We start from the raw sequence: 288,358 nt of genomic DNA, 5'->3' as shown, positions 1-288,358 counted from the left end.
CCTGTGCTGCCACCTCGCGTACAACGCTGGAAGCTAACTGGAAGGGTACTGCGCGCCCAACCCGGCCGGACTTGAGTGCCGCTGCGGAGCACGTTTTGTTGGAATCTGTCAACGATGGCGTGCCCTGGGCAGCGCCTGGTACCTGGAGGATTTCTAGGATTGACTGACGGCTGGGTGCGAAGTCCGAAGCAGGCTGCTGTGCCCACCGAAGAGCAAATTCTTCAGTATCTCCGATCAACCGGCATGCGATGCGAACGCCAGCTGAGCAAGGGCCGCCGCTTCAGAGATGAAGGCTACATTCGGAACATAATGTTCAATGAAATATCCCCGACCAGTGAGGTTGGCGTTTTCCGCTGTGTATGCCTGCCATCCATTAAAAGGTGGATACTACATCGTGCACGCCGTAGTACAGAAAACGACTGGGGACAACAGTTTTCACAAGCAATCGTTGTGCTCAAGCGCTGCCGAATAGCTACACGAACTACAAAAGCACAAGCGTACTCGCAACATGGCAGCTCTGCTAGAATTTCACTTTATTTTCCCACAGCACACCGCTGCATAGGTTAAACAAGCATGCGCGTCCATAAAGACGAGCGCGAGGGGCGCACATTGAGTCATTCCGGCGATACCACGCAGCGCTCTTCATCATGGATATGATGCGAACACACGCATAACGCACCTTCTTCTTCTGCCTCTTAATACATGGCACATACCCACACCGGGGGATTGGCCAGGGTGTAGTGGCATAAACAAGGAAATTTCAATAGGAGATTATGACATAATTCTAGCACCATGCGTGAATGCTCTCGCAGCTTCTTTTTCGTTGTCCGCTCCATCGCGCGTTGAAAGCGGCTCACAGCACTCGCCCATTCAGCCTTCTTGCTTGAGAAAGCAAAAAGCGTCGGAACGAAGTCTAAATGCCGCGGTGACATTCGAGGCATTCCTGGCCATGAATAAAACCTTTCGTGATAGGCTGGACATGCATTTAAACTCAGTACCTCGTCCGTACCTGTCACAAAGTGATTTTCGCACAGTCTTGACGTGCTTGACGGTGCCCAAGGGCGGCCACGATCGTCGAGCCGGCGAACTGCTTTTATCTACGCTTTGCGTAGAAGGCGGTCCCGGGAAGCGTTCAGAAAGCGAAAAAATCCGAGTCTGCTTCCCTTCACATATTGGGCATTGCAGCCGTATGTAACACATGTCGTATGCATCGCCAAATGCGTCGCGCTGAACGCCCGACGGCTGCAGCAACGCACCCCGCGTAAGAAGCCGGTTTATTTACACTTCCATGGCCGGTCTCGAGTGGAGCGCGCGACCCTTCCAATATGTTTCGCGACACCGCCGCCAGGGGATGGGCGCATGAGCAGTCGCGTCGTGAAAAAGGCGGATTGTCGCAGTGCTTCTGCTTTTTAAGCTAAGTGTCCCAGACCCGGCCAATTCATATATAAGTTCAGCGCTGTAGTTGATAGAAGCTTCGCCTCGTTTCCCTTATGCACCACGAAGAAACCTCAGCGTTTCTCCTCTTCATATTGCGACCCCGCAGAAATGGCCATTGCGAACGCTAGCACGCAGTTTTTATTTTTTGTTCTTGATGGCGGCGGTGGTGCTTCGCCTTGTCGCACTGAGGCACCGCAAAGAAGCCACCACAGTCGGTGACTGCCGCAAAAAACATGTCATGTGCCCTCTCGTTCGGTCCACTTCTATGTTTGCACATGTGCGGTTGGTCAATAAACGTATTATACGACCACAGTTTGTCAAATTTTAGGCGTAGTAGACAGGAAATCGCGTTTCCGGGAACGTATTAACCGGAAAAAAATATAGTTTAACTCTAAAGACAATTATAATGTCTATGATTTTGAGTGTACGAACTGGGAATGTATCAACGAGGTTTTACTGCACTGACAAACTTCGTCCGAGGAGCACTTAGAAAGCGTTTGGTTAACTGCTGCTCCACACTTGTAAATCATGGCACATCAAAAATGAAACCACACGGACACCGCCAGACCAATGATACCGAAACGATCTGCCTGTCTCTGGCGCTACTAAATAAAAGTTGTCTTTAACTTGCAAAATTCAGGCTGCCTTTTTCAGTCTTTGTTGTGTAATGAAAGTGCGCTAGCATTTGGAAATGACACTTGCCTCAATACTCAGATGCGTAACTGCTGCTCCAAACTTGTAAATCATGGCACATCAAAAATGAAACCACACGGACACCGCCAGACCAAGGATACCGAAACAATCTGCCTGCCTCTGGCGCTACCAAGTAAAAGTTGTCTTTAACTTGCAAAATTAAGCCTGCCTTTTTCAGTATTTGTTGTGTAATGAAAGTGCGCTAGCATTTGGAAATGACACCTGCTTCAATACTCAGACGCGTAACCTTCACGGGCATTTGTCAACTTCAGAGATAATGTTATTTTCGTGATGTCATCTCACCTGCACTTGTGAAGTTGGCCTGTAGCAACGATACCTATATTTCAGTTCTTGCTTTTTCTACGTTCGAAGAGGTGTGTTGTGATTAGGAGGTGGCATTCTATCAATAGAAGCCAACTTCAAATCCTCTGCGTCCCACGAGACTACTTTTCCAGAAGAAAACAGCAGATAAGAATAGAATATTACTGCACGATAAAACTTTATAAAATTGCACTTAGTAACAATGGGCCATGGTCTGCAGCATCTTGCATTGCTCCGCTGACGAATAAACAGTCAAGAAAATCAGCTTTTTAAAGTTTCATTATCTCAAACAAACCACAGGCAGCAATATTCGTGACCTTGTAATTTCGGCTTGCGATTTAGCTCCTTTTTATTACTCTCATAACGGACTAATTTTTCATCGATTACGAATTCCGTGTGACAGCCTTGAAAGTGGGCCCTAATGAAAGTGTTAAAACAGATTGAATTTTTTAATTTTGCTAAATATACATACAAGGCCAACAGTGGAACTTTAAAATAGTTCACTAAGAGGGAAATTACTGTTCATGCACATAAAGGTGAGGTGTGTAATCACCAATTGTCAAGTATGTTGGAACGACTGAAAAAAAATTGTCTTTATGCAAGCATCTTTTTGGAACTGCAGCATGACAAAATTACTCATTCTAGTTCATTGCACAGCCAAATATATAGGAAATATAAGTCGCAAAAAAGTTTTTATAGAAAAAGAACTAAAAAGACTTGAAACATCTATGAATGCATAAAGCAGTCGAGAGGGTTACTATCTGCCAGATCTGTAGTTAAGCTTATCCTCAGTGTCACTAACTTGTTTGTTTGTGAGGCAGCCTGCTCTTTTCTTTCCAGTTTCTTACGGCATCCATACGCTGACAGGAAGATTTCCATATATACTCATATGTGAGGCAATCCTTAAATGTGTACATATATAACTTGATCCCATTGTGGTTTAAGAATTCTAGCTTCCTTTCCTGCATGGCAGCAGTGACATACGCATGTACACGACGCGTCCAGGTCGCAGAAGGCATGCAAAAGGTACAATATAATCACTGGTTCAACTATTGGCTAGGCTTGCTAACAGTTGATGTGAATTAAAACGAAGAAAGCAGCGACCATACTGAAGTTTTTTTTTTCATTCCTTGCGCAACCTGAGCGCGTTATGTACATCACGGCAGTCGTTTAGCAGTTGAAACCAAAACAGCGAAAAAAAGGCAGTTATAAATTATTCACCGCTTGTTGACGCAGTCTGCGTGGCCATTTTTCAATGTGTTGCGCATCATTCTAAAGTGAGAAAACAGAACTAAAATTTAGCTCTGTACTCTTTCAACATGATTTGTTTTCAGTTGGAACTCTGTTCTAGCAGATTTCTCAAAAATCGAGTTAAGCCTCATTTCTACTCAAGACTGCAGCTTCTGGAAAATATAATTTGCCACAACACAATGCCAAAAGCACTGCACGGGTACTAGTGGATCCCTTTTACTTGTTATAGAACTGCATTTCTAGCGCTTCTTATGCATGGTGTGACCTGAAGGTAAGTTCAAACAGTACACTTTCGAAGAGAGAGGCTTAGACATGGTAGTGTCCAGCGTTCTTACTAGCAACATTGTATGACTGCTACCAATGACGTGTTGACCCAAAAGCGGCAACAAAGAAGGAGCCAAAGGAAGACTAAAGGCCAGCAGGTTCTCCATGGATGCTACATTTCCTGGGGCATTGAATTAAGGTTTAATGAAAAAAAGCAAGCAGAGTCCTATGTATCCTGTCGTTTCTGTTGCAAGAAAAGACAAGAAAAACATGCACTAGAGGCCATTTATCATTGTTAGTAACACCAAATTCCTAGCGAAACATTTACTGTACTGTGGGCTTCCCTCCCCACCCTAAAGTATGGCAGCCAAGCAGCAGTTCATTCCTGCACAATGCGTTTTAAAGTCTTCAGATTTCGTGGCCTCTGTTCAGGTGTTTTTTGCACACAACACCACATTTCAGTGTCACAAACATTAATTGCATGTCACTACCCACTCACCGCTTGAGCAAGTAATTTTGAGGCTCGTATTTGGTCGCATTGGTCATTTTATAAACTGAGTCTGCACTTCCAATACTATTTCAGTCATACAACATGCGTACAATGTCTGTGTTGCCGTCGCTGCACCAACCAAAGCCTTGTCACTGGCCACGTGCCAAGGTCCAGTTTCAGTTCGCTGCTTTAAAGTAATTCCACTCAGTATCCTGAAGAACAATTTGTTGCGTTGGAGATGTGATGCAAACCCCCAGATTTTCCATTTGGTATAATTTGTTCCCATTTTGTAATATAATTTTTATATAATTTTTAATATATTTTTTATAGCTTGTTTCCATTTGCTATAATGCCGTTGACTGCACAGGGTGCAGCTTTCAGGTGACAACACTTAAAAACTTTTGGGGACAAGAGCCACCTTTAAGAACAAGAGCACGTGTTTCAAGGTCAATTTGTAAAGCTGTGCGAATCATCTTTCTCTCTTGTATGAAAACAGTCATCCATGTATAGTCTAATTTTTTATGCTACACCAGAACCAATATTACTGCTGAAAATGGGGGCCTAAAGCAGGGTCCTGGTGTAGCCAAGAGGACATGAGCATGGCAGCTGCTTCAACACCCTTTGTCGCTGCTCTCTGTGGATGGTGAGTGAAGCGGTTTTAGAGCCAAAGTAGTAAATATTTCGACGTGAGCCAGCAGCATAGCAAAATCTGTATCGAATGCTTTCTGAAAATAAAGCAGAATGCATTCACTCTGGAGACCTTTATGAAATGACCGGAAAGTGCCTTTGGAGAATGAGAATTCATTAAGTTTTATACTAATAACATAGGGCATTTAGGATCTAGAACCATGATGGCAAACAAAGTTCTTATAGGTGGGTACAGATACTTGTGTATACTGCAAGCATAATCATTTTCTCACTGAAAGCAACAGTATGATGGGTTTGGTTTTATGGGGCTTAATGTCCCAAAGCAACTAGGAGTACGAGGAACATCGTAGTAACTGCCTCCAGATAAGTTCACAACACCAAGATAAGATCATAAACACTAAGCCACTGCGGTGGCTCTACCACGTACTGCATGTGCGATCCAAACCCGTGTCCTCCATATGTCGCATACATTGCTGTACCACCCAAGCTATGCAGGGGACTATGTAACCTATGTTTAATGCAGGAATGCATTTAAAAACTATTTCCATCTCTCTGCATGCAGATTTTGTCCATCAATCCACAGACTATCTGAAACATGTGGTTCAAACCTGTGCCTTTCTAGTAATAGCATGGGTAGTGGGGTCACAATGCGGCACACTGAGGCCATTTGCACCAAAGCGAGCCAACAGCATTGCTCCTCCTTTCGCCTGGCATATAGATCACAGAAGCTTATGCAAATTACACTTGCTAATAGCTACCTTGCACTAAAATGCAGCAAGAACAACAGCGCTGCTAAAAGCTGACGTTAATTTCATACTTAGCCAAGCACAAACCGAAAAACAGAGTTATATCAGACTCCGTAAGAGAAACGTTTATGCATTTGTGATTGGAGAACGTCGCTATAAGATGACCAAAGAGAGATTCCCCGAAAAATGTACTTTTTTTGCATCGAGAACCACCTTTGCAATGCCCCCTGAAAAGCTGCAGGCAGTGCCTTAAAACATTGTGGCATCTCAGTAGGATGCGCAGAAACACTTCGAAATGCTTTTAGCATGGCCCAGCATTCCAGGAAGTGCGAAACAAAAGGTGCAGCATGGCTGCCTGGATAGGAGACATGGCAGCGCCTGCTGGCTGTGAGGCTCAGCCGCACTACATCTAATTCTCGTTATCCTGGGCGAGTGTGCCAAAGGAAAGCGAAACGACGTGGGTGCATCAAGGCTTGTTTACTTTGTTTAAGCACTGCAAGTAAACATGCTGCAGTATTTACGAATGCATTTCCGAAGTGGAGTAACCTAAGCACAGCACAGACTAGACCACAAAAATTTTAGTGTATGTTCTGTGCAGCCTAACATTGATAGTGCTCGCTCTCCATTCTCTTATCAGGAAAAAAACCAGTCTCTTTGGTTGTTGTAGTCTTGCTGCCACAGGTAGCATAAAAGGGGTTTCACAGAGCTGCCGCCGTCCCCATTGGATCACATCTTAGTATGGTTGGGGGGTGGCACCGGTTTGACAAAATGTGCACGGCTCCAAAAATATTTCCATTCTTCAATTTTTCTCCTGTAAGGCTCCCAGCATTTCCTTGCTAACAATCTGTAAAAATATTGTACTGAAAGCTTCACAACTCTGAACACTTAGGTATAATCCGCAGACCATAAGCAAGGTGCTGTCATAGCCATGCCTTGTGCTGCAGTTCCTCTAGTGATTTTAATATATCTTTTCATCATCATCAGCCTGACTACGCCCACTAAGGACAAAAGCCTCTCCCATAACTCTCCAATTAACCCAGTCCTGTGCTAGCTGCGGCCATCTTGTCCCTGCAATGCAACTTCCTAATCTCATTTCCCCACCTAACTTTCTGCCGCCTTATGCTGTAGTTGCCTTCTCTCTGAATAGAATCAGTTACCCATAATGACTATCAGTTATCTTGAGTTTTCACTACATGTCATGGCCATTATTTTTATTTTTTGGAGACCGTTAAAACACAACTTAGTCAACATTCGCTCCCTATGTCTACAATATTTCGGACAGCCCCTACATTAATCATTAGTCATTACACGTTTTCAGCATACCAGAGACGTACTGCCGGAGGCTTATACCAGCCTACCTTACCTGGCCGCACGCATGTCACTGCGCTTGCGTGGGAGGCATCCGGTAGCATGTCTCTGGGTTCACTTGCAGCTTCCTCGTACAACATACGCAGTGCATAAATACACACGCAGGTGACACAGGCTAGAACGCTATGAACATGAGGGCATGGAAGCACCGAAAGAATGGGAGGCTCACGCGCGCTCTTCTTCGTCATGCAGTTGCTCTTCTTTCCGGCTGCCGCCTGGGTGGACCATGGCCAAGTGCATCCTTTGAGCGCGCTCGCCATCAACGCCTCTGCTTCAGGGGCATCCAGTATTGCCGCTCCACCAGGATGCGACTGGTTGACAACTTGCCGACATGAACAGCTTCAACATTTCCTGCCTCATCACGTCCTGCCACAGTCTATCGCAGCCGCAGGATCATCGACAGTCCCCACTGTGCACCATATAAAAGTATGTGCTGCGCAGCCGCCGCTCATAGGGCATGGAAGCACCGAAAGAATGGGAGGCTCACGCGCGCTCTTCTTCGTCATGCAGGTCAGTTACCAGTTCAAACTACCTTACCACTGCTTTAAGTCAGATGATGCCTTTATAGTCGTGCTTCCATGCCCTGGAGCCTTGTTCGAGCCTTTCTGTTCACTTTTATTGCTTTTGTGTGGGGACGTAGAGTGCACTCCTGGTCCTGACAAACAGACTCTTGCGGAAATTCTTAATACACTCAAAGATTTAAGCGAGCGCTCAATCAGGATGGAAACAGTGCAAAAATCGGTAGCCGAGACGGTGACTGAACTGAAAGACCAGCAAAGAATCGCTTTTCAAGCTATTTCCGACATAAAGACCCGGTTAGACGTTGTTGAAGGCCAGACTTCAATGCTTCAGCATTGGCAGGCCGATTTTAATGAGCTAAGCGATAAAGTTAACCGTCTTGAACTGGAAGCCTGCGCAATGCGCCACCGATTAGACGACGCAGAGGACCGTTCTCGACGCGACAATCTGCTTTTTTACGGAATAAAAGACGATGAAAGTGAAGCGTATGCTGATTCTGAAGAGAAAGTTTTAGGGGTCATTGCCGATAAACTAAACCTCAGCTTAACAAGTGAAAGCATTTTACGTGCGCACAGGATCGGTCGGTTTGTAGAAGGAAAAACAAGGCCGGTTATTGTCAAATTTGCTACCTATAAGCACAGAGAATCAGTTTTCGCAAAATGTTCCATGTTGAAAGACACTGGCTTTGCTCTCAGTGAGGACTTATGCGTTGCCACACGCAACATTCAAAAAAAGCTAAGAGAATACGGTAAAAGCCTGCATAAACCATATAAACTTGGGTATAAGAAACTGCATGTCAATGGAAAATGTTACAGTTATAATGAAGTAGATGACATTGTTTTTGAAATCGCATCATCGAATACTGCACCGATGAATGCTTCTGCATCACCTAAATTTCTTCGTTCTGGACGCCAACTACTCCCCGATAAGGATAAGAAATAGGAATGCGCGAGGGGAAGAGATGCCACATCATCGAAATCAGAATTTTGTGTTTGTTATACTAACATTCGAAGTATTTTTCGTAAGAAGGATGAATTATGCACCTTGATTAACGACCTCAAAGCAAATGTTATTGCATTAACTGAAACGTGGCTCAGCAGCAAAATATCTAATTCATAATTGTTTCATTGCGATAAAAAATATGTTGTCTACCGCAGTGACCGCACTCAAAGAACAGGTGGTGGTGTTTTGCTCGCAATTGACGAGCAGTTTGATTGTCACTGCATATCAATTGTTTCTGATATTGAATCTGTGTGGTGCTGCGTGAATTTAGGTTTCAGGAAAGTGATCATCGGCGTTTGCTATCGCTCCCCTTCCAGCGATATGTCATTCTGTGATAGCTTGCATGACAGCTTGAATCAAATCACTGTTCGATATCCCAGCGCACAAATTCTACTTTTGGGGGACTTCAACTATCCCAACATTATCTGGTCACACACGTTCCCTTTTTCTAACCCACCGAGCGCAGAAACTAACCAATTTATCACCATCTGCGCAGACTTTGGCTTGACACAAATCGTCACTTCACCCACACGTGTTACTCAAAATTCATCCTCTCTTCTAGATCTTGTATTAACGACTGCAGAAGATTGCACGTCACCTGTAATACATATGCCTGGCCTGAGCGACCACGATGTATTACATTTCACGTTAACTCATGAACACGTACCTTCATCAAACCGCTCCAAAAATATTAGGGACTATAACAAGGCTAATTTTCTTGCTATTAATGATGAACTGAGCTCTTTTCTAGACATATTCTTGCCTAATTACCTCGAGCGCTCGGTGGAAACTAACTGGTGCATGTTCCGAAATAAGGTATCTGAATTGATTAACCGACATATTCCTCTTCGGCGCGTCTACTCGAATAACCAAGCTCCATGGTATAATCGATATTTAAACCGCCTTTCTAACAAAAAGAAAAGACTTTTTCGAACTGCTAGGAATTCATTAAAACCTGAGCGATGGACTGCATATAAATCAGCTGCCTTAGCCTATTCCCGTGCACTAAAGACTACTAAATTTTCTTTTTTTAATGTAACCCTCCCGAACATCTTAAAGTCTAATCCTAAACGCTTCTGGAGCATAATAAAACCTAGCACTAACGACAAAGTGTCATTACTTTCAGCAACTGGAAATCCCATTCCGGACCATCTTTGTGCCACTTCACTAAATGACTCTTTTGTCCAGTCATTTTCTTCCTCATCCGTTGATCGCCACCATCCCAAACTCCAATCGTGTAACTACTACTGTATGGATCCAATTGTGTTTGACTCTCATGGCATTATACCGATCATTAATAATTTAAAACAAACATCTTCTAGCGGAATCGATGGCATTAATAGCAAATTTCTTCGGAATACTGTTGAATATACCTCTATCATTTTGGAAAGCATATTCTCACAGTCGTACCATGATGGCGTACTACCCGAGGACTGGAAAACTGCTAAGGTCATACCTGTACATAAAGCCGGTGACAAACAGAACCCATCTAACTATCGACCCATCTCTCTCACATCAATACCCTGCAAAATAATGGAACATATAATTCTCACTCACCTTGTTAATTTTCTTGAAGATAATAGCTTCTTTTCTCTGACTCAGCATGGCTTTCGGAAAGGTTTCTCCTGTGAAACTCAATTACTTTCCTTTACTAATGATCTGCACTTCTACTTAGACTCCGCGTTTTCCACAGACTGCATATTTCTCGACTTCGCTAAGGCATTCGATAAAGTTAACCATTCATTACTTCTATATAAACTCAGCATTCTAAATATTGACCCTTCTGTTCTGAACTGGATTCGCGCGTTTCTTTTTTCTCGCCTTCAGTTTGTGCATGCTAATGACACTAATTCTTCTACCGTGCCAGTTGGTTCTGGGGTTCCTCAAGGATCTGTCCTTGGCCCTTTACTGTTCCTGATTTATATTAATGATCTGCCTGCTACTGTTAACTCTAGGATTTGTTTGTTTGCCGACGACTGCGTGATTTACCGTAAAATAACTAACGATTCCGATATTCGCTCTCTCCAGGTCGATCTTAATAACATACTAGACTGGTGTCATAATTGGAAAATGGAACTAAATATTAAAAAATGCAAATCTATGAGAGTTTCACGTTCAAATACTACTTGTCCTCCTTATTTTCTTCACAGTCATCCCCTTGAAAGCGTAAGATCGTACCGGTATCTTGGCATACATATAACTAACACCCTGTCCTGGAAACTTCATATAGAACATATAGCATCTAAAGCAAACAAAACGCTTGGTTATCTTCGAAGAAATTTTACACTTGCTCCATCTTCATTAAAATCATTATTATACATGACCTACGTACGACCGCAAATGGAATACGCTTCATCTATATGGGACCCTGGACAGGTCTCACTGACACAGGTTCTGGAAACTGTCCAGAATCGTGCAACTAGATTCATTTTAGGCAATTACCATCGTACATCTAGCGTCACCCAAATGAAAAAGTCTTTAAACCTCCTGCCCCTAGCTACCCGCCGTAAGCACTTCCGCATCTGCCTATTCCATAAGATTTTCTACTCCAATTTTCAACTTCGCTCTCGATGGATTCAACCAGCACCGTTCATTTCTCACCGTCGTGATCATCAACACAAGGTCACAGTGCCTCATTGTAACACAGTGACATGTGCGCAATCATATTTTCCGCTAACTTCTAAAGAATGGAATTCCCTACCCGCATCATTAACTAGCATCACTGATTCAACTCAATTTAGAAGAATACTTACCACTCTGAATACATAATGATCGCTTTTATATTTTATTGGAGTGTTGTGTTCTCCACGTATTAGTATTGTTCTTAAACTATTTTATTAATCTGTTCCGTGTTCATTTTGCTCACTTCTTTTTATCCTGCCTCCGTTGTTCTATAGATTTGTATGAATTGTGCTTTGTTTATTTTTCTTGTTAACAACTGCCCTTCCCCTCTGAAATGTACTTTGTACCTTGAGGGTATCACAAATAAATAAATAAATAAAAAGAGCTGCAGGTCCACACTTTTTTAAAATAGCTAAAATAATTTGTGTAAAATCATGTGAATGATTAACACAAAGAAACCATTATGTATTTCTGCCTCTGTAAGAACGAAAATTTTCTAGCAAGACAGGCATCATGCAGAAGCTGTAGCACCACCGGATCTCGATTCACCTCTGAAATACTGCGCATTTGTGAAAGCACAAAAATGGGCTAACTGGTCACTGCTTGTGGTGTCTATACAGAACTGTGAATCAAAAATTACACATACACAGCAGCGCAAAACACAAAGTTAAGCATTGGACTTAGATTCATTCCGAAGTGGCACTTTATATATGCAGGCACTATCACTGAGCCCTCCAAATGAGCAGATAAGCATGGAAGCCATGATGGATCGTTCAGCGGAGAACGATTCCTTCCACACTTCTATTTATTTCTCTTTGGCAAGACTGTTCCGTTGCTCTTTGGCAATACCGCCTTTTGAGTAAATCACGAGCTGAAGCCCACAATTTGCTCAAGCTCTGCGTGTAAGTTGGAATGCCCTCATATGTATACAGACGTGAGCTGACGTCTAGAGGGCTGCGATCTGGAGACCCAACACTTCATGCTATTTTCATTCTGCAAGGAGGTTTTTAAACTAATGGTGAATTCCAGTCGCAGGCCCGGAGCGGTCTGCACGCTCTGTGACAGAGCGCCTCAATCTGGCGCAGAGCGCGCGACCTGAAATTGCGATTGGAGTACACTTTCTCTGGCCAGAGCATGCAGGCCAGAGCGTGTAGGGCGCCGCTATCGCCGCTGCATGAGAACGTCACGCAAACTTCCGGTCGGATCCGCCGATTTCGGCGGAGCAGTCCCGACTGCTCCACGGAGCAATCTCGGCTCGGCAACAGCTCCCTGTCTACGATTGGAAGACGCGATCCGTGGCTCAGATCTGCGTTTGGAACACAGTTGCTCCGAAAAGGGCAGAAAACGTTGCCCCAGAAGTGCTCCAACTCTGCGATTGGAAGTCACCATAACATTATTGCTATAAAAACCACTGAATCTATAAAATTTCCTTTTTGTTTTTGCTCTGCACAACACAGCACGAGGGCTTCAGACAAACCTCCTTCCCTGTACACAAGCTAACATATTCCTTCATGCGTGCATACGCAAACAAAAACTAAGAACACGTGATTTTTTCTCACCTGCAATGGAACAGAACTGAACCGTGCTGCGTCTCGCCACAAAGCCATGCTCCTGCTGGTGGTGCTGCAACAGTTCACGACGGTGGAGAGAGAGGAAAAAACTTTATTTGGGTGCTTTCAAGGGCTTGGCGTCTCGAGGCCTCCGTCGTCTTCACTAGAGAAAAGCATTACAGCAGAGGTCACATGCGTGTTTTCTCACGAGCTGATGAGCTCGCAGCTTCGGGGTGCTTATTTCGCACATGCCTACTTTGGGATTTCAGAAAAGCAAATTCAGCTTTGCACACAGGGCACAGATACTTATCTCGTGCTGGTGACTCAGCAGGTGGCGAATTTGGTCCTTCCATTCCAATGAGGCCAGGAGGCGGCAGGCACAATGCTCACAGGACTGAAAAGAAAACTTTAAACAAAGGACGCGCAACTGCGCAAACTCGCGAGTATAGAACGAGAGAATGTGACCCAAACGCAAATAGCGTAACAACTAGCAAACAATCCCGGTGCACCTCAAGCGCAATTAGCGGCGATGTCCTAACCGATTGTCCTAACGTAGCCGAGGTAAGTAGCGTGGCCGCGTAACGGCAGTGACAGCGTGTCTCTGCGGCCCAATAGATTCAAATCTGCGCATGCGAAATAAAAGTAGTCACGTGATTGGACACAACTAATACCAACGTATCAACAAATTCACATAGAAACAGAATATAAAAAATGTGTTTATAAAATTCATAAGCTTAATTTGTATTGCAATCGTATCCAAAATGTTTATTTAAATGAGAAACAAGACAAACAAATCTTGCTAGGGACAGGAAATTCTAGGGAGGGACCAGATCTAGGGACTGCTGGGGATGGACTGATGTAAATACAAAGAAAAAGGCCGGTTCCGGGCTCTGCCTAGACCATGGTGTTAGAATAGGATAGGTGTGTGAACGGGCCGTCCCGCGACGGAGAGCAAGTGGCGCCAGCGAGGAACGAATTTCCGCCGACCGCCGAGAGATGGCGCGAGGCGGTTGGGGTTTTGCTTTAGGTGGCTGAGGGCAGGCGGGTTGCCGCAAGGAACGTGTCAGTTCTTGTCTTCTGTCGTCCGCGTCGTTTTTCTGTCGTGCACGTGCTCGGTGCCTTTCGCTGATATCCACGCTCCATCATTTTCTTCGTTTTTGGTGCATTCTGCGTTCGCGTGTGGGGAAAAAGTGTTTTGTGCCACGCTGCAATACGGGCTACAAATCCTGCAAGGAAAAGTTTTCGCTGTTTTCGGCGCCGAAAGAAGACGAACGGCTGCAGCTGTGGCGGCGGGCCATACCAAGAAAGGACCGAGCTCTACCAACAACCGACTACGTTTGCGAGAGACATTTTGAGCCCAGTTTTGTGTCCAAAATCTGAACGGCAGTGTACAATTGGCATGTGCTGCAAAGCGTCCCGCGAGCCGCGTTGTTGGAAAAGGACGTGGTGCCCGCGAAATACCCTGACCGCCCTGCCTACCTTTCGAAGACTTCAAAAAGTAGAAAACGACCCGCCGAAAGGCAACTGCTAGAAGCGAAAAAAATGAGGAGCGCCGAACCTTGTGTACAATTGTCAGAAGAAGCTAGCATGAAGTCCTCGCCGACTACCGCCGAGGCGTGCAACGTGACAGCGTTTGAAGAAGGATCCGATTGCAGCTCAGCAACAGCGGCGATCTCAGCATTCGCAAGCTTGTTCGAAAATCCTCCACTCTCGTGCCTTCCGTCTAAATGCTGGGGTTTTCACCGGCTCGAAATGGATGAAGTCAAAAGTGTTGTCTTTCTTTAACTTAAACGCTCCAAGACATCTGCCAGCCAGTTGCTGTCGGTTACCTCACGTGCTGCATCAGCGGGCGACATGACCGTATCAGACATGAATGAAGCAACGTGCTCGTGGGGCGGCATCTTCCCCCTTATGCTTCTGTGATGGCTACCAAGGTGGTCGAAATTGATGACAAAATGGAGGCGAGAGTAGTGGTGATGAGCAAAGTTGTTTATTTGGAGGATTTAAAATGTACAAGCTCTGTGAGATCTTTGGAGGACGTTAAAACTATTTTGGAGCATGTAGACAAAGTAAGGCTTTGTACTGGAGGACCTAGCGTCAAAGAGTATCCTAAGGCTGAGCCGCAAAGTGCGTTTCTCGATTTTGATAATAAATGGCGCCACAAGAAATGTTCACTAATACTCAGTGCCGGTGGATCGGTTTTCCAGAAGTGCTTCAGCCTCTCAGAAACATTCAGAATTCGCGAGGAGAGGCTAATGGAGAAGCAACAGAAATTGAATTCCAGTGGTGCTCGTTTCTCCGCGAAAAACTTGCAAAACCGTGAAAAACTTGCAGCGCTCAGGCGTGCTAACTATGCCCTCAAAAGATCAAAGCATCGCCTTTGCAACCGGTTGAAGATGCTCACTGCCGAGCTTAAGCAAGCTCCTGAGCTCCTGCAGATAACTTCTGGGGAAGGCATTGAAGCGAAGCTTTCCTAAGCTGAGCTACCAAGAATACAGCTGACGGCAGTGAAAGAGTGCTTGGCAGCTGCCAAACTCGCAAATAAAAAGAGCCGGCGCTACACAGAATACTGGCTTTTGCTGTGTCTGTTGCTGCACATTCGCAGCCCATCGGCGTATTCCTTCCTCCGAGAAAATGATGTTTTACCGCTTCATTGTGTCACACAGTTCGAAAGTATTTAAGTTTGGTGAGGGTGAAGTGCGGATTTGACACGCGATTTTTTGCGGCATTTAAAAAAAATGGCCACCAAGGAAGAGTTTTAGCGACACGAGATTTTAGTGTTCGATGAAATGCAGGTAAGGAAAGAGATAAGAGTGCACTCAAAGTCAATGACTTATTGCGGATTAAGCGATTTTGGTGACAGTGCGACGACCAGCGATGACCTCGCCGACCATGGACTGGTGTTCACATTTCGAGCATTTGGGGATCATAACTCGCAGCCGGTTGCTGTCTTTGCGAGCAAGGGTCCTACAAAAGTCACCAAACTTGCACAGCTCATACTAAAAGCGATTTTTCTCCTGGAGGAAGCTGGCGCGTTGGTCGATGGGATTGTGTGTGATGGAGCAGCTACTAATCGCTTTATGTGGAAAGAGTTCGGAGTGAGTGGGGCTCTTCGGCACACTAAACACTCCTTTACTCATCCTGTTGACAACAAGCGCAATGTTTTTTGTTTTTTCTGATGTGCCTCACCTCCTGAATTGTGTGCGGAACCGCTAGCTTGCATCGACAAACGATTTTAGTTGTCAATGGTGAACGGGTTCACTGCGCGCACTATGACAGATTGTTTGTAGAAGATTCGAAGCGAGCCGGCCTGGCGCTTGTCTGTCCTAAATTAACATTTTCCCATATTAATCCAACAAACACTGAAAAAATACGCGTTAAGCTGGCGACCCAGTTGTTCAGCCAGAGCGTAGCAAAAGGGCTGGAGTTTTATTCGAGGAGAGGCACGCAAGGATTAGAAAATGTGAAACGTACGATGGAGTTTACCATGAAACTCAATGACCTCTTTGGCGCCCTGAATCGAAACTGCCCGCGAGAAGGCATTACTGTAGGGAGCAAAGATCTACGAGTTTTAGCTTCTTCACTGTATTGGCTAAACAGGTGGGAGCAAGATGTACTATCTGAAAAGATTTCTCGTAAAAATTGCCGCACCGAACAGACCGCAGAGGGACTGCGCGTGTCAATTTTATCGGCATTGGAACTCTCTCGGTACCTGCTCAAGGAGTGTGGGTTCAGGTATGTCTTGACGGGAAAGTTCAATCAGGACGTGCTTGAACGCTTCTTCGGAATTATCCGACAGGCAGGTGGCCAAAATGACCACCCCTTTAAGCCCACTTTCCTGCAATTATATAACATGCTCTCAGTGTATAGTTTGCTCAAGCCGCCAAAGTTTGGCAATTGCGAAGTTCAAACCGCCGATAATACACGTACACTAACACTGACTGACATTAAGCTTGCGTTTAATGTTGACATTAAAGAAAAGACACAACTTCAGCTACTAAAAAAAAAACTTAGCTTAGTGGACGCGGAAGCAGTGTGAAGAAGTTTTTGATCATGCCCAGACAACACTGAAATATCCTGAGGACATACTGAGGATGTTTTTTGAGGACATTCTTTATCCTCAGGACAACCTCAAATGGTCCTCAAAATGTACTAGAAAGGTCCTCATGTCCGGCCTCAGGACATCCTCAGAATAGCCTCAAAAGGACAATTTCTGATGTTTTGAGTACATTCTGAGGAGGTTATAACTGGTCAAGCTGCATAAAAAAACGCGAAAAATTTGTGCAAATAATTTATTCATTAAATTCCTCAGCTGCTTGCTGCCATTTGGTGTTATCCCGGTGTGCTGCACGGGCTCCTTTACTGCTCTTCTGAGCTGCAACTGTCTTCTGTGGCGCCTACAGAAATAGAGATGGAAAATCAGAGATGGAATATGCATTTATGAGGACACACATTTACAAAACCAAAACAAACATAGTAGAACACCGGAGCACAGGCAAACCATGTTAATATTTTGCATGTTGTGCATCCAAAAAGGAAATAATTCATGCAAATAATAAATACTTGCACATACGTAAAGTGTATATTTGGGAAAAAAAGGCACACACAAACATCCAGCCATATCAAGGTGTGTTGTTGGGCAAGCTGGTGAGATATTCAGAGGGAAAACAGTGCAAAAGAAAACACACAGGACAAGAAAGACAAACTCGAGCGCTGACTAACAACTGAGTGTATTTAGTGCGAGAGCGAAATAAATACTTGGAAAAAATGACAAATGCGCAGGCGCAGGAAAGGAAAAAAAACAGCCATAGCTGAACTGCTCAGTCGATCATTTCGTTAAGCTATTCACTCCCTTCCTCTTTACATTTATGTTTTCATAAAAGGACTCCGCACCAAAACAGGCAGCAAACAATACAAGACAAGCGCTTGTTCCTTCTCTCTTACTGCATGCTGTCTGTTTTGGCACTAGGTCCTTTTACGAAAATATGCACCAACTAGCCCCTCAGCAAGCATTACATTTCTGTTTCACACATTTCCTAAAGTAAATAGAGAATTTCTCGTCTTTTGTGTACAAATGCCCCACTGATATGAACCGGAAAACTGAGAAAACCCTCAGTAAAATTTAATAAAATCCCGCCGATAATTCTCTAGCACACACAAATAGTACTGGCCAAGTTGAAATGCAATGATGAGAGATACTGCTTGAAAGCATGCATTTGGAGTTGGAAAAAAATAACATGCCACCCGCCATAGAAAAAGCCTTCAGCTTCTGCCACTGTGGCATAAACTCGTGGTTTATACAGTCAGTTATGCTGATATTTCTGAATGAAGGAGGGGAAAAATAATGGCATCGCGTTTAAAAAAGAGTTTCAAAGCTTTGCGTGAAACATTCTCTAGTGGCCAGGCACGCAGACTAGACAGTTGTGATGCTCTATATATGCCAAGCATTGATGATGGGCATGGAGAGGAGTACAGGTCCTCGAGCTGAATGAACTTTCTTCCTACAACGCAAGGTGCTCCAGTTGGCAGATGTGCAAAGTTCTCGATTACAATTATAGATCCATCTTGCAGAATGCAGCAGCTGTCCTTCTTGCCAGGGGCAAGGACTACGCTGCCTGACAGCTTCACTTTTTTGAACTGAGGCCCTTGACATGGAGCAATAAGGGGCCCAGACTCATGTTGTCCAGTGAGCAGTGGGAAGTTTGGCATCTGCTGAGCCTCCTTCAGTACAGCTCCTTGCTCTGATAGTCTGTTAGAGAGCTGCTCAAGTGGTCGCTCTGGTTTTCGGAGCAGTCTTTTCAGAGCAGACATGTGGTTCTCAAATGGGAACGCACTCCATGAATCCAATGGCCCCAGGTGCTCAACATCGGATGCCAGATGGCATAGTCCATGCACATTGTGCGAAGCATGCTGCTTGCCATATAACTTCGTAAAGCCTTTAACAAAATGGTTCAGAAGCTGCCCTGCATACTGCACTTCACTTTTTGTGCCATTAGGCATTGAAAGAATGGTAATAGCAACATGCAAAGCTAGAAAATTCTCATACATTTGTGATGGAAGAAGCGATGACAGGAGCACGGGTCCCCCATACAGCAAAAAGAAACGAAACTCTGTGGCCTTCCAGCGATCCAGATCTGTGAGGCTACGAGGCTTTCGGTTAAATTCACAAGGAACAAACGGTGCGGCCTTGACATTTCTCACTGACAGTTCAATGCGGACTTTGCTGCCAAGCCTTATAGCTTTCGGGCCACGGAACCACAATACAAGCAATTTGTGCACCACGCCTAGGCAAACGAGGCGCCTATAATCTAGCGGGACATCCCTCACAATGTCTATTGGCAGCTGCTCTACAATACTGCTTCCAGTATGATACTGCTCCTGCGACCTCTGCCTAAAACTGCAGTCAGTTCTCAGCTCACTGCTAATGTTTGGAAAACCGACTCTTCCTTCAATGTACGCACCCTTAACAGTGCACTTCGTGCAGCTGTAATAGCCCGTGTGGTTTTTGACACACAAAACAAATGCCTTTGCAGGCGCATCACACACAATGGCTTTTAGCTTTACAGGTATTGTGAAAGCTTCAACAGCAATTCCTGTAGATAAAAGAACATTTAGCTCTTCAACAAAGCTGTATAGGAACTCATTTGCATCTCTCGGCTTTCTGTCACCGAAGAAAACACTCGACACAAATGGTGCCGCATGCTTGAGGTTGCTTATGCGGCCGAGAATTGTCCAAAACTGGCCTCTAGAACTTTTCAATAATGGTAGGCCATCAATATGAAAAGTCAAATTCAGTTCCGGCGGCAGGTCTCGACGCTGTCCCAGGATTTCCCGTATTCCTGCTTCTACACCGAAGTGGCGGTACTGGCCTTCCGAAATTTCGGAAAGTTCATTCGATTTTTTCGGTGTCTGTAGCAGCGCTCTCGCCGATGATGGGAGAGAAGAAAAACACTTGTGGCTGCGGAGCACTTTCAAAAGTGACGTGACAGCAGCATGCGACGACCCAGACTACACTGCCTAAGTTTGAAGCTGGTGGCGGAAAGTCGCTACGTCCTCGTCAGCGCGTTCATGATCGGCTTCGTAATCAAACCTGCCGTCAACCTGAGGACAAAGGTCCTGATCGGAGCTTAAATCTACAAAAACCGATGAGGTCCCAGCTTCAGCATCTTGACTTGTGGTGTCTGGGGTCGGCACATCCTCAGTATCGGGCACAAAACGTTCGGTCACACACACATCACGCTGAAGCTGGCTGCACTGTTCTGATAATGGATCAGCACCAGCTTCGGCACACGCGGCGAGCTGCAGGCTAACGTCAACCCGTCTTTTCCTTGTGCGGCGAAACTTTCGCGCACGACTTTCCGTTGACATCGTGCAAATCAGCAGGTCGTAGTGCAAATCTAAAAGGCGTCACTCACTTTTCTGAGAGGCATCCATCGCGGAATAACAAACACGTGCGAGTAGCGTGCGTGCTTCACCGTCACGGTGATCGATCACGACGTTGCGGATGCAGGCTTGGCTTGGCTTAAACGAGAAGCGGCAACACACGGTAATGATGATGTTGATCGTGCGATGCGATCTTAAGAGGCAATAAATATTGCGGAACGATTGACTTTGTGAAAAAGAACATTTTTTACTGAAAAAAAAAACACCGTAATTTGCCTACCCAGCAACACACAGACGGGCCCCTGGATTCAAGCCCGCTTTCCGTGATCGGGCTAAAATCGTGCTCCTTCGCCAAAGGAAAAGCTAGCGGTATTGCGTACAACACGTAGTCTTGCATGAAGGAAAACGATTTGCAGAAGCTTTAATTGTGCGCGATAGCATCGTCACATGCAAAAACGGCAATCACAACTACGGTAGACCAGAACTCATCGATTTGCTCAGGACATGAACCAGCAGCGATGCGGGTGGTTGAATACGACGTTGCACGAGCCTTACCGGAACCGCACCTCAAACTTTTTTCTCTGTCGTTGGCACGCAGCAAGCGTTCTCTGGGCTGCAGTTAGAACCAGCGTGCATGCGCGGTAGCCAGCTAAAGGTGGTGGTTTCTCTCGTTTCCGCGTGCAGCAATTTGCGGTCTAAGCGCGCTGTCGTTGAAAAAAACTGCATGCATACTGTCAATGGGATAAAACTTCAGAGCGCCGTCGCAGTAATGCATCACAAATAAAACTTAATGGAAGCAAATGCTTAGAAATCAAATTTCACACACACACATACATATATATATATATATATATACAAGCATTATTTTTCTGATAATTTTCATGCATGCGTGTTCACAAACATATGTCCATTTTGAGGACCACGAAGCCGCTGGAATGACCTGAGAACATCATTCTGCGAACGTTTTGAGGACAATCCAACCTGGGACATTATGAGGACATATTGAGGATGTTTTAGAGGTCCCGAGGACGTTTGGACCATTTGAGGACGTCCTCAGGATGTTTGGTGTTGTCTGGGTGTATGTACAGAGCCAGAGGTTATTGATTGTATAATTTATACCTGGCTGGTTTTATGTGTCGAAAACTTATGAAGAGTACAACATGCTCAAAATGTAGAGTGCCTTATTGGAGGCTGGATTGGCCCTCCTAATATATTGCAAGGAGCCAGCAGTGCGCGCGTTCAACCTAGCCGATTGTTCATGGACGCTGCGTGGATGGATGGATGGATGGATGGATGGATACGGCTGAACCCTTTACATCGGGCGGTGGCTCAAGCCACCTAGCCATGTCTTGTGAAATTTTACTCCTGTCTTGCTTTTAGCCACCAATCAGATAACCTTCGCTTGGTTACTTCTAACCTCTTAAAATCCACTTTCCCTTCACTATCCCTAAACCCCAATGCCTTGGGTAAGTCAGCCCCGCTGCCTTCCACTGTAGGGTGAAGCCCTTTACAGAAAAGTATCAAGTGTTCAGCCGTTTCCTCCTCCTCTCCGCACGCAATGCACAAAGTGTCTATCTCCTGGTACCTGACTCTATACGTCTTAGTCCGCAAAACTCCAGTCCTGGCCTCAAACAACAAAGAACTTCCCATACAATTATCATAGATATTTTCTTTGACAATTTCCTGTTTAAAGGTCCGGTATGTTTCTAGTGCCGATTTCGTCAGCATCCCTGTTTTCCACAAAGCTCTCTCTGTTCCTTTAACCTTTTTCTTAACCGATAATTGCTGATTTGCCCCCTTACTGCTGTCCAGATATTTGCTTGTCAATTTTCTAGTTCGCTTTCTCCATTTCGTGTCAACATTCTTTATATACAGGTATCTGAAAACTTTCCTAGCCCACCGCTTTTCCTCCATCCTTCTCAATCGTTCCTCAAATGCTATCTTACTGCTAGCCTCTCTGCTCTCGAAAGACGCCCATCCCATATCACCCTGTACCCCCTGATTTGGTGTATTGCCATGTGCTCCCAAAGCTAACCTCCCTACTCCCCGTTGCCTAATTTCCAGCCTTGCTTGAACATCTGGCCTCATACACAGGACCGCATTCCCGAAGGTCAGGCTAGGGACCATCACCCCTTTCCAGATCCCTCTTACCACCTCATACCTATTGTAATTCCACAGTGCCCTATTTTTCATGACAGCTGCATTCCTACTAGCTTTATTCATTACATATTTTTCATGCTCTGTCAGATACTCAACACTGTTATTTATCCACACCCCAAGATACTTGTACTCATTCACTACCTTTAGCACGAACTCCTGTATTCTATGCTCGCCGCCCTCTTCATTAAATGTCATGACTGCAGATTTTTCCTTACTATACTTGAAGCCTAATCTATCTCCCTCTGTACTGCATATGTCTAACAACTTCTGCAGGTCTTCCTTGTTGTCAGCCATTATCACTATATCGTCCGCATATATTAGTCCCGGTAATGTCTGTTTAATCAATTCCCCTTGCTTGAAAAAAGATAGGTTGAAACCTAGTCCGCTCCCCTCTAGCTTGGCCTCCAAACCTTGCAGGTACAACATGAACAACAAAGGGGACAGAGGACATCCTTGTCTAAGCCCCCGCTGTATCTCTACAGGCCCTGATACATTTTTTCCCATTTTATGAGCACTCTGTTACCTCTATATATATCTTTTAAAAGATTAATTACTCCATTTTCCACATCCAATGTGCCCAATATGTCCCACAAATGCTCCTGAGTAACGTTGTCATAGGCTCCCCTAATATCCAGAAATGCTAGCAATAAGGGCCTATGTTCCTTTTCCGCAATTTCTATACACTGTGTCAATGAAAATAGATTGTCCTCCAACCTCCTTTGTTTCCGGAACCCATTCTGTAGTTCCCCTAGCACCCCCTCGTTCTCCACCCAAGCCTGCAGTCTATCCTTTATAATTTGCATCACCACCCTGTAAACCACAGACGTCACTGTTATGGGGCGATAGTTACTTACGTCTGCTTTGTCCCCCTTTCCCTTATATATCATGTTCATTCTACTTAATCGCCATTCATCGGGGACTTTCTCATCCACTATCGTTTTGTTCACTACCTGTATTAATGTTTGCTTGGATTTTGGTCCTAACTTCTTTATCAACATAATCGGGATACCATCTGGTCCTGTTGATGTGCCACTAGGAACCTTCTTCTCTGCCCTTTCCCACTCTCCTTGCTCAAGTGAAGCTATTGCTGTAACCGGTCTATCCTCCTTCGATAAATTATGTACCACGTGCTTTGCTGAAAATTTTTCCGTCATCCTTGTTCCTATGTGTTTTATTGCTTCATCCCCTTCTAGTCGAATACCCTCATCTGTAACAATAAACCTTTGTTCTAGCCTAGTTTTATTACTCATTGCATTTAGATGTTTCCAGAATTTTTGGGCTGCTTTTCTATCCTTTTTATTTACTTTTGACATCCATTGGGCACCCTTTCTTCTAATTTTCTCATTAATCAAATAGGATGCGTCCCTTCTACACTTTATGAAGGTATCCCATTTTCTGTCTACTTCGGGTTTTGGTTCCCCCCTCTTCTTGGAATATCTGTGTTCCCTGGATGCTTCCTTGCGCTTTTCTATTGCCCTCTTGACCTCCTCATCCCACCAACTCTTGGGTTTGCATCTTTTCCCTTTTAGCTTTACTCCCACCTTAGCTAGCTCTAGCTCCAGTAATCGAGTTAATTTGGTATAAGTCCATTCTGTTTCACTATCCTCAAAAATTACTTTCTCGATTTGTTTGGCTGCTACTTCCAATTGCTTTTCTGAGTAAAAATTTCCCCCTGATTGTTTATCTTGATTCAGTCCTACATTGCTTTTTCTTCTGAAGCTCAACTTGATACGCTTGTGGTCACTACCTAGACTTCTGGAACCATCTTCATCTATGCTCATTACCCCTAATCTGTTATACATCCTCTGTGACATTAGTGCATAATCTATCGTCGAGTGCAGACTCCCCGCCTCCCATGTTATGAGCCCTTCACACTTCTCGGTGCTGTTGCATACAACTAAATCATGCCTGTCACACATGTCCTGCAGCATGCTTCCTGTCGAATCCGTGTACCCATCCAGGTCTTCTATGTGTGCATTCATGTCGCCTAATATAATTATCTCGCCCTTTCCTCCTAGCTCATCAATGTCGCTTGCAATACATTCTAACATTTTCCTGTTTTCCTCTTTGGCATTAACCCCTGTCCACAGGTATACAAAGCCAAGGAGTGTTTGCTTGCCTGCCACTGTTCCTTTTAGCCATAAATGTTCCCTGCATCCCAGTCTAACCCTTTGAAAATTCATACTTTTATGAATGAATGCCCCAATTCCACCTCCCTTTCTGCTGCCCTCTGTTCTATTGCAATATTCCCATGCGTAGTCTGGGTTACAGGGTGGTTGCTCCATGTCTCTAAGATGTGTTTCCGCTAAACCATATACCATTAATTCCTCCTGTCTTAACTGTTCTTCTATTTCCTCCCATTTCAGTCTATTCCTGCCACCTTGCATGTTAATGAAACCTATATCTGAATTAACTTGGCCCTGGCGCTTGCGTCTCTTTCTTCCCCTATGGTTCCATTGTCCGTTTGATCTTAATTCTTCCTTCTCTACACTGGTTCCTTCAGAGCTCTGGGTCCCCCCAAAAAAGCTGTTGCCTGGCGACCTATCCTACTACCCACCTTCTTGCCAGTGGCACCACCGTAGTGGATGCCATCCTGTGCAAAAGGGTGGGGCCTAACCTCGTACACTTCCCTGTTGACCTCCATCACCTCGTATCTTAGTCGTCGACTCAATAGCCTAATTACCCGATTAGTCTCCACGACCCTCCTTTCCGTTTCGCGAGCCTGCCTCTGGACCTCTGGGATTGTGCATATGGTCACATGCACACTCTCAGAGGCCTCTCTAAGCCTACGCATCCCCACCTCCAACTGCGTCTCAAGATTCTGGCTCCTCCCCTGCAGTACATCATTGAGACCAGCATGGATGACCACAAGGTGTTCGCCATCCATGCTACCCACCACCACCTCCCGGGCTCTGGCCATTGCATCCACCATGCACTTTCCCGACTGAGCCTCCACCTGCACCCGCCTGCCTGCCTTCACTGCCGTCAGAACGCCTCCCTCAACCCTCGCTACATTCGAGTCCCCGACCACCAGAACTCTCCTGTGCCCCAAACGTTCGCTTCCTAATTCCATCTGTTGGCCTCCGGATCGCTCTAGCTGACTCTCCTGCCGCTGTACGCTATTGTCGCGAGTTTCCATGCCCGCTTTAACCTTTTTCATTTCGTTCGCATTTTTCTCACTCAATGCTCGCTGCACTACAGCACTGTACGATCGACGAGCCTCGTCCTCCACCTGACACTTCTCCGAACTGGGGTGCCCAGCCGGCCGCGACCTGAGCGCTTCAACCTGTTTTTCTAGCTGGGTCCGCTTTTCCCGCTCTTCTTTAATCTCGCCCACCATTCGCTTCAACAGGGCGGCATTATTCTCCTCCTTTTTAATCAAATCGGCGACCTGAGCTTCCAGCTTAATCCGATCCTCTCGTTCGACCTGCCGGTCCGCATTAAGTGCATTAAACCCAGCTTCCCATTCCCCTTTTAACGCATGAACGGCGTCCCCAAACCGCTTGCACATCTTACACACGAAGCTAGCCTCACCCGCCTCGGCTAAGCTCCCGAACCCTGTCTCATCTAAGTAACACCAACGGTCGCACTCCTGGCACTGTACTAACTCCCCGTCCTTGTCCTCCTTAACTTTCCTAGCTTGCCGACCCATCGTCCGGCCGACTACGCCTTGTGAAAGCCCGCCAAAATTCCTATGCGTAAAAACCCGCCAAGAATATTACACAAAACTTCGGCACTACGCAACGTAAAAGCCCGCCAAAATTCCTAGAGAAGAAACCTTCGGCACTAGTCAACGTGAGAGCCCGCTAAAACTCCTGCACAAAACTTCGGCACTACGCAACGTAAAAGCCCGCCAAAATTCCTACAGAAGAAACCTTCGGCACTAGTCAACGTAAGAGCCCGCTAAAAATCCTGCACAAAAACCTTCGGCACTGCGCAACGTAAAAGCCCGCCAAAATTCCTACACAAAAAACCTTCGGCACTACACAACGTAAAAGCCCACCAAAATTCCTACACAAAAACCTTCGGCACTACGCAACGTAAACGCCCGCCAAAAATCCTACACCAAAAACTTTCAGCAATACGTAAGGTAAAAGCCTTCCAAAATTTCTACGCAAAAACCTTCGGCACACACACTTCCGCTAGCCTTTCTACCCTTAACTCGGTTTAAAACTACTGCCCGAAAGCATGTACAAGCGCAAAAACCAAAAGGCACTTAGCTTCAGACGTAGTCGCTGGAGCTCCGAAAAAAAGCGTCCGCCTCCGACGGTGTCACGAGTGCCAAGTTTGTGTCGCAACCTGCCGGAGAACGGGCACACTACGATCTGCGGCGCGCCGCGCCAGCGAGACTCGTTCGTACACCCAGCCTATTCTAACACCATGGCCTAGACATTTCAGTGAAGATCGCGGCGCTTTCCCTCGGCCGCGCGTGACCCCTCTGCGCACCGATGCCGCCAGGGGGAATGCGGCGCTGCAGCTAACGGCGCGGTACGCTCAGCCGCGTCGGCCTTGCACCCGTCGCTGCAGTTTTAGTCAGTTCAGTTCGTTTCGTCCCCTGTATTGGAGTGTCTATAGCAGCGTTTTTTTTTATGCGAGGGCGAGATGCCTCCAACAGCAAAAGTGGCTGCGGAAAAAGTGGAAGTGGCTGTAGGCCATCACAGCTACGCTAAGCGACACAGCGATGAGCGGCTGATATATTACATTGCAGGCTATGTGGCTATGAAGGGTGTGTTGACAACTCATTGTGAAGCCTGCAGAATCTCCAGGGGCTCCGGAACAGGAGGGGGGGAGCGGTTTCCCCCAGCATTTCTCCAGAGGGGGCAGCGCCCCCTCCACTCCCCCAAGTCTCCAACTTCTTGCACTCAGATGAGATTTCTGACAAACACTTCAATTTCAGGACGTTATAAATGTAAAGAACAGTGATGCTGAGCTCATTCGCTTCATGCCCAGCCTTAAGACCTTTAATATCAGTAACCTAAACCAATCATGTACCAGCAGAAATGGTTAATTGACTGAGCTCTGTTCATGAGCATGATTACTAGCATCGAAAAAGCATGAACAAACTTTTTAAGGCAGTCGATCACTCCTCACCTGTAAATTTTATATATATGTAACGTTTCCCATTTCAATTCAGGTTTTATATGCATTACAAATATACTTTTGAACAGCGAAATATGATAATTAATATTAACAAAAACGAAATAAAATAATTAAACATTTAAATAAAAGATGGAATAAACAGACAAATAACAAAAAACTCTAAGACCTGCCCACCACTCGAAAAAAAAAACTTCCGGAGTCCCAGCAGAACAGCATGTTTCTGTGATAAAGGCAACATACCCAAAAAACTTGCAGCTGAGGCAACTAAAGAGTTGGACCTTGGGAGCCTTTTACATTCGTCAGTATCATTTTACGATCTTGTCAACGTCCTGGAAAACAAACTTGCGTTCAGCCAAACGCTCTTGCATGCCGAAGCTGCGGCAGAGATTCTGCAGTCAATTGGCGATGTGCCAAAAATTGGTTGTTCTGAGCATTCTGTTGCGCTGACAGCATCAGGTGTACGTTTTTATTGCCTCACAAGGATTCAGTTCTTGCTTAAGGGTATGAGGATAGTGAGAAGAAACGGAAAACACTGAAACCTTGTGTATTGTGATCAAATTCTGCAAAAGTCCCCCCCCCCCCCCCGAGGTGAAAATTTCTTAATAGGATTCTGCTTTCTAATGGTTTCATCTGGTCCCAGAAGTTTGCTGCTGGTTGAAATGATCATTGTAGGGCACCCAATGGTGTTTGCTTGGATCTACTGGTCCCAGAAGGAAGCCTTCTGGTTTTGAGCTGGGGTCTGCTGGTCCCAGAACGGAGCCAATTCTGGTTTGCTGCTTGTTGAAATGGGGCCTTCAGATGTAAATCAACAATTTCATGGCCAGATGTGTTTCACTGCCTAGAATCGTCGGAGATTGCTTACAGCTTACATGAGCATCAAGATGGCATACATGCTACAGGCTCGCAAGCAGCGACAAAATCTGGTTTGTGTGTTGGGGAGGTGCTCAGATACTGATCCGGTGTTCCCGGGTTCGAACCCGACCGCGGCTGCTGCGTTTTTATGGAGGCAAAACGCTAAGGCGCCCATGTGCTGTGCGATGTCAGTGCACGTTAAAGATCCTCAGGTGGTCGAAATTATTGTGGAGCCCTCCACTACGGCACCTCTTTCTTCCTTTCTTCTTTCACTCCCTCCTTTATCCCTTCCCTTACGGCGCGGTTCAGGTGTACAACGATATATGAGGCAGATACTGTGCCATTTCCTTTCCCCCAAAACCAATTATTATTATTATTATTATTATTATTATTATTATTAATATTATTATTATTATTATTAATATTATTATTATTATTATTATTATTATTATTATTATTATTATTATTGGGGCTCTTTCAGCCAATGCGACTGCAGTTGCGGGGTCCTACGGCACGCGGTACAACGTGCTCTTAATTCTCGCCGTAGTGGCTGCGTTTCGATAGCGGCGCAACGCACAGAGTCAGTGCACGTTAAAGAAACCCAGGTGGTTGAAATCATTCCGAAACCTTCCACTACGGTGTCGCTCACATCCTGGGCATCGTCTCGAAATGAGCACGCACAATACGCGCTTCAGTCCAGCTATGCAATGCAAACTGCGCTTGTGAAGCAGCATATTTCACGGGAATAATGATGCGAGTTCACGAAACATTATTTTATGGTAAAGATTTATTCTTTGACACTCGCAGAAAACTCGCGATAAGCGAAACGGCCTCATTTTCGCCTCAGCGGAAAAAATTTTGCCTACGCGATGCGCTAGTTTCGGCTGCGCGCCTTACCGCGCCTCTGCCGTCAGCGCCGCCACACGGCATCGGCGCGCTGCGGGGCCATGCTTCCGCGGCCGGTTTTCACACCTGCCCACTCTAGAGTTTGCGAGTCGGTAGGCTGGAAACGCCGATTCGTCGGTGGGATGCGTGTCTGCGTGACGTTTTTTTCGCTTCGCCCTCGTTCTCAACCGGATGTGGGGTGGCCGCGCCTCTCTCAGCCGGTCCCTAGAGGGCCTAGGCAATCGCTAGGGCCGGCCGGCCGTCCGCCGCGCGTGCGTGGTCAGCGGGCATTCTCTTCAGGCGGAACCGCATGGCGCGATTTCAGGCGCGATTGACGCGCGGATGGTGGGACGCGCGCGTCATTTTGACGCGTGCCCAGTATGATCCGTCAAGGCGGAACCGCATGGCGCGTTTTCCGCGAGCGAAAAACGCGACGCGCGGTGGACGCCCGCGTTGCCGTCAACGCGCGAGCACCCGCACGTAAAGGCGGAACCGCATGGCGCGTTTTCCGCGAGCGAAAAACGCGACGCGCGGTGGACGCCCGCGTTGCCGTCAACGCGCGAGCACCCGCACGAAAAAAGGGGAGCGGCGCCTTCGCGGCGCGTTTTCCGGGTTGCCAGACAACGTAACTCCCAACCAGATAAATTGTCCCTGCTACCGCATATGTAATATGCCCTTAAACTTACACAACACTGCAATAGAAATAATCTTAGTGTAATTACACAACGACATTTTTTTTCCGAAGTATATTTATCAAGCTTAATTTCAAGCAGGAAGTGTGTGTGCGAAACTGCGACTATGTACTTTCTGCATGCCAAGAGGCCGCTGCTTGTTTACAACTCGACATAGAAAATGGAGTGTCGGGCGCTTACTACAGAGCAGAAGAGGCGATTGCTACTGTTAAGAGGGATGCTGATTCTGAAGCAAGAACAAATGCGGGTCAGGAGGTCTATTTGGGTGCGGCCTGCATGGTTGAGAAGAAAGCAAGAGAGCGAGTACCATACACTGGTAATATTATTTCAAATTGTTTTGTCAGCATTACCGATGAGAAATGAAGCCGCGAAGCTAATGTGTTTTTGTTATATGCAGTTCAAGGTCATGAGGGAACAGGATCCAGAGCTATTCTTCAAATATTATCGAATGACTCCAGAACTCTTTGACCTAATTCATGGCCGTGTGCGGGAGAGGCTCACAAAGATGCACGTCGTTCAGGAGCCCATCTCATCTGGCGAGCGCCTGGCAATTACATTAAGGTAACTTGTGGCATGAATCAATGTATGGCCCAATGTAGTGTTCACTTTGTATTTGTGCTTGATTATTTGGCACCAACACATTTCTCATAGGGAAGTTGACCAGCCAAGTGCAGATGTAATATGCAGATATAACTCAGATATGCGCAGCACATTGGTGTGACATCGATTAATGGTATTCTGTATTTAAAAATTAAATAACGCCGTCCTGCAGATACTGAACTTGATTAAAAGCACGGCTTAAGGAATGTATTATAAATATTGATTAAACAACCTATAAAGCATGTGCTGCATGGTTCTGGGTCTCATTGTTGCTCTGAAAAGACACCTGTGGGAGAATGGACGTTTGTTTATACTTTCTACAATGCTTGGCATACGTCAGGTATCTATGTTCAGGTAATGCCATTGCTGACATCGCCAAGGACTTCCGTGTCGGGCTGGAGACTGCACGAGAAGCGATCCACTTGACTCTTTAAGTGCTGTGGGATGATCTCGCTCCTCAGTATATGAAGGTACGTCATTTAGAATGAATACATGATGTTGTGCATTAACAGTCCACCTCTTTTTAGACCCAGGCTATTTTTCTAAGATTCTGTGATGTTATCTAGACTTACTTAAATCCTCTGGTGGCTTTTCTCTAAGGCACAACTTTTGTCAAAACTGTGTTTTAACTATTTCATGTAATTGGCATCACTTCTGTGGCTTGTACCCTTGCAGCCTCCAAATGATCAAATGTGGCGGAGCATTGCTGATGGCTTCTGGAAGAGGTGGCAGTTCCCGAACTGCCTCGGATCTGTGGATGGCAAGCATGTTCAGATTGTGGCACCAGCAAACTCTGGCAGCCTATACTACAATTATAAGGTAAATGACACATAAGTAATGAATATTTGAATGTTTTGATTTAGATGCAAAAATCGGGGTGTTGAACCTTGTACATATAGGTGCATGATTGCACGCACTCAAACATTGACAGATTCACTTACTTGAACATAAACTGTTTTTAGGCCTTTGAATTTTCTGTGTTTCAATGCTGCTTCCTACCCAATTTCTTTTTTGCTTTTTCTTGTGGCCATGTCTATCGCTCAAAAGTGCCTTTTTGTGCTTATTTGTTACAGGGCACATTTTCAATCGTCCTTATGGCTGTAGTAGACAGTGGATATCTGTTTCGTCTCGTCGACGTTGGGGCTCCTGGCCGCATAAGTGATGGAGGCGTCTTCAAACGCTCTCCAATTGGCCGAAAGCTGCATGCTGGCCTGCTGCAGCTGCCTTCACATTCACAGCTGCCTGGCTCCAACAAAACACTTCCGTTTGCCTTTATAGGGGATGAGGCTTTTCAGCTGCGAGAAGACTTTATGAGACCATTCCCTGGATCTAGGGAAGACCCAGCTGAGCGAATATTCAATTACCGTCTGAGTCGTGCACGGTGTGTATTTTTACATATCCTCTTGAAAGGAAAAGTACATCATTTTCATCTAGTGTTTATTTTGACACCGTAATTATGCTCTCATGCAAAGCAAGTTCCATGGTATGAGTGTAACAAAATGAAAACTTTGGTAAATTAGATAAATGGGCTAGTTGTGGATTCATCCGCACTAAATAAGAGGGGAGCAGTGGGCAAAAAACTTCTACAGGAGAATAGGTCACACAGATGGAATGTTCATGTTGTCTGCTCTCTTTTTGTGTGTTGTTCCCCCGCCTTTCCTCTTTTGTTCAGTATGAGAACACCGAATACCTATGCGGTAGCTTGAAAAGGTAAGTATTACTGCAAAAGCTGAGACAGAAAAAAGTTGTAGTTTCAACATTATACTATACCCCTAACCAACTCGGTACAACGAAATACCTGTTATTTTTCATTGTTTCTAATAGACGGTTAAAGACACTGTTTCCTCATTTCTTATTGCTGCCACACACTGATACTCTAATTCTGAGCTTGTTTTTTTCCCTGCTGTGCAACTTTAAATCTATTTACTTAGCGCAGCTAAAATTTATTTCCATATAAAAACCAGATTTTGTCGTTTGTACCAATCGCCTTGCTGTGAATGCATTTTCCTTTTTTTTATTTTTGCAGGAGATGTGTAGAGAATGCCTTTGGCATTCTGCGGGCACGGTTCAGAATCTTTCGTGGCCCCATCAACCTGAGTCCTGAAAATGCCAAACGGGCTGTGAAGGCAGCGTGCGTGTTGCACAATTTTTTGTGCATGGATTCCAATGGACGCTCTTCATATAGCCCCGTTGGATTTGCCGACCATGAAGATGTATATGGCAATATGATTGACGGTGCGTGGAGAGCAACAACTGACACAGATTCAGCAACATTTGGCCTGCAGCCAACGCATGCACGGAAGTGTGCTCACTCGGCATTGAAGGTACGCAAGCAGTATGCAGCGTTCTTTGCGAATGAAGGAAAAGTGCCCTGGCAGTGGAAATTACTAGAAATTGATGAACCCAATTGTGAAGAAGTGCAAGAATAGTGCCTCAATATTGTGGAACTATTTTTCTGGAAAAAGATGGGCTTCAGAAGAAAAATTGCATTGTAATAAATGTTTAACTATTTTCTTTTTTCACTGTTTGTCGAAATTCGTTTTCCAAAATACACCGACAACTCCCCGTTCTTCACTGACAGCTTTATTCGTTGTCCACATAACGAGCTGCAACTTGGAGAAGTTCCATCTCGAACTGTCCTCGCAGACGCTGTGGGCATCGTCTGTGTTTGTCCCCAATAAACAGCCCGAACAGTTCCGATGCGTCGGCTCGTTTGGAGGCCAATTCTCCTAGGATCCCTATCTCTTTCTCAAAAGCCTTATCATGGCCCCTCTTCCTTTTTTGTGGACCAGATGATGAGCTGCTGGCTGGTGATGGCCTTGATATGGGGCTGGAAAATCCAGTTCCATCATCCTGTGTAGCGGTGGTGAAGTCGGAAGCATCCAAAGTGGCTTCAGCTTCATTGATAATAGGTCCTCCAGTCTGGAGGCACTCTGTGCTCGTTTCTTCGAACAAGACAAGGTCTTTATCTATGAGGTTCCCGCTCGTCCTACATGGATAATACACATTGCAAAAGCACACTATATTTCAACATTTGTGTAAAAACGACTTCGAGTAATGTGCTTGATTCGAAAGAAATACTCACTCAGGATATTCCAGTGCATCAAGCAGAAACAGCAGCTGATTGAAATGGGGCCACCGCACATTGACGACGCTGTCCGCGCCGGCGCCACTTTTTATTGCAGTCACTTCTTTGCGTTTTTTCATAAAAGTATCCCGCAAAGATTTCCAACGTTTCATTACTTGCGTCACTGTAAAGCAGTAACAAAGTGTTAGTGTGAGCAATTGCACATATGCGCTCGCAGGAAGGTGATGCAACTAATGAAATGTGCTGCGTAAATTTATTTTCTGCAGAAAAGAAAAAACAAACTCGAGAAGCCTGCATCAGTCCACGCTAGCTTCCTACTGCTAGTATTTACTTACAGGCATATTCATGCCAATCAGATGTCAAGAAACAACGCAGCTTGCAATGATCAAACTTTTTCTCGCAAACAAAAACGCTCTCTTCCAGCGAGATAAGTACGAAAACGGGGGGGGGGGGAGGTAAACATGCCAAGTTCACACGCTTGTCGCGGCGGGCGAATGAATGTACATAGAACAAGCAGGGCAACAACATCACGTGTGCACAGATTTGGTACATACCGTCTACGCTGAGGGCAACTGCTATAGCTCGCCAAGCCTGGTCACGCTTCATATTGTTTTTATAGTCGCGGTCGCGCACGTCCCACAGGACGCGACGCCTCTCCACTTCCATTATCAGGGCCTCGTTAAATGTTGCCTTGTCCATTTTCGATGAAAACACGACACGAAGCGCGAACAAAATCACGATAGCACGTGTTTTCTTTGACTCACGCGCCAGTTCTGCCGAGAGAAAAAAAAAATTGCACCAAAGAGGCCCCGCCGAGATGCGCAGACAGCAGGGCCATCTGGTGGCAAAACCAAATAACACAGAATGCCACGTGACCAAATGCCACGTGACTTTCTGAACTCTGATTGGCGGACGCGCCGCGCGAGGCGTTTTTTTCTACTTCGAGCAGCAGCACGCGGCGGCGCGATTTCGTGTCGGACCATACTGGGCACGCGTCGAAATGACGCGCGCGTCCCACCATCCGCGCGTCAATCGCGCCGGAAATCGCGCCATGCGGTTCCGCCTTAAAAAGGGGAGCGGCGCCTTCGCGGCGCGTTTTCCGGGTTGCCAGACAATGTAACTCCCAACGACATGAATTGTCCCTGCTACCGCATATGTAATATGCCCTTAAACTTACACAACACTGCAATAGAAATAATCTAAGTGTAATTACACAACGACATTTTTTTTCCGAAGTATATTTATCAAGCTTAATTTCAAGCAGGAAGAGTGTGTGCGAAACTGCGACTATGTACTTTCTGCATGCCAAGAGGCCGCTGCTTGTTTACAACTCGACATAGAAAATGGAGTGTCGGGCGCTTACTACAGAGCAGAAGAGGCGGTCGCGTATATCCCACAGGACGCGACGCCTCTCCACTTCCGTGATAAGGGCCTCGTTGAAGACTGCTTTCTCCATTTTCGATGAACACGATGCGCGCACGAAACAGTAGCGCGTGTTTTTCACGTGCGCGCCGGTTCTGCAGAGCGAAAAAAAAATGCGCCGAAGAGGTTCCGTCGAGATGCGCAGAGAGTAGGGCCATCTAGTGGCAAAACCAAAAACCAAAAATGCCACGTGACCAAATACCACGTGACTTACTTGAAATCTGATTGGCGGACGCGCCCCGGACGCGCCGCGCGAGGCGTTTTTTTCTCCTCCGAGTAGGAGCACGCGGCGGCGCGATTTCGTGACGGATCATACTGGGCACGCGTCAAAATGACGCGCGCGTCCCACCATCCGCGCGTCAATCGCGCCATGCGGTTCCGCCTTCAGGAAATCGCGCCGCCGCGTGCTCCTACTCGGAGTAGTTCAAGTAAGTCACGTGGCATTTGGTCACGTGGCATTTTGGGTTTGTGGTTTTGCCACCAGATGGCCTTGCTCTCTGTGCATCTCGACGGAACCTCTTTGGTGCAATTTTTTTTCTCGGCTGAACTTGCGCGTGCGTGAAAGAAAATACGTGCTACCGTCATTTCGTTCGCGAATCGTGTTCACCTGAAATGGACAAAGCAACCTTCAACTAGGCCCTAATAACTTAAGTGGAGAAGCATGTTTTTGCGTGGTGCGCTCGTCGGCGACAGCCAGCTGAAATTTCTGTACAGTTCTTGCTTCCACGACATTGCGACGACCCCCAAAAGGCGCTGACCCGCGAGAAATCGCCAGCGACATAAAAGAACGCATTTGATCTCAAATTTCGCTTCATAAAGTGCTGTACAGCTTACCTACGTGCCTTGCGCATTCCGGGACGTCGTTTTACTGCTGCAGGAGCACGTGGCTATTGTCGTGCTGGTGTTCAAAGTTTTGCAGAGCCATTACGGCGACCCACATAAGGAGCGGTTTGAGAACCGCCGGCGTCGCCAGCTGAACCGCCTTCTGACAGCCACGATGAAGCTTGTCGGGCGTGCACGTTCTCAACCCCGAGGTAAGGGTTGAACAACGTTTTCGAAGTTTTCTCGTCCAGAACTCACCAAATTTCGGCGCTTGTAATGTAACTTTTTTGCAGCATCGTTTCCTGGATGCTTCTGGCAAGCCGATGCTGTCCTTATTTGCCGCGGACCGATACCACGTGTCGAGATGCCGGGGCATCGACCCCAGTGCGCCCTTGTTCCTTTGCAGTGGCAAGCCCAGGGTAAAAGTGACCAGGATAATTCTGCCACTACAATCTGCCCTTCAGTATCGCTATCAGGTGCAACGGTAAGTCCAGAAGTTCCGACTTACGCATTGCGGAAATCGCGCCTGGCCTAAGTATCCAGCATTCACCCAGTGCAGTGCAGCTTTGTTTAATTCCTTAGAGACTTCTCGCGCTTGGTCGAAATCGACGGCAGCCGTGAAAATTTACATATTAGACCTCGCTACAGCATTATCCCAGCGCAGCGCGCCTTTATTTCTTTGCGTTGGCAAGCGCTACAAGCGCGCGCCGTCTCGCGCTTTGTCCAAGTCGGCTCTAAAACTCGCGCTAGGCCTCGTTGCCTGGTTGACAAAGTGCACGGCTTTATTCCTTTCAATGGCAAGCCTCTGCCACTACAGTCGGCGGCCTTAATTTTTATGATCGCTTTCAGCTTCAACAGCAAGTCCAAGAAAATTATGACGATCGCGCGGTGTGGAAATCGGTGGTAGAGACAAAAAAGCTCGTGCTTGTAGCTACAGACTTACCCAGCTCCAGTGCGCCTTTGTTTATATCTGTAGCGACTACTCGCGCTTTGTAGAAATCGACGCCAGCCGTGAAAATTTACATATTAGGCCTCGCTACAGAATTAGCGCAGCGCGCCTTCGTTTCTTTGTGTTCTAACTTGTTTGCAGCACACATTTGTTTGCTCGTTACTTTTGTTCTTTTCAGTCGCTTCCTGAATCTGTCCAAAGAGCCGGGCTAGGTGGATGATTGTTCGCCGTCAGTGTAACCACATGGCGATCGCACTTCATACAGCACGACTTTGGTCCCTGTGTTTTTTTAAATAAAAACATCAGAATTCGAAGGTCATGGTCGTGTCCGAGGATTGCTTCGACAGCTGGGTCAAAACCATGGGGACCGCACACGCTGTGTCGTCGCTGCCAAGTGAAGAGGCACAAAACGGCTGTCAACCTTAATAAAGGCCTTCTCGGGGCCGCCTCAGTGTTTCTTGGCAGATCACACGCTTTCCACTCTGTGCACGTGTTCTCATTTCCAATTAAATAGGTCCTTCGAACCCTGCAGAAGGCTTGAATTAGGAACTGCTAATATCAAGATGGTGCATGGTACTTGAGAAACAATAGCGGCTACAATGACAAAGATGAACGGCTGGAGTTACACGCAAATAAAAAAAGATTGGAAGTACCCAGATAACAAGCTGAAATGGTTTTGGACTGGACTCCAAGTTATTCGATATAAAAGACTCAGATAAAGCATATTCAGCGTTTATCAAGGTTTTTGTAGAAATACACTCTGAGCACTTTCCCTTCAAGAACACTAAGCAGTCTAAACGAATAAGAAAACCATGGATCACGCCAGAGCTCAAAAGAATGATAAAGCGCAAAAACAAGTTGTACCATGCCTTTTTAAATAATCGCTCTCTAGAATCTCAAATCTTATTTTAAAAAAAACAAGAAATAATCTAAATGCTGAGCTTAGTCGTGCTAGGATTGTGTATCATCAAAAACAGTTCTCTGATGTTGGAATGAAAAATTCAGACGCTGTGTGAAAAGTTGTAAATAACTTGTTACGTCGCAATACGAAAAATGCGCCAGCTCAACAAATAATCTATAAGGGCTCTGAATTATCCGGTCAGGCTCTTGCTGGATATTTAAACAGCAATTTTTTAACTACCCATTTACCTATGATGCATCTACCTGAAGTTGCTTCATCTTGTAGCCCTTTCGAAAGCCTTTTCCTAGAGCCCACCAATGAGACCGAAGTATGTACAACCTTTATGAATTTGAATAATAGCAAAGCCTTAGATGTTGGCAATAATCAGATAAAACCAGTCAAATATGTAATATATTTTATTGCACCTGTGCTTGCATACATCTTCAATTTGTTAATTGAAACGGGAGTTTACCCGGAAGAAATTAAGAAAGCAAGAGTGAAAGTTGTGCTTAAAGGGGGAGATAAAGATGTAGTGTGCAATTATAGACCAATATCTGTGATTCCAGTCTTTTCAAAGGGCTTGGAAAAAGTAATCTTTTCCCGTCTAGTGAACTTCTTTAATGTAAAACAAATCCTGTCTGAGGTTCAATTGGCTTCCGAAGGGGCAAGTCGACGGAAACAGGTTTGTTATCACTTCAGGGATGTATCCTGCAAAACATTGAAGCAGGTATTCTCACTGTCGGACTCTTCATTGATTTTAGTAAGGATTTCGATTCCCTAAACCATCAAATTTTAACTCGTAAACTTTCTCAAAACGGAGTTCGTGGAACACCTTTAGACCTCATGAAATCATACCTGCAAAATCGAAAACAATCTGTCTATATCCACAACCATCAGTGTTCTTTTCTGGCGGTACGAAATGGTGTGCCTCAAGGCAGCATTCTGGGCCCGATGCTTTTTAACATCTATATAAATGAGATTGTGCATATTTATGACAAAGCGAAATTTATTATATACGCCGATGATAGCAACATACTAATCTCTGGCCACGACATAGACAAGTTAATTGAAGAGTGCAACGTAATACTTACGAAACTAGAGAACTAGTCCTCTTCTAATTGCCTCCAAATAAACCCTAGAAAGACTGAGGTAATAATTTTCCGTGCAAGGAACAAGCCAGTCGAACTACAACGCGCTCCTAAATACGCAGGTCAAGAAATTCAAATTGTTGACAGCCACAAAATCCTTGAAGTTACTTTCTCGTCGCATCTCAGGTGGGATCGGCATGAGGAAAATAATTGCAAAAAGAACTTCAGTCCTTAAGCATAGAACCGCATTCCCGAAAGTAAGCCCCGGCACCATTAATCCTTTCCAAATACCTCTGAGGACTTCATACCTGTTGTACCCCCACAATTCCCTATGTTTCATTATCCCGGCATCTATTCGCCCTTTTGCTATGAGAGACTGTTCGTGCTTTTCCGTGTACATATACCCGCTGTTTACCCATACCCCGAGATATTTGTATCGGCCACTCAGGGTATTTCATGGCCTTGTATTGTAAGCTCCTGATCAGTTGTGCTGTTGAAAACCATCACACCTGACTTATTTGCGCTAGAACTGAAACCTAGAGTGTCTCCTTCGTCTCCACAGCAATTCACCAAAGTTTGCAAATCTTCCTGGCTATCTTCTAACAGTACAATATCGTCCGCATACATTAAACCCGGTAGTCATTGCTCAACAACCTTTCCGCCTAATGTGTATGACAGAACATAACCTAGATTGCTTCCTTGTAGCCTTCTTTCCATACTTATCGTATAAAGTATGAACAGCAGCGGTGATAGAGGACAACCTTGCCTTAATCCTTTGTGTATCTGGACAGTTGTTGTACTCTTAATTCCTTCCCATGTTATTTCAACTTCATTTTCTCGATATATTTCCTGTAGAAAATTAATTACCTCATGACTGACACCTTCACCTTTTAATATGTTCCACAGGAGTTCCCTGTTCACTTTGTCGTATGCACCGCTTATGTCCAAGAAGGCTAAATACAGAGGTCTGTTTTCCGCCTTAGTTATTTCTATGCACTGGGTAAGCACGAACAGGCAATCATCTAAGCGCCTACCACTTCTGAACCCGTTCTGAAGTTCTCCGAGTATTCTATTACTTTCTACCCATGACTGCATTTTTATTTTCACCGCCTGCATCGCCAGCCTGTATGTAACTGATGTTATCGTAATCGGTCGGAAGGATTTTATGTTCGTCTTATTGCCTTTTCCTTTATAAATCAAATTCATTTAACTCTCTTTCCAGCTGTGCGGAATTTGCTGATTCGTTATGACTGCCTCCAATACTGTTATCAAGCGTTTCCTTGCCTCTTGGGCCAAGTTCATTAATTAGCTTGATTGGAATTTCGTCGATCCCTGCTGACGTACATCTTGGAATATTTGCTTCCGCCTTTTTCCAGTTAAGATTCGTCAGTTCCACGCTGTTTTCTATTGTGCGTTCCTGTGTTGCTCCCTCATTTGGGGTGATTACTCCATCGTCTTTCTTAAATGACTCAGCTATAACTGATGAAATGTAGTTCACAGCGTCATCTCTCTCTAAACATTTTCCCTCGGCATCGTGAATCTGTTCCTGCTTTCTGTGATTCGCTTTGCCCAGCCAGCTTATATGGTTCCAAAATTTTCTTGGCCCCCCTTTAGTTGCATCGCGAACTTCAGCCAGCCAGCGATCAGAGGACTGCTTTATTTTAGCCTGGACGAGGACCTGCACTTGCTGTTTCTTTTGTCGATAAGATTCCCATTTTGGGCCTATTTCCTCTTCAGATAACTGCGCCCTCTTTGCTTCTCTGTGTTTCCGTGATGCCAACCGTCGTTGTTCGATGGCCTCCCTAATTTCCTTATTCCACCAACTTCGTGGCTTCCTCTTTCCTCTCCAGCGGTTTACTCCTTTTACCTGTTTTATTTTTGTACTAATGAGGAGTTCTAACTTATTATAATCCCACTTTTCCATCGGATGTGTCTCTATTGCTTCCTCTATGCACGCCGCTATTAGCGCTATTTGTTCGTCATTTAATTTTCGCTTTTTTTTACTTCCCTGCATTTCTCTTTTGAGCAGGACTCCCAACTGTAGGCTAATACGCTTATGATCACTACCGAGGCTGTACTTCCCCTCTTCGTCTATTTCCATCATTGCGAGCTTGCTATACATCCGCTGCGAGGTTAAGCAGTAGTCAATGGTAGTTTGCTTGTTACGGGATTCCCACGTGATTTGATCCTCACACTTAGTTTCTCTATTTACAATAACTGGGTTGTGTCGCTCACAGAAGTCTAGCATCAACTTCCCGTTATAATCTGAGAATCCATCCAGATCCTCGATGTGGCCATTCATGTTCCCCAACAGAATAATATTGGCGCCTTCTCCAAACTGCTTTATATCGTCATTGAGACACTTAACTAGATCCGTGTTCTCTTGCCTGCATTTGTCCCCTGTCCCTAAATAAACTACTCCTAGCCATGTCCTTTTGCCGGAAATTGTACCCGATACGCAGACATGTTCTTTGCAAGTTGACTTCATTCTGGGGCAATTTGTGCCTTGATGTATCAGCATACCTACTCCTCCTCCCTTCCTCTCCGTTGTTGTTCTGTTGCTCCCTTCCCAGACGTAGCCATCAATGAACGGCGGATCTTCTAGATCCCTGAGATGTGTCTCGCATAGCGCGTATACACATACTTCTTCGTCCTTCAACTGCTGTTCTATCTCTAACCACTTCGCTCTCTTTCTACCGCCTTGCATGTTTATGTACCTGATCCTAGTGTTAAATTTCTTTTTTGTAGTTTTCTTCCTGGACCTCCTAGTGGCCATTTTATTGGGGTCAGTCTCCATTGCTACACTTTCTACTTTGCTTCTTCCTACCCCTAAGCCTTGATCCGCAGTGGACCCCCTAAAAAAGCTACTGTCCGGCCTGCCAGGCGCCACCCGATCTCGGCTCCTAGCCTTCTATTAAGTGGATGCCATCTCGTGTAAAGCCTCCGCCAAAGCCTGCTCTATACACGTCCCTGTTTATGTCTGCCACTTCAAAGCCTTTCTCCTGGCTTAACTTCCATATCTCCCGATTAACAGCCACAACATCCTTCGCAATTTCTTTGTTCCGTCCTTGCACTTCCGGCACTGTTCACACCACGATCTGGACTTGCTGTGCTATCGCCCTTAAATCGTCAACTCCCTCCGCTAATCTTTCCGCTACTTTTGCGGCTTCACCATTCAAGACATCATTTAGTCCCGCCGCTATCACTACCAAATTGCGCTCTTCAACATTCTTTGAAAGTTCGTTTTTTGTTTCGCTCAGTACTGCGTCCACTTTTCTGCCTGGGAATGCCCCGACTGCAACCCGCTTATCACCCTTTACATGCTCCATATAGTTCTTTTGCACCTACTCATATTTCAGTCACCACCGATAAGTACTTGGGTACTCGCTTCCTCCATCCTAACTTCCGGTTTATTATTCCGCCTCTTATCTGTGGCTGCGACCTCATTCCTGGAAGTTATCTTGTTACCGTTCTCTCCATCTCCAACAGACTTCCTAGCTGCCACGTGTGCGTAGCTGTTCCTGTCTGAACCCGCCTGACCTAACTCCTTATCGGTGTCCATACCAGCGCAGGCCCCATCCACGTGGCTGGCGCTGGAATGTCCGCCAATGTCACTTCGCTTGGCGGTGTCACCACCTCGCGCACTTTTGCGTGCGCTCCCAGACACCCTTAGAGCGTGTGGGGGTAGCGGTCTCGGTCACAAAGGAGATGCCCTCGACTCAGCGTGGCAAGCTCAGCCGGAGACCAGCTACCAAGTGACAAGGGGGTTGGTCGTTTGGTTCCCAGCTTTCGCCGGTCGCAAGCCAGAGAATGGGCGGAGCCAAAGGTTCACAAAACAAAACAGTTTATACAGCGAAGAGACGATACAAAGGATTGTGCTATCACTCGTACGAGCACATACAAAGTGATTCACCAATACCATGCAACACTTGCAAGGTAACACTTGAGAGAGAAAACAATTCAACAAAATCTTTGCACCTAAAGTGCACTAACACAGGGAGAGACAAATAAACATAGCACAATTGTTCACCGGGCACTGCGACAGTCCGACGACTTCAGGAGCACGACGGGCCGATCCGCAGACTGGCGCACATTGTCTCGCTGGTCCAGGCTGGGCGAGAGGTGTTCTCCCGGGAGTCGAGCGGGCGCGCTTCTCGTAAGCTTGAACGGCGGCTCGGGCTGACAGACGTAGTAGTGGATGGATGAAAAGGGAAGAGGAAAGGAAAATGCACGGGCCTGTGACTGGTGTTAAAACACCACCACCACTGCCGGCGTGCAGATAGAGAGAAGGATAGGTAGGGTTTCAGAGGAAGAAGGAAGAACGCGCGCGCAGGGGCGCGCGCCCCCTCCGCTGACAGACGGCAGTTGCAGCCTCTCATTTATAGGCTCGGACCGCGCCTGTTTGTTCTTCGCGCCAAGGCAGGCGCGCACATATACGCAGCTTTAACCGCACAAACTCCTTCTCCTTCTTGCGCCGGGCGCGCGACCCCATTGGTCGAACGCGGAAACCACCTTCTAGAACAATCTAGGTCATTCGCGGCACGCTGAGTCATCGGTGCCGGAGCGAAGGGGCTGGGAGGGTAACCTTTGGCGCGAAAGGTTACCCCCTTTCCGTCGACAACAAGCAAAAACTTCTCCAACATTCGATAAGAATCGACGCCACGCGCGGCCATGCCCCCCGTGCCACCGCGCCGGCGAGCTAAGTGGAAAGTTACAACCGCCGCTGTTTTTTTTGGTTTTATTTTACCGTGCGCGGGCGCGATTGCTTACGCGCAGCGCCGGATTTTTTCGAATATGCGCCGAATTTTGTGACAGGCGGTGTCAGCCATTTTTGCGTTCAACAACTCACTAAGCTGCTCTTGGAGTTTGCACTTCTCTGCCCTCTCTACCTGCAGCTCTTTTTCTAGGGCATCCATACGTAGCGCTAAGGCGGAACCGCATGGCGCGATTGACGCGCGGATACTGGGACGCGCGCGTCGTTTTGACGCGTGCCCAGCACGAAATCGCGCCGCCGCGTGCTGCTGCTCGGAGTAGAAAAAAACGCCTCGCGCGGCGCGTCCGGGGCGTGTCCGCCAATCAGATTTCAAGTAAGTCACGTGGTATTTGGTCACGTGGCATTTTTGGTTTTTGGTTTTGCCACTAGATGGCCCTACTCTCTGCGCATCTCGACGGAACCTCTTCGGCGCATTTTTTTTTCGCTCTGCAGAACCGGCGCGCACGTGAAAAACACGTGCTACTGTTTCGTGCGCGCATCGTGTTCATCGAAAATGGAGAAAGCAGTCTTCAACGAGGCCCTTATCACGGAAGTGCAGAGGCGTCGCGTCCTGTGGGATATACGCAACCGCCTCTTCTGCTCTGTAGTAAGCGCCCGACTCTCCATTTTCTACGTCGAGTTGTAAACAAGCAGCGGCCTCTTGGCAGGCAGAAAGTACATAGTCGCAGTTTCGCACACACTCTTCCTGCTTGAAATTAAGCTTGATAAATATACTTCGAAAAAAAATGTCGTTGTGTAATTACACTAAGATTATTTCTATTGCAGTGTTGTGTAAGTTTAAGGGCATATTACATATGCGGTAGCAGGGACAATTCATGTCGTTGGGAGTTACGTTATCTGGCAACCCGGAAAACGCGCCGCGAAGGCGCCGCTCCCTTTTTTCGCGCGGGTGCTCGCGCGTGGACGGCAACGCGGGCGTCCAGCGCGCGTCGCGTTTTTCGCTCGCGGAAAACGCGCCATGCGGTTCCGCCTCTAGGCTGGTGTTTGCTTCGTCAGCCCTGTCCAGGCGTGGACCTAATACGCAGCATTTGCACGTAAAATTTGCGCCTTCGGCTTCCTCTACAGATTCGAACCGCGTTTCTTTCAGATTCATCAACGTCTCACACTCCTTGCATTTAACCTTCAGTTGCTTGACCATCTTAGCAGCACTCTATTATTCCTACCACAAAATGCTAGGGAAGAAAAAAAACCACTTGCAACCACGTGCTCAAATAAAATTCTGCCTACCGCTAAAGCCAATCACCTATAAAGGAATACTAACTACCTATCTTCTACTATAGCTAAAGGAATACTAACTACCTGGCTCACAAGTGAGCCCTGCAGATCTATAGCTGTCAGCCGTAAAAGGCCCGGCCGTTAGGTCACTGACCTGCTCTTTCGCGAGCACTTCACCTAACTAGCAAAGATCTAAAACTAGCCTAAATCTAAGCTCTCAAAATATTAAAGGAAATAACTCATTGATTTGTCGTAGTCACGCGCTCTCGCAGTCGTCCGTCCGTCAGGTCCCGGTCACCACGCGTAATCCGAAGAGCACCGAGACAAGCGCCCGCACCGCAAGGCTGTCAACTGTCAACAATCACACCTGCTAGCTGCAGCGCCTAGGGTGCCTGGATGCGCGCCCTCGCCCCCGCTCCGTTCAGGGTGAGGACAACCGCGTCGTCTGCTACGGCGTCCGCCATTGCATAGCCCTCTCTCAGGGAGCGCGCTGCAAGCATACGACTATGCCCCTAGTTTCTCGCCCGCGTGCACGTTTCGTGCTGATAAAATTACTTGAAGAGGGGGCAGGACAAAACAATAGACCAAGGAAGCTAACTTTTTCATGGTACAGTTTTGCTCAACCCATGCTGCGACATGATATCGTTCACGAATCAGCGTGTTTTGCTTCGAAACACAGTGCAGTAGTTGTTCGCTTAGAAAGTATGCGACGTGAATCGCTCTGTTCTCGCGGTATGGCAGATGCTGTAGTTCACTGATTTTTACTGGCGTGGTGTGAGCTTCTCTTTAGCCTATGCGAGCTCTAGGTGTTGCACCTTCCCAAGGCAAGGCGGGCTGACAAAATTTTATTTTTGCTAAACTGTCATTATGGTACATAAATTAAGATATGAACTTCAATTGCTGAAAGAATGAATGGAAGTAACCTAATGAACGAAAACTCTGGCATTTATGTAAGACTTGGGGAATAAATTTAAGCAGCGAATTTCACACTAGCTTCGAATACACAGTTTAAAACAGACACGTTGAACACACCGAGCAAACTTTTGAAGGATTTTATTCGGATGCTGTTGTAGTATGAAGGGGAAAATGAGCTCTGCAGCGTAAAAATACAAGGTAATACACTACAGAACACAATTAAAAATGCAGGTCGAGATGGTATTGAAGAAAGGAGCAAAAAAAAATACCACTGTTACTAAGGTAATATGAAAGGGGATATGTTGCGGCGATGTACAGGGCACTGCAGGGCAATTTCAGAGTTCACGGCAGGCTTGCTCCTGCACATGTCTTACTTGCGTTTCCACTGACTTTTCTTGCTCCAACCTTACGAAGGTGTATGCGCAGCCGTAGCCGTGCGTAGCTTGAGATCAGCATCTTCTGGACGGCTTCCTTGTGCTGCTCGCAAGTTTCGAGATTGGGTCGCAACATTTTGTTCAGATATGCAGTTACGACCTGCACTGGCGATTTCATGGTGAGCGCGTTATCCGTCCAAGTGGTGATTCCCCTGAAATGCTCCTCACAAGACTGTAGAGTGCTCATGACTGCATTGCTCGGATAGTGAAGGTTGTTGCCATCGCAAACATATTCCTTGAGCGCAGTTAAATATGCATGCTCGCTGCTGCTGGACCCCAAGACTGCGGCCTTGCACTGGCCACACGAGTTAACCGCTTTGATGATGCTTTTTACCAGAAAGCCACCAATGTGAAACAGGATGGCACAATCAGCTGATGATAGCGCCTCAATGAAAGGTATTTCCGCGTCGTCAATGTCTTCCACTTCGGCTTCGGTGTGCTCCTTCAGGCCTTTCGACAGCATGTCAACAAGGTATTGGCCATCGTCGACTTCATAGTTCGTTGTCGTTGGTGTGTGCAAAAACTGACTCACGCAAATAAGCTTCAACGCACACTTCATATCATACGCATTCGGAACCGGCTTCCTTATGCGTACGACAGAAAATAGGTTTTCGAGGCAGTTCTGCAGAATCCTGCTAGTTATAAAAACTTATAGCCTTCGCTCTTTAGGAGAGTATCGTGAACTCGAACAACGACTGTTGTTGATATTACGAGGCCTGCTTGAGACGGTTTCCACTGAGGCGTGCTACCTGCTTTCATACCTTGAAAGGTTTCAAGCGCCAACATAAGTGTGCCGATGGCTGAATGGTATTTCTCCATGTTTTCAAGGCTTAGAGCGGTTGATGGGTGTCGTGAAGACATAATTGTGTACCACTTAGATACCAGTTCGAGGAACCATGCGGTAGTCTCCGCTTCTGGACCCAGAATTTGATGCCTCACCAAATGTCGGATTGCGGCAGGAGCCTCCCTGAAGAACTGCACAGCTACTCCCACTTTCATTTTGGTGAAGTGACCCCCAGTAACATGCGCCTCTGAGAGCTTTGGCGCGACTTTTAGCTCTTTGTCACGGTCGTACTCTACTACAGCACGTACATGACCCATTCTTACTTCGTTAGATGACAAGCCATGTTGACATACAGTTGCATCACTAAGAGTAAAAACAGATGAATTCAGAAGCTGGCCCCTGATATTCTTCAGCACGTGTGCTGCGTCCGCAGTAAAAAATAGCTCTTTACCTTCAAGGAAAGGATGTTGTATTGAGCAAAGTGTTTGAGAATTTCTGTGACTCGTAAATCCAAGATCTCGCCACATCGCCCGGTTTGAAGCTCCCATGTCCGAAGTCACGACGCGGATTCTCAGAGAAATGTTGGCACAAAGTTCAACAATCTGCAGAACGCACTCCTTGAGGGTCGGACCATCTACGTGACTACCAGTGAAATGGTATGCAATTACTTGCTTCCATCTCTGAGTTAGGCCGCCCACCATGAATACCAGGGCATGGCGAGCAGGCTCATCTGGCTTTAGAGGCAAGGTTTTCCCCCCATACACAGCGTCTCCAGCCCGATCGAGCTCATATCATTGAGCGATCTCCATTTCATCGAGGAATAAGGCACAGTCTTTCTCGACATCCTGCATGCCTTCTGCTTTCCTCTTTAGCAATTCAACCACCTCAGTTAGGATCCCCGGCGTAAAACTCAGGCCTTGGAGGTGACGCGCAAGAGTCCTATTGGATGGAAGTGGGTATCCGAGTTTCCTGATTGTTTCGTAAGCCCAGGTCCCGCATGAGAATTTTATCTGCAGTGCTTGCCGGATTGTTTTTGGTGACCATGTGTTGCCTTGGTTGCTATTTCGAGAAAGTGCTTCCACTTGATCTTTGTTCAAGAATTTCACGTGCTTTCCAAGATTTTCTAAATTACGCTCTAGCTTTTGCACCTTTTTTTTAAGGCATTGAATTGTTGCATTTGCCTTGCTGTGCGCGTCACGGAGTTGATTGTACTTCCTCTTCATATCTGCGAGTTGCTTATTTAGCTCTGCGTGCGAGATATTAGCAGATTGTAGATCATCTTCTCCAGACAGTGCAGCAGGGGACCAACCTTGCATTCGTTGCGCATTGCTTCCATCACTTGGCGAATGGCTGAGGCTGCCTGCTTCTGGGCAGCAGTCCTCTTCTAGAGGCAGATCGATGTTGCTGGTCAGTAACCCCGAGGCTGGATCCTTGCTTTTATCCCATGAGACTCCAGCTGTTACAGAAGCATCATCTTCACACGGCGGCACGCTTTCTCCTTCACATGCCCCAGATGGCACCGGAGGTCCCATCCTTTCTTTTGGTGGCTTCCTTTTCTGGGGCAAAGCTGCAATAACAAAACAAAATAAGTTGGTGGTACAAACAAGAATGGCCGTTGTCGTAATTAGATCTATGCAAGCGATTGCAAGCTCGAATGCATTAGTGCCGGTGAAGTTCTTCAAAATAATGCAGAGGCGAGTATTTGGTGCATGCAACGATGATACGAATTATTGGCGGTACTTACCGCGAAAGGGAAACACAGTTGGTACAGCATTTGGTTTCCGCTTTTTCCAGCCGTCGGCACGATTTTGCTCGAAGTTGTTCTCTTCAAAGTTGACCTGCAGGCAATGTCACAACCACAAAAAAAAGCGTGAAGCTTGTAATACCTTTATAAAGGAGCGAAACCGGGAGCATCAACGCATAATTTTTTAAGCGCTGGACTTACGTCTAATGCGTTTTAGAACCATATAAAAATGCTGGCATCGTACAGTTTGATGATGAAGGCACGGAACACTGGCTCGTGTCACATGGCAGTATTTCTACTGCTTCTGAGCACACTTTTGCACACTACAAAATGATGGACTCCGAGCACGGTTATTACGTGCACGGCAGTATGTTTTAAATACAAAAGCGAAGCTCATAATACTCACATTGCACACGCATGATCCCTTCGTCGGCTGCCACTTATCACGCTTGACTTTTGCGATCCACAGAAGTCTTCTCTTCGGCTCTGTAGGAAAGTGATACATCTTCCAGCCATTTCTAGAATGGTTGGTGCATAACGGCACGCAGCATCCAGGCATTCCGTGCCGAAAACCACGGCCAGGCGGACGCGCGAAGTTCACACGTGCTGGCTCCGTGGAGAGTGGGCTAGGCAATGGCGGACAGCGGCTACGAAAACCGGTCGAGGCGGCAACAGGTCCTTCAAAGAATGTCCCCACCCTGAACGGAGAGGGGGCGAGGCGCTCATCCAGGCACCCTAGCAGCGCCGTACTCGCAGCGCCGCCGTGCGGCAGACGCGAGCGGTGGCGCTGCCGGCGGCCGACGGCCTGGCACAGAAAGTATAGAGGAGGCACTGAACTGGCTGAACCAAGACCTACTGAACTAGAGACCTGCACATTTGGCGGGGTCCTATGGGACTGCGTGCGCCAACTTTCGTTAACTTTTGGCCGCTGAGGGCGCTCGGTTGACCTGTGTGTTTCTGGAAACATCTAAATGCAATGAGTAATAAGACTAGGTATAACAAAGGTTTATTGTTACAGATGAGGGTATTCAACTAGAAGGGGATGAAGCAATAAAACACATAGGAACAAAGATGACAGAAAAATTTACAGAAAGGAACGTTGTGCATAATCTATCGAAGGAGGATAGACCGGTTACAGCAATAGCTTCACTTGAGCAAGGATAGTGGGAAAGGGCAGAGAAGAAGGTTACTAGTGGCACATCAACAGGACCAGATGGTATCCCGATTATTTTGATAAAGAAGCTAGGACCAAAATCCAAGAAAACATTAATACATACAGGTAGTGAACAAAATGAGAGTGGATGAGAAAGTCCCTGATGAATGGCGAATAAGTAGAATTAACGTGATATATAAGGGAAAGGGGGACAAAGCAGACGTAAGTAACTATCGCCCCATAAAAGTGACATCTATGGTTTACAGGGTGGTGATGCAGATTATAAAGGACAGACTGCAGGCTTGGGTGGAGAACGAGGGGGTGCTAGGGGAACTACAAAATGGGTTCCGGAAACAAAGGAGGTTGGAGGACGATCTATTTTCATTGACGCAGTGTATAGAGATTGCTGAAAAGGAACACAGGCCCCTATGGCTAGCATTTCTGGATATTAGGGGAGCCTATGACAATGTTATTCAGGAGTATTTGTGGGACATACTGGGCACATTGGATGTGGAAGATGGAGTAATTAATCTTTTAAAAGATATATATAAAGGTAACAGAGTGCTCATAAAATGGAAAAAAATGTATCAGGGCCTATAGAGATACAGCGGGGGCTTAGGCAAGGATGCCCTCTATCCCCTTTGTTGTTCATGTTGTACCTGCAAGGGTTGGAGACCAAGCTAGAGGGGAGCGGACTAGGCTTCAACCTTTCTTTTTTCAAGCAAGAGGAATGGATTAAACAGTCATTACCGGGACTAATATACGCGGATGATATAGTGCTAATGGCTGACAACAAGGAAGACTTGCAGAAGTTGATAGACGTATGCGGTACAGAGGGATATAGATTAGGTTTCAAGTATAGTAAGGAAAAATCTGCAGTCATGACATTTAATGAAGAGGGCAGCGAGCATAGAATACAGAAGTTCATGCTAGAGGTAGTGGATGAGTACAAGTATCTTGGGGTGTGGATAAATAACAGTGCTGAGTATCTGACAGAGCATGAAAAATATGTAATGAATAAAGCTAGTAGGAATGCAGATGTCATGAAAAATAGGGCACTGTGGAATTACAATAGGTACGAAGTGGTAAGAGGGATCTGGAAAGGGGTGATGGTCCCTAGCCTGACTTTCGGTAATGCGGTCTTGTGCATGAGACCAGAAGTTCAAGCAAGGTTAGAAATTAAACGGGAAGTAGGGAGGTTAGCTTTGGGAGCACATGGCAATACACCAAATCAGGGGGTACAGGGTGATATGGGATGGGCGTCTTTCGAGAGCAGAGAGGCTAGCAGTAAGATAGCAATTGAGGAACGATTGAGAAAAATGGGGGAAAAGCAGTGGGCTAGGATAGTTTTCAGATACCTGTATACAAAGAATGTTGACACGAAATGGTGAAAGCGAACTAGAAAATTAACAAGCAAATATCTGGACAGCAGTAAGGGGGCAAATCAGCAATTATCGGTTAAGAAAAAGGTTAAATAAACAGAGAGAGCTCTGTGGAAAACAGGAATGCTGACGAAATCGGCACTGGGAACATACCGGACCTTTAAACAGGAAATTGCCAAAGAAAATATCTATGATAATTGTAGGGGAAGCTCTTTGTTGTTTGAGGCCAGGACTGGAGTTTTGCGGACTAAGACGTATAGAGTCAGGTACCACGAGATAGACACGTTGTGCATTGCGTGCGGAGAGGAGGAGGAAACGGCTGAACACTTGATACTTTTCTGTAAAGGGCTTCACCCCACAGTGGAAAGCAGCGGGGCTGATTTACCCAAGGCATTGGGGTTTAAGGATAGTGATAGGAAAGTAGATTTTAAGTGGGTAGAAGTAACCAAGCGCAGGTTATACGATTGGTGGCTAAAAGCAAGACAGGAGTAAAATTTCACAAGACATGGCTAGGTGGCTTGAGCTACCGCCCGATTTAAATGGTTCAGCCGTATTCATCCATCCATCCATCCATGGTCTATTACATTCTTCTCGGCAGCTGAGAAAAATGTGTTCTATATAACGTGCACAAATTGGCTTGAAATTTGCAAGAGATAGAAAACACAGAGAGGTATCCGCACTGCACAAGTTTAAAACCATGCAACCAGCAGGGAGCAACATATCCGAAGGAAACTTACAATCTCTCTGGTACATTCCAGTACTGCCGTAATTCAACAGGATAGATAAGCGGGCGAGTTGGTGATACATAATGCAAAAAAAACAGCGCGAACAAACGGGGACTAGACGAAGAATACACAGGAACAAGCGCTGACTCTCAACTAAAGTTTAAAGATTAAACTTTAGTTGAGAGTCAGCGCTTGTTCCTGTGTATTCTTCGTCTAGTCCCCGTTTGTTCGCGCTGTTTTTTTTTGCATTTTCTGCCGTAATTATTTTAAAATGTCTTGCACGCGCTAAGACGTTTTCTGAGTGCTTCATGTCGCCGCTTTATCCTTTCTTTCACCCTGTCCCTCCACCCCAACCCGAGCTTTCCCCCTTCGGTCTACTTTTTTGTTTGCTCTCTTTGTTTACTTTCTCGTTCTACTTTTTCCTTATGCCCTGAAGCTCTTGCTGTAATTTCTCAGGAACCCTTGACTTCCGCAATCCTTCCCCTTCCTTTCGCGATTTCTCTATTCTCGCCCCCATTCTCTCTTTTTCCTCTAATTCATTTTTTCCCCCGCACTTTGCTCTGCCATGCTGCTTCATTTATTCATCAGTGTCTTACTTTCCGGCGTCCGACTCCCAACACGGGGTGGGGCTGTTGTTGTGCTTTTATTATTATGGTTTTTATTATTTTATTCTGATTTGCTTTTGCGTTTAAGGTTTTGACTGTTTTTGCGTCGAATGCATGACACTGCTTTTGCTACGATTGAGTGACACTTCTATTGCTAAGATTTTGTTTGGTTTATCTTTCTATTATAACCTAGTGCTTTGTGCAATCTTTACATAAGCTAGGGGTTTAAGCGAATTGTAGATAAGCCTTCTGCGTTTTGTTTTTAATCTTGTAATTTGCATAATACTTAATTGTTACTGGTGTGTGAGCGATAGAACGGTGAATGAGGGTTATAAATGTGCCTCTTTTGTTCCAATAAACAGTTGGTAGTGTGCGCATGTGTTGTCTTTTTCTTCCTTCGGTTGTCTTCATTGCGGCGAAGTTTTTTCAGTCATGCATCAACTCGCGCCCCACAGCTGGCCGTCATTAAGTGACAGCGTACTTTTGCGTGGCGCACTCTGTGCTGCTCGCAGACGTCAAGCTGAACGAAACAATTCCCAGCACTGTTTGAAAGGAGTGTTTGTCTTACCCATCTGCTGAAAGCACAGATCCGAGCTTGGAGAGTAACGCCGGGTGTGCTATAAACGCGCATTCAAAGTTGGCGCTGCAGGTGGTACGGAGATTCTGGGGCCGTTATATTTTGACGGCAGCAGCAAAGCGGCGCTTCACAAACTTCAGTTTCGGTTTCGGCTGTCTTTTTTTTTTTTGCTACCACGGCTTGTTTGCACTAGAACAAACTGCGATTTGAAATAAAATAAAAATAGACACAAATTGTTCGTTCAGGGGGATTCGAACCCTCGTCTTCCGCGTGGGAAGCGAGTTCACTAACCACTACGCCACGCAGCGCGCTGGTTCTGCCGTTCTTAAAAAGGCACCTAGGGAAGAATAACGTTCGCAGCGATCCTAGCGGAAATTACCCTCTTTTCGCCTCAATTTTGATACACAGGCGACATAGGCGTTTGACACACTCTATCTTCTAGTAAAGTGACCTAGAACTAATATTCTAGTACACTTTACTTCTAGTTCACTCTAATCGCGTGGTACCTGACTCTACCGCAAAACTCCCGTCCTGGCCTCAAACAACAAAGAGCTTCCCCTACAATTATCATAGATATTTTCTGTGCTGATTTCGTCAGCATCCCTGTTTTCCACAGAGCTCTCTCTGTTTCTTTAACCTTTTTAATCGATAATTGCTAAAAAAAGGGGAAAAAAGGTTAATTGCTGATATTTGCGAGTGCAAGACATACACTGTGTTGTGCCCTGGACCGCCTCGATCCTCGCCCATTAATAGAGCAAGCGATCCTCGGTCCGTGGCCACAGCAGTCAACTGCCCTCAAGGCATAAAACACACTCTTTGCCTACTTGAGTGCGACTGGATTGAGTGACAAATTGTGACAGCGTTGCGCCTTTCCCCCCTTCTCTCTTCCTCCTTTCAGTCCCATAATTCCTCTTCCCCAGTGCAGGGTAGCCCACCGGAACCCCTTTCTGGTTAACATTCCTGCCTTTCCCTTCTCCTCTTTAACTATCTATAATTGCTGATTTGCCCTCCTACTACTGTCCAGATATTTGCTTGTCAATTTTCTAGTTCGCTTTCTCGGATGGATGGATGGGTGGATGGATACGGCTGAACCGTTTAAGTCGGGCGGTGGCTCAAGCCACCGAGCCATGACTTGTGAAATTTTACTCTTCTCTTGATTTTAGCCACCAATCGAATAACCTTCGGCGTGGCTCATCTTTTAGCGCAGCCTAGCGGCCAGTCTGCGCAATTGCGAGGTGACGTCGGGGCCCATTGAAACCAAACAGGCATGTTCTTCAGGAGGCATTGCCTTTTTGCACAGGTCATGTGACCATGACGCTGTTTCCTCAGATCGTCAGACCTGTCAGTCATTTGTGACGTCATCGTATGTTGGCATTCTGAAAATGGCGACGCTAATGGAAACGTTCGAGCAGCAGTATGCATCGTTAACAGCTGATATCACGTCAAAATCGAGCCGAATACTGAATCTGCCTCCAGGTGAGTGCTGCCACGCGTCCCGAGATTTATTTCGTTAGAACGCAGGGATTGGCTGTCGTACTGAACCGCGCGACGTCTTGCAGATGAAAAGACTGCGATGGTCGCCGAAGTTGAGAGACATCTGGAAGAAGCTAATGAGCTTGTAAGTTCTTGCAGATGTTGTGATTGTGGGCTGAAGCTTACAGTTTGTTTTTTCTCATTGCTAGCTGGAACAGATGGAGCTTGAAGTGCGTACGCTGTCTGTCGGCGCTCGACCTAAGTATCAAAACAGGGTCAAGAGTTATCAGGCGGAACTCGCACGATTACGGAAAGAATTTGTAAGCAGCTACGTCTTCTTTGAATGCCTAGTTTTAACAGTGGTACCCGATTTTCAGTTGTTTTAACCACGCTTATCCGGCTTACTTTCAGCAGAGAGCTAGGGTAGCCTTCAGCGACGAGCTCAAGTATCGAGAGGAACTCTTGTCAAACGACGACAACTGTGCGACCGACGATCAGGTTGGGCCTCATTTTTGTTGCCGTGTTTTGTGTGGATTAGCGAACTGCGTTAAAAAGAGTCCTTTTTATGAACGGAATAGAGGCAATGGTTGCTGGACAACACCGAAAGGATGGAAAGATCGACGAGGCTTTTGAAAGGAGGCTACAAGCTGGCGCTTGAAACAGGTGTGCGAGAGAATATTTGGCTCGCCGCGAACTCATCGTTCCCGCACTAGAACCGGGTTGTCTTTGCAGAGAAAGTTGGAGCCGCTATACTGTCCGACCTCAGCTCGCAGCGAGAGACAATAACCAGGGCTCGGGAAAAGGTATTATTGGCCTTTCACACCCGGAAATGCATTGACATTCCCAGTGCATATGTTTTTATTTCACGCCTTTATGGTTACAAGCAATGCAGTTGAAAGCGATTTACGCTAGTTTAAATACTCATTTTTTTTTTACTTTGCTGTTCTGTGCAGGTCAAAGAGACCGACTACGACATCGGGAAGAGTTCCCATGTACTGAGCGGGATGATGCGTCGAGCTATGCAGAACAGAGCAGTCCTCTATCTGGTTGCAACTCTTGTTCTAGTCACCATAGTGTTTGGGATTTATTACACGGTTCGAAGGCATGTGTGACTGAACATTGCTTGTCTTCTGTGTGGTGCCAGTGATGAGTGTGCATGCCTATCAGACGAGGTCCAAGTGTGAGCATTTAATTTTGCCTTTGCCATGTGTAAGCACTGTTGTTGAAAGATCACTTGCAACATTGTCTGCTTTGGGAACAGGGAGCATTTCAGTTTGCCTTTGCAGATAGTCCAGAACACCTTTTTAGTTGCACTTGGCACAGGTGTTCACATTCTGAAAGCCAACTGTACTAGCATAAAGCATTCACTGAAATGATGGCTTCCTCTTTTGATGCAAAATCTGTTTGTGGAAAACTTGTCGATGTTCTAAGTAGCAAAGCTTTTTTTTTGTGCTTGCAGGAAGCTTCGTGCTGTGTTTTGATTCATTGTATATACAGTGCAACTTATTAAAGGTCAAGTGTGTTTAACATTTTGTGCTTTTTAGTCTACCTGAGCTAGGTTTTTCATCAGCAAATTTATTTCATTATGAAGCAGCAGTGCCCCATCATTTACTACATTGAATTGGAATTTAGTGTGCAAGGTAATGTTATACCATCTTTCATGCTATAGAGTATTAATCAGTGCAGAATTTGTTGTACCCTGTTAAGCGATGGAACAGTTTTTTTGATAGAAGTCATTCATATCGTGCTATGTGTGTACTGTGCACTGGCAAAAAGGCATATTGCATTCAAATGTAATCTGCCTTTGTGTATTCTAGCCTACTAAAGATCTGACCACTTGTCCTGTGTGCAACGGTCATTTGAACGAACGATCCTTGCACATTGTATGTGGAGTTACAGTACACTTGTTCTTACATAGCTGCTACATTGGGTGTACAGACAAAGGTGCAGCTATGCAGTTTTGGTGGTGCAAGTTACACAAGAGTGTTGATGGAAACGGCTGAACAGTGCTCACAGATAGGATGGAAGAAAAGAACACAGGACCAACTGAGCCCTCTTCTTGAATACAAAGAGTGTATTTTAAGTTCTGCCTCCTTAACCGCAAACGTGCCGCAGTGGTGACTCAGGTTATGGTGCCCGGCTGCTTGCCCCAAAGACGTGGGTTCGATCCCGGTTGCAGCGGTCTCATTTTGATGGAGGAGAAATGCTAGAGGCCTATATATTGTGCGATGTTGGTGCACGCTAAAAAACCCCAGATTGTCTAAATTAACCGCAGGCCTCCACTACAGCATCTCTTGTAGCCAGGGTTTCTTTGGGACGACAAATTTCATAAATGATGGGATCATCCATAAAATGATGGATTTAGAGGGACACTGAGGGCAACTGTGTAAAATGTTTGTTCACAGTAAAATAGATTCTGTGACTATTTCTGGGTGCATCTATGTGTTTTCGGCAGCAAAAGACTCTGTGTGTTACTGAAAAAATTCATTAAAAATATTCTTTACTTAATTAAAATTAAATCTATAGCAACATATTAGCTGTGGCTTAACTATTGTTGAATGTGGTTTGAGAGCGAAAGCTGTGGTGTGTCGGGCAGCTAGATGTGGCTTGGCGTCTAATGTTGAGTGTGTTCCGGACAACTGCCAGAACCGGAGCTCAACGTAAGTGACTGAGTCTTCATACCCATCCATGTCGACGCCTTAGGTGCCTTTTCAACGCACCGATTGACATTTTGCTAAGTCACCTGACTTACATTGCATTATACCATATATGACTTGATCCGTTCACCCATTGTTATTCTTGCATTTCGCTAAATTCTTTTCAAGGCCAAGCTGAAGGTCACTTCACGTGTTTAGCACTTGTAGCTATCCGTTACTATAGCAACATACACATCAATATATTGTGTTATTATCTAGTGCTACTTAAGTAGCCTACACATCCCCTTTCCGATGATGCGTTACATGTGGACATTCTTATGTTATAATGGTTAGCCACACTAACTAGTACACGCCTATATACTATCGTAGTGTAGTCATCCAGTGAGATTAGCGCAGCGACCACCTGTTTCTAGACTCGGATCCAGGTGCTAGGGACGCTGTTGCTAACCACCTGCTACTCCATTCCAGGCTCCGGAAACATGTAGCGAAACTGGTTCGGACTGGCATAGTAGAGCTTTCGGTCTAAAATGACCATGATTGTTGGAAAGTAAATGATAGTGTAGCCTGGCCTTTGGGGTCTGCACCCAAAAAACTCAACACACTGCAGATTTTCACAGATTCCTTCCCTTATATATCCCTTAAATATCAAATAACCAGAATGAACATGATGGCTTTCCCAGAGGGATAGGAAAGCCATCAAGAGCTTTCCCAATCATTTTGCTCACTACCTCTCAATGTTTTCTGGGATTTTGGTTCTAGCTTCTTTATTAACATACTCATAATACCATCTGGTCCTATTGACATGCTACTAGGAACCTTCTCTGCCCTGGGTGGAGGCAACAAAGCGCTGCCTTGAGGACTGGTGGCATAACCAAGAAGCCTGTTGAGCATGCTGATGAGATACTCGCGGCCGCTTAGAGACCCCCTCCCTTTTTTACTTATCTGACGAATTCGTAGCATTTGGTCCAGTTTTTTCTACTGTTTTTTTCCCTATATTTGTTAAATCTAGGCTCAATTCGGAACTCTGTGATGTAAATATTCATCTTCTGTGGCGGGTACACAGAGGCCAAGTCTGGCCAATGTTGGAGTGTGTATGCGTGCCTGCACGTACGCCATTGTGTGACATACCGGCTCCCATTGCAACCATGCGTGGGAGGTGCACATTACACATGTCTTTGCATATTTTCTATTTGTAAATATTGCTGCCCTATCCCTTCTCCCTATCGCTCCCTTCTTTCTCCTTCACTCTCTTCTTCCTGTCCTTTTACTCACGCCTTCAGGTATCGATGCATTCAGGTGGCTGGCAACATCTTTTTACTTCCGTTTCCACTCCCCTACAGCGGGGAATATGGTCGCACCAGCAGCAGCATCGTAGAGGGGGCAGAGGAGTGGTATTGGTCCTTCACTTCCCAGCCCAAATTAAAAGTGCCCAGCAGATTCTGGGGTAGCACCAGTCACCCTTCGCCTCCCCTTGGTGCTGTCGCAATGAGGCTGGCGGAGCTTCTCCATCTTTGCTGAATGTCTTTATAGATAGTTTTCACGGGTGCCATCTTGGGGTACTGCGGCTAGTTTCCACAGTGTACACGAGAACCGGTTGGCGATGGGCGGGTTAACAGAACGCCAAGGCTTTCGCTGAGTTTTCTGGACCCAGAGATGGTGGATGCTATGACGTCTGTGAAAACTGTCTAATGAAGTACTGAGATTCAGAAGTAAAGTCGTGCTGCACGTTTTGGAAATACGGCCAGCATGCTGTGAAAAACTAACTTTGGAGCATTGCACTATGAATGCTTGCGCAAGTACTCAGTCTAAACCAAAAGTTCGTCATCATGCCATGTGGCTTAAGTATAATTTTGAACATTGGGGCCTCGAGCAGCATGAAAGAACATGCATGAATACATCAGTGGACTGGATGGGTGCTGATTTGTTTTCATAAATGTTCTTTTGTGCTGCTTTTTAAACACCGAAGATGCTCCACCCATCACAGACCAAACTTTCAGTGGACGTTCCCCTTGCTCTGAAGTACCTCTAAAACACCATGTGGCCTGACAATTGCCACAGGCATGTCTCCAGGGGCAGCGTGCACTAGAGCAAAGCAATTGCTGGACTTTGTAGTTGATGCAAGTGCTTCTGGGGGCACAGAGGCAGTCCTGCAACGATGATTACCGGCTGACCAGGTGCACATGTGGCAAACAAATGGGTCAAGGTCTGCATAGACCAACACAAGCAAGATGCAGTAGTGGTGCTGTCTTCCGGCGGGAGCAGCAGCTCAGAGTATAGCTGATAAGAATGCACGTAAAAAAAAGTATTCAAAGTAGTTTTCCAATTTCACAGTGCACCTACGAGATCATCCCTTCTCTAACAAAAGTTGAGTAAATCTTAGAAGGGACTGTAAGATCATGGGGTCTCAATTTGAAGCTAATGCATATTTAAAACATAATACATGTGTGGCAGTTACCCTCTAGATTGCGGCACTGTGCAACCCATAGAAACTGATGTAAACCCCACTTTCAAAAAATTTTCTTATCTCGAAGTGCACCTATGAAGGCAGCTATTTGGCAACAGGTGGCAAGTACTTTTAAGAAGAGCATATGAACATGTATGCAACATCATCTAGAAGCTACCTCTTGATATGCCACAGTAAATGTGTGTTATGATGCCAGACATACCTACCACAATGTGTAGGTGCTCAATCAGCAGGGTCCTTCTCCAAATCAAACAAGCTTCTTTTGTCTGACATGCTGCAATGTGCAGTAGTCATTCATACCACATAGAAAGCTGTTATCAACTGTGCACAAATCAACGATGCCTCCCGCACCTGTGAGTGCCCCTATGTTTTTAAACATGACGTTGGTCCAGCAGTGTGCACTGGCTGGCTGAAACAGTGCAAGCCACTGCTGCAGCAGTCAGTTGCAACACAAAGTGCAATGCATGCACTGCTATTGTATGACAACTCCGTCGCTTACTTTGCGGCTTCCAAGAGTGTACTAAGAGCAACAATTTATTCAGCCTCAAAGCCACACTGCTCTCGTGGTCTGAATGCGCTGATATGGTTGACAGCAATAATTGCCAAATGGATTTTATCAGGACATGATTTCATTCTAAACTGTGCAGTGTTTATAGTAAAAAAAAAAAAACCACAGCATGCTCTGCTCCAGGCTTTCGGCCACATGAAAAATATGTCAACAGTGCGAGTGTGCTTTCGTTCGCACCCGAGCTGATGCAACTGTTTATGCTGCTTCAGCCGACCTATGCAGCACACTGCCAGGGATCAATCCTTGTGGGGTTCAAAGTTATGTTCATTCTGCCACTGCAACATTTCAGGCAATCCAAGAGCAAGCATCGGTAGCCGAGAGGGAAACTGGTGTGATATCGTTTTTTTCTTGTGAAATCCTCGCAAATGTGCACTTGTCTTTCTTTCTCTAGCAAGTCCCACCTGCTTTGCGCAAAAATTTTCCCTGCATGGATTGTTCACCAAATGGCCAAACAACCTGCACTACTCAACTTGACTGCTAATGCAAAGAACAGCCGTAGGTGGAGATGATGTTATAAAATTTAGTGGTTTCTTTTGTGCCCTGCTCTCAATACAAGAGTAGCTATGCCGCTGTGGTGTTCGCCTACTGTCCCGAAAGAGACAGATTTGATCCCGGCCGCAGCCTGTGTACTGTGCAATGTCAGTGCACATCAATGTACCCCAGGTGGTCGAAAATTATCCGGAGCCCTCTGCTTGGTGTCTGTCGTAGTAGCTATGACACACAGATCACCTTGCTCTTGTTTGACCACAGGAAGTGTTGCACTTTTTCCAAAGATATGTTCTGGTACTCACCACTGCTATGTCAGCTGCATCTTCAATTCCCATGCAGTGTTGGAGGATATGTGAGAAAGATACACAATGTGCAAAAGTTGGCTTTGTATCGCTACTGCTTGTACCAGAACAGTGCAGGAAAAGGCCAGAAAGGTACTACATGTGACACATCCCTGGAATCTTCCAAGTGATGCACGCACAGACAGGCTTGATTTCAGAGTCCACTGCTGCAGGTGTCACATGAGAGGGCGCCGCCGAATGTACTTGTGGTACCACAGGAAGCAAGTGGCAATGCTCAGCGAGTACCTGCAGCAGCACAGTGAGAGAATATGCAAACATTTTTCAGTGCAATTACAGTCCACACAACAAAATGGCTTTTGTGGTGCCACTGCAGCACCCTTGAGAACCCTAGTATGTAAACACATGCTAAGCTTCACAGTAGGACTATCACAGCAGGAGTATGTGGCATCAAGTACTGGCACTCAAGCAGCCTAATGGCCCACATACCTGAACCTCATGCAAATGAAATGAATGTTCACTTTCTTACAGGGGCTGCCTGCAGTACTTCCAGTGAAGCTGTCTCTCCTTCCTTCATCGAGCAGCAAATAAGCACTTTCATTTCACTCTTTCTCCTGGCACTGTCTCGTGGCTAGTGAAATATGAAGGCATTAGCTAGGAGCAGACATTCACAGCAATGTCAACAGCTGCCCACTTCCTGCATGTGGAGCGGGAAGAAAACAGACCATTTTAAACTTTAATCCGCCACTAAATCATAAGCAACAATGAAAATGGCTCAGTAGCTGGTTGTGTTTTCCGTCCCCTCAAGAGCACAGCAACCTTGATCAAGCAACCTTTCACCTACCAATTAGCTGATCACAATTCTTTTTTTCAACTGCCCAGTCAGCTTCTGTCACGCGAGTCAAGTGTTGTGTCTGAGGGCATTTTCTGAGCTCAAGCAGCACAGGTAGTGAGCGCAGTCAATGCATGCAACTCAAAAGATTGCAAAGATGAGAATCATGACCCTGTAATGCTAGCATGTCCATTGTTGTCGCAGCTCTAAAACACTATCAGGTGTGAAGCACACAACCCTGCAGTGACATGCATGCACTGTAGTTCTATGCTGGACATCTGGCTGTTCAAGTAGTACTTGATGCCAACTATTCTTGCTGTCTCACCGAGCATCAGCTGGGATCACTCGATCATGCTGCTTTCCAACAAGAAAATGCTCTTTGAGGAAAGACCACTAATGGATGCAGCAACAATCTGAAGGCAGGAACTCACCATGTCACAATATATGAGAAGTGCTCGTTTCGTAGAGTCACTATGGTTTGACCTCCTATTGGTCCTCCCTCTACTGAGCTGTCTGCAATGCGTGTAAGAAACAGAAATAGTATCACACAGGTGGAAAACCACCGCCACAATAAGATGACGACTGGATGAACAAGTGGCAGGAACGTTGCAACACCCGACTCGTCCTGGGGCAATTTCTGTTTCGCTGCCACCTATGAAGATCAGACCGCCTCCCTACTTCCACTGACCTCCAATTATCCCCACAACCTCTTCCACTCACCACCTAGTGCAGGGGTTCTCAAGCTTGATTTTTGAATGAAAGAAACCTTTAGTACACTGCTAAAATATTTCTGAAGGGCTTTCTTGACTCCATCCCTGAGAAAGCATAAGAGAACACCGAGTGTCTAATTTATGAACATTTTTCACAGCACAGTTTATGCCTTCCCGCTCCATTACCATCAATCTCTTTTCTCTGGAACAAACAAAAATTTCATTTTGACAACAAAGAAAGCAGCCTACAGTAACATTCTTCCATCACTTTGGGGGCTGAAATAAGCAGCCAACTGCAAGCAGAGCTCACCAGAATCGGCGTCAAGCAGGATGGGTGCAGCTCCACAGGCATCAGCCATCTGTCCCACATCCTTGTAATGCCAGAACGGGCCATTACTTGGCTTCTTGGGTCCAAGGGGGGGCCTCTGAGATGGCAAAAGCAGACAGAGACTGAACTCTCAGTTGGTTGCTGCAGGTTCACAGAAAACATGGCCAGTAGCACTTCTTATACAGGTAATGCAGTACCCTCTACATTTGAAAGGGTGTAACTATGCAAATACAATTTTCAGCGGCTAACACCTTTTTTGGCTATAATAACGTTGGGAAGGGGGCTTTCAAGTTGCCTCTTGTGCAGCGCTGAGGGAGCTCTATTGCTGTGTTTCATGAGATGATGGCACACAACCTTCACAAGGACTGCCCCAGAATTTTGCCCCGAAATAAATGTCTTCCACACGGAACATCGCGCAGAAAGGGAATGCACCAATTGTCTTGGTCCGCACAGTTGAATGCTGCGTGGCCAAGTTGCGATGCTTGCTAGACAGTGCCTTGCCAAGAGGCTCTTAAACTCACAACTGTCGGACCTGCTCCAGCCACTGCCACACATACCAGTTAAATTTATGGCAAGAGAGAGAATTCTTTGCAGCCACAGTTGTGGACACAATTGTGCATGACTGCTCAGGGCCACTGCTGGTTTCCATTTGAGATCTTCCAAGCTGAATTTTAAGTGAAAGCAATGAGGGTTAGCCATGCAGTTTCTGGGAGATAACGGTGGCGTACTGTGACCGCCACCCCAGCCAAGCTGGCACCAACAAAGCTTCAAACGGCGCCAGTTAAACAGTATGCAAAGGCATACGGCCAAACATTAAACGTTTAGTTGCAAGCTGCGTTTCAGCTGCATGTTTGCACCATCTTTTCATGCCGTCCTAATACCATGTAAGCTGATGCGCTGTTTACATCACGTGTTTCATCGTTCCCAAAAAGACAATGCTCTGGACGATCATGTTCAATCTACCATGCATTACATGCAACTGCCCAAATTCGGTACACTTATCAGCAACTTCCAGTGCACCAGCACATGGCAAGCATGCTGTAGCTAAAATTCACCATTTGTCACCGCAGATTTTTCACAACTGGTGCACCAGGTTTCAAGGGGTGCCTTTAGCTTTGACGTGGCTATGACACAACAGATTAGCTTTGGTCTTTGGTTCGCACCAGGAGCAGATGCTGCACACCCCAAACCTTCCCTTCCCACATGAAACTTATGCAAGGGTACACTGCCTTTGCACACAGTGCACCATTAGTGCCACCTGCTAGCTATGTTAGCAAGCTATGTGCAGAATGCTCCTCCTCTTGTTAGGCTTAGAGAACTTGATGCATGTAGCCGGAACAGGTCAGTCCACACTCTTTGGCACAGTGACCTTACCTTGTACTTCAGAGGGCACCTACTGCATTGGTGTTCTGAAATTCTCATATTTCTCCATATTTTCTGTGAGTATTCTGATCAAAACTTCCTGACAGAACCACCACACTCAAGTGTGTTTTGGAAGCCAAAGCAGTGGCATGGTAATGTAGTATGTAGCTGACGCAGTAGCAGTCAAATGGTTGCCTACACAAAATTTTAACACTAATCAAAGCACTGATAGCGTTAATGGGTAGCCGCAGAGGTCTGGGGTCTTCTTTGCATATCACTTCACAGACACGGTAATTCTCGACTTCATTCATAGATCACTAGGAGCCCTCATAACACTTCTGGAACAGTGGTGGCGCGGTTTAAGTGATGCACCACTACCCTACGATGGCAAGTGCTCCCAGTGGTGGGTTTTGTGCAGCCCAAGTTCTTCTCCCCGAGGAACCTCTCATGACCAAGCATTAATTTAACTGCCACGGTAGGCAGTTTGCTCACACTCTGGTGGGCAGGTTGCCACCTGCCACTTTGAGCAGGTTCTGATATGACAAGGTCATGTGACCAAGGTGGCAGGTGAGCCACCCACCACCAGATTTTCTTCAGAATGGGAGCCGTAATGCTATTGCGCTAAATGTATATACTTTGGCAATGGGATGGCAGAAAAATTGGGTAGTGTCAACAGGTGGCAACAAAGCAAAGACATGGGCAGTTTCTCTTGTGTCCGATGTTAGTTTAAACTGAAATGGTTTATTTGCCATGCCTCTCAGCATGGGCAGCTAGGGGCATTCAGCTGTGCTCGTGAGTTGAATGCTTATGGTTTTTGTGCCATGGTCACACTTTGCCACCTGCCACGGTTGGCAGCTGGTGAAGCGAGAGAAATCCCCTCTCCTCCTCTTCTAGGGGAGAGGAGGGAGAACCCACAGGGTGGCTACCGTGGGTGGAGGAGGCTCTGATGCAGGCGGAGGAAATGCGGCACCCGAGGGTGAATCAGCCAATGTGAATGAGCTTTTGCTGATTAATGCATGAAGCCTTAGCTCTTCAAGCAAGGAGAAGACCAAATGGTGCCGCACTGTAAGACTGAGAGTAGATTAAGATGGGAGGTGTTACAGGACCGCATATGACATGTGATAGATGTTGCATTTATACATCTTGTGTGGCGGGATTTGCATGGTATGTATCACCATGCATGGCAGCCTGTGACGAGGCTCTTACACTAGTGGCAATTAGATGCCCTCCCCGTTTTTGTTAAAAAGTGTGCTCTCTGGCTATTTTCTCCCATTTGGTGCTGCATGCATCAGAAACAGATGGTTACCTTCTCAGTCTTTCTCACAACTCCAACCAGCTCTACTTGGCCTTCTATCTGAAAAGGAGGGAGAAATGGACCATATTTACAATGCTTGACTAGGTTACAGCCACAGTGCAGAGCTCTGCCAGCACCAGCACAAAGTACAGACCAGACGGCTAAACTGGCGCCCTAAGAGTGTGTGGATATAAGTTACTGGATATGTCTGCATCATTCACAGTGGTGGCAGGCATGAAGTTCGCACAAAGCGCCTTTTGTTCTGCCTTACTTGCCCTTGAGGTCGCTGGTGGGGAGCCGTCTTGGACTTGGGGACCCAGCCACGGTTCACCAGAATTGTCAAGCTTGCAAAGTAAATGAAAGGACGGGAAGGAGAGGTTAAGATGCACAGCTTTCTCTGTCTTTGTTTCAGGTGAACTGAACAGCTGTGCACTCCATGGAACAATGAGATCACAGCCATTGGCCTCTGAGAAATGCCTAGAATTTAGCTGGCTGAAAGCTGCCCGTGGTGCGTTGGAATGAGTGCGTTCCTCCCAACCACAGCTGTTGCAAGGGGCTGTCAACAGTGGGTTTCCTGAAATGGGCTATGAGGGACACTGTGGCAGAAAGCTCCAGACAAACTACAGACTGCAGCTGCTGCATGCAGGTCAGGCAGTGGACACACAAAGGTGCAGACAGGACAATCAAGTGCCTGTCCCATCTCCCTGTGTAGGTAATGCAAAGGTGGCAGAATGTAGGAGTTGAGGGTGAACATGAGGTTGGAGGTTAAATGAGAACACGAGACAAAACCGAAATGCTTCAAAGGGTCGGTGACGATAACATTACCGTGAAAATGGCAACCCTTTGGAACACACTTCAATGAGTTCCCAAGTTTTTTTGTTTGTGTTTTACCTTTCTGCGTGAGCGTTAGTTGCCTTCATTCTGTATAAAGTTGGCAGCACCGTTGAGGCAAATACAGTAAAACCTCGTTACTACGAACCTCAGATTAACGAAATTTTCAGATTTACGAATTTTTTTAAAATCCCCGCCAAAATGCCTATATTTTAAATGTAAAAAACTTTCACTACTACGAATTTCAAATTACCGAATATTTCAGAATAATGTATGTAATTTAATCTTGCAATCATCGCAGGACGCTTCGTTATTGCGAAGTTCCGTAAAAGTTTCGTACCAAATCCCTGAAGCTGACGCCTATCATCATCATCCAAAGCAGCAGCTATGCACTGGGGAACCCGTTGCAACGGATACAGCCCCAGCGGCATCGGGATCAACGCTAGTGTCACGCGGTTCCTCCGTTTAGCCCTACGCACGTTGAATGAATATAGGCTAGGCGGCGCAAGCTGCCGCCCGATACAAAGGGTAAGGCCATTATCATCCATCCAGCGTGTGGTCGCATACTGCGCCGTAGTCTTAAGCCTATTCAGTGCAGTGTCACCACGTCGACAGCGAACGGTAGGATCTGCAAAGTTATCGGCGCTGTGATTGTGTTGTGCATTAGCTTTGCTGACAATGAGTTCTCCTGGCCCCCGCGTTAAAAAGAAGCGACGCCAGTTTTCGCTTAAAGAAAAAGCGGACATTCTGTTGCAGCTGAATGTTGGAAAAAAGCAAGTGGACTTGTGCAGGGAGCTTGACACCACACAGTCAACAAATACAACGACGCTCAAAGATCGGGACAAGATCATAAAACTACATCGAGAGTCGCTCCCTAAAGAAAACGTCTGCGGCTGGGCAACTACCGTGGACAGCGACTTTCGAATTATGTGGACAGCGACAGCGTGGCGGCTACATCCGCGGAGCTCACCGCCGAAGACATCGTGAATCAAGTGCATGAGCAAGAAGAATGTAGTAGCGACGAAGACGATGCCGACACTGGATCAGCGCACGAAGAGGAAGAGATTGTTTCCGGCTCGGATGTCCTAGTCTTTCTAGAAAAGACCCAATCATTCCTCGGGCGCTGAAAAGATGTCCCCGGTGACGTGCACAGGAAGGTCGAGGATGTGGAGGCGTTCGTCCTGCAGCGCTTGTCTACTCGCCAGAAGAAGATAACAGACTTCTTCAAGCAATAAATTGTAATTAAACTGTGCCCAGCGTTATCGTTTATTATTTACTTGCCAATACATAAATCTGCTGCAAAGGTACGTAATTTTAGTTCTTGTGGTGCATTACTGACATGAAATAAAGGTTTTTCAGTACTACGATATTTCAAAACAACGAATTAAATTCGGCGGTCCCGTGAAGTTCGTTGTAACGAGATTCTACTGTATGCAAAACGCAGGCTAAGTGTGCACTAAAAGCCGGTGGAAATTAGTCCTCGAAAGCGAAGTGGGTTAGATTTCATTGGTCCTCATTTTCGCCAATAACTGATTTGACTAAACCAGTGAGCCATGCCCATGCATCAAGTAAGCCTCCTTGAGTGTGGGGAGCGATGACTGAAACCAGCTGTTGGCGTACGCCACAATTTCGAGGAAAAGTGGCCATTTGCAATAACATGTACAAGTCAAACCTCAATATAACAAAGTCATACTTGCACCGGAAAACTTCATTAAATTGTCAATTTCATTAAGTTGGAGTTCCTATGTTTTTGAGCAGCCGAAATAACGTTATAGGTTCTTAGAACAATACTGATAGATGGCACCTTATAAATACATTACAATCTCGATGACAAGAGAAAGGCTGATCCAAATTTCACGACGATAGAAGTCTAAAAAAAGTATTGGCTAGAATGCATTAAACAAAATACGTTACATTTCGAGATGATGGAGTATACGAACACGCGAACCACCAAGTGCCTGCCAGCGTGTGCACAGCGATGATGATGCCGTTCAAAAAGGACTATTTGGTGAGATATCGAGGGCAAAAAGTTCCAAACAAGCACTGCGGACTTTTCCAGCTGAAAACAGCTGAGCCGAAACAAGAACGGATATATCGAACCCCCACCACTAAGCGATAACTGTGCCCATAGCTGGCAGCCGGCTTCACCGCATTGCTTAAGTGGCTGGTGGTGGAGCATGCTCACCAGGGGTTTCATATTTATACGGCAGATGGTACAGCAGCAAACACTTGCGCATGCAAATCGCGGTCTGTCTCGGCTAAAGTTTTCACTTCCTTGTCAGGAGGCTCCTGATGTGTGCATGCGATGCGCGTGGACTTTCTTAAATCGAAAATGCAGTGTAAAATTCCTTTGTTAAATGGCAAAAAAAAAAATACATGGCTTTCAATGGGAAACAAAATGCCCCACTTTGTGAATTTCGTTAAAGTGAGGTTCATTAATACAATAGTGTAGTTTGGTACAGTACATGCAGCATTTCGATCACTGTGTATATACAAGGAAAAGGTGGTGATTTGCACACAAGCACAATAATGGTTATGAAGTGGCCCGCATGGCATATGCCGAAGAGAACGAGGCTCAAAACGCTCTGGGACTTTCGCCTTGGCCGGACGCTGCTACTGCCGATCGCTATGTTGCCAAGTCTTCATGGCTTCAATAAATTTGCCCTCCTAGGTGATCTCCACACTCACAATATAATCATAGCGCACAAAAAAAAAAATATGACCACAGCAATGCATGTGCACTTAATCCAAGGCTGCAGCATTATCAACAAACCTTGTGTGCTTCATTTAAATATGGCTTGCAGGAGTGAAGGCATGGGCTAGCTGGTGACCAACAGCGCAGAAAAAAATAATGAAGCCACGTGCAGACACCACAGCACCAATGCATTCGCTTGAAACCATGTTTTCAGGAGAGATACACTTCTATTTAGCACACAGCTGAAATACGAGAATGAGACGAAGTAACTACAGAGGAAAAATTCACAAAGAGGAATGTGTAAACAAAGAAAAGGCTAAAAATTTAGCAGTCCAATCTATGGTATGCCTAGATTGCCCAACTGCAGGAATGCGTGCAAGGTGTTCAATGTTTCAGCATATTTATAGTCATTTTATACATGTGACAAGCCAACCAGACACACCTAAAGTATCACACTTGAACAGAGAAACACAGACACATAAAGCATGCGCAAGGGAAAGCTCCGAGCATGTGCTTGAACACAACAGAAAACACTCTGCACATTCCAAAAGCACAAAAAGCTGCAGTTTTCAAGGAGTCCCTCATTAGTCATCCCGTGAAGACACTATGCATTTATAGGCAGATAAAATTTCTCTAGTACAGTGCCTTTTATATAAAATCTTTGCTTTACTCACTGCGCTTTGGTGTGTATGTAGTGCAGCACAGCATTGCACGCATCTTTTTCGTATCTCTGCTCACTTTTGCACTGTTATTCAAGTGGCTTTGCTGTTACCAAGATGAGCCACCTGATGACACAGTGATCCATGAGCTACGGTCATGAAACATCCAATGTTCTCTTGATTTCTCTATCAGCCTGTCATTACACCCTACCAATTGTGGCATTCATGAAAAATCACCTACAGCCGCAGCTTCTGCAATGGAAGACAAGTTGTCAACTAGTGCTAATGCTGTTGAAATGCTCTCGCAGCTGACGCAGGGGCATATTTGGGGTCACCCTTGGAAGGAGCAGTGCAAATAAACTTTTTTGTACCTTTTTTGTCGAAAAAAAAAAATGGGGCTCAGCAAGGTTTTCCTATGTAAGATTTCTCGCCTGGGGGAGGGGGAAAATTCCTCCCCTTAAATGTGCGCCTGCATTTAAGCAGTATCCAATTTGCTCATGGACCATACCTTTTGCACAATGCATCAAGTCGCGCCCATGTCTTATCTCCTAAGTGCAGCTCTTTACTTGCCAACTTATCTGCAAGTTCACGCTGCTATGGAAAGACGAATTCCTTTTCTCAAGTAACTAGCTTACTTTCTGTCTTTCAGCTTGAAAGGGGTGATGACAAGGTTTCCGGTTTGCCCTGGGGCACTGATGAGGCCGCCGCTCCTTTTGGGAGAGGCCTCTGCCGACGACCCATCCACTGGCTCAATTCGAGACCTTGGGCCCACGTACATTTCCCGCTGGTGATCAAAGGTGCCAGTCACCCTCACTCGCAAGTACTCCATGTCATTCAGCTCATTGAGGCTGCAGGGAACGGCAGACAAGCAAACTCGCAAACTGCAGCTGGAGACTCCTCTTTCTGCTTGCACTGCTTATAAGGACCAGGAGCTGCAGTATAATTGCTTCAAAGAGAGTTATACATAAAGCTTTCCCCGAGTCGAAAAACAAAAAGGACATTGGACTTCTACTATCACAACACAATACAGTAGGATCTCGGTGATACGAATTCGTAAAATGCCCTGGCCACAGTGCATTGTGTGCGATGACAGAAAATTGAATTTACGAACAACCTAGTGCGGATGATGTGAACACGCGAACTGTCATCGCACCCTTGAGCACCAAGTGCTTGCTGCCCGTACATTGCTGACACCGGGATCACCAGTCGCTACGCACTGCGAGTGGCCTGTACTTCGCTAATGCAGTGAAAGCCAGTCGCGCAGTGCTGCTGCGAGCGGCCAATGTCACAGTCAGCGGTTGCGTGCGACCTAAGTAAAGCCCTTCAGCCGAAAACAGATTTATGTAAATTCTTCACAATATGAATTTGGTTCGTTTTATATGGTACCAGATTCAGATGACACAAATACTTTTTGTGACCCCGTGAAATTTGTATGCTCGAGATTCTACTGTACCAGCAAGCAACAAAGTCAGAATTCTGCTGCTCCTACCTCCAAGCTCAAAAAGAATTACCTCTTATTACAATGGAGCCAGGGCACCATCAGCTCTATGCATGCAATTACAAAATGCAAGAAAGCCAAGCTGACTCTTAGACCTGCTTTAAATCACACCGGAAGAAAGCAGACAGTTCGGCAATCGAATGCAAAGCACAACATCCTGAAGCTGGTCTGTGCACCACAAAAGACTCTGTAGCACAGCACATCCGAAGCTGCCACAGACAAAAAGTTTGAGGGCAGACTCCATTACAGTCAGCATACTGAAAGTTAGAATCAAAGCAGAGCCTTTGAATCCACCCATCTACAAGGCACATTTCGGCTCCCTGGACACAGCTACTAAGATCATGGGTCAAGAAGCAGTGTATGCAAAAGACGGCTCTCATACCAAGAACAAAGAAAACCAGCACCAGCACATTAGGGGCTATGTTTTACCTTCTGTTTGAGTGAAGCTGAAAAGAATGGCAGCTTTTTTGCTTTTGAGATTCTCCAAACAGGGACTACAGAGAAAGACAGCTACTTTTAAGCATTACTCTGTGAGTTTGTACACAGTATTTTTTCCCCCACTGAAATGATTGCACTGCAACATTATCCTTCCCCGGAGAGGAGAAGAAAACATTGCAACAAAATGAACTTCAGCACAACACGCGGCACAGGATATGAATGTGCTGGTCAATTGCACTGGAATGAATTTACCTGGTGAGAGGACACTTTCTCTTTAGGCGCTAACAGTGCAGCTAACCTAACCCAAGAGGGCTCCATTAAGCCAATGCAAACCTTGGCTTCAGCAATGCACATCCACAGATGAGACCACAGCAGGCTTATTTGGGGTGTACTTCAGTGGATTTCCACAGTTTTCATTAGTAACAGGCTAGGTGGCACTTGCGGAAAACAAAAGCATTTCCAATGAAATCTCTACTGTAAATCAAGAAAATATATGACTGGTGATGAAGTAGCGTATGCAGTGGTCAACAAAGCGTGCAAACGTTTCAGTCTTCCAATGTTAAAGTGCTGAGGTGTAAACGGCTCCAAAATGATTTCATGTACAAAAGTAGCTTCCAGCATGGCTATAGAGCAGCCACCCTAGCTTCATTCAGTGAACTGCAATGGGTGAGCAAAAACTTGGCAGTGGTTGGGTAGCAACAGCACAAAGAGATGAAAATTCCAATCACAATCATGGCCCAGCAGACAACACAGTGGCACTTATGCCTGCATGGCCAACATAAATTATGGCCTGCTATGCTCAAGTCACGGAGGCTTTCAACTTATGAGAACGGCAGTACTTCTCTGGAAACTCGACAGGAGGCATTGCTGTCTTCTTGGTAAGGTCATCAATGAGCTGCAGCTTCCATCGGCGCCTCTGCACCTGCCAAGTCCCCAAGGCAAAAGTCGCTACAGGGATGGCCTGCAAATAAGCACGCCACACAAGACGTACTGCAGCTTGCCACCAATGTACACAAAGACGCAGTGTATGGACACTATGGTTTCAAGAGTGCCGGAAAAAGCTACAGTGAAGGCGCTTGCCTTGAGCAGACTACTACTGCAGCTGCTGAGCATTGCGCGAGCCACAGCTTAACTGAGCCCTCTCTAGAACATGGATGCTAAGCCACTCTTCCATACCATGGAGTAAAGTATGTCGCAATGCAAACGCAGTGGCATTCAGCATTTATAGGCTGGTTATTCCAAGCCATATATTGTTTAAACATTATACAGTAGAACCTCGATGACACGATCAGGGTTGATTCAATTCCCTGGCCGAAGTGCAGAATTTCGGACGTTCCGAACACTCTCCCATGCCACTAAAACAAACGTGTCAGCTGAGATCATACTGTTATGACCGGGCCTGCAGATGACCATGAGACGCCATTCGCCACATAGGCATCGAACTTATGATAGCAGTACTGAACGTGCAATAGCGTGACAAGAAAAGCGCATTGGTGGGAACTGCTTGTCGGTGCGAAGCATGACATGAAATGCTCGCAAAGGAGTAGACTGCATTCTCCTTCACCATCAGCCGGCTTGGACCTAGGTACTATTCATAGGGACACTGGGGGAGTGTGTCTGTCTGCGATCTATGCTTATGTAACTACTGGTACTTCTTCCTTCCCACTAAGAGGAGATCTCTGAGCACACGTTCCTCGGACACAGAGCTAGCTGGGTCCCAGTCTCAACCCAACGCAAATCTGAGCACACTCGAGCACTCAGTGCTGGCAGGACATCGCCGACGCTGCTATCACTGTTTGCACTGCAAGCAGTGAGCACTGGCGCGTGACCCACACATGGCCGATGTCGCGAGTGAGCAGTGTGGCATGGCCGTAAATAAAACCACCAACAGATCTGAGTGAAGCTGCTTTCTGTGCTGCTATATTTGTGTGAAAGCACTCATACGCTCACCAACACCGACCAAGAGCCTTGTCACTTGGACTGTTCTTGTGCCATTGCCCGGCAACAGCTACAGCATGCTAAGTTAAAAGAAAGCATAACAACCAGTTACCTCCAAATTTGGCCTGGGCCAGAGCTGAAATTTGACCTTGGCAGCTTTGGACCAAAAGTGATGTCTAGCCATAACTGACTGTGTCCAACATGACGGTGACCTCTAAATCTGGCCTACCCCCAAAATCTGACCTTGACTGATTGGACCAAAATCGATGCCCAACCATTATTGAGCGTGCTTGACACGGTGGCAGCTTCCAAATCTGGCCCAGGCCATTGCCAAAATTTGATCCTGACAATTTAGGAATGCTTTCGCACTACAATAGATTTAACCGAGTTAACATTTTTTTCCCCCCGAGATTCGCATCACCGAGATTCCACTTACAAGCATTTGCACCCAAGCATGATACAAGAAGAGGTGTTGGAGTCAGTGGCACCTGAAAAGGGAAACAACTGTGCACATTTCAAAGCCACCATTGCTGCACTTAATTACGTGGTGGCACTGTCAGGTGTCATCATCATCCCAGCCCCTGAACCCATGCACTGTTAACTGAGTATGCTTGCTCTTTCACAAAAGCACGTTGGGCAGGGAGGATATGTTCTGGTCTGAGAAACACCCAACTAGAATGCATGGTGCTGCCAGGTCAGAGATGCCACGGCACTCGATCAGCAGCTGCTGAATTACCACACTGCCGCCATTGCACAAACAAGTTTGCCCAACAAACAAACAGTTTGCTTTTCAAGATGGCTGTGCTCAATACTATACACCTTAGGTCAGTTTGTGAGGGGAGCTGCATTCATTTGGCCTTGGTGCTGTTTCATCTTTACACACAGTCTATATTGGCAACTTATGGCTCAGCATAATTTAAAATCAAACTTTTCACACTGTACATGGAAAGTGATTGCAATAGTACGTAAATCTGAGCATTTTTCATGATCACGAACAGGATGTCTCTTGAGCAAAAGCACACCACAAGCTCAAGGAGGCACACAGCTTTCTCCGCATTACTCCTGCCCAGTGGCTCAGCAAATACAAGCAAGGCCAGGTGGTGCCTGTGGTCACTTGCCTTCGGACACAAAATACAAAGTGGAAACTCACCAGAAGAGAGTAGCCACCAATGCCAATGTCCTGTGGCAACTTGATACTGCCACTGAACTGCTGCTGTTGGCGCTGCTGCTCGGGTTTCGGTCGCCATCGCAGCCTCAGCAGAGGCCGAACCGTCCGCCCAAACTGCACACATTTATACATGGATTATACCTACTTTCACCCCATTCTGGCAGCACCCGATGGCTAACTTTTCAGAGAGTGTAGTTTGCCAGAGCACAAAGCACATGGAAATTAGTGCATAGCTTGTGTTTTCATTTAACGCCTGTCATGTCACAACCTGAAGATAACTCAAAAACATCATGTTTTAGGCCCGAAAGGACAAAATACCAGTACTGACCAGATGCTTTATTGGCATCACTATCAGGTGCTACCCCCACTAAGAACGTCCTGCTCCAAAGCTCCTGCACATTTAAAATGGCCACTATGATGTTACATGAATGTTCTTGCAATGCACAAAGGCAGGCACATCTTGTACACACACATCAGCGCTACACATGGAAATGCTCAAGTGCCCAATGAAATCGTGAGGGCGAAAGGAACACTACCTGACATGGTAAACAGTTTCTGAAAGCAACCTGTCATTTTTAGATTTTTTTATGAAAATCATGAACTAAAGATACATTATCTTAGGTCGTGCACAAAAACAAGTTGTACAGTCAATTACTTTTTGCTGCAAAAAGTAGCCCAATAAAATCCGCACTGCCATGCCTTTTGTTAAACGACCCAATTTGTACCCAAATTTGAGCAACAACATGGGGCCCGATTTGTATTAAATAATGAAACCCAGAGACGAAGGGCCCTATTGGTGAAGGTCACCCAAGTACAGCGAGATTCTGTCATGGAACACTCCGTGCCCACTTTTTACAGGCACCAGGAGAAGGCTGCAAATGTTGACCTTGCTTTGAAGCTCAGTAATTCATAGTCTCATGTGCCCTGTACATTAGTAAAAACTGTAATTTTTCTGAAAGATGGGCATGCATATCCTTGCACAGCTATGCTCAGTCAAAGCAATGACAAGGGCACAAAGACACATTAAATCATGCAAACCTAACAAATAGCTGAATTGGAAAACTTCGACACTCACTGCCATTACATGCAACAGCAATGTAATGGCAAGCTTCCTTTTATGACAAAGGGTTTTTATTTGCTACCCCTTCTGTTTTGACGCATCCTCAAAGCTGCCATAATAGAGGTCACCTAGCAGAACACCAATTCATTGCAGTGGTCATCACCCTACATCACTGGGGAGCTATGCAGCACTAACTTTGCAACAACAACAAAAACACCGCAAAAGGCTCCTTCCACTCCAAAAAGACAGGCAAGGAACAACTACCATGATTCTGCAAAGCTCACAAAACAAGCAGTGCCCCAATGTCACAGATGGGTGAGCAGTACTTGCATTAAACTGCACTGATATTTCTATGCCCTCACTAACTCTTTGAAGCAAGCATCAGCTAAATTTAAATTTTCTCAATTATAAATTAAAATTTTGCATTTTATTCAAACACATTGGCCAGCCTCTGCCTGTATCTGCACTCAGCAACTGTTCAGCTTTGATTAGGAGCTCTGAAACATAACAGATTGCAAGCAGTGCGGTTACATTTAAAGACACAACAACACACATTACAATGCAGCACAGCTTTGAAGCTAAAAGCGATATAATTACTCGGCACCCACGGACAACGTCGTCCATGGGCAGCAAAAAAGGATGCCAGAACTTCGAGCTCCCAGCTCATCACAACTGCTCTTGGACAGGGTTCATATGGGATGGTCAACTGCCCCGTGTCATTTTCCTATTGTGGACACTGTGTGTGGCATGTATGTACAGTATCAAACAAATGTATCAAAACAGTCACTCCCCAGTTCAAGTTCACCCTCCAGAAAAACTTAGCTCTGGCATATTTCCTTCCTGAAGAGCACATCAGCGTAACAATGCAAACTGCAGCAGTGAAAAGATTTGGGGTTGTTGGTCCGACATTCTAGAAACACAATTAGTCTGGCACTACCGTTTCTTTGCCTGCACCAAATCTGTTTCTAGCAGCGAAATACCCGAAAAGTAAGGATTTCTCAGCTGTCTGTACTTGAAGAAGTTCCCAGAAGCATGCATAGCCACAGCATCGATTCCACAAATGCAGCTGTGGTGGCTTTGGCTGCTCATCCCCGAGTTGTGGCTCATTTTGATGGGCACGAAAGATAACGACGCCTGTGTGCTAGCTGTGCACTGCCATTAAACAACCCCCAGCGGTCTACATAAATTTGAAGCCCTTCACTATGGCATCCCTCATAGCTCCCTGTGTTCAGGATGATTTTATTCAGAAATGTCAGAGCCAATCTTGGCCGCAGTTTGCTAAAAGATGATTCAAGGGTAAACTTGGGCTACTAGGTTATAATGCACAAAAATTAACTAAGCAAAGTACAAGAATACTATGTCGGTGTGGGTGGCCTTGAGTTGGCGATCTACCTTGTCAACGACCACAACTTGAGCGTGTGCAAGGAGAAGCATTACCACTTGTCCCATGTGGCACAGCCAGTGCACATTAAACAACTGCAGCTTCATGTCAAAGTTTGTTCAGTACTTTGCATAAAGTAGCCAGAGAACATAGTATTATGACTGTGTAACGACAAAAATTTTGCTTGAGATGATCTGGCGCTTTTTCTTAGACGACGTGGTTAATTAGTCGCACTTGTCAAGTGCTGCTAAGTTATGATATCTCTGATGTGGCAATAAGTGTTTATTAGAGAGAAGAGTACATCTACAATTGTTTCATTCGACAATTAGGTTGGCACATATGCGTCACAAACTGCACATTATGAGGGGACCTTGCTCTTTTATTTGTACAGCTCGACTTGTTCTATATCTAATCAGAGGTAAGTATTTCACAACGTGCAGGAGAAATGTATTGTAAAGAATCCTGGGAGTCTCACTAGCACCGTAATCGTTCAATCTAAGTAAGAATTTGCAAATTTTGATACAGTCGGCGCCACTATGTGCTGGAATTCACTCAAAGACACGGTTCATGAAGCAGTAATGAAGAATTGCTGAATCCTTATGCAACATAAACACAGTTCAAATTATGACACGCAATAAAGGCACAAACTGATTTGGAAGCTCAGAGACATGAAACGTGAATAAATTCACAGTGAATATCTATCAATGTGTGTCAAAAGCTATTTCACTGCATTTCATTTATTGAAGCTTTATGGGCCCATGGGCATTACATAATATATCGAGACCAGTTCAACAATAACAAGCAAAGGAACGAGCCAAAGCAAAAAATTATCATAAGGAGACAATAGCACGGGATCAGATTAGTTGGTAGGCGACAAACATGTAAAACACAGGCGACTCCCTGGCTTAGTGGGAAAAATTGCTCGATCTGTGCGCAAAGCAATAACAGGCAGGGCATTCCATCGGGCTATAGCAACTGGGAAGAATGAATCATTCATCGCTGACATGCGGCCTTTCATGAGAGCTATTAGGTGACCATGGTTTAGGCGAAGGGATATTCTTAATGGGGCCTGTAGCAAAGGGTGCCTGTTATTAGGGAGGTAGAAAAAGGAATGGAGGGCAGACGCTAGATACGATGCGACGTGATTGAAGACTTGGGAGGGAAGGGGCTTGTTTTACGCGAGTACTGTGACATGGTAAACAGCGCAGCTCGGTTTTCAACTCCTTCTAATTCATTGGTAAGGTATGCAATTGTGAAGGGTGCCAGATGGATGAAGCATATTCGAGCTTCGGGCGCATGTCGTACAGGTTCTGATAAGCCAGTTGTTTCCGATTTCAGGTGGTGCTGATTTTAGGTTTCGTCGTAAATAATCAAGAGTGCACAAGGCCTGGGAGCGTGCTGAATTAATATAAGTAACCCATGATACGGATGATGTCACGCGAACGCCAAGGTATTTGCAAGATGAAGTTCAGGCAATGGGCGTTGAATTAAATGGTATGTGCTGTTAACACAGGTTTGTTTACGAGAGAAGGACATGAGCTGGGATTTGCTTAGGATAAGCGGCATGTGCCATTTTTCACACCATGATACAATTGTGCCATATTGTCAAGAAATCGAAGGCAATATGCGCATGCATGATTTGAGCTTCAGCGAAAGCTATCACAGCTCTCGCTGAATTTCCGACAATGTTTAAACATGTTTCAAGACAGGTGGCCACGATGCAAATTTCGCCATGTGAAAACATTGGCAGTACGAATGTAAAAGACTGCGGTGACAAGACATTTGTCGTCATCTCCAGAGTGCTCGGAAGTTCCGAGCAGGCAGCGCAATGCTTGGCGCTGCCGATCGGCCGAGCAAACCATGCGTGAATAAAATAGCCGTCGCGCCTCGTATTCAGCGTAACGAACCAAACGACTGCAACCAAAGAAGCCCGGCTGCAATCAAGAGTAAAAAACAAAAAAAAATCTCTACGAAAGACAAATTTTTCACTCCGAAACATTCCACTCACGCAAGCATTTCCCTGCATTTTGCTGTTCAGCTGTTTTGCCGTCGATGAGCGGCCAAGCGGCTAATTGAAATTTTTTAGCGGAATTTTCGAACTTGGCCAATTTAATCAGACTTCGTATCGGAGCTCTCTGATGATAATTAAGACCTTGTTTAATTTTATTCTCGTTTGGTTTTTGTATTGTGTTACTGTTGTCATTTTACGTACGAGACTATGGATAAACATTTTTTTTTCTGAACTTCAAAAATGGCGCTGTCGGGATGAGGGGCCGCATCGGTAGCATCGGCAGCATACGTGGATTGCTCGTGAGCATATGGAGCGCCGTCACGTTCATCGGGCATCGTGATATGACACCGGCATCGAATGTACTGCTACTGTGAAACGCGGAAGCGACCGACATCTCGGCTTGTGTGAAAGGCGGTTTGGTAAGGGGCGTCGTTGTGTGCCTGCCTTATCCACCGTGTGTTGCTGTCATGCAAGATAGGAACGTATCTTGTGGACATGCTACTCGCAGGCGGCAGCGTATTTGGCGAATTGCATTTTTTTTTTTTACAAACGAGGGTCGCTGCTCTGCTTGTGGTGCGGGCGCACGAGATTCGTCCTCGATCTCAGTATCATGCGGCGCGTGAAATCCATTCGAAATTGGTGCTAGCGGTTCGTAAGTATGTAGTACCTAGTCCGGCCAGCGTTAATGTGGTTCATCGTCTCAACTAACTAGGTCACTTCGCTGAGATCGATCCGTACGTCGAAGATAAAAACTAAAGCCATTTCATATCATATCACCACTGCGATTCTAGAGGTGCAATCTGTGCTTTACTGGGGCGCGTTGATTTTGGCAGAACCACGGTAACTTGTGCTTCCTTTTGATGATCGGACACGAAACGAAAGTTGTTTGCTTAACGGTAAGATGCTTCTGGGGTCCCTTGGAATGGCGCTCACGTTGCATGGCGTGCGGTTGTAGTACCCCATGTTAACTGGTTCTTGGTTTACGAGGGTTTAACGTCCCAAAGCGACTCGGGCTATGATGGACACCGTAGTGAAGGACTCCGGTAATTTAGACCGCCTGGGGTTCTTTAACGTGCACTGACATCGCCCAGTACACGGGCCTCTAGAATTTCGCCTCAATCGAAATTCGACCGCCGCGGCCGAGATCGAACCCACGTCTTTCGGGTTAGCAGCCGAGCGCCATAACCACTGAGCCACCGCGGTGGCCTGGAACTGAAACCTTGCATTGCACCTTCATGTTCTGGTGGCACTCCGGCCAGTGCCGGGTTTCTGCAGTCAGAGACAGAGGATGGGTGTTGGGTTAGCACCGAAATGTTTAATATTGGTATGCACGGCTGCAGGTTGATGCCTAGTGTTTAAAAGACTGCCTCTCCTGGCAAGTCCGGCTTTTAGAAAATGAATGTCACTAAAATATTTTCTGCCCACATTTTGGCATGGTAATTTATCAAAACAGCAGATAAGCATGGTTATGCCATGACCCATTCTGTGCCTTAATATATTTATTTGTTGAATAGTGGTGCTTAAGTTGTCAGCGTCGGCAAGAACTTTGCTTGCATAAAAGGCTGCTAATTCATAATAATGAAGGATTACTGCTTCTGGATAAATTTTCTGCAACTTTTGTAATGTTCTGTGTGTATGTGCTTGAGGAAAAGGCTGTTAATTCTGCCAGATGTAAAATATTTGTTTTTGTGGAACTATGGTAGTGTGACGTTCCTTGTGTGTGCTACGAGCGTCCGCGTTCGACGGCGCGGCGTAGACTGAGCCCCCAGTGGCGGCGAAAGCACAACCGGAAGAATGACCCCCTTTCATGTTTCTACTGTATATGGCTGCAAGCAACTTGAGTGGGATTGCTTTCGGGCCTGCCGCCGTGGACCGCACGGAGACGACCAGAACGAAGGGGTTTAAGCACAACCGGACCCCCTTTCCATAGTGTCGGCACGAGTCGAACGCCGCCGCCGCCGCGGGGAGACGGGCGTTATCTTCCCCAATTGCCGTGGCCGTTCCAAGGGGGCCTCGTTTCGGCGGGCATCATCAATCAACCCTCCCGAGCACATCCCAGGACAAGGGACCACTTTCCCGGCCTTTTAGTGACCTCGCGTTCCGGCCTTGAGGGGCGAGTGTCATTTGATGGAGAACGGAGGCCGGTGACCCGCGGGAACCGACAGCGGGCCAGAGCGCGCCTTACCACAGCTGACGCTATGCGCTACCTCGACGACAACCTTCTTTCCCTCGGACTCAACACGTGAGGGGGGCGAGACCATAAGTGCGGTGGTGTGTTTGTGCGCCCAAGTGAAAGCCCTAGGCCCCCCCCCACTCCGGCGTGGGTGACCTCACCCTAGGGAGTGTGGGGATAAGAGGATATAAAAGTCGACAAGGAGTACCGAAGAAGCGACGCTCAGGACGACATCGTTCGCCAAGGGGGCCTTCAGCGCCGAAGCCCGACGGCGTGCAGCTTCTGCCAGCAACCGTTCGAGCTCAACTCCGGAGCCCCTCCATCGTCCCCATGAAGTCGTCGGCACGTAAGCTCGGACGCCCCAGCCTCTGATGTATAATCTTAATCATGTGTAATTATTGAATATATCTGTTTGTTTAAACTGAGCCATACGGTGTCTCTTTGCCTCTCCGTCCCGTGTGGACCTGCGCATTATGGGGGGTCATCACAGTAGTAAAAGAGGAGTGCTTAATTTGCTGTTCTTGATTTTGTGTGTAGCTGAGTAGACATACTATGGTACTCTTGGTATTTTTTCTGATAACTTTATGGGCCTCCGCAGTGGCTCAGTGGCTATGGTGCTTGGCTGCTGACCCGAAAGATGCAAGTTCCAACCCGGCCGCAGCGGTCAAATTTCGATGGAGGCGAAATTCTAGAGGCCCGTGTGCTGTACGATGTCAGTGCATGTAAAAGAACCCCAGGTGGTCGAAATTTCCGGAGCCTTTCACTATGGCATCCCTCATAGCCTGATTTGCTTTGGGATGTTAAACCCCCATAAACTATGATAACTTCGTATGTGCACTTTCATAGCCATCTGTGATTTGTATCATCTTGCATAGAGCATTGCATTTTACAGAATTGTACTTCTGTTCTTTTCTCGACATGCTACTGATAGAAGTTGGGGCCCTTTTCAGCTTGACAGCACCAGTGCTGAATCAAGCAACTCTGACCCATGTTTTTTGATTCAGTAATTGTGGTAGTGTATTACATTGCCTTCAGTTCCTTCACCCTATGTTACACCCATTTCAGTTGCATGTTACACCCAGTTTATAGACCGGGTGTAGCATGCTTGCTGGGATATTCAGATTATTACTTTCAATTTCATATTTTGGAGCATGACGGTTCATGGGGAACTTAGTTTGTTTAGAGAAATTTTGTACGCAGCAAATGGAAGCTCTGCCTTTTTAGTTGTCGTTGCTGACATTTTTCATCTTTTCTTCATTGCTATGTACACCTTTTACAAAATATTTTTCACCATCTCAGTGCAAGAAGGTGGGGTGAATTGCTTCTGTTTATGCATACAGTGGCAGACTGTTTGCCCCGATGACGGGGTTTAATTTTCCTCCATCAGGTGCGCTCTGCCTTGTTCAGGGAATAATAATAATAATAATTGGTTTTTGGGGGGAAAGGAAATGGCGCAGTATCTGTCTCATATATGGACACCTGAATTGCCTTCCTAAGGGAAGGGATAAAGGGGGGAGTGAAAGAAGAAAGGAAAAAAGAGGTGCCGTAGTGGAGGGCTCCAGAATAATTTCGACCACCTGGGGATCTTTAACGTGATGTCAGTGTGCACTGACATCGCGCAGCACACGGGCGCCTTAGCTTTTTTCCTCCATAAAAACGCAGCCGCCGCGGTCGGGTTCGAACCCGGGAACTCCGGATCAGTAGTCGAGCGCCCTAGGAAGTCCGGCTGTCTTTCCGTGATTGAGCCAGCATCGCATTCTCGAGCAATCTCTGCACTACATGTTGGTCATTGTGCTCTGCTAGGCATGGAAGTAACTATGAAACAGAGCTGTTATGAACAAGAGTGCAGTGGCTTGTTTGAGTGTGGCTCGTATATTAGAAGTCATAGTCTTTTGGAAAGTTGGGAGACCCTGTGAAACTTTACTCATCTGCCAGCTATATCACAGTGCTAACAGCTAAATTTTTGCTTCTGCTTCCCTTTTTGATAAATTTTAGATGCCAGTGACTATTTTCCTGGCATACAAGCATGTTTCACCATGCTCTGGCATCTCAGAAATGCTGCATTTTTAGGTAGCTGCAGTATTTTGGTTGTGTTTTCAGTCATAAGCAATGATGTTAAAGTGGGCAAAACAAGTAGAGTCTTTGGGTGAAAAAGCCATGGTGTGTATGTGAAGCGTCCGCGCTTTCAGGCACCACCTTCACACTCAAAGACTCTGTGGGCAGTGTACAACTAATACTGCTAATACAGATTTGTCGTACATTCCTGTTTGCATTGTTTTTTACTGTTAAAACGTTTAGATGCTGCTAATCATCTTTCTTCATTTGGTGTGTGACACTGAGATTGTGAAATAGCTGCAGCCCCACCACACATGTGGCTCAGATAAGGTGGCATACCTTCTCTGAGCCACATGCATTGAGCTGTGCCCTCAGTGTCAAAAGTGGTGTACAGTTGAACTTACTCATGTCCGAAGGATAAAGCGGAGATTAGTATGTCCCGTAGTCCTGTGTAGCAGCCCTGTTTTCTGAGGTGTACACAGATGTGGAAGCTCATGAAGGCAGGTGATGTGTGGGCAGTGCATCCTTGACTTGTGCATTCATAGAATTTGGAAGGATGCTAAAGGAAGCACTTGGACAGTGCAGTTCTTTTTGTGTGATGCTTTCAGTTGTTCACATGGCCAACATTGCACTTTGCAGTCTGTTGACAAAATGCTTGCAAATTAAGCCGTTTACAGTTAATGTTAACGTCTTTTTTATGCCCCTGCCACACGGCAAATTTAATGTAATTCCCATCAAATGACATTAGCACCTAATGTCATTAATCGGCTGCTACACGGGAACATTTAAAGTCATGAGGTTGGAATGACATTCGCCATCGAACGAGTTTGGGGACAAACTCATTCGCATTCGACCGCAACCGAATGTGTACTCTGGACACCAGATACGCAGCAGAAACAAGCGACGCGAAAAAATAGCATGCGCACTGCCAACGTTAAAAATTTTATTTATTTAGTTCTGCTAAACAAATGTTAATTTTGGTGCGAACTTCTTGACACTAGAAGCTGTCGTGGATAGCTGTTACTCTCGGTCCCAGCAGCAGCCAACGGCAGCGGCCGACCTTAAAGCAGGGCCTTTCCCGCGACCGTCGATCATTTTGAGTTGCGTGTTTCTTGCTGGTTGGCGTTCCATGTTCGTTTAGCTCGCAAGTACTTATAGATGTAACTGAGTACTTCACCTTTTGAGCACTTCACTTCACCTCCGCGCGCCGCTGCGTCAGCCATTTTGTTTATATATAGAGGCTAGACGGTTTGACTAGTGTCGTGAACGCGCCAGCGGAGAGGAAATAATTTGCAATGACGGTTCACAGATGGCGCTGCAGCTAGCAGGTGTGTTGTGCGCGCGCTCGGCAGCAATGCCGGGAAACGCATTTCGCTGCGCACGTCTTGCTGTAACGGCTGCGATATTCGTCTGGCCAAAGCACAAAATATAATGCGAGTGTTCATATGTTCTGCGGTGCATGCGGTGTCGGTCAGCAGCGGTATTCTCAGCAAACCACTTTCGAAGCTACTGCTTCAGGTGGGCATAGACTGTTGAAGCCGCGAGCGCTTATATTTTTGCTTGTTTATGCTTTGGTTAACACATTTTCGCGGGAAAAGGAACAAGGAAAAGGTGCACAACAAGACACTGACGAAGGGAAATGAACGAGCACAACACGACATGCGTAGAAACAAGAAAGGCTCGTCATCCAAGAGATCGAGCGCGTCTTGTATATAACGAATGAGCGAAATTACGGCCTCACGTGTGGAAGGCACCATTCACGGATGGTCGTTACAGCCCCGAATGCATTAATGTAATCACATAAATAAGGGAACAGAACATATTAACGCAATGTTTATTTACAGGAACATTTCACTGATGCAGTTTCACCGGCATCGCCTCAGTTTGAGCAGTTTTAATTTTGCTTCTCGCGATTGGACGCCTATCTTTGCTCATTGCTTTAGTAAAAAAATGCAACCTCGTCAAACATAACACTTAATCACATCGCTTGTAAGAGCGCGGGAGTGCTCGTTGCAGCCGACTTCTTGGAGTTCATGCCCTTGTAGAAAATGTAAAAACGACATCATGCTCCCAGCATGCAGCTCGTTTCTGCTGAAAAAGGCAGTGAATGAATTTTCTAGTTTAGTTACTAGCACTTCAATGCGCTTTGGAGCGTACAACAATCTAGATCTCATTTTTATCAGCCTGTAGGGGCAAATTAAATAGCCAAGGCAGATGCACATGCGGGGCATGGGAATCTTTTCAGTGATTTCCTGACAACGTAGCCACGGCATAGAAAATGAGTCGGCTGTTGCTTTTCTTTTCTATGCTGCCTTTATGGTCAAACATGCTGTCCTGCTCTTGCAGCACTGCTGAAGCATGTGCCAGGTTTCTCTCATCCAACAGGTCATCAATTAGGCTTGCTATCTGTGCCGCCTTTTCTTTCCTTGCATCACAGGGCTGCAGAAGAGAAATTACAACCTCAGCTGGTGAATTTCCGTTCTTTGGCGGCTTTGCCAATTATTGTAGAAGGCAAGGTTATTACTATAAGCAAAAACTGCTCTGGAGAGGGGTGGTCATTGCAGCCGAATGATTGTCTTACAATTCCAAATGAATTCTTTAATTTGTCTTGGCTCAAATTGGCTGTCAGGAAATAATTGTATTTTAGTGATGACATCACATAATTCACAAGTGACAGTGTGCTTTTCAGCGTCACTAAGTCCGAAGGCAGTCCCTGCACTATGAAAATCCACCGCCGTGCTGAGCGGCATACCGTTCTCATTCATTCAAGAAGGTTAGAAATTCTTCTAGAAATCTCGCACTTGCTGACTCTGGGCGAAGCCCTTTGGAGAGCACCCTTGATGTCATGACAAATATCAAGCGTTCCATGAGCTTCACAAATCGTTCTGTTGGCTCAGTTGTACGAAAAATTTTGTCTAGCTTATCCTTGTAAAAAAAAAGTCCTTTCATAACCTCATCACTTAACAGCTGGAAGGCAAGGTAGACACGCATTTTGTCAAATGCATTCGGCTGCAAATGGGATAAAGTTAAATGTGGCATGACTTTCAATGTAAGCGCGTCTTTGTCAAACTTCCACGCTTCTTTGATAACGCCGATGTATGCATTACCACCTAGGATGGACTCCCTTAGAAGTAAATGCATTCCTTATACATTTTACGATGTTAGGAAATTCAGAAATGAAATGAAGGTTCCTTGTTTTGTCCACGGGACGTTGAACCTTGCACTTGATTTCCTAGGCTGATGCTGGAAAGATAAAAATGCGCTTCGATTAACACAATAAACAATATTGTGGTCACAATGCAGACGCAGATTAGCGAAGCGGAAGCGCACCACAAAGCCGCGCTTTCACTCGACGAGCGACACGAGGAGCTGCGGCAGCGGCATCGGCTTTTCTGCTCGCCTAACTCGCCTGCCGCGAACAGCGCCACCTACGCTAGCATCGAAACAGGCTTCGGCGCGGCGGCTGGCGAGGGCGCCTGCTCACGACACGAGTCAAAACTTCTAGCCTCTATAGTTTATATACGTTTATCGGATATGTGGTTGACTTTGTACTTGGCTTGGCTTTTTATGTCTAAAGTGCTGGAGAATAATAATATAATAATAATAATTGATTTTTGGGGAAAGGAAATGGCGCAGTATCTGTCTGGTATATCGTTGGACACCTGAACAGGGCCGTAAGGGAAGGGATAAAGGAGGGAGTGAAAGAAAGGAAGAAAGTGGTGCCGTAGTGGAGGGCTCCGGAATAATTTCGACCACCTGGGGATCTTTAACGTGCACTGATGTGCACTGACATCGCATAGCACACGGGCGCCTTAGCGTTTTTCCTCCATAAAAACGCAGCCGCCGCGGTCGGGTTTGGAGAATTGCCGGAAATAATGTTTTTAGCTTATATTATTGTGCAGAAATGTTCTCACCCGCTTCTGAAACACTATGTAACAATTTTAAAAATCTTTTATGCGCCCTGATGTCTTTCAATTGTACTATTTTTTTTTTCACTGATTGTCACTGCCATCATTTTCGAATGACATTATTTTTTACCGTGTAGCACCGAAGGAGACCGAATGACATTCGATGCATTGAATGACATTTGGTTGGAATGGCATTAAATTTGCCGTGTTGAATGTTGAACAGATGTTTTTCAGGATGTAGTGAAACAAAAGATATTTGCACTGCCTTGAATAGAATAGCCGAGCCTGTAGGGCTGCGCAAGTGTTGTTGAATGTTCCCACGCCATCCGTTTGCTTTTACTCCTCTGGGGTGATGTCTAAACCAACCATTCCTTCCAAACTGCAGAAACTTACAACTGGCCAGGCAACACTGATTTCTGACATACAGGACATTAAGACACAGCTCAAAACAACTGACACAACCCTATCCAATTTAAGCAAGCCCATGATAGCTCTCGAATCACACCGTACTACCCTTTCTGCAATTCCCAATTGTACAGCCTGAAAACTTTAACCACTCTACTCATTCACCAAATCGTGAAACTAGAAGCACGTGTAGATTATGCCGAAAATCGCTCCCGCTTAACAACCTCATATTTTGCTGTGTTCCCGACACTAATCCTTCTGAGAGTTTTGCGAATTCGGAAGAAACAGTCATTCGCCACAGCTCTATGCGTCTAGATTTTACCATTGACCGTAATCTAATTGAGCATGCTCACCATCTTGGGCGTCACTCGACAGATCGCAGCAAGCCAATCATAGTAAAGTTCACATCCTTCAAAACTGAAGAAAGCATTCTTTCTTGTGGGGAAAAAAACTTAAATGAACAGATTATAACATTGGCGTACTTTTATCCTGCAGTTCATAATGCTTGAAAACAGGTAGTTGCCTATGCACGGTCAAAAACAGATAAATTCGATTTGCGTTCAAAACTTTACTCATAGGTCCAAAACGTTGCACATTCAACGAGGCATCGCAAACTGTAAAAGAAATACAATAGCAACCATCCTGTCAACAACTTTCCGCGCACCGTTTGAAACGTGCACTGCAACCCACACTTTCCTTGTCAGTGATTTTCATCAATGTCTGTAGTTTCATATCAAAGTGAGACATCGTTTCTAATTTGGTCTCATCATCTCTTACTAATCTTGACAGAAACATGGCTCAACACTGACATCTCTAGCAGTGAAATTTTCACCGACTTGCCAAATTTCAGTGTTTTTGTAAAGATAGGAGGGGAGGAGGAGGAGTACTTATTGCAACCAGACAGGAGCCATCATGCACAGCCGTAAATCCTTCATCAGACATTGAAATATGATGGGTCTTGTTCCACTCTTCACCATAGTCAATTCTCGTTGGCGTTTGCTATAAGCCCCCTAATACCAGTCCAGATTTTTCTTGTAACTTTCATAATGCACTGAATGAAATGAAAATTAAGCACCCCAATGCAGGTTACTCTTTGGTGATTTCAATTTTCCTAGAATCAGTTGGCAGAATTAAACCACTTTGAGTAACAGTGATGCTAGTGAATTTTTTCATGTTTGCCTTGATTTCAACCTAGTACAAGTAATATCATAACCAGCTCGTATGACTCGGAGACTGCATTAACACCCTGTATCTAATATTAATGAATCTTCCAGAATGCTTCCATTCTATCACTTATCTTTCAAGTGTTAGTGATCACAAACTAATACATGCATGCTTTGCCACTAAACTGTTCTCCCGTATAACCAATGGAAAAAATTACCTGAATATATGATAAAGGAAACCATGTTGCCATTAATAATGAACTTCGCGGCTTTGTACCCTTTTTTGAATCTAATATTCATCAAGAATGATTCACGATAACTAGTCTTTATTTGATTGGACATAACTTCAGTGCGAAAAAAGACAACCACATAGGAAAGAAAACTTGCAAAACACGGACAGTCGCTGCTATGGTCTTTATTCAAAGGGAAATGATGAATTGGTTAAAAAATTTATTCAAAAAATAATTGTACGAAATAACCAGAAAAACCCATGGTTTATCAGTTTGAAACATCTGGAAAAACAAAAAGAAGTGCCTTTTCTGCTCTGCAAAATTTTATCAAAGTCAGAACACATGCAACATGTGTTACACGGCTGAGAAAGCATACTTAAACTAAATTCATGACGCCAAACGCATCTTTTTTCATTGCGATTTGTCTAAAAAGCTGATCACTAACCCCTGTAAGTTTTGGCAATTGATCAACCTGCAGCACACATGTACCATTTCCCTCGCCGATCCATCAGGCGAACCTATTTCTGATACAGACTGCGCCAACATATTTAATGAAGCATTCTCATCCGTGTTCACTAAGGAAACTGACCCATCATGATGTCTATTCAGGACTGTATGCCTCCCCTAATGTTCTTTCTAACTGGAATCTTATCATTCATAGAAAACATGAAACTTTCATCCACCACCGGCATCGACAGTGTCAACGCCTACAAAAAACACGAAGGAAACATCTGTCATTTTTTGTGACTGTTGTTCACTGAGTCACTCCTTATAAGCCAACTCCCCAACGATTAGAAACTTGGGAAGGTCGTTCCGGTCCACAAATCGGGTAACAAGAACTCTCCCTTAAATTACCGTCCTATTTATTTAACTAGTGTACCCTGCAAAATCATGGACATTCTATACCCATATCATGGCATTTTTTTATTCTAACAACTTTTTTCATCCCATACAGCATGGATTTTGTAGGGGCTACCCAACTGGCTGTTTCTTACATGTTCTTCACATGAACCTTAATGCTAATCACTAACTAGACTGACGTCATACTTTTAGATTTTGCTAAAGCCTTTGACAAGGTACCCCATAAACGCTCATTGATAGAACTTTCCCGGTTAAATTTGCATCCCAACATTTTGAAATGGATTGAAAGGTTCCTAATTAACCATTCTCAGTATGTTTCTGTTAACAACAAGGACTCTAATTTCCTCCCAGTAACTTCAGGTGTTCCTCAGGGATCTGTACTCAGCCCACTACTTTTTCTAACATGCATCAGTGACTTGCTGACAAATGTAACCTCTGACATGTGCATGTTTGCTGACGATTGTGTTACTTATTGTGCCATTACTGCCCCCACTGATCAACCATCACTTCAAAGCAATCTTAAGGCTATCCAAAAATGGCGGAACCATTGGCTAATGGAACTTCACCGAAATAAATGTAAGCTCTTGTCCTTCCTTAGTCGCCATAATTACAGTATCTTTTCCGACGTAATCTCTGACGTGCTCATAGAACCAGCTCAGTCATATAAGTATTTAGGAGTAACTCTTTCTAGTGATCTTTCCTGGACTTTGCATGTCGTTAATATGATATCATCAGCCAATAAAGAACATTAGGATTCTTAAAACATCATCTACACCATGCTTCTCAACATGTTATTAGCCTATAAGCCATTTGTCAGGCCAAACTAGTATTCGCATCACCAATTTAGAATCCTCATCAAGCTTGTCATATTAATTGTCTCGAATCCGTTCAAAATCATGGTGCCAAGTTCGGTCTTGCATCATATTGTTACTACGTCAGTGTTTCTGCCTTAAAAGTAGTTTCCGGTTAATCGCCCTTATCACTCCGGCGTTGCGCTTCCAGCCTATCTTTATTCCATAAAATTTTTAACAGCACCCTGCACGCCTCACCTTATATCCTTCCCCAAGCATGCATAACACCCTGCACCAGTGATCAGCTACACTGCGGCCGTCCGCTCTCATGCACTGCCAGTTTTTCCAATGTCTTTTTTTTCCCCGCACAGCTGCTGACGAACGACCTTCCAAGCGATATTGCTGTCATCACCTGCTCATCTGAGTTCATTGAAAATGCAAAAAAATATGTACTCTCATAGCAATGTTAACCCAATACTCTCACCCCTTTTGTAATAACCCTTCCCTGGGGCCGTTAAGGTAATGAAATGAAATGAAAAAGTGAACGTAGAAACATAAAAGAGTGTCTGTGTACTGGTTCACAAATATTTTTCTCATTTTGGTCTAGTCCAGTAATACCTTCGTGCAACGAGTACTTGCTGAAGTGTATCAGAAGAAATTCTCTTTGCGGTTTACCAGCATATTGGAAGTGACATGAGTTGCCTTTAGGTACCTATCATTGGTTTGCCAAGCCCTGTGTTGTGTGTTGATAACCGCTGTATTTTACATTAATATGCATGCACAAAGTCAAGACTAGCTGTAAATTGATTTCATGGTTGTGCAATTCCGTGGTTATCGTAATCATGTAACAGTCCCCGAGTTTATTTCGCATCATCTCTGATCAGGTCCACTATGGTGAACCAAATGCACTTGGCTGTGCTTAGAGTGCACTGGTGAGATGGGAATGGTTTTTCTTTCCCTCCCTCCTTTATCCCTTCACTTACATGCAGTTCCGGTGTCCATGGAGACATCCCAGACAGTTACTGGGCCAGTTCCTTTCCTCAAAAACCAAACAATGAGACGGGAATGGCAGTCAAGAGTTTGGAAAGTTTAATTAAACTCTAAAGCTTGATTCGTGGATATGGCATCAATGGATATGACCCCTGCTAACTTTTTTGCCTCCATAAAGCACGGCAGTGTGTCTGGACTCATTAGCTCTGCTCTGTGGTAGCACTTAGAACTGGGCATGACAAAGTGACTCTTGAGATAGGTGAGATAGTGTGTTTGTTGGCTGATGTGCTTCTTGACCATGATGGCTCTTTGTGCACTGCGCAGTTTGGCTTTTTTGAGTGTTTCTACCAGAAATGTTTGCTGCAGATGTCCACCTATCTTTTAGCACTGGGTTTGTTCTGCTTGGACGTGTTGCTATCTCTTTTGTTCCATTGTGGGCAGCTTGTCTGTCCATTCCTTGTTTTGATGCATTCTACTGCAGTGTTGCTACAGCTACTGCAGTGGTCTCCATTCAGGATGATTAATGTAGATACTGTAAGCACAGTGTGTGACCTTTACCTTTATCTGTAAATATTCACCATCATCGCACATCGTCATCTTCGGAGAAGTGGCCGTTATACTTGCAGTGGCAGCAAAGCTCACTCAGTCCTCTGTCTCACAGTACTAACACTTGGCCGGAGCTGTTCCTTTTGTCTCAAAGGGTGAATGATACTTGGAGTTTTGTGTGTGAAAACTAAGCCTTGAAAACACGAAGTGTGGTTAGCTCTAGGCCAGCTGCATTGAGTTTGAGATGATGATTGACATGGTCCTGTGTGAGGCCACATGCACTATCTATGCATACTATCTGGCGTACTATCTGTGCATGGCGTACAATAAAAATATTTTGTCAAAAATATTCACCGAGTATGTGGAAGCCCAGCTTACACATTTGAAGAGAACTAATTAATTAAACACTAGCACTAAGTCCAAAAACGAAAACGGTACGGAAACAAAAATGGGTACCAACAGGTTGTGAAAGATTTGTGTGGTGTGATTTGTAACAGCTGTGGCATTTACAGCGACAGCTAATTGGTGAGCATGCAGTGACTTCACACACGACATCACAACAACATGGCACGCTTTGTAGAGTGACAGCACAATGATGTTACGCACGTTGTGCCAGAGAAGACAGTAGTGGGTAAGGAATACCATATTCACCACCAAAAACGGCTATCTCTAAACCTCATTTTGCACAGTGGCATCTGGCCTGCGAGTTTTTTTACAAGCTCTTCACATATACAAGAAAACAAGTTGGTCCAACTGGTTTGGTGAAGGTGTAGGAAACCAGAGTTTCACATCTCCAAGGGTGAATCGCTGTGTGAGAATACACCTCTTTCTAAGAGTGCATTTAATATTGGTAAGAGCAAAGAGCTGCATTGCCACAGGACAGCACAGGGAGGCCGTTTTCAGTCAGTCTTGGCACTGAGTAGTTACCACTGCCAGAGCTATGGTAACTGCACAATGGGGACTGAAGTAATTGTTGCATAATTATGCATGTTCATGGGCAGGAACCATGTTAACTGCCACCTGTCACATCTGTCTCTTTGTGCACCATAATGTTAAATTGTTGCTGGCGCATCTGTGTAAGTAGATAAGTGATAAGGAATTTTATTTGTAGTCTTTCTGCAAAAAAGTGCACCAAATAGAAGTTGGGTTGATGTGAAGTGCAGTGTGATGAAAAAGATATCAAATACAATAAATAATGCAGTAGTATTTATTGAATGCCAGGTATGAATTTCAACGTGGGAGTTGCTGATGAGCAGTGACCAATAATTTTTGGTGGTTCTGGTTTCTCTGTCCCGTATTAACCTGTGGCTGTCAACAGTGGCGTGATGTCACCAAGTGGCACCTCGTGCCATTAATGTGTGTGCGCTTTTGTAATGTATAGATGTACTACTCTGACTTGATGGCAGCCGTGTTGATATTCATTTTACTGTCACCAATCGGTGCATCTCCTGTGAGCTCAAAGCCTTCCAACCGAATGGAGCTTGACAATATTGAAATGTCAAGTGTTTTGCAGCAGCCAGCAAAAATGCATCTGCCATAGCTTTTAGAGCTCTAGAAGCTCCTTATGTGAGGCTGCAGTATGTATAAATAATTAATATAGTGATTCTTGACTGTTTTCTGCCACTATGCAGTTGACACTCAGTGGGCACTGCATTCACTCGCATTCTATTTGACTTGCGATATGATGCTGTACTCACAGCAGTTGGGAACTGCAGCAGTTATCACACAAGACTTCCTAGTGAATCCACACTGTACCAGTATTTACTCGCATAGTGAACACACCCCTTTCTTTTGGCGTGCAGCCTGCTGATGGTGATAGTGAATGCTAGCAGGCATACTTTCTGTAGGATGAACAGAAGCATGTTAAAAGGACAAGGAGCTGTTTTCACTGATGATGTTGCTTTCAGCAGAATCGTTGTCAAAGAGAGAAGAAATTTTCGTGTCTGCCACGTGCAGGTTGGTGCTGTCCTCTTGACAGAGCAGTGGCTTTTCAAGGTGTGGCAAGATGCTGACTGTTTTCAAGAAGCTGGTGGGCAACAGTGGCGGTGATGGCGGTGGAGGGTGCGCTGCCACAGGTGGAGGGAAGCACCAGCCCCCGTCGGGCATGCAAGCCATGGAGCAGAGCCTGCAGAAGCGCTTCGCTCGAGGAGTCCAGTATAACATGAAGATTGTCATCAAGGGGGACCGCAACGTGGGAAAGTCTTGCCTCCTGCTCCGCCTGCAGGGACAGCCTTTCAAGGAGGAGTACCTGCCCAGTGACGAGATCCAGGTGGGTGGGTGCAATGCACTCGGCCGACTGGCCACTGTTTTGAGGTGAGGCCATTCTGGATGAAATATTTTCCAATAATCTTATACCCCTGTCACACGGGCACTTGTAAGGCCTTAGGAATTAAAGTCCTTTGCCCCAAAGGCGCGTGACGCGCATCTACACGGCAAAGCGTCGAGACCTTTGCGAAAAAGGTCCGTAGCCGCAAAGGTGGCCGTCAGCGGCCTTAAAGTTGCTTAAAGGAGCAACCCAGACGGCAGCGCCAGCTAGCGAGCTCAAAGAATAAAAAATTGACGCAATTTCTAGTTTTGAAAACGTAAAAAAATATCTAATTTATCTTATTTAATGGTTAATTTTGCAGTACAGTGCACTTAGCCGTATAGGAGGCTATGACTTAAGACATCTACACTACTAAGAAAGGACTTGAACGCTTTTCAGCAGCCGCATCGACACACACGTGCTTGCGCTTCTCGCTTTGCTGTTTTTTCTTCGTTTGCTATTCATGGCAATTACACACTTCGTTCTAACATCTTGCGGTTCGTCGCTCATGATTACGGCAGCACCCTAACTGGGCACAACCTAATTTCTTTGAAATACACACAAGGACATAAGCAACAAAGCACGCTTTTCACACACAACGAGGAGCCGAACGGAAAAGTGCGCCTACCGTGGTCGGACCGGGAACGACGAAAAAAAACCAAAAAAACTTTCGTTTCAAAATATCCGTTCCTCACCGTCAGACTGCTCGTCTATTATCGTGATAGCTACTTTTTCAAACATACACGAAAGCACTCTCAGCTGAAGTGCTACCGTCTGCTTTAATTTCATAATGTTACTAGCGCCGCTGCACACACAGCAGTGACTTTTGGCATTCACGGAGGCCGCATTCTAGCTCCTTTGGATTTGCCGTGTAGCAGCGCCGCTGCTCCTTTTCGGTTTTCCTCCTTTAGTGCAGTAAGACAACTTTACGGCAAAGGCCGTGAAGAAGTCCCGTGTGGGAGGGGTATTAGTGTTGATGAACTAAATGGAAATTTCACGACCAGTATCATTGTGGCTGTATGCTTAGCTATTCTTCAGTCATCAGGAATTGTACCACAAAATAACAAGGTCTGGGGAGTTTTCTGAATATACCGAACACGTGAAAACCACAGTTTTTAATTACAAAGGCGAAAGCAAAAGCACGGCAGCAGTGGCCTAGTGGTTCGAGCACTCGCCTCGCATGCGGGAGGTGCGGGGTTCAATCCTCAGTGCCGCCGGGTGCCCACCGGTGATACAATGGGTACAAGCTTTCCCCTGGCCTGGTGCTTGGCTTATTCAGGGCGAAATGCTTTGGAAATGGGTCTTTGACCCCACCTTGAGCAAAAAATGAAAATGCCTTGTGCAATGGTGCTCTTTGGCCGCAGATGCCCTTGCGCCAGAAAAAAAATTCACCATCACATCCGTCGCAGTGCTGAAAAAATTTCCTGAAAAACTATGTATCATCCATGAATAGTTCAATTACAGAAAAAAAAACGTGAGAACAAATTCGTAAACTTAATGGCAGCTTTTCAAGAACGCAGCTGAAAAAAACGACTGCTGACGAGTGGCAGTACAAACAAACCTGAAAATCAGCAAATTTTTTTTTTTTAAGCGAAATTTATTGCCCCAGGGCATCAATGATGGGTGAAGGTGTGATGAATGATGTAGTAGAGATTAAATGAATGGAAAAACGTTAGCTGATGCGATGAAGTCCAGTAGAGAACGATGGTACGGTCCTTGCGTCCAGGCAATGTATGAAGCAGGGTTACTTGGTGAAAGACTTGCTACCATCAGGTGCCGCATCCTTGTAGGCTTGAGAGCTGGGCAGTCCCACAGTAAGTGATGAATGTCGGCCTCAATGTCCTCGTGTCCACTGGCCGAGGAAACAATTCTCGGTACTGAGGCCACTTCCGAGTGACGGCTGGTGTGAGGGCAACCCCTACCCGGATCCTCCTAAGCGCAACCTCCTCTGCTCTGGTAAACCTGCGTGGGAGGGTTACCGCACATGGAGGGGTGAGAGCGCGTGTGCGGCGGCGGAGGAGTTCCTTTCTTGATGAAAGGAGGCTAAAGTTGTCCAAATGAAGGAGCCGAGGCGGTGATGAGTTTGTATTCGCAAGGTGGGTCGCTAAATCTGCCTGGCTTTGAGAGATCAGCAGATCTCGTGGGACCCACTCAATATCTACTGGCTGCGGGATGCGTGCCGCGAGCCGGTGGATGTCTTGACATATTGTGGGACAGCGGCTAACATGTTGTAGCAACCGGACAACTTGAAGGGAATCAGTGAGGATGACAACGCGGGCCACGGGAGCATAGTTATGTCGGCCACGGAGCAGAGTGCTTCTTGAACCGCAACGAGCTCAGCACAAAAGGACGAAGGGGGTTCCGTAAGCTGAAACCAAGAGGTTTGATTCAGGGCAGGTCTGCACGGGCAGTAGATAGCTGTTGTTGCTTTGCAGTCTTGTATGCTTGCGTCTACGTAGACAACAATGGATCCTTCAGGCAGGCAAGCATCTTGTTCCTCAAATTTCTGGCGAAGCAACGATGCCGAATTAACAGATGTTGGCCGGCGATTATCTGTTGGCTTGTTGTCGCAAAATCAGCTCATTTCACTGCAAGAAATCCGTACAGTACTGTCTGCCAGTAAACAGACAGCACCCAGCCCTAATGAAATACATTATCAAATGCCTTCCCACGTCTCCGAAGCTGCTGTAGAGGCTTTTTTGAAATTCTTGAATAATGAAAATTGGCAAAAATACCGGAGGCGTGGTCATGATAGTGCCATTCTTGAGATCAGGAAGACCACCAACCTCGGCTGTTAGTTACAGGCCAATAGCTCTCACGCATTGTCTTACCAAATCTTTTGAAAGTGTGCTGAATATTAGTCGAATGTTTATTCTTAAACCGCGTGAACTTCTTGACGTCCACCAATGTGGATTTAAAAAAGCATGTTCTGCAAATAACCACCTCATTTGCTTTGAAAACAGTCTTTGAAGCGTTCATACACAAGCAACTGTCTGTCAGTATTCTTTTATGTGGAATAGGCTTACAATACCATCTGGAGGTTTGGGATTCTTCGCGACCTAGTGGACATATGTATCTGTGGCAGGATGCCTACGATATTTACGTGATTGTAAGTCGTCTAGAATGTAAGTCGACCCCCCCCTCATCACCGTTCTGGAAAAAAAAAAACCTTGGGGTCGTTTACGCTTGGCCTTTAGTAATAGAATGCGATAGCACTATCCTGCGGCTTCCGCTTATCGCCAACCCGTGTCAGCTGCCGCGCGCGGGCACGCCTGTGGGCACATTCCAAAATGAAAATGTATTAGTCACTGGACTGCTCGTTCACACTTGCGCCATCATCCTTACTAGCACTGCCGTTGTGATCGCTGCTGCGATCCCACAGCTCATCGTTCTAACATCTACGTGCAGTGAAATTCCGCACTTTGCAAACAGCCACATCATGATATCACGTGGAACAGCTGAAAATTTTGCCTCGCTGCAGCTGCTACACCTGTATCGCCTGTTGTGAACGTTGAACTTGCAGCCCAGCGTGCAGTTGTTCATTTCTTTGGCGTAAAGAATGACAGCCATATTGAATGTAGCTGTGAACGAATGCCAGTTGTTTACCGGACCCGGAGCACAAATCACGAATGACGAATCACTACATTAAAAACGTTGGAACGCGACCGGCAGTAGCCTAATGCATCAGAGCCAAAGAGTGGCGTCGGCTCTTCCGTCTCTTATGATTGGAACAGTGACCCTTACATCAACTATCGACGCTTCCTTTAGTGCTGAGTGCCCAGTTGAAAGTAAGCAAAAAAAAAACTTGTATGACGCCTATTAAGAGTAGAACGCGAATGTGTCATCGGGCCGCCGCCACTTTTCAGCAGCCGCAATCTGCGGCCATGTCTGGGGAGTGGGCTGGTGCTGGTTTGCTGCTTATCGGCAGCCACCATCAGCCGCCTCGCGCGGGGTGGGGATGCTGGTTCTGCGCGTTGACATAGCAGCTGCTCAAGGCCAGCACCAAGAGCGATGCGACGGAGCCACGCAGCAAAAATGCAACCATGCTGTAGCATGCCTGATATCTCGTTTGTCTCTCCTTTATTTACGGTGCGATGCTTTGGTTTTGATTTTAAGCCCCCCCCCCCCCCCTTCAAAATATGAAAAATAGGTCGAAATCGTGTAGCTACGGTAATTGCTTGAAAAATTTTATTTTGATTCTTCATTTCATGTATGCCTATGTTCCATCCTTTCGAGGAAATTTATTCATGAAAATGGGCTACCCCTGGGGTGTATTCTAAGTACCACAATCAGGTTCGATCCCAGCCACGGCAGTTGAATTTCAATGTGGGTGAAATGCTGGTGGCCTGTGTACTGTGCGACGTCAGTGCATGTTAAAGAACCGCAGGTGTTCAAAATTATTTCGAGCTCTCCACTAAAGCATCCCTCATGGCCTGAGTCGCTTGGAACATTAAACCACATACTAAAACCAAACCTTTGTTGCAAAAATGAATTCCATATCTAAAATAATTCTGCAGTCCGTTATGCATTCTGTCTGCGTCGGTGACTTTAAAATTGCATGCACATCCTCCAGCTTAGGTATCAACATGCAAGAGTCAGATGCAACTCATATTAAACAAAGTAGCGATCTGGGCAGACAGAAATTAATTCAGGTTTTCACCATAATAACTGGTTGCTGTTCTTTTCTCACTCAAAAGGGGCTTTCAGATTGATCCACCGTGCGCCTAAACAAAGCCATACTTCCAGTAAAGCGAGTGCATAAAATTTTAAGCACAACTTTTCACAGAAAGCTCACATTTCTTCCTCATATAAACACCCACAAAAAAAGAGCTTCCTGATCCCTCAATGTAGTAAAAGTACTCTCACGAAAACATTGGGGGTCCAGTAGGACGTGCCTTTTACAGATATACCACTTCGTAATACGTTCTTCCTTAGGCTATGGATGTGTAGTGTAGGGATCATCATACCTTAAAGAACTACGGTTAAAACTCGGTCTAACGAAAACTGATTTTATGAAGCTCCTGATTTAATGAACAAAGTTTAATGCCCCGGCAGGTACCCATAGGGTTCAGTGCTCTCATTAACACGAACTAATGAAACTAACGTGACCATCAAACCTGAGTTAAAAAGTTTTTCCCGGGAGATTTGCGTAAAAAAAAGAGGTAATTTCTACTTATTTTGCTCACAGTGTCTCGCATAGTAGCGTGCAAGGAACAATTCTGGGTACGCTCAAGTTATCTTAACAATGTAATGCGGTAGCTTGTGGCTGCCCTTGCTGACGCAGATGAGGACTTGACTGAGGCCGTAAATGACAAATGTATTGTTCAGCTTTTTACCGGTGCACAAGAGCAGTCGTAACATGTGGATGATGCGGAAGATGCTGAAGCTCCCATGCCCACACCAAGCAGGGTGATGGACGCCTTCGGCCTCTTAGCGGCTGGGGCCCATGACTGAACAGAGGGCGCTATGAAAGCGATTGTGTGCTTTGAGAAGTGTGTGCACCCACTGCTGGTGAAGTGCATGCAGCTGAAGATCACGGGTTTCTTCACAGCAAAATACTCTCCAAAACGCCAACGTCTTGTTTTTGGACGCGCAGGTGCGGGTCGCAACAAATACGATGCCGTGGTATCTTTTGGGTGTCACTACTTTGGGTGTCACTAATTTTAGATTTCTTAGGCCCAAAAAATGCCATTGTCAATTTTGCAAATTTCCCGATTTACCGAAATAATTGGAGCCTGCTCATCACTTTGTTAGCAAGTGTTGTCAATCTAGTTGGTTAGATTAATTCATTTGCCATGACAGGTTGTTTGCGCAAAAAAAGACGACAAATACACAAGACCACAGGACGAGTGCAATCCTATGACAAGGTCGCTGAGGATTGCAACACATATTGCAGGACAAGATTTCACTTGCCTTGTAGTCTTGTCTTTGTGCCGCAAAAAACCTGTCATGGCAAATGAAGAATCAGTTCGTTAAATGGGGTTTCAACTGTAGATCAAGTGCAAAACCTGTGTGTCTCTCATGTGGCGCATAGAGAACATTTCCCATCAATAGCTTTCCACATTTCCTGTAAATGTGGAAACAAGTGAACCTACCCGTGGAAGCAGGAGAACCATGTGGACATGCTCACATGTCCTGAAAATGCTGTCCTTACTGATACATCCGTGTTTTCCCATAGTTACCAAGTTCACCTCCAGAATGCTGTTCAACAATAGACTAATAATCAGACCTTCGAGGATAGTTGCCAAAATTTACAAATACTGCATACCCTTCCCGATGTCGCCTCAAGGCATGACCCGTTGCTGTCATGGTACAGCCTCCCCTCTGTATGTGACTGCACATTAGCACACTTTGATAAAAAACAGACATTGTAGAAATTCGTGGTAGTAGGGAAGAAACATGCATAGGACAGCTAAAAAAGAGCAGATTATGTCGCAAGCGCAGTAGTGTGAGGAAACTGGCAGAAAATAGCAGGGCTGTCTCTGTAGCTTTAGGCAGTATTAATAGATGACAGTATTGAAAACAGCATAATCTGCACAGATTCGCTTATTCACCGGTAAACTTATTGGCTCAGTGGTGTGGTTTGCAGTTGTGAATTTCAGTACATATAACCGGTGAGCTGGATCAGTCTCATCACTACACGGCTGGATTTGGGAAGGCCCATTATTGTTAGAGGCTGGTTGTGTCAGCCAGGTAGTTTAACTCTCTCCTGGATTAGTCTTAGTCACAGGGGCTGTGGAATACTGTGGTGTTCCCATACTTACCGTTTAGATTCTGGCGGTCTCTCAGTAGTGGCAGAAATGTTGTTGCCTGGTGTTAGTCGCAAAAAATTCTAGTACAACTTGCAGCTTGAGTCTTGGATTCAGGCCTACTGTCCAGAGGCATATTTGGCTACAAATTGCTCAGAAGGTAATGCATAAAGTAGGAAGATGGGATTTTCTTGTGTCGTTCGTGCTGTGCGTGTGGACCAAGTTGTGGTGGCCTCTTTGTCCTGCCCCAGGTGGCCAGCATCCAGTGGAGCTACAAGGCCACTGACGACATAGTCAAGGTGGAAGTATGGGATGTGGTGGACAAGGGCAAAAAGCGAAAGCCCATCAAAGGCCTCAAGCTGGACAACACAGTTGCTGATGCTCAAGGGGTGAGTGTCTGGCATGTTACGCTAACGTGACATACACCACATGTGATATGTAATGACACTTCATAAGTAACTGCTCTGTACAACTTTCCTAAGGTTAGCCTGAGGAAATAATAGTTTAGCTTGACCGCTGCAGCTGGGATCAATCCCGGCTGCGGCAGTCGAATTTCGATGGAGGCGAAATTCTAGAGGCCCGTGTACTGTGCGATGTCAGTGCATGTTAAAGAACTCCAGGTGGTTGGAATTTCCGGAGCCCTTCACTACGGCGTCCTTCATAGCCTGAGTCGTTTTGGGACATTAAACCCTTATAAACTTAACTATTAATTCCCCAGGCTGACAAATGGACTGAATTGCCTATCCCGCCTATGACAAGTCACTTCACTTGAGAGGGATTTTCATTGTGCTTCGAGGTCTCTATTGTCAGGCCTATATGAGAATGAGTATTCTAAGTTGACCGGTGCTGATTAATGCAGTCTTAGTATATTTTATTTCATCTCCTCAGTTTATGGGCCACCAGGCCCTCCTTTAGAGGCTGCATTGTAATGCCATCTGGCAGCAGCTATCGGAGGTCGAGACAGTTGTGTCGGCGTCCCATTTTATCAGTAAGCATGTCAGTTAGTTCGGCTTGATGCATCGCGCCTAAACGCTCCAACACGATGAAAGTCGTGTGAGTGGTGCTTTTGTTCATATTTTTGTTTTCACTGCACAGTTGAGATACGGCAAGGCAACCAGTGCATGACTGGTGCTTGCTGCGCTGCGATATTGCTAGCATAAATGTCGTTCGCGTGATGCTAAGTCGACGAACAAAATGCCATGCCTGTGGTGTCCAGTTTTAATTCAGGGTTAACAGGTACGGTACTGCTGCGGCACCGCTTGGCATTTCACCGAGAAGTAGCGCAACGCACCGAATGGAGTCAGCTGACATGCTTGCAGATAAGATGGGTCCCCCTTGAGCTGTCTCGGCCCGTGTCACTGTAGCTAGATGGTGTTTTGCAACCGGCTGCATGTTGTGTATCACTTTTGCTCATGACTGTACCTAGCAGGTGTTTGTACAGAACTTGTTTTGGCCAGCGGTCACAACTGAGGTTCAGGTGACTTAGCAATAATCATTCTTGCTGGAATTAATTAATACAGTAGAATCTCGATGATACGATCCCGGTTGATACGAATTTGTGAAATGCCTTGCCAGAGTGCATTGTGTGCAGTGGGCAGAAATTCGGATGTTATGAACAACCTCCACTGCGGATGATATGAATGCATGGACTGCCATCGCACCCACGAGCACCAAGTACTTGCTGCGCGTATATTGCCAGTCGCATACCGGGAGCAATGAGCAGCAGCATGTGGCTTGTGCATCCCTGATGTCGAGAGTTAGCGATGGTGTGTGGCCGCAAGTAAACCCCGTCAGCTGAAAACAGTTTTGTGTAAATACTGCATATGAATTTTGTTTAAGATGCTACGAATTTTGGATGATGCGAATATTGTTCGTGACCTCGTGAGACTTGTATTATCAAGATTCTGCTGGAAATGTTTGGACTGTAGCTGTAGTTACGTGGGTTCGCGCGTGCAGTCACTCAGACTCTTTTGGACTCGTACTTGTGTCTGCGTCTGAGCTCTAGTGAATTTTGGTGAGTCCGAGTCTGAGTTCAAAGGACTTCTGAGGGAGCTCAAGCAAGTCTATACCTACTGTGAATCTGAGCATGTGTAGAACAGATTTTAGATGGGCAAATTTAGTGCCACCTTCTGTGACTGCACTTCAGCATGCAAAGTGTCACTTTGGCAGCATTGGGCTGTCTGAGGAAGGAAAATGCCATTTTGAATTGACACCGCTGACAAACCTAATATAAAGAGAGTTCTGTATTTATACATCTGGATCAAAAAAAAATTCTTGTGCGCCAACTAGTACTGGTCTAATTGAGAGCAAACATCGCTCACAAGGCAGCATATTATTGTCTGTGTTCTTTGAGATGTAATTGAACATCGAAACTTGCCTGATTTTTTTAGTAATTACTGAAATATTGGTGTTGCCTATGGCAGTTTTCGGAAAGACTGGCTGAGCAGCTCAACAAGTGCCCTATTTAGCCAATTAAAAAGCTGTGTTGTGACATGATGCCACCAACAACAATCCCTGATTGTGTGATCAGCAGCTAAGCTGACAGGTGAATGGCGATGTGTGCGACAATCTCATGTTCTCTGCGGCTGCAACCGCAGAGACGTGCTTTGATCTCCTGTGTCTTGAATCCGTTGTGCATTTGACTACTGCAAGGAATGCATACATTTACCACATACAGTGAAGCCTCGATTATGCGTCCCCCGTTCTTGCGATGACCCGCATTTTACGGCGAATTGGTGTGGGCCTGCCGAATCTCCCAGAGGATTAATGCATTAAAAGCCTCGATTATACAGTGGAAAAATATTCACGGCCCATTTCATACGATGGCCGGCTGGAACCGCCCAGAATGAGACTCTGGCGGAGCACTTTATTGTCAAATTTGACGTCAACCAAGTTGGTTCCAGATTGGAGTCCAGATTGGAATCAAGACTTAGATGTGCACATAACGATGTGATCGAGAGCACAACAGCTTGTAATTACTGTTCTGCCGATGGCTCGGACTCCGCGCGTGTGACCCGCGGCCATTGGTGCAAGGCAGCTCGCCTGGCCCGTTTTTCCGCGCTCTTCGCTGAAGAAGGCGTTCAGAAAATTGACTGTGCGTTCATGCCAACATTCAATTATTGTAGAGGTGGCAACAAGATTAGACATTTCTGCGATTATTGGTGGTTAGTTTGAAAGCGTATTCTGCTGCGGGTTCATTGCGGAGCACGCTAGGCCTAGTGATACTGAGCGAGCCTGGAGCAAGCGGCGCACTGTCACCCAGCAGGCTGCACATCACTGCAGAAAGCGCACTGCCAGCGCATTCGCATCGCAGGTGAACATCGTGCTTTTTTTTTTTCCTTAATGATGCGAATTCTTAGTACAGACACTGCTGCCTGCTGCCGCGGTGTGACAGCGGTTCTGGAGGAAGTCTGAACAGAAAGACATGTCCCTGCATCCATATTTCTGGCGCGTCTTCCAAGTCATCGTTTTCGAGGAACATGCCACATTTTAATGCACAGGCACGGGAGCGCTCGCGCACCTCGTCTATACTCCGTCTCACAAGATGTTTGCAGCACTACGAAAAGCAGAGCTCTCTCGTCCAATAAGGATGGCGTGCACTACATGACTATGTTCCTACGCGCCTGTTGCCCTGCCAATTAGTGTCAGGTGGCCTCATCCATATGAAAGAGGGTGCACTAGTAGTTACCTTCTTTCTATCCCTAGTAAGTGGTGCTTGATGTCTTTTTATTCTTTCTTTTGTTTGTTTTTGGACAGGCAGACGCCCGTTCCAAAAGGACTTACCCCACTTTTTTTTGTCACCACCTGTGCGTATCAGTTCCTGTGTTGTGAAGTCACAGTTATCTTCAGTGTTCCTGTCATGCATTTATAAATTTGTTTATAATAAACTGCACATCTCCAACCAAAAATTTTCATTTTAACCCAACGTTTCGAAGCCGACTCGGCTCCTTCATCAGGGGTGACTGAGGGCAGTAGCTAGCGTCTTTTAAGTATGGAGGGGAGGGGGCGGTCAAAGGAACGACAGCTGTGATGCGAAAGGCGTGGGGGAGGGGGAGGGGCAGGGGGGTTAAGGCTGCGCACAAGCCCACAAACACTGTTGCGCTTTGCCTACCTGTCCCCAAAGACCAGCCGCGGAGAGAAAGAGCCCAAGGCATTGTCTACAAAATTCCTTGCGCCGACTGCGACGCAAGCTACATCGGCAAAACCAAAAATCTCAAAGGAAGATTTCGGCAACATAAAAACGATGGCCGCAAATTCGCAAGAGAGCGCAATCCAGTAGCCGAACATTCCGAGGACCCCGACCATAGAATCAACTTCGAAGAAACCCGCATCCTCGGAACCGAAACAAATTACCACAAAAGGCTCCTTCTGGAATCCTGGCACATCCAAACCACCCCGAACAACATCAACCAAATAAAAGGAAAGCTGATCGCAGTATATGACCAGGGACTTCGCTCTTCAACTCAACGAAAAAAAGTTGCCATTGACCGCCTCCCCGCAGTGCGACGACATGACTAACAGCCTCAGCCCATCCCCCTCCCCGACACCTTTCTCATCACAGCTGCCGTTCCTTTGACCCCCTCCTCCCCTCCAGACTTAAAAGACGCTAGCTACTGCCCTCAGTCACCCCTGGTGAAGGAGCGAGTCGGCTTCGAAACGTTGGGTTAAAATTAAAATTTTTGGTTGGAGATGTGCGGTTTATTAAAAATCTTCAAACCCAACCAGACAGGCAAATCTGTCAAAATGTTTAGTTTTCAATAAATATATTTACTGTAGCATGGTTAGTAAGCTCGGTCGAATGTAGGCTGGGGCAGCTGAATGTCGATGGTGGCGAAATGCAAAACCAGCCCATGTACTGTGCGAAAGTCAATGTACAAAGCGGTCAAAGTTAATCCGGAGCCAACCATTATGGCGTCTTCCATATCTCATCAGAGACGATGTCGTTCGCATTTTCGTTACTCTCGCTGCGACAGTACTGAATAGTCCTGGCTTGTGCACACTCATTTAAAGGGGCCATGACATGGTCGTTCTTCATATTGCAGTTTTGTGCTTCAGTAACTGATGTAAGAGCTTATGATTCAATTTCCTAAATTTGGCTGCCCTGGACGCTCTGTATTTTCTAAAAAATACGATCGAAATTGAGACTGGGAGACTCCTCCTACCGGCAGCAACCGCCATATTGAAAGCTCTCGTGACGTCGCTACGGCATGCACGGAGCAACGTCATCTGCTCTCGTTGCTGCAATATGCGCAGCGAGGTCTCATTCCCTCCTGTACTTTCACGGGCGATTGAAGTAGCAGTCGTCCCCCATATATGAATGACTGGTACCGCAAAAGCGATAATAACAGTAACGCAGTTTTTCTTCGGTATAGGTAGGGTCCGGTCACACTATTGGCCGATCGGCGATGAATGGTCGGTGGGCTGATCGCTACGCAAATGCCGTCGCTGACGCACTGGTCTGTCACTCTAGACCGACGACGACACCAGCACGATCAACGGTCACGTATCGTAGTAATTAATGTTAAAGAGTCAGCTTAGTGGGAACCAGAAGAGAGTGGTAGGGGACTAGTTGGTATGACATTCTATAAATTTAAGAATTATTAAACTTGTTGGACCTCATGCTATAGCCACGACGACATATGCGATGTGCGTGCACCAGCGATGTGCTTTCATTCGGTGCCTGCGCATAAAACCGATTGGCGAGGCAAGCGACACGGGCAGAAAATGCCGCATGATGGTGCCGCTCGCCGCCGTGGCCTGGGCTTGTGCGGCCGAGCGAAAGCTTCGCGCCCGGTGAGGTAACGGCCGGAAAAACCGCTTGTGTACCTTATCCGTATCAAAAAAAAGTGAAACAAGCGGCTTCATATGATATCTTCACACTTTGTTACTAATCAGTGAGAAACTTTTCCCATATTCTTGAATTTCGGTTGACGGTGGACCGCCGGCCCCTTTTGTGACGAGGCCTAGCGAGTACGCAGGATTCGTGTTTGCGATTTCGGTGATTGCGGAGAGCGAATTCAGAAGTTTTAGCGCCTGCAAATAGCTGTCAAGCGTAGTTTTGGCTACAGTGCCCTCAAAGCGATGACTGCCTACATCGCAGGACGTGAGTACAATAAGGGGGAAGTTCCGATATATGTGACCCGGTGAGGATAGCATGTGCAGAAGACAGCCGGCAGCAGCCGTTGGCGTTGACTGTGGACAGCAAATCTGGTTGTTTTCATTAATTTAAGTAATGTCCGAACGTATCTTTAGCTAAACGGATCTAAAATTAAATATTAGTGACATAAGAGAAAGCAGATACTATTAACGGAAAGCGCCGGTATCCTACGCGAGGCATTTCCCAAGCAGGCGATATAGCATCGTCGGCGCTTATTGCTGTGTTATCATGGTGTGCAAATGAGTAAAAGTGCAATTTGTTAGCAAGAGTACGTAATATTTAAGATAAGGATAACCCACCTGGCATTTTATTTCACGCAAACGAGCAGTACTGTTTGCGCATAGCCATGTAAACAAGCTCAGCGCGGGGCTGCAGTTGTCGTAATTGTCGCACTCCTGGGGCACAATGCGGACACACAGCAAAAGGCTGTACTATTATTTCGAAGCAGTCATTTAGACAGCGGCGACTATTCATCGGTGCGGACAGTGAAAGCATTCGAGTCACGTAGGGTTTTGCAAGCGGCTTGGTTCCTGCAAAAAGGTTCTATGAGTCGAAGGAAATGTATGTTGGACTTACAAACGCGTACATTCAGGGCGGAAGTCGTCGCACTCGGCACTTTTCTCTACTCCTTTCGTGCCTCAAGGTTACTGTAGTGCACCTTTTGATAATTTGAGTTTAATTATCTAGTGATGAATAGCGGACAAGAACTTGGGAGCTAGGTACAAAACTCTGCAGCTTTCATGGCGCACATCGGCGAATGCATGCGTGGCACGTGCCGCTTTTCACATGTGGGAGCACCTGACTGCTCAAAAGAGACCAAATTCATAACATACGAACAGCATCCTTCTAAGCGTAGTTAATAAAGCAGGGGTCCATCGATTTCTGTTTCTTCAACAATCTCAAAACGGGCGCCACGAGCAAGTCCGCTTTCCCAAGGATCACTCAGCTCGCATACTAAGTTGATGGCTTCCCAAAAGAGAACACGGAAAATGCATTTTATTTCGCTAGGCTAAAAGAAAAAAACTTTTCTAGCGACCGCTGTCTACAGTGTGCATGCAAGCACCTCAACATCGCAGCAGACGACGCGTGGCGTGTATGCGTTCGTGACGTCAGCGATCCGAGGTTGCCAGACCAGCAAGCAGTTCGTAAAAGAAACGAAAGAAATTCGTTTTAAAAATACTTACCACACAAAATCAACTGAAAATTGGGGGAATTGTAATTTAACCTGTTGGGAATTAAAGGCGATAAGCAAGGTATGTGTGAAAATAGGCTGTCATGGCCCCTTTAAGGAATCACGTTTGCATGTTAAAGGAGCTCATCTCATCGTCCTCATCACAACTCCATTCAGTACTGCTGGTTGTGTCGTCCTCCAGGATGACAACAATAGCCGGTCCTTGGCCAACAACATCGTCGATAGTGTGGTCCAGCTTTCTCATCACATCTTCCTCACTGATAACATGCTGCACATAAATTCTTTTACTTCTCAGCACTCACTTGCGTGATGCCTTGCCAAACGAGAAGCTCCACGTCTTGGAGCTTAAACGTCTTGTTTTGGCTCTGCACGAAACCCTTGATGTCGCTGCAAACAAGCTCTATCGGGTTCGGTTGGCTAGGGTGGCAGGCGCACAACGAGATGGCCAGCAGCTTCAGCGATGCAATGTTCACGTTGTTGACAAGCTTCATGAGCTCGACCTTCACCATGTCGCTGCTCCACGTGATGCCTTTTCCGGACAGCCAAGCCTGTATGTCCTTACTGAGGCTGCTCATCCACTTCACTTTATCCTGCTTCACGTAATGATATTAAGCGTTTTCGATAACTATAATGCTGCTGGTGGTAGTAGTGGAAGTTTCTGGGAGAACCACTTTTCATAGTGTTCTGCGTTCATTTCCTTGTGTTAGTCGCCCGAGTTTTTCTTAGCTCGGAAAACTTACGCTGCGCCTTCGGCAAAACCTCGTTCACTTCACAGTGCTTCACAATAAGCCTGCCACCTTTGCCATTGGAATTTTGTAGACTAGTAGACAGTCCGGATCGATGTGCTTCGTGCACACACTGGATGGTGTAGTCAGTCCACACTAAACTTCGTGTGTGGCCAGCTTTGACCCACGCTTCGTCGGTGAAAAAATTAGGTCTACCCTGGCGTTGCAGCTCCGCTACCTGGCGCAGGTATCGGCGGCGACACTACAATGCGCGTTGTTCCGGTTAGCATTGCATTCCGAGAGGGCTTCTTGTATTGGAAGCCAAGTTTTTCCAGCATTCTCTGCATTGTCGCTGTGGACACGTTCGGTAGCATGTCGCCCTTTTCGAAATGCGCCACCACCTTGGCAATAGTTGGAATTTCTCCTTTCTGCAAAAAGCTGCGTACCACCCTTTGCGACAAGCTCGGGTCAAAATCGTCCAGCTTCTTTGTCTGCTTGCAACCTCTTCCACCAGCACGCTTCTTCAGTGGCAACACTCGGCCCGCCTTCATCTTCTGCCTTGTCCACTGGTAAAGCGTTCGCTTGCTCACCTGGGTGAGTTTCGCCGTCCTCTTGATGATCGCGTTTGTACTTGAACTGCCCCCGCAATCGACGCGAAGTGCTTCAAAAACATTTAAAGCCAACTGCTTCGCCTGCTTGGGAAAACAGCGCACTGTCGGTGTAGGCACACAGGCGACACAACCTGCTGCAAAGCCTCGAGTGTAAAATGCTTGATAAGCATCGCATTGCATTTCCATGCGCTGAGCACAAAGGAAGTATAACAGCACATCTTCTAGATTATTATGTTGCATTAAAGATGCCATAATTCAGCAAGGAAAAACTGCAGAAAGAGGTGGGTGGATGTATCATTGTCGGCCTGCTCGGTGCACAGCCGCACTTTACTTGGGTTTTCGTACCCCCTTTCTTTGCTCTTGTGGCTTGTTAAAATTGGTCGCACTGCTGGTCGATGATCGTAACCTCAGTGCTGGGCCAGTGTTCGGAAAAGAGAGAACATATTTTGTGTTTTTATTGACACATCCTTCCCGTTAATTTAATGCAAAAAGACATGTTACTTCCCAAAGTGCACTATATGTCTGTGTTATGTACATTTCATACAATGCATGTGTGTGGGGCGCAGCTGAAGTTTTCAGTACATCATATCGTGCATAACCCTGTCTACCGCGCCAGCCATGGCCACGCTATCCCCGTAAACTTGTTAATCTCATCCGCCCACCTATCCTCCTGCCGCCCCCTGCTATGCCTGCATTCTCTTGGAATCCACTCTGTTACCCTTAAAGACCATTGGTTATATTGCCTTTGCATTCATTAGCCCGCGGTTGTTCTCTCACCCACTCTGCCCGCTTCTGGTCTCTTAACGTTACACCTATCGTTTCCCTCTCCACAGCTCGTTGCATTGTCCTTAACTTACGTTGAGCCCTTTTCATTAGCCTCCATGTTTCTGCCCAATGGTGAGTACCTTTAAGATACAGCTGTTGTATACGTTTCACTTGAGGGATACTGGTAAACTGCCATTCATGATCTGAGAGAACCTGCCCTGTGCGCTCCACCCCATTCTTATCCTTCTAGTTATTTCCCTCTCATCATCCGGATCAGCTGTCACTACCTGTCCTAAGTAGATGTATTCCCTTACCACTTCGAGCGCCTCGCTACCAATTGTGAACTGTTGTTCCCTTGTGAGACTGTTGAACATTACTTTGGTTTTCTGCATGTTAAATTTAAGACCTACCATTATGCTCATTGATCATGCTTTGCAGCTCAGCACCTGAGTGACTTAGCAAGGCAATGTCATCAGCGAATCGCAGATTACTTAGTTATTCTCCATTGAATCTTCTCCACAACTGTTCCCGTTCCAGGCCTCTGAACACCTCCTGCAACCAGACGGTGATCAGCATTGGCGAGATCGTGTCTCCTTGCCTGACGCCCTTCCTTATTGGAATTTTATTGCTGACTTTATGGAGGACTATGGTAGCTGTGCAATCGTTATAGATATCTTCCAGTATTTTCATATAAGACTCTTCTACACCCTGATTACGCAATGCCTACATGACTGCTGAGGTTCCCATTGAGTGAAATGCTTTCTTGTAATCAATGAACGCAATGTATAGGGGTTGGTTATATTCTGCGCATTTCTCTATCACCTGCTTGTAGTGTGAATACGGTCTGTTGTAGAGTATGGCCGTTGTAGACATTGGTTTTCCAGTATTTTTACATAAGGCTTTTTTACACCCTGATTCCGCAATGCGTGCATGACTGCTGAGGCTTTGACTGAGTCATATGCTTTCTCGTAATCCTTGAAGGGGCATCTGCAACATGCAGGTGATGGTGAGTTGCAACACCACGGGTTCCTGAGCATTCTTAGGGACATCCCCGCAGGGGGATGTTGGTGAGCAGTGCGTCACCACTGATCCCAGTACCCGCGCTTAGCTGTTTGTGGAATCGCTGTGTTTGGGGAAAAAGGGATCCTGGTGGTTGAGCCAATGCCGAGCATTTGGACCTTTAAGGCCCCTCGGTGGAGGCAACACACCACTTTGGCCCCAGCTTCCCGTAGACGGCAGCTCTGGCCTGACCTGACTGAGGGAAATTGGCAGTCACCTTTTCCTGTCCGCCTCTCCATCTTTCACTTTCCTGTCCTCCTTCTCACCATGTTCCTGTCTCCTCCTGCTGTCTTAGTTTTTCTTTTTTTCCTGGAGGCTAGGGTTAACCTTTTCTGGTGAGCTACTTTACATTACGCTATATTTGGTTGCAGTGGTAGTGTATGGCTGGTGTGGGTAGGACTTGCTGGCAAGTTCCTGTCCCGTCTCCTCTATGGGCTCCTTGGTAGGCGGCTGGCACCACGGCCGAATAAAACATATGTTCCGTGGCTCCGTCTTTCCCACCAAACAGTCGCCCTCACAAAAGAGGGCGGACCGTCCGCCGCGGTGCCTCAGTGGTTATGGCACCCGGCTGCTGACCCAAAAGACGCGGGCTCGATCCCGGCCGTAGCGGTCGAATTTCGATGGAGGCGAAATTCTAGAGACTCGTGTACTGTGCGATGTCAGTGCACGTTAAAGAACCCCACGTGGTTGAAATTTCTGGAGCCCTTCACTACGGTGTCCCTCATAGACTGAGTCGCTTTGGGACATTAAACCCCCACCATAAAAGAGGGCGGACCGAAGTCATGGCAGAATTCCTGCAAAGAACAAAAGAAGTTTTCCTGTGGTACCATGTGGTAAATAGTGAAACAGAGAAACCAGCACGAGTCATTTTACCATTCACGGTCTCTAAATGTCTCACTGATGCTTTGGGCATTGGGCCTTGGCTACAAGGTTATGAAGCTGGCCAGTCGCAATCTACTCCTCCAAATCCGCAACAAAGTGCAAAAATTTGAGGACGCTTCTTGCGTTAATAGTGGAACGCGATAGCGTGTTGCAGCGCTGCCAGGGAGCCCACGGAACGCCATCACCCGTTCGGCGCGATGCCTTGCCAGTTGGAGACACCTTTGAACGTATTTTTTTTTTCAATTGTCTCAATTGATTAATTGATCAAATACACGCTGAAAATTTTCTTTATTACCATCATCAATCATTGACTTTTTCATTCTGAGCATTTTGACAACTTTGACCCCCCTAGTTCCAATTTTTTAATTGCTCATTTTGTTAATGAATCAATTAGCTACAATGATTTCATGAACTCGTCATCGCCTCTCACACACCAGTCAACCATCAATCACTAGAACCACAAATTACCATGATACGATTTTTTTTTTGTGGAGCCCCCGATTATTTCCGACACGTGGTGCCGACAACGCCGATGGCTTTTCGAGGGAATGAGCTGTATATGCTGTCGCGTAATATTCCAAACTCCCAACCATAGTGCCCTTTGGAGGCATACTGTATCCATCAGTTCTCATCAATCACAAAACACAGTGAAAGGCGTAATATCCGAACGCAATTTCCTCAATCTTTCTGAAGAAGAATTGTTGGTGGGCCTAAAAGACTGGAACACCACCGGTTTCCATCGTATCAAAATCTGAAAAGATGGCAAGGAAACACTGACAAAGCACTTAGTATTTTCCTTTATGTTCAGCCAACTCTGAATACATAGAAGTAGGGTATGGATATGAAAATAACTAAGACCATGCATCCCAAATCCCAGGCGGTGCTTCAAGTGTCAAAAATACGGCCATGGCTCCCAGAGTTGTCGCGGCTGCCAAACCTGTGCCAAATATGCATCTAATGATCATGAATCTGTGGGCTGCAATGCTGTACCACTGTGCGCAAACTGTGAAAGGAACCACCCTGCATATTCGAGGTCATTTCTGGCCTGGAAGAGATAGAAAGAGATAAGATAATGACTATAAAGACAAAGGAAAACATAACTTATCAAGAAACGTGAAAACTACTCCCCTCAGCCTTCCAGTTCAGAGCCAAAAACAAATTTTGTCGATGTGGTGTGAGGGGGGGGGGCACCACACTGGCTTGCGGCACCTGCCCAGGCCACACACAGTGAGCCTGAGGCAGGGGCATCCACGCCGTGGGAAGACGCGGCTATGGCTGCCCTGCCACCTCTGAAAAAGGGCCCAGCGGCTCAGTTGGCTGCCAGTAAGGTTTCTCTTAGTCGGGAGAGGCCCACAAATTGCACACCCGTTGATTCTTTGTGGTCGTCCAGAGCCTCTAGTGAGGCGATGGACACGGTGCAGAATTCGCCTCCAATGCAGCGGCAGCACAGCTGTCTTAAGCGAGAAAGAAAAGAGGAGACCTCAGTAATGCCACGTTATCAAAACTGTTAAGTTTTTAACTACACCCAAAATCATCCAACATGGCATTGCTTATACGCTGCAACTGCTGTGGACCATTTAAGTAACCACAGCGATGTAAAAGAGCTTTTAGACACATTTTCACCTGTGGCTTTATACCTACAGAAAACCGACTCTTTAAGTGTGACCGAGGGCAAGCAAGTAAGCTCTCTGGAAGTGTTGCTATTGTTATCCAGACCGGTATTGCGACCTGCCAAATTGAGCTTTAAAACCAAATACGAAGCTGTTGCAGTCACCATCACCATCTGTATACCTTTAGCCATAGCAAACAGTTAACTTCATGATTTAGACACACCTTGAGAACAGCTACGAGAGCCATTTCTCATAGTTGGAGATGTTAATGCCCACTCCGGTTTTTTGGGGAAGTGCACAAACTGATCCTAGAGGTTGTATTTTATAAAATTTTATTCTAAGCAATGATATCTGGTTCCTCATTGCTGGCAAAAACACATACTGCTCTCAAGCTCAGGAAAAATGAACTGCATTGACTTGTCTTTTAGTTCGCCCTCTGTTTTTACCGATTTTAAATTGGATGTTCTAGATCACCTGTGCGTAAGTGATCATTTGCCTGTCTAAATTATCGGCTTGTCACCTTCACCATCGATCATCCTGAGCAAACCTTGCTGTTGGAAGTTACACTTGGCCATCTGAGCACTGTTTCGTGAAAATGCTAGTCTAGAGAAAATTTTTTTAGTTGTTCTGAATGTTGACAAACATAATAAAATGCTCACAATGTGTATAATTACTTGCTCATGCCTGTCTATTCCTCAGTCCTTGGGAGTAGTACGAAAAAATCGTAAGGTTTGGTATTCAAAAGAATGTAAAGAAGAAAAAAAGAAACAAAAAGCATGGGGAATGTTTTGTAGATACCCAACACATGAAAACCTTATAAATTTCAAAAAGACGAGAGACAAAGCTAGGCATATCCCACGAGTCTTGGGTTTCATGCCTTGCTGCCCGACATGCGTGCAGAAAGGACCATGCACCTCAAGAAATGCCCAAATTCAATTTGAAGCTGTCTATTATTAACAGTTACAGCACACTTAGTCCCAAAATAAAGCCGGTAAAGAAAGGGAGGAGGTTTGAGCCGTACATGGATTTAGGTGCTCAGGGAACTCCAAAAGGCACTCCATGGAACCCAGTTTGAGAATCCCTGCATTAAGGGGCCCTTTCAGTGGCCTGAGGTCCTCTTTGCATGTCACTTTGCAGACACGGACACTGTTCTTTATTTATATAATGTAAGATGGGGGTTTATTTAAAGTAACTGGGACGGCGGAAGCAGCGGCGGAAGCAGCGGCGAAAGCAGACAGACGTCACCCAGGCCAAGCACAGGCACACGCGGCGACGGCATTGCCGCTGAAGCACAGGTTCATCTTCGTCTTTCGGAAGAGTGTGCATCTTCTTCTTTTGCAATGATTTTATTTTTATTTTAAATATTTTTTTCCTTCAGCACAAGATATTTAAGGTCTCTCTTTAACCAACCCACGAAGCTCAGGAACGGCTACGCAACGTGTAACAAACGTCTATAAAAGTATACGTTAATGTCTAGAAGAAATCTATTTTCGGATGTTTTCCAGACAATGAGGCAAAAAGAGGTGTTATATATATATATGCCTGCTAATGCTCTGCCAAAAAAGGTCTAGAAAACTTCTTCGCAAGAACTGGTTAAGGCCATATTCAGACATTTTTATTTTTTGGAAATGGCTGCCTATATGAAGCCTATAGACTCAAGTTCAATATGCTATATATTTAGAACCCTCTAAAATCAACCGGTAGGATTTCATTAGGTTTAGTGCTCATGCCTTTTTTAGAGCTGCAGATTTTGTTTGCTCGGATATGTGCAATATAGCTCGAACTGCAAAGGGCAGGCAGCTGCCTTTTGCAACATAAATACACATTGCAAATAAGGCAAGAAAACCCGCTTCATCAGTCTCTGCCATAGTTTCATCAGTTCATCACTTCCTGCCAGCGGTGTGCGTGGAGCTTGAAACCAGCATAGCCGTAGAATTTGTCTCTCGCTCTACTACGTACGGTACGTCTGATGCGCACTCAATATTGCTCTTATTACTCTTATTGTATATTGACTTCAAAGAAGCATGCTATTTGCAATGTTCGTTGCCTGGACATTCCTGCTGCCCTAACGGCCGTGCGAAATTATTCTATGTTAATTGGTGCTGAGTCACGTACATGACTAGCTCAGTCGTCACTAATCACCGAAATAAAAGATGCATAAAAATTCATATGATTGGACTTGGGGTTCACTGCAGCATTAGTTCACATCTACCGACCGTTTGTGTCAAGTACTTGGACATACATGCAAAGATACGTTCGGAACAAATTGCTGTGAAAAAACCTTGCTAATACGTTCCCGAGTAGACTTCTCGTCATAGAAATTCTTAAAATGTTGCGTGGAAAACTTATATTTACGGAACTTTTTAAAACATTTGTAAATAAACCTCTTTTGTCAGTATGTTTGTAAAACTTTTGTGGATAAACCTCCATTGCTGAGATGTTTCCTAAACGTTTCAGTCTAGAGTTAGAGTTAGGCGTTGCTAGATGTTTGGAGTTGTTTGAAGATGTTTTATAGAAGTTATGTGTTTTGTGGGAAGCTGAACGAACGTGCCTTAATGGATTAGGTGTAGCATGTCTGAACCATCGCCCAGGGGTCATGGGTTCGATTCCCAACTAATTTCCCCATTTTTATTTTCAGTGCAATTAATTTACTTTGCATCCTTGCTTGTCATAATTACATTTGAGTCATACTACGACCTCGTTATCACAATTTAACTCGTGTTTTAATCATTTTTATTCCACAGCTCAACATGTGACATTGTCCACACTGGGTTCATCTGGACGGGACCCTTATTTATTTTATTTATTTAAAACACCCTCAGGGCCATATGGCATTATAGAGGGGAGTGGCTGTACAAAGTAACAAAGCATAGAAATATGAGCATAATATTACAGAAGGTTGCTAGTTACACAATGTTAGCTAATACATCTTGAAATAAATGGTGATTATTAATCAGTGCCAGTGGTGCGGGAAGGTTATTCCACTCGTCGGATGTCTGGGGTAAAAACAAATGAAAGTAGGTTTTCATTCTGCAGAATGGTATTCCAACCTTGTGGGCATGATCGATCCATGGTGACACATACTGTGGTGGTGAAATAAGTTCTTCACGCAGGTAAGAATGGTGAAAAAGTTTATGAAAAAGGCGAAGACGAAATGCACGACGACGGAACGCAAGGGATGGCAGATCGAGACTAGCTTTCATGCTGGTTATGCTTGCAGTTCTGTTGTAGTTAGAGATAATGAATCGAGCAGCTGTATTTTGGACCATCTCAGGTGAGTGCGTTAAGTTCTGGTGACAAGGATCCCATGCTGATGCTGCGTATTCGAGTTTAGGTGAAAATGAGTGTTTCGTGCAGTAAAAGCTTCATGCCATCGTTCGCGTTAATGTTGCTTTCCAAAAAGAGTGTTTGAAGCCAGGTGTATGGTGTTCTGCCCATGTGTGTGGTGAACGTGCAGTGCCTGAATGCTTTCACTGTGCTCTTCTGTGGTAGATGCCCGAGGAGGCAGCCTTGGATGCAGAGTTCATTGATGTTTACAAGGGCACCAACGGAGTTGTTATGATGCTTGACATCACAAAGCAGTGGTGAGTATGGCTGGGTTGTTTGTTTTGGAGAGGTTTTTAGATGCACTTTAACTGGATTCTGAGAAGCAATTCTTAACCCTTTAACCGGCAAATTGATTCTTCCTGATTCCCGATTTTTGCCAATTTTTGACAAAAATGACTGTTGTCAGGCTTAAAACGTGCTGAAGGTGCGAAGTGCTTTTCTAGGACAACAACCTCCATAATGTTGAAAATTGCTACCAACGCAATTGCCGATCGGTAACTTGTCATTGGTGGTGGTAGCATTGCAACATCGGGCTGGAAGTGTGCAACTCATCATTGGCGTCATTGTACAATCTCCCATGACGAGTACAGCTTGGGGTCGCTGGTTAAAGGACTATAGACACAGTTTTTGGTTGCATTGTTTCCTTCCTTCAAATGATGTACTATAAGACATTAGTATATATGCAGCAGGCTGTGGCATTCCTCCAAGACTGCTAAATAATTTATAATTGAATTTCTTCTCTCATGCTGTATTGGTTTCAGCAACTGAACGATGGCTGCGATGAGTTGGGAGTGTTTAGGTCACGTGAGGCATGAAATATATTCCAGCTCTTGAAGCTGGCTACCTTAAGCATTGTGATGTCATGCCTCACGTGATCTAAACACTCCCTCCTCGTCACAGCCATCGTTCAGTTGTTGAAACCAATACAGCATGAGACAAGAAATTCAATTCTAAATTATTTAGCAGTCTTGGGGAAATACCACGGGGTGGTCCATGTATACTGATGTCTTATACACTATTACAGAGAAGAAAATATTCAGCTAAAATTAAAATGACATGTCTGTAGTTGTTCAACAGTGCGGATGCTGTGCAGTGAATTCATTTCTGAAACACAGCACATAAACCATAATGCAGTGCCCATGTTTGTCCTTTCGTGTGGTCTTGCGTCTCTGTGCACTGTGCTTTGGAATACTGTCACGGAGTTCTCACGGAGAGACGCTTCAACAGCTGGAGTCAGCAAGAGGAGACGGTAATGGCGGCCGATCCGCGATAGCACGATCGCAACCTCATCGTCTTCGCGGACAGCTTGCGCCACCTGGCAACACTAGGTGGCATTATTCCCCCTTCCGAAAAAGAAGGGCATCGCAGTGGGGCCGCCAGCAGCGTAGGCGCGCTAAGGTTCAGAAGGGAAACAGAGAAGAACGCGAGGAAAACGGAGCACACACAGAGTCACAACGGAGGGCCGCTAAGCCGTTATCGGGCATAGTACGGCTTAAGCCGCACAACGTGCACAATGTCAGAGCTGTTGGGCTGTCGACGTCTCGGTTGCGCGGCACCGTCGGGAACCACTTCATAGGTAACATCACTGATACGCCGTAGCACTTTATAGGGGCCAAAGTACCGGCAGAGTAGTTTCTCGGACAAGCCCTGGCGGCGGACAGGTGTCCACACCCAAACTTGTTCACCGGGATTGTAGTCGACCTGTCGGTGTCGAAGGTTGTAACGGCGCGCATCAGTGCCCTGCTGCTGGCCGATGTGTACGCGGGCAAGCTGACGGGCTTCTTCAGCGCGTTGGGCAATTTCATGAACATCGGGTGCGAGTTGGTCGTCATCGAGGCATGGTAGCATCGCGTCAAGCATGCTCTGGACTTCACGTCCATATACAAGACGAAAGGGAGTAAAGCGTGTAGTCTCCTGGAGGGCCGTGTTGTACGCAAATGTGACGTACGGTAGCACCTCATCCCAAGTTTTGTGCTGAACGTCTACGTACATTGACAGCATGTCCGCAATGGTCTTGTTTAAGCGTTCGGTTAGCCCATTGCTCCGTGCCGCAAGACGATGTTTTGCATGAAAAAGTCGGCGACCTCTGAAGCTGTGGCACAGGGTATCGCCTTGGTCTCGGCGTAGCGAGTCAAATAGTCAGTAGCGACTATGATCCACTTGTTTTCTGAGAGTGACAACGGAAAAGGACCGAGAAGGTCCATTCCTATTTGATCGAACGGAGAGCGGGGTGTAGTAACGGGCTTGAGAAAACCCGCCGGCTTAAGCGGTGGCGTCTTCCGGCGCTGGCATTCACGGCAGCTTTTTACGTACCTTTGGACATCGTCCGAGAGTCCGGGCCAGTAGTACATGTTGCGTATCCTGGCGAGCGTCCGGGAAAAACCCAGATGGCCTGAAGTGGGCTCGTCGTGGCATGCCAATAAAATGTCGGCGCGAAGATCGGCCGGAAGTACCAGAAGGTAAGCTCTTTCTTGGCCTCTCGAGTTCTTCTTGTATAAGATACCTTCGCGCAAACAGAAAGAGCCGAGACGTCGAGCGAAGTGTCGTGGTAGAGGCATGGCGTGACCTTCAAGGTTGTCAATCAGCGGTCGGAGGTCCGTGTCAGCCCGCTGCCGGGCTATTATGTCCGATGCATTAAGTATACCGAGGAAACCGCTGTCGTCGTCGATTTCGGGACCGGAAGAGTCGAGTGGTGCACGCAACAGCGTGTCGGCGTCTTCGTGTTTACGGCCCGACTTATATACGATGGTAATGTCGAATTCTTGGAGCCGTAAACTCCAGCGGGCCAATCGTCCAGACGGGTCTCGCAAATTAGCCAGCCAGCATAGGCAGTGGTGGTCGGTTACGACTTTGAATGCGCGGCCGTAAAGGTAAGGGCGAAATTTCATGGTGGCCCATACGACAGCAAGGCATTCCTTCTCTGACGTAGAGTAATTGCGTTCGGCGCGGGAGAGAGTACGGCTAGCATAGGCTATAACTCTCTCAATGCCCTCTTGGTGTTGGACAAGGACAGCTCCATGACCGATATTGCTGGCGTCGGTGTGGATCTCGGTGTCGGCCTCTTCGTCGAAGTGTGCAAGAACGGGAGATGTCTGAAGGCGTTGGCGGAGCGAAGAGAAAGCCGTCTCTTGGTCTATTGTCCAAACGAAGGAGGTGTTGCTCCTGGTGAGGCGCGTCAACGGCTCTGCAATCTTTGCGAAGTCCGCAATAAACCGTCGGTAATATGCACAGAGACCCAGAAAACGCTGGACAGCTTTCTTGTCAGTCGGAGTAGGAAAATTGGCGACGGCGGCTGTCTTGTCGGGGTCGGGTCGAACTCCGTCGGCGCTCACAACGTGACCGAGGAACCTGAGCTCTGTGTAACCGAAGTGGCACTTCTGGGGCTTCAGCGTAAGGTCAGCGGAATGGAGGGCTCTGAGGACAGTTCGCAGGCGCACGAGATGCTGTTCAAAAGTTTCTGAAAAAACGACAACGTCGTCCAGGTATACAAGACAACTTTGCCACTTGAGGCCGGTGAGGACAGTGTCCATCATCCGTTGAAACGTCGCTGGCGCAGAGCACAAGCCAAAAGGCAGCACTTTGAATTCATAGAGGCCATCTGGTGTGACGAAGGCAGTTTTTTCGCGGTCCCGTTCGTCCACTTCAATTTGCCAATAACCGCTCTTCAGGTCAATGGATGAAAAGTACTTAGCACGCCGTAATCTGTCCAGTGAGTCATCAATGCGGGGCAACGGGTAGACGTCCTTTTTAGTCACATTGTTTAATTTACGGTAGTCCACGCAAAATCGAAGTGTTCCATCCTTCTTTTTAACAAGGACAACAGGCGAAGACCACGGGCTTTGGGAAGGTTGAACTACACCGTCGTCAATCATCTCCTGAACTTGCTTTTGGATTACTTCCCGTTCTTTGGCGGAAACACTATAAGGCTGCTGGCGGATAGGGCGAGCGTCGTCATACGTAATGATCCGGTGTTGCGTTAGGGGCGTTTGACGAACTTTCGACGAAGAAGCGAAACACTGTTTATACTCCAATAGCAAGTGCTCTAAGGCCAGGCGCTTTCCTTCGGGGAGGTTGCAGTTGATGTCGACATTCGGAACAGATTGGTCGTCAGTGGCGCGCGATGATTGGTCGTCAGGGGCCGCTGCCGCGAACGCAAAGCAGATCGGAACATCCACAACAGCTTCAGTGGTAGCGATCGCAGTTCCAGAGAAAAGGTGCCGGTGCTCCGGAGAAAAATTTGTAACAAGGATCGCAGACCGGCCAGCGCGAATTGTTAGTAAGCTTCGAGCGGCGCAGATGCCTTGAGTCAGGAGGAGCGAATGATTAGCCTCGGCGACTGCTTCAGCGTCGTGCAACTCAGCACAGGCGACTTCAATCAAAACACTGCTACGAGGCGGAAGTGTGACGCTGTCGGCGAAAACGCGAAGTGCGGCACTGCGTTGGCAGGAGTTGTCGAGTTCGGCGGCTTGCTCTGTGGAAAACATGACGATTCGGTTGCGCAGGTCGATAATTGCTCCATACTCCCGCAGAAAGTCGATGCCGAGGATTAGGTCCCGAGAACACTCGCCCAGGACGATGCAGCTGACGACGAACGTGGACTTGCTGATCTGAACGCGAGCAGTGCACATACCCTTGGGCGTAACCAGATGACCGCCGGCAGTTCGAAGGTGCGCGCCAGGCCAAGGGGTAATCACTTTTTTCAGAATGGTCGCCAGTTGTCCACTTAAGATCGAATAATCGGCCCCGGTATCAACTAATGCGCTTACTCTGCGACCATCGATAAGAACGGGTATTTCTAAAGAAACGCGGTTTTTTAACTCTGGTGATGGCGTCGGCGGGTTTTTGTCGGATTGTAGCGGCGACGACGGGAGGTCTTCAGCACAGCGCCCCCCAGCGACCTCGCCCCCGAAGGTCGCTGGTTTCAGTTTTCCCGACGAGGACTTGGCGATCGGCCCGGTGCCGCTCGCGAGAAGCCGGGAGGTGTCGGGGAAGAGCGCCTCGGTGAGGGTGAGCGCGACTGCCGCTGCGCTCGGGATGGATTGCGCTGGTCCGCAAGGAATTCTTCAATTTCAGGGGGTCGTTCACCTTGACGGGGTCTCGGTGAGTCGGTGCGGAAGCCTTGGATGCCGATGCGTCGGTAATAACAATTTCGATAAAGATGACCTGGCTCTCCGCAGTGAAAACAGAGCGGTCGTCGGTTAGGTGTACGCCAAACGTCGGCCTTTCGGAGGGGTGCTCGACGATCCTCGAAGTACTGCACCGGTTGCACAGAGGGCCGCGGGGCTTGAGGCGTGGCGTGAATTGGTGGCGGCGAAGCGGGAGCCGGACGCCTTGCAACTTCGGCGTACGTCGGACGGTGGTAGTCCCCAGGCAGAGGTGGTACGTCGACCACAGGAACAGGGCCCCGGAACGCCTGTTGCACCTCCTCTCGTACAAGAGCGGAGATGGAACCGAGCGCAGGCTGCGACGGGCTACAAAATTTGTGAAGCTCCTCACGCACGATTGTGCGAATAAGTTCCCGCAAATCATCAGGATGCTGTCCGATGGTGGCAAACGATGATGTGACTGCAGCAGCATGCACGGGCCGGTCGTAACTGGCGCAACGCTGTTGCAGGACCTTCTCCATCGTTGTGGCTTCCGAAAGAAATGCAGCAACTGTAGATGGTGGGCTGCGCACGAGGCCTGCGAACAGCTGCTCTTTGACGCCTCTCATTAAGTGCCGAAGTTTCTTCTCTTCAGGCATGGCAGGATCAGCTCTCCTGAAGAGCCGCGTCATGTCCTCGACGTACATTTGTGCGCTTTAGTTCGGTAGCTGGACGCGGGACTGGATTGCCCGCTCCGCTCTTTCGCGGCGATCCGCGCTGGTGTAGGCCTCCAGCAGGCGACGGCGAAACTCTCGCCAGGAAGTTAGAACTTCCTCACGGTTCTCAAACCACGTGCGGGCGCCATCCTCTAGGCTAAAGTAGACGTTTCTTAGTTTCGCGGCGTCGTCCCACTGGTTATAAGCAGCCACACGCTCGAAGTGAAGGAACCAGTCCTCCACGTCTTCGAAAAGGTCCCCGTGGAAGGCCTTGGGAACCCGCGGGGTCTGCAAGGTATAGTGGGCAGGTGTAGCACCGGCAGCTTGCGTGAGAATACCGGTGGCTGGTATCATGACTGTCGCGAGTGGTCCAAGCTCCGGTGAAAGTCCCTGCAGCCTCCGGCTGAAGCGGTGTACCGGGGTGTCAATCGGCGCAGGGCTGGCGGCACGGCTCCCTGGAGGGGTTTCTTGCATGGGATACTCGTACCCAGCACCTCCACCAAATTGTCACGGAGTTCTCACGGAGAGACGCTTCAACAGCTGGAGTCAGCAAGAGGAGACGGTAATGGCGGCCGATCCGCGATAGCACGATCGCAACCTCATCGTCTTCGCGGACAGCTTGCGCCACCTGGCAACACTAGGTGGCAATACGTTGGTACCCACTCGTCCAGTTAACAGCTGTTCCTCTTGGGTAATTCAAGCAGCTGTTGCTCATGAAAGGTACTGCTGAATCAATGACTCATAGTGGAACTGTATCCGTCTTCTCCTAGCAAATTATGATTGGCATTTGGCTTTAAGTGGGATATTTGTTTCAATAAATAATGATTCAACGTGAAGGTGATGGAATAACTTCTTTTCAGTTGCCAGCACATGCGCTCCACCCCAGGTGATGTCGTGGTCTGTTGATACGGAGTGTTTAGCAATAGCATTGGACTTAACTTTTTTGGTCCATTGCCCTTCCTGGACGTATCGTAAAGCGCGATAGTGGAAACCTCTCATTCAGTGCTTGTAGGAAACCAATCCACACCTTAACTTCAAATCTGCACACCTGGCCGCACAAAGGAATCAGTTGTCATAACCTTGTTCAAACAAGTAGAATGCATTGGCAGCTCTCCTGAAGACACGGGCGGTTGACTTTGAAACTGTGCAGCAAGAACTCTCGCATAACGACTACCCAGCTGCTCTCGTGGCATATGTAGAAAAGCAGCCCAGCGCACAAATCTCCTGTGTCATTCCCTGTTTCATACACCCCGGAATAAGTGAGGCTTTGGCACGCATTCTGTGCACATTCAGAGTCGAAATTGCCTATGTCTCGACAAGGAAACTGTAGCATGCGCTGGTTGACATAAAAGATATTCTTCTCAAGAAAAATAACCTTGCGTTGTTTACAGCGACCCATGTTCCAGCTGTGATGGCATCTACATTGGCAAGACTGGTGATTTTGAGAGGGGCCTAAAAGAGCATAGTAACGATGTTAAAAAAAAGAAAGGCCGCCGCCGCAGTGGCTCAGTGGTTATGGCGGTCGGCTGCTTATCCGAAAGACGCGGGTTCAATCTTGGTCACGGCGGTCGCATTTTGGTGGAGGTGAAATGCTGGAAGCCCTTGTACTGTGTGATGTCAGTGACTGTTAAAGATCCCTGGGTGGTCAAAATTTTCCGGAACCCTCCACTACAGCATCCCTCATAGCCTGAATTGCTTTGGGACGTGAAACCCCGTATACCATAAACCATAAACCAACCACAACCAAAAAGTGAAGTCCAGTGCTATCACCGAGCACTTTGTATCAACAGGCCACGACATTGACTGGGGTGGGGCACTCGTACTAGTAACTGAAACGAAGTTATTCCATTGCCTTTACTTCAAATCATTCTTCATTCAAACGATTAGTCACACCCTCAATCGCAACACCGCAACTCTAACCCCTGTATACACATTTCCTGCGCCCCCTTTTCAAGTGTATTTAAACTCTATCCACTGCCTATGTCTCTTAGTTGTGAACAGGGCTCCTATACGGGAGCTGAAACAATGTTTGTTTTTTTCCTTTTGGTTGGCGTCCATTTTTTTTTTTTAAAGGAGTGTAGACACCTAATTTTGGTGCCTTGTGTCCTTCTCTACAATGATGCAGAAGACACTACTATGCATCAGTCACCATGTGGAATTCGCCTACGACCGCTGAATAATTTATAATCGAATTTTTCTGTCATGCTGTTTTGGGTTTGGTTTCAACAGCCTAACCAAAGTTGCTTAACAAGATTGAGAATTCATCTTGCTTATTCTATTAATCCAGCATTTACATGAAAACATTTCAGCACTGGTGGGCTTTCAAATTCAGAGAAAACACTGTTGAGGATTTCATGTGGGAGGGGATAGTATGCATTCGGTGCCATCATACTTGTGTCGCTTTGTGCAGCAGTGACGAATGCTATTCATTTACAATGTGAGGTGCACAAGCTCACGCTCGTTTGAAATGATTTGAACCAGGGCACCTTCCTTTTTGGCTAACCAGCACCTTGCTGAAATTGTCTTTGCTAGTCCAATATTTTGTATGGAAAAGTAGCGATCTCGTCCTTCGGGTAAGGTTTTCATACAAGTCGACACTTTGGTCTTCCCCTTGGAGGGATTTTCTGTTCTGAAGCCTTTGGTCTCTCTGCGCTTGTTATTGCACAAGCGTGGCCTTGTTCGCTTTGGCTGGAAGCCGGTGGCTTGCCTCAATGTCACCAATCTCTACTGCAGGTGTTTATTTCCAAGTTGTTTCTCCTTTTTTGGAATTCTAGCTTGTCCATATCGGTGTTAAGTTGACCTGTTCCATCCTATTGCATAGTTGGGCGATTTCTTTGTCTTGGTTATCAAGATGTTTCATATTTCATCAAAATGATCTGACATTGTCTGGATAGACTGCTCAATACCACCAACCTTTTCTTTTGAGTGGCATTAAACTATCTGGTTTTTGATTCATTTGGAGAAAAGCACCGAGTGGTTTACCCGATAACCCAGGAATTCTTTGCATTTGATTTAGGCTGTCAATTGATGCCCGTGCCCGTCATCAGCACTTGAATGTCAACAGGTTTGGCGGCAGCAGCAGGGGCGCTGATACCAATCTGAAGCGTGAAAGCCGTGTAGAGAGTAGGGGACTGTGTCTGGTTATCATAATGGCAAGCGATCGTTTGAATAGCCCTTTCTCAAACTATAATTCCATACTGCAAAGTCATGCACCTCTGGCATGTGTGCAACGGCAGGCACAATGGTGAATGAACAGCCCCATCTCTCAGAACATTCTGACAGCCTAGTTGTAGTTTTGCGCTGCTGAGCTGCGTGCCGTTTCGGGTGCTGATTGGTGCATCACTGGTCTTTCATGTCCGTTTTTTTTCTTTCTCGCCGCTGATCGTTTGTGCCTGCGTGGCTCATCCATTCTTTCAGTGCGGCGAAACTGCACACTCGTTACGCGCCATTCACTGTTGGTGCTGTGAAGCCCCTTCGCACTGAACGCCGCCATTTTTGATGGGACGTGACACAGTAGCAGTGCCGGAAAGACCCTTACCACTTCGGAGGTGTTCTTCTTTGATGCTCTCGACAATGTGCAAGCAATAAAGCTTTGATGGAAATGCGAAAAATAAGTCACCGTCATGCTGCTGTCATCTCAGAAGCAAGCAGCCAGTCAGTTTTTTTTGGGGTCCTTCGATAATTCCAACTTTTGGATAATTAGAACTTTTTCCAATGTCTTGAAGATGGAATTAATAAACTTTTACTGCAGTAATAATAACAATCGCAGTAGTAAGGTTTTGCATTTGTCAGTGATGTATACTGGGGCTGAGAGTTGTATCACAACATAGGCAATTTAGTGTTGTGTGTGTGCATGAGAATTTGCTTTGCTTTAGCATTGTAGAGTCCGTTCCTGTCCCATTTGCTGTTTCACAAGGAGCTGATGTCTGCTTGCACCCAGGACATTTGACTATGTGCAGCGGGAGCTGCCAAAGGTTCCGGCCAACATTCCAGTTCTAGTTCTTGCCAACCACCTGGACATGAAGCACCACCGAAACATCACTGAGGACCAAGTGCGCTTCTATGTCGAATCAGTAGAGCGGTGGGTGTTTGCTTTTCTTATTTTTCCCCTCGGTTTATTCACACCGATGCTTTGGTCCCATCCAACATCCTTCCCCTCAATTGCATGGCTTGAGGTGAACTTGGTCAAGACCAATTGATTAGGACAAACAATGTGAAAGCATTTATTTGTCCATGAATTAAGTTAAGCACACTTATTTTGTAAGCTCTCAAGGCAAGCAAAAAAGCTTTACTGGCATGTGTGGGGTAGCGGTCTTGTGGAGAGGTGTTCTTGCGGAGATCTGACGTGGCCTGTTTTCTAGAGGGTGAAAAGGCGTGGGGCTTGTGGAGTTGGTAACAGTTGTGCTGTGGAAGACAGTGTGTGTCAAAAAAAAAAAAAGCATTCCTGGTTTCAGAGTCTGCATTGCATGGCTTTGGAGCTAGAGGGAGAGAAAAAAAAATAGCTGCAGAATAAGTGGAAAAATTGACAGACAGTCATGATAGTAATGCGAAATTAGAGCGCACCTCCTCTTGACATGCCACCTACCGCTGCTGGCAGGTAGCATGTTACGCTGCTAGCCACCTTCCAGTTGCCCATTCCAGCGCTCTTGCAGTGGCAGGTGGCGTTTCGCTTTGCTACTGCCTGCTACGGTTGTCAGGTGGCGTGTTACACTGACAATGCCGATGCCAATGACTGCAACACAGAATCCACAGATGGGTGCCCAAGAGCTGCGCTGTAAAAAAAAGATGTGAACCTGAGCTTATTTCATGCTCTCTTGGTTCAGCTCACTTGATTCATTGCTCTTGTGTAAGGTATAAAGCCAGATACATATTCAGCTTGAAGGGTTATTGCATGATATATAAGAATTGCAGCTTTTAACTCTACAGCCTTATCTAGTAGGGCTAGTCAAGCAGTGTTGTGCGAGGAAATAGCGGGTATAAAATGGAATGTCATAGCTTAGTGAGATAAGGCGGATGGATGAGGCGTATACAATGCTAAAGGGCGGGCATGTACTATGCTACCATGGATTAGCGGACAGACGAGAACTTGGTGTGTGGGATTCATCACCAATTAGGATATAGATGGCAACATAGAGGAATTATATAGTGTTCACAAGAGAGTGGCAGCTATTGTAATAAGGCTTAATAAGAGGTACAAATTGAAGTTGGTACAGGCCTATGTGCCTACATCCAGCCATGATGACCCGATTGTCAAAGCTTCTATAAGAATGTGGAACCAGCTTTGAGCAGGGTAAAAACACAGTACACCACTGATGGGCAACTTCAGTGCCAAGCAGACTGGAGACAAGGCAGTAGGTGACTGTGGCGTAGGAGGGAGTTATTGGTACACTTCGCAGTGAGAAATAATTTACGCATTATGAGTACCTTCTTTCGCACGTGAGAGAACAGGAAGTGGGCGTTAAAGAGCCCCAATGTTAAGAATAAAAATGAAATATATATTATATTGTGTGCTCACTCTAGCATCGTGCAGGATGCGGAAGTTCTCGGAAAGGTGCGTTGTAGCGACCACAGAAGGGTAAGGTCTCAAATTAGCCTATACTTGAAGAGGGAACAGAAGAAACTAAAGTGGAAGCCCATCAACGAGTTAGTGTTGAGAGGGAAAGTAGAGGAATTCAGGAGCTCGCTGCAGAACAAATATTTGGCTCTAACTGAGGATGACGACCTTAAGGTTTTTTTAATGATCGATTATCTCACAGCTATCATTACGGAGTGCGCAGTAAAAGTAGGGTGCAGGATACCGGCAAGCTATCTTGGGAGATGAGAGATCTGATCAAGAAACTCCAAAGCGCTCCACTTGCTGGGCCTATCCTGCTTTGCATTGAAGTAGTCGCTGTGGACAGTGCTTTGAAACTTGCCATAAGAGGTCTAATTCCGTTAAAATAGAACAGTCTCTGCTGCCTTTTTCTTACGACAGTGATGAGTGCGAGGAGCTCTCAAGCACCCCCGATGTTAACCTCGTCACGTGATTTGACATTGTCCAAGGCTGAACCATCTCCATGTGCGAACAGTGATCACGGGAGCGTCATTTGATATGCCGAATGTTCATGTGAATGGGCATAGTGCTGTGCTTTTGCATGAAATTTTCAAGGGAATGTTCTCACTGTTGGATATATTCGGTATCAACTGTATTCAGACGTACCTTGCGTGCTCACATATCCATTTTTGGGGGCACCTATGAAGTCATGGTCTCTTCGAGTTTGTTTTAAAGAGAGACTGTTGTAATTCTGTACATCGTTATCATCACGTTTCAGTCATCTGTCTGCGGTTTTTTAACAAAAATCTCTTTCATGCGTAGGCCTGCAGGCAGTGCCCAGATTCGCTATGCGGAGTCTTCGCTGCGCAATGGCTTTGGCCTCAAGTTCCTGTACAAGTGGTTCAACCTGCCTTTCCTCCAGCTGCAGGTGTGCAGCACCGTTCTCTTGTACTGTTGCATGTGTTTGTGTCTAATCACAACTGTCTTGTTTATGCAGTACAAAAGCATAGTGTGCGAGGTTTCCATGATGACCACATCCGCCGTGTAAAGTAGTTGCCTTTTCATTAGTGTTCACATATTCTCCTGTGTAGCTCACCATGAACCAACCCTGCAGCCCTGTACTGGTAGGCCGGTGTTTATTACTGAGAAAAAGATGTTGAGTGAAAATGCCAGAAAACAGTGATTATCAGTGAAAAAGTACACAGAACTGGTGATAGAAGCAGCCATTTTCTGGCTCACTGCTACACACGCTTTGCGCAGTTGACTAGTAATAGGGATGTAGACCTTGTTGGCTGTATTTTCTTGGCATACCTGTGTTGTCAACACCCAAATTCAAAAATTGGAAAACATTAGTTCTTAAGATGTTAAAAGACACTCTAGAGAATATGAGATAGTCATAAACATGCATGCTCTTCACCGAGATGGCTAATCCTTTTGCTCATGGGTTGAGTCAAATCCGAGCTTCATTCACTGTAATAAATAAAAAAGTGATGTTTCCGCGAAATCAAATAGTATAATTTATTACAGTAAAAGCTTGTTAATTCGAACCTTATTAGTTAGAAAATCTGGATAATTTGAACTGCCAACGTGATCCCGGCCAATGCCTATGTAAGCCTTTGGCGTTGCGCGCTCACTAATTCGGACGCTGCGGGTCTTGCATCATGCTCCCGATGGGAGGCCATATCCTTGTATGACTGGTGCGGCAAGTGATTGTCCAAATACCACTACTCAAACCTGAATTCCATGCTGCGTAGTTGCTCGCACACCTCTGATGTACGTGCAACGGCAGGCGTTAGAATGAACAGACGGCCCCGTCGCTAAGAACAGTCACACCGCATAGTCACATCACATCAGTTTTGCTTTTCTGAGCTTTGTGCCTGCCCCCACAAGCCAACCAACCAAGAAACACCATGTGCCATTCAGGCGCTGATTGGTGCATCTCACTAGTCTTTTTTACTTCCCCCCCCCTTTTTTGGCTCCACAGGGTATTTCCACCTGCAAATCCTTCCGATTTCCCAGTGCACCAGAACTCTGCTCGTCACATGCCATTCGCAGTGTGTGCAGTGAAGCTTCCTCACACGTGACGCTGCCGCTTTTGATGTGTGCGCTACAGTAGTGGTGGCACTCCACCGCTAATTGTCAAGCCATTCTCATCTGAAAAGCAAACAACCATTGCCCAGGCTTTCACCAAATACAGTAGCCGACCAATTTTTCGGACTCGAAGGGATCTGAAAAATGGTCCAAAAAATCTGTGAAGTACAAAAAAATCACTTGTCACTGATTTTACTTGCGGAAAATTTCTCTCGGCGACGATTTGCGCCTGTATTTGTGCCAAGGTTGTGCTTTCATTGTACACGCTAGACAGCATTTAGTTGGAATACTTCCCACGCTTGTTTGACGGACCCGGCGGGGCCATGCTGTCCACAATCCGAGTGTGCACCACACCACTCGTTAAACACACGCAAAGATAAGGCACTTTTCTTTCAAAGCGGCGGAACCGCCGGACGCAATCACCAAACGGCGAACAGATGTAACTTTGTGAGGACTGAGCGTCACTCGGTCAACGCGGTCAGAGAAACCCAAGTGACGAAACGGCGAATGGCGAACGTATGAGACCCGCCATGGTGGCTCAGTGGTTAGGGCGCTCGGCTACTGATCCAGAGTTCCCGGGTTCGAACCCGACCGCGGCGGCTGCATTTTTATGGAGGCAATACGCTAAGGCACCCCTGTGCTGAGCATTGTCAGTGCACATTAAAGATTCCCAGGTGGTCGAAATTATTCCGGGGCCCTTTATTATGGCACCTCTTTCTTCCTTTCTTCTCTCAGTCCCTCCTTTATCCCTTCCCGCCGAGATGTGGGATAGCTTCTGCACAATTTCCTTCCCCCAACAACCAATTTTCAACGTATGGGACAAGCGATAACTGCCCGCGACAATGTCGGCGACAAAAGCAAGTTGACGGCGATGACAATCCGGCTGCCACCTCGAAGTGTCAGAGATCGCAGGGACCTCTACCGGCAACAATGAGGTACCGAAAGTATGTCAAGCCAATCCAACTGCAGCGTAAATCCACCTCAATCCAAGATGGCGCCTTTTGCGCTGGCGAAAAGCCGATAAGATGGCCGATTTTGGCCCACAGGCGACTGAAATTAGTTCGTAAATTTTAACTTTTGGACTTTTGAACTCCAAAATATTCGTCGCGAATATGCATGTGCTTCTATGGGGTGACTGTCGGTGCCTCATCGAGATCCGAAATATCCTACAAGTCCGAATTATTGTAGTCCGAATTACCCGTCGGCTACAGTAGATTTACCGTGATGCAAGCAGTTCTTGTTAGTTTTTTCGGGGTCATTCGACAGTTCGATTTTTCGGATAATTTTAACATTTTTTTGGTTCCCTAGAAGTTTGAATTAACGAGTTTTTACTGTACTACTGACAAAACTATCACTGTCTGCACTTATAGGCATTTGGAAATGCCCACTGCGTTCATTGAAGGAGGAAAAGATGCTTTTGTGACGATATTCTCGACATGGGTTTAAAATATCTGCAGTACTGTCCTGAGTGGCTCCTAAGTGCTTTGGAAAGGAAAGGAGAGGAAAGTGTTCCTCAGAAATATGCCCCGAAACCGGTGCTTTTTGGTTAAAACCATAAAGTACATGGCCTGTCTACTGGGTATGCATTGTACTAGTAACAAGCGTTTAATAATGGTTTAATGTAAAAAAAAAATTCTCTCTGCACTAAAGCTTCAGGCCATGCTTGCTATGGTGTTAAGAAGCCACGTAGTCAATTAATGCCTTTGCGTAGTCAGTACTCTAGATCATTGTTGCAGCAAGCAGACCTCTTCAAAGTTTTTTGACAAAAGCCTGCACAGGCCGGCAGCTTTATTGTCCTCAGTTATTCAGTGCATTTGTGCAAGTAGCTCGTGAAACAGAGCTCCTGTGTGAGTTGCCATGTGTGATGTTGTAAGGCCAGTGAAGTCTTGAGTTCTGGTGAGAGTGGTGTTCAGCATTCCTTTAAAGAAACAGGACACAGAATTTTAAGGACCGAATTTTTTTTCAGCCCGAAGGAAAGCTTGCTGTCTAAGGTGCTGTATTGTGCAATGGTTTTACTGTAAATGCTGTAGGAAATTTTTACTGAGAATTTTAATAGTGCATGCGCCCGTTTTTATATATTCTGATACTGGAAACCATTATCAGGGAGCGCGCTGGCGATTGCACACAAACTAATATAAATCTAAATAAAAACTAATATAAATCTTGCCGCCAGACAGTAATAAGATACATTTAGTATATGGAGTAGCGTCCATTTCAGTTTCCACATTCAAAGTTGTTATTCCACAGTAATTTATGCCGCGTCGACTAATGTTTTAGTAGACTGTGGTTGCCAATCCATCCAAGAAAGTCAAAATCTTGTGGTGCCATCTAGTTACAAAAGCTAAAAGCACATGGTTGACGATGCGAAGGGAGCATTGTTTTTCATCGAATGGAAAAACCTTGTTGTGCCATCTAGTTACAAAAGCTAAAAGCACATGGTTGACGATGAGAAGGGAGCATTGTTTTTCATCGAATGGCGCACTGGAAAGTGCATAAACTGCAGTAGAACTTTGTGAACACTCCTGAAACCAAAAAACACCATGCACTTAAAACAAATAAGCGGTATTTTACAGAGATGTCTTGTGGTGGACTACTTTGGTAATGGCGGGTTTCGCCGCAAGAGGGCTTTTTATGCAATTTTTAATGCCAAATTAAAATTATTAATCCTCATTTCCTTGATGTGGCAGGGCTCAATTCTTACAGTTTGAGGCATGACCTTCTCATTTCCGCCATAATATTGTGGCACGTTCTGGTCAGTGTTCGGTCACTTTAATTGAAGACGACATTCACGTAGTGTGTCCCCTCGAGAACAGCCATTGCACTTGCTAATTGCAGTGTAAACAGACCCTTGATGCTTCCAGGAACGTTGAGTGGAATTTTTGCGAAGGTTCATCTTTAATGTGCCAACTCAAAGGGGCTTGTTTTACGCGCATGCATAGAGGCCATTTTGTGCTTGTCACCAGCTGTGGCTTCATTGTAGGCACAGTCTGGAATTAATACAGGAGTTCTCTTGCAGCGGGAGAGCCTGCTGCTGCAACTGGAGCGGAACAGCCAGGAGACGAATGCGACTTACGATGAACTGGACATGCTGCAGGAATCTGAGGAGCAGAACTACGAGCTGTGAGCACCCATCTCTTGGTTGTGAGCACAGACTGCCCCAGGTGGCAGGGCAAAAATATGGAAGCAGCGCTCGGGCCTGGTACTATGACATCGTGGGTCATTGTTTGCTGGCCACTAGCGACTGGAATCGGTAAATTCATATGGGCTCCTAAAGTGGCGACGTGCTGAGTACGACCTGCTCGAGAAGCGACTGTCCAAATATGTGCCTTTGGGTCTGATCTGGTTACTATATTGTTTCCTGTGCCCCTCTGATGTGTGTGCGTGTGGCAGGCATATTGCAGATCAGCAGGCCCCAAGCGAGAGCCCGCCATGCAACCTGTGGTGACTGTGGCTGGTATATCAGGCAGCCAGCTGAGCCTATGGCTGCACCCTGTTTAGAATTTTTCGAAGCCATCACTTCCGTCTGCTCCTCCAGTCCACCGAAACTCATCATGAGCTGTTCGCTGTGTTGTGCAGTTTTGTGTTTTGTGCACTTTCGATGCCACATGTGAAGCACCAACGCTACCATGTCGCATGCTGAAAAAAGCCACAGAGGCATTTACCATTGAGAAGCTCTTCTGCATCCAACACTGCCTATAGCGTGCACCATTTGACAGAACTGCGGGAAATTGCAATTATTTCACAGTTTTTCTTTTCAACGTTGTCCAGGTTTTTACCAAACAAATTTTAGCTTTGTTTGAGCAGTTCTTGGCAGTTTATTGGTGGCCATTTTACAATCTGATATTTGGATAATTTGGTCATACTTTCCGCACCCTTTAAGCCCAAATTAACAAACCTTTACTGTAGTAAAAAATAGCAAGATTTTGGTTCATGGAGGTCAAATGATAGCAGTGCTTGTACTGTAAGGGCAGTGATCACACATTGCAAAGAAGAAACAGCCATACCATTACAGTAGAATCTCAGTGATACGAATCTTAAGGGGAGGCGAAAATATTCGTATCACCCGAAATTTCGTATCACCAAAAAACAAGCGAAATCCATCCCGGAACCATGAGACACGCACAAAAAAACATTTACGTAGAAAGAAGTCACGTATGTCCTTCTGAGTCTTCTTCTCCGCAAGGTCGGCCAGCAGGGAATTTTCAGAGCTGAAGAACTGGGCTGTAGTGTTCACATGCACAGTCTCGGATGTCACAGCACGCCGCAGAATACTGAGAGCGTGCATAGTTTCGGCTGCTGACGGTGGTTGGTCATCACTATTTTGGCACTCGTCTTCTTCATCACTGGTCGAAATTACAGGCTGTGACGACACATCCTCCACGATGTCTTCCACTGTGCGCAGACCACAGGTGACGAGATCGTCGTCCGCGGTGATAAACTCGTCGGCACTGCAGTCAACGCCAAGCTGGTTCCAGACATCAACAGGAATTGGATCTGGCACTTGCGAAGTGGTGGCCGCTGTGGATTTAAAAACCCCACACTTTGAGAAACAATTCGCGATGGTTGCAGGGGAGACGGTCTCCCAGGCCACTGCAATAAAATGCATAGTGTCCAAAAGACTAATCTGCATATTTGCGTCCTTATGGTCAATCTTCACAAGGAGGCGGCGCACCAACAAACCTTTGAAGTGGTGCTTTACGTTTCTGATAATGCCAGCATCCAGTGGCTGCAAATGACTGGTAGCATTCGGAAGCAGGAATACTACTTTGACGCTCTGCAGCGTCATGTGCTTTGGATGCTCCGCACACTGGTCCAGCAGCAAAACAATCTTTCTGTTCTTGCATGACATCCTACGGTCCAAGTATGTGACGAACTCCACGAACAGAGCCGATGCCATCCACGCCTTTTTATTGGCTCTGTATGTGCAAGGCAAACGACTGGCTGCCTTGAACCATCGGGGCTTTTCGTATTTTCCAATGACGGTCAGTTTCATTTTTACTGACCCGTCAGCGTTGCAGCAAAACAAAACTGTCACACGTTGCTTACTTTTTTGTCCTCCCTGGCAGGCTTCACCCTTGAAGCAGAGACTCTTTTTGTTTTGGGCTGAAAATTGTAAAGCAGCCCGGCCTCGTCAATCTTAAAAACATTGCGAGCGTCATATCCCGCGATGAAAGACTGCAGTGTGGTTGCCATCTAATCTTCAACGACGGAGGCGTCAACCTTTTTCCCTTCGCCGCAGACGGTTTTGTAGGAGAGGTCATGCCGTGCCTTGAATCGGTGAATCCAACCACCAGACGCCTGAAAATTTTTAATTCCAAGCGTGAGTGCGATGTCCGCAGCCTTCTCACGCAGAACTTTTTCGTCAACATTGACGCCGGCCGCGGTGACCTCTTTAAACCATGTTAGAACTTCTTCTAACTTTGCATGGTGAGCAGTCTTCGCTTCTTTGGAGTTTACGCCAAAGTGCTGTACATTCTGCATAATTTGGTCGCGCTGACCGACGATCGTAGACAGCATGCCATGTCAATGCGCCTTTTCTTGGGCTCTTTGTCCACCTTCTTTAAGATATCCAGCTTGTCCTGCAAGGACAGTGCCTTCTGCTTTCGAGACATCATACCGATGGCAGTACCTTTCGGGCTGACGTGATCAATGCTCGTAAAACAACACACGCAAACAACACGCTGCACTTCCGTAGTCGTCGTGCACGAGGGAACAAAGAAGCGGGAGCTGCTGCTGGTGTGACGATCTGCGCGCTGGCTGTAGCGGAAAGACCGGCAGAACAGGCGCGCATGGCCGCTAGAAATGTGAAGAGGACAAATCGCGCCCGAACGGTTAGGTTGGCTGGTTCGCAGGGCAAACGGACCAATAAGCAGCTGCGCTAGCCTCGGGCAGCAACAAAGTAAAAAGAAAAATGCGAAGAGGCCGCGCCCAAAAAATAGAGAGAGAGAGAAAGCTTCGCTTGCCTCGTCAGCCTCCCCGTTGCCACGGAATCCCAAACCGGCACTGGCGCACGCTGCGCCTGTGGCGGCTCGACGGTCGCGGTACCAAAGTTCATATCACCCGGTGCGACGCGGAAAAGTGTTCGGAAAATCCGAATTTTGCCCCTTTGTACAGAATGCATTTTGGCGGGGGAATTTTACGAATTCGTATCACACCGAAATTCGTATCAGCCGGGTTCGTATCACTGAGATTCTACTGCATTCAGCTTGTGTCTACCAAAATCTTCCAGTTTTTTTTTCATTCTTATTTGTATTATCCTGTATTCATTTAATTCTTCTAAGGTTGGAACAGTTAACCTTTTTGCTGCTTCAAGCACCACAAGATGGCCTTCTCATTTTCTCATTCTGCAAAAGGTAGACAAAAATAAAAAGGCAGTTCGCACAGATAATGAAGTATCAGCTTGGGTCAAATATGATGAAGTGCCAGATTGAGTTTAAGTATGAAAGGTGCACGTGGAGTGTTTAGAAACAATGCACCTTACACTCCATTCATGTCCTTCGTCAATTACTCTCATCAGTATTGCGAGGAGAAAGGTGTGTCGTTCCTTTTGGCACTCGCCTTTCAGCTGGCAGTGGTTATTAAATAATAAAGGCTCAGATAACAGTCATGATGACAACATGGCTAGCTTTCTCTCTGTATGCTGCATTGCTCATAAGTGGGGCGAGCTGCTTTGATGGCTTCTTCCGGATGGACGGCATGGCACGCTTTATGTACAGCTGCGGCTTGACACATTCGCCCACTTCTCACATTTGGAGGCTTCGGGACCGCTAAGTTTGTACCACCATTAATTCAAATCATGCTTTGAACACTCCAACGAATGTCAGCTTTGAAGGCTGTCGGTGTCAGCGTAGCCCCAGTTTCAGGATGGTGTTTGCCTAGAGTGGGAGCCAGAAGCATTTCATGTTGAAAAGAAATAGCGTTATTTTTTTCACTTGCCACTCTATTCCAATTCTGATTCTATTGTTATTTGTAATTGCTTCTTGTATTGATTTTTGCTGAGTCATTCTCAGTCCGGCCTCGCTGTCCTTTCGCCTACAGGTGGAGAGGGGGACTCCCCTCTCCACCCTCCACGGTTGACAGGCGGAGGCTTCCCACAGAGGCCTTTTATGGCCGCCCTGATGCTATCGCGTTAAAAAGTGCTGCTCAGTGCAGGTTAGCATCGGTGTAGCGCCATTTCACGAGTTATGACACAGCAAACATTAATCACGGAGGCCATTTTAGTGTGACTTGCTGTGCAGAGTTTGAAATATTGAGATTGAATGCTAGGTGTTTTAATTTCACTACTGTTTCCAGCTGTGAATAATGTTTGCATCATACATTGACTGTTTTAGTAATTTCATTTAAGTTTGATGCTTGAGTACTGTACATCTATAGTGAGAACTAATGAGAGTAGTGGGATGGTGGTACCTGGCTCCATTAGGAAGGCAGTAAAAGTACTTCTTTCACAATTACATTACACTAATCGTGCACCCTCATCCCTGTTTAGCTGCAAGTCTGAGCACACTTCTGCGCTTTTCTACCCATGGTTGGTTGCAATATTGGCCATTGCTTCTCACAGTTTTGTGGAGACCCTCAACAACCGGCGGAGACAGATGGCTGAGCAGCTCTCATCTGCCTCCAAGTTTGCAGACGCAGCAGCTGGCATGCCCAACGGAATGCCTTCCAGTGCCACAACAGCCAACTGTAAGTAGGATGTGCATGTTAATCTCTTTCGGCTGATTGGTTAGTGGGATGAGCCATTGCATCTTCTGCTCTTTTGCTGGTTGTAGGCGGCAGTTCTCAACAACCTCGCCACGTGAGCAAAAGGACTGGCATTGGTTGTTTTAAACGGGTTTGCAATTTAAAGGAAAGGGTTGTCCCACAGAGTGGCTTCATGTCTCGCGATCATCATGGTTAGGCATGCATACATCTACTGAAATGGTTGTACTGTTGTCATTTTTGAAACATCGTAGAAACACTATAGCGAAATTAAAAGCGGCATTAAAAGGGGCATAGCAGTAGGAATTATTCTTGCTCCTTGCATTGTCACGGTTGGCTGAACACATGACGTCACGAGCGCACTTCGGGTAGCTGGGACATTTGTTAGGGTCAGCGGTGAAATAAGAAAAATAAGCGCGTTCGGCCTGCACCACAGTCTCGGCCACCGCTTTGAGTTGGGCCGTTGCTGGTGTTCAGTGTTGGGTTTCTGCACAGAGGTGTAATTTGGGGATGGCAAAAATGGAAAAAAGTGTTTTCGGTCGCATTAATACAAGTGAGGAAAGCTTGCCGAAAGCGTTTATTTGGGCTGTATTTCGCCCTTGACTCAGTGACTCAATGATCACTCGCTTGCGCGTCCAGCGCCACCGTGCGCCATGTGGGGCACACATCTCAATGCGGTTGGCCATGGCTCACTCCCCATCTCGCACTGACATGCTTGATCAGTGAATTTCACGCCATTAAGAAAAGAACAGCTCACACCCGCCCCGGCACTCTTGGTGGCTGTGCAGGACTGCGGCGGCATGGGCGCGCACATCTAGCATGCCTGCTTGCATCTTGCACCGCGTACATGCGTAGACCTACGCCCAGGAAGTGTCCTCAGAGTTGGGAACACTCTAGTCGGATGCAACTCAGTCTGCTGTGGAGCTCCGCCCACATGCAGGAACACCGCACAGAATTCCTCCACAAAAAAAAAGTAGTCCATTGTTAAAAACTTTTTGCTACCTAAACAAGCTAATCACAAGAAAAAAATTATAAGGTCTGGAATTTTAATACCTGGCTTGTTTAATATAGTCAGTGATCAGAAAACTGATTTCTTTTATTGTTGTGATTGGCCAGTGGAGTAATATAGGATGCCGCGGACCATGGCTCTGTGTTACCGATTGCCATGTTTTTTTTTAATTGTATCCTAATGTGAAGTTAAATACTAAGTCAGGCTAGACTGATAGGCTAGTGTCACATGATAGCAGATGCGTCATTTTTACTGGGAACGAAGCTTTTATAAGCCAGAAAACTGCATAAAAGTGAAGTACACATGGAGCTGCCAGGCATAGATTCGTACCGCTGTGACTGGTGACATAGAGTCTTGTGCTCTTTCAAGGAACACTATTCTGTCGTCACGGGCAATTACCGTCGAAATGCAAGGAAGGCAGCGTGGCGAGTGTAGCCAAAAATGTGAAGCGTGTCATATTAAAACTGCAATGAGCAGACAATTGAGAAAATTAAAAGCTAGGCACTAATACGAGTGGTGAATCTCGCCTCGCATTCTTTGCACTCGGGCTGCATGTGTCCATTCTACGCTGCAAGTCGAGAACCGCAACTTCCCACTGGCATTCACGATCTGTTGTGCTTGTTAGGCAGCAGGTGAAGCGGTATCTTTTCCATTTCATCTGTCTAAACGGCTACTTTGTGCAGGCTGTGGGTGTTCTGAAATTGTTAAGGGTCTGTCTCCAACATGTGAAGCGCATGCAAGCGCATGTTTTCTGCATAGTGGAAACGCAGATATACTGATATATGCTGAAAAATATTTGAGAATTACTGTATGCATGCACCATCACCTCATTTAGAAAAAAAGTTTTCATCGCGGGTTGTATATGTGAGGCACCGGCTTGTAAGGCTGGCTTTTAGTGCTTTTCATTTGATTCCTGCTTGGTATTCATTATACATACTTGCACAATAAAAAGTGTTCTACCAGCTGATGTGGATTCAAAATCATCACTGTGATTGTGAATGTTTTCGCACTGTATAAGCGAAGGCAGGCCGCAGTCTTGCTCGGCCGCGGGTGTGCTTCGTAGGAGACTGGTAGTGTATGCGACGAAATATTTGTAATACATGAGAAAAAAAAATCTTTATTGGTACCGTATTGCACAACTGTAAGTCTACCTATTTTTTTAAATTTGAAAATTCGAAGTGGGTGGTTGACTTACAACCGAAACCAAAGTATGGCACCATAAATAAAGGTGAGACAAATGAGATATGAAGGATGGTTGCAATTTTGTTTGCTCTTCAGCTCTACTCAGTAGCATTCAGCTGTTCTGCGCACTTTTTCTGAAGGATTAAAAAAATTTTTTTTTACTTTTTTTGAGCGCACTTGGCGCTCAAGGGAGTGTCGATAGTTGATGGAAGGGCCACTGTTCCAATCGTGGCGCAGTCTCCTCATGTGGAACTGTGTCTGTGCACTTGTCCAGTGGCAGGGGAAGCCAGCTCCAGGGCCTCTGTTGGTGCCAAGGGGGCACCAGCGCCCCCTCGAAGTGTGTCGGTGCCAAGCTCATTGGGGCATGAAGCGCGGAAAGCGACAGCGACTGGAGGGGCGTTGCATCCACCGCAAGTCCAGCAGCAGCAGCAGACATGCTTACCCATCAGGCCTGCCGCATCACCTACACGTGAACAAGATCAACAGGGCCATAGAGCATCACCATCCGCACCTAACAATGGGGGCTCTTCTGCTAAAACTTCCCCTGGCAATGGGGCTTCAGTGGTAAGTGAAGATGTGAGGATTGGTTTGGTGTCCGCTTCCTAATAATACCTGTCAAGTTTTGTTCATTCAGCCTACACATAGCTTGCACGTGGCGCCACATTAGCGAGATAGCTGGAATGGCGACCATGCTTTCCGCTTGGCTACCGCGCACGCTTTGAGATGCAGATAAGCAGAGGTGTTTTGTTCTGTGATCGGCTCCTTCACGCTTTTTGCATGGACATGCCTTTTCTTCCGAATGTGCATTTTTTTTTATGATGGCTACAGATCTAGGCATGTGGGAATATTCGGTCGAACAGTAAAGTATTCGGTTTGATCCAGATATTTGGCATTCAAAGTATTCGTCGCGAGGGCGTAATGTTTTCTGGAACTCTTGCTGTGGGTGGTTTTGGTTCAGCATACCACCTGCTCTGGGTTGGCACCGCGTGCCAGCACTTGCTGGAGCTGGTCTGCGCATGCTTGCAGCAACAGACGCGAGCAGGCGGAAGCATGGTACCCAGATCTGTACATGCCAGCTTTCTGCAGCCAGTGTGCGCTCACCATTCCTGGCACAGCTGCAGGCATCAATAGGGAGATTTAGCATAGCGTGTGCAATCCACTTTCGTGCTACGCCAGTGTTGGTCCTGATGGGGCAGGTGTGCAAACAGCTGGCTGGTGCCTGGTAAAGCCCTTGTGGCGTCCTCAGGGCGATCTGCATATGTGCAGTGGCTCTCCACTGAAGTGGATCGTGCTATGCTGAAATCTCTTATAGGAGAATGTGCGCCTTCTGTGACTACCGCGAAACTGGCCGCCGCGGTGGCTGAGCGGTTATGGCGCTCGGCTGCCGGCCCGAAAGACGCGGGTTCGATCCTGGCTGCGGCGGTCGAATTTCGATGGAGGTGAAATTCTAGAGGCCCGTGTGCTGTGCGATGTTAGTGCACATTAAAGAACCCCAGATGGTCGAAATTTCCGGAGCCCTTCACTACGGCGTCCCTCATAGCCTGAGTCGCTTTGGGACGTTGAACCCTCATAAACCAAACCAAACTACCGCAAAACAAGTCTGAGCTCACTGCAGCTGCCAGAGCCACTCTCCTCCACCTGAAATTCTCGAAACAAGCGTGACAGCATGAGTACAAAGGGAAGCTAGCACAAGACACATAGAGATGAGTGTACCATTGCTGGCAACTGCAGCTAAATGTTGCCTGCGTGCCACCTACTGATTGCAATACTTTCAGAGTTCCAGTCACTTGAGTTATTCAGATACAGCTTGGTTCCGGCAGGAGTGAATCATGGTAGCAGATCACAGATCGCACTGTGCTAAATCTCCTGTGTCTCACTCCACTCTGCATCTGTCCCATGAGGTTCACGCTTTACTCGGGCAGCTTTGTGGTAAGCTCCGAGTGTCTGAGGGACAGGGCGATGCTGGGCTCGCATGGGAGATTTTTTCCTGCTTTCTGTCACATACGTGCAACACCCATCATTTTCTTGGTGGGCACGGAAAATTTGGGATGCTCATGTACGTTCGCAATGGAAACTGCGGTCATGCGACATATTTCCACTCGCGGGCTTCCGGCGGCCTGCGTCATCGTTGCAACCGAGCACTGCTTTTAGAGACTTTCTGTCTATCCGAGACTCAGTGCCGTGGTTGTAATGTGCGCACATTTTAGCTGGCACGTCTCCCTAATTTGCAGTGAGCCATTGTTCAGTATATAAATGGTAGCAACTGCATGGATTTGCTGTTGTTTTACTTCGTCATTTGCTTCATTTGGGCAGCATGGTGACCTGGTGCTCCACCATTTGGTTGAAAAGAAAAGTACTCTACATAATGCAGGGTTAATGCAGCCTTTTTGCGCACTGCAGGCAGCATTGTCGAAGATAATGCTTCAGCCGGCACAGGGACCGATCAAGACTGGCCTGGCTCACGAGTCTGAATAATTGCTTCTGGTTGAGGCAAACCCACAGAACTGACCGACATAAATTAAAAGCTGGGGAGGAGAGTTTTTAGTGTGCAGGAGATTTAGTAAGGTTTGCAAAGCAAAATGGAGAGCCACGCATCAGCATATTCAGGCTATTGTGCTCATGTGTAAATATACGAAGTATATGCTCTGTTGTAAACATGATGTGATATATTTTGCAAAAGTGCATCCTCTTCAGTTTACAGTGTACCTTGGAATGGAAGGCCAATCAGGTGTGGCTGTCTGCCAATAATGACAAACTTAATGCTGTAGAAGCTTGGGCAAGTTGGTGTGACATTGTTTTTCAGCAGCGCAGAGGACAAAGGACGACACAAGTGCACCGCGTCTGTGCACTTGTCTCGTCCTTTGTCCCCTGCATTGCTGAAAAACAAACTTAATGCTGTAGCACACCTTTATATCACACTCAAACTTTTCCAGCATTGATTGCTAACCTAAGAGATTTGGGAACTAAAAACAACATGCTCCGGAGTGCTTCTAAATCAGTGTCTTATAGCTCCAAAGTGGTCTTGATTAGAAATTTTTGGGCTCCAGACTGCTCCCAAATCAATGTTCCTCTGTTCCGAAGTGCTGCAAAAATCGCTCCAAATTACATTTTACTGTAAGCATCACTGGTCATGTGATGTCACGAGACAGTCACATGATGCCTTGCGCCAAGTGAGCCACTAACAGCATTTTGCAAAAAAGAAAAAGAAAGTTTGCTACTGACAAGGCTCACCAGCAGTTTTGTCTAGAATTTTGAGCTCTTTATCATTATTAGACGCCTTCTAGGAATGAAACATGCCAGACAGATGAATGGCTTCCCTGTAGCACCATGGTGAAAAAAACACTTTTTTTTGTTGCTGTGCAGTGATAAATGTGTTACTTCCCATACACTCTCTTTACTTTCTTTGAGTTTTCTTTGTAGGTCTTTCAGCCTTTTTGCCAGAGTGTGGACATCGTTTTCCCACATTTCTTTTCTTAGTTGTAGTTTTGCCATTGGCTCGGTGCACGTGGGTATTCATCATTGTTGTCCCATGTACGCATAAATTGCTCTGCCAATCTCATGGTTCGCGTTCACTGAGAAAGTTCGCCTTAATCGTAGTACATGTGATACAGTTAGTCTGAAGCAGATTCTTTTTTTTTTACACTGAACCGTATGGGAAACCAACCAGACGGTCTTAAAGGGGCCATGACATGGTCATTCTTCATATTGCAGTTTTGTGCTTCAGTAACTGATGTAAGAACTTATGATTCAATTTCCTAAATTTGGCTGCCCTGGACGCGCTGTATTTTCCAAAAAATACGATCGAAATTGAGACTGGGAGACTCCTCCCACCGGCAGCGACCGCCATATTGAAAGCTCTCGTGACGTCACTACGGCATGCACAGAGCAACGTCGTCTGCTCTCGTTGCCGCAATATGCGCAGCAAGGTCTCATTCCCCCCTGTACTTTCGCGGGCGATCGAAGTAGCAGTCGTCCCCTATATATGAATGATGGTACCGCAAAAGCAATAATAACAGTAACGCAGTTTTTCTTCGGTATAGGCAGGGTCCGGTCGCACTATAGGCCGATGCAATGCCAATTGACGGTTGATGGGCTGATCGGTACGCAAATGCTGTCGCTGACGCACTGGTCTGTCCCGCTAGACTGATGACGACGCCAGCACGATCAACGATCGCGTATCGTAGTAATGTTAAAGAGTCAGCTTAGTGGGAACTAGAAGAGGGTGGTAGGGGATTAGCTGGTGTGACATTCTATAAACTTAAAAATTTAAAACTTATTGGACCTCATGCTAGCCACGGCGAGATACGCGATGTACGTGCGCCAGCGAAGAAGTGCTTTCATTCGGTGCCTGCGCATAGAACCGATCGGCGAGGCAAGTGACATGGGCAGAAAATGCCGCATGACGGTGCCGCTCGCTGCTATTGCCTGGGCCTGTGCGGCCGAGCGAAAGCTTCACGCTCGGTGAGACGACGGCGGGAAAAACTGCGCTTGTGTACCTTATCCGTATCGAAAAAAGCGAAGCAAGCGGCTGCATATCATATCTTCACACTTTGTTTCTAATCAGTGAGGAACTTTTACCATATTCTTGAATTTCGGTTGACGGTGGACCGCCGGCCCCTTTCATGACGAAGCCTAGCGAGTACGCAGGATTCGTGTGTGCGATTTCGGCGATTGCAGAGAGCGAATTCGCAAGTTTTAGCGCCTGCAAATAGCTGTCAAGCGTAGTTTTGGCTACAGTGCCCTCAAAGCAACCACTGCCTACATCGCAGTACGCGAGTACAATAAGGGGGAAGTGCCGATATGTGGGACCCGGTCTGGATAGCATGCGCAGAAGGCAGCCGGCAGCAGCCGTCGCCGTCGACTGCGGACAACCAATCTGGTTGTTTTCATTATTTCAAGTCATGTTCTAACGTATTTTTAGCTAAACAGATCTAAAATTAAATATTAGTGACATAAGAGAAAGCAGATACAATTAGCGGAAAGCGCCGGTATTTTACGCGAGGCGTTTCCCAAGCAGCGATATAGCATCATTGGCGCTTATTGCAGCGTTATCATGCTGTGTAAATGGGTAAAAGTGAAATTTGTGAGCAAGAGTACGTAATATTTAAGCTAAGGATAACCCACCTGGCGTTTTATGCCACGCAAACGAGCAGTACTCTTTGCGGACAGGCACGTAAACAACCTCAGCGCAGGGCTGCAGTTGTCCTAATCGTTACACTCCTGGGGTACAATGCGCGCACAGCAAAATGCTCTACTATTATATTGAAGCACTCATTTAGACGGCGGCGACTATTCATTGGTGCGGAAGCATTCGAGTCACGTATGGTTTTGCAAGCAGCTTGGTTCCTGCAAAAAGGTTCTATGAGTCGAAGGAAATGTATGTTGGACTTACAAACGCGTACATTCAGGGCGGAAGGCGTCGCACTCGGCACTTTTCTCTACTCCTTTCGTGCCTCAAGGTTACTGTAGAGCACCTTTTGATAATTTGAGTTTAATTATCGGCCGATGAATAGCGGACAAGAACTTGGGAGCTAGCTACAAAGCGCCGCGGCTTTCACGGCGCACGTCGGCGAAGGCATGCACGGCACGTGCCGCTTTTCACATACGGGAGCACTTGACTGCTCAAAAGAGACCACACTCATAACATACGAACAGCATGCTTCTAAGCATATATACTAATAAAGCAGGGGTCCATCGATTTCTGTTTCGTCAACAATCGGAAAGTGGGCGCCACTAGCAAGTCCGCTTTCCCAAGGATCACTCAACTCGCGTACTAAGTTGAAGACTTCCCAAAAGAGAACACGGAAAATGCATTTTATTTCGCTAGGCTAAATGAAAAAAGACTTTTCGAGCGACCGCTGTCTACGGTGTGCATGCAAGCACCTCAACAGCTCGCAGCAGACGACGCGTGGCGTGTATGCGCTTGTGACGTCGCCGATCACATGTTGCCAGACCAGCAAGCAGTTCGCAAAAGAAACGAAAAAAATTCGTTTTAAATATATTTTCCGCACAGAATCAACTGAAAATTGGGGGATTTGTAATTTAACCTGTTGGGGATTAAAGGCGATAAGCAGGGTATGCGTGAAAATAGGCTGTCATGGCCCCTTTAAATTGTTATTGTCTTCAGTGAATTTTGTCTTCACTTGATATTACTGTATTTAATGGAGTATAATGGTCATTAAGAGCGGTGTAGGTCACATGGTGAAAGGGGTGCTCAGCTTTCTTGACACTGCATGGTTGGAGGTAATTCTTGCTGATGTGTTTCTTGGGTGACCATTCTACCCTGTACACTGAAAGCGCTCTGGGGATAAGTTTCAGTGTGCAGATTGAAGGACTCGACGCTGCTAGCAGCGCCTTGTCTTTAAGCAGATAGTTAAGAACAAATGCTTCTCTTATCTCTGCTCTTTCTTCTTGTAGTGTTTTGTTTCTCCGGCTGAGTGTGTTCACCTGTCGAGCAGCGCTTGAGAGCAAGGGCCAGTTGCTGCTGCGACGTGTTGTCATGAGTTGGCAGTGGAGGGCTTGGGATCACCATTGTCGCTAGTGAGCTGGGCTTTCGCTCAATTTCTTGTTTATCGCAGGGCACGCCAACAAAGCAAGCCAGTAGCCTCATGTCAAAACTGTTCAAGAAGGATGACGCTATGGGTGCGTTCTTTTTCACCATGTCTAAATCTTGTCAAGTACAGAGTGCCCTCATCTATAGCAGGTACTGTGGTTGCGATATTGCAAGTGGAAATGTTTGCTACAAAAGTTAGAAACACAACATGGTAACATATGATACCAAAGGAAGCCAGAGGATGTACTTGAGGCGAGAGCAATGTGTGAGGGCGGCTGCTTCTATTCCTGACAGATTTGGCCTAAGGCAAGGGTTCTCAAAATAGGTTCCTTGGAGTTTTTTCTGGGGACTCATCACCCAGTTCACTAATGATTGAATTTGGGCATTTCTTGTGTCTGCCTCTTTGCATGCATGTCGGGCTGGAAGGAAGACAAGCCAGGACACGTGGATTTCCAGGTCATGATTGGTACAGATTTCAGTGTGACATGCTAGCGGTAATCTTGCAAACGGCCCACTTGAGGTTTGGGCAGCAGCAGTGAGGCTAGCTCTAAAGTTGTCTTTGGTGGCTTGTCTCAACATCACCAGACAGCATCACTGCTCATTGGTAAATGCACCAGTAAACCAGCCAACCCAGTGGTTTCACCTGCCTTCCTTCTGATTGCTGCACATCACCAGTGTCAGGTTGCCAGTCATTCAGTGCACACCCAGTGTGAGCATTCCCCCTTGTGCATCATGCCAGACTGATATGTTCAGGCTACATTTGGGTGCTGGGAGGGCAGCCCAGGCAGGCATTTTTCTTACAAAAGGGCGCAAGCAGGCCCGATTTAATGGCAGTCTGGACAACTGTAGAGGCCTAATATCTAAACATGGGTACAGTCTGATCTGTCGCCAACCGATTTTTCGGACTCCAGTAATTCAGACTTGCGCAATATTTCGGACTTTGCTGAGGAACCGTCACGCACCTCATAGCAATGTGTACATTTTCATGACTGGTACTTCAGACTTTGTGGAGTCTAAAAGTTTTTCAGAGACTAAAATAGACACCAACAATACTGTGGCAACCATTTTTCAACCGGAAGTTCGTTCGGCCTGATATAAATGCGAGTGGGCATTGCTGTCACAACCAACCCGTTCTCTGCTGCCATGAAAGGCACCACCTTAAATTTAAACGGAATCAGCAGTCACTGGCAGAGTATAGGAGTACAGGATAGGATTGGCTATTTGTTCCCCATCATTGCCATTCGAGATAATGGGATGCTCTCTGTTGCCATGGAGACGGCCTACAAAGAGCGCATGATCGCATCCAAAACGGTGCAACGGGACAGCTGCAGCGTTTACCGTGCCTTGGATGACGCCACCCGCGGTGCGGGGCAGCAAACATGGTAGAGGGGTGAGGGGGAGTGCATTTGGAGGCATTTGCTTCCGCTTGCGTCTTCTCGTGGGTTACCTCTCGGTCTTTGTGCGAGTTGTTTCCCCATGAAAACTGACTTCTTGCTTTACGTGGCGAGTGCATTCGTTTGTGGCATGACTGGCGGCTGCATTGCACTGTCTGGTATCGTGACGTGAGAGGGTGCGGACACCACGAAAGCATGTTTATGGCTCAGGTACAGTCTGATGTTATCGTTTGTAGGTGAAACCTGGGGAGCAGCGATTTTCAAAGTTTTGAAAGCCAGTTTTGTGCAGAAAAGTTCTTTTTTTTAAAGTTAACGGATTTTTCGCACTATTCGATTATTCGGACCCTATTCCAGGTTCCGCTGAGTGAAAAATCGGTCGGCTACAGTGTGGTAAAGGGAGCGCAGCAGCACTTGCAGTCTATTCTGGCTTTTGGACCTTGCACAATGTGCTGAGAAACTGCCGTCACAGCACATATGAACCAGTGGTTTAGGTTGTGGAAGGAAGTACAGTCGCGAGTAAAAAAGATTAGCACACATGTCGGAACATCGCAGTGCCGGAATGACAACACGTGGCGCTGCGGGTGACGAAGAGTTAAGGAGGACAAGGAGTTAAGGAGGACAAGGACGTTAAAGACAAGGAAAGGACATGGACAAGGAGGACAAGGAAAGTTAAGGAGGACAAGGACGGGGAGTTAGTACAGTGCCAGGAGTGCGACCGTTGGTGTTGCTTAGATGAGACAGGGTTCGGGAGCTTAGCCGAGGCGGATGAGGCTAGCTTCGTGTGTAAGATGTGCAAGCGGTTTGGGGACGCCGTTCATGCGTTAAAAGGGGAATGGGAAGCTGGGTTTAATGCACTTAATGCGGACCGGCAGGTCGAACGAGAGGCACAGATTAAGCTGGAAGCTCAGGTCGCCGATTTGATTAAAAAGGAGGAGAATAATGCTGCCCTGTTGAAGCGAATGGTGGGCGAGATTAAAGAAGAGCGGGAAAAGCGGACCCAGCTAGAAAAACAGGTTGAAGCGCTCAGGTCGCGGCCGGCTGGGCACCCCAGTTCGGAGAAGGGTCAGGTGGGGGACGAGGCTCGTCTATCGTACAGTGCTGTAGTGCAGCGAGCATTGAGTGAGAAAAATGAGAACGAAATGAAAAAGGTTAAACCGGGCATGGAAACTCGCGACAATAGCGTACAGCGGCAGGAGAGTCAGCTAGAGCGATCTGGAGGCCAACAGATGGAATTAGGAAGCGAACGTTTGGGGCGCAGGAGAGTTCTGGTGGTCGGGGACTCGAATGTAGCGAGGGTTGAGGGAGGCGTTCTGACGGCAGTGAAGGCAGACAGGCGGGTGCAGGTGGAGGCTCAGTCGGGAAAGTGCATGGTGGATGCAATGGCCAGAGCCCGGGAGGTGGTGGTGGGCAGCATGGATGGCGAACACCTTGTGGTCATCCATGCTGGTCTCAATGATGTACTGCAGGGGAGGAGCCAGAATCTTGAGACGCAGTTGGAGGTGGGGATGCGTAGGCTTAGAGAGGCCTCTGAGAGTGTGCATGTGACCATATGCACAATCCCAGAGGTCCAGAGGCAGGCTCGCGAAACGGAAAGGAGGGTCATGGAGACTAATCGGCTAATTAGGCTATTGAGTCGACGACTAAGATACGAGGTGATGGAGGTCAACAGGGAAGTGTACGAGGTTAGGCCCCACCCTTTTGCACAGGATGGCATCCACTACGGTGGGGCCACTGGCAAGAAGGTGGGTAGTAGGATAGGTCGCCAGGCAACAGCTTTTTTGGGGGGACCCAGAGCTCTGAAGGAACCAGTGTAGAGAAGGAAGAATTAAGATCAAACGGACAATGGAACCACAGGGGAAGAAAGAGACGCAAGCGCCAGGGCCAAGTTAATTCAGATATAGGTTTCATTAACATGCAAGGTGGCAGGAATAGACTGAAATTAATGAGAAAATTAGAAGAAAGGGTGCCCAATGCATGTCAAAACTAAATAAAAGGGATAGAAAAGCAGCTTAGAAATTCTGCAAACATCTAAATACAATGAGTAAGAACACTAGGCTAGAGCAGGGGTTTATTGTTACAGATCAGGGTATTCAGCTCGAAGGGGATGAAGCAGTGGAACATATAGGAACAAGGATGACAGAAAATTTTAAAGAAAGAAATGTTGCACATAATTTATCGAAGGGGGATACAACGGTTACTGCAATTGCTTCACTTCGGCAAAGAGAGTGGGAAAGGGCAGAGAAGAAGGTTCCTTGTGGCACATCAACAGGACCAGATGGTATCCCGATTATGTTGATAAAGAAGTTAGGACCAAAATCCAAGCAAACATTAATACAGGTAGTGAACAAAATGATAGTGGATGAGAAAGTCCCCGATGAATGGCGATTAAGTAGAATGAACATGACATATAAGGGAAAGGGGGACAAAGCAGACGTAAGGAACTATCGCCCCATAACAGTGACATCTGTGGTTTACAGGGTGGTGATGCAAATTATAAAGGATAGACTGCAGGCTTGGGTGGAGAACGAGGGGGTGTTAGGGGAACTACAGAATGGGTTCCGGAAACAAAGGAGGTTGGAGGAAACTCTATTTTCATTGACACAGTGTATAGAAATTGCGGAAAAGGAACATAGGCCCTTATTGCTAGCATTTCTGGATATTAGGGGAGCCTATGACAACGTTACTCAGGAGCATTTGTGGGACATATTGGGCACATTGGATGTGGAAAATGGAGTAATTAATCTTTTAAAAGATATATATAGAGGTAACAGAGTGCTCATAAAATGGGAAAAAAATGTATCAGGGCCTGTAGAGATACAGCGGGGGCTTAGACAAGGATGTCCTCTGTCCCCTTTGTTGTTCATGTTGTACCTGCAAGGTTTGGAGGCCAAGCTAGAGGGGAGCGGACTAGGTTTCAACCTATCTTTTTTCAAGAAAGGGGAATTGATTAAACAGACATTACCGGGACTAATATATGCGGACGATATAGTGATAATGGCTGACAACAAGGAAGACCTGCAGAAGTTGTTAGACATATGCAGTACAGAGGGAGATAGATTAGGCTTCAAGTATAGTAAGGAGAAATCTGCAGTCATGACATTTAATGAAGAGGGCGGCGAGCATAGAATACAGGAGTTCGTGCTAAAAGTAGTGAATGAGTACAAGTATCTTGGGGTGTGGATAAATAACAGTGTTGAGTATCTGACAGAGCATGAAAAATATGTAATGAATAAAGCTAGTAGGAATGCAGCTGTCATGAAAAATAGGGCACTGTGGAATTACAATAGGTATGAGGTGGTAAGAGGGATCTGGAAAGGGGTGATGGTCCCTAGCCTGACCTTCGGGAATGCGGTCCTGTGTATGAGGCCAGATGTTCAAGCAAGGCTGGAAATTAGGCAACAGGGAGTAGGGAGGTTAGCTTTGGGAGCACATGGCAATACACCAAATCAGGGGGTACAGGGTGATATGGGATGGGCGTCTTTCGAGAGCAGAGAGGCTAGCAGTAAGATAGCATTTGAGGAACGATTGAGAAGGATGGAGGAAAAGCGGTGGGCTAGGAAAGTTTTCAGATACCTGTATATAAAGAATGTTGACACGAAATGGAGAAAGCGAACTAGAAAATTGACAAGCAAATATCTGGACAGCAGTAAGGGGGCAAATCAGCAATTATCGGTTAAGAAAAAGGTTAAAGGAACAGAGAGAGCTTTGTGGAAAACAGGGATGCTGACGAAATCGGCACTAGAAACATACCGGACCTTTAAACAGGAAATTGTCAAAGAAAATATCTATGATAATTGTAGGGGAAGTTCTTTGTTGTTTGAGGCCAGGACTGGAGTTCTGCGGAATAAGACGTATAGAGTCAGGTACCAGGAGATAGACACTTTGTGCATTGCGTGCGGAGAGGAGGAGGAAACAGCTGAACACTTGATACTTTTCTGTAAAGGGCTTCACCCTACAGTGGAAGGCAGCAGGGCTGACTTACCCAAGGCATTGGGGTTTAGGGATAGTGAAGGGAAAGTGGATTTTAAGAGGTTAGAAGTAACCAAGCGAAGGTTATCTGGTTGGTGGCTAAAAGCAAGACATGAGTAAAATTTCACAAGACATGGCTAGGTGGCTTGAGCCACCGCCCGATGTAAAGGGTTCAGCCGTATCCATCCATCCATCCATCCATCCATCCATCCATCCAGGCTGATCACGAGAGTGCCGGGCCGTTCCCATTCTACAGTATTAGCGGGGTTCAGCGAACTGCCACGGCCCAGCAAAATTTATTTTTCTGTCGCCCTCTCTCTTTCTTTAACGCAGCCTCGCAGTCAACTGGTGAAAAATAGGATAGTTGTTTTTGTTTACTTGTTTGGCAGTTATTTTTGCGAGCAGCCTCAGCCACGCTACGCTTGGGAACTGCTTGAAGAGCTCTGCACCCAGGAGCTGCCATGGCCTCCCAAGGGAGCAGATTTGAATATAATTTAAAATATATGGGGGTTAATGAAAAGGCGACTAGCTAAAAGGCAGCTGCATGAGTCATCACCAGATATCCTTTGGGCGGCGGTTGAAGAGGAATGGAGCAGGCTCCAGGCTCCTCCTGACCGTGCAAGCAGCCTGTTTGAATCCTTGCCTGAGCGCCTTCAAAGCGTTGTGAGGGTCAGTGGGGCCTACGCACGCCATTAGTGCAACGACGTGTTTGCTCTCACATCACGACAGCGAGCTGGCTATCCTCCTTACTGCTTTTATTGATGGGATAGTGCTCCTGTTACAGGGTTCGTAGCGGTCCTTGAAACCCTTAAAAACCCTTGATTTTGAAAACGCTATATTCATGGCCTTGGACACCCTTGAATTTTTTTAGGTGCTGGGAAGTCCTTGAATTTTACGCTCGGCTAGGCTTAGCGGAATTGACAGAGCGTCTGGCCACATTCATCAAGTCCTAATCCAAGTCAATCCAGTGTACAGGCTGTTTCACAGTTAGAGGGAAATTCGGAGCGCATCGCTTCGCGATGCGGCGAGCGCTGGAATCGCACCCTGCTGGGAAGCTCGCGCAAGCGCAGTCTGCGCTGGCGGCTGAGGGGCGGAGTCTCGCCGCGTCGTCTACTACGGAGCAGGTGCGCTCTTCTCGGTCTGAAAGCAGGAAGATTACAAAGGCAGCGCACGGCCTTCGTTTTTTTATGGGAACTGAGCAGGTATGGTAAAGAACATTTGTTAGTGCAACTTTTACTCTTCTATATACCACCTTTGACAGCATGCTTCTCCGCACCACGGTGACCCAGTGGTTAGTTCGCTTGAATGCTGAATCCAAATGCGCGGCTGTAGCGGCCGCTCTTCGGTGGAGGCGAAAAGCAAGGCGCCTTTGTTTTTTGCAATGTCAAAGCACGCTAAAGAATCCCAGGTGGGCGAAATTTCCGCAGCCTTCCACTACGGCGTCTCTCATAACTTGATTCGCTTTAGGAGGTTAAACCCTATAAAGCAAATAAAACCAAAACAATCAGCATCGTTTCTTGTTTTCCAAGATAGCAATACTAATTTCCTTACATGTGTGTTCTACCGTATTACCCGAGAAAATAAAGCAAACCAAAATTTGCAGCGCAATTTCTTGGTGTTTATTCCCCACAAAATTGAAAAAAGGAAACAGAAGAAAAAGATTTCGCACATCTGAGCTAATTGGACGGAATGAAATGTTAATAGTGATGGTGCAATGTTACTTAAACAAAATTCGTTAAATGTGCTGCACCCTGCCAAAGGGAATGGTTTCACAGCCCTCAGCCACCGATAGAGAATGGGCGTATAACGTTTGCAACTTCTCTCAGTATCTTGTCAGGTCCCCAGTGGCAGTGATGACAGCGCCCATTCGTGAGGGCAGAGAAGCGTAGAGTGATTCAGTCAACGCCGTGTTCTTTCGCAGCTCGTCCCATTCGCTGCGAATGATGGACCAGAGGCCATCTTCGGATAAGCCTTGCAGAGAATGGCGCGCCAGGGAGGATTTCATTGAGCCCCAGACATTCTCAATGATATTGAGGTCCGGGGACTGGGGCGGCCAATCCAGGACGGTGACACCGCGCTCTTCTAACAGCTTGCTTACCACACCAGCGGTATGGATTGGCGACCGGTCGTGTTGAAATATGTAGTCCCCTTCCGGAAACGGGCCGTCAAGCAGGTGCAGAATCAACACATCGTCGATGATCCCTGCATACTTTGTAGCACAGAGCTTGCCTTCGAGGCGTATCAGTGGTCCAAGGCCATCTTTTGTTATGCACGACCACACGCTTACGGTTGTGCGGCCACTGGCAGCGACCCGTTGCATGTAGCGCGGATCGTATCTGAAAATAAAAACAAATGAGCTGTATGGACTGCCAATATCTAATACGGGACGTATGGGTTGATGTTTATAGGTCAATCTTGACAATATAATCGGTTCATGTCCACGGCAGTGATTTCCACTAAAGCCGTAATCACAGCACATCCACTTCCCCTAAACGGATATTGAAATCGCGAAAGAGATGAGAATAAGAAGTGCCATGGTTGACTTGCCTTACTTGATAACCAAATCATTCTGCCATACTTGGCTCAAAGATACTGTCACATAGTGGTGACAATACTTTGAAGAACCACGTTGCGCATTCAAAACAGACGACCACAGGAAAACACCAAGGAGACAGAAAGAGCGCTCTTCCTGTTTCCTTGGTGTTTTCCTGTGGTCGTCTCTTTTGAATGCGCAACTTGGTTCTTCAAAGCAATGCACCAACTAGCCCAACAAGAAGTTCTTATAAACTACCAGGTGACAATGCCGATGGCGAAAAATGAGTAGGCTAGAAATTCACTGGTGTAAGCTTTTTATTAGGCTGTCTTGCGCCCGCATAAGAACTAAGCAATCGCCTGCGGCGATAGCAGCAAGGGTGCTCGGCGGTCGTCGATCTATACGAATGCCCGTTGCATTCGTCAGCGCTCAATTTAAAGTGGGCGAAGAACCGTCTAGATAACTGGCCTAGGGAACCTGGAAACGTCTCGAACGATACAGAAACAGTTGTGCCTCGCATAATAATTCGGGAAAAATCTCGGCACATCTCGCACATCAAAGAATGTGATAAAGCCGCGGCTCGCGACAACAAGCACGAACAAGGTCATTCCATGCACTACAATCACAGTGATAAGGCCGTGCGCCGGCGGCTGTTGAAGGCAACGACAAATAAAGCTTCCAGTGGTTCATGGCATTACTCGAAGCGTTATATTTTTATAGACGACGAAACATTCATGTGCGCAATAGTAAACAAATTACACTGAAGCAGCGCGCGAGGAGAGCAAAACTAATTATAAACTCATAATATCTTAATGTCATACATGAAAAACAATTCGTTCTAAAGAATAAGAGTAGGTAGTAGGACCGGTTGAAACAATAAAGTTATGCTGAACTGAATAGCTTACCGTGTCCTGGCTGGGCGCCATACTCGCCCTCTCTGGTCACACGAGGACGTGAACATGGATTCGTCGCTAAAGACCACTGTCTTCCACTCTCTGGCCGTCCAACTTTGATGGTCTTGTGCAAAAGCAAGCCGCTTTTCTTTGTTTTTTTTGCGAAGTAGAGGCTTTTGAGCGGCCAATCGGCTGTTTAGGCCAGCAGCGTTAAGTTCAAGCTCTTGCAGATTTCTTGCAGAGAGGCACGGGGATTGTCTGCCGCAGCTGCCACAATCCACAAATATTCTTCCTCAGTTGTAGCCCTTGGTGGACGTCCTCGAGAGGCATCTTTGATGCGCCCTTCTTTCTTGAAGGCCTGTAAAATTCTGTTCACTGTTTTTATCGGACGACCTGTCGTCTCAGCAATCTGTTTCTGAGTGTAATTTCGAAAACAGAGGTGCACCATCTTCATCCTTTCGTTCTCTGGTACACGGGCCATTGAAAAGACAAATAACTTAAAAGGATGGCTATATAACACGACTCTCGATCGAGTAGAAAGAAACGACCGCCAACTATCTTGAACAGTACAGAGTTCAAAAATGCTGCTTGCGCTTGCGAAGAATAATGCCTCCCACTATGACGAAAGCAATGAGATGACATCTACTATTTTATTTTAAGGAACGCTGAGTCACCGCCGCCTTCATCAGTTTTACCGATTTCGACGTGCTGGGAATAAACACCGCATTTACTGATTCTCTTTATGCTTCTATGCCGCGCGAAATATGCATTGTCATCGGGACCGCCGTGAACAGAGTAGAGGCTCATTCCGGAACATGACGTTTGTATTACCGGCAGCTACATGCTGTCCGGGGCAGTCAACTGCGGCCAAGAAGCAGCAATTTCAGAGCATATTCTGTAAACATGACTTCATAATATTCATTCGTTTTGTTGTGTCTGATCCATACGGCTGTACGGGATTGGTTTTTCTCTTTCGCGCTCCAATAGCGCGTCAAATTTGTCTTCATCACGCTGCGTTTCTAGAACTGAACGATATCAGTACTGCGGTTTCGGAAAAGAAAATGTATAAATGAAGCATGCTGCGAAGGCAGTTTATACAGTAGCCCAGATGATGGCAAGGCACTCCTTCTCAGTGGTCGAATAGTTAGCCTCGGCCTTAGAAAGGGAACGGCTAGCGTATGCGATGACCTTCTCCAGCCCGTCACTTTTTTGAACGAGAACGGCGCCTAGTCCCACGCTGCTTGCGTCGGTATGAACTTCAGTATCGGCGTCTTCATCAAAATGTGCAAGGATCGGTGGGGACTGTAAACGACACTGAAGTTCCTTGAAGGCTTCTGCTTGCGGCGCTTCCCATTTAAACGGCACGTCTGCCTTCGTCAGTTGGGTCAGGGGCTCGGCGATGCGCGAAAAGTTTTTCACAAATCGTCGGTAATATGCGCATAGTCCGAGAAATCTGCGCACTGCTTTCTTATCGGCCGGCGGTTGAAACTGTTCAATAGCGGCTGTTTTCTGCGGGTCTGGGCGTACTCCTTCCTTGCTAACGATGTGGCCTAGAAACAGCAGCTCTTCGTAGGCAAAGTGGCATTTCTCTGCTTTCAAGGTTAGGCCAGCCGACTTGATTGCGTCTAGTACTGTTCGAAGTCTTTTGAGGTGCTCTTCAAAGTTCGAGGCGAAGACAACGACGTCATCTAAATATACCAGACAAATCTGCCACTTCAGGCCTGCCAGCACTGTATCCATTACTCGCTGAAACGTCGCTGGTGCGGAACAGAGACCAAATGGCATCACCTTGAACTCAAACAGCCCATCCGGAGTTATGAATGCTGTCTTCTCGCGATCTCTTTCGTCGACCTCAATTTGCCAGTAGCCGTTCTTGAGGTCCATCGATGAGAAATATTTGGCGTTGCAGAGGCGGTCCAGTGTGTCGTCGATGCGGGGGAGGGGGTAGACGTCCTTCTTTGTTATGCTGTTCAAGCGGCGGTAATCCACGCAGAATCGAAGTGCGCCGTCTTTCTTTCTCACTAGAACAACCGGTGCCGCCCATGGGCTGTTTGAAGGCTGGATGACGTCGTCGCGAAGCATTTCTTCGACTTGGTCCCGGATGGCTTGTCGTTCTCGCGGAGACACACGGTAGGGGCTTTGACGGAGAGGTCGGACGTGTTGATCCGTTATAATGCGATGCTTGGCAATTGGCGTCTGTCGCACCTTCGGCGATGTCGAAAAGCACTCACTGTAGTTTTGAAGCAGATTGCGGATCTGGTCTTGTCTGTTCCGGTGCACGGCTGGGTTGATGTCGAAAGTGGGCGAGTTCTCTTGGTCAGGCGGTTCTTCTGCGGAGGGGTCGGAGAGGGCGAAGGAATCTCGTACGTCAGATATTTCGTCGTAGAAAGCAATCGTCGTTCCTCTGTTAATATGCCGGTATTCTTCGCTGAAGTTAGTCAGCAGTACATCGGCCTGGCCATTGCGGAAATGTGCGATGCCTCTTGCGATGCTGGTTCCTCAGTCTAAAAGCAACTGCTAGTTCCCCTCGATGATGGCTTCAGCGTTAATGGCTTTCGTGGCGCCTACGATCACGATAACGCTTGAACGGGGTGGGACGCTCACTTCTTCCTCCAGGACACTTAGGGCAACGTGATTTTCCCGAGTTTTCATCGAAGCGACGGCTTCGTCCGTCGAAAGCGTGATCAGCTTGGATCGCAGGTCGATGATCGCCTGCAAATTTAAAGGAACGAAATTCAGTGTCGGCGAAGACTTCTCCCACAGAGTTCGTAGCGCCCGCAAGCAGCTAGTCACCTTTGCTAAAGCTAATTCCGACAAATTTGCCCTACGCTACAAAACCTTGCATATCGGTCCCAGGCGCTACATTTTTGATGAGATCTCGCAAACTGTGAAAGAAATAACAATTGCTACACCACAATCAGATTAGCAATCATCTCTTCGCAAACAACTAAAAACCCGCCCCAAAAATATTCCCCTGTCCGCTGTGTTCACCAACATACGTAGTTTTCTTTCCAAGCGCGAACTTATTTCCAATATTGTCTTGTCATCTAGCAGCAATCTAATGATACTAACCGAAACCTGGTTGAACAGTGCCATCGCAGATAGCGAAGTACTAACTGACTTGCCAGACTTCCAAGTCTTTCGGAAAGACCGCCAGGACTCACGAGGAGGGGGAGTAATGATAGCGGTGAGCCAGCAGTTATCAATGTCGATAATTGACGACTCGTCCGACCTAGAAATCTTATGGCTCCACTGCCACGCTGTACCACACACGATTTTACTCGGTGTCTGTTATAGGGCTCCACATAACTCTCGTGATTTTTCCTGTCAGCTTAATAATTCCGTAAGTAAACTTATCACGAAGCACCCTAACGCACACATCTTCCTCTTTGGCGACTTTAATTTTCCTAATATTGATTGGCAGCACCAGCCCGCACCGACAACTAATAATTGCGAAGCAAGGGAATTTCTAGATTTCTGCTACAATTTTAACCTTACTCAAGTAATATCCAAACCTACGCGCGTAACACAAAACTGTGCGAACATTTTAGACCTATTACTGACTAATTGCCCAGATAGCGTTCAGCCCATTACGTACCTCCTTGAGATTAGTGATCACAAAACTATGCATGTCAACATCGACCTTAAAGCAATTAGGCGCCCAAAATACAATAAAACAATCCGCCTTTACAACAAAGGTAATTATGATATAATGAATGCCGAACTGACAACGTTTTTCGTAAGTTTTTCCTCAAGTTTTCATTCACGAAGTATTCATGAGAAGTGGCTAGCATTTAAGAATAAACTTGATGCCCTAGTCAATGAATTCATTCCCCAAATAACTTTCCGCGCTAATCCACACAAACCATGGTTTACTAAATGTCTTAAAAGGTTGGAAAATAAAAAGAAACGCCTGTTCCGCTCAGCAAGAGCCCATGGAGCGCAAAGCGCATGGGCGAAGTACCGCGCTGCGGAAAAATCGTATCAATCTGCTATCCATAACGCCAAGCACAACTTTTTTCATCAAGACCTTCCTAATATGCTCAGCGATAACCCCAGGAAGTTCTGGCAAGCCGTTAACCCTCATCATGAACACACGATTACCCTCAAAGACGAATCAGGCATGGCTATGACCGACTCTGAGTGCGCTACTTTATTCAACGCAGCGTTCTCATCCGTCTTTACTAATGAAACCGATACGCAACTTCATACATCTAATTTACTCTTTGAGCATGCTATGCCGGTAGTCGCATTTTCCTCACTGGGTATTGCGTCCTTAATTAGAAACATGGAAATCTCATCTTCATCTGGTGTAGACAATATTAACTCGAAACTTCTAAAGAACACTAATGATATTTGTGCCGAGTTCTTATGCTTACTTTTTACCCAGTCACTCTCAACAGGACAACTACCGGACGATTCGAAAACTGGAAAGGTCGTTCCAGTCTACAAATCAGGTAACAAAGATTCGCCGTTAAATTACCGACCCATTTCCCTTACTAGTGTGCCCTGCAAACTAATGGAACACGTCATCTATACTCATATTATAAACTTCCTCGACTCGAACAATTTTTTCCATTCGTCTCAACACGGTTTTCGGAAAGGTTTTTCCTGTGAAACGCAGCTAGCCCTATTCATTCATGATTTACATGCTAATCTCGATTCTAACCTACAGACCGACGCCATTTTCCTGGATTTTGCAAAAGCCTTTGACAAGGTACCTCATAAACGCTTAATCCTAAAACTTTCCCGTTTGAACTTGCCCCCCGACATAGTAAAATGGATAGAAGAATTCCTGACTAATCGCTCACAGTTTGTCGTTGTTAACAATCAAAATTCCAATCCGCTACCAGTAACATCAGGCGTCCCTCAAGGTTCTGTACTAGGCCCGCTTCTATTCCTAATTTATATTAATGACTTACCGACCAATGTGTGCTCTAATATTCGCATGTTTGCGGACGACTGCGTCATTTATCGCACAGTTACTAACGCCTCCGACCCAACATACCTTCAAGATGACCTAAACCGCATACAGGAATGGTGCGACCGTTGGCTAATGGAACTGAACCCTCATAAATGTAAACGTTTGTCCTTCCACTGCCGCCGTAACCCGCTTGATTTCCCATATGTAGTCGCTAACGTTCACCTGCAGTCCGTTTCATCATACAAATACCTAGGCGTCACACTGTGTAACAACTTATCATGGGCTACACACGTTACTAACGTCATTTCCTCGGCTAATAAAACTCTCGGATTCTTACGACGTCATCTTCGCCACGCCCCACAACAGGTAAAATTACTAGCATATAAAACTCTTGTCAGGTCAAAGTTAGATTACGCATCGCCAGTTTGGAACCCTCATCAAGTTTACCTTATCAATGCGCTCGAGTCACTTCAAAACAGAGCAGCCAGATTCATTCATTCCTCCTATTCGTACGATATCAGTGTAACATCTTTAAAAGCGGAATCCAGTTTAGCGCCCCTTTCACTTCGTCGTCGTATTTCTAGCCTCTGCCTATACCATAAATTTTTCCATAGTTCGCTGCGCTGCGCTCCCTACATTGCCCCGCCAGCCGGCATATCCCACCACATTCGTCATCCTTTCCAAGTGTTTCGCCCCCGTGCCCGTACTGTTACCTGTGCCGCTTCTTTTTTTCACCGTGTTTCTGTAGACTGGAACGACCTCTCCAATGACATCGCTACCATCTCATGCCCATCCACATTCGCCGAAGCTGTTACCAACCATTTTTCAACATAACACTTGTTCATTTGACTGTATGTACCCACCCCTTATGTAATACCCCCAGTGGGTCTTTAAGGTATTAAAATGAAATGAAATGAAATGAAATGAAATGGAAATCCATGCCCAAGATCACTTCGCGGGAGCATTGCGGTAGCACAACAAAGGTCGCAGGATAGGTATGTCGTTTGACAGTCACTCGCGCTGTGCATCGTCCTGATGGCGTATTGAGGTGGCCCCCAGCGGTGCTAATTTGTGGGCCGTCCCAAGCCGTTGTGACTTTCCTGAGCTGCGCAGCGAATGTTCCATTCATCACCGAGTAATCGGCTCCTGTGTCGACTAGAGCGGTAACTTTCCGGCCGTCGATAGTCACTTCTAGGTCGGAGGTCCTGGCTCTTGCATTGCATGTCGCTCTCGGCGTCGGGTCACGGCTTCGTCGCGTATGCGAGTCACGGGTTGGGCGTGTGGTCGAAGCTCCTCTGGGTGGCGGCGTCGATTTCAAGGTAGCTTGCGTCGTGGTCAAGGTTCTCATTGTGTGCGGAGTCGGTGCAGCGAGTGTCGGTTCTTCATGCGGCGTCACGGGTGCAGCGTCTTCATGGGACGTGGTCGGTGGAGGATCTTCGGCGTTTAGCTCGTGAGCAACCTCACCTCCAGAGGTTGCTGCCTTTAGTTTCCCCTACGGGGGCTGGGAGACCTTCCTCGTACCGCGGCTGCGTAGCTGCGGCGTGGTGACGCAAAGCGCGAGGTTGACGGCGATGGTGAGCGCGAAAAGCGGTTCGGCGTGTACTCTTCTCGACGCAGGTACTCGTCGATTTCGTGCGGACGTTGTCCGAAGCGTGGTCGTGGGGCGTTAACGGCAAATCCTCGAAGACCGATACGTCGGTACGGGCAGTGACGAAGAATATGGCCGGCCTCACCACAATGGAAGCACAACGGCCGGTTGTCGGAAGTTCTCCAGGCGTCGCGTTTCCTGGGGCTTGAGCGTCGGTCATAGGCTGGGCGGGCGGGGGCTGGGAGGCGGCGTTGTGGAACGATTGGCTCATCTCGGGGAGGACGTGGGGGTTGTCGCTGGGGCTGAGCAGTACTTACTGCAGCGGCGTAGGTCATGGCCTGGGGTTCTGTGGCCGTCGGGGTGCCAAGTGCCTGTTGCACTTCTTCCCGTACCACATCCATCAGAGTCGCTGCTTGTGGCTGTGGGGAAGATGGCAGTAATCGGCGTAGCTCCTCTCGGACGATTTCGCGGATAACTTCCCGCAAGCTGTCGCTGGTGGTGGCCGGCGTGTCCGAACGGATTGCACAGGCAGAGGAAGGGCGATTGTACTGCCGAGCTCGAACGTCGAGGGTCTTCTCAATCGTGCAGGCTTCTTGCATAAACTCCTCGACTGTTTTTGGCGGCTGGCGGACGAGGCTTGCAAAGAGTTGTTCTTTTACGCCGCGCATTAAAAACTGAACTTTCTTTTCCTCGGTCATCCCGGGATCGGCGCGGCGAAATAGGCGCTTCATCTCCTCGACGTAACTGCGGACGGGCTCATTCGGAAGCTGGATCCTGGACTCGAGGAGTCGTTCGGCTCTTTCTTTCCTCACGACACTGGTGAATACCTTCAATAGTTCTCTCTTGAATAGCTCCCATGTCGTAAGGGACGACTCGTAGTTTTCGTACCACGTGCGTGCGGAGCCATCCAATGAGAAAAAAACGTGTCCAATCTTTGCCGCATCATCCCACTTGTTGAATGACGCCACGCGCTCAAATTGGTCCAATCATTCTTCAGGGTCTTCGGCTAGGGATCCACTGAAAGTTGGCGGCACCCGCGGCTGCTGCAGTATGATCGGTGTCGACATCTTCGGCGAGGTTGCGGTGCTTGTAGCAGCGTCTTTTCGCTGTCTGGTGCGGTCCGGCAGTTTCCCGAACTCAGGCTCCTCTCCCTGGAGACGTCGGCTGGCTCGCTGAGCTGCTGGCTCGTCCTCGGGTGCGAAGCGCTCAGGGCTGGCTTCACGACTTGAAGGGGGCGTCCGGAACATGGAAGGCTACCCCGCACCTCCACCAGATGTCACGTAGTGGTGACGGCAGTCGAAGCAACGATGAAGACGGACGAAAGGGTCTTCTAAAAGAACTGTTTATTGGGCTGACTTGCACCCAAAATGGACTGAATCACTCGGCGGTGGCGAAGCGACAAGCGTGCTCGGCGGTCGTCGAACAGAATGCCCGCCGCTGTCGGCCGTGCTCAATTTAAAGCTGATAGCGAACATTCGAGATAAAGGGCGCAAAGTTCCTAGAACATTCCGGAACAACGTAGAATCAGCTTTGCCTGGCTGCGATCAATCGAGATAAATCTAGTCGCGTCTTGCGTCGCAAACAAAGCGATAAGGTGGTGTCGCGGCAGATTTGAAAAACGAACAAACACTGCAAATATTGGCGGCAATAGCATTACTGCCAGGATCAGAGGTTGGCGCGGCAAAACCTTTCTTTTGGTCTATAAGCTCAGCTGCTACAAAAAACGATGAGAGCCGTGGCCCTGCCCTTGCAATCCACCTGCTTTTCGACCGAGCGGAGTGCACCCGCGCCGTAGCAGACGACGCGGCGAGACTCCGCCCCTCAGCCGTCAGCGCATGCGCTAGCTTCCCAGCGGCGCGCGATTCCACAGCTCGCCGCATCGCGAAGCGACGCGCTCCGAATTTCCCTCTAACTGTGAAACAGCCTGTACCTGTTTCTTGACCATTTCCTCGTGGTTAGCGTGGTTCACGGGCTGTGAAGAAAACTTCCAAGTTTTTCCGCTATGCCAGGAAGGTGCAAGTTTCAGTGGTCCTGGCTGGACCATGATGTTTATAACCAGTGGATTGCTCCGGATCCCTCTGACTGTCATCGCGCAAAGTGTAGGGCGTGTTGTAAAGCATTTGACGTTTCCTCCATGGGCGAGTCGGCAATTATAAGCCACATGAGAAGCGCAAAGCACATTGCAAGCGTAAAAAATGGAGCGCAAGGAAACTCGATTCGGAACTACGTGGCGGCTACTGTCAGTGAGCGACCGGAAAGCGTCATGCCTTCAGTGTCATCAGACTTGCGTCATGCGTGCTGTATGAACGAACTTGTGACCGATGCCGAGGTACTGTGGACTTTGAAAGTGGCAGCTTCCCACTACTCATACAATTCGTCTTCGCACAAAGGGGAACTGTTCCAAAAGATGTTTCCAGACAGCGAAATCGCGAAAGCCTTTTCTTGCGGTGAAAAGAAATGCGCGTACGTCCTTTGTCACGGCCTGCGGCCGTATTTTCTCTCGTGTTTGCAGCGCGAAATAGAGCAGTGCGGCTCTTACGCTGTCCTGTTCAATGAGTCATTGAACGACTACCTTCAGCGGAAGCAGATGGATATCCATGTGTGGTACTGGGACGCCGTTTCTGAACGTGTAACTACCAGGTACTACACATCAGTCTTCATGGGACACAGTACGGCAGAAGACATCCAGGAAAAGCTTTTGAATGCCTTAGATTGTTTGCCATTTTCAAAAATAGTTCACTTGTCTATGGATGGGCCAAAGGTGAATTTGAAATGTTTCAAAAATTTGCAAAGTCACCTTCAGAACAACTATCAAGTTCAGTGCCTGCAGTTGGGGACTTGTGGTCTTCACACTCTGCACAATGCGTACAGAGCAGGTATTGGTGCCAGCAAGTGGTGCCTGGATACCCTCCTTTCAAGCCTAAGTGGCCTGTTTCACGATGCACCTGCACGGAGAGATGACTTTGCCTCTGTTACTGGCCAGACAACATACCCTCTCAACTTCGTCTCGCATCGCTGGGTTGAAAATGTACCTGTTATTGAGCGCGCCATTCTTTTGTGGCCCCATGTGAACAAGTATGTGCAATGTACCAGAGTGAAACAAGTAAGTTTGCCTAAGTGTATTGCATTCCAACGTGTGTGTGTGATGCCTGCGCTGATCCGCTGACGCCAGTGAAGCTTCAATTGCTCTGGGAATTGCAATGATATTCAAGCCATTTTTGACTGAATACCAAGGTGACAAACCTCTGGTGTTCTTTTTAGCAAAGGACCTTGAAAGTGTTGTGAGAAAACTAATGACAAGGTTTGTAAAGTGCTCTGTGGTAGCAGCGTCTGCTGGAATCTTGAGCCTCTTGAAGATTGACATCGATGATCCAAAGAACCATGCTCCCCTTGAAAAAGTAGACATTGGTCATGCAGCAGAACAAGATGTGAAAGCTGTCAAGATAAGTGCAAAGGATGTGTTTGCATTTAAGATGGAGTGCAAACAGTTTCTGATTAGTGCAACAAAGAAGATATTGGATAAAAGCCCACTAAGATACCATCTTGTTAGGGCGCTCTCTTTAGATCCTGTGCGGATGTGTTCAAGGCCGGATGAGTGCCTTACAGGCTTCAGGAAAGTTTTGGGTGCCCTCATTGAAGCAAACCGGTTGTGCGAGCACCAGCGAGATGCAGTTCTCGCCGAGTACACAGAGTTGCTCCAGGAAGAAAAGCACATCCTTGGATCATTCGAGAAGCATTCCAAAAGTTTGAATGAGTTTTTTGCAATCTTTTGAAGTTCCGTTCTTCATGCTCAAACCTCTGGGCTGTGGTCAAAGTTCTGCTTATTTTAAGTCATCGTCAAGCTACTGTAGAAAGAGGATTTAGCATTAATTGCCACATCTCCATTGAAAACATGAAGGAAATGTCTTACGTGTCGCAAAGAATTGTGTGCGATGCCATAGATAAGGCGGGAGGCATCCTTAAAGTTGCAATAACAAAGGAGCTGCGGACATCTACTTCAGCTGTTTGGAACCGGCACCAAGCGTACCTAGAGGAGCAGAAGCAGCAAGAAGCTCAGCAGTTGAGGCAGTCAAAGAGAAGCCTTATTGAAAATGAAATTGAAGCCAACAGACACAAGAAAAAGAAACTAGAAAAAACTATTGTCGACTTGACGGCAGCTGCAGACAGTTACTCCGAAAAAGCTGAAGCAGCAAATGACATCACATATATTGTGAAATCAGTCTTAGAAAAACTGCGAAAGAAAAGATGCAGGACCTTCAAGCAATTGATCGCGCGATTGCAGAAAAACTTCAAGCGCTTTCTTGATATGCTTAACGAGTGTGTGCTTCAAGGAAATGTGTGTGTGTTTACTGATATGTGTTTTAAGGTGGTATATGCCTCTTTCCTTTTTTCTTTTTCAATAAAATGAATGATTTTGTTGTTGAAGAATTTCTTTTTTGGTCCGAGCTGCTAAACACAACATTGTTTGAGGTCCTTGAAATTGCTATGCCAGAGCCTTGAAAGTCCTTGAAAACCCTTGAATTTTTTCTACTAAAACTGCTACGAACCCTGTGTTAATATTGTTACTACACTTTCCCAACAAAGTGACCTGTGTGAAATAGTTGCATCGGGAAAATAAAAATCCTTTTGACAAACCATCACGGACATAAAAAAACTAATAAAAAAGAAGCCATCTTTGCTCATGATAACACAGCCAGAATAAATGCCGCATGCACAGTCACGTAGGGTCGGCACTTCGACGCTTGGGTGATGGCACGCTTGTTAAAGATTACTTCCTGCTGTCCCCCCGTATGCTGCAAATATGGAAACGTCCCGATAGTCAGGTCTGCAAACCACAGCGCCGCGTGGTGAGATATACAAATTGTGATCACCACTGATTTGTGCTAATATTTTTTACTCGCAATTGTACTAGCTGAAGATGTCTGGCGTCCATAAATTTATTTACAAGAGCACTCGCTCGGCAGGAGGGTGCAATCTGAGATGGTGCACCGCCGACATCCAGTCGCTCAGCTGTCGGAAGTCTCCAGCCGAGCGTGCTGGGGCATGCCCTCGTCTTCTTCAGCTGGGCTGCTGCAACACGCTACAAGGCTTACACCTCTTCATATCACTTGGTGTGGTGATGGATGTGTAGCCAGTATAAAATTGAGGGGATGCTTAAGGTTAGGGTGCAGTAGCTTTAATGGGCCACTTCAGCGGCCTCGGGTCCTCTTTGTGTATCACTTCACAGACCAAGGCACTGCACTGTTCTTTCTTCACCATCACATAATGTTTCATGTACCTTTAAGAGTACAATGCGATATCATTGAGATTCCTCCTGGGCAAGTGCCTCTTCTCTGTTGCCTAGGTTCTACCTACATGCCCATCCATATATGTGGAATTGGTCATTCTCGACTTTACATTCATAGATCCCTGGGAGTCCTCATACCATTCCTTCCGCAGTGGTGCAGCAGTTAAGGGGGGACACTGGTCTTTGGGACCAAAAAATGACCCAAAAATCAATTCTTAAAAACGACATTTTCGGAGCCTATAGCTATTATTCTTCAAATCTACCAGTTTTCTCCTCCAGGAAATTGGTATTTTGACCATAATATTAAATTTAGATCACTGTGTGGGCTCAATTTGTTGAGGAGCAGGCGATTTAACACCATGAAAATTTTTGACACCTGGCTGTCTTAGTACGTCAATATCTCAATGTCTAGGATAGATAGACATGTCATACTGTTTGCTAAGGGAAGCTGAAGGCACAGTGTATGCATTAATCGAAGCACAATTGTTCAATCATGCTTCAAGAATTTATAATTTTGCAAAGTTTATTGATGCATGATATTCACACTTAGAATGCTGCTATTCAAAGTGCTGTAAAGTTACTAATGAGGGTAAAATGGAAAAACTGCTTTGGTTATTGCACTCTTTGCTCACCATACTATGTAGCCATGGATTGAACCAGTGTCCCCCCCTTAAGAGTGTGCCACTGCCCTGCGTTGGCAGGTGTTGCCACTGGTGGGGCTTGTGCGACTCGGGTTGCTCTTCCCGAGCAACCTCTTGTGACCAATCATTCAAGGGTCCCCGAAGAAAGTGCATCATGCAGGCGTATTACATGGCCAACCTCTAACAGAGTATAGGCCACCAAGCGGTCATGCCGGGTGCTAGGCCTCAGAAGTGAGCCGGTCATACACATTTTTATAAATTCACGCTTCAACACCTCGGGGCGACCAGCGGTGCCGGAATTTCGCCTAGATCCGCGCGCAACGCATCGTGCAGTGTTAGTTACGTCAGCAGTGGAGGGCTATCATTGGTTCGCCGTGCCAACTCTTTCTGACACGCAGCTACCATGGCCGCGGCCGGAAGCTCTACCCACCGGGGAACTCCCTCGCCCGTTGGCAGCCGGCGGAGGGGCCAAGTGGGTGAGGCCGGCGAAGGAGTGCCAACATTTGAGTGTGCAAAAGTGACAAGAGGAGAGATAACGGCATGAAAACGCGGAAGTTCAAATTGTAACTGCAGATAACTCTGCTCCCACAAGACGCATCAAAAAAATTCTTGCTGGAGGATTTTTGTGAAGTGGCATCTTTTAACATCACAGGCATACTGCAACGTTATTGAGTGCCCCTTTCAGAGCCTCGTTAATTGAATAGCCACCTGCCACGGTGGGCAGTTTGTTCGCAATCCGGTGGTCAGGCTGTGGTGACGTCATAAAGTCCCGTGACCTAGGTGGCAGGTGGACGACATCACTTCTCTAGATATTTTTCACTATAGCTGTTCCTTGCCTCTTCCTTGTTGACAGTGGTGCAAGTTGACGTGCATGCACCGCCTGCGGCTGTCCACAATGTTGACGATTTTGTGCCCGATGGGGATGCCAGCTTCAACAGCTTCTTGGAGGAGCGTGATGCTGATGCTGGTGCTGCTGCTGCATCATCTGCCCTTGATGAAGAAAGTGCCAGGTGAAGGCTCTGCAGAGTTAGTTGCTTTGTGCAGTGCACATAGATGTGCGATTCTGAATTCATCAATTAACCTAGTGTCAGAACAAGTTTTGTTCTTGTTACAGCAGTTCCCTTAAACAGTTTGCTTTGAGCTAACCATTTCAGAATGATCACATTCATTCTGTGGTGTGCTAGCACGACACAGAAAAGGCAGAGGAAACTGTGTGAGGATACATGCTCGCTAGCACCTGAATTGATGCTGCAGTCCGTAGGTGTGCCTGACAGAAAAAAACAAAAGGGGTGAGCCAACTTGTTGCCACCTACATTTAACACTGCAAGGTGCCTTCCGAGCAGCACTTGCAACTTTTGCCAGGTTGTTTTTCTGTCGGGACTTTAAAGCAGCTTTCACAGCATGCTTTGCAAGCCATTTTGATGAGGGACTTGCTCTCTGGCTTTTTTTGCTTCTCAGTGATGAGGATGACTTGGGTGGTAACCCACTGGTGACCGGCTTCCAGGATGACGTAGACCCCGAGGATTTTCGTCCCAATCGCGGAGCAGGGGACTTGCCTGTATCTGTGGTCTCTGCTGGTCACAGAGACTCACACGAAGATGCTGCCCTTTGTAGTCATGGCGCCAGTGCACGAGGTGAGATACTTTAAGATGGCGCATTCATTCATTCATTCATTCATTCATTCATTCATTCATTCATTCATTCATTCATTCATTCTCATTCATTCAGTCACAACATAGGCCTAAACGTCACCTGGTAAGATTATTGCATTGGGGGATGGGGGTTATGCAGTACAGAGTGACAGAAAAATGAGACACACTGTTCAGTAAGGTAGTGTACAGTCAAACCCACTTATAACAATATCGAATTGCCATGGAAATACCATTGTTATAATCAATAATTGTTGTAACTAGAGTTCTGCCGAAAAAAAGAGGAAATATGACAAACTTTAAAGCATTTATTGACAGAAAAAACCCGGAAAGGTTTGATTGTTGTAATGCCTGTAAAAGCTCGTTAATTCGAATTTTAGGGGACCGGAAGAATGTTCAAATTATCGTATGATTCTGAAAGTATAACAAAAACTGATTGCGTCACGGTATATTTCTTTTGAAAGACTGGACAGTGGTTGCTTGCTTTTGAGATGCGAACAGCGTGGAGATTATTATTATTATTATTTTTCATTTTCATAAATGCTTTATTGCATACATGCTGTCGAGAGCGTCGAAGAAAAAGTACTCAAAAGTGGTAAGGGCCTCCCCGACAATGATCACATTGCGACGTGCAAGCGCTGGAGCTCCACCGCCATTGCGTCACACCGCCTCACAAGTGGCAGTGTCGCTTGTGAGGAGGCTTCACTGCACAAACAGCGAACGGCACGTGACGAGCGCACACTTTGCGCGCACCGGAAGAACTGGAGAAAGAACCACGCGTACGAATGCGGCCGTGATAATCGGTGCTCGAAACGGTGTGCATTGGTGCTCGGTTAGCTGGCTGCTACGGGCTTGCCCGAAACTCAGAAAAGCGAAACCGAAACTACGCTGTCCGATTTCAAGACTGGGCCGTGCGCTTGTCGTGATGCCTAGCGTTGTACGCAAGTTTCAGGTGCACGGATGACTCTGCAGCAAAAAATTTCAGGTTTGAACAGGGCTATTTGGTCGATCGTTTGCCGTGCCAGTCATACCTGGACGCAGCCTCCGTTTGGGAGCTCATTCAAATTAACTGGTGCGAGACCTGTAATGAACGAATTAGCGAGCATACGATGCCGTGCACTTATATGGGCTATGCCCAGAATTGTGTTGGTAGTTCGAATTGTACGTATTTCTGAATTAATGTAGCTCGAGTTATGAACTTTTGCTATTATATTACAACTAGCAACGGTTTCTGTTCATTGCTGTCCATGCCGGTGACAGCTGCCATGATTACCTCATATGGTGAGGTCTTCATTTGTCTTGACTGCATCGTCAGCGTGAAAGAATTCAACTTGACACTGCAATCATCATCACTCACTGATGACCACACCACTGTCATCACTGCACCTGTGGGAGCTTTGCGTGCCTCCGCGTCATTGGCATTCAGCCCGCTTTCCGGAAGCAATTCTTATGGGAAATCCGAGGAGCGTACAGAACCAAGGGCACGGTGACAGCTAAAGAGAGAAAAACCACATTGGCAATGCGCGTGCACTGCCCCGACTGATAGGGAGTGCGCATGGCGCGCGTGGTGATTGCAGCAACGCAGCAGCTCGCCTGACGCGGTGACACCTGCCCTTGAGACACGTGAAATCTACGAAGCGGGATCTGCGGCCAAGTTAGCGACGAACAGGGGAAGATGGGACAACGCACGCGCTACCAGTGCCAGCCGTAGCTCAGAATACAAAAACAAAGAAAACCGCGCCAGTGCGTTTTCTTTCTGCAAGCGGCGCTCCCCTCAGAAACATTAATAATGGATTGCTCCACCAGGGCTCCCTTTCTGCTCTGCTTAAGGGGGAAGACTGCTTCTGGAGGAAAATTATTTATTTCTCCACCAAACTTAATTTAATTGCATATCCTTCACCAGCTCCTCGTGCTGATTTCAAAAATGAAATTACTTTATTGGTAAGTTAATTAGTTCTCAAGATATAATTAATTAACCCCCATAGTTCACCAGAACATTGAGAGAAAAGTAAAGCATAAAAGCTCAAAAACGGCACATTGTTAGACTCCAGAAAGAAAATGGAATGTAATGTTGGAGAGTTTTCTAATTTTACCATCATTAGTGATTTCACAGTACAACGAAATTCATGCAGTAAACTGTGGCTAATATGCAATCAGGAACTAGATCATTGAAAAATTTTCTGAGGTTTAATTGAAAAATCTGCTTCCAACATTGCATGCTCAGATCACCTAGGTACACACTAAAAAAAAAAATTATGGTTCTGTCAGCTGTAGATGCTGAGATATGCCACTTAGAAATTTGCTCAGATACCAAAATTTGCATTCTGAGAAAAATGAGAAAAACAATCAGTGCTGTTTATTGAAGAAAAATTCAAAATTATTGGTCCAGTGGCCTTGGGCAATTCCTAATAGCCTCCCGGAATGTAGTCAGATTGCTTGCTATCATTGAAGTGGTCCTTTTTCAGCATGCGCTGCACATTTTCTGCCGATTTGTGCTTTTGTGCACATGAAGCTTTCCTTTGTCTTTCTCTTGCATGCGCTTGGTTGCCTGGGGGCTTGAACGGTAAAAAGTGAGGCGTGGCTCTCCTTTCGGGCAAGTGCCCATATCATTGAGTGTAAGGATTCATTATTATTCTGAGTATTGTCTCGGTGGACGCGCTCAAGAAGCCCCTTGTTAGAAAGACTTTCATATACAGGCAGCAAAGCGTTGCAGACATGAGGAGGCAGGTTGTGTCGGCGACGTGGCATGGTGTCACCTTGGGCCTCTGCAGCATTCTGTCTGCACCAAGACTTGGGGCCTGTTGGACAGAAGCTGTGGTTGGCGGTGACGTCATTAGAAGTGACATGATGATAGGTGGCCATCACAGCCTTATGTGTGGCCTCCACATCACCAATGTGTGATTTCAGAGCCCATGCATAGTGTGAGCTCAATTTAGAAATTAAATCTGCCGTAAGCTTTCCTTTCCCACCAAGGGATTCTCCACTAGAACCTCTGCGCAGAGTGGTTCCCATGTGCTTCTGCACATGATTTATGCAGTCTTCTTTGGTAATTGGAATGTACCCATAGACTTCTTCTTCTTGCAAAGCAAGGAAAGTGCGGCTGTCCCCATCGGACAGTATGGTTGTGTACCGGAGGTTGTGCAGTTCTAGAGACCGCTTGAATAAGATGAGTGCAGCCTCTACCTCCATTTCGCCAGCCTTCTTGTTGATGTTCTTCTGGCATATGTGGCTTGCTTTCCGCGCTGAGTACGTCGGGTCATCATCTTTCGGGCCCCGTTCGCACGCGGTGCAAAAATTACTGAGCACGACGTAATCGAGCACAAGTCCAGTAAAGAACTCGATAACTGTCCCAATTCCAATGTGCGAGGAATGCCCGCGTGTCATCCATGAGCCGTCAAATGAGACTGCGATGTTACCTGGGTGTCCGAGATATAGCTCCGAGTACACCTCCCGAACGCATCGTGCGCAGTCAGCTGTCATCCTCAGGGCTGCACGGTCTACCGCGGGCGTCAACTTTTCTTTGACGTACTTTTGCCACGTTTTCGTGTGCAAACCCCTATGAGATACAGTAAACCCTCGTTATAACGAAGTCAGCGGGACAGCGAAAAAATTCGTTATAAGCGATAATTCGATATAGGCGACAAGCTCGAGAAAGCTAACACAGTCGAGATTTAAGGGGGGGACGCGGATCTTTGGGATCAAAAAATCGCGCAAAAATCGACTTGGAAAATCATAGTTGGGTGTGTGTCATCATTTTCCATCATAATCTCAAGTTTCATGGCTGAATGCCCCGTAGTTTACGAGAAATCGACACGCAAAGATGCAATTTTTACACGAAAGCTCGCGAAGATCGGTTAGAAAATGCCCGTTTTGAGTCGCGTGTCGCGTCAAAAGTAGCCGGCGCAGCGAGGCGACTTTTGTCTCGTTTGAAAGAGCGACGCCTCAGCTTTCTTTCCCGCCAGAACGAAAGGCCTACTGCGATTGGTCGCCGAAAAAAGAAAGAAAACAAAATATAAAAAGCTGCAATGCTATTGGACACTACGCGGCGAAATTCAAGCGCCTCATTGGCCGGCGCCATTTTTTTGAGGCTCCGCGCTCGTCCTGCGACGCCATTTTGAAAAAGACCACCGTGGCGTGAAATCGTATCGGAAGTTCGCAGCGTGCCTAAGTTTGGGAAAAAACGTAAAAAAGGCCGCAGCAAGCAAGCGGAAGACACAAGTACGTCGGCAGGGATGTAAACCAGCAGCAGCGGAGTGCCTGAGCGTGGACCGGCGGATGACGCGACCTTGGCAGCCGTTGCGGCGTTCGTTCCAAGCGCGGTACACATCGCGGCTGCAGCGGATGACGGAGAGCTGGATGGTTTTACTTCACAAGCAGGGATCGGAAGAGGGAATAACGAGGCGCAGGAGTGCAATTTGGCGGTCGTGATAAGTGCTTCTTACCAGCTTCGGCGTCCGCCTTCGACACGGAGCAAATCGCGGGCTCGGGCGAGATTGGCAGCAGCGGGTCAGAGTAGGCACATTTCTTCCCAGCGCATTGATCACGAGGAATTGCGAAGCACGCCGGTGATAAAATCGCCACTTTGGCAGCAATTTCTGCAACCTAGCGCAAGATGTGGACGCTAGCGAACGAGCATGTAGACGCCAACCCGTCATTGTCTGCGGAGCTACCGACGACGTCGTAGATTTGGTGGCAGACTGCATGCTTCACTTCACAATACAGTGTGCACCCTCGACCTCATTTTGCAGCTTGCTAAGCGGCGGCATCGGCAAAAATGTGATTCAAACCATTAGCTATGGGCCTTCTAAGCTCTTTTAATTTTAAAATTGCTAAGTTCAATATTAAAAATTTTTTCTCCAAGACCCTCTTCTCCCCTTAATTGCGCCGCAACGGCGACGAAGTCATAATACAATGTATTCAGCTAAGCAAAACTTCAATAAGGTGAAAAGAAGGCAGTGAGTTTTGCCTGTTTCAAGTTCATACCGGGCGCGAGCAAAGCCTGCTCTAATTTGCCCAAGCATTGCAGGAGGCCGTGGTCGCTGCCTGTGCATTCATCCTTGTTTCGCAGGAGGCGTAGGCACTCGCGCGTCTGCATCATAGTCGGCACTTCACGTGGCTCTTCATCCGCTGGCTCTTGGTCCTCGTCAGGACCACGAACAGTGTCAATTATATCCGCATCCGTTGCTGGGGCAACCACGGGAGCAGCAGCGTCAGCCAACGCGAATGTCTCGAAGTCTCCTTCTACCTCTTGGCCAGCAATTTTATAAGCAGCCTCGTAGAGATCGCTGCAAGTCCGGTCATCGTCAGGCTGGTCATCGTCAGTGCCGCTGATGACGGCGCGGGAAAAACCGGCGTGCGTAAAGCAGTTGGCGACCTTCGAAGGTGCTAGTTCCTTCCAAGAAAAGTTTAGCAAATGGATCGCACCAAGCAAATCAATGCTATACCTCTTGCTCGCGTCATATGCCGTAAGCATCCGCTGCAAAAGAGCCTTGTGCTACAGCTTCCGGGTAGTCTCAATGATGCCCTGATCCATCAGCTACAGTACCGCGGTTGTTTTCGCAGGCAAAAATTCCACAGTGATTGCCGTCAGGTTGTCGATCTTCCCGTGGCTTGGGCAATTGTCAATCACAAAAAGCACTTGCCTATTCTTTGTGCGGAACCGTCTATCCATAAGGCGCACGTAGTCCTCGAAAATAGCTGCAGTCATCCATGCTCGCTTGTTGCTTCTGTAGATGCATTCCTTGGGAATTGCTGCATTTCGGAAGCACCGCGGCTTCTCTGCCTTCCCCAGTATCAATAAGGGAAGCTTGTCCTCGCCTGTTGCATTGGCACCAAATAGCACCGTGACACGCTCCTTGCTCTGTTTTCCGCCAGATGAGGATGCGCCAGGAGTAGTGAACGTGCGATTCGGTAGCATCTTATAGAAAAATGCTACCTCATCTAGGTTGTAGACGTCTCTGTCTGCATACTTTTCGAGTAGAGCTTGGAGCCGATGTTGGCGCCATACATCTACGGTGCCACGGTTCATGGCTGCGCTTTCGCCGACGATCGACTTCGAGGTCACGCCGTGTCGTTTCTTAAACCGTTCAAGCCAGCCATTGCTGCACTTGAAATCATTATGGCCCATTTGGAGGGGGAGAGCTTCGGCTTTTGCCGTAAGAGCAGGTCCATGTATGGGGAGATTTGCACTCCTGGCGTTCTTCAGCCACTCTAGAAGTGCACCTTCCACTTCCGGATATCTAGAATCACGATTCCGCTTTCTCTTCGCCGAGAAGCTCTTTTCAAAGCCATGCAGCACAGCTTCCTTGTTCAATACAGTTGATAAAGTAGACGGCGGTATGCCGAATTCCTTCGCAATGTCAGTTTTCTTCCGGCCGCCTTTTTCCACTTCTTTTATCAGCAAAACTTTCTGTTCCAAAGTCAGACACTTTCGACGAAGCCATTTGTCACTGCAGGCCACAAAAGCACACGCGAGGCACGCCTAACGAAACACTCCGAATAACACGCTATCACTCCCGCATGGTCAGCAGCCGAGCGGCGTTTTTCTTTTTTTTTTTTTGCCGCCCCGTTGCGCGATGCGCGCGCCCCCATCCATACTGAAATCAGACGGGTGCGAGGAAGGGAAGTCGCTGGCTCTCGCGTGCAAAATGCTCGCGAGCACGCACCCTCCACGCGAGCGCCTCTCTCTCGGCCGGCGTGGATCCGCTCAGAATCACGTGACGCCCGCTCCGGCTCTCATTGGCCCTCTGTCGCTACCCTCTGCCGGCGTCGGTGTTTTTTTTTTTTTTTTTTGTTCCGCCAGAACTCGTCAATTTGACAAAAATGTCCTCTCCGGCGGCAAAACAATCTCGGCTGCCGTCGACGCCACTTCGCTCTAAGCGGGTCAAGCTCTTCGTGCGCTTCGAGTAATGCGGCTTAAAATGCATGCGTTTGGGTCGGGACCGGTAGAAATTTCGAATAATGTGATATTTCGAGTAATGCGATTTCGTTATAACGAGGGTTTACTGTATATTCATTGCCGAGAATATATCATTTAGTGCAGCACGCTGATTTCCGGTTGCTTGCATGGCACGCGTGGCAAGAATGTTCACAACAAACTGATTCTTTTTTTGACCGCCGATCACATGCGGCGAACTCCATTCAGAAGAAACGTCACCGCAATTTACGCACGAAAGCGTCAATTTCACAGCAAGGCTGTCCTCCTTGTCACATTTGCTGATGTTCACATTACCGCAGCACACTTTGCACTTCACACACGCCAGCAGCGCATTCACAGACTTCAAACTAACAATCGTGAAGGTTGCGTCAGTCGCGTCGCCGAGAGGCTCGGCAGTGGTAGTCGCGGTGTCTGCGGTTGCACCGATGAAAGTAGCTTTGCGCTCCGTTGCAGGAGTCGATGCCATCTGCTGCAGTTTCCCATGCGCTTTCCTCGTAATTGCTGCTATCTCGGAAGGTTGCAGCATCGGGGTGTCTCGCTGAACGCGACCGCTGTCCGATGTTCCAATGTCCGCGGTCGCCGTTAGGCCTGGGCCTACCACGGTCTCCGCATTGCACTGCGATTCAGATGTGATGCTTGCGGTTTCCGCAGAGCTCTTCTTCTTGAAGTTGTCAGTCAGCGTCTTCTTCCTCTTTTTTCCGAACTTGTGTGCCGTGCGGAACTTATGTGCTGACATTGCTGCAAAGCGCACTAAGAACGATGCACAAAGTGGCTCCCGCTTGAGCTCACAGCCGGCCACGGACGCGCCAAGCAGACGACTGGAAGCTTGTAAGCCAATCGGATGACACGTTTCAGTCACGTGCGCCGACTAGCGAATAGCAGCGCACGTTGGGACTTTTTTTTGGCGCCTTTTTTTCCCGCAACCAATAAGCGTAAAAGCACAGCAATGGCGCGAAATTGAACGCGAAAAGCTGCTCTTTCGAATGAGACCAAGATGGCGGCAATCACTGCCGGAGAATGACGGCTGCGTGTCGCGGAAAGACCGTGGTTTTCACGTCAAAATCTGTCCCAAATGGGCGCGGATCTGCGTTTTTTAATCGTATTACAGTCGAAATATTGACTCTGGAGTTCTGGAATTTCACAGACTAGTAGAAAAACAGCTGCAGATTTCAAAAATTCTATTCCTGAAAAATAGATTTTCTTGCGATTTTTTTCGCCCCCAGAAGCCGTCTCCCCCCTTAAGTAAGCATCCTCGGCGCGCCCGGTGGCGTGTTTCCGAGTGCGTGGCCTCGGGTTCTTTCACTTTCTTGTGCCGCCACTGCGCAGGATTGGCGCGTCAGTCGACTCCACACGCATGCGCTTTTATGTCGTAAGCATGGTTTTGCTGGTGCAGTTGTCACGTTTTCATGCTTTTTTTCTGTTATGGTCGACACTCAATGAACAGATTTCATTGTTAAAACCGATAATGTGCTATGACAGCATTGCTGTAAGCGCTTTATTTTACTATGGAACAAATGGTAAAGTTGATGGTGCCGCCACTGACCATTGTTGTATCCGATATATTGTTATAACTATTATTGTTATAAGTGGGTTTGACTTTATATGGTTTCGGTTTTATGGGGTTTAACGTCCCAAAGCGACTTAGGCTTTTAGGGGCACCGTAGTGGAGGGCTGCGAACCATTCCGACCACCTGGCGGTCTTTAATGTGCACTGACATTGAGCAGTACACAGGCCTCTAGCATTTCGCCTCCATTGAAATGTGACTGCCGCGGCTGTGATCGAACATGTGTCTTTTGGACTAGCAGCTGAGCACCATAACCACTGAGCCACTGTGGTGGCTGAGGTAGTACAGTCGAGCCTGCTTATAACGAACATGAGCGTCATGCGGCGTCCATTCGTTATGTCCCGAAGCTCGTAGTAAGTGCACCCTAGCTTTAAAGACAGTTGCTTGTCAAAACACAACATTTTTTATTAGCAAAAAAGTCCGAGATGAACGTCTGTTTCTGCGGCACGGATCCGATAAGGGAGGTTTCCAGTTTATTTAAAGCAGAAGCGTGCTATCGCCGAGGCCCTTGGCATAGACAAGTTGTCTGAGGCTCTCTGTGTAGCTCATTGCTACAGGCGCGCTAATGGGTGCTGGCTTCGAAGTTTCATCCTCATCTGACACTTCAAAAACGATGCTCTCGTCCGTGCACGGTTCCGCTGTGTCGGCGTCGTCATCGACAGAAATAGAATCACTCCAACCAAAGTCATGACCCCCCATGTCAGAGCCGACGACGCGCTACCACAAATCGCCGCCAGGCTGGTCATCTTCCGATGCATCAGGCTCGGCATCAGACACTGTGTTGACGAAACCGGCCTTGCCGAAGCAGTTTCGCTCGCCAGTGGCCGTCACCTCCGCCCATGCCGCTTTCATCATCTCTACCTCTGAATACAATGGAAATGGGCACGGTGTTCCTGTCCGCCATCCCGGATTACAACCAGAGCCTGAGATTTGAACGAAGCCATCGAAACGTCTGCACCGCAACAAGAGGGACAAAAACATGCGATAGGGTAGACATGCAACGTGCAGAGGTGGCAATCAGGCCAATCAGGCTAAAGATACACACACACAGCGCCAGCGGAGAGACCAATGAGGGTCATCCGTGAGCGTGAGTGCAGCCACCTCTTGGCTTCCACGGAAGGTCTGCTTCATGGAGCGTGACCTCTGCGATCGGCACCGGCGGCGGCGCTTTTGATCGCGGCGGCCACGCCCGGATTTGCAATAGAGAGGGGGGGGGGGGGGAGCGGAGTTGCGAGGACGGGCGGGAGGGCGATGTTGGGAGGCCCGTCGACGGAGAAAGGGTAGCTCGCTCGAGAGCGGCGCTAAACGGGGCGGTGGTTGGCCTGCGATGAGTCTTGGGGAAACTATGCCGCGTGCCGGGCGCACAAAGGTGTCGAAGGCAGGTTAGCTGGCATCACGGCGCCGGGTTTACGCCGTCCGTTCACTGTAACCGATCAGCAGTGCAATGACGTTCGTTATACGTGTGATTTTGTGCCATTGAAACAATGTATATTTTGATGGTTGTGCAGGTCTCGTTCGTTATAAGCGAAAGTTCGTCTTAAGTGGGGCCATTATATGTGGGCTCGACTGTATACAGCGTGTTCTGGAATTAAACATGCGCCGTAGAATTCACCTCATAGCTAAACCGGTGAATTGTTTGAGCTCAAATTTCGCGCAGAAATGGCATTTGGTTGGCAAAATTGTTTTATACCACATTTTTATGGGTTACTTATCTGAATCGCTAAGAAGAAGTCAGATATTCGCATCGTCTGCGGCGACGTCGAAACTGAACTAACTGCTTTCTCAGCGATTGTGGCGGTGCCGCCATCTCGTTTATCAGCCATGGTTTATCAGCAAAGGAGATGGGGTAGAGTTTTGCGGGAGGTTTGACGATTCTGTACCACAATAGTGCCAAGGCTGTTAAGGGGAGACGCAGGTCGAAAAACGGCGATTTTAAGCAAAAAAATCACTTTTGTGTTTTTGACTGCTTTAGTAAACTTGAGCATTCCTCTTTCATGTGTGCAAAAATCAGAGCCATAATTGATCTGGAAATTATCGAACACCCCTGTTAAAATAAAGTACTCGCGGTGGCTAGAAAAGGTGCAGATCTGACCCATTTTTAAGCGCGTGAGGCGTCAAATCGGGGAATAGTACTGCGCTAGGATTGCGTGAGGAGCTTGGCCTATGCTTTTTCTCCCGGAGGCGGGCTTTGCCGCTGCGCAAACTGCCAAGAAATAATAATAAAAACAGCATTTTCCACCGCCAAAACCAAGCGCCTCCACATCACGTGGTTCGATCGTGGCCGTGCCATTGGCTCCTAGTTCGGGAAGCGGCGTCTGCTCTTCTGCGACGTGCACCTCTCGCTACGTGCTCCGCAAGCTTTTGCAAATATTTCTGCTGTTCGTTAGTATGGATGCCGAGAAGGAACGTATCAAGTTTCGGACGAAGCATAAATTCAAGGGAACTCGCAGGAAAGTGAAGCGGCGTGTGACACAGATGCCCGCGGCAGCTAAGCCTAACCTTGGCCGAGGTGACGCTTCGGAGCCGGCTGGATGTTTGAACTTCATCGAAAGCGTTGACAGTTTCGTTAGCATGTCGGAAAAGAAGATAGGATTCTTCGAAAATGAAGGTAGGGGCAGTGAAGAGTCAGCGAGTGCTTTTATCTGCGAGATCGGCACCGTGAATGACCTTGTGAGCGGCGCAGCATGCCCGGAGTGCGGACGATGCGAGCTTACGATCGATGAGCTGGCTGGGAAGCAGAGAGGCCTCACGTCGTTTCTGGAGTTGCGTTGCAACAATGAAGCATGTCCCACATCCGTTGTTTGGTCGACGTATTCATCGCGGCGTGCAACTCCGGCGGGCGACTACAACGGTGAAGCGCGAGCATCTGCCAGCGCTAGGGAGAGCTTCGCAATGAACGCAAAGGCCGTGGTTGCGGCGTGCGCTGTTGGAGCAGGACACAACCAACTTGTCCGATTTTGCGCAATTCTTGGATTACCCAAACCGATGCATCAGAAATCGTTCAACGCCATCATGAAGAAGGTGCACCTCGCGGCTATGAAGGCAGTGGTAGAGAACTAGGAGTTGGTTTGCAAAGTGGCAGCCCAGGAATTGGATCTGCCAATTTAGCTGTCATGTTTGATGGCACTTGGCAAAAGAGAGGCCATAAGAGCCATAATGGTGTAGGCACAGCCATTTCTGTAGAAACAGGGCTTTGCCTAGATTTTGAAGTTTTATCTAATTACTGTCAGAGCTGCAGTACCCAAAAGGAATTTGAAGATAAAGGGGAGGAGGAAATATGGCAAGCCTTCCACATGCCAGAGTGTGAAAAAAATGTTAATTGCTCAGCACACGCCATGGAAACAAATGCTGCTCTGAGGATATGGAATAGGACAGAGTCCTACAACACTCCCCTGAAATTCACAACCTTCCTAAGTGACGGAGACAGCAAGGCCTTTACAGCTGTGTCAACGCCAAGTGTGTATAATGGTGTGCCCATCACAAAAGAGGACTGCACTAACCACGTTTCCAAGCGGCTTGGGACTGCACTACGAAAGCTCAAAATGCCAAGAGGTCAGAAGCTCACAGATGCAGTCATCCAGAAGCTGCAAACCTACTTTCAAGTAGCCATCACTGCCAACAGAGGAAGTGTGCAAGGCATGTATCGTGCAGTTTGGGCATCCTTCTTCCACTCATGCTCGACGGATGCAGCCAAGAGCCACAAATTTTGCCCGGATGGAGAGGACTCATGGTGCAAGTTCAAGAGGGCAGAAGCATTGGGTCAGGCAACCCCAGCACACACCTCCATTCTCACCAACAGCCAGGGCAAGGCAATGCTGCCCACATACAAGAGGCTTACAGATGAACAGCTGCTCTCTCGTTGTGTGAAGGGGAAAACTCAAAATGCAGCCGAATCGCTCAACAGTAAGATTTGGCTGTTGTGCCCCAAGACAAGGTTCGCCTCGCGCACAGTTGTGGAGATGGCAACATCACTTGCTGTCTTATGGTTTAATCAAGGACGCAAGGCCTTTGAGAATGTGCTGGAGGAACTGGGTGTTCTTCCTTCAGGAGAACTCCTCACTCTGGGCAAGAATTGTGACAAAGGCAGAATTTCAAGAATGTCCACAAAGCAGACAGCTGAGGCAAGGGCTCGTCGCTGCCGTCTAGCCAAGAAGACTTGTCTTCAAGATGCTGCTAAGAAAAGCTCTGAGGGACCAACATATGGTGCAGGCCTATTCTAAAGCTGTATTATGGCGTAAAGCTGTCTTATGGTTTAATCAAGGACGCAAGGCCTTTGAGAATGTGCTGGAGGAACTGGGTGTTCTTCCTTCAAGAGAACTCCTCACTCTGGGCAAGAATTGTGACAAAGGCAGAATTTCAAGAATGTCCACAAAGCAGACAGCTGAGGCAAGGGCTCGTCGCTGCCGTCTAGCCAAGAAGACTTGTCTTCAAGATGCTGCTAAGAAAAGCTCTGAGGGACCAACATATGGTGCAGGCCTATTCTAAAGCTGTATGCTATAGGAGAATGATCTGGCCTGTATTGTCTCCAATTTTCATGCAAATATACTTAGTAGAACAGTAGCAATCAACATTTGCAACTTTCGATTGCGTTTTTCTCAACTTCTTATTTTGGACCGAAAAAGGCTATTGGATGCAACCTTTTATGTACTTACTGTACTCGGATCAAGACCAAATTTGGCATGCATAATCTTTAAGGTATGCAGAATGCAAGTATCTAGGTTTCAATACAATTGGTAATGTTTATAAGTATGAAAGGTCCCAAAATATTTGTGCGCTGGCTTCTGAAAAGGAAGCATGAGCTTATATTCCGGTAAAATGGTGCATGACATAGGTGCACCATTTCCTTGCTTATTTGCACTTAGTGGAGTATTAGGAACAAGAAAAACTATTTTACACTGCTTTCTCGTGCTCACTAGCGTGTCCAGCAAGTGTCTTAGCAAGCACAGTTTTTCACATCTGCATGGTACTTGGAACATGAAAGCATCAAGCTATCTTAGAAATAAAAACAGATTTGGAAAGAGGAGATCAATCTCTATAACTGGTGCAATTTTCATTTATCTGGCATCAATATTAAAGAAAAAATGTTTCCGAGGAGCGTCTCCCCTTAAGGCTGCACAGACGGTCGTGCCTGCCTCGCCCGTACTGCCCCAGATGACGCAGGCAGTGGCGCGCTCACCACTATGATCGTCGTCGTATTTACATCCGCCATGCACTCTGTATGTGAGAGCAGTGTGGCGTCCATATTATGGACACGCTCCGGCACCTGCTGTGCTCAACCACATGCGCCCGTGATACAGTTTTTCCACAGGTTCGTTTTTCCAGCCAGCAATAAAATTTCGTTGCATTGAAAGTGTGCCAAAATCTACTTCAGTATGTTGAGGCTAAATATGCATGGTGTTCTGTGGATGCGAAGTTATGAAAATTGGAATACTTCATTATAAAGAGGGTTTCGTTATTTTGAAGCTCGTTACATCGAGGTTTAGCAACATTGACCAATGGAGTGTTTGTTCTGTTCCGTGTTGAGCTTTGAAATGATAATAAAATAAAAGCGCCAGTCATTTAATTAGCTCACAGCGCTCAGATAGAGTAATAATATAAGAAGGGCAGCTTGGTTTCTCTGCAATGGAAACCTCAGTATGTGATCTCAGGAGCAGATCTTATAAATAGCTGCTGAAATGCCGGTTGTACTCTTCAGTTGACTTAAAAACTACAGAATGTTAGTCTTCCAGGCTATGCATATCCTCAGCAGGACTGTCTGCAGCAGTTGTCCCCTAGTTTTGTATCTGTGCTTGTGATAGTATATACAAAAGAGCCCACCTACCTGACGGTCAATCAGATACTGTTTGTTGTATCTGAAGTTCATAGTAAATGGACTTCCAACATTACAGCCAAGAAAACTAAGTCTGACAAAAGTGGCATTTATGCCTTGAAAAAGCGTTTTGTGCGTCTACTTCTTCAAAGCTGACCTTATCACAATGCTTTCCAAGCTCTGCAGAGCAGTCGTGTTTTCCTCGCCGAGACCATGACCGATTGTTTGCTGGTAACGATCTTCTTTAGGAACTTGTTAAAACGTATATAACTAATTGCAGATGCGTTCATGATGAGGAGCGCGAGCACTCCCATTTTGCGCGTTGACGTCACATGCACCTTGAAATAATATGGATGACGCGACCCTTTGAAAACGTTTTACAGCACGTTTGACCATTCCAGAAACATGCCCTTTTGTTCGGTCACTCTGTGGCAGCAGTGTCTGTACTAAGGATTCACAACATAAAAAAAAAATGATATTCACTTGGGAGTGCGCTTTCTGCAATGCAGCTCACTCCTGGCTGACTCTGTCGCTAGGCCTTACGTGAGAGAGAGAGAGAAACCCTTTAATGGAAAGGCAGAGAATTTAGCCGAGATGGCATGCTACTCTATGGGGGGATGGGAATGTGGGCGATCAAGACGATGGTGGAAAGGTTAAATTAAAGAGAAAAAAAAGAGGGAGAACATAAAATGCGGCCACTAAATGCCTACTAAGGTGCATCGGCGAGAGATTGATGTTAACATATGATATGATGAAGTGCATAGTCCGATATATGGCCTGAAAAGGGGTTTAATGGCCGTGAAAGAACCAGGCACTGAACGGGCGTCGGCAGTCGGGTTCTAGGCGTCAGCGGTTGTTGTAGAGCCAGCCAGCAGCGCGCGCTCAGCGATAGCACTGCCGCTACCGCGTTGGCACATCTTCGTCGTTACAATTGCCCCCGGGGATGAAAGGAGCCATCCTGGCGACTCAGGGCGTAGTGCAGGTCAAGGGGTCATGGTAAGGCTTCAGACGACTGATGTGCACTGTTTCACGGCCACGACGGCGAAGTTCAGAGGAGGGTGTCAGAGGTTCGACGACATATTTCACAGGGGAAGGTTGAGACAGAACACGATAAGGTCCGTGATATTTGGCTTGGAATTTGGACGACAGGCCAGGAGAGCAAGCAGGGATCCAGAGCCAAACAAGCGAGCCGGTGGGAATGGGTGCGTGGGTTTGACCACCAGAATCTCGGTGCTCTTTTTGTCGATTCTGTTCATCGGACGTGAGGGAACGGGCGAGCTGGCGGCTTTCCTCGGCATACTTGGCAATTTCAGAAGCAGTGGCACAGTCGGATGCATCAAGAAGGTAGGGAAGAATGGTGTCAAGCATACTTGTAGGTTCACGGCCGTAAAGAAGAAAAAACGGAGAATAGCCAGTGGTGGACTGGATGGCGATATAATATGTGTAGGTGACGAACGGAAGGACGAGGTCCCATTTGGAATGGTAGGGACTGATATACATGGTGAGCATGTCACCGAGTGTCTGGTTAAACCGTTCGGTGAGGCCGTTGGTCTGAGGGTGGTACGCTGTGCAGGTTCTGTGAATGATGCGGCATTCTGCGAGGAGTGCCTGGACAACCTCTGATAAAAACACACGGCCGCGGTCACTCAGAAGCTCACGAGGGGCGCCGTGGCGGAGAATGAGCTGGCGGAGGATGAAGAAAGCCGCGTCTCACGCTGTAGCCGCGGGAAGAGCTGCCGTTTCACCATAGCGCGTGAGATGCTCTATGGCGGCTATAACCCAACGATTACCTGAAGGGGAAGAGGGCAGGGGCCCATAAAGGTCGATGCCGACGCGATCGAAGGGACGGTCAGGGCAAGGTAATGGCTGCGACGGTCCAGAAAGACGCTGTGGTGGGGACTTGGGGCGTTGGCTGTCAAGGCACGAGTGAATGTACTTGCGTAAAAAGCTGTACATTCCACGCCAGTAGTACGGGTGCCGAAGTCGAGTGTAGGTTTTCAAAACACCCGCATGAGCAGTCTGGGGGTCGGCATGGAAAGAGCCGCAGACTTCAGATCGTAGTTGGCGAGGAATGACGAGGAGCCATTTTCGACCGTCGGGCATATAATTATGACAATAGAGGAGACTGTCATGCAGAATGAAGTGGCAGGCTTGTCGGCGAAGGGAGCGAGAGGCGGCCGCCGTAGGCCGCCCGGACAGATGAAGCACGAGAGATGTAATCCAGGGGTCCTTATGCTGTTCCACAAGCATGTTTGGTGGGCGCAACGAAGACAGCACGGAGTCAATGCTGGAGATGGTCGCAGTGTCGGAAGGCAGCGGAGACCGGAAGAGGGCGTCAACGTCAGAGTGCTTGCGGCCAGAGCGGTAGACGACTCAAATGTCGTACTCCTGAAGGCGCAAAGCTCAGTGGCCAAGGCGACCCGATGGATCCTTCAACGATGACAGCCAGCACAAAGCGTGATGATCGGTGACTACGTCGAAAGGATGACCGTAGAGGTATGGTTGAAATTTGGTTATTGCCCACAGAATGGCCGAGCATTCTTTTTCTGTGACGGAGTAATTGATCTCGGCCTTGGACAGTGTGCGGCTCGCATAGGCGACAACGTGTTTTTGAAATCCAGGTATGCGCTGGGCGACCACAGCACCAATGCTCACGCCGCTAGCATCCGTGTATCTCGGTCGGGGCGTTAGGGTCGTAATGGCGAAGGATGGGGGGTGAAGTAAGGAGTCGACGTAAGGTAACGAAAGTTTCATCGCACTCAGAGGACCATGACGACAAAGAGCTCTGGCCTTGAAGCCGTGTCAAGGGCGAAATGATGGTAGCGAAATTTCGTATAAAGCGCAGAAAGTAGGAACAGAGGCCAATGAAACTCCGCAGTTCTTTCAGAGTAGTCGGCTTTGGAAAGTTGGCAACCGTGTGAAGCTTTGCAGGATCCGGAAGGATGCCCACTTTGGATACGACATGGCCGAGTATGGTCAGGCGGTGAGCTCCGAAGTGGCATTTCTTCAAATTTAATTGTAGGCCGGCGGCGGTGAGGCAGGTCAACACTTGGCGCAGGCAAGTCAGATGTGTGGAGAAGTTGGCCGAGAAAACGACGATGTCGTGTAGGTAGCAAAGACACGTCTTCCAGCGCAAGCCACGCAAGATGTTATCCATCATCCGTTCGAATGTTGTGGGGGCATTGCAAAGACCAAATGGCATGACGTTAAATTCGTATAATCCGTCAGGCGTGATGAAAGCAGTTTTTTCACTGTCGCATTCGGCCATGGGGATTTGCCAGTATCCAGAACGCAGATCCAGGGACGAAAAGAATTCCGCACCTTGCAGGCAATCGAGGGCGTCATCGATGTGTGGCAGAGGATAAACGTCTTTCCTAGTTATTATGTTCAGGCGGCGATAATCCACACAGAATCTTATGGAGCCATCTTTCTTTCGAACCAGCACAACCGGGGATGACCAAGGGCTGTGGGACGGCTGTATAATCCCGCGTTCGATCATGTCGTCCACTTGTTCGGTGAGGACTCGACGCTCTGTCGCTGATATGCGATATGGGCGCTGTTGCAGAGGTGGATAGGAGCCAGTATCGATTGCATGGTGGACATGGGAAGAACGCCCGAGGGGAGACTGGCACGCGTCAAACGATGACCGAAATTGGTGCAACAGGTGGAACAGGTGGTCACGGTTGGGAGAAGTGAGATCTTGATCGATGGCGCTATACAGGATGTCAGACGGCGGTTGTGGTGACAGGGGAACAGGAGTAAGAGAGTCCAGCGATGGAGCAAGAACAGTTTCTCGTTCATCAACAAGTTGCAGGAGGAGTTCAGCCGGTTCGACGCACCCAAGGCATTCACCATCAATCAGGGTCACTGGAGATGATAGAAGGTTGCTGACGAGCATGGCTGTCGTTCCAGAGGTCGCTGTGAGGACAGTGAAGGGAAACGGCATGTTCTTGCGACGAAGAAACAACTCGGAAAGAGTAAAGAGTACAGGGACGGCAGGTTGGTCGCGTGGTGAGGCGCACGAGAGGGAGACCAGGACGGAGGAGTTTGCAGGTAGCTCGACATCGTGAGAAAGGTGTACTTTGACCGGATATGGAGGAGACTGTGCGGCAGGAGAGGCGCTGGGTGGGGCAGAGAAGGAAACATCGGCGCGGGCGCAATCGACGATGGCGGAGTGCTCAGAAAGAAAGTCCCATCCTAGAATTACGTCATGGGAACAACAGGAGAGAACCAGTAATTGAATGATGTACAAGACGTCTTGAATAACGACGTGCGCTGTGCATTTTGCGAGCGGTTCGACCTGTTCGGCGGTAGCAGTGCGAAGAGAAACTCCCGAAAATGGTGTCATAACTTTCTTCAGTTTTCGAGAAAATTGCGCGTCCATAATTGAGACAGCAGCTCCGGTGTCCACTAGAGCACAGGTTGCAACACCTTCGACAAAAATATCAATAACGTTTGTTGGTGAGATCAGAGGCCTTGTAGAGTTCCCAGTGGATGCAGCTCTTGCCTCGGGAACTGCGCTCATTAGTTTTCCGCAGTGGAAGGGCTGCCGCGACGGCGCATAGGAGAGATGGAACGGCGGCACGGAGAGGAGCGGTGAGAGGTGGCAGCCTGGCAATCGGTGGAAAAGCCAGGAGGCAGTGGTTCCGCTGGCACGTGGGGTGGCTGTGTGTAACCCCCATACGCAGATGGCGGCAGGACGTCAGAAGGCGAAGAAGGACGACTGCGGCAGTGACAGGCTACATGGCCGGCGAAGCCGCAGGCAAAGCAAATGGGCCTGTTGTTGCGAGTATGCCACAGATGACTAGTGAGGGACGGCCGGCGCGAAGTGAGGCGGCGGTTGTGCCACCGGAGGCCGATACGAGAGAAAACAGGCGGGGGCATCGAAGGTAGCAGCGCTTGAGGGGCAGCTTGGAAAGGGCTCAAGGGATGGGATGGTGGTCTGGCCAGGACGGCGGCGAACGTAAGAGGGGCAGCCACAGGTTGCTGAGGCAGGGGTGGCAGGGCCTCCGCGACCTGGGCTCGGATCGTCTGCTGAAGGGTGGGAGGCAGTGATGCTGGGGCGTCCCGAACTCCAGAGATGAGCGCTAGTTGACGTGCGATCTCTTCTCTGATGAACTGCTGAATATCATTCCTGAGCTGCTGCCCTCCTGCGGTCACGGCATCAGTGGACAGCACCTCGGCATGCTGTACGGTGCGACGAGTGAGGACACGCTGCTTACGGAGCTCCTCATAGCTCTGGCACAAGTTGAGGACGGAGGCCACGGTGTTCGGCTGCTTGGCCAAAAGCATTTGGAAGGCATCTTCATCGATACCCTTCATAATATTGTTTATCTTATCAGCGACGGACATATGACTGTTCACGCGCTTGCAGAGATCCACCACGTCCTCAATATAGCTAGTGAAAGTCTCGCCTGGTTGCTGAGCCCGCTCTCGTAAGCGCTGTTTGGCGCGGAGTTTGCGCACACCAAGGCGGCCAAATACCTCAGTAAAGCTGATCTTGAACGTGGACCATGTGGCGATATATGCTTCGTTGTTGCGGAACCAGAGATTGGCGACATCAGCCAGGTAAAAAATGACATTGTTAAGCTTCATGGCGTCATCCCAGCAGTTGTGCGTGCTGACCCGCTCGTAGGAAGAAAGCCAGTCTTCAACTTCAGAGTCGCCTAGCCCACTGAAGACAGCCGGGTCCCGTTGTCGAGGCGTGCCGGAGCCAGGGGGGCGTTATTCAGCATTTCTGATGTTACAGTGCCGCTGTGCAGCTCTAGGACGAGATCAGGAGCAACCTCCACCACTTGAAAATGGGTTTAATGGCCGTGAAAGAACCAGGCACTGAACGGGCGTCGGCGGTCGGGTTCTAGGCGTCGGTGGTTGTAGAGCCAGCCAGCAACGCGCGCTCAGCGGTAGCACTGCCGCTACTGCGTTGGCACATCTTCGCCATTACAGGGCTTACAAAGTTCACTGCAAGAAAAATGCATGAGGGCAACATGCTAGATGGAATTAGAGCTTGTCGAGATGTCCAATTTCCTTTAAATACGCAAACAAAAAGTTCATTGCATGTCTCTGTTGCCTAGGGCAGGCTAAGGGACCTAAAACACTGTCCATGGTTAGAGGCACAGGGGAGAGCTTTTCCATGCACTCTTCGTAGTACGCACGCTCGTCAGCATATGCAGGGCAGTCAAGCAAGATATGTTCCACAGATTCGATCGAGCCGCAGTTCTCACAAAGCGGGCTGTTCGTTTGACTGAAACGGTATCACAAGCCGTTTGTAAATGCAGCGTTCAGGCGAAGTCAGTGATAAAGTGTTTCCAGGTGGTGAGGAAAACTCCCACCCAGAGCTGGGAGATGTGGGTTGACTGAGTACAGAAATTGGTAGTGATGTGTCGGCAGGCTCCAGATCAAATGCATTTCTTCAGAAACAAAATCTTTTAGCTATTTTTGACGCATCAGATTTTGTGAAGCAGGTCCGAATGTATCGCTGATGTTGGTAGCCTTTACGGGCCGCTTGATCTGTTTTTTCATTGGCCAAAATGCCATTGTGCTGGTATCCACTGAAATGTTATGCAGTGGTCTGCAGCAATAGCTAAGTGATGTAGGTAACCGATGTCACGGGAAACCAGCTGATGATTGCTTTTCTTCAGCAGGTTAGGCAGGAAAGCAGAGATGCTTTGGAGTTGGTTAAGATAACCCATCGGTCGGGGGTTTGCCGTAGAAAACAGCTTCTGTAATGCCGTGAAGCTCGGGTGTCGTCGAGGATGTCTTCCGCTGTAGCTGGTAAGAAAGGATATGCTTGGTTGAGGGCACATAAATGGCACAGGAAGAAGTTTCTTGACTAGTTGAACCATCTGTGTAGATGTGTGTATGCTGCGTATATTTCTCGGGTAAGTAGGCGAGAGTAGCTTGCAGTAGCGCTGCCTGAGGCATGTGACTCTTTGCATGCACACCTGGAACAAACTTCTTCACCTTTAGTGTCCAGGGGGGAAAGTTCAGAGGTAGTAGTTTCTGCGGCTGTATAATAGTAGGGAGGGGCAAGTGCTGCACAGCTTGGCCAAAGCCAGAGCTACAGTGACTTAGGTGAACATGGTGTAGGAAGTGCTTCTTCCTTTGGAGGACATGGCGGAGATGGGTACACAGTTTCCTGGGAGGCAATCACATCTAGCGGGAAGCAGCCTGCTTGCGCCACTGTTCCTGATGCAGAGGAACCCTTTGGGAGGCCAAGACTTATCCGCAGGCAGTTGTTTCGCGTGGTTTCGAGGATCTTCTTGCTTGTTGGAGATAATATCTGAAGCACCGGTAGGCAGTAGCGCAAGGTTCCTTCAACGTAGGCTTTTTCTAGCAGAACCATTGAGTGGCAGTTGCTGCTCCACCGTGTTCCCGACATGAATCTGAAAACTTGCAATGCTGCAGTGATCCTGTAGCGTTGTTTTTTTATCTGAGGTGACCACGAGAGGTTGCTGTCTATGACAACACCTGGGTATCGCTGTGATCATACATAATGTAGTGACCATCCACCTAGGAGGAGTGGATATCGAGTCATCGTTTTTCTGGTAAAAGCCATGGCAACACACTTTTCTGGCGAGAGACGAAGACCTCGGGGAGCCAGGTACAGTGTGGTACACTGTTAAAGGGAACATGCGGTCGCGTGAAGTTGACTTTCCGCGAGGCGCTGCTGCGGAAAGCCGGAAAGAATCCCGAGCTGATTATGGTCCGGAGTTTTTTTCGGCATTCTGTCTTCTTGCATGGATCTCATTTTTCACACCCACAACGCATCGATTACTTCTTCTCGCTGCTGAATTAGCTTTTGCCATTCTGTGGTAATGTTTCGTGTGAAATAAGCAACATTTTCTCTGGACTGGATTATTCACGTGTGAGTGACTTGGTTCATATGCCACTCAACGTGCCACTCAACGCGTACAGTACACGTGAACAGTACAACGCGTACAGTACACGTGAACAGTACAACGCGTACAGTACAGTACAACGCGTACAGTACACGTTGAGTGGCAATGAACCAAGGCACTCACACGTGGATAATCTAGTCCAGGGAAAATGTTGCTTATTTCACACGAAACGTGACCACAGAATGGAAAAAGCTAATTCAACAGCGAGAAGAAGTAATCGATGCGTTGTGGGTGTGAAAAATGAGATCCATGCAAGAGGACAGAATGCCGAAAAAAACTCCAGACCATAATCAGCTCGACATTCTTTCCGGCTTTCCGCAGCAGTGCCTCGTGGAAAGTCAACTTCACGCGACCGCATGTTCCCTTTAACAGTGTGCCATACTGTACATCGAGATGTGTAGTAACAGTACGAACGTGATGTGCTCCTGATGCAGATGTCATCTGCATAGATCATTATGTTACTCCTCGCGGAAGGTATCTTGTTAGGTGTATGAGGGCAGTGTTAAACAGGAGAGGGCTGAGCACCACTCCTTGTGGTACACCCTTCTCCACTGCGTGAAATACTGTTGGGCCGTTTGGAGTGCTCATAAAAATTTGCCGTTCTTTTATATAGTGTCCAATCCACTTGTATAGCCTTCCTCCGAGGCCAAGACTGGCCAAGGCAGTGAGAATGGCATGATGTCTGCGCGGCAGTTACATGGTCGAGGCCAATGTTTCTGTGGCCTAATATCTAGACTAATTGACAGAGCGATCAAAGCGGTCACTGAAACTTCACCCGTTCCTCTGCAAAAAAAAAAAACGGTTGAATTTCTGAATGAATTCAAATGGTACACAGTTGACACCAGTTGGAATTGTGATTCCCACTATTTGGACCAATTTTTTACAGTTAGTGCCAAAGTGACTCAAATTGAATGCAATTGGTAGCACTTCGAGTTGCGGTCCCAAATGATTTCTATTTGGCACCAGTTTGGTTTTTCAGCAGTTTCGTTTGGGCCTTTCTAACTGGGCATTACTGTGCAACACATCTGCAGATTACTACAAACACTGTGCAGAGAAAGTATTGTTTCTATAATACTAGATGTCAGCAACTTCACCTCCTAAATTGTACTTATCACTTGCGCCACCTGCTGTGGTGTAAACAAATGAATTAACTGCTCTCTTTGGACTGGCACCACTGGCTCCAGCATGAGGACCCCTGGCATGGAAATCCATCACTAATTTTTAAAAACAGACCTTTTGAGATAACTGTGTGGATTTTGCAGCATGGATTTTGCGATGTTGGTGGACGCCAGAAAACCACTCAGTCACTTTAACTAATAAGCTGGTTAACTGAATTCTAATAGTTGACCTTTTAACTATTAGAGCTGAGAGCCTGGTTGTAATTGGATATTTGTAGCTGGCCATATCTGATTTATAGTAACAGCAACATTAGTTGTTAGAATTTCAAATGTGTAATTTTCAGTGGTGTGGCACAACAAACTGTAGCCATTTCTCAAAAAATTACGAAAATCCCACGATGATTCCTCAGCAATGTTCGTCAGATCGAATCAGAACAGAACTTTGTGTGTGCGAAAACTCATGCGAAGGCAAAGGCCTGGTGAAAAGAGGGCTGCTTCTGCAGCGTTAAGACAGAATGTTAATCTCAGAAAATGTCAAGTTGCTTTGGGCTGCAATGGATTGTTGTTTAGCAAGTCTAGCAAGGGAACAGCAGTTCACAATTACCACTAGAAGTGATAAGGGAATACGTCTCCTTGGCTACCCTTAATGGAGAACCCTGCACACTTGCTAGGAGGTGTTCATGGAGTGTTCACTCAACAGCAATAGTTGCACAACGCAATTGCAATTAAGACCGGCAGTCAGGGGTCTCATAATAGGTCTCACCCCCCCCCCCCCCCCCCCCCCCCCCCCCCCCAAATGTGTCAGGTCTGCATGGAGGCCTACTGCCCAATCTTTGGTGCGCCCTTTTGCAGGATCTCGACATGCTTCAATGAGTGTAACGAAGTTTAAAGCATTCTCTCTCTCTCTTTTTTTTTTAGGTAGGTAAGCTTTCCGAAGTACCATGTGAAGTTGATGACACAAGCAAGATTTTTGTCCCCCTTCATAGTATCTAAGTCCTTGACAGCCGCCTTGGGCTCAGGTTACAAAGTAACCAAACTGGACAGTGGTGATTTGTTCCTTGAACTGCAAAATAATGTACAGCATTCCAAACTTCCGAACATTGTGACCATAGGGGAAATCCCTGTTTCCATCACAGCTCGCAGATCCCTCTTTCCATCTTCAAGCCATCTTTCAAGCAGCAGGCAATATGCAGGAAAAAATGGCAGTCGGCTTGGAACAATGAAGTAAATAGAAACTACGTTTGGTAAAACTGGTTTTAGGTCAATTTCAGTCATGTATGCACCAGGAACGTTTCAAGGAAGTGATTTTATGCATCTCCGAATAGGCCACATGCACCTTACGCACAACTTCCTGCTAACAAAACAAGACAAACCTGTTTGCCAAGAATGTGGAGATGAATTTACGGTTAACCACATTCTATTCTCTTGTGTTAAACTGGAAAAACTAAGAAAAAAGTTCTTTACTCAATTTTATAATGAATGCATTTCTTTTCATCCAACACTGTTTTTAGATGATAATGCCACTGTTAACATACCTTCTATTTTTAGCTTTTTAAAAGAAGCAGGTGTACTAGAAAAGCTGTAAATTTTGAACCACTGGCTCGCTTTATTGCAAGATACGCCTTCAGCCACTTTCTCATTCCTGAAAAGAAGGCCGAGGTTGTTATTTGACTGGTTGGGAGCCTCAGGATCCTTGCCCAGCCAAGCATATCCATTGAGGCTACCTGACCTTCTTTAAGGCTTTTACAATGAGCCATTTTCAAATTTCTTCCCCTCTGTTATTACTAGACTACAATATTTTAGGCCATCTACACCATTGGTAATATTTCACATTTTTAAACATTCTACAGTAAACTTATTCTATGCCTTGAGCTTAGCACATGATGGCCTTACCTGCCTATGTGCCATAAAACCCTACACTACACAACACAACACAGCATGCTCTCTCCTAGTTTTTTCCCTTCGTAGGTTCGATGCTTGAATTTATGAGCAGAGATGGAACTAGTTAAGGGTAAAAAACATAGCACAAAAAAGACAAGGACTCAGAAAGACAACACACAAAGCGCTAACTTCCAATGAAGATTTTTATTTTGCAAAGGGTGTTTTTTTATACCGACTTATCATACAAACACCATCAAACCATGCGTTATCAAAGCGTATCAGCCAGATATGAGAGCTCCTTTGGCATCAGAGCGACTGAAGGGCTACTCATGCAGTCATCTTCCAACAAGGAAATCCATTCCGCTTCAATTATTTCTCGTGTTAAGCAGTTTTTATGCACTTTTAAGACCATACATTTTTTGAGGAGCGGTATGCACTGACGCACACAGCAGTGGGCTGACACACCTTTCCCACGCATATCCCTTACGTCACGCCCATGTTCCCGAAGCCTATCCTTCAGGCAACTCCCGGTGTGTCCTACATATTGCTTGCCTCAGGAAGGAGGTACCTGGTGTGTGACATTTTCAATGCGATCAACAAATTTGTTCTTATGTTTCTTCGTACAGCCAACTGCCTTTTTGGATTTGGTCAAATTTTTCCTGCGCAAACGACTCAACCTTTTTGGGGGATGAAAAAACCACTCTAGCTCCCAAACACTGTGCTATTTTTTTGAGATTGTGGGACAGCCAGTGAAAGTAAGGAATGATGGCAACTTTTTCTTTCTTACGCATAGCCTCTTGATTGTCCTGCGCTTTTTTCTGCCAGAATTTTTTCAGAACGCCTTCCGCTACAGAGACCAAAACATGGGAAGGGTATCCAGCGTTGTCTAGCCGCTTGCACTGCTGAGAAAACTTCCATGCATGAGGTGCAGGCAGGACTTCATGAGAGAATTAAGAAATGAAAGGCGAGCAATGGATCTTTTTACGAGTTTAGAGTGCACTGAATGAAAGTAACAATGGTTTTTTGCCTCGAGGTTTGAACATCCAGCATGTCCGATCATGATGCAGTATGGTGCTGATGTCTAGCTTGTCTTTTTTGTGCTACGTTTTTGACCCTTGAAATGAACCAACAAGCCCAAGTGTCTACCCTTCTGAACTAGTTAACAATTTTCTGCACCAGTGCATAGCTAGTTCATGAAGCTCTTGTGATGTGGATAGATCTTGGTGTACCGTGTACACTTCCTAGTATTGTACAGGGGTAGTCAAAAAATCCCAGGCCGCTCCGAACGGCCGCGGAGCAGCTCCTCTCCGCTATCGGGGCGCTGTTATCGCACGCTTGTCTCGCCGCACTTGTGTTTCCAGGGTATGCGCAGAGAGGGGGTGATGCCCCCCCTCTCTCGCTCTCCTCAATAACGAAGCAGTGAAAAAAATAGTGCGGCGTACGCCTGCAGCGTTCGCTCTTCGCTCTCCGTATTCGGCTGTGGTGCAGCGCGTCGCGGTGCAGACGACCATTCGCATAAAGTGACGCACTATGCTGGCGGCCGTATTTAGTATGACTTCGTGTGCTTCTTCCTACATTTCGGTTTCCTGGCGTACGATATAGTGCATTTACCTTCACCTAAGTTCTGTTGCGGCTCTCTGAGCAGTCAACTTTGAATTTTCACGTTTCCAGTATTTCCAGTATTTTTGTTCAACTTTCTCGAAGCTTAGCATACTCGAACAGGGTTTGAAGATGCATTCTCTGCCTGTATTTCTGAAGAGTTTTTACTGCTTCGTTACTGACAGGTTGTCATCTCGAGTCTTGTGTTAATGAATAGGTTTAGCGTGTTCGCGCAAGCAAAGCAGATGAAGTCGCTCGTGTGTTGGGGAGTTAGCACGTTTAGTGGAAGCTTCTGCTGGTATTTAATGTAATGCTATGCAGTATGCTCCAGCTATGAGGTTTACGCTTGCTGCACTTGCGTTCCTCCCTCTGCACTCACGAGGGCAAGAGGTGGAGTATTTTGCCATGATGTCAGATTACAAGCGCCCAACGTATGAGTTCCAGGACACGCCGTCATATGGTTAGTCAAAATGAAGAGATTAAGCGAGATGCTCTTGCACCGTTTCCTCGATGTCAGGTACCGCGCGACTCTTGGACGCACCAATGTAGTCGTCAACCCTGGATAGGCATAAAGTCGGCATCGGTGTCTACCTGCCTGTAGTCGGATATGTCTGCGGTTGGCGTTGCCCCAGGCCTGTCCACTTGGCGTTCAAGCACGTTGAGTTCGGCTTGGGAAAAGGAGCGAATCATTTCGCGCCTGGGCAGTTATGCGCATCTCTACTATATACGCACGGTGTCCCTGTCAGTGAACCTGTTTTGCTTCTGCTTCCTCACGCTTGTATTGAGAGCGATAAAATGGTAGGGATTTAATATAGCTAAACCGATTAGGGTATGCTAAAGCAGGCCTTTCCGTCCTAAACTTCTTGTTAATTTCCTCGTTGGTACACTCCAGCTGTATCTGTCCCCGAGCAAGCGGCTGATCGCGCCGCTTGGTGTGGGAGCACGGCCTCCGTGACCCCGGTGAGATACCGCCAATGTCATCTAGTTAGAGATGCTGTTGCCTCCAGCGGATGTGAAAGGCGTGCCATGGGCCACACAGTTTTCTTGCTCTTTTGTGTTTGCGTCGTTTGGCCCGGCAGACGATCTTCCTCCTTCCTGCTTCCTCGCCTCCGCGTTAAAACGAGTGTGTCGGTTTCGGGGGCGGACTAGTGCTCTCGCACGCACTATCGTAATAGTGCTTTCCCTCTAAAATACATACGGCGGCAGAGCCAGCAGTCGCAGACAAGGGCATATGTTCAAGAGGATGTCTGCGCCTCCGGTGGATGCAGTCGCTTGGCAGCGAACAGCAGGTGAATGGACAAAATCAATTTTAATGACACGGCTCCTTGCTCACCGTTTCTGCCGTAAGGTATACGTGTGCCGTCTCGCACTTAGACTTCAATTTGATTGTCTCCGCGATTCAAGTCAGTAATTGGCCTTGCGTGTGCGGCTGCAGTGGAAGTGTTGCGCATGAAATCTGGGTAGTCACGCTCGATCCGGAGCCATCGTCTGACGAGCTGTTGATAGCGTCAATTCATTACTAGTATCCTAAGTGTATGCAGCTTTTATTTTCGTATTGTTTTCGGCACCGCGGAAGCTATGACGCGCCGAACCTGACCTGCAAATAAGTGACAGTTTAGAGGGCAAAAAAAATGTATAACAGTATTTCTACTGTAAGGCAGCCACTTCTGATTATCGAATAGAAGCACGATGCAAACGAAATATGGTGATCCAGGATGTGCCACCGCCGTGGTGACGAAGTCTTTTTGTGATATCTCCCCATCTCAACTTTTCAACATTTTATTCATATATCCTGGATGTCAAGGAAAACACGTGATTCTTCAGCCCCACCTGCAGTTTTTCATACCTTCTAGGCCAGAAATGCGAAGATAAGGGGAAACGCTGCGCAATAGCTGCACATAGAAAAAGAAATCAGAAACGACTGAAGCAGTCAGCTTGATCGCCGCCAATCTGAACATGAAATGTGGTCAGTGGCGAGAGAACCCGCCGTTTGCAGCCTGGATGTCTTGCAATCTTGCTGGAAGAGATGCATACAGATTTCATTTCATTTATTTCATTTCATTTCATTTATTTGTCCCTTAAAGGCCCGAAGGCATTACATAAGGGGGGGCGTACATACAGGTTGGAGGGTAGTAGCAGAGAACACAAAAGAAAGAAAGGGGGAAAAATACACGGGGTACCAAAAAAGTGTACAATAATATACAAACTAAAAGCAAGAAATAAACATACAAAAAGAAAACAAGGAACAGTTGGCACTTCGGTGTCGCAGTATGAATATGTTTATGAGAAGTGATTAGCCAGTTTCTCGTGGAAAAGGCGGCGATCGGAGCATGTTATTACGTTGTCGGGAAGGCCATTCCAGAGCACTATGGCGTCGGGAAAAAATGAACTGCTCATTGCGGAGGTGCGGGTTTTAATGCATGCGATTGGGTTACTGTGGTTTAGGCGGGATGATTTACGTGGGGGTGGCTGCAGCAACAAATGTCTTGGTGAGCGATAAAAGAAAGAGTGAAAGAGGCATAGACGGGAAATAACACGGCGAGTTGCTAGTGTTTGAAGGCCGAGGGATCGTTTTAGTAATGTTACGCTGGTATTTCTTGAGTACTGCGATGTAATAAAACGGGCGGCGCGATTTTGAATGGCTTCAAGGTCTGAGATGAGATACGATTGTGATGGATGCCAGACAGATGACGCGTACTCCAATTTAGGACGTACGAATGTTATGTATGCCAACTTTTTTACTTCAGGTGATGCAGATTTTAGATTGCGCCGGAGAAAACCAAGTGTGCGTGATGCTTTGGAACAGATGGTCTGAATGTGTGTTGTCCATGACAGCGATGATGTTATGTGTACTCCTAGGTATTTATAAGATGATGTTCTCGTGACGGCGACCGATTTTATGTTGTAAGTGCTATCAATAACTGTGTTTTTGCGGGAGAATGATATGGATTGGCATTTATTTAGATTAAGAGGCATGTGCCATTTGTCACACCACGCTGAGATAGTGGTTAGATCCTGTTGAAGAGCGGCAATGGCGCTAGCGCCGTGGATGGGGCTGTAAATTACGCAGTCATCTGCGAATAAACGTAGCGTTGATTTTATGTTGATCGGTAGGTCATTGATGTAGATGAGGAATAAAAGAGGTGATAAGCCTGCACCTTGAGGTACGCCGGATGTTACGTCGGAAAAAGCTGAGCGACAGTTATTAACACAGGTGAACTGCTTACGTCCTTTAAGGAACTGCTCTAGCCAGGAGAGCAAAGTTTGTGGAATGCCGAGCGATGACAACTTAAGAAGAAGAAGATTATGGGAAACACGATCAAATGCTTTTGAAAAGTCGAGAAAGATAGCGTCGATCTGGACAAGGTTATCTAAGTATTGTAGAATGTCGTGGGTGAATTCGGCGAGCTGGGTCTCACATGACAGCTGCTTCCGGAAGCCGTGTTGATTCGGATAGAAAAAGTTCATTGATTCTAGGTGGGTCATAAGATTGGAAAAAATAATGTGCTCAAGTAGTTTAAACGGTATACTAGTGAGGGAAATGGGACGATAGTTGTTAGGGCACGTGCGGTAATTTTGCTAGTTTCGATCTAAAACGATGTATCTCGTTGTTTTGAGCCGTAATACAAGTTTTCGCGCAGTTCTGAGAGAAAAAGCTTACAGCTCTCTCTCGTCTACTCTTCGACGAGTTGTAAAATCGAAGTGCGTAAATCTCGCTGGTTTCGATCTAAAACGATGTATCCCGTTGTTTTGAGCCGGAATACAAGTTTTCCTCCAGTTCTGAGAGAAAAAGTTTACAGGTCTCGTCTTTTCTTCGACGACTTGTAAAATCGATGTTCGTGAATCTCGCTAGTTTCAATCTAGAACGATGTATCCCGGTGTTTTGAGCCGGAATACAAGTTTTCGCGCAGGGTTCTCATCTAGGAGTTGTACATGGCGATCTTGTGGTTTATTAGATAGCATGCGCCAGAATTTGTTGGGGTTAGAGTGAAGGATTGATAGTAAATCTTGAGAGTAAAACTTATCTTTAGCACTTGTCAGTTCTGTGGTATACTGTTGGGCGCACAAGCGACATTTTTCCCATGCTAAGTGACTATTTTGAAGTTTTGCTGTTCGATACAGGCGCTTCTTTTTGCCAAGGAGAGACTTGAGGCGTTTGTTAAACCATTGATTCTTGGTATCTGATTTAATAAGTAGTGTTGGAACGTGCTTACTTTCCAAATGTAGTAGGGTGTCTTTGTACAAATTCCAGTTCGAGTTAGGTGTGCGATTTAGATAAGTGCAACGAAAGTTGTCGAAAAATTTTTCAAGATCATTGTTCATAGCATCAAAATCAGCCCTTTTGTAGTCTTTTATCAGTTTGCTGGTTGGTGATTTCTTCTTTAAAGGTAGCGTCATAGAGATGTGAACAAGGTTGTGGTCGCTTAATCCAGGAAGGACAGTAATGGATTTTACGTCGTCCGGGTGACTTGTGAGCAAAAGATCTAGGATGTTGTCTCCTCTCGTTGGACTTGTTATCACTTGCTGAAGGTTAAAGTCAAGGGTTAGTTCTAGAAAAAGTTTCTGTTCGTTTGCAGGTGTCGAACTTAGTGTCGAGAGCAATGACCAGTTAATTTGTGGGTAATTGAAATCACCAAACAGAAATATGGGTGCTTTGGGATACTCATTCCTCATAATCGTTAATTCATGGCGTAGGGAATCGGGGAATGATACGTGACTGTCTGGGGGTCTATAGCAGACACCGAACACTAGCTTTCCGGAGGCGTTGTGAAGGCATACCCAGATCATTTCTAGGATATTATCATGCCGGATAATCGAGGACTGCAGAGTGTTACGAACGGCTATTAGAACTCCTCCCCCTTTTCGGTTAGTGCGGTCTTTGCGGTATGTGGTGAAATGGAAGTCTGAAGGGAACAATTCGTGGTCTTCTATCTCTGGGTGCAGCCAAGTTTCTGTGAGTATGACCATATCGGCGTCTGTGACTTCAATGAAACTGTGAACCTGATGGCGTTTAGGTAGAATACTCCGTATATTAGTAAAAGCGATGTTGATGAGTGCGGGTGAATGACGATTGCTTGGCGGAATCGGTTCATGCAGTTCAGTAGAGTGTCACTTGGCTTGCTCTGAGGCCTGCTGTGTATTGTCCTGTGCTCCATTTATCTTTGCCGCGGGCTTGGTGTTCGTATCTGTTTCTGTTATGGTATCAGAGGCATGATCGTAGGTGTAATATTTCTCGCCAACGATAAGTTTATCGTATCGAAGCTTAAAGCTACACCCTCGGGGCTTAATGAATTGAACCAATTTGGAGCGAGCGAGTCGAGTGGCGAATTCGAAGTCTTCTCGGATAACGTAAGGTGTTTCTTTCAATTTACGACCACATGCAAGCACGCTTTCTTTTGCCTTGTAGTGATTCATTTTAACTATTATTGGTCGCTTTTTTTCCGTTGAGAATTGACCAATGCGGTGGGCGCGTTCTATTGCGCTTGGTTCTAGATTCAAATCTAGTTTTTCTTTGCATAGCGCAATAACTTTTTCCTCCGATTCAGTCCACGATTCTTTGTCGCTATCATCTAAGCCAAAAAAGAGCAGGTTGTTTCGGCGCATTCTGTTCTTCGCGTCTATGTTGGCGGCCTTTAGTTCAGCGATGTCCTGCCTAATCTGGCTAGTCTCTACCTGTTTTGATGGTGATACTGTTTTACGCTCGTCTAATTCGAGCACTGCTACTCGGTTTGAAAGTGCAGTTAGTTGTGTTTCATGGCTGGTTTGGGTTGTTTTCAATTGATCAAGGTCGGCACGCATGGCTGCATGGTGTTCTTCTAGCCGCTTGAGACCATCTAAAACATCGGAAAGGTTGGTTGGTCCGGGGCCAGGATTAAGTTCAACATCTCCCGAAAGCAGCAGCATTAGCTCAGATAGTAAATCAAAAGCAAGTATGTCACATAACACACGCAGCGCAGTGCGCCATTTCAAGTCGTAGGGGCACGACACCGCGAAAAGACAACGATCGCTACTACGAGTCTCCTTAGCGTAGTCTAGGTAACTAACCTGGAAGGCCAATACCGGGGTGAACATCGTGCAAGAGTCGGTGTCGTGCCCCGCCGAGCTGACGTTGTGCCGCAGATTAAATACTGTTGCCTCTGGCCATTTGATTGATGACGTAGTCGATGGCGATGGTTTCCAGGCGAAGGCGTCGAGCGGCGCCAAATATGGGCGGTCAGGTCCGGTTGATACAGCAGATGACTGTTCAGGCATCCACGGAGCCGAAGAATCCGGGAAGTGCAGTGTAGGTGATGGGCAGGGGTCCAGGCCACGGCGCGTACCAGCAGAGAGCCAGTACGACAGCACCTGGAAGGCCAATACCGGGGTGAACATCGTGCAAGAGTCGGTGTCGTGCCCCGCCGAGCTGACGTTGTGCCGCAGATTAAATACTGTTGCCTCTGGCCATGTGATTGATGACGTAGTCGATGGCGGTGGTTTTCAGGCGAAGGCGTCGAGCGGCGCCAAATATGGGCGGTCAGGTCCGGTTGATACAGCAGATGACTGTTCAGGCATCCACGGAGCCGAAGAATCCGGGAAGTGCAGTGTAGGTGATGGGCAGGGGTCCAGGCCACGGCGCGTACCAGCAGAGAGCCAGTACGGCAGCACCTGGAAGGCCAATACCGGGGTGAACATCGTGCAAGAGTCGGTGTCGTGCCCCGCCGAGCTGACGTTGTGCCGCAGATTAAATACTGTTGCCTCTGGCCATGTGATTGATGACGTAGTCGATGGCGGTGGTTTCCAGGCGAAGGCGTCGAGCGGCGCCAAATATGGGCGGTCAGGTCCGGTTGATACAGCAGATGACTGTTCAGGCATCCACGGAGCTGAAGAATCCGGGAAGTGCAGTGTAGGTGATGGGCAGGGGTCCAGGCCACGGCGCGTACCAGCAGAGAGCCAGTACGACAGCACCTGGAAGGCCAATACCGGGGTGAACATCGTGCAAGAGTCGGTGTCGTGTTGGGAACAAAATCTTTGTCGGATCTCAGCCGTTCCCACTCCTCTTGTAGAGCTACCCATAAAGCATCTCTGCTCTGGATTTGGAGGGCATGTCACGCCAAGTTTCGCTTCATTAAGCCCCATACATTCTCTATGATGTTGATGTCGGCACCTTTAGGCGGCCATTCCAGCACGGCGATCTGAAGTTGGTCAAGAGTGGCCCAGACTATGACCGATGCTATGATCGAAGCATTCGAAGCGCTTTCACAGCGTGACGTTGGCATGCGTTTCTTGAATGCGGGAAATGAACTGGCTTGACTGCGAGCTTATCACTGCCAGTCATGGCATTGTGTCGATGGTTCGAGGGAGTGAAGCTGTATTTCATTCACGAAAAAAAGAAAAACTTCGTATTTAAAGTCGCTCACTGATGCACTGAGTTGGCGTGAATCCTTCGCGTGCTTCGCCGATTGCCCAGTTGGACTCTAGTTGTTGCGAAACGTAGACGCCATGCCACGCATTGACAGGGAGACACGATTGCGCATAATTGCGCTTGCTATTGCGGGTCGAAGCCGCCGAGAAATTATTACAATGAGTGGGTGCTCGAGGTTCTCAGTGGATCGCATTGTGTGCGCGTACAGAGATGAACTGCTGTTATACATTTTTTTTGCCCTCTAAACTGTCACTTATTTGCAGGTCAGGTTTGGCACGTCATAGCTTCCGCGGTGCCGAAAACAATACGAAAATAAAAGCGGCATACATTTAGGATACAAGTAATGAATTGACACTATCAACAGCTCGTCAGACGATGGCTCCGGATCGAGCGTGACTACCCAGATTTCATGAGTAACACTTCCACTGCAGCCGCGCACGCAAGGCCAATTACTGACTTGAACCGCGGAGACAATCAAATCGAACTGAAGTCTAAGTGCGAGACGGCACACGTATACCTTACGGCAGAAACGGTGAGCAAGGAGCCGTGTCATTCAAATTGATTTTGTCCATTCACCTGCTGTTCGCTGACAAGCGACTGCATCCACCGGAGGCGCAGACATCCTCTTGAACATATGCCCTTGTCTGCGACTGCTGGCTCTGCCGCCGTATGTATTTTAAAGGGAAAGCACTATTGCGATAGTGCGCGCGAGAGTACTAGTCCGCCCCCGAAACCGACACACCCGTTTTAACGCGGAGGCGAGGAAGCAGGTAGGAGGAAGATCGTCTGCCGGGGCAAACGGCGCAAACACAAAAGAGCAAGAAAACTGTGTGGCCCATGGCACGCCTTTCACATCCGCTGGAGGCAACATCATCTCTAACTAGATGACATTGGCGGTATCTCAGCGGGGTCACGGAGCCCGTGCTCCCGCACCAAGCGGCGCGATCAGCCGCTTGCTCGGGGACAGATACAGCTGGAGTGTACCGATGAGGAAATTAACAAGAAGCTTAGGACGGAAAGGCCTGCTTTTGCATATCCTAATCGGTTTAGCTATATTAAATCGCTACATTTTATCGCTCTCCTCAATACAAGCGTGAGGAAGCAGAAGCAAAACAGGTTCACTGACAGGGACACCGTGCGTATATAGTAGAGATGCGCATAACTGCCCAGGCGCGAAATGATTCGCTTCTTTTCCCAAGCCGAACTCGACGTGCTTGAACGCCAAGTGGACAGGCCTGGGGCAACGCCAACCGCAGACACATCCGACTACAGGCAGGTAGACATCGATGCCGACTTCACGCCTATCCAGGGTTGACGATTACATTGGTGCGTCCAAGAGTCGCTCGGGACCTGACATTGAGGGAACGGTGCAAGAGCATCTCGCTTAATCTCTTCATTTTGACTAACCATATGACGGCGTGTCCTGGAACTCATACGTTGGGCGCTTGTATTCTGACATCATGGCAAAATACTCCACCTCTTGCCCTCGTGAGTGCAGAGGGAGGAACGCAAGTGCAGCAAGTGTAAACCTCATAGCTGGAGCATACTGCGTAGCATTACATTAAATACCAGCAGAAGCTTCCACTAAACGTGCTAACTCCCCAACACACAAGCGACTTAATCTGCTTTGCCTGCGCGAAGATGCTAAACCTATTCATTAACACAAGACTCGAGATGACAACCTGTCAATAACGAAACAGTAAAAACTCTTCAGAAATACAGGCAGAGAATGCGTCTTCAAACCCTGTTCGAGTATGCTAAGCTTCGAGAAAGTTGAACAAAAATACTGGAAATACTGGAAACGTGAAAATTCAAAGTTGACTGCTCTGAGAGCCGCAACAGAACTTAGGTGAAGGTAAATGCACTATATCGTACGCCAGGAAACCGAAACGTAGGAAGAAGCACACGAAGTCATACTAAATACGGCCACCAGCATAGTGCGTCACTTTATGCGAAGAGCGAATGCTGCAGGCGTCCGCCGCACTATTTTTTTCACTGCTTCGTTATTGAGGAGAGCGAGAGAGGGGGGGCATCACCCCCTCTCTGCGCATACCCTGGAAACACAAGCGCGGCGAGACAAGCGTGCGATAACAGCGCCCCGATAGCGGAGAGGAGCCGCTCCGCGGCCGTTCGGAGCGGCCTGGGATTTTTTGACTACCCCTGTACATCCTGTTTGCTGCCATGCATTGAAGCTCCAGAAAACACTGGGCATTCATAACAAATGTCAGTTTGTGAAAGCAGAGTGTTTTTGATCCTTACCAAGAATGAATAACGTATCTGAGCTCTCAGTGTTTATGATCCAGGAAATTTTTAAGTGCACTGCTGCTCTTGTGGAAGTTGCGTAAGCTTCTCTTTTTTTAACTTGCATGTATTCATTTCTTCTCACCTTTTCCAGAGCTCTCTGAGGAATCGTTCTTGTCTCGGGAGGAGGTACGTGGCCAAGTGCTCTGCTGCGAGATGGCTGTGAACATGATGGGGATGAGGGGCTGTGTTAGTCTCATGTGAGACAGGTGCACAGCACGATGTGGGAATCACATGGGAACGGTGAAAGATTATGCAGCTGAATGTGTCAGATAGCATTCAGGATTATTGAACATGGTTTTATCAACAGGAGATTACAATGTAAAACTTCTGACATTTTCAGCTGGAACTTGTAGTATAGCAATAGAAGGCATTTGGTGTTAATGAGTTTCTACATGGCCAAGGCACAAGTAATGCTTGGAATGAGAGCAGGCAGTGGCTGCAGCTGCAGGTACCGCTTTGCATCCACATCTTTGTGCTGTTCTGATAACGTTGAATCAACTTGCCCAGGCTTCCAATGTGTACACAAGGCCAGGAAAGTAGTGCATTACTTTTTTTTTCATTACTGCAGTCTGTGAAGTTTGTGGTGGTTCGGACTATACGAGACCTGCACCAAGCTAGATAAGCCTAAAGGGTATGCATGGTGTATGGGGAACACTGCGACAGGCACAGCGCAGAAGAGGCTCCAGACAGGGACGGTGGTGAGCAAGACAGGTTTTATTAAACTCTTTCTGCAATACGAGGATAGCTGGGGCTTAGTCGCCGCCAGCAGAGAGAAGAGTCTGTGTACGTACGCAGGCACCGCGCTTTTTTCTGGCAAGGAAGAAGAGAGGCTCTCCCTCGAAGTGTGAGCAAACATTGTCCACATGTGGGATGAAGAGGCGTGTTGTGCTAGCGAGGTAAAGGCCACAGTACAGTCATTTTTGAGGCACATGTAGATGCGTACTTGCAACTCTGCGCACGGGTGCATGCGGGCACAGGGCGGAATAGGTATTGTGTGATCAATTTGGTGCTTGTGACTGAGCCGGATGATCCCAGCATTCTGATTGGCATGCCCAGCACTGCCGCCAGTCTAATGGTGTGTGTCATAGCAAAACATGCAGATATCTTGCAGTAGAATTACCTGCATTGATTTGTGGCTCACTCGAGACATCGAGGCTTGTTTAGCTGTGCGAGATTTTTTGTCCAAGGTAAAATCATGATCGGCTGTGATACCCATGTATTGCGGCGCGGTCGACCCTGACGAATTCAAGACTCTGTTTACGACACCACAGACATGAGTTTGAACGTCTGAAACAATCTAGTAGGAAAGGATGCACACTTTGAACCAGTTCTATTCCACAGAGCAGAAAAAACCGTCTCAGAGCTATCGCATACAACTTCTCATTTGATCGCTAGCGTATGTGCAGTCGTTTTTACGATGGTCTAGGATTTCTGCCCCAAGATATTTGAAGAGTGCTTCCACCGAAAGCTATGCTGTCCCCAAAGGTGCAGTAACTATTTCAGGACGAAGAAGAGGCTAAGCAGCGCAACTAACAAGGACAGCAGAAGGTAATACAAACAAGCACTGAAGTAGCTTTTGGGTGGTGTTTCCTGCTGTTGTCATTATTTGTTGCACTGCTTAGCCTCTTCGTAATCATTGAATCAACTAGCCATAATTACCATTGTACATTATTTCAGAATGATGACTTGATTCTTATTGCGAATTCTCGTATGCGAAGCACAAGCTAGGCTAACAGTGCAGATTGCTAGCAATCGTCACTAATTACAACATGGAAATTAATTCATGTTGATTTTTCAGAAAGATTCGATCAAGCACTTTAACTTAATTAGTTACAGGTTCTTTTGTCAGCTATTTTAATTCCAGACCTTCGGCTCCGGAACCTCCAGCAGCTGGCGCTTAAGGAAGAAGACTGTGACAACCGCTGAATTCTGCGATGCTCGTGTGTGCTCTTGCAGAGTCTGCTGATCGCAGGTCGTTCTGTCAAAATATTGTGACATAGCGCACCGTCAGATGATCTTTACTACAAGTGGTAGAGGTGTAGTGATCTCCTCACCCTGGAGTGGTAAGCAGCCAAGCACTGCCTACCACTTCCAAGATGCTCGAAACTGTCGCCCAACCTACAACATTACTTCCCTCCCTAGGCTGTCATCGGTTCTGGCGCTTATGGGGAGAATTGGATGGCCTGATATGAACATGGAAGTGCCTACAACAAGTCGGACGCCACTGTCAAGATCACTAATTTCATCTTTTATTTGAGCCACGTTGCCAGTTCAGTGGTTTTGCAACCATGAGGCCGGCACCTCGAGCTGGGTGGTTCTCAGAACCAGCTTGACAGAGGTCTTTGATTGTTCTGCTGTGTGTAAGCTTCATGCTGAGCAATGCTTGGGAAGTCGGCACAACACACAGGCAAAAAACCTCACCAGCTGCATAGAAGATGTAGTCGTCCACTGCAAACATATCAGTCATTTTATGAGCTAAGCCGACATGATCAGGAATATTCTGTATTATGAAAGGCATTGTTGATGATGCCTTCCATATACTCATCGGAATCCCCTGACTGTCCGGAATTATCAGCTGCTGCCAAAGCTTTGATGAGCTGCCTGAACTACATCTCTCCACACGGCATGCCGGCTTCCAGGAAGCCATTCTTTCAAGCTTGGCTATTGCAGGGGATGGGGCTCTGGACCACCAGTCACTACGAGTAAGTTCTGCTGTCTTTGTCTACCGGCCCACTTGTGCCTATGGTGTAGCTGACTCCCTCCCTCCAGCACATCTTACAGGGGCAGGTCACTGAGGTACTGCCTGCTACCCATCAGCAGCCACTGATTGCTGCTTTTCAGATGTACACTGATACCATGGTACGCCGAGGTCCTTGGCCGTCGTTCCGCCATCTCTTTGAGCCTCAGTGGCCTGCAATCCCAGCTCCTTGTCCTGTTACCAGCCCCTGGCCACAACCACAGCTTCTCAACTCCTGTGCATTGGCGCACACAAGACAACTGACCTATATGCCACACTTGTGGAGTCACTGACCACGTGGCCCATTGGTGCCGCAGTCGTGGACACCGTCCCTACGATAACGGGTGTGAGCTGACCTACGAACTTCCGCCGTCCTCTCCGCCTGCGTCATGCGAGCCTCATCCGGATTCCTCTTCTCCGCGTTATGATCTCCGCATCTGCTGCTCACAGTCTCCTTGCCATCGTTCCTGTTCTGCGACGATCTGCTGCCAACCCACCATCCAAGCAGAATACTGACGGCTGCAGTTCTGGAGGCAAGAACTGCACCGCCAGTGTTTCACTCAAGGTGTTTTTCCTTGCCTGTAAATGTTATGCTGTGTTTGTTGAGAGCATCAGCATCAAAGCGCTTGTTGACACTGGTGCCGCCGTTTCCGTTCTCAGTCAAAGCCTCTGTGCCAGACTCAAAAACGTGATGCCGCCTTTCTGCCATTTCGCTTTCTTATCCAGGACTATCCGTAAACTATTGATTTCTCGTCATCGCTCGCTTGCCTCGCAATGTCATCTTTGCTTGGGACTTTCTCTGCACGCGTTACTCTGTTATCGACTGTGCCCGAGCTCAGCTTCAATTATCGCCACTGATTGACACTTTCTTGGACGTACCTTGTGCTGCTGCCACTACTGTGGTCATTGCAGAAGACAGACATTCGGCCTTTCTCCTCAGTGCCGCCCTCTCGGACACACCTATTCTCTACACACCCTCGTTCCATTGCACTGACCGGTGCTCAGTGTTGCTGCCACGTGCCATGTCCTTGGTGGCTCCAGCGCTATTTATGTTTCAAACCCATTCTCCTACCCTACAACTTTACTCCATGGACAATCATTTAGCAGTGTCAACTTGCTCGATCCCGCCAAAGCTTACCCTCTCGCCAATACCACTGCTGCGCTTCAAAGCAGTGCCATTATTGCACCTTTTACCAGTGGTGACCCAGCTGCTCTCAATGTTTTCTACCACTCCGTCGATGCTGGCTTGACGCCTACGCAATGAGCCGACCTTGTTGCTGTCCTTCAGTGCTTTCAATCTTCGTTCGCCTGTCAGCTACATTCCTTGGGCCGAGCTACAGCCGTTGCCCACCATATTGACACTGGCAACCATGCCCCTTTGCGGCAGCTACCTGTACCGAGTCATAACTTCTGAACTCCCCATCATTGACGAACAGGTCCAATGCCATGTGATCCAGCCATCGCACAGCCCGTGGGCATCTCCAGTTGTCTTGGTCAACAAAAAAAGACTGCTCGATCTGGTTCTGCATGGACTACCATTATCTGAACAAGATTACACACGAGGACATTTACCCTAGCTCACCCATGTATTGATGGCGCGCTCAATTGCTTGCAGGGGGCTAAGTTCTTTTCTTCATTGGACCTGTGCTCCGGTTACAGGCAGGTGCCAATGGCAGAGGCTGATCGCCTGAAAACGGCCTTCATCACACCCATTGGGCTGTATGAATTTAATGTCACATCATTCGGCGTCTGCAACGTGCCTGCCACTTTTGAGCCCATGATGGACAACCTATTCAGAGGGCCCCAATATCACACATGCCTTTGTTATGTGGACGATGTGGTCATCTTTTCTACAGGTTTTCCATCTCACCTTGAGTGCCTTGAGACGGTTCTTTGATGCCTGGCAGATGCTGGTCTCCAACAGAATTTAAAGAAGTGCCGCTTAGGAGCTCGGCAGCTTACTTTTCTCGGCCATGTTGTCTCCACGGCCGGCGTTCTCCCGAACCTGGTCAAGCTGCATGCCGTGGCAGAATTCCTCAAACCCACTTCTATGAAAGCACTCCACAAATTCATTGGTCTCTGCTCATACTTCCGCTGCTTCGTCCGCAGTTTCACAACTATCATCGCCCCCATGACCCAGCTTCTTCGCAACCACGACCTGGTCGCTGGTACGTGATGCCGCCTTTATAATGCTACACCGTCTTCTGACTATTCCACTCATCCTACATTATTTTGACTGTCGTGCTCCTACAGGAATCCACACCAATGCTAGCGGCATCGGCCTCGGTGTGATTCTCTCTCAGTGCATGCCTGGCTTTGGTAAGCATGTTGTCACTTATGCCAGCTGGACATGAACAAAAGCTGAACTGAACTATTTCCTAACTGAAAGGAGTGTTTATCCATCCTTTGGGCCATTCGGGAAATTTCGCCCCTTCTTGTACGAGTGCCCTTTTGACGTAACCGATCACCACACCCTCTGCTGGCTGTCCTCTTTGAAAGACCTCCTGCTGACTGGCGGCGTGTTGGGCCCTCTGACTCTAACATTCTTTGTTGGTCAAGACCACTGATATGGCTTCTTAGCAGTGCAGAGACCCATGAATTGTGTTCCTCTTGGATCTTATATGGGTTTTTTGGTGCGAAACATCCCAGGCCGCAAAAGCAACCACCGTTGATTCTTTCTTTAAAAAATTTGGCTGGTTGGCGATTATATGAATAGTTTCAATAAAGTATTTTTCTTGAAAAACGAGCGAGCACTCTTTGAAGTTTCCGCGAAGAAGCAAAAGTTGTTTGGAGTTAAAAATTATGTCAAATGTGAAACAGGATACAATAATAAATATTATTTTATAAGTTTTTACTTGCATTTTTCTGTAAGCTGACTTTATTAATGAAGCCATGCAAGAATTTTCCCGCATTTTCTTTGTTCAATAAAAAAGCAAGAAATGTGGCATTTTAAAACATTTTTTACATAAACGCTAACATTTCAGCCTTAATAAATTTTTCCTGCTTTCATCTTTTGCAGTAGCTTATGCAAAAAATAAATTAAAATTTTTTAACAGTACTCATTAAAATTCCTCCCAAAATTTGCAAAAAGTGACTTTTCCCTTATATGCAGACATAAATTAAGGATCAAGGCCCTCCTGATAAAAATACGTCAGATGGCTCATAATACACACCAACTTTGTTGCTTGCAGTCTAGGAATTTTAATTTGAGTAAACGTAGTTAGAAGCAAGAAAAAATTTTTTTAACCTGCAACCAGCCTCCTCGGTAAATACTACGAAACTGTGTCTTCACTCCAGAATACGTACTATCGTGCTCAATATCAACTTCAGTGCACAAGATACGATAGCGCATTATCGCTTGACAGAAAGCCACAACGCATATTAGTGCCATAAAAATAGGCGGCGGCATGTACTAGTGCGCTCAGTATAGCTTACAACATGTCCAGTGGCAACCAAATGAGTTTTCCGCTTCATGTTAAATCAACACCCGATGTCAAAAGGCATTGGGCTTGCATAAACATTCAGTGTACTTTGTTGTTTGCATCGACAGCTCACTCTAACGATTTCTAGCACCATTGTGCTTGCACTGCTTCAGGAATTGAGTTCCTATCACATCTTATGCAATGTACTTCATATTGAGCATTATAGTATGTGTTCTGCAGTGAAGACGCAGTTCGGCAGTATCTACCGAGAAAGCGGGTTGCAGACTTCAAAAATTTCTTCCTGGCCTGAAAGAAAATTTACTCGAGTTAAAATTTCTAGATTACAAGCAATTAAGTTAATGTGTAATATGAGCCATCTCATATATTTTTATTTGCAATGCCCTGTCCCTAATTTAGGTTTTAATCTGAAGAAAAAGTGAATTTTTGCAAACTTGGAGAAATTTTCATAAAACTACTCTGTTTAACAATTTTAATTTCTTTTTAGCATAAGCTACAGCAATAGGTGAAAGCAGGAAAATATTATTGTGGCTGAAATGTTATTGTCGTTTATGTAAAAACTTAAAACGCCACATTTATTTTTTAATTGAATGAAGAAAACGCAGAAAATTCTTGCATGGCCTCATTAACAAAATCAGATTAAAAAACAACACAAGTGAAATATTCTAAAATAAGATTTGTCATTGTGTCCTGTTTGACGTTTGATTTAAAACTTTTTAATTGCAACTTTTGTATCTTCACAGAAACTTAAAGAGCGCTCACGTGAGCAAACATTTTTTTTTTTTCGAGAAAATACTTCATTGAAACTCTGTTCACTTAATCACCAACTAGTCCAGTTTTTTTCAAGAGAATCAATCGGCAGTGGTCGCTTTTGTGGTCTGGGAAGTTTCGCGTGGAATGACCTTTATCTGGTCATTTGTCACGACGTCCTTCCGAGCTCTCTGTTGCCAGTCCTAAAATATTGCCAACAGAGACAACCTTCTTTACCGTCGACACATCTGCATTACATAATTTGCTCCCATTACTGCGATAATCCTCAATATGCATACTCTGGCTTGTTCAAGAGCTTAACCTGCCTGCTGACTTCGGTACTACTGACATGGAATGTACTGTTATGTCCGCCAGTTCGTCCAGTCTTGCTCTGAATGTCAGGAGTAAAACCAGTCAAAAGACGGAACACAGCGAAGAGACGAGGCACACACACGGCGACTCCAGTATGAACGTTTGGAGGCGGCCGGTTTTCCAAAAGGACTTCTGAGGGCAGTGGCCGAAACGCTCTTGCAAAAGATAAAGGGTCGAGACGTCAAAAGGGTTGACCCAAAGACAGTGGAAAAGAGAAATTTTGAAGTCATGCCTTATGTGCATAAAGTGGCCCACACCATCAAAAAGGTCACCGGAAAGCAGGGCGTCAATGTTGTGTTTTCAGCTCCCTGCAAGCTTTCACGCCTGTGCTCACGTGTTGCACGTGGCAGGACTTATCGGCCGGTTTGTTCGACGCAGCATGAAAACCGCTACGTCAACTGTGCCACAGGTGTGGTTTACAAAATTCCGTTGACCTGCGAAAAAGTGTACATTGGGCAAACAGGCCGATGTATTAATGACAGACTAAGAGAACACCACAACTCTCTGTCCCCTACTGATGGCGCTAACTTGCCTCGACATTGCCGGGAATGCGTTTGCTACCCGCTATTTTCCAATGTTAGTATTGTCGGCAGAGGCAAGGGAAAAGTAGAGCGCGAAATCCTCGAAGCGTTCCTCATTAGTATTCAAGGAGATGATTGCATCAGCAGTCCTTCTATCTACCTCATGCAGAAGGAGCTAAGCTTCCTTTCGCAACGGCATTAGATCACAGCTTATCTTTAGATGTAGATTGTTGTTAACTGAGCTGCGCGAACTTTGCCACTTTTCCTGGGAGACTGTTTTCTTCTGTAAAGCACAGTTGCTAGTCCAGTCGTCGTGTGTGTGCCTTGGCTCTTCGCTGTGTTCCGTCTTTTGACTGGTTTTACTCCTGAACATGTACCAACTGACCAAGATTTCAACACTTCTGAATGTCAGCACCAAAAAAATCCATCTTGCCAGCCTGCCACTCCTCTGCAGCCATTTCCATGCCCAGCCCAGCCGTTTGACTGTGTTGTTATTGACCTGCACGGCCCTCTTCCCAGCACATCTATCGGCAATCGCTGGATCATCATTGCCATCAACCATGTTACATGCTTCGCTGAAACGTCACCTTCATCAGCTGTTACGGCCCATGACATTGCCTCCTTCATTCTCCATAATATCATTCGTCGCCATGGTGCCCCAAAGGAGTTGCTCACTGATAGAGGTCGCATTTTATCAATGCTGTACTTCAGGAATGCAGCATCGTTCACTACACCACCTCCACATATCATCCACAGACAAATGGCATGGTTGAGCGCTTTAACCACACTCTCGGCGACATTATGGCCATGCTTGTTGATTCCAATCACTGCAACTGGGACCGCGTTCTACCATTTGCACCTATGCTTACAACTCTGCTACTCAAGCCACCAGTGGATTCTCCCCATGCGTTCTTCTGTATGGCCATGCACCTTCTTGCACAGTGGACACAGTTGTGCCATTTCAACCGGATTCTTCCGAATTTATGACTATTTCTCAAACTGCAACTTATGCCAAAGAATTCCACCAGCTTGTCCATTCCTTTACGTCTCTCACTCCCAGTAGCGTGCACTTCATCCAGCTTACCTTCCAGACTTCTTTCTCTGGCTATGGGTACCTTCCTCCAGACCTAGCCTTCCCTCCAAACTTCTCAGCAAGTACCCGCATTTTCAAGCAAACGGTTCCTAGTAAATTACATCGTTGAACCCTTCACACTGTCTGCCGATCAACATCACTGCATCCTCATTCCTTGCGGTGTTCCAGGAAACATGATCAACGCGCTACGCTGCACCTTAACTCTTGTAATGTTGACTGGCTAGTGAAACGTGTCAGGTGGCTATGCAATGCAAAGTTTGGGTGAACAAAGCCCTTTCTTGATTTGAACAAAACTGCTCTGTTCGTGCGAGGTTACAAAACTGGTGGCCATCATTGTGCACCCTCTCAACTGTATGGTCCTGTCAGCCATGTCTGATCTGACATGGTGCAGGCAGCTTCAAAAAGCCTTAGGCCTGCCTACCACTCTGACGACTGCCAACAAAACAAACACCCGATAAGGGCTACGAACACACAGTGGCAAGGAGAAGTCAGCTCTTTGGGGTGGTCCTACCCCACTCACTGCATGAAGCAGCTTCTGAGCAGTCGACGCTCGCTCTGTCGGACAGTGTCAGAGTGCCCAGTGCCGAGCTGCAATACCAGCAAGCTTGTAGCGGCACCTGTGGCCACTGGCCACCTGGCTTCTAGAGCCGCAACTTCCAGAGTCGAAAGAGAGGTAGCAGAGAAAATTATGTGCAGCAAAACTTGAACCACCCACACAGCTTTCGTACTCACTCGCTTTGGGCAGCCATAAGTAATGCCAGTTAGCAAGGAAATGCAATAAGGAATCGAGGTCATCCGACTTGCCTATGCTAGGGCAGGGGTGAAGTTCTGAGGCTGGCCTGAATGAGCTCGTGGGATATTCGTTCCCGCAAGGTCCCGCCCAGCTGCCTAGCGCCGTGCTGAAATGTTTGCACACGCCAGTTCTCAAGCCGAAGAGCGAGGCCTGTCTCCTGCACCGTAATAATCATACTTTCTGTGGTGCTAGTGTTGCTGCGATGCAGGCGTCCTCTCTAGTTAGTTAGGGTAACCAGAGAGGATGCATCGCAGGGAAGCAAACCCAAGGGGATGTAGCAGGGCGACTTCCCACAGGTGAAAATGCTATGTGTGTATGCTTACACATCTGACTTTCAATGATGATGGTGATGATATCATTTGACCCTTATCGTCATCTGGAGTGGCCAGCCAGGTATGTTATGGGGTTAGCATTTGTAGTTTTCATAAAAGAGTGCCTCGTTCTCCTCTGTGATGTGACTAAATTGCACAAACAGCCACTGCGATGGCGCAGTGGTTATGGTGCTCGGCGGCTGACCGGCCAGCCAGTGAGAATGTGAGCACCATTGAGAATGCACCCTGTGGTCGTGGTCCTTCTGGTAGTGTCCTGCTGCCCCTGAGGCATGGGGGTGTCTGCAACTCGGGGCTGTTGTCTGCAAGATTTGATGTGGGGTACAGTTTGCAGCTCATATTTAAATGGGAAGTTTGCCCGTGCACGTTGCTGCAGAAACGTGACAAGCACATCTTACACTGTTCACAGCATGAGAGACAAAGGTCAATAACATTGACTGTGTCTATGTTTGTGGGGGAAGTTGCTGCCTGCCTCAGCTGTCGTCTGTTGCAGGAAACTCCATATTATTAAAGATCACCAACAATGGATGGTGCACCTATTGCCGCACATCGGACACACTAGCCACAGAAGCCATTGTTAATCTCTACAGATGCTACTGTAATTCCTACTTTGAACACATTTTTGTGGGTTGAAGCTGTGAAATACAAATCTAAACTCTACAACCCTTATAATCTTAATAATCTGACCTAGAATGAGAAAGGGAGCAAGCGATGTTGATGGAACCATAGTGTTAACCGGATTACACACCACTGGCTGCTGCTGCTTGTGTTCAGGTGAAATGAAAAAGAAGAGGATTACCACTTGGTGCAGGTGTGCAAATTTAGTGACAGAAACGCCGTGGTCCAGAGTGAATGCTGTAAGGGCCCCAGAAGAGTTAGTGCAGTTTGTTGGCTTGCATGTCATGGTTTCCAAAAATGGTGCAGATCAGCCGGGAGGATCCTGATGGCACGTCATCGCCAGCTGCTCCAGAGAATGCACCAACTGAGCCTGCACCGACATTTTGGAGTATGCCGAGCACAGACCTTAGCTTCTTGGAGAAGAGGTACAGCACCCTTTCTCCACAGCCTGGTGAGTCATTCAGCTTAGCATTTTTCGCTTTTAAACAGCATAGACACCAAATTTTGGTTGAACGTTTTGTTCTTTTTGATGGTGCATAAGGCTTCAGTATGCATTAGGGGTGTGCAGATATATGAAATTTGGAATATAAATTGAGTATGTTTGTATTCGATTCACATTCTTAGAGAATTTCTGAATGTTTGCCAGCGATCAAATACCATGCAGACTTTCATGAATCCGACTAGTGCAAACCCACATTATCGGGGGAAATTATCTGCAGATAAAATTTAAAGGGTACAGAGGAGTCCTCTCACTCTCTTCTCCGACATTTATTGCATGCACGGATCACAACGCTGCGACACTGCTGGGCTTGGGACTCATGTGAAATTCGGCTTGTGGGCTTTGCCACATATCACACATGACGAGAGCAAGACGACAGCCGACCACCCATTGCAAACACTCACAACACAACATGCGTGTGCATGCGTACAACACGCACGCACCTGGCAGGTTGTGATATGTCACAAGGTCACGTGACCTAGGTGGCAGGTGAGGTGAAGTGGCAGGTGGCCGGACAAAACTGTTGTGTCTGGTGTGGAAGCCATGTCCAGCTACTTTATGAACCATTAAGCTGTGTTTGTAAACTTGATTAAGAAGAGGGATTAACCGGATGCCGAACAAAATGCTGAGCAGAGTGTCGAATAGACGTGTGTGACCATGAAATACGCTTGTTTCACCTTTGCATGGAAGGGGACACACCACAACAAACACCGTAGCTTAGCAAATGTTCAATGATGCAAAAATTGCAAAACACACGGTGCTTATTCGCATTTAGCCTAAGCGAGCAAATTGGCTGTTTGATTCTTTGATTTTTCCGTAATGTGTTACGTACTGAATGCCCGCACCCATGGCACTCGTTCCTTCCCAGTGCTGGTAATGCTGTTCCAACCTGCACTGTTGCAGTAAACCTGCTGCATGTTGCTGCAGATGGGTGGTCATTGATGCGCCAAAATACTATTGTAGCAGCCAAGAGCCATTGCAAATGCGAGGTGCAGGATGCGCACAGGCGTGAGTCTGGTTCCTTCTCGATGCTGGGCAAGGAAGATCCCCAAAGGAGCCCAACTCTGCACCGTTTAAACTTCGGGAACAGTCATTTTAGCAATGTTTTGAGAGATGATTCACCTATTCCTGTGAACATCCAGCTTCCTGATCCATTCATTGCTTATCATTCCAACCCTCTTACTGTTACAGTTATACTGCTATTTAAATCTGGGGATAATACCAATCCTAAAAATTGTCGATCCATTTCTCTGACTTGAGTACGGTGCAGACTAGAACATCTAATATTTACCCATGTCATGGAGCACCTAAACGTGAATGGCCTGCTACTTGAAAATCAGCATGGTTTTAGGTACCGGCATTCATGTTAAACCCAATTCTTTGAATTAGTAACGGATCTTCATCTTGCCATTCACAATGGCTTGTACACTGACGCTGTTTTTATTGGCTTCTCTAAAGCCTTTGACTGTGTACCCCAAAAGTGCCTCATCAAATAAGTATGCAGTGAAGCCCACTTATAACGAACCTGAAGGACACATGGATTGCGTTCGTTGTATCCGAAGTGTGTTGTAAGTGGACTTCTCATTTTACAGCCACATATGCAAAGTCAGGCAGAAGTGGCATTTATTTCTTAAAAATGTCCGTTACGCATGTAAGCAGAATTTATAATGGGACTTTCCAAGCTCCCCAGTGGGGTCCTGTGCTCCTGCGCACTACTATGACTATGACGAGCTACTTTAGGGACACAATATTTCAAATTGGGTAAATTGCAAGCTTTCACAGCAACTGCTGGTAGGTGGGCATCCTCTTTTCCGGTCATTGACAAGGTTTTATAGATGCAGTGGCGAAGCAGCACAGAAAGTAGAGATGCAGACAACAGACACCACGTCACTAGCTCGGCCAGCAATGCACCCCACGTTACTGGCATTAAAGTTTCACGTATCGCTGCCATTGGTTTATCATCAACTGTGTGCAGTAGTTACTTAATGCTGCCCCTGTCCTGCACCTACTACGCTCCTGCTTCCACTTCAGACGTTTTGTTCAGCCCGCACACACGAGTGCACTTATTAGCCTTGTAGCCTGTTGGTGCATGCCTGGAAAGCAGTTAACTTCAGTCTTAATTCCTATTGTTTTTATGTAGCCACCACATTTCTGCATAAAACAAGAGGGGGACCATGGAGCTGGGAGACTCTTTCTGGTCAGCGCGCTGACAAGTGCATTTCTAGGCTGCGGGGGCGACTTTTCATCGGCTCCTCATTTGCTCAAACCGAATCATGCGGCCACTATTTTTAGTTATATCTGAGATGCAGTGCCATTGCCTTAGTACAAATTTTGACCACTGGACTGCCGTTGTTCGTAATAAGTGAGCGTTTGTTATAACTGTGGTCATTTTAAGTGGGCTCGGCTGTGTAACTTGCAACTTGATCGTAATACTACAAAGTGTATTCAAGAATTTTTAGCTAACAGACAACAATGTGTAACTGGGAACAACTTCATGTCTAAAACTGAACATCTCAAACTGAGAGTACCTGAAGAATCTGTCTTTGGCCCTCTTCTGTTTTTAAATGATATATTAATGACATTGTTACAAATATTGGCTCACCCATACATCTTTTTATCGATGATCGTATTACTATAGAGACGTTGCCTTGTAAGAGGTCTAGATAGGTGAAGTACTTGGTGGAGCGTTTGGCAGATGGATATAAAGACCGACAACAATAAACATATGACCGTACACTTTGTAGTACTCCATGTCTCTATATTCTAAATAACAGTGTTACTGAGCGCACATAAGCGTTTAAGTTTATAACCCTGTTCTTAACTTGGCATAGTCACATAGAACATAATCACTGGCAAAGCACTAAAAAAATTGGGCTTTCTTAAACATGGTCTATCTCTTGCCAACCCTGATACCAAACTGGAGGCCTACATGTCTCTAATTCAAGTATCATTAGAATATTGTTGAGTAGTATGGCATCCCCATCAAGGTAATCTGTCGAACTGCTTAGAACGGGGCAAAACAAGGCAGCACGCTTTATTTTAGTCGTACTCGCTGTATCAAAGCATTTGTGCACTAAAGCAGTCCCTACTACAGCTACCTACTACGAAGTCTACTTACTATAAACTTTACTGCAGAAACTTATCCTTTGTGTCCATGCATGTTAGAGCAACACATCACACATCATCTCATACTGATTATCTTCATAAAATTCAACCAATCTTTGCCCGCACAAACAAATATCTAAATTCCCCATTAGTTTTGTCTATAAAAGAATGGAATGCCTGCCCGAATATTATTTTTCTGTTCATCGTCACTAATGTTTCATGAATTGGGCGCAGCATTTCAGTTTGTTTGAGCTTGCTACCTTTGAACGTGTGATATTGCCGCGAATATTTGCAGTGCTTGTTCGTTTTTCAAATCTGCCGCCACACCACCTTATCGCTTTCTTTGCGACGCAAGACGCGACTAGATTTATCTCGATTGATCGCAGCCAGGCGGAGCTGATTCTACGTTGTTCCAGAATGTTCTGGTAACTTTGCACGCTTTGTCTCGAAAGTTCGCTATCAGCTTTAAATTGAGCACGGCCGACAGCAGCAGGCATTCTGTTCGATGTCCGCCGAGCACGCTTGTTGCTTCGCCGCCGCCGAGTGATTCAGTCCATTTTGGGCGCAAGTCAGCCCAATAAACAGTTTTCTTTTAGAAGCCCCTTTGTCCGTGTTCATCGCTGGTTCGACTGCCGTCACCACTACGTGACAATTTCTGATTATAACTACATATTATATTGTGATTTGCTGCGCAGTAGCACCATGCCCAAAGTGCATAACATTGCGCCAATTTGATAATGCATTTTGCATTCTTTCTTTCATGACTTTCCTATGTTTGATTTGTTATGATGTGAAGCCTTGTGCATTCATGTAATTGCTTTTTGCTTTTGTTATCCCCCCTCTGGGCTTTTGAGTACCGAAATATTTTTCACTCACGGCATGCTGGCTCTTCTTCTCTTTAGTGCATTCTCAGTAAGTAAAATCTCGATCATATGATTCTCACGGGGTCACACAAAAAATTTAGTTTCGTATCATCTAAAATGTACAAAATTCGTATGCAGAATTTACACAAATCTATTTCGGCTGACGGGGTTTACGTATGGCTGCGCACCACCTCTGACTCACGTTGTCGGCGCTGTGCTGATCAAATGTCGTCACTCACTACTCGCAGTGCGTACTGTGAAACTGATGATTGCGGCGTCAGCGATGTACGGGTAACAAGTACTTGGTGCTCGAGGGTGGGGTCACAGCTTGCACTTTCGAATTATCCGCAGGGGGGCGGGGGGTTGTTTGTATGTTTGTAGCATCCGAATTTCTGCCCATTGCACACAATGCACTCTGGCCAGGGCATTTTATGAATTCATAACAACTGGGATTGTATCATTGAGGTTTTACTGTGATCCGTACTATGCTGTGTTAGCTCACACCAAGTGGTTCTATTGCTCACACACTGCAGCGCTGGAGTAGTGTTTTGAGAATCCTCCTATCATGCTGGAGATGCAGGGTTCGATCCCCAGTGCCGCCACATACCCACCAGTTCCCAGTGGGTACACGCTTTCCCCTGACCCCACCTTGAGTAGATTAAAACACCTTGTGCCATGGCACTCTTTCACCAAAGCTGCCCTTAAAATTCGTCGGTTGCTCACACCTTGTACCTTGTTTTTTCTGAGGGACAATATCATTTTTAAAAAACTGTCTAATGGGGGTAAGAATTATGATTGGTTAATTTGTAGCAGTGTGCACCTTATAATATTCTAGGCTATGTAAGTCTGGCTGATGATGATGATGAAAAAGAAGTTGGTTTGTCGGGTTTAACGTCTCAAAATGACTTAGACTGTGAGGGATGCCGTAGTGGAGGGCTCCGGATAATTCCAACCACCTGGGGTTCTTTAACTAGCACTGACATTGCACAGTACACGGGCCCCTACAATTTCGCCTCCATTGAAGTGCGACCTTTGCAGCCGGGATCAAACCCACGCCTTTCAGGTCAGCCCTGGGGTAGTGGTGTTAATGTAAGTTTATTGTGTGTTTAAAGTGCATTTTTTTTGGAATTGTGATGTCATCTTTTGCGAATGTCATTCTCAGGTTTAGATGTTAAATGTGGTGATTGCATTGAAGTGCTGCAATTTTTTGTTTTTCACCGACTCTGCATAACACGCTGAACGTAAAAGCACAAAAACAAGGACGTAGAATAACACACACACACGAGCGCTCGTGTTGTGTGTCTTATTCTACGTCCTTGTTTTTTTCGCTTTTACGTTCAGCATGGAAAACCAACTCGCCCAAACTCGGCCTTTATTGGATCTGCATAGCAAGCGTGGGACATGGTGCATGATAGCATTAAAGTTGTTTGAATTTTGTTTGGTCACTCCACAATCTACATTTATTGTGGTGTCTTGTCATTTCACTGTTATTGTTAATGTCACTGCGCATGGTAAAGGAGGAGTGAGAAATTATCTTCTCCGGAAAAAAATTTGCTCTTTTAGATGTTCATCGTACCAGCGCAGTTCAAGTTAAAAATCCAGTTTTTGTTGCTTGCTCATAATTCCTATTTTTGTTCCCCCTCCCCCCACTCCCCTAACACCAAGCAGCTTCTGGTCCCAAGCATCAGCAAAAAATGGGCTTAACCAGTGGCACACCTGAGGACGAAGCTGCAGTCACTAAGCATAAGAAGCACAAGTCTAAAAAGGTGCGTGTCTCTTGCCGAAAGGCGCATGCATTTATGTCCACATGCATGGGTTGCTTGCTAGCGACTATGTTTACCACTGAATCTGTTCTCTGCCAGTAGGGCGGATGCTCAGTGACTTTTAAGTAGTGCCTTTTTTTTGGGGTCCATGCAGGATGATTCAGATCGGAGCCAGAAGCACCGGAAAGACAGGACTAAAGACAAGTCTAGCAGGGATAAGGACAAAGATGAGTCGAGCGACAAGTCAAAGAAGAAATCCCACCGCAAGCAGCGCAAGGCTGTGGAGGAAAGCGCTTCTGATACAGAAAGGCTGGAGGCTTTTCTCGGCGCCGTTGATGATGTCGGTGTAGAGCGCGCGGCTGAGGCATATGAATCCTTGTGACGCATCGACTCTACTTAGTCAGGCTTGTCGAAGCGCCAGTGTGTGCAGAGTGTCACTAACAGAACACGAAGGATTCATGCTACCATCACAATGGACGAAGGTGTACCAGATTAACACCAGACAGGCAGCTTAAGCTTGGCTGAGGCCAGATTCACTGGTGTAAGTGTCCTCTATGCTGGTAGTGCTGCTGTCGGCTTTAAAACTGTTACAAAAGCTGATGCTTAGGATTTGGTGCCAACACTTGATGCATGCTAACCACCATTTTGATTACTGTGCTGAGGTAACCACAGCCCAGTTGTGTGGGTGCTACTGAACCTGTGGAAAGGCATCACTGCCAGACTAGAGTTGAAACTGGTGTTTGTGCTAACCACATGTAACTGCAAATGTGCCACTGCTGTGATGCTAGCACATGCTGGCATGTGCGCAGCTGTGTGCTGTATTGTTTAACTGATGGCTGTACATTTGCTTGCTGCCAGCAATACTATCACTGGTGCATGAACTCACATGCGACAGGTATGATTGGATGTTGGCATGTACCAAGGTTCATGTTGAAGTAGTAGTTGTGGTCAACACTCATGGCGCTTTGTGTGAGGTGTGACTTGTAGTTGAAGATGCAGTGCCGAGCATCCCCAGTCTCGGAGGAACCCGTGACAGCAGCCAATGGTTGATGTGCCCTGTGGCTGGCAGTGGAAAGTGCACGGGTGTAAACATCAGGCTGCCTCTCCTGCCTTGATCTTTGCTTAGGGCGCCTTGCAGTACAGTGAACCACGCAGGTGACAAAAAAGGAAACGAAGTGGTCACGTTCAAAAACATTAGTGAGCAGCAAGCTGCAAACAGTCGCATCAAGCTGTTGCCCTTTCGGAGGCATTTCGGGGACACGCTTAAGACACTACTTGACTCAGAGGCTTAATTGGGGAGCGTAGTTTCTTTATGAGGAGCTGCTCAGAAATATGATGAGCATGAGTTTTCTTTGCTCTGCCCTGTAGTATCCGGATCAGTTTATTTTAGATTAAGCCTAAGTACACACACTTTTGCATGTCAACTCCTCAGTAATACCTGGCGCTGTTCCAGCTGCAACAGCAAGTCTGAATTTGTTGTTGCCTTGAGAACATGGTGTGCTCTGTATAAAATTCCAGATAGTTAAGAAGTACTCATCTAACCCTGCCTGACAGCCTGGTAACTGTATAGTGAGGTGGCTCAACAGCTATTGTTTGCAGTTTGGTGCTACAATGCAGCTGACAGATCTAAGCACTGCTGAGCTGTCTTTGTTGCCCTGAGTTATTAGAGTGGCTTGACAGATTTCAATGCATATGTCTTTGTGATTAAATGAAACCATCTTTATTTCATGGATCTGCGTGGTCACTGTGGTGAGCAATCATTAATTAACTTAGGTTTATCCTGTGTAAAGATGTTCTAACTAGCTTCCAGTCAGTTTAAAAATCTCAATGCAATTGCTAACCCTCCTTTCTCAACATTTTTCTTTAAAGTTTAGATGCTTTATTTAGTTTTTTGCTATGCTTCTTAATAACCTCATGTTTGTAATCTTTCAAATGTCCAGGCCATAAAGTTAAGGTGAAATCAGTGTTCCATGCTTATTAAAGGGCCACAGAAAGGGATGTTTGAGCTTGGCTTTAATATGCTTGCACTATGTAGAGTTGAAACCACCGAGCATCCATGCCAGGTACGAGGCCTCAAAAGCAAGTGGGAAATTTACTACACTTTTTAAAAATTCCCGCTTTCGCACCTCGCGGCGACGCGCACTGCTGGGTTTTCACGCGAAAACCTGGCATACGACTTCACCTCGTGCAAGTGACGTCAGCAGCGGGGGGTTATCATTGGCTCACAGTGCCAGATTCTTTCAGACATCACAGGCTACCGTGCCCACAGCCACTCCGCGCGCGCCACAGCTGGCGGAGGTAGGGGAGGGGCCGAGTAGGTTGGGCCGGCGGAGGAGTGCCGCTGTTTTGGCGTGCGAGAGGAGAGTGAAAGGCGTGAAGACAGGGAAGTTCAAATTTTGTCTGCATATAGGTCAGCTTCCACAAAACGCACTAAAATATTACTTGCTGGAGGATAATTATGAAGCAGAATCTTTTAACGTCCCAGGCATATTGCTACTTTATTGAGAGCCCCTTTCCGGGTCCTTTTAAAAGCAGTTACCCATGAATGTTATTGTAATTTTTGACAGTTGGTTGCCTGGGTTGAAAAGTTAACAGGGTTATTTTATGAACTTTGACAGACTTGTACAGTTTTTTTTTACGTGTATGTGTTTTTCCCACTTTCCTTTTGAAAGTTGGTATGTGTGCCTCCCTATTTATAGCACATCATAAAATGAGACTAGAAACATTTGGTTTCAATGACGTAAAAAAGAAGTCTCTAAGGCTATGCACTCATTTTTTTGTTTATTAAATAACATTTAAAACATCCTGTTGCTCGCTCAAGAAACACTACCGAACAGTCTGTTCTGGCTTTTGCAGAAAACACTGTTCTGATAGCTTGTCTTTCGAAGCAATTTATGTAGACATGTTACTAGTCTGTTGTGCACTTTTTGGATACCGTATTTACATGATTGTAAGTCAACTCCAATGTAAGTTTACCCCCCATATCGCATGTCAGGAAAAAAAGAAGGGCATGCCCGTGGGCACATTCCAGAATAAAAAATTTGTAGGATGCTTCGCTTTTTAGAGTAGAATGCGATAGCATCATTGAGCCACCGACGCTTATCAGCGGCCGCCATTGGCCGCTGCTTGTGAGGAGGGCGGTGGGGGAGTGCCGGTTCTGCATGTTGATGAAGCAGCTGCTCAAGGCTAGCATGAAAAGCGACTCGACGAAGCTGCTTAGACTGTGGCGACGCCAACAACGCCGGCTTTCCCGCCTAACTAACGCCTTAACATTCTCGCTCTAAAATGTATTAGTCAGTAGACTACTCATCCACACTTGTGCCATCATCCTTCCTAGCACTGCCGTCGCCATTGCTGCTGCAGTCCCACAGCACACTTTCCTAACATCGTCCCGCAAAATCCCACACGTCACAAACAACCGCACCACACCATCGCGTAGAACAGCTTAAAATTTTGCCTTGCTGCAGCTGCCACACTTGTATTACTACCCGTTCAGAGACGTCGAACTTGTCACCCGGCATGCAGTTATTCATTTCTTCGCCATAAAGAATGACAGCCATCTTGAATGTAGCCGTGAACGAGCACCAGATGCTTACTGGACTCTGAGCACAAATGATGATTGCCGAAGCTCTACATTAAAAACTGCTAAAACATGGCCAGCAGTCGTCAAACAGAGCCAAAGGGAAACTATGTGCGCTATGCGTAAGCGGCGTTGGCTCTTTCATCAGCTACCAACACTACCCCGAAGCGTAGTAACACCCGGAAGCGTAACTACCCGGAAGCGTACCAACACTACCTCTGAGCGGCGAGGCCGCCGCAATTTACACTCCCTTGAGCGCCGAGTGCGCAGTTGAAAGTAAAGAAAAATCTTTCCGAAAAAGTGTGCAAGATAGCCGAATGCTGCTTGGTAGAGCTGGAGAGCAAACAAAAAATTCAGGGAGGCACTTTGTTGACCTAAAGTGCGGTGAGGCGAATGCCTTTAGCGCGGTGTTGCTGCTTGTGTCACTGATGTGTTGTTAAGATGTTAATCAAGTACACAATTGTTTGTGAATCTTAAATGCTGGATACACTGGAGGGCACTTGGGAGGCATCCATCTGATTCAACACCTTTCCGCAAACACTCTCCAGCATCCTAGACAAGGAGAACTACATATGCGTTGGCAGGAAGCAACATCCTAGACAAGAACTATATATGCGTTGGCAGGAAGTAGCGTAGTTGTTAGCACACTCTGCTGCGGAATGGAAGGATGGTGGTTTGAATCCAATCGTGCACAGAGATTTTTTTTCTTATTGAGTTGAGCATAACGAACTTACGGACAGTATGACGTCATTTCCGGTTGGCGATGTAACAAACAGGGTCTCGACCGGGAGTATGAGCCATTAAAGGCTTTCACCTTAAAATTGCAGCCATGCTGCAGCATCCCTGATATCGCGTTTGTCTCGCCTTTATTTATGGTACTATGCTTTGGTTTCGATTGTAAGCCGACCCCCCCCCCCCCCCCACTTCGGATTCTCAAATAAAGAAAAATGGGTCAACTTACAGTCGTGTAAATACGGTATATTGCTATGAAGACTGAAATGTACCTTCCATCATGATTGCAAAGCACTGCATATGTGTATCTTTTAAGTGATTGTTAACTGGCGAACAGGCGAGGCTTTGACACAGAACAGTACTGTTAAAAAAAAAGCACATTTTTCAGATCAAATTACTGATGTGAGCGTTGACATATCACCTTCCACAAAATCACGTGTCTTGAGAGTCATATATCTTAGAAGTACTTCTTGCGGGCCGAGTTGGTTGATGGTTTTAAATTGGCAACAAGTTGTGCTAACGCACAAGACACACATGAGAGGTGAGGTTGATGGGACTGGTGCCAGGTCCCGTAAACTTTGTCTCTCGTGTCTGTCTTGTGTGTTAGCATAATTTGTTGCCAAATTTGATAGCCATATATTGAAAGCACTTGTGTGTGTATATGTAGAGAGACTATTTAGGTGAGCTTTTTTTTTAATTTGGGGGAAGACTCCCTAGATCAAAAGCAAGGGAAGGAGACTAGTGAAGAAGAGTGGCCTGTAGTACCACAGACAGCAAACTCACTGCAGTATGTTGTCTGCTGTAAATGCCTCACTCTTGTCGATCAGCAGAGCTTCAGTGCTGGTCTCCAGGTGCCATGGGAACAATCAGAAATGCACAATCTGTTTATGAGGAAATACATTGGTGTGCTGCCTTGGAACGTCTGTACCACATCATTTAAACAGCATAATTAAAGCCTTCCTTAATATGTTTATGCCTACCAGAAATGAGCAAATTTTTACTATGTATTAGCTAATTCACCATGCTTGATAAGTTGCAGTGCTGTTTATACAAGCACTCCTTCGTTTGCTGATGTGTGCACAGACACCATGAACTGAGCCAGGCGCTAAAGTGCCATCTCTTGGAATAGGAAAAAAAAAAGCATAAAACCCATGGGCACTGTTTTTGAAGAGAAAGCTTCACAGGACAGTACCTGCCGTTGTGGCTCAATGGTTAGGGCGCTCGGCTGCTGCTCCAGAGCACCCGGGTTCGAACCTGATTGCGGTGATCGTGTTTCGATGGAGGCGAAAGGGGCGAAGGCGCCCGTGTGCTGTGCGATGTCAGTGCAGGTTAAAGATCCCCAGGTGGTCGACAAGCCCTCTACTACAGCACCTCTTTCTTCCTTTCTTCTTTCACTCCCTCCTTTATCCCTTCCCTTACGTGGTTCAGGTTTCCAATGATGTATGAAAAATTCAATGATGTATGAGACAGATGGTGCGCCATTTCCTTTCCCCAAAAACCCATTCCAACTCCTCAGGGCTAGCTGCCTACCCTGTTCTGCAGGCGGCCCTCCTTGGCAGGTTGGGGTGTCCACCAATATATGCGAGACAGTTAATGTGCCATTTCCTTGCCTCAAAACCAATTTTCAAAACCAGTCTTCAATTTTCATGGAAAGCAAAGGAAATGCATATAACTGGCCCCCTGGGATAGGGGACACCTCAGTCGTGCTTTAATCTATTTGGGGATAGTGACAGATGTGCGCTGCATGTGTTGGCATTCAGAACCCTGTTGCAGAAATGCAGCAGCAACAAAGAAGCTATAGAAAGCTATAGACCTGCAGTGTTGTTTGTTGACAACTCTCTAGACTTCGATCATTTTGAGGAAAGGAAAGTGCATAACTGGCTCCCTGGGGCAGTAGACGCCTCAATCCTGCTTTGAAGTAGTGGTGGGGGTGAGAGAAATGTGGTTCTCCAGTTGGCGCCACTGTCACTCTTAGGGAGTGTGCTTGGCCCTTTGAATACTTGTTGGGGTGGGAATAAAGACGGCCAGGCTGTGGCCCCTCAGACCCATAATGAGTCTTGGCCCCCGACACTTGATGTTTCCTGGCCATACAGTCTCTTGTGGAGCGCCTCCGTGGTCCCACAAAGGGAACATGACACTGGAGATAGCGGCCTTTCGGAGACGCGCAGCACTCTCGCTCACCGTCCGAAAAAATGTTCTTCGAACACATGAGATCCATATACTGAACCCGCTTCAAGTGCCTCGCGGCAGTACATACGATGGGTCCAAAGGCACTCATTCACTCCGCATAGTGTTTTCTCACAACACCATGTTCCGCAGGAGTCACAACTGGACGTGTCGCAGAGCAGCACTGGACTTCTTCCACAGCTATAGATACACGCATGAAACCCAGCACCCACATAATTGCCTCTCTTGAGTCCAAATTGTGCGACATAAACATTGCCATATTTACAAAAGAGCTCCCACTTTTTGCACGATCACGGCACAACAAAAAAATGAAAATGAAGCCAGGTATGTTATAGAACAGTGCATGCTATCCTATGAAGGTACTACCGTAAAAACCGGAATATAGGTCGAATTTTTTTTCAAAAAACCATGGTGAAAAGTCGACCCCCGTCTTATATACCGGTCATTGGCGGAAAAAATACGGAAGTCTTGCAACAATGGGTGGCTGAAGTCAGCAGGCTCCATCACCATCGCCATCAGCAGCAGTGCCGCCATTTTGCATTTCAGTAGATGCAAAGCGGAAGCTAACGGCAATTTACCGTCGCCTTCAAGAAGAATACGATTAAGTACGAGGAAGCTCACGGGAACCTGGCGGCACAGTGCGAATTTGGAGTATCCGAAAAGAGCATTCAATACTGGCGGAGGCAGAAGCTGCGTATTACAACTTGCAGCAACCAGAAGAAAACATCATTTCTTGGGCAGACCGTAGTGTATCGAGAATAGGAAGGAAACGTTGCGCTGCGAGCAAGATTGCTGCCTGTGACTGCCGAATGCATCCGCGTGAAAGCGGCAGAGATCGCGCGTGCCTCTAGACTCACGAGGGCGCAATTCAAAGGCTCGCCATCCTGCTTGCGGCGATTCATGAAGAGGAGGGCTTTGCTCTACGGCGCCGTACTTGCCTGTGCCAGAAACGAACACGCGGGCCGATTGGTGCGCGATATTGTTAAAAAATTTGCCGGGTGTACATACAAGCAGCATTTAAATGAAATTAAATACTGTCACCATTGTGCAACCTCTCGAGTCGCATTTGTTTCAAAGTAAGGATGTCTTTCGGTACTTTTCCCATTGAAAAAGATCTTTTTCATTTTTAGAATTGGTTAGTTAGGGGGTCGACCTATATTCCGGTCCGACCTATAGTCCGGTTTTTACGGTACTTTGTGGAAGCTCAAGGACTTGACTGGCAACTCCAGTGTTTTTAGCTCATGAACAAGAACATTATCAGTTATATAATACAGAGCTATTTCCCAACTCAGCTTGGATGCCATTAGTTCGATTTACCTATCCGCGCTTTCGTAGCTGGTATCCGCATATGTTCAGTGAAGTCATACCTTTGTGTACTGAGGGACTCGTTCTCATGGAGCGGCCTTCGCATGCGTTACGTGCATGGCAGTCTTGCACGCTTCGGCTTCCAACAATGCATGAAATAGGTGGCATTCCTGCCATAACCCCTGGCACCTGCTGGATAAATTCAGGAGAGCTTTCCTGCGTCTTATTGCCGTCCCCATCTAAATCTTGGCTTTCACCTCGCTCATTTGGTGAATACTGAGCTGGTGCCAACGATTTGCAGGCATCGTGATCACGCATCGGCTCGCATTTGTGATTTTGATGGTTATTGCATGGAGAAGGCTTCTCGACAACCTGATATGGTCCTCTCCACTTCGTCCGGAGCTAAATTTCTAGCTGACCCTGTCTGCCCTTGGCAGTCCACACTGTCTCCCACATGTTCAACGGCGCGTTCTCTGGCACCGCGATCGTGTGTCTGTTTCGTTGTCTACGCCGCTTGCATTAATGTCTCCCTTGCTATGTCCCTTACAACTTGCAATCGCGATTCCAGCTCCACTTTAAAGTCGTCCACTGAAGCGTATCAGAGAACACGTACGACGGGGACTCTCGACCTGGGACTTCACTGGACTGGTCTGGGTCTCTGCCGTGTAGGAGGAAGAATGACGTGCGCTGCGGAATTGTATGCAAACATTGCGTAGGGGAGACACAATTAAGTCCCAGTCACGCTGGTCAAGCGTCGTCGTCCTCGGGAGTGGACGACAACTAAACTTATCGGTCGGCGTACGTAAGATGAAATAATGAAATATGTACTGCAGGATGGTTCCGCGTGGCGTTCATTACGGTAGAGAAATGCTAACAGTTATTTTCGTTTCTCCTCAACGGAGCGCAATGCATTACCTTCCATCGTTCGCTCAGAGGATGCGCAGTGGCTTAGTGGTGAGGACTACTGATCCGGAGTTCCCAGGTTCGATATCAGTGCAGGTTAAAGATCCCCAGGTGGTCGAAATTATTCCTGATCCCTCCATTACGGCACCTCTTTTTTCCCTTCTTTTTTCACTCCCTCCTTTATTTCTTCCCTTATGGTGCGGGTGCGGTTCAGGTGTCCCAAAATTTATTTCTCCACTATGGCACCTCTTTTTTCCTTTCTTCTTACACTTCCTCTTTTATCGGTTCCCTTATGGTGTGGTTCTGGTGTCAACTGAGATAAGTGACAGTTACTGTGTCATTTCCTTTCCTAAAAAAACGAATTTTTAATTTTTTTGTTTGAAACAACTGCCTCACTTTTTTTATTCTGCTAGCCTACACGCCCATAGAAAGCGATGTAGAAATTGTAGTTATCCTGCTACACTACGCCTAAAAAATGCGTTCGTGTAGGTTGGCGGAGCTACACTTTGTACTCTGGCAAAAAAAGATGGAGCCATGCTGGACTCACTGTACTGCCTGCACTAGTATAACCAGTGTAGGTAAAAAAAATGGCAATCATGAACCCACCAGTTAATTTTCGTCAATTTCGGCCAAGACCATTCCAAGGTCAGATTTCGGGCGCTCCATGCCTTATTTGGGGATGTGCCATGTCAGGGAATAATAAGAATAATTTGGTTTTGGGGGAAAGGAAATGGCACAGTATCTGTCTGTAACTGAGCTGTGCCATAAGGGAAGGGATAAAGGAGGGAGTGAAAGAAGTAAGGAAGAGAGAGGTGCCGTAGTGGAGGGCACCGGAATAATTTCGACCACCTGGGGATCTTTAACATGTGCGCGTGCGCTGACATCGCACAGCACATGGGCGCCTTAGCGTTTTTCCTCCATAAAAACGCAGCCGCCGCAATCGGGCTCGAACCCAGGAATGCCGAAATCAAATCCCCAGCCTTCAGGCCCCATTGAGAAATCGCTTCACAGCTGTTTTTACAGCCGTTGCAAATTGAGTCACATCCCCCACCAGGAGATAGAGAGAGTGAATAAACTTTATTAATGTAGAGTATTTATGCAGGTGGTTTACCCAGGTCCGGGAAACCATTGGCGAATACGGCCCTCAGGCCTGACCAGTCAGCTGGTGCTGAAGGGGGAGCTCTTTGTGAGCCAGCTTCGTCTCCCACTGCTGATAGCTGAGTTCCTCTTAACTATACGCTTGACGTTGCTCGGGCCTGTTCCAGACTATGTGGAGGATGTCGAAATCTCTCCATAGGCCGGGCATGCCTTTGTTGGAAACGCCAGAAGCATAACTGCCGCCTGAAACTCTGCCTAACCCAGCTAAACAACAAAATTCAAGCCTACGCTAAAGAGCTCACTAGTAGTAACTGGCGTCAGATTTGCGACAACCTAAACGGCCAACCCGGTAATGCCCGAAGCTGGAAGCTAATCCGATACCTCATCGACCCCGGTCGCACTAAAGGCGAGAACAGCAAGACGATCGAGCGGATCCTACTGGCTGTTGGGGATTGGGCTTCAACCCCACCAGTGCCACCATAGTTGGAGACGGAGGGGCCCTTAAGTTGCCAGACTCGTTCAGCACCGCAGGTCCCGGCTCCAAAGGATGTTGCCGGACTCCGTTAAGGAGGAAACTGTACAGTAGGTTTATTTGCATTTTTACAAGCATGATGATCAGAAGTTCTTTACTTCACTCGCTGTCGGTTTTTATTGCGTTCCTCTCCCTAAATTCTCCAGGTTGAGGACGCCCTCTCCGGGGTGGGATTGGCCTGAAACTTTCACTTGTTCACACAAACTCACACCACCGCACATACGGACATGCCCCCATCACATGTTGAGCCTGGGAGAGAGGAGGATGCCGTCGGAGTAGTGTCCTCTGGCCAGCTGAAGGTTCCCACGCGCTGCCGACACGTGTTCTTCATCAGATGACAACCGACGCACAAGGCCAGAACGCAAGGTCGGGAATCATCTCCACTGAGGGCATTTTTTCCCCGTTTACTGTTAGCGTTATCCCATGTTCATGGGGCTTTCTTTGTCTCTTTTGTGGGCTGAGAAAGAGTGCTTCCGATTTCTCGGCAGAACATTTGAGTCCTACTTGTTTTAGGTGCGACTCAATTTCCTCGATCGCTCTTTGGAGGGTACTTACGATGTGCGCGCTACTGCCTCTGGTAACAGGGGGTGAGGTCATCCGCGTATATTGTGCGGTTGAGCCCTTCTATACCTGCCAGTTTCTCTGGTTGGCCAATCATTGCAATGTTGAAGAGAGTTGGTGATAGAACCGAGCCTTGGGGAGTACCTTTGTTGCCTTATGCCTTTCTCTTCCCTCCTAGGCTGATAGTAACTGTTCTGTTTGAAAGTCCTTGACGTAGTTGTGTACCTTTCCCCCTAAATTTAGAGTTTCTAAGCGTTCTAATGTGGCTGCATGGTCAACGTTGCAAAAGCTTTGGCCACGTTTAGGCCGACTATTACTCGTATCTGCAGTTTGGTTGTCTAGCACTTGCGCTTTAAGGTGAAGCATAACGTCGCATGCAGAAAGATGTGTCTTGAGTCCGATCATCGTGTCGGAGTAAAGTTTTTGTTCTTGAAATCTGTTTAGTTTCGTTTGAATGACGTGCTCCATTAGCTTACCTACACATGAGGTAAGCGAAATGGGCTTCAGGTTTTGGGGACTCAGTTTCTTACCTGGTTTAGGAATAAGGACTACGCTGGCCGCATTCCTCGTAGGTGGGATTCAGCCCTTGACCCAGCATTTCCGCGTGTATGCTGTTAGGTTTCTAATTGCTGCATCATCAAAATTTCTCAGCATGCGATTGCCGATTCTGTCTGGACCTGCTGCCGTTTTAGTTCTGAGTATGTTTAACTCCACCCTAACCTCTCCGATGGTGATGGGCCCATACATAATAGGATTCTCTCCACCCTTGTACTCAGGGAGGGGTGTGGGGGGTGTGCATCTCAAGTACCTGTCCCTCATTTCAGAGATTAGTTGGTCGCTAGTGCCTTCGTATTTATATACGAGTTTCTGTAGTTGTTGGCATGCCTCATACTTTGTATTGTCTGCGTCTAAGAGATGCCTGAGCATTTTCTACAGGTTGGCTTTGCTGATTCTGCGGTTCTTCTGCTCGCAGATACTACCCGTTTTGTCTGGTTAAGTTCAGCGTGTGCTCCTCGATACCTCTATTCTGTTTAGCTAGAAGCTTACGTACGTTTCTTTTCCCTTTGTTTTGGGCAAGTTTTGCTTCTAGCTCCCTTTTTTTGCGCCACAGGCCTATCATGACCCCGTCCACCTCTTCTTGTGTTTAGTGTGCTTCCACTTCTTCGGTGGCCTCTAACTGCCGAAAGAATGTCTGTGACCCAAGATTTTATGTCCGTGATGTCGTGTTGGGCATGAAGGTTCGCCCTGAATAGATCCAAGTTTACCGCTGCGACTTTTTTGAGTTTCGGTGTGGGCGGTTTGTCTTCTACCAGGATCTCAACAATTTTGTGCTCGCTTCCTAGGTCCTCCCCTTGTTACACCACCTGGCCGTGATTTGGCCTCCGGTTAGTGTTAAGTCAGGTGTAGTGTCCCTACTCACGTTATTGCCCTGTTTTGTTGGTTTGAGGGGTTCTGCGATTAAGGTTAGCTCGTTTTGTAGAATGCTGTCCCAGAGTTCCCTGCTCTTGACGTACGTAAATTCGTATCGCCATGCGGGGTGATGAGCGTTAAAGTCCCCTACAATGATGATCGGGTTGTTGCCTGCTATCTGTTCCTGGACTAATTGTGGAAGCATTATGGCCCCCTTTTCTCTCTTCCGTTCTTTCACTGCCTTCATTCTTTCGTTCATGGTACAGTTGTGGTGTCCACCAAGAAGGGAGATACCAAAAATTTGAAACGAAAAGAATGTTGTTTCCTAATGAAGCGCTATCCCAAGTAAAGCGACTTGCTAACAGCCTTACGCATGGCATGTGTGCATGGCTTCCTCTGCTGACACAGAAGAGCGGTTACAGGCCGCAACAGACATCACTGTGGAGTATGTAGCCGAAAGAGGCTCGTGTGTTCGTCGCAAAAGTAAGAACTTTTTGTATATAAACCGAAACACCTCCAATATAAAGAACGCGGGAATATTAAAGTTAAGGTGGCGGACGTGCAGGTGCCAAAGGTGGATAAAATAAGGATGTTAGGTTTAATAATCCAATCCCATGGATACAACGGGGAGGCCCTTGCCAAGTTGGAGCAATACGCGATGCAAACTCTAGGCCTCATAAGAGGAATCGCAGTTAAAGGTAGGGGATTGAAAGAGAGGAACTTGCTGAGGCTAATACAGGCATACGTAATTTGTAGAATTAGTTATGCTACGCCCTACTTAGATATAAAAGCCGGAGAGATGGAGAAAATAGATGTCCTTATTGGAAATGTATTAGAAAGGCACTAGGGCTACCCATGGGTACCTCGACGGAGAGTCTGCTTGGGTTAAGGGTACATAACACATGGATAGAAATTGTGGAAGCGGTGCGGTGCACCTCTCAGATTGAGAGACTCGGCACAGCAAACAGCAATCTTGACACTCTCATCTATGCTGGTGCTAGACCGGACACCGACAGACACGCCCCCAAGCACGGACACTCAGTATACCGCGATAGAGCTCAGCTCACACGGGCACACATATGGCCCCACTATTCTTAACATATACAGCAATCCCAAAGATAAAGGCAGAGTTATTCCGGGCATCCTGGACTCCTTTCGTTCCTCAAAGCTCTTTGTAGTGGGTGATTTTAATGCACGTCACACGCACTGGGGATACACCTCGGATACCCCCAAAGGCAACCTCACTTCTACTGCAATGGCTGATTACAACCTTGGCCTGATCACAAACCCCATCGTAGCCACTTGCATTGGCACAAGTGTCACCCGCGATACCACACCCGATCTCACATGGGCCACACCAAACAATCCTTAAATCTCACACGGTGCTCCAAGACAGCCTTGGGAGTGACCACTTTCCAGTCTCCACTACTATTGCTTACGATTCCAAGATTTTCAGCCCTCGTTCACAGCTCCTCACTGACAGGGATAAATTGCGCTCATACTTGGCAGCTGATTCTACCGAACCCCGTACTGTCATTGACTGGACAGACCGTCTGGTGGAGACTATCCAGGCGAACAGCAAACACATTAAAAACACCCCTGCGGCACCGTAGGTTGTTCCGCATCTGGTTCATCTGTGGGAGGCCCGACAGGGACTTCTCAAGCGCTGGCGTCACCAGCGACACAATTGTAAATTGGAACTCCACTTAGCCGCTCTCACTCGTGAGGCAGAACAATACGCGAACACCTTAGCCCGCGCAAACTGGGCAACCTTTTGTAACAACCTCAAGGGTATATTAAGCACTAAACGCACGTGGGCCCTCCTACGCGCTCTCTTAGATCCAAAAACCACTAAATCTGAGACACAAGTAAGCACACGACGTCTAATACAACCAGAGCTTCAAAAGGGCACAGACGTAATTGGCCAACTACGGGACACTTATGTACCCGCATCCCTTCAGTCAGCAGATCCACCTAATCTACCTCCACCTAACCCGGAACTTGATGCCGACATTCTGGCGCGCCGAGCACTCTTTAGCATTCACCGCTCTACGGCGCCGGGGCCGGATGGCATAACGTACAAGGCACTACTCAATCTGGATGAAGTCTCGCTTCAGGAACTCACGGAGCTCTTTAATAACCACTGGCACGCTGGGACGCTCCCGTCAGCCTGGACCCATGCCAGCATGCGATTTATACCCAAACCGGGCAAACCCCCTCACCCTTCAAAATTTGCACCCATCTCCTTAACGAGCTGTGTCGGCAAGCTCTTCGAGCCTGCAACCGTTCCTATAAACAACAGGCTTCCTCTCCAACGTTCAGTTTGGCTTCCGTCCAAACATCTCGGCGCAAGACGTACTTCTCACCCTTAAAGAGTCTCTTTTACACCAGGCGCCGCACAGCCGCTACGCGAGCCATACTGGCCCTGGATATTCATAAAGCTTTCGACACTATAAGCCATGACCATATCCTGAGGACATTAGCCACCATCGGCTGTGGCACCCGCATATGGCAGTATGTTCGGCCCTTCCTTCAGGGACGCACGGCAAAACTGTATCTGGGGGATGTCGCCTCCCAGCCTTTCCCCATGCGTAACTGGGGAAGCCCACAAGGGGCGGTCCTATCGCCTTTACTTTTTAACATTGCCCTAGCGCCACTGGCAAAGGCCCTTGCTGCTATCCCAGGGCTCCACACAGCCATATGCGCAGGTGATATAACCCTCTGGACAACGGGAGGATCCATTGGAACAGCCCAGGATATCTTGCAATCTGCCATAGACATCACCAACACCAAATTAGCAAACACAGGCCTCCGTTGCTCTCCAAATAAATGGGAACTCTTGCAGCGGAAACCCCTGCCCAGTTACCCCCCCATTGAACTCCATATGTACGGGAATCCAGTGCCCATTGTGTCTCAGGTGAAGATTCTTGGCCTTCTCATTAACTACACACTCGATGCTACCCCACCTTTCAGCTCTTGCAAAGACAGACCAAACAGGTGGCTGCACTAATCAAGCGGGTGGCAGCACGCAATCATGGGCTGTCTGAACGCGAGACCATCAATATGACAAATGCATTCATCATCAGCCGCATTACATACCACGTACTCAGCGCCAAACACAACAGGCAGACATCCTAATACGCACGGCTGTCACCTCCGCCCTACGTCTTCCACGGACGGTTAGCACGAAACGCCTCCTGGCCACTGGTACCTACAATACTGTGATCGAATTAATAGAGGATCAACGCACCAACCAATTAGTCCACCTGGGTCGCACGGAAACAGGACAATGCAAACTGCGACAGCTCCGTCTCAATCCACCCATTCCCACCCCAACAAGTCCTACACCTTACATGATTTCTCTGCGCATGCAGGATCACGTATATCAGAAGCCCCTACTGCTCAATATGAGCGCTAGCCTCCATCAGGGTAGGCGGCAGGCTCGAGCGAGCTATTACACCAAAACATGCAGCAACCGCTCCGATATCCTTTATGCTGACGTGGCAGAAAATTCTAAAGTAGGATTCTTCACGGCAGTCGCAGCCTATGAAGACGGCACTGTGGGGGCCGCCGCCACTATCTGAACTAATTCACCTGCAGAGGCGGAAGGAGCCGCCATCGCACTTGCGCTGGCCCACTCCACCATTGACAAAAATATAACCGAAATTTGCAGATTCCCAGGCCGCATACCACCACTACCTAAAGGGCGTTGCGACGCCGGCCACACACCGTATTGCCACAGCCACCTATCTCGACCGAACAGTTACTCTGTCGTGGATCCCTGGGCATGCCTCGATCCCCGGTAATGAGCGCGTTCATGCGCTGGCCCGAAAACTCTCCTCCCAGACTCCGGACGATCAGGCACCCAACCCTGCGCAAGAGGCCCCATCGGTTCTTTATACATATCATCAAATCAATGCATTCTACACACTCAGCCGCATAACATTTCCACCACCCCTTAGTACTTTGCCGCCCTTATCCAGCGCCACATGGCGACAATTACAGACGGGCTGTTTTATTTCACCCTACCATCTCTCATGCTTTCACCCCCTTTCCTCCTCATTGTAACACCTGTGGCGTGCCCAGATCTACACTTTTCCACTATCTTTGGGAATGTCCTTCACCACAGGCAGTACTGCCCATCCCCAATCCCACTCATTCTTCCTGGGAGGCTGCTTTACGGACCGCTCAGCCCGCCGGCCAGAAATGGCTGGTGGATCGGGCCTTATGTGAGGCACAAGCCCGTAGACTTCTGGACCAGTAGGAGACCACCCTGGAAGATTTTTTCTTTCCTTTTTCTCTAATAAAAGTTGTTTTCATCCATCCAGCGGAAACAGGCAGGGGTAATCCTAGCAAAAGTTGGAATAAATCCCGAAAGAGGAATCGAAATGAAAGTTGAAATCGACAGGGAACGAAGGAACGCCTTGGTAGTCCCCCCTTCACGAAAAACATGCACCCGGAGTTCAACATAAAACGCAGGGCCAAGAGAGCCGAGGCTCTAGAGCAGAGGTTCGGTAATATGGAGGAAGCAGACGTAGCTTATGTTGATGCGGCGGGTGGCTGGACGGGAGCGGCAGTAGCTTCGGTTGTCAACGGCCAAGGGGCGCCAGTCTCCGCGGCAGCCACCCGGGGGGCGCAACATAGAGACTGCGGAGGAAGTTGCAATAGCGCTCGCCTGCGTAGGAACAAAAGCAAGATTCGTAGTGAGCGACAGTAAATCTGCCGTTTACTGCGCCATTTCCTTTCCTAAAAAGCAATTTTCAAAAGTTCAAACTGCATGCCATATAACACGCGGTTGCCACCGCCAAGCAATTGTTGGCGCGAAAGCAAACTTGGAACCCAACCGCGGGGGCTGAGTTTCGATGGAGGCGAAACGCTAAGGCGCCCGTATGCTGTGCGATGTCTGCGCATGTTAAAGATCCCCAGGTTGCCAAAATTATTCTGGAGCCCTCCACTACGGCACCTTGTTCTTCCTTTATTCTTTCACTCCCTCCTTTATCCCTTCCCTTACGGCGAGGTACGGGTGTCCGCGAGGTATGCGAGACGGTTACTGCGCCATTTCCTTTCCTCAATGGCCAATTTTCATCTTTCATTTCCTTGTAACCTTCGGCTCGCGTTGTGCTGGAATCTGACACTATACAACCGTTGGCAGTTCGGTTTGCCATGCTGATAGCCGGGCCGTGCGCGAGCCGAAGGCATGGAAATTAAGGCGTTTTTTAGCCTCCAGTCACCTCTTGCTTCGTACTGCTAGTCTTAAGGGCACAGGGTAAGCCCTATACTTCCCATGCATTTTAGGCCATGTTGAGGTACATGTTTCTCACTAATAACAGTAGCCTAATAATACATATATCATTGTTTGCCAAATTTTGTGCTCTTTTTACTGAACTAGAATATTTGAAATGTGTTGAAAATTCGATTTTTAATAAAATTTTTTCCGGTAGTACAGAAATCTGGCCTTTCTTTGCGCATTTCAAAATTCATAACAGAATAACTGCTCAGTGAAATTGCTTAATTCTAGTTCAGTAGTTGGCAACACTTATGTAGATGATTGCAAAAAAAAATCAGCCGTCTGTCTTGAAAGGCATTGGAAATAATGGTACCTTTGTAAGAAAAAACACTGTTTTGAGATAATAGAGCGTAAAGAGAAAAAAGATGTGAAAAACCATTTTTTATTCGCAGAAACGCCTCCATAGTAATTGGTTTAATAGCCCCCTGCTTCGTAGTCACTGTCGCCGTCATTTTTTCGTTTTTCGGCTTGTCGTTTTGACTGTCGGGCCTCTTTTGTAAGCTGTCGTGTTGCTCGGTCCGCAAAGTACATGCGCTTATGGTCAGCTTCCCTCAGCCACTTGATGGTGTTGCTCCCTGGGTTCAATCCACACGCCTTCAAAATGTTGGCCCGTGCGATGCTACCATCATTAAATGAAAGAACAGCATCCAGTGTTGCCATCCGTAGGGTCCGAAGCCTAACAAACACATTCTTTGGCGCGCGTTTCCAAACAACATGGTTGAACGACTCATTTGCATTTTGAGTTCGCCCATGCAGGCACTTCTCTAGGAGCTCAGCCTTCGATAGCTCCCTATAAATGGGTTTGATAGCCTCCAAGACAGATGCAGGCAAACTCTCCTTGTGGAAAAATGGCTTGCCCTCTGACTGACTTCTGTTGAAGGCACACCACGTATCAGGTCCCTTTGGGCAAAGTCCATGGCATGGGTCATCGTCTGTGGCCGATAAGTGGAAGAAGGTTGCCCAAACGGCCTTTCGCATTTCATCCAGGTTTCCTACATTTCTTCTGATGGCCAAACCATAGTACGTCTGGAGCTTGTCTATTACTGCATCAGTCAGTCGGCCTCGGCCCGAGAGGCTCTTTCCATCAGAGAGTTTTCCTGCTTTGTTTCCTTTTTTTAGCCTTCGTAACCTTGTGCCCATCCTTTTTTGCACGTGCCCTATGCACTCAACCTTGGATATTTCAACGGAATCACCATATGGCATTTGTGCCTTCACAGCCATAAAAGCCTTGCTGTCACCATCCCCAAGGTATTTGACGTATCGAACGCCGTGAAGCTCCTCACTCCTGCCGAAAATTTTCAGTGCTCCTGCGACTTCCATTCCACCGCTGGTGCCTTGGTAGTTGCTTTGGCACACCTCTCTATGAAGGGGGTCACTGTTTGTACCCTTGATGCTGCACTTTGGACAACGTTTAGACAAAACCTCCACATCCAGCACTTTCCCAGAGTCTACACTGGTCGCAGAGACTATGCCGTTATTGGAAGTATGGCCTCGCTTCTGCCAGCTTCCATCAAGAGCAACTGCGATGTCTTTATCCCCCTCATTCAGCTGCACAGCTTCGTCAGCTGCCCTTTTCATCGACTCCTGAGCAGCAGCTTCGATGTGACCTAGAAGCTCTTGATTGTATTTCGCAAACTTTGTCGGCGGCTTAGGAAGGTTTAGCATAGCACAGAGTATATTTCCTGCAGCCATTCCCTTACCAATGGACCTCAAGGCATACACTAACCTGAGGTTGGCTACATAGAGGCCAGAAGTAGTTTTATTCGACGTCTCAAATAGTTGTGCGGCACTACACACTTCACAGTTCAAACTGTAAACGCTTGCAACACCTACCCGTTTTGTCACAATTTCGATGAGCTCAACACTTCCACCGCACTCTCTGCACACACAAATCTGTGTAATTGCGGCACAAATGCCGTCAATGTCCATTAAGGCATATTGGCTGCCGCTCTGTAGCACATCCTCTTCCTGGAAGCACAGAGAAAATCTTGAAAGCTTCGATGTCGAGGAGCTGGCGCGTTCGGCGTTCGGGATCTCATTCGGTCGTGGACATCCTTTTGCTTTTTCACGATCAGCGTAGCGGTTGCCGTGGAATTCACGCCTGACGAAGGCCTTCTTTGCCCTGGGCATCTCAACTTATCAGGGGCGCGATTATCAGTCTCAAAAAACTGTCTCAATATTGAGACAGTGACGTCAAAATGACGACACCGAGAAATGCCGACCGCCGAATCGGCCAATGCGGAGCAAGGAGGCGGTGGGCTCCGCCCCGAAACCACTAATCGCACGACAAGGGACCGTAGACTAATGTTTTGCAGTAAAAACGCAGTGAATAAAAACGAGTAATGTTTTATTTTGCTAAGTAACTGTATTTCAAACCCAACAGCACCAAGCAAAAGAACCAGTGTTTTCATTTTTGCAATTAAGTTTGCTGTTCAGTCACTTTTTTTGCCGCGAAGGTGTGCTGTCAGCGGTATAGCGTGAACATGTGTCTGAAAATGAACAAAAACGCAATGAAGAAAACAAGCAATGTTTTATTTTGGTAGTAAACTGTGTTGCAATCTCAACAACACGAGGAAAAATTAGAAGTATTCTCAGTTTTGCAATTAAATTTGCTGCAGGTTAACTTCTCTTGCCATGAGGGCGCGCTGGCAGTGGCATAACGTGAACATGGCGGCCTGCAAGAAAACAGCTGATTCCATGGCTAGTTCCTGTTTTTTCGCGTGTCGTCTAAAATCAAGGTACTTTGCGGATGTCTTAAGTGCGCAGAAAAATCTGATTGAAGGCAGTGAATGCTACGGGCCTGCCGAGATCAACTTACAAGCAGCGCTCGGCTCGAAAATCGACGAAGACAACTTTAGTCTGTGTTCTCGGTCGGCGCCTATCGATCACCGAGTGACGTGTGGTTCTGTTTATTTTCTTTAGAAAATACCAGAAAACCATGAATCATCACATAGAAGCAATTGCCGACAGACAGGTGCAGCTGCTGATAGCTTGCAATCTCGGTGCGGGAAATGAGAGCCGACACGGCCTGCCTCTGTGGCAGCACTCTTCTGCCTCGTAACCAAGTGTTGCCGCCCACATCGGGCTAAGCACTTGGTGTTCAGTTTGTATTTTTGTAGCTCCGTTCGGTTTATGTTCAGTTGTTGCCGTAGTTTCTTTTTTTTCCTGTGCAAGATGCAGAAATTGTGATGTTTATGCTCCACTTTGTTTAGAGAGAAAGGAAGCACTTGGCTTGATAACTTTGCTATTGTCACCGAGGAGAGAACGAGCTTGTTCCATTAACGTTATTTACTGATCATGTAGTAGATCCAGGGTCAACCTGGAAAGTAGTAGTTTGCTTGTATAGAGGCTAATTGCAACTGGGCAGAAAGTTGAGCAAGTTTGTTCATGTTTGCTGGTACACAGCGCTTGAATTGCATATGATCCAGGGCAGTGAGGTAGGTAGGACAGGGCAGTGATGTGTAATATTGTATTTTGCTCAGCAGGCGGAGTGATGTTGGTATAACTGGGTTTGGTGAGGGCAGTGTTTGAAGGGCTTTAAATACTTTGCATAGCTTCTAACATGCACTTCCTTTCAGATCGGAAGACCACTTTTTTTTTTTTAAATTATGGTCCATCATATCTGAGACACCCTGTATACAGGCCACTCCAGTTTGAAAGGGAACAGCCAGTTGAAAATGACTAGGACATTAAATACCTAGGCGAAAAGTAGCTTGAAAGCAGTTGCACTTATCACACATATTATATGATAGCACAAGGAGCTTGTCCGGCCATTCGGCATTGTCACCGTCTCGTGTCATCATGGACAAGACTTCATAGCCCTGTGTTACGCAAACCAAGCTAGGTGTCAGTTACGGGGCAATAACAGAGTGCTCAAAATTTCCCACAATGGAGCTGCCTGTATATTCTTAGAGCTGTAGAGCATTTCCAGTAAAGGTGTTGCATGATTTGTGATTGTAAACTAACCTCTAATCACACACCATCTCCTTGATGATGTGTCTGTGATGTTTACACATCTTTGTCTATCAGTGAAGATGTTCTTGTCATTCAGCAGTCATTGTAGCCACTGCACCTTACAATCTTTATTATGCATTGTTGTACAGCGGTTTCCTTGCAGTAGGTACAGCTTTTAGCACAGAGCGAAACCCCTAGCCACACACCATTACGCTAAAAGCTTAGCTTTGGTATTTACACTACTTATATGTGCCAAAATGTTTTGTAGTCCGGAAAATGCATCATGTACACTGTACTATGCCATATTTATTGTACAGGTAGCCTCTGTATGAAAGAAAACATGCACTTTGAACTCAATTTTTCAGATTTTTTTTCTTAACTGCACTCAGAAATGCCATACGGTAATTGTACATCAAGGTAAAGTATGCTTGTATGTACACTGCCTTTTCTGCAATAGAAACACTCGTGTCAAATGCTGTGCCTAAAAAAATAAACGCGCTTACTGAATGTATGATGCAATAAAAAACAGCTTTTTGATTCCAACAAGCATCACAAATATTTCATGCCTTATTCCAGCACTACACGTTTGGTTCATGCATGTTCGTCACACAGGTAATGACCACAGGCACTCCACCAAGCTGGAAGGAGACAGCAGAGAAGGGGCAGGTGGGCTGACATAAGCATTGACAAAAGAGAGTTCAAAATGATGCTTTTCAGAAATTGGGCGAGCTGCTTCAACACCTTTTCCGTCTTCAGGAAGAGACTGTGCAACACGCTGCTGAGGGACTGGAAGATATACTAGCAAACACACTGAAAATGAAGTGGCAGCCGGTGGGGGGCACTTGTTTGTCACTGCTGGCTTCTCGCTGCACACAGGTTGGCCAAGGGCACAACCACATCACACAATTGCTCACACACTTGCAGATGTGTGTTGTGCAATGACACAAGGAAATGACAGTGGCAACAGGGGAAGAGTGCCTGATATGACTCTCTATGCCAGCATGGTGAGTCATCTCTGGACGCTAGATTTTCCATCGCAACTGCCGCTACACCATCCCTCGGTACGCCTTCCTCTGGAGACGGGTCGTCCTAGAGAGGCCAAAAGTACAGCACCGCATGCTCTTCTCAGGAGGCAGGTGAGGAGGGATCCCGTCTGTACGAGGCAGCCACCATTTAGAGGTGGCCCGTTGTTATCTGGGTCAGAGGCAGTGTCGCCTGCACCCTCTGCTGATATGGGCACATCCAAACAGAGGCTGTGAAGTGCAGCACGTGCGGTGATGATGCGCACTGTCCACTTCCACTGGCACTGGTGCATCCGGTGCCCTTGAAAGCAACGGAAGCAGCTCTTCGGCACACCAATACAGCGCTCAGCCACAAATTGTGTGAAAGCATGTGGCGTGTTGTACAGGCCTTCTGCTGAGTCAGGTCTGTAATGTCATGCAACTGGTGCAGGCAGCCATGGCTCCAGTGGGTAGACATAGTCTCCTGCATAACAAAAAATGATGCGGCTAAGCATGTCCTTTCTCAGTGATCTCAACAGCATTACAGGACACTCTGCTATACAGTAGAAGACTCACGCCAAGTAGCCCACATCCAGGCTTTGCTGAATATGACATTCAAGAGCATACATACATGCAGGATTTAGATGTATAAGTGAGCACTACTGTAAGGTCAGTCTTTTACCACCATATTCATATAAATGATGCGCTATGATTGCCTACAAAACACAAGCGCTGTCAGGTGCATTTTGCTTTGGTTTCTTCAACAGGAAAGGCTATGCATTTCAACAATGTAATATGTGTCCTGTGTTTCTGCTGCAATTATATGTAACAAAAGGAAAGGGTGGCAATACACTGTATCATACTGTAAAGTGTCTGCATTTGTGTAACTGTCCAGAATGATTCTTGTAGCTTTAGCAGATCCGGCCAAATGCATAGTGCTGGAGCTCAATAGATGTGACTGAGTTCGCCCGACGGGTGACACGGCTATTTTACTGCTTACCCAGAAAAAAAATCACCGTCGTCCAGCAGGCCTTCCTCCGCCTCGGAATGCCGCCAGACAAACGCGTCGCGGAAGGATCCGGGTCAGCGCGAGTCCACGGCCAGGATGCACATGTTCGCGCCACAGATCTGAGAAAAAACAAGCACAGCCCGTACTCACTCTCGCTGCCGAGGCCCGCACTTGTAGCTCATGCACTTGTAGCACTTGAACTCATGCGGTCAAAAACAGTGGCCGAGGTATACTCACTATTACGTCCGCAGCGTAGAACCGCTTGCGGCTCGTTCGCAGCACTGCCCCCAGACTCCTTGATAGTGATGAGTGCCCAATCGACACACCCGACGACGCCGGAGATGCTGCCGCGGCGAACGTTTAGGCAAAGGACGCCCTCCTTCGCCGCCGCCTTCTCCTCGGGTCTCCTCGGAAAGCAAACACCCCCCTTCTGTTACCCAACGTTGACATTGGTCTCCGCTGCCCGCCGCAAAGGCTTGTTCACAGTCGGTTGGGCTGCGCCGACGTTTTCTTCATTTCCAACGGCGCCTTGAAACCCACCGAAGGCGAAGAAGCGCAGCGCGCACAGCACCTGCCGCTCCACTGACAGCGCACTCACCCGCGCACTTCCCAGTTCAACGGCGAGTTCGTCGCACAGACACTGCGCAGTCTCCTCGAAATAACTCTCCCGCGCGTCAAAGTCGTCTTCATGCACCCTCCGACACCGTTGCTCGCGCGGTCACCCGCGTATGGCAAAATAAACAGCCGCCATTTTCTGTCTCAAACGTGTTGATACTACTTTTTCCAGTCTCAAAAAATCGTCTCAATCTGCCCGCATAATTAGATGGCCAACGTAACCACTTCTGCGCCATTTACGACGTCAGTCAGTGACGAAAAAAATCAAAATGGCCGCCGACCAATAGGAGAGAGGCAAATGATATACTTTTTGAGACAATTTCGATTGAGACTGATCCGTAATCGCGCCCCAGCAGCAACCAACACCGGCACAATTTACAATACTGATCGAAAGGGATAGCACTCGGACGCAGCTGCATGAAGGTTGCTGAAACGTGGAAAAAACGTGCAAAGCGTCTCAGGATTGTCTTGGCTAAAAAAGAGGAGCTGTACAATAGTTGCCAGACAGTTTTTTATATGTAGCTGATTTTAGACAAGTTTTGAAATCAGGTGGTGGACTTTTTGGTTGAAAAAGTTGACGTTAATCCTGAAAGGGGGCGTGGCCGCTCACTACTTGGTTTCGGAAAAAGCGTTTTTCAGCCGTAAATAAGGCTTTCTGAGGAAAGTACGATCACGGAACATGTGTAGAAAGAATTGAACTTCTAAAATTCCAAAAGAAAAAAAACGATTTTTTTCTAATTTTACCTTACCCTGTGCCCTTAATTGCGACATGGCATTGTACAGCTGTCGCCTTTCTGATGCTTTCTGTATCTTCACGGACTCCTTCGAGGCATACGCGCCACGATTGATGGATGGAAGGTCGAAGCCGCCGAGGTATGCGAGACAGTTACTGCGCCATTTCCTTTCCCCAAAAACCAATTTTTAATTTTCTCAGCAGCTCTGACCTCGGCTTTTTTATCTCCAGAGCCATAAGGCTAATTAACCTGCATCCCAGGCACGGACGAACTGTCCTCCGAAACAACCTCCCTCGCCCATCGTGCTCGCTTTCCGCCTGTGCGGATTTAAGTGTGCGAACCGGGCGCTCATGCACTCCCAGACAGCAATGCCCACGCCAAGGTTAAAAGGAGAAGAGGACGCCCTCTGTGAGACGCACATCGCTGGCGTCCGACTTTCGTCGGTGTCTGCTCTGTCGCTGCCCGTTTCCTCTCCACGCAGCTTATCCCGACCGGCAGCAGCCTTGCATTGCTGGCCCACCCTTGGTGTCTGCTGCTGATTCCCTTGGAAGCTGCTGATTCCTGTCGTCTGCTCCTGGTCCTCCTCAGCCGCCGATGTTTGGCTTGGCGCCGGAACGTCGCCTCTTCTAATTTTGGTATCTACTGATAACGATAGAAAGAAGAATCTTGCCTACTGCGCCATTTAAGGTTCGTAATTCGTTATTCCGGATCCACCAAAGGTGCCGCAGCGTCCTAAACGGCACAACAGACGCGATCATGGAACACTTGACTTCAGGGAAGGTAAACTGAAGCTTTATGTGTACAGGGCTTTGCATATTTACAAAAGATATAGCAGCGAGGACAACAACATGCAACTGGTTAAAGCAAAATCTCTCCTTTGCATCGCCTAAGATGCAAGCGATCTAAACCTAGCTCAGAACAATATTCCAGGCTCCGGGACCCAGTTTTAAAGACCTAGGAGCCTGGCACACATTTTGCATCACCCAGTCACAGCATACTCAACACATGATTGGTTTACAACTGCATGGCACGTCTTCCAATTTCCGCAAGGTTCAAAACCCTGTCCCTAAAATACACAGTGCGAAACTAACATCAAAACTGCTTAAAAACATCGGCATTCCGGGAATGGGCCCCAAAATGATTGGCCAAATAGGTTACGTGCCACACCCAATACTTCCACAGTATTACACAAACTCATTCCCCTACGAAATAAAAAAAACACATGAAAAAACATCAAAAACACTCCCACGTGTCGCCGGCTTTCTGAAGACTCGTGGCCTTGGAGGCACGTGTATTAGAGGAATGATTGACCTCAGACGAGCCGCTACCGCCGCGAGTAGCAAACGTAAACGCTGCACCACGTTCCTACGCTACTTGTTTTCACGATGTGGAAATATGGGAGGCATTCTTCCACCCCCGCACTCCCACTACAAGGATGCACCGTTTCCGCTCGCTAACCGCAGGGGGGCTCGTGCTCGATGGAACAAAGGCAGGCATGACAAAGCGTGAACACTTGTTATTTATTACACTTGCTGTTAATACAGAGAGCGGGCCAGCTAGCTATAGAACAACGAGGCATTCCTCAGAAGTAGAAGGCTACTTCAGATAGGCTTTCGACTCGCCGGCTGGAGCAGGGGCGCGACCTCAAAGGTATCGGCGGCGAACGTTTGTGTGCGCCGGAAATGGCGGCAGGGTTTTCCCGTGCGCGCCGCATTCTTGGGGCAAAACCATCCACGAACATTTGCTGGGGGAGGTGCCGAGAGCGCGCGTTTGCTGCGCTCAATTCGCTGCCTGGAACCAGAAGTCCAGCAGCAATGCACGACGGATCTCCGTGCGCCTGCCGCGGAAGGTGACGAGAGCGTGCGGCTGCAACCTCTCGCGGCGCGGTACAGATCCCGAAGAGACCCTCTCCGGCTCCGCGGAGTTCCGCGCAACCTTCGAGGTGGCTCTCCCGTCCCTGTTTCCGCTTCCCCCATGACGGAGATTTCCTTCCTTGCCCAGCCGGGGCTGTCCTGACGCACGATGATGACGATGGTCGTCCGCGTCGAAACGGAAGGGGAAATAAGTTTCCTACATCCCTTCCTCCTTAAATGTTGGCCTATGGTTGAACTAATCCATGGATGCTGTAAGGAATCGGATGATCCGCCTGGTCATTGGGACCAGTTGCCCGGTCTCGGCGCCTCCCCGCGGCAACCCCCTTTTGAACACCCCCCCCCCCCCCTTTCGGTGACGCGCGTCTGCGGAGTGTTACGTTTCGCCTACGACGCGCGGTATAGCCGGCGCGGATGCAACGGACGCCGGGGCTTCGTTCAAAGTGGCGGTCATTTTGGGCCCGTTCATCGCTGCCGCAACGCCTCCCGCCAAGCGCGTCCAGGCAGGTTTCAATGCCACGTGTCGTCGTGTGTGCGTGTGTGTGTGTGTGTGTGCATGTTGGTGCCCACGCTTGTCAAAGCGCGGCAGCCGGGGAGAGGAGCTCCCCAACTGGGAGGCGAGGAGGTCTGACCGGCGCCGGCCCGGCGGACGCGTCACTTCACGTCTCAACATGTCCGAGCGTCGCCGTATCGGGCGCCTCATCCAGAGCCGTTCCTTCTTGCCCTCGACTCCGAGGGTACAAAAGCCGCTGCCCCGGACGCCAAAGAGAGACTTCGATTTCTTCCTTCGAGTAACGTGGTCGCCCTGACCGGCTGCTCTTTTGCGATGCCAGAATAAACAAGTTGTTCTGTTGCCAGTCGACTCATCCCTTGCCGGGACCTTCGGATGTTTCCAGCTTTGCCCCAGGCCGCCAGGCCAACGCTACCCTTGGGGCTTGCAACCCATTTGCAACGACTGGTTGCCAGCGGTGAGATCCCGACAACGGAGGCCAGCAGCGAAGATATGCGGTCAACTGTATGCTGAGCAGCACAACGACCATCCGGGAGCAGTGCAACGAGCCCTGTGTGATGACTGGTTGCCTGCAGCGGAACGACTGCGCTGAATTCTTGGCTGCGAGGTTTGGTGAGTGCGGGACTTTCTTCTGAGTTTTGCCAGGCTTTTGTTAGTGTCAGAAACAGAGCTGGTAATTGTGGTTGTCGTTGCTGCCGGGTTAGTTTGCGGCAAGGCAATAGTAGGCAGTAGAGAAAGCAGCATTCGGAGCAGCCATGGATTTGAAGTCGTTGCGCAAACCGAAATTGCTGGAGCTTGCAAGAGAGTTGGGTCTGGATGTCTCAAACAAACTCAGAAAACCAGAACTGCTAAGGGCTATTCTTGAGTTGGAGGCTGAGGATGACGAGCTGTCGGAATGCCTTGAGACCATTGAGGAGAGGGAGCAAAAAGAGGAGCGCGAACGTAAAGAGCAAAAAGAGAAAGACGAGCGCGAACGTAAAGAGCAAAAAGAGGAGCGCGAACGTAAAGAGCAAAAAGAGAAAGACGAGCGCGAACGTAAAGAACAAAAAGAGAAAGAAGAGCGCGACCGTCAACACGCTTTGGAAATGAAGCGTCTCGAGGTAGAGATGGAACGCGCTCATAATGGAAGTCAGGCACACGGTGCAGGAGAACGGGTATCGTTCAAAATGACTGACCTGATGCGGCCGTTTAAGCTTGGAGAGGGCATTGGTTTGTTCCTGGTTAACTTTGAGCGAACGTGCGAGAAGCAGGGGTTCTCTCGGGAAACGTGGCCACAGCGCTTGCTCACTTTGTTACCCGGCGAGGCGGCCGACGTAGTCGCTCGCTTGAAGAGAGAGGAGGCAGAGGATTTCGACCAAGTGAAATCGAGTCTGCTAAAAAAGTACAGGCTGTCAGCGGAGGCGTTCCGTCGGAAGTTTCGGGAAAATGAAAAAGGCAGAAGTGAGTCATATACAGAGTTTGCCTACAGGCTTATGTCAAACATGCAGGAGTGGCTCAAAGAAGCGAAAGCGTTTGGTGACCACGAGAAAATTCTGCAGTGTTTCGGGCTGGAACAGTTTTATAGTCGGTTACCTGAGAACGTGCGGTACTGGGTCTTGGATAGGCCAGACGTTAGTACAGTGGCTTGTTGCAAATGGGTTGCAAGCCCCAAGGGTAGCGTTGGCCTGGCGGCCTGGGGCAAAGCTGGAAACATCCGAAGGTCCCGGCAAAGGATGAGTCGACTGGCAACAGAACAACTTGTTTATTCTGGCATCGCAAAAGAGCAGCCGGTCAGGGCGACCACGTTACTAGAAGGAAGAAATCGAAGTCCCTCTGGCGTCCGGGGCAGCTCCCTTTATACCCACGGAGTCGAGGGCAAGAAGGAACGGCTTGGGATGAGGCGCCCGATACGGCGACGCTGGGACATGTTCAGACGTGACGTGCGCGTCCGCCGGGCCGGCGCCGGTCAGACCTCCTCGCCTCCCAGTTGGGGAGCTCCTCTCCCCGGCTGCCGCGCTTTGACAAGCGTGGGCACCAACATGCACACACACACACGCACACACGACGACACGTGGCATTGAAACCTGCCTGGATGCGCTTGGCGGGAGGCGTTACGGCAGCACTGAACGGGCCCAAAATGACCGCCACTTTGAACGAAGCCCCGGCGTCCGTTGCAACCGCGCCGGCTATACCGCGCGTCGTAGGCGAAACGTAACAGACCGCCCCGCCGGGAGAAGGAGATCCCGATGGTCAGGGGACTGCATCCGCTGTCCGGAGGGATGTCGCTCGATGATGCTCGTAATCGAAACCGGTCGTCCCTCGACGTTGCTTGAGCGCAGCGCACAGAGAAGGCCTCGTTCTCAGGTTCAGGATCACACAGGACACTGCAAAGTCACTTCGGGAGAGTTGCCATTTTTGTGCTCGTTCCCAGCAAGCGTTAGAACTACGCCGAAACGCAACCGCTCAGTTAGCAAGTACGAGACAACCCTCACTAAGCTCTGCCAGGCTCTTTCCCCTTTTATACTACTGCCTAGTTCCTTACAGTAGTCAAGCAGCACTCAGAACGCGTCCACAAATTGGAAAATTGCACTAGAAAGCACATAATCACTTTGAAACACTAAACAAAAGCAATATGTTAAAAATCCTGCCTCAGGAAGAAAACATCAGTAACAAACAACTTTGAGGCGGATTCCTACGTTAGGGGCTTCGACTTAAGCCATCGGCGTTACCGTTGAGACTCCCCTTTTTGTAACGCACCTCAAAGGAATATTGTTGCAAGGCGAGGCTCCAGCGCAGGAGGCGGCCATTTTTGGGAGAGGTGGTCTGCAGCCATTGGAGAGGGCAGTGATCCGTCTCAATGATAAACCTCGAGCCGGCTAGGTAGCATGACAATTTCTGAACGGCCCACACGAGACACGCACACTCTTTCTCGGTGGCGCTGTACGCCTGCTCACGACAGGTCAGCTTACGACTAGCATACAGGACGGGGTGTTCCACTTCTCCACTGTCCCTTTGGCACAGTACAACGCCCATGCCTCGCTCACTAGCATCGCACTGAACAACGAACCCTTTTGTGTAGTCTGGCGATCGTAGCACAGGCTGGCTTGTTAGGGCGCTCTTTAAGGCGCTAAAAGCTCTTTCCTTTGTCTCGCTCCAGACGACTGTTTGGGGCTATGTTTTTCTTAGAGCATCCCTCAGGGGAGCCGCGATATCGGAGTACCTGGGGATGTACCTCTGATAGTAGCCGGCGACACCTAAGAACGACCGAATATCGGTCTTCGTGCGCGGTTGCGGGAAGTCTCGCACAGCGGCCACCTTTATTTCAGAGGGGCGGCGACGACCCTGTCCAATCACGTGACCGAGGTAGACAACCTCGGCCTGTGCTAATTGGCACTTGGGAGCCTTGACTGTCAAGCCCGCTTCGCGCAGGCGGGTTAGCACTGCCCGCAAGTGTGCCATATGCTCAGACCAGGATGCGGAGAATATCGCTACGTCGTCTAAATACGGTAAAGCGAATTCTTCCTGTCCCCGCAACACTTTGTCCATGAGGCTTGAAAAGCAGTATGGCGCGTTCTTCAAACCAAAACTCAAAACTTTACGACGGAATGTTCCCATTGGTGAAATAAACGCTGCATACCTACTAGCCTCTTCTGTAAGTGGAACCTGCCAATAACCCCTGACAAGATCTAGGGTGGAAATAAACTGAGCGCTACTAACTTTCTCAAGGCGCTCCTCGATGTTAGGGATCGGATAAATTTGATCCTTAGTGATGGAATTAAGCCTGCGGTAGTCGACGCAAGGACGAGGTTCCTTGCCCGGTACCTCAACTAAAATCAAAGGGGAGAATCACTCTCACCCGCCTCAATAACACCGAGCTGTAGCATTTTCTTTACCTCAGCCTCCATAATATCGCGCTGGCGGGGTGACACCCGGTACGCCTTGGATCGTACTGGCTCTGGGGAGGTAAGTTCTATATCATGAGTAAGGACAGAAGTCCTACCAGGCCTCTCAGAGAACTGACCTTGAAACTCTTGTAAGAGTTGGTGTAGTTCGGTTTTCTGCTCAGCCGACAACGGTGCTTTAATGATTAAGTCACTAATGACCTGATCAGTGTCTTCCCTGTTCGTCACTGAGCCTAGTCCCGGAAGCTCGATCGGAAGCTCTTCGGGAACGTTTACCATCATACACACCACTGCTTCCCGTTGTCTATAGGGTTTGAGCAGATTACAGTGGTAAACTTGCTGTGCTTTCCGTTTTCCTGGCAGACTCACCACGTAGTTAACGTCCGACAGTTTTTGAACAATCCGTGCTGGGCCCTCCCACTGCACGTCGAGTTTGTTTTTTAGCGATGTGCGCAATATCATTACCTCATCGCCCACCTCAAAACGACGGGCCCTGGCTGTCCGATCATAATAAACCTTGTCCCTCTGCTGGGCCTTTGCCATTGCTTCACCTGACAACTCCTGTGCCCTTCTTAAGCGTTCGAGGAGACTAAGCACGTACTTGACCACGACTGGGTCGTCGCCCCTGCCTTCCCACGAGTCTCGAAGCATGCGAAGCGGAGACCGCAGCGAGCGACCGTACACCAGCTCAGCTGGCGAAAACCCCGTAGCCGCATGCGGCGCGGTCCTTAATGCAAACATCACCCCAGGCAGACACAGCTCCCAATCACTTTGTTGCTCAAAACACAATGCTCTCAACACGCGCTTCATGACGGAGTGGAGCTTCTCAACGGAATTCGACTGTGGGTGGTACACTGAGCTGTGTAACAGCTTTACCCCACACCTTTCGAGAAAGGCTGTCGTCAAAGCGCTAGTAAACACTGTGCCCTGATCTGACTGGATTTCCGCAGGAAAACCAACTCGCGCAAATATGGACAGTAGTGCATTGACTATCTCAACTGAGCTGAGTTCTTTAAGCGGCACTGCTTCAGGGAACTTTGTCGCTGGGCAGATCACAGTCAAAATGTGTCTGTACCCTGTGGCTGTTACCGGCAGAGGTCCCACTGTATCAATAACGAGCCGTCTAAAAGGCTCCGTAATGATAGGTACCAACTTCAACGGCGCCCTCGATCTGTCCCCTGGTTTGCCAACCCGCTGACAGGTGTCACATGTCCTCACAAAGTGTTCTGCGTCACGAAAACACCCTGGCCAATAGTACTCTTGCAAGAGACGGTCCTTAGTCTTCTTAACTCCTAGGTGTCAGGACCACGAACCGCCATGCGACAAGCGGTAACACTGAGGCACGATCAGCTGATCGAACTCCACTCCTCTGCGGTCTAGATACTTCCGGTACAGGACCCCACCTCTTTCCACAAAACGAGCATTTTTCTTGGCGATACCTTCCTTGACATTGCAGCGCATGTTTTCTAGGCTGCCATCCTTTTTTTGCTCGGCTATCAAAGCCGACCGGCTGAGTTTTAGCAACCTATTAAGTCCATCGGACGTAGGCGCGATGAGCAAATCTGCAGATAGCTCTTCTAACTTTCCCGTGTCGGGCATTTCCTCTCCAGTACCTGGTGCCTTCAACGCTACAGGCTCAATTTTATTCAGTTCGGACGTGCTCTGAGTATCAGCTTGCTGCGCCTCCGACCCTTTCTCATTGTTCGACAACGTCGGCCCCGCAACTACCGCCTTTGCAGCGAGCTCCCGAACTCTCGATCTGGTTAAGGCCTGAACGCTAGCCTCACCAAACAAAAGCCCCTTCTCGCGCAGGAGGTGATCGGACCTGTTCGAAAATAGGTACGGGTACTGGGGGGGCAGCAGAGATGACACTGCGGCCTCCGTCTCAATTGCTCCGAAAGGTCCTTCAATAAGCACTTTTGCTACGGGCAGACACACGCTGTGAGCTTCCACGGCTTGCTTGATCCATGCGCACTCGCCCGTGAACATATCGGGTTCTACGTAAGAGGGGTGAACTACATCCATTGTAGCTGCGGAATCACGAAGCACTCGGCACTCTTTCCCGTTCACGAGGAAGTCTCGCATGTAAGGCTCGAGAAGCTTCATGTTCTCGTCAGTGCTGCATAATGACAAAAACACGACTTTTGTTTTTGTTTCTGGACACTGCGCCGAAAAGTGGCCCGGCTTCTGGCACGTATAACACACGCGCGCTTGCCTCGTCTCGAACCGCTTTCTGCGTTCGGCTTCGGCTGCCGCCGTCTCCTTACGTTCGGTCGGACTGCTTTCACTCGCATCCGCACTACGTGTGTCCCCCCTTGCTATCATGGGTGTGAACTTCGGCCTCTCAGACTTGGAGCCAAATTCACCCTTTTGACCGTCCTTAGCTCCGCGAGCCCGACGCGTCACAAACTCCTCGGCTAGCTCGGCGGCTTTAGCCACTGTACTAACGTCTGGCCTATCCAAGACCCAGTACCGCACGTTCTCAGGTAACCGACTATAAAACTGTTCTAGCCCGAAACACTGCAGAATTTTCTCGTGGTCACCAAACGCTTTCTCTTCTTTGAGCCACTCCTGCATGTTTGACATAAGCCTGTAGGCAAACTCTGTATATGACTCGCTTCTGCCTTTTTCATTTTCCCGAAACTTCCGACGGAACGCCTCCGCTGACATTCTGTACTTTTTTAGCAGACTCGATTTCACTTGGTCGAAATCCTCTGCCTCCTCTCTCTTCAAGCGAGCGACTACGTCGGCCGCCTCGCCGGGTAACAAAGTGAGCAAGCGCTGTGGCCACGTTTCCCGAGAGAACCCCTGCTTCTCGCACGTTCGCTCAAAGTTAACCAGGAACAAACCAATGTCCTCTCCAAGCTTAAACGGCCGCATCAGGTCAGTCATTTTGAACGATACCCGTTCTCCTGCACCGTGTGCCTGACTTCCATTACGAGCGCGTTCCATCTCTACCTCGAGACGCTTCATTTCCAAAGCGTGTTGACGGTCACGCTCTTCTTTCTCTTTTTCTTTTTGTTCTTTACGTTCGCGCTCGTCTTTCTCTTTTTGCTCTTTACGTTCGCGCTCGTCTTTCTCTTTTTGCTCTTTACGTTCGCGCTCGTCTTTCTCTTTTTGCTCCCTCTCCTCAATGGTCTCAAGGCATTCCGACAGCTCGTCATCCTCAGCCTCCAACTCAAGAATAGCCCTTAGCAGTTCTGGTTTTCTGAGTTTGTCTGAGACATCCAGACCCAACTCTCTTGCAAGCTCCAGCAATTTCGGTTTGCGCAACGACTTCAAATCCATGGCTGCTCCGAATGCTGCTTTCTCTACTGCCTACTATTGTCTTGCCGCAAACTAACCCGGCAGCAACGACAACCAAAATTACCAGCTCTGTTTCTGACACTAACAAAAGCCTGGCAAAACTCAGAAGAAGAAAGTCCCGCACTCACCAAACCTCGTAGCCAAGAATTCAGCGCAGTCGTTCCGCTGCAGGCAACCAGTCATCACACAGGGCTCGTTGCACTGCTCCCGGATGGTCGTTGTGCTGCTCAGCATACAGTTGACCGCATATCTTCGCTGCTGGCCTCCGTTGTCGGGATCCCACCGCTGGCAACCAGTTGTTGCAAATGGGTTGCAAGCCCCAAGGGTAGCGTTGGCCTGGCGGCCTGGGGCAAAGCTGGAAACATCCGAAGGTCCCGGCAAAGGATGAGTCGACTGGCAACAGAACAACTTGTTTATTCTGGCATCGCAAAAGAGCAGCCGGTCAGGGCGACCACGTTACTAGAAGGAAGAAATCGAAGTCCCTCTGGCGTCCGGGGCAGCTCCCTTTATACCCACGGAGTCGAGGGCAAGAAGGAACGGCTTGGGATGAGGCGCCCGATACGGCGACGCTGGGACATGTTCAGACGTGACGTGCGCGTCCGCCGGGCCGGCGCCGGTCAGACCTCCTCGCCTCCCAGTTGGGGAGCTCCTCTCCCCGGCTGCCGCGCTTTGACAAGCGTGGGCACCAACATGCACACACACACACGCACACACGACGACACGTGGCATTGAAACCTGCCTGGACGCGCTTGGCGGGAGGCGTTACGGCAGCACTGAACGGGCCCAAAATGACCGCCACTTTGAACGAAGCCCCGGCGTCCGTTGCATCCGCGCCGGCTATACCGCGCGTCGTAGGCGAAACGTAACAGGCTAACGCCGCCTAGCTAGCCGAGGAGTTTGTGACGCGTCGGGCTCGCGGAGCTAAGGACGGTCAAAACGGTGAATTTTGCTCCAAGTCCGAGAGGCCGAAGTTCACACCCATGAGAGCAAGGGGGGACACACGTAGTGCGGATGCGAGTGAAAGCAGTCCGACCGAACGTAAGGAGACGGCGGCAGCCGAAGCCGAACGCAGAAAGCGGTTCGAGACGAGGCAAGCGCGCGTGTGTTATACGTGCCAGAAGCCGGGTCACTTTTCGGCGCAGTGTCCAGAAACAAAAAGAGAGGTCGTGTGTTTGTCATTATGTAGCACTGACGAGAAGATGAAGCTTCTCGAGCCTTACATGCGAGACTTCCTCGTGAACGGGAAAGAGTGCCGAGTGCTTCGTGATTCCGCAGCTACAATGGATGTAGTTCACCCCTCTTACGTAGAACCCGATATGTTCACGGGCGAGTGCGCATGGATCAAGCAAGCCGTGGAAGCTCATAGCGTGTGTCTGCCCGTAGCAAAAGTGCTTATTGAAGGACCTTTCGGAGCACTTGAGACGGAGGCCGTAGTGTCATCTATGCTGCCCCCCCAGTACCCGTACCTATTTTCGAACAGGTCTGATCACCTCCTGCGCGAGAAGGGGCTGTTGTTTGGTGAGGCTAGCGTTCAGGCCTTAACCAGATCGAGAGTTCGGGAGCTCGCTGCAAAGGCGGTAGTTGCGGGGCCGACGTTGTCGAACAATGAGAAAGGGTCGGAGGCGCAGCAAGCTGGTATTCAGAGCACGTCCGAACTGAATAAACTTGAGCCTGTAGCGTTGAAGGCACCAGGTACTGGAGAGGAAATGCCCGACACGGGAAAGTTAGAAGAGCTTCCGGTCGAGCTTCCGGGACTAGGCTCAGTGACGAACAGGGAAGACACTGATCAGGTCATTAGTGACTTAATCATTAAAGCACCGCTGTCGGCTGAGCAGAAAACCGAACTACACCAACTCTTACAAGAGTTTCAAGGTCAGTTCTCTGAGTGGCCTGGTAGGACTTCTGTCCTTACTCATGATATAGAACTTACCTCCCCAGAGCCAGTACGATCCCAGGCGTACCGGGTGTCACCCCGCCAGCGCGATATTATGGAGGCTGAGGTAGAGAAAATGCTACAGTTCGGTGTTATTGAGGCGGGTGAGAGTGATTATATCTCCCCTTTGATTTTAGTTGAGGTACCGGGCAAGGAACCTCGTCCTTGCGTCGACTACTGCAGGCTTAATTCCATCACTAAGGATCAAATTTATCCGATCCCTAACATCGAGGAGCGCCTTGAGAAAGTTAGTAGCGCTCAGTTTATTTCCACCCTAGATCTTGTCAGGGGTTATTGGCAGGTTCCACTTACAGAAGAGGCTAGTAGGTATGCGGCGTTCATTTCACCAATGGGAACATTCCGTCCTAAAGTTTTGAGTTTTGGTTTGAAGAACGCGCCATACTGCTTTTCAAGCCTCATGGACAAAGTGTTGCGGGGACAGGAAGAATTCGCTTTACCGTATTTAGACGACGTAGCGATATTCTCCGCATCCTGGTCTGAGCATATGGCACACCTGCGGGCAGCGCTAACCCGCCTGCGCGAAGCGGGCTTGACAGTCAAGGCTCCCAAGTGCCAATTAGCACAGTCCGAGGTTGTCTACCTCGGTCACGTGATTGGACAGGGTCGTCGCCGCCCCTCTGAAATAAAGGTGGCCGCTGTGCGAGACTTCCCGCAACCGCGCACGAAGACCGATATTCGGTCGTTCTTAGGTTTCGCCGGCTACTATCAGAGGTACATCCCCAGGTACTCCGATATCGCGGCTCCCCTGACGGATGCTCTAAGAAAAACAGAGCCCCAATCAGTCGTCTGGAGCGAGACAAAGGAAATAGCATTTAGCGCCCTAAAGAGCGCCCTAACAAGCCAGCCTGTGCTACGATCGCCAGACTGCACAAAAGGGTTCGTTGTTCAGTGCGATGCTAGTGAGCGAGGCATTGGCGTTGTACTGTGCCAAAGGGACAATGGAGAAGTGGAACACCCCGTCCTGTATGCTAGTCGTAAGCTGACCTGTCGTGAGCAGGCGTACAGCGCCACCGAGAAACAGTGTGCGTGTCTCGTGTGGGCCGTTCAGAAATTGTCATGCTACCTAGCCGGCTCGAGGTTTATCATTGAGACGGATCACTGCCCTCTCCAATGGCTGCAGACCATCTCTCCCAAAAATGGCCGCCTGCTGCGCTGGAGCCTCGCTTTGCAACAATATTCCTTTGAGGTGCGTTACAAAAAGGGGAGTCTCAACGGTAACGCCGATGGCTTAAGTCGAAGCCCCTAACGTAGGAATCCGCCTCAAAGTTGTTTGTTACTGATGTTTTCTTCCTGAGGCAGGATTTTTAACATATTGCTTTTGTTTAGTGTTTCAAAGTGATTATGTGCTTTCTAGTGCAATTTTCCAATTTGTAGACGCGTTCTGAGTGCTGCTTGACTACTGTAAGGAACTAGGCAGTAGTATAAAAAGGGAAAGAGCCTGGCATAGCTTAGTGAGGGTTGTCTCGTGCTTGCTGACTGAGCGGTGGCGTTTCGGCGTAGTTCTAACGCTTGCTGGGAACGAGCACAAATATGGCAACTCTCCCGAAGTCACTTTGCAGTGCCCTGTGTGAACCTGAACCTGAGAACGAGGCCTTCTCTGTGCGCTGCGCTCATGCAACGCCGAGGGACGACCGATTTCGATTACGAGCATCATCGAGCGACATCCCTCTGGACAGCGGATGCAGTCCCCTGACCATCGGGATCTCCTTCTCCCGGCGGGGCGGTCTGTTACGTTTCGCCTACGACGCGCGGTATAGCCGGCGCGGATGCAACGGACGCCGGGGCTTCGTTCAAAGTGGCGGTCATTTTGGGCCCGTTCATCGCTGCCGCAACGCCTCCCGCCAAGCGCGTCCAGGCAGGTTTCAATGCCACGTGTCGTCGTGTGTGCGTGTGTGTGTGTGTGCATGTTGGTGCCCACGCTTGTCAAAGCGCGGCAGCCGGGGAGAGGAGCTCCCCAACTGGGAGGCGAGGAGGTCTGACCGGCGCCGGCCCGGCGGACGCGTCACTTCACGTCTCAACATGTCCGAGCGTCGCCGTATCGGGGGCCTCATCCAGAGCCGTTCCTTCTTGCCCTCGACTCCGAGGGTATAAAAGCCGCTGCCCCGGACGCCAAAGAGAGACTTCGATTTCTTCCTTCGAGTAACGTGGTCGCCCTGACCGGCTGCTCTTTTACGATGCCAGAATAAACAAGTTGTTCTGTTGCCAGTCGACTCATCCTTTGCCGGGACCTTCGGATGTTTCCAGCTTTGCCCCAGGCCGCCAGGCCAACGCTACCCTTGGGGCTTGCAACCCATTTGAAACAGGAGCAAGCTGAAAAGGATCGCCTGTCTTGGGTCAAGCACCCCTGACAGCGACGGCCGCGCGCTTTTGCCCTCGCACTGTTTTTTGCCTGAAGCCCCCTCGTCTTGACAGACCCCAAACGCGACGCGACCTTGCGACGGGCATCTCGTGGGAAGATCTTGAAAGGTAGTAGTCTTGTCAAGGAGTCCCGGGAGCAATGAAAATGACGGATGGGCAGCGGCGGCCAGATTTGAAACAACCCCAACGAACGAGTCTCGGTGTTGAAGCTAAGCCGCGTATGCTCACGAGAACGCTAATCCCCCTGGGAAAGTCGGGACCGAGCGGACAGTCGCACATAGCGGAAGCACCCCGCCGGAGCCCGTTGACAGCTGTAATTGCTGAACGGCGCCAGAATTGACGAGCTTCGACGAAACCGATTGCACGTGCGGGCACGGTTGTGTGGTTGTTTTTGCTTTTCTTCTTCTGAGGGACAGAGTTTGAGTAATACTGTGGAAGTATGAGGCGTGGCACATAAACCTGATGGGTCAATCATTTCGAGGGTCCATTCCTGGAATTCCGTTTTCTTATAGCAACTTTGGTGTTCTTTTCGTGCTGTGTATTTTAGAGAGAGGGTTTCGTCACATATATTAAGGAGCCTAAATTAAATTATGAAGGAAAGAGGTGTGAAGAAGACGATGTGGATTAACCGAAGAATAAAGAAGAGGAAGAAGCATTCGGTGAGGTGGAGAGAGATGATTGGTAGAGAAGAGAAGACGACGACAAGGCTTACGTGGACTACGTGGCTTACGTGTGGGCATGTGCCATCTTTTGATAGGTTAACAACAGCAACTAACACCGAGGCTATAAAAAGGCGAGGGAGAGCGATGCACGGGGGGAACAGCAGAGAAGCGGAGGCTCCGGCGGGTCAGGGACACATCGGCTGGAAGAGAGCGACGCCGGCTACTGCTCCGGTGAGCGCGCGTTCTACGGCATCGCATCGTGGACTCCTGCCATGCCTGAGCCCGTTCCGGGGAGTCAACGGAGGACGCTACCATCTGCTACTGCCAGGGGTGTCTCCAGCGCTGTTGCCACCCATCCGGGTGGCGCCCACGACGCCAACAACACCGGCATCACCTCCACGGGCGCTTGGACCGGGAGCTTGTACGACGCAGCCAGGGACGCCGCCAGCGACGCCAGCCCAAGCACGCCGAACGCCGCCTCGACGCCGGATACTGGATCCAAAGAACGCCGCAGCCGCACCGAACCAACCGTGAGCACGAACGCCGACTACGAATAGTAGAACGCTAGTAGTAGACGCTGGTAGCAGTGTGCCCGGGTTGTGTGTATTTATAGTCTTTGTGTTTTGTGTTAGTTTTTTTAGTTTTGTGTTCTAATGTGTGTGTCACGTAGGGTGTATTAAATGTGCGTTTGTGTGGGTACACCCGTCGCCTAGTCCATTCTTACGGTCTGAGTGTTCTCCGGGGAGATCCGTGACAAAGATATGTGGAGAGCCTGTGCCAGGATTCATTTCCTTTTTTCTTTTTGCTTTGTCTCGGACCTTCCCGATCTCTCGACGGCAGAAAGTATAGATTTCGCAAGAACGTTGGAACGCGCTCAAGCTAGGGTTAAGCAAGGAAGAGGCGATGCATCTCTACGAGGAGGAGGGAAAGAGGCAGAGAGAGGAAATGGCGCAAGCACGCGCAGACGCTGGCGAGGCAGAAGAGCGAGAAGAGAAAAGAGCTCGTGAAGCAGAAGAGCGCGAGGCGAAAATAGCTCGTGAGGCAGAAGAGCGAGAGGAAAAAAGCTCGCGAGGCAGAGAGAAGAGTTCGCGAGGCAGAAGAACAGGAGAAAAGAAGGATAGAACGGGAGGAGGAGTTTATTTTGTGGAAACGGGCGCATGACGCCGGAGGATATGAGGAGATCACGGACGGAGATCAGCGTTCCTTAGCGGGTACAGAATCTTCTAGACCGGCCAGAGTTTGCCCAAGGAAGCTGATGGCTCCTTTCGATGTCAAAAGAGGTGGTCTGGATGCATATCTGCAACGATTCGAGCGGATAGTTTTGGGGCAAGGCTGGGAGCGCAGTGAATGGGCCACGGCATTGGGCATGTGTTTAGTCGGAGAGGCGCTGAATGTGTTTGGAAGGATGCCTGCTGCTGATTCCATGGATTACGAGAAAGTCAAAAAGGCGTTCCTCCAAAGATTCAGGCTTACGGCTAAGGGTTTTCGTGAGAGATTTCGCACCGCGAAACCTGAGGATTCGGAAACCTCTAAGCAGTTTTCCTACAGGCTATCCAACTATTTTGATAGGTGGCTTGATATGTCAAACACAGAAAAGAGTTTCGAAGGGGTGCGTGACAAGCTGGTCACAGCAATTTTTAGCGTGCTGCAGCTCAAAGCTAGCGCTATTTCTGAAAATTGTGTTCATTGGAAGAGTTCGCCGACACTGCAGACCAATTCCTCGAGGCTCAAGGGCTAAGAAATTTGAGTAAGGCAAAGGAGGAAACCCAAAAGATCCTAGAGACAGATGCGGCAAAACCAAGAGCATATGGCGGTGCATCTAAGGCGCCAGTAAGGTGTTTTCTCTGCGACAAGGTGGGACACCATGCAGCTGACTGTCGGACTAGTAGTGCTGCCCAGAAAACACAGGTTGTGTGTCAAGGTTGTAAGAGGAGGGGTCATACTCTGGATGAGTGCCGATACAGAACGCAGGACCGAGCTGCATGCGTTGTCGGCTCTAGGGTAGAACTTATCACGCCACCCGAAGTTCCACAGCTGAAAGGAGAGCAAACGCCGCTGGAAAATGAGGCAGTGAGTGGAACACCCAAGTCGAAAGCAGCAATGCCAGTGGTGGTTGGGCAAATAGGGGACCGTCCTATATTGGTGCTTAGAGACAGCGGAGCCAACACAGTTTTGGTTCGGAGAAGCGTGGTGAAGGACGAGGATCTTACAGGGGAAGCGTCGGACGTCACTCTGGTAGATAGCACAGTAAGGTACCTTCCTGAAGCCATGATTCTAGTGTCCACGCCATATTATACTGGGCAGGTAGTGGCAAAATGCGTAGACCAACCCATCTACGATCTCTGGTTGGGAAACATTACGGGTGCAAGAAGTGTCGAAGATCCCTATCCCGAGTGGAGGATGCTCGACGTTGACGAACATCCAAAGGAGGAAAGGCCCGCGACAGCTCAGAGGGGTGCAGTCAGTTTCTCGTCGGCAGGGCAGACAAGAGCTCACGCGACAGCCAGGGCAACGCAGCGTGCGCTCTCTACTCCTGTTACGATGTGCCTGAGCGTAACACCGGGACAAATTGCAATTAGGCAAAAAGAAGACTCGAGCTTGAAGGCCTGCTTCGAAAGAGTCGGGGAAAAGTGAAAAGAAAGAACAGCCGTACGTCATTTGAATATCAATTGGTAAATGGTCTTCTGCACAGGGAGTGTATATTTAGTTAAGGAAGGCGGGTCCAACAGCTGGTGTTACCAAGAGATATGCGAGAGACCGTGCTACGCTTAAGACATGACACCAGTGTGTTAAAAAAACGGTGTCTAGGGTCACCGAAAAGTTCTTTTGGCCGGGTGTTCAGAGTGACGTTAAGCTTTGTTCGCTCATGTGACGTTTGCCAGCGCACAGTTCCGAAGGGAAGAGTTGGTCCCGTACCTCTGGGCAAGATGCCAGCCATCGACCTACCGTTTCAGCGAGTGGCGATTGACATTGTGGGGCCAATCTCTCCAGTATCTGCCAAAGGCAATAGATATGTGCTTACTGTGGTTGACGTGGACACTCGTTATCCTGACGCTATTCCACTGAGAACTATTGACAGTATCCAAGTGGCGGAGGGTCTCGTGGAAATGTTTTCGCGTTATGGGTTCCCGAGGGAAGTTTTGAGTGACCGGGCTCGAACTTCACATCGGAACTAATGAAGGAGGTTAACCGCCTTTTGTCATTAAGACAGTTACTGACGACGCCTTACCATCCCATGTGTAATGGGCTTGTAGAACGGTTCAACGGCACCCACAAAAATATTACCAAGAAAATGTGCCAGGAGAGACCTACTGATTGGGATAGATATCTCCCAGCTCTTTTGTTCGTTTACCGCGAAGTACCGCAAACGAGTCTTGGGTTCTCGCCCTTCGAGATGTTGTATGGGAGAACCGTTAGAGGTCCACTTACAATACTCACGGAGGTGTGGGCTAATAAGGCGATTGCATCAGATCTCAAGACAACATACACATAAGTTCTTGAGTGGCGGGACAAGTTGGAAGAAACAAGGCTTGCACATCAAGGCCTGGAAAGAGCGCGCGAACGCCATAAGGGCTACTATGACAAGAGAGCCACTCACAGGAATTTGAATCCGGGGACAAGGTTCTCATCCTGCTACCCACGGATCATAATAAGTTACTGATGCAGTGATGCAGTGGAAGGGCCCTTACCTTGTGACGCAGAAGAAAAAATGACATGGATTATAAGTTATTGATAAATAACACCAAGAAGGTATTCCATGCAAACATGTTGAAAAGTACGAAGAAAGAGTTCCCATACAGTGCGCCCCCAAGGTAGTATGCTCGGTAGTAGCCGAGGAGACAGATGATGTTGTCGAGATGCCCACATGCAGTGGGAAGAAAACTGTAGGTTGGGATAAGGTGCTAATAAACCCCAATTTGAATGAAGCCCGAAGCTCACAGATAAAGGCCCTACTCCAAAGCAGAGAAGATGTGTTTTCAGATGTGCCGGGCAAAACGGATGTCATATGTTGCAGACTAGATCTCTCTACAGATAGACCAGAAGCAATATACACTACCTTTAGCAGTTCAAGAATCAATAGGAAAGGAGGTGCGGGATATGTTGGAGCTTGGTGTGATTGAGAGGTCGTGGTCAGCATACAATGCGCCTCGTGGTTGTCAAAAAACCCGATGGTACTAACCGACTGTGTGTAGATTTTCGTCGGCTAAATGACATCATAGTACCCGATGCAGAACCCATACCAAGAGCGAACGTGGTGTTCGCTAAGGTGGCTCACAAAAGTTTTTTTTCTAAATTCGACTTAGCTAAAGGGTATTGGCAAATACCAATAGAAGATTCGTCTAAGAGAAAACTGCCTTTTCGTGCTCGGCTGGTTTATTCCAGTTTAAATTCATGCCTTTTGGTTTGAAGACAGCATCTGCAATATTCACGAAGCTGATGAGGAAGGTCTTGGATGGGCTCCAAAATGTAGAGCACTATATTGATGACACCCTGGTGGCAACAGATACGTAGGAAGAGCATGTAATTACGCTGGAAAACTATTTGATAGAATTCAGCAAGCCAGGTCGACCATAAAACCGGCAAAATGTGAGGTGGGCTTTGAAGCCATTTCTTTTGTCGGACACAAGCTGGGGGTGGGCCGCATCGCGACGAAAGACGACATCTTGGACAAAATACAGCAGGCCCAGACACCGACGACCAAGAAAGGGGTACAGGCGTCCCTGGGTCTAACGGGATACTACAGGGACTTTATTCCTGATTATGCCCACATAGCCGACCCGCTTGTCGAACTCACTAAGAAGGGGGCAAGCAATAAGCTCAATTGGACGGCTGAACATGAAAATGCATTCGTGATGTTAAAAGGGCATATGGCAAGACCGCCCGTTCTGCTTGCTCCGAATATGGATAAAGAGTCTGTGCTTCGCACAGATGAATCAGACCGAGCTTTAGGAGCCGTACTCTTGCAAGAAGAGAATCGCGTGCTACATCATCATCATCATCATCAGCCTTACTACACCCACTGCAGGGCAAAGGCCTCTCCCATATCTCTCCAATTAACCCTATCCTGTGCCAGCTGCATCCACCCTTTGCCTGCAAACTTCTTAATCTCATCCGCCCACCTAACCTTCTGCCGCCCCCTGCTACACTTACTTTCTCTTGGAACCCACTCTGTTACCCTTAAGGACCAGCGGTTATCTTGCCTTCGCATTACATGCCCTGCCCAAGCCCATTTCTTTCTCTTGATTTCGACTAGGATGTCATTAACCCGTGTTTGTTCCCTCACCCACTCTGCCCGCTTCCGATCTCTTAACGTTACACCTATCATTTTTCTTTCCATGGCTCGCTGCGTTGTCCTTAACTTAAGCTGAACTATTTTCGTTAGCCTCCACGTTTCTGCCCCGTAGGTGAGTACCGGTAAGATTATGCTGTTGTACACTTTCCTCTTGAGGGAAATTGGTAAACTGCCACTCATGATCTGCGAGAATTTGCCATATGCGCTCCACCCCATTCTTATCCTTCTAGTTATCTCCCTCTCATGATCCGGATCAGCTGTCACTACCTGCCCTAAGTAGACGTATTCCGTCACAATTTCTAGGCTCTCGCTGCCAATTGTGAACAGTTGTTCCCTTGCTAGGCTGTTGAACATTACCTTGGTTTTCTGCATGTTAATTTTTAGACCCATCGATCTGCTCTGCCTGTCTAACTCATTGATCATGATTTGCAGTTCACCTCCTGAGTGACTCAGCAAGGCAATGTCATCAGCAAATCGCAGATTATTTAGGTATTCTCCATTTATTCTTATTCCCAGCTGTTCCCAATTCAGGCCACGAAATACCTCCTGTAAACATGCGGTGAACAGCATTGGCGAGATAGTGTCTCCTTGCCTGACACCCTTCCTTATTGGAATTTTATTGCTGACTTTATGGAGGACTATAGTAGCTGTGCAGTTGCTATATATATCTTCCAGTATTTTCACATAAGGCTCTTCTACCCCCTGATTACGCAATGCCTGTATGACTGCTGAGGTTTCCACTGAGTCGAATGCTTTCTCGTAATCAATGAAAGCTATATATAGAGGTTGGTTATATTCTGCGCATTTCTCTATCACCTGATTGATAGTGTGAATATGATCTATTGTGGAATATCATTTACGAAAGCCTGCCTGATCATTTGGTTGATTAAAGTCTAACGTTGCCCTGACTATTAGCGATTACCTTAGTAAATACTTTGTAGGCAACGGATAGTAAGCTGATCGGCCTGTAATTTTTCAAGTCCTTGGCGTCTCCCTTCTTATGAATTAAGATAATGTTTGCATTCTTCCAAGCTTCTGGTACAGTCAAGGTCATAAGGCATTGCGTATACAGGGTGGCTAGTTTTTCTAGCACGATGTCCCCTCCATCCTTTAACAGATCTGCTGTTACCTGATCCTCCGCAGCTGCTTTCCCCCTTTTCATTGCTTCTAAGGCTTTCTTTACTTCAACTTTCGTTACTGGCGGGATGACGCATTGCTATGCACTGCTGTCTTTCTCATTAACGCTCTGATTACATTGGCTACTGTACAGGTCTGTGTAGAACTCTTCGGCTACGTTAACGATCTTATCCATATTGCTAATGACATTGCCCTGCTTGTCTCTTAATGCATAGATCTGGTTTTTACCTCTGCCTAGTTTCCTCTTCACGGTTTTTAGGCTACCTCCGTTTTTTATAGCATGCTCGATTCTCTCCATATTAAACTTCCTTATGTCGGCTACCTTGCGCTTATTTATTAACTTTGATAGCTTCGTTAGTTCTATTCTATCGGTAGGGTTAGATGCCCTCATGTTTTGGCGCTTCTTAATCAGATCTTTCGTCGCCTGAGATAGCTTCCTGGTATCCTTTCGAACTGTCCTACCGTTTACTTCTACTGCGCATTCCGTAACGATGGCTGTCAGAATAGCATTCATTGAATGGACATCAAGATCATCTTCCTCAGTTAAAGCCGAATATCTGTTTTGCAGCGCTATCCTAAACTCCAGTGCTTTCCCTCTTACGGCTAACTCGTTAATGGTCTTCTTCTTCGCTAGCTTCTTCCGTTCCCTCTTCAAGTCTAAGCTAATTCTAGACCTTACCATTCTGTGGTCGCTACAACGCACCTTTCCGAGGACGGCCACATTCTGAATGATGCCAGGTTTAGCGCATAGTATGAAGTCGATTTCATTTTTAATCTCACCATTGGGGCTCTTCCAGGTCCACTTCCTGTTTTCTCGTTTGCGGAAGAAGGTATTCATGATCCGTAAATTATTTCTATCCGCGAATTCGACTAATAACTCTCCCCTGCTATTTCTAGAGCCTATCCCATAGTCACCTACCGCGTGGTCGTCAGTCTGCTTCTTGCCAACCTTCGCATTGAAGTCGCCCATCAGTGCAGTGTACTGGGATTTTACTTTATTCATTGCTGATTCTACATCCTCATAGCAACTTTCAACGGTCTGGTCATCATGGCTGGATGTGGGTGCGTAGGCCTGCACCACTTTCAGCTTGTACCTCCTATTCAGCCTAATTACTATAGCTGCTACCCTCTCGTTAATACTGTAGAACTCCTCTACGTTGCCAGCTATATCCTTATTAATGAGGAATCCCACACCTAGTTCTCGTCTATCCTCTAACCCGCGATATCACAGTATGTGTCCATCCTTTAGTACTGTATACGCCTCACCTGTCCTCCTAACTTGGCTAAGCCCATCACATCCCATTTAATTCCCGCTAGTTCCTCAAACAGCACTGCTAGGCTAGCCTCACTAGCTAAAGTTCTAGCGTTAAACGTTGCCAGGTTCAGATTCCAATGGCGGCCTGTCCGGAGCCAGAGATTCTTAGCACCCTCCGCTGCGTCACAGGTCTGACCGCCGCCGTGGTCAGTTGCTCTGCAGCCGCTGGGGACTGAGGGCCGAGGGTTAATTGGTTTGATCATAGAAGGTTGTGGCCAAGTACTACACCAGGGTGGCCAAATCCTGCTCTGGTGAGAGAGTGTGTTGTCGGTTCTGGTCACCGAGATAAGGCCGCATTCCAGGCCTGGTTATGCAATTCCATCGACTCGCGGATTTTTTTTAACCCGTTGGAGAATTGCGCGGCACCAGGATTTGAACCCCAGTCCTCTTGCACGCGAGGCGGATGTTCTACCTCTACGCCATCGCTGCCACATCGCGTGCTACATCCGGTATTTTTTGCAAGCAAGAGATTATCGGCTAGTGAACGCCACTACTCCAGTGTTGAAAAGGAATGTCTGGCGGTGGTGTGGGCGGTAAAGAAATTACACATTTATCTTTATGGGAGATATTTCAGGATTCAAACAGATCATCAGCCGCTTGAATACTTAACCAAGGCCAAAATGAACAACAGTAAAGTTATGAGATGGAGTTTGGCCTTGCAAGAATACTCATTTCAGGTGGAATATATTAAAGGCAGAGATAACGTTGGAGCGGACTTCGTGAGTAGAGCCAACTGAACAGCTCTAGGTATCTCTGGGATGTATCTTGTTGTTGTTGTGTTAATGTATCTTTGGGATTTATCTTGTTTTTGTTGCTGCTGCTGTTGGTGGTATTATGTGATTATACAAGGGATGTGGTGTGGACACGAACATGTTTATTAATTAATCTGTGCGGACAGCGGCAGTGGTGTGTTAGTGTTCTGAAAACGCAATTTGGTGTGCTGGATTAGTGGTGTGCGTTTGGTGTGCGCTGGACCTCCACAGAAGATAGTTTAGTTTATGGGGGTTTAACGTCCCAAAGCGACTCAGGCTATGAGAGACGCCGTAGTGAAGGGCTCCGGAAATTTCGACCACCTGGGGTTATTTAACGTGCACTGACATCGCACAGCACACGGGCCTCTAGAATTTCGCCTCAATAGAAATTCGACCGCCGCGGCCTGGATCGAACCCGCGTCTTTCGGGCCGGCAGCCGAGTGCCATAACCACTCAGCCACCGCGGCGACTGCCACAGAAGATAGTCGGTTGGCTGGATGGCTTGAAGATGAGTATGATGTGAGCAGTTTTTCATGAAAAAACTCTTGAGAGAGGGGGCCCTTGTCACATGTATTAAGGAGCCTGAATTAAATTATGAAGGAAAGAGGTGTGGTGAAGACGATGTGGATTAACCGAAGAATAGAGAGGAAGAAGCATTCGGTGAGGTGGAGAGAGGTGATTGGTGGAAAAGCATTCGGTGAGGTGGAGAGAGATGATTGGTGGAGAAGAGAAGAAGACGACGACAAGGCTTACGTGGACTAACACCGAGGCTATAAAAAGGCGAAGGAGAGCGAGGCACGGTAGGGGGGGAACAGCAGAGAAGCGGAGGCTCCGGCGGGTCAGGGACACAACGGCTGGAAGAGAGCGACGCCGGCTACTGCTCCGGTGAGCACGCGTTCTACGGCATCGCATCGTGGACTGCCTGCCATGCCTGAGCCCGTTCCGGGTAGTCAACAGAGGACGCTACCACCTGCTACGGCCAGGGGTGTCTCCAGCGCTGTTGCCACCCATCCGGGTGGCGCCCCCAACGCCAACAACACCGGCATCACCTCCACGGGCGCTTGGACCGGAAGCTTGTACGACGCAGCCAGCGACGCCAGCCCAAGCATGCCGAACGCCGCCTCGACGCCGGATACTGGATCCAAAGAACGCCGCAGCCGCACCGAACCAACCGTGAGCACGAACGCCGACCACGAATAGTAGAACGCTAGTAGCAGACGCTGGTAGCAGTGTGCCCGGGTAGTGTGTATTTATAGTCTGTGTTTTGTGTTCTAGCGTGTGTCACGTAGGGTGTATAAAATGTGCGTTTGTGTGGGTACACCCGTCGCCTAGTCCATTCTTTCGGTCCGAGTGTTCTCCGGGGAGAGCCGTGGCAGGTTTAGAATCTTGCCGAATCTGGAAGGCGTGCCATGCAGTTTGTAAACCAATCATGTGTTAGTTTGTTGTGATTGGGTGATGCAAGGGATGGGCCAGACTCCTAGGTCTTAAAACCGGGCCCTGGAAAAAGGGTTCTGAGCTAGATTTAGACCCCTTGCATATTCGGCGATGCCAAGGAGGGAAGATTTTCCCTTAGTGAGTTCCATGTAACCATGCTTGCCGTTTATTCTGTTGTAAATATGTGAATTCCTGTATTAAGTTTCAGTTTGCTTCCTTCAGTCAAGTGTTGCCAGATCTCGTCTGTTATACCGTCTCGGACGGTGGGGCACCTGTTGTGGAGCCCGAAGAACGAACTTGAACTGATGCCATCGACGAAGTGCCCACGAGCGTTGCGGTGACGACTGCAAGACTGCTCGTACAGGCGGGGTGCCGGGGTCATCTGGTGAGCAGCAAGGCCACCGGGCACCCGCCCTTGTCCTGTGGTAGGCACCCAAAATTAGCGTGCTGGTAGGGTGTTGTACGTGCTGACGCGCCTTTGTTGAAGGCAGGGGGCTGGCCTCCCCTCTCAGAGCCGCTGCAAACTGCTCGCCGGAGGCTCTGCACCTTCCATGACTCACGGCCGCAATGCAGCAGACAGGGACCCATACAATGGACAGCACGCCGGGGCGGGTTCTCTCGAACTCAGCATATTGCATGCTCCTATGATCTCGAAAAGTTTGATAGAAGGCAATGGAGACCGCGCAAACTGACCATTTGGTAAAATGCGGAGCAATGCGAGTGCCAAACAATTCTATCCGGCACCACCCAAACGCTCGGCTCGGTTGATTTGAACATAGCTAGCTCCCTTCGGTCGAAGCAAATTCGCGGTTCGCTTTCCGGTGTGGTGATGTTAAACGAACTTGAACTGCATTAGCGTCTGTGATTCCGCGAAATTATCAATTCGCTTCGCGGCTCAAAATAAAAAATTCAAGTTCGTTTGAACAAAGTTAGCTTTCTGTAGTTGAACGAGACTTCCTGGCTCTAGAGAGGTTAATATAAAACAAGCAAACCCGTTTGCGCGTGCTTGTGCCACGGTACGACTATGTCCTCCCAAAAGCGACAGGCAGCTCCCGAAGAGCCTCAGGCCTACCCGCTCTTACACTTGCTGGTGCCAACGAAGGGCCAAGGACAACAGCTAGAACACAATGCCACGAGGAACGTTTCTGCTAAGGTTTCCGTACTGCGAACGGCGCCCACAGCTTCTCGCGGTGTCGGAACGCCCCCGTGCTTTTCCTGCAATCATGGCTGCAATACAAATCAGCAGATTACGGCACCCTGCTCCCTATACACAACTATATACAAGACAAAATCGGGCCACCGTTCAGGCTTCCGCATTCATTCGCTTCTGGCTTCCTGTTCTCCATCGACGGCTCGGTCACGCTGTCCATGTGCGCACCTCGTATGTTCACCTTCCAAAGGTGTACCAATGAAATGCTCATCAAAAGTGTAGCATGCACGGCAATTCTCTCATGCTGTTATTCCGCTCATCTCGCCATCAAGAAAGCATGTTAGCTTTGCTAGCAACTCCGAATCGTGTCAGGCCTAACGCTGTTCGAAGTCCGGGTGGGCATTTTATGAACCGAACTGACTGTCGTCCCTCATGCCCATAGCTTGCCCCACGTTGGGCTGCCATTGTGGAAATATCGGGGACAGCCTTCCGTCCTGCACTCCCATTGCGCGGATGGAGCGTTTCCGCTCTAACCGCGGAGGGGTTCGTTCGCGAGGGAACAAAGGGAGGGACGACAAAGCGTGAACACTAATTAGCTATTTATTACACTTGCAATTAAAACACAGAGAGGGCCAGCTAGCAACAGAACAAGGAGCATTTCCTCGCAAGTAGGAGGCTACGTAAGGAGGGTTTTCGACTTACCGGCTGGGGCAGGGGCGCGACTTCGGAAGTATCAATGGCGAACGTTTGTATGCGCCGACAATGGCGGCCGAGTTTTCCCATGCGCGCCGCATTCCTGCGCCAAAGCCATCCCCGAGAAATTGCTGCGGGAGGTGCCGAGAGCGCGCGTTTGGTGCGCTCATTTCGCTGCCTGGAACCATAAGTCCAGCAGAATGGCACGACGAACCTCCGTACGCCTGCCGCGGAAGGTGACGAGAGCGTGCGGCTCCAACCACTCGTGACGCTGGCCGGATCGCGAAGAGACTCTGTCCGGTCCCGCAGAATTCCGCGTAATCTACGAGGTGGCGCTCCAGTCGCAGCTTCCACTTCCTGCATAAGACAGACTACCCTCCTTGCCCAACCGGTTTTGTCCTGACGAACGATAATGCAGATGGTCGGCTGCGTTGAAAAGGAGGGGGAAACTGGTTTTTCACAACGACGACTGTTGACAGACGTCCCCCGAAATCCGGGAAGTGACGCAAACCCTGCCGTCCTGCCGGCCTTGAACGAGCGGCGGCATCCCTTTTGTCCGGCTGCGTTTCGTTATGTCAGCCCGTTTCCCGAGAGCTGTTGACATAAAACGTCCTCGGGCGTTGGAGCTGTCAAAGAGCCTGTTAACCGCGCCCTTGCTGACCGTACGTCACGCTTAATTGCTCCCATTCAAGAGCGAGCACCTGGACTTGTCTCGGCTGGCAGTGTTCGCTCTTCAAAGGATCTGTCGACCTTCCAACCCAGACGGTCTTTGCTAAGTCAGGACGAGGGGGCAGTCGGCGTATAGTGGTCGACGTGGCGACGGCTCCCACCACTCTTGGCGCCTCTTGCGCGAAGCAACTGAAGGCACAGTCACTCTTCTGGAGGCCTTAGGGTTTAGAGATAATTATAGTCATATAAATAAATCTGCGGTGGAAATTAGCAAAAGCGATTGGAAGATTGGTGCCTAAAAAGCAGAGGAGTGACATAAGGGTTGAAGTGTAGGAAGACGTATCTAAAGAAAATGGCGATTTTCTCAAGTAACAACTTACAGCACAGTTAAACAAAAATAAATGAAAAAAAAGCTCAGCATGATGGCAGCTGCCATCACCTCGTTTGAAAGGGGACGATCCATCCATCCATCCATCCATCCATCCATCCATCCATCCATCCATCCATCCATCCATCCATCCATCCATCCATCCATCCATCCATCCATCCATCCATCCATCCATCCATCCATCCATCCATCCATCCATCCGTCCGTCCGTCCGTCCGTCCGTCCGTCCGTCCGTCCATCCATCCATCCGTCCGTCCGTCCGTCCGTCCGTCCGTCCGTCCGTCCGTCCGTCCGTCCGGACATGATGCGGAAATGATGCGTGCATCCTAATCGAGGGTTTGAGTGTGTTTCGGGTCGCTTCAGTTGCTAGTGCGCTGTTGTCAGTGTCGTTCTTTCTTAGTGTCCTGGTGTTTTTCCTGCGCTGTTTGACGGTGGAAAGAACCAAAAGACCCCTCCCACCAGCCCAGCAGGATTTCTGAACCCTACTGAAACCCCCTTAAGGCCGTTCCAGCAGATCGGCATGGACGGTGCTGCTTGGCCCTTTCCCGAAGTCAACGTTTGGAAAAGAAGGGATCATCTTGTATCAGTCGAGGTGGCCCTTTATTGCTGAACGCACAGTGCGCTTATAGCCGAAGAGGGTGTGGCAAACAAGGCGCGTATCTAATTTAGATAAGCAAGATGAACGGCAGCGCCAGGCATGGTACGTGCCTCATTCCCGATACAATCATAGCGATCGACTACCTGACCCGTTAAGCCGAGGCAAAAGCCCTACCGAACGGAACAGCAGCAGAAGTCGCCAAATTTTTCGTGCAGTGCATTCTGCCACATGGTGGCCCCGATGCGCTCATCACGGAGAGTAAAAGCGTTCACGGCGGAACGGCCGCAAGCCATTCTGCCCTACACCCAGACAAGCCACCGGAGGACAAATCAATACCATTACAGACCAACGGACTGACGGAGCGCGTGAACAAAACCATCGCTGACATGCTCGCCATGCATGCGATGCCGAAAATAAGACATGGGGCGTCATCCTGCCTTACGTCGTCTTTGCCTACAACACCGCAGTGCAGGAGACCACCCAGAGGACGCGCTTTAGCGAAAACGAATACGTTTGGAATACACGGCGGGATATTACCCTGTGGTGCTGCAGGTACTTGTATAAATAAAAAAAATTAAATGTATAATGTATTTTAAACATATTTTGTATTGATGAATACAATAAAATATGCCGGAAATAGGTTTCTGGAATTTTATGCTTGGTATTCGAAATATATTCTTAAAATTTTCCAGAAATACGTCACTTAAAGCAAGCTTAGAGCACGTTTCAAATACGCGAAAGAATATGTATTCGGTTTTAATATCTTGTCAATGTATTAAAAGTGTACTTTCGTAAATATTTATGAAATTAATTTGTAGTATACTTAAATTTTAAGAACCAGGCAGTCCTTCTAAACATATTTGAAGCGCACTTTTAGCTGCTGTAGAACAATCTATATGCTCGAAACCGCGTTTCGGGAAATAGCCTTTGCATGTTGGCAATGTATTGAAAGTGTAATTTCGCAAATACGACGTTAATTCCTCCAAAGCATACTTCAATTCTAACGAATAAACTGTCCGCGTAAACATATCTGCAGCACACTGCGAGCTGCCGCCGAGCAGTTAGTGCTCGAAATCGCGTTTCGTGAGATGACATGCTGGCAATATATTTGTGTACTTTCGTAAATACGAAATTAATTCGACCAAAGTAAACTTCAATTCTAACGAATGAGCTGTCCGCGTAAACGTATTTGCAGCACATTTCAAGCTGTCGTTGAACAAGCTGGTGCTGGAAATAGCGTTTCGAGAGATCGCATTTGCATGTTGGCAATGTATTAAAAGTGTGCTTTCGTAAACACAAAATTAATTCGTCCGAAGTATACTTCAATTCTAACAAATGGGTAGTCCGCGTCAGCATATGTGCAGCACACTTCAAGCTGCCGTGGAACTATACCTAGAGCTCGAAATCACGTTTCCGGCAACGGTGAAAACTCCCTTTTCTGTCGTCCATTCGTTTATGGACTTATTTAAATTACGTGTGGACAGCGTGATAGCATTATACCGGCAAGGGCGCCATGCGCACCTCAGGGCCCGAGCATGCCAGCGAAAAGGACCCCGTCTGGCAGGGCCGACCGGCTCTCATAGACGCCCATGTATTTGTTGGTTGACACTTCGACTCCTGACCGATGCATGACGCAAGTTACGACTATCAGTTCGGTTCTAGATAGACGGCAGATCCGAACACGACTACTTCCACACTTGTGCAACAATTTGGAGGCCCACTGTCATTGCGCGAAAAGCGCCTCACCGGGCAAGATAATGTGTTTCCTGTCGGGGGGTATATATAAAACAAGCCAAGTACCACGCATGCCGGAGCAGTTCCTGTTTGCAGATGTCACTTTCCGTCGGCATTTCCGGTGTGGCCTCATCTTTCCGTTCAGGTCCCGTCATGTGACCTTGCACTGGTATGAACTTCTTGATGACAACGCGTTTTGTCTGGGATTGTCTTTCTCCTGATGCTTATAGCCAGTTCAGTCATTACTTCTACTGTTGACCACATAGATCAATACCTTTTTTAAGCCGAAGTGAATATATTTTTAATGTGTTAATTGCATACTTTTAATGTTTTTTAATGTATTTAAAGGCTGTTTCAGCATACTTTTAGCACATATTTAATGCGCTAATTGTATATTTTTAGTATATGTTAAATGTGTAATAAGTATACTAAGCGACAGCAAATGCATTTTTGATGCATTTGTAAGAATGTTCAAAATATTACTCCTAGCATACTTAGAAAGAATTCGTATTGCAATTTAAGCATATGGGCAAAAATGCATAATTAATGTGAAATTAATATAATGTGTTGGAAGTGTATTTTTAGCACAGCCTTTTTTTGCTAAGGCATGGCAGGGAGGCCGCGACCACTCTAGATACCATGCTACCCAACGTTACCAAAGAAGAGAACGTCGACGTCGCCGCCTACCTTCAATGCGCAGAAGAAGCAGCAGATTGCCTACGTTTGTTCGGAGTCAATGCCGCTGTGCCTTGGATTTAACTTTCTCCTCCCAAGGAGTATCTGTTATGTCTTGGGCGCTTGTTGACTGTGCAACAGTGATCATCTACCGATTAGTTTCAAGTTTGTGTGTATATTAACTCTTCCTGAGCGACATCATCGCACGTTAATAAATTACAGTTGATTTAAAGACACGCTAAAATCAGCCCTCCAAATCACTTCAGACCCTTGCGCTCAGACAAGTGCCGAAAGCGAGCCTGCACATCTATGTTTAGTACTGGACCATGCAAGGCAAAGGTCTGAATTTTTGGTTAAGGGAACCAAGGGTGCAATCGCGAACAATTGGTGGAATGCTGAGTGCACGCGTGCATATAAACGACGGAAAGCACCTTGGAAGAAACTGCTCATCAATCAATGCCCCAAAAATTGGTTTGGATTATAAGTATGTTGCAGCAACATTTAAGCGCACTGTCGCCCGTGCAAAGGAGGAGTATAATACAAATCATTATGATTTCCTTTCACAATCAGGAAATAAACGAGCTTTCTTTAATTTCATGAAGCGCAACAAGGTAATTCCACCGGCTGCCAACATTGAATCCCTCGTTCAGTCCCCTGCTGACATCGCAAAGGCCTTAGAGGATATTGCGTGTGGCGTAAAGCTTCGCTTTACATCTGCTCTACCTTCTCCTGCTATATTCACATGCACCTCAAGTGATTTCACAGAGGTCTCTATCCCTGAGCTGTCGCAGATTGTTCTGCGCTTATCCCCAGCGGCTCCTGGCCCCGATAAGGTCACTTCATCTATGATCAAAATTTTGTTCAATGAATCTCCTGCAGACCTGTTGGCACTAGTTAACCATTCTATTAAAGGTCTTTGGATACCTCATGAATGGCGTCTTGCTGAAATAGTTCCATTGCTTAAAAAGCAAGAGGAGAGCTTAACTCTAGACAACATACGCCCTATTTCATTAACATCGAACCTAGTGAAATTGGCGGAAAGGGTCCTTCTCAGCCGTGTCATGTCATTCATTTCGGAAAATGCCCTTTTGAATCCATGTCAAATTGGTTTCAGGCCGGGTTGTTCAATTTGGTGTGCTCATACTGACCTACAGAGTCGTATTAAATTAGCTCGCAATAGAAAACAGTTTGCTGCGCTTGTCACCTTGAACGTGAGTAAAGCATACGACAGCGTTGAGCACTAGACTCTGTTACTAAGGTTACAGGAACTGAACTTCCGAAGCTATTTTGTAGCCTGGATTTCTGTTTTCTTTTTAAAAATAGAGAATTTTACTGCTGCCAAAAATGGTGTTTCCTCAAGATTTCCAGCCGCCGCGGTGGCTGAGTGGTTATGGCGCTCGGCTGCTGGCCCGAAAGACGCGGGTTCGATCCCGGCCGCGGCGGTCGAATTTTGATGGAGGCGAAATTATAGAAGCCCGTGTACTGTGCAATGTCAGTGCACGTTAAAGAACCCCAGGTGGTCGAAATTCCCGGAGCCCTTTACTACGGCGTCTCTCATAGCCTGAGTCGCTTTGGGACGTTAAACCCCCATAAAACAAACCAAACCATCAAGGAGATTTCCACAGAGAAGAGGTGTACCGCAAGGATCAGTTCTCTCACCTGTTCTTTTTAACATTTTTCTAAGCTCAATTCCATGCATTCAAAATGTGAAAACTTAGGTGTCCGCCGACGATAATGCATTTTTTGCATCAGCAGGTGACATTCACACTCTTTATCGAACCTTGAAAAATTACCTCGATGTTCTTGACAACTGGTTAGGAAGAATTCATCTGTCCCTGAATGTGAAGAAATGCGCATTGTTAGTATTTCCGGTTTCTGTTCCTGTAAATATCTGCCTTGTCTATAGAAATAACGTAATACCTGAAGTTCAGACGGTGAAGTATCTCGGAGTAATATACGACTGTACTCTATCCTGGCGGCCACACATTGAGCAAGGCTCTGCAAAAGGAGTTCGGGCCATTGACATCCTACGCAGGCTTTGTAGTGCTAGCTCAGGCATGAGAAGGCATACACTTCTGATGATTTATAAAATGTGTGTCCGCCCAATTTTTGAGTTCGGGTGTGTTTTATTCTCAGGAGCTCCTGCCTATAAACTTCGCCCTCTTACGCTGTTGGAGCGTGAGGCGTTGCGCCTTGGTCTGGGGCTTCCAAAATATGTCGCCAATGCTTTTCTGCACCTTGAGGCGCGAATTACATCGTTATCAGCTAGGTTTCGCCTTTTAACAGTTCAAACATTTTTAAAATTGTGCGACTCACCTCTTCACGCTTCCAGTATAATATTTCTTAGTCAACCTTCCGCCTTGTTTAGTGCCGCCTGGTCTCGTTTTCATACTCCGCAGATATGTTACGTGCAGTCCTTCCTTGATCCCATAAATATTCATTTCACAGATGTCCGCTAAATGTATAACAACTCATCATCTGTCAAGATTGAATTCGATGACATTTTCCCATCGAATGCAAAGCTGCAGCCCTTCCTGCTTCTTCAGGGTCTGTTGCAGGACCACCTAAGGTCCTTTCCCTCTCATGTTCTTATTGCTACCGTTGCCTCGCGAGATCGCGAATAGGCAGGTGTGGGAATTTTTTCGCCTTAACTGGATTGGTCTTTTTCTCTCCGTCTTCCTTACTTCACTCCAATTTTTCTGGCTTACTTATATTTTAGCCTCACGAAAATTAGAAACTACCGTTTCCCAGGTCGTTGTGATGACCCCCATAATGCGCAGGTCCACACGGGACGGAGAGGCAAAGAGACACCGTATGGCTCAGTTTAAACAAACAGATATATTCAATAATTATACATGATTAAGATTCAGAGGCTGGGGCGTCCGAGCTTACGTGCCGACGACTTCATGGTGGCGATGGAGTGGCTCCGGAGTTGGGCTCGAGCGGTTGCTGGCAGAAGCTGCACGCCGTCGGGCTTCGGCGCTGAAGGCCCTCTTGGCGAACGATGTCGTCCTGAGCGTTCTCTTCCGTACTGCTTGTCGATTTTTATATCCTCTTCTCCACACTCCCTAGGGTGAGGACGCCCACGCCGGAGGGGAAGGAGGGGGGCTAGGGCTTTCACTTGGGCGCACAAACATACCACCGCACTTAAGGTCTCGCCCCCCTCACGTGTTGAGTCCGAGGGAAAGAAGGTTGTCTTCGAGGTAGCGCATAGCGTCGGCTGTGGTAAGGCGCGCTCTGGCCCGCTGACAGTTCCCGCGGGTCACCGGCCTCCATTCTCCATCCATCAACTGACACTCGCTCCTCAAGGTAAGGCGCGCTCTGGCCCGCTGACAGTTCCCTTGTCCTGGAATGGGCTCGGGAGGGCCGCCCCTGGAACCGCCACGCCAATTGGGGAGGATAAAGCCCGTTTCCCCGCGGCGGCGGCGGCGGGTCCGGTTGGGCTTAAACCCCTTCGTTCTGGTCGTCACTCAAAGAGCATGGCTGGGTAATTGATGATGCCGCTGTCATCTGGGTCTCCGTCTACGCCGCGCCGTCGAACGCGGAACCTCGTAGCACACACAAGGAATGTCACACTCGCTCACCCTCCAGAAGAATGTTCTCCGAACATTTGAGTCCCTGCAGCTCCCCTTGTCTTTCTGAATCGCCTCGCACAGTGCGTCCGACAAAACACTTTTCGCTGCACTCAACACCACTGCTCAACACCATATGCCTCCGCTGTCATAACTGGCGTCTCCAGGGGCAGCACTGATCTTCTTTTACAGATAAACATGAAACTCAGCACCCAAGCCTCTCCTTTCTAGTCCAAACTGGACGAAATAAATTTACCACAGTTACAAAGGAGCTCCCACTTCTAGCACGATCACGGCACAGACAAAAATATAGATAACGAAAGGAAGTAGGGCAGGTTCTGCATGCGCTCCGCATGCTCTCCTGTGAAGGTGTTACTTAATGACAGAAAGGTTTAACTACTAACTCCGATAACTTAACACAAACGCATATAGCAATGTTATGAGCTGCGGCATTACACAATTCTGACCAGTTCACAACTCCGCTCTGTTTACACCATTAGTCCGACTTAGCTTTCCGATTTCGCAGCGGATATCGGCCTTCATGAGTCATACTAAGTAAGTCTGTGACCCTTTGTCTGCTTTGGGACTCGCGAGGGCTCGTGACAGGAGCCTCTCCTGGCGTTATCTGCGCGGCAACCTCGCGCGCTTCTTCTTCTAGCAATGCATGAAGTAAATCCGGTGGCATTCCGGCCGTCACCTCTGGCGCCTGCCGAACAAATGCAGGAGAGGGCGTTTCTTGCGAACTATCTGCGCGCTCCGCTTCACTTCTGTCCCCATCAAAATCCGCGCTTTCCCTTTCCTCATTTCGTGAATACTGAACCGGTGCCGACTTGAGGCGATTTGCGTGTATCCTTATCAAGCGCCGGTTCACGTCTCGGACTCTGAAGTTTACCGGAGAAAGCTTCTCGACAACCTCGCACGGTCCTCTCCACTTCGTCTGGAACTTACGAGCTAGCCCAATCTGCCTTTGGCAGTTTTCAATGTACACGCTGTCCCCCACATTAAACGGCGCGTCTCTAGCACTGCGATCGTGCACCTCCTTCCTGCGCTTCGCCGCTTTCTTTAAGGCCTCCTTTGCGATGTCCCTCGCCACTTGCAAGCGCGATTCTAGCTCCACCTTATAGTCGTCCAGTGAAGCGTATGGGACACGACGGGGGCCCTCTGGCACTTCACTAGGCTGGTCCGGGTCTCGGCCGTAGAGAAGAAAGAATGGCGATTCGCCCGTGCTCTCGTGTGCTGCGGAATTGTAGGCAAACATTGCATACGGGAGCCACAAGTCCCAGTCCCGCTGGTCGCGCGAAACAAAATGCGACAGGAACCCGGCCACGGTTTGGTTCAGTCGCTCCACCGCGCCGTTGCAAGCCGGATGGTACGGTGTTGTCTGCTTCTTAGCGATCTTAAGCAGCTCGCAAACTCTCCTCATTAGCTGCGACACGAAGTTCGTTCCCCGATCTGTCAAGAGTTGCCTCGGGGGTCCATGTCGGAGCACGATCTGTTCGACAAATGCTCTTGCAACCGTGTCTGCCTTCTGATCTGGGAGTGCTACCGCTTCCGCGTATTTTGAAAGGTGATCGACAAATACTAAAATGTACTTGTTTCCGGAAGTGGTCGTGGGCAATGGGCCCATTATGTCCATACCTGTCCGCTCGAAGGGAGCCGAAACCTCAGGGAACGGCTGAATTGGAGCTGGTCTTCGTCCCTTGGGCGTTTTTCTTTCGAGACAGGAATGACACTTCGCACAGTAGTCTCTAACATCCTGTCGCATGCCACTACAAAAGTACAAACGCTCCACACGCCTGCGTGTCTTCGCTACGCCAAAATGACCGGCGCATGGGGCATCGTGAAACGCGCGAAGAACCCTTTCTGTCCACGACCGAGGTATGACGACTCTCTCCCAAGCGGTTTTCTCTGGTCTCCCTTTCCTGGTTGGCCTCGTGCGCCGACACAGGGTGCCGTCTTTGCCAATGAAATAACCTAGCTGTTCGGGGTGAGACGGTGCGCCCTCTAAGCTTTCGATTATTCGCTTCAGGTCAGGATCTTTGCACTGCTCTGTGCGTAATTCGGCGGGGTCGACTACGGGGACAAACTCATCTATAGCTGCCACGGCAGCTGTGCGGCTGAGTGCATCAGCATTCAGATGCGTCTTTCCTGACTTGTGCTCAACTTCAAAGCAGTATTCCTGCAGGTGTAGATTCCATCTAGCGAGTCGCGAGCTAGGGTCCCTGACACTCATCACCCATTTCAGAGGATGGCAGTCTGTGACTAGCTTGAATTTGCGGCCGTAAAGGTAGCATCTGAAGTGCTTTACTGCCCAGACAACGGCGAGGCACTCCCTTTCCGTAGCTCCGTACTTTTGCTCTGTGGGGCTCAGCTGTCGGCTAGCAAAAGCAACGGGATGTTCTTTGCCCTCGATAACCTGAGATAGCACGGCACCAACTGCGAACTTTGACGCATCTGTGGCCATAACGAAGGGCAAATTAAAATCCGGGTGGCGCAACAGCGGTGCACTCATTAGCTTCCTTTTCAGGGCCCCAAAAGCATTCTCCGCGTTTTCGTCCCAGCGATAGGCGACATTTTTGGCTGTTAAGGCGATGAGCGGCTTAGCGAGCTTGGCGAACTCCTCTATGTGCCTTCGGTAGTAACCGATCAGGCCGAGAAACTGCCGGACCTGGCGGACGCTAGTCGGGAATGGAAAATCCGAGACACACCTTAGTTTCTCAGGGTCCAGTCGCACGCCGTCAGCTGAAATAACGTGCCCGAGGTATTTCACCTCGTTTTTGAGGAATTGGCACTTAGAGGGCTTCAGCTTGAGACCCGCTCCTCTTAGTCGCACCAAAACCTGCTCAATATCGCGCAAATGGTTCTCAAAACTGTCACTGTATATGATAATGTCATCCATATACACGAAGCACAGCCTCCCCAGAAGACCTGCCAGGATAACATCAGCGGTTCTCTGCCAGACAGCAGGGCTGTTGGCCAGACCCATCGGCATTCTTTTCCATTCATAGTGCCCTGAGGGCGTGTTGAATGCCGTTTTCTCGGCATCTGCCGGATCCATTGCTATCTGCCAGAATCCCGCCGCCATGTCCACTACCGTGAAGTACCTGGCAGAGCCCAGCTGAGAAAGCGTCTCCTGTATATTGGGGATGGGGTATGGATCGATGCGAGTTACGGCATTTAGTTTGCGGTAGTCCACTACCAATCGATACGAGCCATCTGGCTTTTCCACCAATAGTGCTGGTGCTCCCCAGGGTGACTTTGAGTGTTCGACAATGCCGCGATCAATCAGGTCCTGCACCTGCCGCTCCATCTCCTCACGTTGGGAGTAAGGAATCCTGTACGCACGCTGGTAAACGGGCGATGAAGTGCCGGTTTCTATCCTGTGCTTTATAACGCCACAGCAGCCCAAATCCAGGTTGGACGCGGCGAATACCTCCGAGTAGTCGTTCAGCAAACCAGCCAGAGCCTCCCTCTCCCTGGATTTTACGTGAGAAAGATCGAACGACACCTTTGGAGCAGCCGAAGGACTAGCATGCTCTACAGTTGCGAGTACCGTATCGGTGGGCTCACGTTTCTCTATCGCAGAGGTGAAGAAAGCCAATGTTTTGGTCTTGGGAAGGCTCAGTGGCTGCTGGCTACAGTTAACCACCCGTAGGGGCACTCTGTGGGCGTCATTAACTGTCACGAGGCACGCGGCTGCCTTCAGGCCATTGCTGAGAGAGTCGACCGGCTCAAGCACTCCCACGGCGCCGCTCTCTACATCTGAAGGCACCAACGCGTACAAAATGTGCTCCGACCAAGGAAGGACGACCGCCTCATCGACCAGCCTGACGGCAACCCGCGAATATACCTTCTCCAATGATCCCACTGTTTGACGGGTGTCAATATCGGTAATGCGAATCTCAGCCCCTCTCCTGTTCAAAAACGGAACTTTTCATCCGCCCGCATTAACCTCTTCCTCAGAGAAGGAGACTACTACCTTCCCTTTTCTCAAAAAATCCTGCCCTAATATGCCTGACACTCCGTTTGGCAGAGACACCGTGTCCGGGCATACGTAGCAGGGGTGCTCCAATGCAATTCCGCCGAGAGAGAAGTGTAACCGGTAGAGTCCACTTATGCCAAGAGGATCCCCCGTTATGCCTACAAATTTGGTTGCCATACCACCAGACGCTTCCAACACCTCGCAATCCCCCTTCCTTCGAAGCGTGTTAAAACTGCTCTCCTTAAGCAATGTCACCTTTGACCCCGTATCTATCAACAATTCCATGCAACAACCATTTAACTTGCAACGCACAACAGGGCATGCCTCGTCGGCCACACAAACTACCACCACCTCATCATCCACTGCTCCCTCCCCACGCTCCTCAGGCTGGGGAGGACTATCTAGTTTTTTGTCTCGGTATCTGGAGCCCCGCTGTAGGCTTGCTTAGGGCGTGTCTCGCCTGCTTCTCTTTGTGGCTCCCCACGGCGCAAGTTTTGGCAGAACCTGGCGATGTGTCCGCGACCCTGGCAAGCGAAGCATACGATTTCTTCAAAATCTCGCATACCGCGCCTGTAGCTTTGTGGCGGTCTCCGGTTTCCAGCGAATGGGCGCTGTTGAGCGCGCGCTTCAACCTGACGTTCTACCTGCTGAGATAGCAGCTGTTCTAAGCGATCTAACCGCTCTGTCAAGAGAGCAACCTCAGGGTTGAGCACCGTTCTCTCTATGACGCGTACTCTCGCTGCGGCTGTCGTTAACGCCTCATTTCGTTCCTGATCCAATGCGGCCTCCACGGCTTGGTCGAAATTGCTCGGCTTGCGCGAGAGAACGAACCGGCGCACAGGGTCTTGCAGACCAGCCACGAACAAAGCGGTCATTTCCTCTTTAAGTAGATCCTCCGCGTATTTCTTCCTTAGCTGGTCTCCTTCCTCCTCCCTGCTTAACGTATCGCGTGCTAGGCGCTGAAGCCGCGACGCAAATGTTCGCACGTCCTCCCCTACCATCTGTCCGGCGTCACGGAACCTCTGTACCCGCACGTGACGTGGTTCAGTGTCGAAATGCTCAAACGCGAGCTTCTTAAATTCCGCAAATGATTTTGTGGATTTTACTTTCTCGTCTCGCCATGCAAAATCATGAGCAGCTCCTGCCATCTTACACCTCGCCATTCCCAGCATTTGAGCATCGGACCATCCCCCCATTTACCCAAACTCTTCTAGCATGGAAAAGAAATCGCAGATTGGAACCCCTGTCTTATCTCCCGTAAACGTCGGAATGACGCTTCCTAATGCCAGCATGCTTGCTCCGAGCGACGGCTGTGGAGTGGGAGCTCCCTCAGATACAGACATTTTTTTTTCTCAAGCCCTCCAGTGCCTCAAGCCTCTCAAATGGGGGTAAAAGTCCCACAATCAGTCCCGTGATTCCCTTTTGATTACAATTTTGAAGTCATGAATGTCACAGCATTCAGAGGACATTTGCTTTTGAGACCCCAATTCTGACACCAATGTGATGACCCCCATAATGCGCAGGTCCACACGGGACGGAGAGGCAAAGAGAC

The 288,358-nt window shown here is 47.5% G+C and overlaps 5 protein-coding genes, 1 long non-coding RNA gene and 2 pseudogenes across 13 annotated transcripts; 4 read left to right on the top strand and 4 right to left on the bottom strand.

The window, feature by feature from the left end:
• Window positions 1-17,494: 17,494 nt before the first annotated feature.
• On the bottom strand, window positions 17,495-20,318 carry LOC144116294 (uncharacterized). Its single transcript, XM_077651034.1, is given in 1 exon segment — window positions 17,495-20,318. A coding segment is annotated over 1 exon segment (2,061 nt). The 5' UTR covers window positions 20,280-20,318; the 3' UTR covers window positions 17,495-18,218.
• Window positions 20,319-45,989: 25,671 nt separating this feature from the next.
• On the bottom strand, window positions 45,990-49,263 carry LOC144107769 (uncharacterized; annotated as a pseudogene). Its single transcript, XR_013309376.1, has 2 exons — window positions 49,126-49,263; window positions 45,990-48,542 (listed from the first exon to the last, which is right to left on the bottom strand). The product of XR_013309376.1 is annotated as an uncharacterized LOC144107769 (transcript).
• A 5,219-nt stretch (window positions 49,264-54,482) lies between these two features.
• Window positions 54,483-56,161, top strand: Vti1a (Vesicle transport through interaction with t-SNAREs 1a). 2 transcript variants are annotated; one of them, XM_077651033.1, is made up of 7 exons: window positions 54,483-54,637; window positions 54,721-54,779; window positions 54,844-54,954; window positions 55,049-55,132; window positions 55,213-55,297; window positions 55,367-55,437; window positions 55,588-56,161. In XM_077651033.1, the coding sequence occupies exons 1-7, from the start codon at window positions 54,544-54,546 to the stop codon at window positions 55,744-55,746; spliced, it is 663 nt and encodes a 220-aa protein (XP_077507159.1). In that variant the 5' UTR covers window positions 54,483-54,543; the 3' UTR covers window positions 55,747-56,161. The 2 variants fall into 2 exon arrangements, with proteins under 2 accessions (XP_077507159.1, XP_077507158.1); XM_077651032.1 differs by having other exon boundaries at window positions 55,046-55,132.
• A 5,022-nt stretch (window positions 56,162-61,183) lies between these two features.
• Window positions 61,184-79,391, bottom strand: Surf1 (surfeit locus protein 1). The gene is made up of 9 exons (XM_077651031.1): window positions 79,314-79,391; window positions 74,847-74,978; window positions 72,598-72,719; window positions 70,458-70,670; window positions 65,909-65,981; window positions 65,650-65,697; window positions 62,964-63,078; window positions 62,375-62,456; window positions 61,184-61,399 (listed from the first exon to the last, which is right to left on the bottom strand). The coding sequence occupies exons 1-9, from the start codon at window positions 79,329-79,331 to the stop codon at window positions 61,330-61,332; spliced, it is 873 nt and encodes a 290-aa protein (XP_077507157.1). The 5' UTR covers window positions 79,332-79,391; the 3' UTR covers window positions 61,184-61,329.
• A 154-nt stretch (window positions 79,392-79,545) lies between these two features.
• On the top strand, window positions 79,546-229,261 carry LOC144116288 (rab-like protein 6). 6 transcript variants are annotated; one of them, XM_077651024.1, is made up of 17 exons: window positions 79,546-79,735; window positions 94,395-94,707; window positions 101,744-101,881; window positions 117,986-118,077; window positions 127,561-127,701; window positions 129,976-130,081; window positions 134,261-134,364; window positions 138,803-138,927; window positions 141,408-141,697; window positions 147,712-147,775; window positions 169,314-169,391; window positions 169,769-169,925; window positions 170,374-170,549; window positions 207,172-207,206; window positions 218,040-218,184; window positions 223,869-223,966; window positions 224,118-229,261. In XM_077651024.1, exons 2-17 carry the CDS (start codon window positions 94,444-94,446, stop codon window positions 224,343-224,345), a joined length of 2,241 nt encoding a protein of 746 aa, XP_077507150.1. In that variant the 5' UTR covers window positions 79,546-79,735; window positions 94,395-94,443; the 3' UTR covers window positions 224,346-229,261. The 6 variants fall into 6 exon arrangements, with proteins under 6 accessions (XP_077507150.1, XP_077507155.1, XP_077507151.1 ...); XM_077651025.1 differs by lacking the exon at window positions 79,546-79,735 and adding an exon at window positions 79,860-79,968; XM_077651027.1 differs by lacking the exon at window positions 79,546-79,735 and adding an exon at window positions 79,897-79,964.
• On the top strand, window positions 164,849-166,897 carry LOC144116289 (uncharacterized; annotated as a pseudogene).
• LOC144116290 (uncharacterized) lies at window positions 180,462-185,529 on the top strand. The gene has a single exon (XM_077651030.1). The coding sequence runs from the start codon at window positions 182,180-182,182 to the stop codon at window positions 183,284-183,286; it is 1,107 nt and encodes a 368-aa protein (XP_077507156.1). The 5' UTR covers window positions 180,462-182,179; the 3' UTR covers window positions 183,287-185,529.
• Window positions 229,262-244,169: 14,908 nt separating the features above from the next.
• On the bottom strand, window positions 244,170-248,582 carry LOC144116287 (uncharacterized). Its single transcript, XR_013311816.1, has 3 exons — window positions 247,760-248,582; window positions 247,514-247,641; window positions 244,170-246,997 (listed from the first exon to the last, which is right to left on the bottom strand). It is a non-coding gene; the product is annotated as an uncharacterized LOC144116287 (long non-coding RNA).
• Between the last annotated feature and the right edge of the window lie 39,776 nt (window positions 248,583-288,358).

The sequence above is a fragment of the Amblyomma americanum genome, chromosome 1 (assembly GCF_052857255.1).
Source record: "Amblyomma americanum isolate KBUSLIRL-KWMA chromosome 1, ASM5285725v1, whole genome shotgun sequence".
In the NCBI taxonomy this organism is placed as follows: Eukaryota; Metazoa; Arthropoda; class Arachnida; order Ixodida; family Ixodidae; genus Amblyomma; species Amblyomma americanum.
The sequence above is the reverse complement of the archived record's forward strand: the minus strand, read 5'-3'. Positions and strand labels throughout refer to the sequence as shown.

Excerpts from the sequence above, each read along its gene's own strand:
- Surf1 (XM_077651031.1), bottom strand. Across the intron at positions 65,982-70,457 it reads TTCAAGCTGAAAGACAGAAA|CTTGACAATTCTGGTGAACC; the intron begins GTAAGCTAGTTA and ends TTACTTTGCAAG. Across the intron at positions 65,698-65,908 it reads ACCAGCGACCTCAAGGGCAA|ATAGAAGGCCAAGTAGAGCT; the intron begins GTAAGGCAGAAC and ends CCTCCTTTTCAG.
- LOC144116290 (XM_077651030.1), top strand. The coding sequence starts at position 182,180 with ATGTTTGATGGCACTTGGCAAAAGAGAGGCCATAAGAGCCATAATGGT.
- LOC144116288 (XM_077651024.1), top strand. The coding sequence starts at position 94,444 with ATGCTGACTGTTTTCAAGAAGCTGGTGGGCAACAGTGGCGGTGATGGC. Across the intron at positions 147,776-169,313 it reads CAAGAAGGATGACGCTATGG|CTACCATGGCCGCGGCCGGA; the intron begins GTGCGTTCTTTT and ends TCTGACACGCAG. Across the intron at positions 218,185-223,868 it reads CACCCTTTCTCCACAGCCTG|CTTCTGGTCCCAAGCATCAG; the intron begins GTGAGTCATTCA and ends AACACCAAGCAG.
- Vti1a (XM_077651032.1), top strand. The coding sequence starts at position 54,544 with ATGGCGACGCTAATGGAAACGTTCGAGCAGCAGTATGCATCGTTAACA. Across the intron at positions 54,638-54,720 it reads AATACTGAATCTGCCTCCAG|ATGAAAAGACTGCGATGGTC; the intron begins GTGAGTGCTGCC and ends GACGTCTTGCAG. Across the intron at positions 55,133-55,212 it reads ACTGTGCGACCGACGATCAG|AGGCAATGGTTGCTGGACAA; the intron begins GTTGGGCCTCAT and ends TGAACGGAATAG.